At 38.3% G+C, this 234,792-nt stretch overlaps 7 protein-coding genes across 13 annotated transcripts in view; 4 read left to right on the top strand and 3 right to left on the bottom strand.

Moving 5' to 3' along the window:
* Positions 1–2,621: 2,621 nt before the first annotated feature.
* Positions 2,622–65,758, bottom strand: rassf7a (Ras association domain family member 7a). 5 transcript variants are annotated; one of them, XM_079808949.1, is made up of 6 exons: positions 65,637–65,758; positions 11,113–11,264; positions 8,877–9,739; positions 6,766–6,940; positions 5,971–6,057; positions 2,622–2,901 (listed from the first exon to the last, which is right to left on the bottom strand). In XM_079808949.1, the coding sequence occupies exons 2-6, from the start codon at positions 11,213–11,215 to the stop codon at positions 2,870–2,872; spliced, it is 1,260 nt and encodes a 419-aa protein (XP_079665075.1). In that variant the 5' UTR covers positions 11,216–11,264; positions 65,637–65,758; the 3' UTR covers positions 2,622–2,869. The 5 variants fall into 5 exon arrangements, with proteins under 5 accessions (XP_079665075.1, XP_079665076.1, XP_079665074.1 ...); XM_079808950.1 differs by lacking the exon at positions 65,637–65,758 and adding an exon at positions 52,200–52,411; XM_079808948.1 differs by lacking the exon at positions 65,637–65,758 and adding an exon at positions 35,963–36,155.
* Positions 65,759–66,062: 304 nt separating this feature from the next.
* On the bottom strand, positions 66,063–87,787 carry lrrc56 (leucine rich repeat containing 56). 2 transcript variants are annotated; one of them, XM_079810298.1, is made up of 13 exons: positions 87,711–87,787; positions 87,468–87,601; positions 87,239–87,326; positions 86,300–86,360; positions 85,651–85,747; positions 82,523–82,720; positions 74,555–74,732; positions 74,279–74,470; positions 70,200–70,264; positions 69,964–70,109; positions 69,693–69,874; positions 67,064–67,367; positions 66,063–66,972 (listed from the first exon to the last, which is right to left on the bottom strand). In XM_079810298.1, the coding sequence occupies exons 2-13, from the start codon at positions 87,483–87,485 to the stop codon at positions 66,801–66,803; spliced, it is 1,701 nt and encodes a 566-aa protein (XP_079666424.1). In that variant the 5' UTR covers positions 87,486–87,601; positions 87,711–87,787; the 3' UTR covers positions 66,063–66,800. The 2 variants fall into 2 exon arrangements, with proteins under 2 accessions (XP_079666424.1, XP_079666423.1); XM_079810297.1 differs by having other exon boundaries at positions 66,235–66,972; positions 87,464–87,601; positions 87,711–87,785.
* A 1,454-nt stretch (positions 87,788–89,241) lies between these two features.
* Positions 89,242–122,437, top strand: hrasa (HRas proto-oncogene, GTPase a). The gene is made up of 6 exons (XM_079809889.1): positions 89,242–89,399; positions 107,801–107,942; positions 111,896–112,074; positions 118,309–118,468; positions 120,219–120,343; positions 121,656–122,437. The coding sequence occupies exons 2-5, from the start codon at positions 107,832–107,834 to the stop codon at positions 120,336–120,338; spliced, it is 570 nt and encodes a 189-aa protein (XP_079666015.1). The 5' UTR covers positions 89,242–89,399; positions 107,801–107,831; the 3' UTR covers positions 120,339–120,343; positions 121,656–122,437.
* Positions 122,438–125,076: 2,639 nt separating this feature from the next.
* LOC307121345 (tumor susceptibility gene 101 protein) lies at positions 125,077–129,874 on the top strand. The gene is made up of 6 exons (XM_079808878.1): positions 125,077–125,248; positions 125,587–125,674; positions 127,201–127,266; positions 127,374–127,537; positions 127,651–127,741; positions 129,123–129,874. Exons 1-6 carry the CDS (start codon positions 125,204–125,206, stop codon positions 129,224–129,226), a joined length of 558 nt encoding a protein of 185 aa, XP_079665004.1. The 5' UTR covers positions 125,077–125,203; the 3' UTR covers positions 129,227–129,874.
* A 1,357-nt stretch (positions 129,875–131,231) lies between these two features.
* Positions 131,232–147,219, top strand: tsg101a (tumor susceptibility 101a). Its single transcript, XM_079809886.1, has 10 exons — positions 131,232–131,607; positions 133,767–133,854; positions 133,931–133,996; positions 134,077–134,240; positions 134,371–134,497; positions 137,632–137,689; positions 137,866–137,960; positions 145,127–145,329; positions 145,448–145,687; positions 145,792–147,219. Exons 1-10 carry the CDS (start codon positions 131,566–131,568, stop codon positions 145,879–145,881), a joined length of 1,173 nt encoding a protein of 390 aa, XP_079666012.1. The 5' UTR covers positions 131,232–131,565; the 3' UTR covers positions 145,882–147,219.
* A 379-nt stretch (positions 147,220–147,598) lies between these two features.
* On the bottom strand, positions 147,599–160,383 carry ldha (lactate dehydrogenase A4). The gene is made up of 8 exons (XM_079809887.1): positions 160,214–160,383; positions 158,393–158,527; positions 156,556–156,673; positions 152,555–152,728; positions 152,266–152,439; positions 152,044–152,161; positions 151,685–151,808; positions 147,599–149,177 (listed from the first exon to the last, which is right to left on the bottom strand). The coding sequence occupies exons 2-8, from the start codon at positions 158,519–158,521 to the stop codon at positions 149,013–149,015; spliced, it is 1,002 nt and encodes a 333-aa protein (XP_079666013.1). The 5' UTR covers positions 158,522–158,527; positions 160,214–160,383; the 3' UTR covers positions 147,599–149,012.
* A 56,232-nt stretch (positions 160,384–216,615) lies between these two features.
* The window catches only part of brsk2a (BR serine/threonine kinase 2a), a gene marked incomplete at both ends in the record, with an annotated part of 315,947 nt that continues 297,770 nt past the window's right edge, over positions 216,616–234,792 (top strand). For both annotated transcript variants that reach the window (XM_079809884.1, XM_079809883.1), the window contains one exon: positions 216,616–216,709. In XM_079809884.1, the coding sequence (XP_079666010.1) occupies positions 216,616–216,709 (94 nt within the window). The remainder of the gene's footprint in view (positions 216,710–234,792) is intronic.

Genomic DNA, 234,792 nt, shown 5'->3' with positions numbered 1-234,792 from the left:
ATAATTATTTTTGATATGTTAAATATTTTCATTATATTATATCATATTAAAATATAAAAATAAATCCTAATGTTGCCGTATACAATACATCATATTGTTTCCTATTATATATATATATATATATATATATATATATATATATATATATATATATATATATATATATGTTTCAGAATGAAAAATAGCAACAAATATTACAGATTGCGGTGAGAATGTGTTATAGGAGTAACACCAAGTTAACTTTTTTTATTTTAAATTATGTAAAAAAAAATAATAAGTCCAAGCTTTTGTCTTGAAAAGCACAAATTGCACTTTATATTACACATATCTTACTGAATTTAGGTGATTTATGGTTACATTTTGGAGTTTAAGTTCTATAAAATGTAAATCCTGTCTCCTAACATCAATCAAATTTCCTGATAATCAACTCTCAGTGGCCATTTATAATTTTTAGACGTAATTGGGAAATACTCAATGTAATAACTGATAAATCATGATTGTGTCTCATGTGGCTACGCGAGCTGTTAATGGCTCTTGCCCACTCAAGGGAATTCATCACAGATCAGAGATTTGATTTGATTGAATCACTTTTGAACCTGCCTTTCTGTTGTGATTAAACCCCCTTGGTGGAATGTATTAAAAATGTATTCTCATTAATGGAAATCCATGAGCATAGCCACGCCTTTCCTTGTGTTGATCTGTATTCTATAGTTCCTGTTGACAGCCATGTGAGGATTTGAGGCTTATCTCCCACGCTTCCTTGATCTTATCCATATAATCCTTTAATAGTTATTCATGATATCAAAGCAGGCTAAAAGAGAACAGCTCAATTTTTTTATTGAATCATATTGATGTTTAAATAAACCTTTGTGGTGAAGTGGAAGAACAGATCTGTGATATCATAAGGTAAGATGTGCAGTTTTTGTTTGTTTGTTGTGAAATTGTGATTTCCTTTATAAAAATGAGTCTTTATGGACTTTTATACACAATATGCTTAAAAACGTAATTCCATGAACCATATTTGATCAAATCAGACCATATACGTAACATGATTAGGTGATGTAAGAACATAATAACTAAAAAATATATATATTACAAAAAATCAACAAGAAGATCTATTTATAATTTGTAAATAAATGTGAAATGTACTGTAGTAAAATTAAAGTACATACGCATATAATGCATACATATAACAATAAAAAATAATATAAAAGTATAAACTATAAAATGATAAAAATAAATAACTATATAAAAAAAATATTTGTGGAGGTCCGGCCAGCTTAAGCATAACTCATAATACCAAGACATTCTGAAAATGAATGTTTATTGTTTTACTCAAATTGTTACCTTAATATAATTTTTAATAATAATAATAAAGTGGTCTCAAACCTTTGTACCACTGACTGTATACTTTAAGTGTCATGTTACAAAAACGCAGTTAATGTGATCATTTTATATTTTAAATTAGTTTTTATTCTTTATAGTTTTATGTTTTTATTATTATCTTTAATACTTGTATTACTTTTTTCCATTTTAGTTATTTACATCAATTAAATAAATAAAAAGCTGAATAATTAGCTGAAATAAAATACGTTTTTTGGTAACACAACTAACCGTGAGGGATATATTTGTTACAGTATTTGTTAATGTAAGTTAATAAAAAATGAAACTTTTTTTTATTGTTTGTTCATTGTTAGCTCAGGCCCTGTAAATAATATTAACATATACAACTTTTAATTTTAATAAATGTATTAGTAAATGTTGAAATTAACATCAAGATTAATAAATGCTTTAAAATTATTGTTGTTTTTTGTGTGTGAAATTGTGACTTCCTTTATAAAAACACGTCTTTATTGATCTTTTATACACAATATGCTTAAAAACGTAATTCCATGAACCATTTTTTAATCAAATCAGACCATATACGTAACATGAAAATCAACAAGATGATCTATTTATAATTTGTAAATAAATGTGAAATGTATTGTAGTAAAATTAAAGTACATATGCATATAATGCATGAATATAACAATAAAAAATTATATAAAAGTATAAACTATAAAATGATACAAATAAATAACTAAATAAAAATATATTAAAAAAAAATTATTTGTGGAGGTCTCATAATACCAAGACATTCTGAAAATGAATGTTTATTGTTTTACTCAAATTATTAGCTTAATATAATTTGTAATAATAATAATAATAATAAAAAAAGCTCCCTGTAAATAATATTAACATATACAACTTTTGATTTTAATAAATGTATTAGTAAATGTTGAAATTCATTTTGAGATTAATAAATGCTTTAAAATTATTGTTCATTGTCATTCAGTTCATGTTAACTTAACTAATGTTAACAAATTGAACTTTATTACATTTTATATAAGTTCAAGTTTATTTTATTTCAAGCACCAATGTTTTATGGTTTTAGTTCTAATATAGACAGCAGTTGTGTGATATGAATGCTGATTTTAGCCTATAACGTATATTATTAACCCAGTTTAAGTGCTAGAAAACATACTCTGTGTTTGCCTTCACTTAACATCTGAACTTTGTGAATCAGTAATGGAGACTGGAGAGTGCCAACTGAGTCTCCTCGACAAACCATCAAGCGCAGTCATGGAAGACACAATGCACAGTCTTTATTAAATACATAGACAAAAGTAAAAGTTCTTGAGATAAAATCTGCTAATATTTTACAGTAAATACATGTTTTGAAATGTACCAAAAAGTAGTAAATATATAATTAATATATGTATTCATATATACAGGATATATATCACATAAATGGTTATGATGCCAGTTAAGACAGCGGGGTTGAATATAAGCAGAAAGTCATCATTATACATCCTTTGCTTCAGGTTTATTACCGCCAAGAGGATTCCCTGGATGTCAGGACTGCAAGACATAGAAAAGTACATTGAGTGATGCTGTTGGGTATAGAAACCATGACAGGTACAAAAATACTTCATCTGCGGGGGATTCAGACATGTTCCCATGCACACAACAACCAAGAGAGAACAGAAGGAAACTTCACACCCAGAGAAAATTCCAAACGTTACACTTTTTTTTAAATGTAGGCCTACCCTGAGTTTTAGCAGTAACTAAACCAGCTACACACTGCCTCAGTCTTATTGATGAAAGTGTGATATAGCACAAGGCATTAATAATGTGTGGGAATGATGACTTCGCCATCATTGGTTCTTTGGAAATAGCAAATACACACAAAGGCTTTCCAGCAGTTTTACTTCGGAGGTTTATCCAAAGAGTGTCCCGATAGTAGCAGATACAGACCAGAAAAACAAGTGATCACAGGCAAAACATTCACTAATGATATTCTTGTCATTTATATGTTGCTTGCACAAAGAAAATGTCACCAAGGGAAAGTTTCTCCTCAGAATAATTAGTAAGCCACTGGTTCCACTTTTAAAAAGTCCCAGCTTTGTAATTGATTGAAACTATATTAGTGGAAATAGTTTTGAATACTGCCATTTGGCCACAATCAGATGCCACAAACATAATGCTTTCAAAATGACTCTTATGTACAGTGGTCACAATCTTTGTATTAACATTCAGAATGAATAACTGTTTGGATCATTGTCCACTCAGCACATCTTGTCATTAGATGTGTTAAAGTGATAGAGCACCCAATATGTAAGATTTTGTCATGATTTAATCACTCTCATGATGACAAAACTGATATGATTTCCTTTATTCCGTGGAACACAAAAGGAGATATTTCGGAAAATGTTAACGCTGCTGCTTTTCTATTTAAACCATACACTAACCAGGGGCAAGATTCATAAAACATTCTTAAAAGGATAGTTCACCCAAAAATTAAAGTTCTGTCATCATTTACTCACCCTCATGTCTCTTCAAACCTGTGAGACTTTCGTTCATCTTCGTAACTAACACAAATGAAGATATTTTAAAGGAAATCTGAAAGATTTCCATTGACAGTGATGCAACTACCATTTTAATATTTCAAAAAGTTCATAAAGAGGTCGTAATACAAATCCATTTGAATCGAGCTGTTCAGTCCAAATTGAATTTAAACTTTTAAAATCACATATAAACATAAGCTCAACCCAACCTGCTTGACACGTGAGAACAAACAACTTGCAGAAGATTAAACACGCTGCGTAACCAGAATAAACCTCATTGGTTCTTGTTGAAGCTCAAACGTGCTGCGTAACATGATAATGAACCTCATTGGTTCTTGTTGAAGCTCAAACGTGCTGCGTAACATGAGAATGAACCTCATTGGTTCTCGTTGAAGCTCAAACGTGCTGCGTAACATGAGAATGAACCTCATTGGTTCTCGTTGAAGCTCAAACGTGCTGCGTAACATGAGAATGAACCTCATTGGTTCTCGTTGAAGCTCAAACGTGCTGCGCGAGTTGAGAATGAACCTCATTGGTTCTCGTTGAAGCTCAAACGTGCTGCGTAACATGAGAATGAACCTCATTGGTTCTCGTTGAAGCTCAAACGTGCTGCGCGAGTTGAGAATGAACCTCACTGGTTCTCACACATCAAGCAAGCATGCTTGAGATTCTGTTTACCGCAACTGATGTGTGCGTTGAGGAATGTTTTTATGGAAAAAAAGCCTAAATTAAATTTGTTCATTAAGTGATCGAATCGCTCAATTCATATGGATTAGCTTTACAAACTCTATGAACTTTTTGAAGCGTGTCTATGGAGAGTACAGAAAGCTCAGAGATTTCATTAAAAAGATCTTCATTTGTTTTTCCGAAGATGAATGAAAGTCCTACGGGTTGGGAACAACATGAGGGTGAGTAAATAATGATTCATTTTTGAGGTGAACTAGCCCTTCAAGAACAAAATTCTTCTCAAAATGTTTTCTTCTTATTTTCTAACTTAAGTACTAATTTAAGAATAAAGTTAAGAATTATAAGTTATTAACTGATAATCTTTCCCTCCACCATGGCTTTCAAATCTCATTTGCACTTCCATAAATTCAAACATGTCACATACGTTGCTCCAGGTTTGGATTGGAAGCCCAAACACGTCAAGGCTATGCTGAGTCCAGCTCATCGCAGAGTCTGGGAAAGCATTCTTGTTTGGAGAAGAGCAGTGTGAACATTCTTCAAAATGTCTTGTTTTATGTTTCATGGAAGAAAGTTACACAGGTTTGGAACCCCAACTGAATTTTCATATTTTAGGTGAACTATCCCTTTAACAAACACACACACACACACACACACACACACACACACACGCACGCGCGCACACACACACACACACACACACACACACACACACACACACACACACACACACACACACACACACACACACACACACACACACACACACACACACACACACACACACAAGCTGGTAGGACTCACAATAACACAATGTAAGGACACCAAACTGGGACAGAAGACAGTAAAAAAAGGAAAGGAGTGTAGAACTCAAAAGAACATTGCAGAAACACTTTAGTTTGCGAATTTTAAGACAAATTACATCTTCGTAAGCAAAAATATCTGAACTAGATTTAAACAAAAGGTTTTAGCAGCTTGTCAAGATGTAATTTGAAACCAGCCCACTATCCCTTAAACTAAAGTGTTGAAGAACACAGGTCATAGTAACACTTCTTTATGAAAGGCACTACATACTGACAATGTAATATGTAACATCCATATTTACAGACCATATTTATTTAACAGAAGTAGTTAAAATCAGCATATACTGTATATTAATAGTATTAATATACAGCGCCTGATATATCGGTAATGTTGTGTAAATTAGTTGACGCAATGCCTTTCAGCTAAAGTGCTACAATAATCAGGCATGTTGATTGAAAGAGGGCGGTTAGCGGGGGGGCACCATGCAGGCACTTTCACCCAGAAAGGGCTGCCGCCACTGGGCATGGCAGGCTGGGGTTGCGGAGCAGGGCGAGCAGGGAAGCAGCAGCAGCAGGCGTCTGTCACACATACACACCCTCAGGGTTCAGGCTGGACACCAGGGGGTGCTGCAGGTTGCGCGGGTGACCAAGGAACTGCTTGGCAGTGGGACGTGGGGGTGAATCTGTGGGAAAGACATATGGGGTCAAATTTACAACAATCACACGTTCATATAAAAACACACATATCTGTACTAGCAATTATAATGACCAAAGGACTGTACTATTTGTGCAGTATGCTATATGTAAACAATATGTAAACAAAAACTAAACAATATGCAGCGTACAACCAAAAATCCCTAAAAAGAAATGTATCCGACAGTGCACAGCACACTTTACTTTCCATTTCCCGTGTAAGAAATGAGCAGAGATGTTCAAAATCTCCTTGCCGTATTTTTAGACATATATGGGGTAATATATAATACTTGAGCTTAATATATAATTTATAACATAATGGGGTAATATGACAACAAAGTGAGACAATTTACCATTTATATACTTGCATATTGATTCACATGTTCAGACACTTGTTTACGGTGTAGTATATACTGCCTAATATTTAAAAAGAAATAGTAAATCATTCAATTATGCAGAATGTAAGATGGTATTTAATTGATGAGTTGCCAACGGTGAAGTCACGTGCATACCCTCTATACTGAACATTATAAATCAGTAAATCACTTGGGTATTCCAAGTGTACAGAAAATGTGCATATGTGTGAATATGTTAGTATGCAACTTTAGTATGCCGTATTTGCAGTATGCAGTAAACAGTATTTGTACCTGCAGTAGATTTAGTGTTTGTGTGTGTGTGTGTGTGTGTGCAGGCCATACCATTGTCTTTGTGTTTGTCCTGCTGTTGTTGATTCAGGTCCAGTTCTTCTGGGTGTTCATTGAGGTCTGTGCGGGCTTGAGTGTGGGTAGGCAGGGCTCCAGCCTGCTGGATAAACTGTTGTAAATTACACTGTCTGAGCTCCTTATTCAACTCCTCCACTTCCTCCTGCTTTGCCTACACACAGAGAGAACAGACCATCACAAATAGTCTGCTGACTAAAATAAAATACAGTTTAAATTATTATGAATATTAATTATTAAACAGTAATTTTTAGAGTTGCTGCACTGTAGTATGTTAAGATGCTTAAAGGGTTAATTCACCCAAAAATGAAAATTCTGTCATTAATTACTTACCCTCATGTCGTTCGACACCCGTAAGACCTCCGTTCATCTTCGGAACACAAATGAAGATATTTTAGTTGAAATCTGATGGCTCTGAAAGGCCTCCATTGGCACAATGGCACGGTTCACTCTCAAGACCCTTAAAAGGTACTAAAGACGTCGTTACAAAGTCCATCTCACTACAGTGGTTCTAAAATAACTTTATGAATCGGCGATAATAGTTTTTGTGTGCAAAAAACCCCTAAATAACGACTTATATAGTGATGACGATTTCAAAACACGGCCTCATGAAGCTTCGAAGCGTTATGAATCAGTGAGTCGAATCATGATTCGGATCGCGTGTCAAACCGCCAAACTGCTGAAATTTGGCGATTCAAACCGCTGAATCGACTCACTGATTCATAACGCTTCGAAGCTTCATGAGGCCGTGTTTTGAAATCTCATCACTATATAAGTCGTTATTTAGGGTTTTTTTTGCACACAAAAACTATTCTCGCCGATTCATAAAGTTATTTTAGAACCACTGTAGTGAGATGGACTTTGTAACGACGTCTTTAGTACCTTTTAAGGGTCTTGAGAGTGAACCGTGCCATTGAGCCAATGGAGGCCTTTCAGAGCCATCAGATTTCAACTAAAATATCTTCATTTCTGTTCCGAAGACGAACGGAGGTCTTACGGGTGTCGAACGACATGAGGGTAAGTAATTAATGACAGAATTTTCATTTTTTGGTGAACTAACCCTTGAAGATGACCAACAGCCTACTATTAGATACATTTTAGATTTTTTTATTTATTAATTTATTTTGCAATATTTTTAATATCTGTTTGTTTTAATATCATTTTTAAAATCAATGGTTTAATTCACACCTTTAATAAATCCCTGTAAACTTTTAATTTTAATATTCTTGTGAATGTTTTCTGAATACAACTGTTTTGTTTGCTTCTTTCTTGTAATTCCTCCAGCAATCACAAGGGGACGCCATGTTTCAACAGCAACAAGTTTTTTTTAAGCTTGTGCCTCTGTTTACAGTAATCTCAGGATTTGTCCTCTATGGTACTTTTGACAACTTTACAGCTGTAGGATTCATGTGTTTAACAAGACAAATCAAATTCAAACACAGACAAGTCAAAGTTAATCACAAAGTATGTGACTCAAGTAACCAGCTATTTGAAAACTACGATAAAATGACTGTGGTCGTGGAGGAAGAGCGGCCTACTTCACCGGCAAGATTTATCTAATGGGAATAGATTTGGATTATGTAAGATCCAGTTAGTCATGGTTGATTTTCTTCCACATAAAGGAAGATTTTTGAGTGGCACTGTGGTATTAAGTAGTTTAGATCATCTTCACAGATGTGAAAGTCTTTGATTTAAGTGACTGGAATAGTGAAATATTGAAATTCTGGTGCATAATTACCTACAGTCCAGTGTGAAATTCATACATGCCTAGCAGGAAAGGAAACTCATTTAATAGGTGTATACCTTTATTTTGTCCTCTCAAGGCATAAAATACACAGGAAATAAAAGAGACGTGTGTGCGTCCAAATAAAAACACTTGTTTTTGTGCACAGAAAAGTAGGTTAAAAGACTGAATGCATTCGTTCTGAGTGTGAACATCTGAATAATATCAAAAGGTGAGTTCCTTTGTTCACTTTCAGATTTTCAGTTCATTGCTCGTACGCCCTTTGCCGAGGGGACCGCAATACCTGCCAGCATTTTGCAGCCGACAGCTATAAACCTCTCTCTTGAGCCGCGCCCTCTCTGCTTACCTTCAGCAGAGTCTCCGCCCTCCCCAAAGCCTTCTCAAGCTCTATAAGCTCTGCCTCCAACTCCTCCCCCTGCTTTTGTCGACTTTGAAGATCTGCCTCGACTACCCCGAAAGAGTCATTTGAATCGGACTGATTGGGCAAGATGTCCACCTGTAGCATTTCTCTCTGAATGTCCTTTTCAAGCTGCATGGCACGAGTGTTGAATTCATGCAACTTTTGCCCGCAGTCGTCCAGTTTAGCATGCAGCTCTCCTATCCGTCGCTTCATCCCACGCTCCCTCTCAGTCTCTATCCTTAGTTCCTCCTCCCAGAACTCCTCGTCCACCAACTCTTGCTGGTTCTTCCACAAGGTATTTTCCAAAACTTCCATCTCTGCTTGCAGGGATGACTCCTCCGTGGACGGCTGGTCCCAATTCTCGCATTCCCTGTCCACAGCCACCAGCTGGGACTCAAGGGCACGTAGCTGCTCTTGCTGCTGGAGAACATGCTGGAACACCTCCTCTTTAGATGGTCCCGGAAGGTATGCCGTATGCGAAACTGGGGATGCCCTCTGTTCAGGAGAGGGTGTTTTACGAGAGTCCTTAGTCTTTGTATGAGGAGAACAGGAAGGGCCCAAGTTGAAGGTTAAGGATTTCTTCGGTAATCCCCGTTTGAGTTCTGACGTGGAAGGCTTGGAGTGAGGGAGTGTGCGGTTGTGCAGACTCAGTTCTTCACTGCTGCTGGGACCAGTCCGCCGCAGGAAGAATTGCACCTCACTGCTGTGTTGGCCCAGTTTGGCCAGGGACTCCAGTGGGCGCTCATTGGCTAGAAGTTGGCGCTCGGTGTCCCTCAATCTCTGAATGAGAACGTAACGACCTGTCTGGCCTGTAGAGAGCACAGGAGTAGTTAGAGTCCAAAAAATGCATTACACCTACTTACTCTTCACACAGAGAAAAGGGGTGTCAAAACTGTACCTTCAGGGATACAACAGCTTGTGATTGGGGCAGTATTAAAAGGACTACCTTTTTTATTTAGAGTATAAACACGTACCTTAAGGTAACTTTTTTGTGGTAAAATAGGTACAATATGTCATTTAAGAGTACTGTCCCAGTGACAAGCTGTTGTAAAGGTACAATTTTGACACCTTTTTTCTGTGTGTTCTGTACCCTTATTATGTGGACAATCCGCCTGGATCTAGGGCAACTGTAATAGGGTTACTTTAAATGTCTTGCTCATGGGCACTATGGCAAGGGCTCATTGACCACCACTAGGGATGTCACAAGTACCGGTACTTCGGTACCAAGTCGGTACTGAAATTTACAAAATGTGACGATACCAGCATTTCTGTAGTACCGGTAATACCGAGTATATTCGCAAATAGGCAGCTGCTTTCAGTCGCGTCCGTGTTTATCTAAGCGCAGGGCTCCAGACTGTAGCCAAATATATACTAGTGTCTGTCAATATTAAACCGTAAAATACTATTTAAATATTAATCCTGCATGTTCTGCGTCTCTGTGTGAATGAATGGTGCAGACGCACGGTTTCATTTGCCACACGCACGCAGACACTCGCTGTCTTTTTAGCCTCTGCCGTGTCACAATATGAGGACATGAACACATGAACTTTATCTCGAGAGCCGCCCTGAACACTTCATGTCACTTTATGAGCATTTACCGTTTCATTTGAAAAATCTATCGTCATATCATAAACACACAGACACTCAAAGGTCTTCACGGCAACCCTGTCAAAATAAAAGTTTGGTTTAAATTGAAGAAATTGACAGAAATATATTAAGCTGCTGTTGTACAGTAGATTTAGCTCAATGTAATACTACTACTACTACTACTAATAATTATTAATATTATTAGGTGTGCCTAGAGGGTAGCTTATTTTTCACTTTATCTTTTTATAAACAATGTTTACTTTTAAACAGCATGTAGCCTTTAAATGTTTATGTGTATTATTTGCTAATAATGATTATTATAAATAATAAACTTTTATTTTTTTTTCAAATAGTTATATAAAATAGTAAAATAGTTCCAACAGATTTTGCTGTGGTACCGAAATTGGTACAGAGAACCATAAAATTGTAATGGTATTGGTACCGACTATTGGAGTTTTGGTATTGTGACATCCCTAACCACCACTTTGCTGGCTTCTGAGTTCTGACCTACAAGTATAGGCAATCTACTGGTTACCAGCCCAGATCTTTGAATGTCTAACCTCACCACCTTAAGTTCATTCTCAGAAGTACTTACCAATGGCTTGGGCGAGTGCGATGACTACATCCTGGCATGATGTCTCTTCCGACAGGCCGCAAACCACTCGTACAACTCCATCCACCCAAACTTTCAGCTCCATCAGAGACACAGATCAGCTTAAATCAGCAATGCATGACAATGTCTGTATTCTGAAATGACAAAACAGCAACAGTGACAAGTTATTGCATCATGTTTTCATGGAAACTTCAAAAATCCATTGTCATTTTCGGTGATACCTTGCAGGTCTGAGTCAACACAGAGGTCTTGAGAGTTTTTAAAAAGTATTATTTTTAAGTTGACGCCATCCTAAAAAAAGGTGACGCCCATGGTACAAGATGCAATACAATGACCGAAAACATCCATGCGACATACTTATGCATAGAACAACTAACAAAACAGTGCCCAAGAATCCATGACCCGCAAAAGGTAACCCCAAATAACCAAAACTCACAAGTAGATATAGATGTAACAAATGCTAGAGTTAAACAATTACAAGAACTACAGCACATTTTCATAAGGGCAAGTACAAGAGCCCGATGAATTAAGGAGTAGGAAATAAACAATTTCAATATAAAAATGTTGAGTAACGTTAGTTTGACTTCCCATGGAGTAGAACATTCTGTTAAAGTGATAAGGTTCCAGATACTTAAAGGCTATAAAATACATCATATATCCTATGTAAACAAGTAATTGTTAACTAGTCCATTACTTTATTTGTTATGTTATCAACCAACCTCAACCCCCCTAATGCTCAAACCAAAACTACGCCCTCATCTGTGGAGTTTAGATTTTGAGAACAGTCTCTAGTCTAAACTTGTCAAATAAGGTCCAAAAACCTCCATAAAGAAAAATCAAGCTATAGTTGTTTCTACCCGATTGCTCAAACTCTGCAGGATTTCCAGCCATGAGACATGAAATCATGATTGAACATCAGGTCCAGTGGGTAAGCAAATTTCAAGAGTTATTATTAGCAGGAGGTTGATGGACTCATAGCTCTGCTCCAATTAAATGCACTGCTGGCTCTCTTCAAAGGCATTTTGGCAGATGAATGCTTAAGGGAACAGACAGGCAGAACTTAGTTGTTCAGAGACTGCGTGTGCTTGCATGTGTGTCTGACTCCACTTTGAAGCCCCACAGCAGGAACAGATGGTGCTGCAAAGGTAAGGTGTAGAATCTGAATGTTTCAGCCGTGCAGTTATCGAATGGATCCCTGTTTGTGAGATTAATAAGAGTGGGACATAATGAATGTTGGCTCTGTGCACTTTGTTACGTATTAAACCCTTTGTGAGGAAATTCTATGGTAAAGTCTACCGCATTAACTTATGAAAACATTTAATAGCAGTGCTAAAATACAAAGCAGAACATTTAGCAGCTGCTAAATACCTAATGATGGATGCTCTGTCTCCAGGCCTTCAAGTCAGGTTTAATAGAGAATGAAGAGAATGAGGGTGCATTGGAAAATATTATATGATTAATAAGTTATGACAAAATGTATTTTTAACTCATCAAAATGAGCAGATTTCCATTTATTTTATATAATTTACAAAAACATTTATAGAACTTTTTTTAATTTTCAACTTTTTTAACTTGTATAACTTTTTTTTTGTATAACTAATTTTTAAAGCCAGTTTAATGTAATTTAAGTTGAAATGACAAACATCCAAGTTGATTGTACTTAATTTAAGGCAGCACCTTTTTTTAACTCACAGGAACATGTCAGGGTCATATTTCGCCCCAAAATCTAAATATATATAATGTATATACAAACACACACACACACACACACACACACACACACACACACACACACACACACACACACACACACACACACACACACACACACACACACACACACACACACACACACACACACACACACACACACACACACACACACACACACACACACACACACACACACACACACACACACACACACACACACACACACACACACACACACACACACACACACACACACACACACACACACACACACACACACACACACACACACACACACACACACACACACACACACACACACACACGTTGGGTTTTCACATGTTTTATGGGCACTTTCCATAGGCGTAATGGTTTTTATACTGTATATTCTATCCCCCTACACTGCCCCTGCCCCTAAACCTACCCATCACAGGAGACATTCTGCATTTTTACATTTTCAAAAAACATCACTTAGTCTGATTTATAAGATGTTTTCCTCATGGGGACCTAAAAATGTCCCCACAAGGATGAGGATTTCGGATATTGCCATCTTTGTGGGGACATTTTGTCCCCATAACGTAGGGATTACCAGTCCACCCACCCAACACACACACACACACACACACACTTTTTTTTTTACCTTTCCCCCCCCAAAAGGCTTCATTTTCTTAATTCAAAACCTTCCCCAATTTTTGAAGGTTAAAATAAAATGAATACAACTTTTACTTTTACTTTACTCTTTTGATTTTGGGCTGACATGGACACGTTTTATTGACATTCACCCAACTATTTTTAACATTCAGAAACACAATCAAGTGTGACAAAGTGTTTCTGAAAGCAGCCACTTGGCATTTGAGCCATCTAAATAAATAATTAGAAACCAGTCTGAGCACACCAACTTGTATGAGTCAATTGATATTTAGGCCACAAACAGTGTAATGACTGAGTTTTCCAACAACACCGGCCCTGTTTACACTGCCGTTGTGGTCGATCGGATCACAAGTAGACAAGGGAGACACATTTACACCTGGGACCCGTTTACACCTGGTGTTTTAATCCGCGTCTTTTGTCCAGTTTCCAACACTTCTGTCCTGATTTTTTCCAGGGGAGGGTCTATGGGTGGGCAAATACGTGGGCTTTTTCAGATTCAGTTTAATGGACAAAATAAGCTCATGCAATTTACATACTGTATGAACACGTCCGGAGAAAACAGAAAAACATTCAGAGAGCATCAGCTTTCGTTTCTGCTCTGATAGTCGCAAGACCACGCTGAGTGTGTGTGTTAGAAATAAGGAATGGAGAGAGAACATTGTGTTTGGTATGTTTTTCATCCGACAAAGTTTAAATCCTGTCTGACTTGTGTGCTTCCATTAATGTTTAAGCGTTAGGTCAGTAGGTAGAGAGTATTCAGTCTTTTGTAGCTGTTCGAATGCATTCGACCACATGAGCGCCGGTCGAATGCGTTTTTGACTACCTCTGGAAGTGGTCGAAAGTGGACAAGCTCAAAGCATTTTAGCCCCTGTTTACACCTGATTTAGTGTCGTCCACTTGTGATCCGATCGACCAAACCAGATCTTAACCCTTAAACGCATAACTTGGGTCTTTAGTGACCCGGGACGTCATTCACTACCCTCCCCCTCATTCATTTTTTAAAGTTAGACATCAACATTCTTAGTATTCCTCAATCAATTCATTATAAACAATATAACAAGAATTTTTTTTTTTATAAAAGAATGCCTGTTTTCCCATTCCTCAGTCGCTAACAACCCCAGGTGTGAAATAGTGTAAGTATATATTTTTCTGTACTACAATTAGGCATGTGCCGGTATAAAAATATTCATGTTGCGGTTAATTGCTGAAGCTTTTATCACGGTATACGGTATTATCACGATATAGAACAGGTTTAATAACTTTCTTATAACAAAAGAACCAAACATTTAAATACAATAAAGCAATACACAAAAATGTATAAAGTAAACAAATATTTAAAACAGATTAAGTGCAAAAGAATTATAAAGAACAATAGGTAACACTTTACAATAATGTCTCACCAGTTAAAGCATTAACATTAACAAAGAATGAATAGCTACAGTTTTACAGAAGTTATTCTTCTTTGATAATGTTAGTTTAAAAAAAGCAACTGTTAGTTAGTGTAAGCTCAGGTCCATTAAATAATACAGTTACAACTTTTGATTTGAATAATGTGTTAAAAAAACTAAATGTACATTTAACTAAGATTAATACATGCTTTAGAAGTATTTTTCATTGTCAGTTTGTTAATGAATGAACTAATGTTAAATAATAGAGCCTTTATTGTAAAGTGTGGGACTAAACAACAGTCAGAACATATTCAAACAATATCTAGGGCATGTAATTTAGTCCAGATTAAAATATAAAATGTTTAAGTTTAAAAATGAATAGCCTTAAGTCTTTTCACCATATCATTTTGTTTACGAGGGTTACCGGGGAAACGGCTGCGTTTCTGCTGTTCGTTCAGCGCCCTCTGCTGTCAGAGAGTGAATGTGCACTTGAATGTGTCCTTCACTCGTTCCGCCATGTGCTCGGCACAAGCACGGTCTGTTTAGATCAGTGCGCGTTCCTCTTTGACGTGTTGTTAATTTTAAACGGTTGATGGGTAAAGTATTCTTAAAATGCTTTCTAAAAATCGGAATAATTCGTAATAAATAATTATTCACGGTATTCTGAAGTGCCCACGATAACAATATTGTGCATGTTCATTATTGCGGTATATCGTATTACCGTTTACCGGCACATGTCTAACTACAATAATTGAATCTTTGATGACTGAATAAGTGCAATTCACCTTTATTCCACAAGGTGGCAATGTCTGATACACAATGATGAAGTGATGTTTCACTCATAGTTCCCACAGGCGGAAAACAAAAGAATAGGCAAAGCATGAAATGGCTCTGTGATTTACTGCAGAGCAAGAACTGAACGCAATCAGATATTAGTGCGACTGTCACTTGATCGTGGATCTGGCAAAGAAGCGGTCAGCAATCTGAATATTGATTTTGAAGATGCTGAAAATGATCGTTTTGAGAATATTTTTCAGATGTTTCAGATGCTGAACGTACTGAGAAATTAGCTCTGACGAGGACAGTGATGATGGTATAAAACATCTCAAACTGAACCCTTCCAAGTTCCAAAAAGTAACAAAATATGCTTTATTTCATTCTTCTGTAATAGTTACTCTAATATCAGGAGAGTTTTATATTATCGCGAACATGTAGAGATCCATCCGTGTTAGATATAGATCCGGGTCGCTAAAGACCCGAATATGTAATAATGACTGGCAAAACATTCATGCATTTAAAGGAACACTCCCCTTTTTGTGAAAATAGGCTCATTTTCCAACTCCCTAAGAGTTAAACAGTTGAGTTTTACTGTTTTCGGAAACCATTCAACCGATCTCCGGGTCTGACGGTAGCACTTTTAGCATAGCTTAGCATAGATCATTGAATATGATTAGACCGTTAGCATCTCGCTCGAAAAATGACCAAAGAGTTTAGATATTTTTCCTATTTAAAACCGAAAAAGTTGTGATTTTCTAGGCCGATATGGCTAGGAACTATACTCTCATTCCTGCATATAATTAAGGAAATTTGCTGCCGTACCATGGGTGCAGCGGGCAATGATATTACGCAGCACCGCGACAACCTGCCTGCACAGGGAGTAGGGCTGTAACGATTTGACCAAAAATAAAAACCTCGATTAATTGAACATCTGACCTCGATTACGATTAATGAACGATTATTTTGCTCTTTTTTTTTGCCCTCATAAGGTTTTTGAGTAAGTTCCTGATAAGGTTTGTACTGTAAATATTTTCTACTATTAAAAGGTGGAATTTTTTTTTCCTGATGAAAAAGTGCATTTCTTTGTGATTTTAAAATACTTGAAGGAAACGGTTCACTTTCAGCAGTTATTGTCTATGGGGCAGATTTCTGTTTGTTGTACATCAGATACAGATAAATTAACACAGTAGGCCTACATTACATTTATCTGAATGCATCAATGAGAGAGTGATGGTGTGTGTGTGAATTACTCATACCGTCTCTATTCATTATTAAGCTCTGGTGTGTACTTACTGCAAAGGTATTAAAATGTATGCCTATAACGGTTGAGTTTCTAAGACTCTACTTTAGTCACAGGACAGCGTTTACACTGCGTTTCTGCTGCTCCTCTGCGCGCGATCTTCACGTGACGCAGGTGAAAGATCTGCCTTCAGGGCGCGCGCGTGTTGTCAGAGACATGGCTCGGCTCTCTGTGTCACAGAAAGAAGCTGAACACTGAACGGATACATATTGTTGTTTTTGAATAGTGCACAATCGCTTTAAATGTTGAAACTGGCAAGCCTTAAACGCATACTTGACAAACTTTATGAGCACGAAAGTGAAAGCGACTTCGGGGCTTGCGCGCGCCATCTGTGTGTGTGTGTGTGTGTCGGTGGCAGTGCGTATAGGCTATAAGAACAGCAATTAACTGACCTGTATAAACTGTGTAAAACATGCAGTTACTATAGTGATTCTGGGCATCTATAAACACAGATAACTGCTCCTGCATCTCTGTGTGCCTGAAAACTGCACTTGATGTGACTGACGGGGCGGAGTCACGTGAAAACCAAAATAACCGACATGGGAAAAATATGTCGGTTAGAGGTTCTGAATGTCAGTTTCGGTTATTTTTCGATTAATCGTACAGCCCTAACAGGGAGCATCCTGGGGACTATTTTTAGGCGCTGCGTAAGATCATCATTGCACCAACTGTTTAACTCTAGGGCAGTTGGAAAATTAGCCTATTTTCAAATAAAGTGGAGTGTTCCTTTAAGGGTTAAACAGGTGTAAACAGGGCCACATATTACAAAACCTAGCAAGTAAAAAAGTCATAAAAACTTCTAGTTTGACAATCGTTTTCTTTCCACCTGCTCTTGTAAGTCTCTTAATCTATTGTTTTTCTGTTCTTCAAAGCTCTGAAAATGCTGCTGAATGCATTGAAGCATTTCTTCCAGCCCATTCCCATCCATCTGCAGCAGAGGAATGCTACCTTGTTGGGTCACGTGCAGCAGTGAGCGGCGAGTAAAACAAATCTTCTTTTGTCTCCTGTGCCTCTTACGGGCTCATACTAAATCAAGTCCGTGGCCTGAGGGTATACTCCTCAGCCTGTAGTTACCATGCCAATAAAGTAGTGGAACGTGAAAGATGAAGCGCAGAAGAATCAACAGGTGCCAGAGGCACTAGTCGGACAGTTGGACTTATGTTCACTGGATTAGTGTTAGAACGAAAGAAGATATATTTTATAAAGGTGGCTTGACTCACAGCAAGCTTACATTTGAGATTTGGGTGGATCACCATCTCCATCTTAAAATACAATCACTCGCACATGTCCAGACCCACTGCTTCAGAAATGCAGACCCACCCCAGACACATTTAAAACGTCCCCGTCTCCTCCCTTCTGAGTGCCTCCTCCAAAAGCTATGATTACTGGAATGATCCATTCCTCTCTCTCATCATCCTCTTTATGTTTTGCGGTCTGTTGGGAATATGTCCTGAGGAACAAGCACAGTGTTATTGTGCAGGCGTGGTGCTTTCTCTTATCGAAACACTACTGTACGAATTTGCTGTTAATAAATCAGTGTAAATGTATTAGATAGTTAGAGGAGTGAAGCTCTTGGAGAGATAGAGAAGTCTCACAAAAGCACATCTGCAGAATGGAGCACGTAAACACCATCTTGTCCCACAAGGGAGGAGAGCTGAGCTCTCTTTAAGCAATTCAGCTGTTTAATACACTAAATATGAGACCGCAAAGGTGTAAATAATTCATGAGGCAACATTGACGTTACACCCGAAGACTATGTCTATTGCTTATTCTGTTTAATTATTAAACTTCTTGTGCTACTGACATGAATGATACCTTAAACAGTGCAAATGTGCTGATATTTTCCACATCGTTCAGACTTGTGCTTCCTGGCAGATGAAAAACTTCTAAAAGACATTAAACGAGGGACCAGAGCCATATCTGTAAAGAATCACATAGCTACACCCTGGCAATTACCCAGAACAACCTAGCAACGTCTTAATAACCAATCACCATAGCCACACTCTAGCAACTACCCAGAACACCATATCAATCGCAAAGCAACATGTTAACAACCACCCAAACCACTCTAGCAATTACCCAGAACACCCTATCAACCGCATAGCAACGTTAACAACCACCCAAAACACCCTAGCAACCACATAGCAACTATACCTAGAACACCCTATCAACCGCATAGCAAAATTTTAACAGCCCAAAACACCTTAGCAACCACCTAGCATCTACCTAGAATACAATTTCAATCGCATAACATGTTAACAACACCCTAACAACCAGCTAGCAACACCCTAAGCAACTACCCAGAACTCATTACCATTTGCATGGCAATGTATTAACATCTCACCTTAGCAACTACACAAACCACCATATCAACTACATAGCAACGTGTCAACAACACCCCAAACACCCTAGCAACCACCTAGCAGCTACCCAGAACACTTCTCTATATAATCCAATGCATTTCTTTAAGCACACAACTTGGTCTCTAATGGAATATCTTGTCTGGCTCATGGTGGGTGTTAATTTCATACCTTTATTAATATGAACCGACACAAATGGCCATTTGTATCACATGCAGTAAGGTCAGCGTTTTCTGTTGCAGCTGTTGATGTGAATCTATCCCATGGTGCATGTCATCTTCAGCCCCCATTATGCACAACAACTGCTCTTTCTTACAAAATACCTGTGAGAAAACATCTGTTTTACCCTACCACAAACATGTCTAATATTTCTGCAGTTTTAACAAACAAAAAAGATGTAAAATACAAGGGCAGGGTGAGATGGCTCTCACTACCAGCTGTTGTGTGGCTCAGCAGCTGAACACTGAATGAATGTGCAGAGGGATTGTGTCATGGAGTGTCTGTGGAGAATTATTACTGTCTCGACTCATTATGGATCAATCAGTGATTTATTAGGATGGCATCTCCAATCCGCAGCAGTGATGCATCAGCAACATCTCTGGCTAATGGTATTTTATATACCGGTACACTATACCGGTCAAAAGTTTTTGGACAGTAAGATTTTTTTAATGGTTTTAAAAGAAGTCACTTCTGCTAAACAAGGCTGCATTTATTTTATTAAAAATAAACACAAAAAACCGCCAGTAATATTGTGAAATATTATTAAAATGTAAAATAACTTTTCTATTTGAATATATTTGGTGGGGGGAGAGACTAAGAAATTAATACATTTATTCAGCAAGGATTCATTAAATTGATCATAAGTGACAGTAAAGACATGTATAATGTTGCAAAAGCTTTACATTTCAGATAAATGCTGTTCTTTTGAACTTTATATTCATCAAATAATCCTGAAAAAATAGTACACAACTGTTTTCAACATTGATAATAATAAGATAAGAGCACCAAATCGGCATATTAAAAGATTTCTGAAGGATCATGTGACACTGAAGACTAGAGTAAATTCAGCTTTGATCACAGGAATAAATTACATTTTAAAATATATTCAAAAAGCAAACAGTTATTTAATTTTTTTTTCACAATATTACTGTTTTGCTGTATTTTGGATCAAATAAATGAAGCCTTGGTGAGCAGAAGAGACTTCTTTCAAAAACATTAAAAAATCTTACCATCCAAAAACTTTTGACCGGTAGTGTATAAAATAAAACATAAAATAAGACCCATCCAAAGCAGTCACTAAAGGTCTGATAGCCGATCCAGGCCCGACAGGACCCTGTGAGGTTTCTGACCACGTTTGTTTTTGTAATTTATATTTTATGTTTTCATAATATTAATTTTATTTGACCAATAAAATGCATTCTAGAATTATAGTGTTCCTCCCCCAATACCAGCTATTCATTATCCATATCTGTGATGTAAACTAAAGACTCAGGCTGCGTCTGAAATCGCATACTCTCTTGAGTAGGTACTTATTTTGAATAAGTATTTTCTTCACGACCACTAAAAATGTACCTAATCTGAACATTCGCCATGTTGTCATTACAGAGTTTCTGCAGGTTTCATCAAGTCAAATTTAAGACATTTTTAAGACCATTATGAATTAAATTTAAGACCTATAAAGGAAATGCAGTCACAAAATTACTTGCAAAGTAAATGTATTTATTCAAATTGAACAATTCGATAAACTTGTATCGATAAACTTGCACTTCCCCATAGCTCAATCCCACCAGGATATTTTTTGGGTGATTTCTGAGATCAAAATGACTGAATTTGTGGTGAATTTTCCAGAAATTTGCAAGGTTTTTTTTTCATAATTAGGGTACCACATTTACTGTATTATGTTAGATTCACAATAGTCACACATTACAGCAGAATAAACAAAATGCATTAATCTTGTTTATTTTGGTATCTTGCCATTATTTTGCGGTGAAATTACGAATTATGCAGGATCTCAAAAAATGCATTGTTGATTTTTCATTGTATTTAATAATCGCGGAAATGCGAAAAACTGGAGGACTATTATCTGAAGAATAAAATCAGTTTTATGTGTCTGTGGTACAATCCGAAAGAGACTCCCGCCAATAACACGAAAGCTGATTGGCTGCAATATAAGATGCATGTTGGTCTCATTTGTAGTCGTAATACAGCAAATTATATTTGGACTAGCGAAAGAAAGAACTACAACACCCAGAATTAAAAAACAAAACAAAAAAAACATTCTAAAGCGCTGTGGGAGCATTTCAATGAGCATTAGAGGTAGCGTTACATAAACGTAGGAAAATTAAGACCTGTTTAAAATGATTTAAGACCTAGAATTCAACACTTCTGCAAATTAATTTAATTTAATTTAATTTAAGACTTTTTAAGGCCTAAAATTTTGATTTTGAAACCCTGCATTATCATGTGACCTACCAGCGTACGCCTCTTCACTGCTCTTCACAAATCCTCTCCTGTGGCCTCATGGGATAGTAAAGTGTCCATTGTATGCACACTTTAGAATCTCGCCCGGAAGTCATCCGGGTACTTTTTGCCTTTTGCCACATTCTGTTTATCGCCTACTATATAGTAGGGAAGTATGCAAGCATAATGGATATTCCTCAACTTTCTGCTTCAATGGGAAATATGTCAGCAATGGAAGGAAAATTGCCAGTTTGTGGACAAACTAATTAGCACAAAAAAAAAATCATGGCTGGCTGCATAATTCTGAAACAACAACCGTACTGTCCCATCCATTCATAGAAAATCCATTCACACTTCTGCATCAAAATAACCATCAAACAACTCCAGGCAAGTTCTGAACATGCCCCCTCACCAACAACAGTCTGTTGGTGGTTAACATTTTTCTACTTATTTCCTCTTTGAATAACTGATTAGTCTTCTTTGAACAAACATGCACCTATAAATATGTCATTGCTTTCACACATGAATAACAGCCGGATCAGCGTGCATTGGGTGTCTCCATCCATAACCTGAGCAGACATTCTTTCATAATGGCCTTGTTGCCAGCAACAAACACAACCAGAAACTGAGTGTAGTCCATAAGTCTAAACACATCTGTCTGGATCAGGAAATCAGACAAATTGAACACGAAAAATGTACTTTTGAATTTATTTAATTCACACTCCTGGGGTCAGATTTACTAACTGTATAATCTTCCAAGCTTCCACCAGTGTAAACCCTCTTTTGGCGTTAAAAAACTACTGTCAGGATTTACTAAAGATGCGCAGTGAATCATTAGCGCTGAAAAGACGTGGGCAGTTATTTTTGCGGCTGACCTTATTGCAGGAGTTTCCCTTTCAGATGCAAAATGTATGGGAGAAGAGTATTTAAATGAATCACGCAAGGTTATTTACTAAGGTTTGTGCTCGGAATTACAGTCTGATTGAGTTGTACTGAAAGGGATAGTTCACCCAAAAATTTTAATTATCCCATGATTTACTCAAGCCATCCTCGGTGCATATGAGATTCTTCTTTCAGACGAATACAATCGTAGTTATATTAATAAATGTCCAGGCTTTTCCAAGCTTTATAATGGCAGTGATGGAGCCCAAAATTAGTGTTTTTATTAAAGTTGAATACAGAAGGCAGGTCCGCCGGAAGCTAGATTTACAAAACCCCATCGATTCGTTTCAGAAGCCCTTTATTGACCCCCTGGAGTCGTGTGGATCACTTTTATAATGGATGGATGCACAATTTTGGTCTGCCATTCACTGCCATTTTAAAGTTTGGATTACCCAGGACATTTATTAATATAAATAACTCTGTATTCATCTGAAAGAAGAATGTCATATACCCCTAGGATGGCTTGAGCGTGAGTAAATTATGGGGTAATTTTCATTTTTGGGTGAATTATCCCTTTAATACTGTATTGTAACAAAAAATTCCTTCCTTTGTCCACAACAATATTATAATGGCCCATGACATTTCCAGTCATTTGCGATTTACTGTATAATTAAGGATACAGATTTCTAAATGTCTCTGACCACATGAATGGGATGAGCACTGACTCTTTTGCCTCTAGACAAAGGAATGTTGAGGGCACCAAAAGTGACCAGGCTTCACCTCTAACCTAAACAAAGGCAGCCTAGGAAAACAAACCAGACTGTCTCTGCTGCTCGCTGCCCAGAAATCCCTATCTTGGCTTCAACAAGTGGGATGCACACACAGAGAGAGAGAGAGAGAGAGAGAGAGAGAGAGAGAGAGAGAGAGATAACTTGGACACGCAAGTACGTGGGCATGCATTTTTGTCAGGCTGTCAATGGGAAGTTGCATTTTGGTCTTTGGAATCAACTTCGATAAAAGATCACAAGTTAATGTCAATCTTGGGCTTGACAGCATCTGGAAAATAAATTTTGTGCGCGACCACAAGAAAAGAATCTGTTAGACATAAGCATAATTCATGGGTTGTAATTCCAGTCCTGAAGACAGGTGGGTGGTTTTCACTTCTCATGAGAGAAACCAACCAGGTGTAAGCAAACCATAAGGGAGAAAATAGTGTGAGCCGTGTACGACAAGCCTTATGAGAAACCAGCTTTGAAACATTATGTTCTCTTGTGTGGAGCTTTGCCGTTTGTCATAACCAATTAAATGTGTTTTTCCAAAGAGGAAATGAAATCAGAAGTACTCGTTTACGGACATCACTACACAGCCGTCCCAATTTAAGCCAGTGTATGTGTCCACTTTACCATCTCTATTCCTGAGATTTGCTTGCATGCAGCGTGAGACTTTGGTTCATAAGTTATTTAATACTCTTTTACATGCCTGCTGCGCTAAATAATTTGGTGTTCCACACTTTATATAATGTTGCTTTCTGTTCCAGATTTATCTAAATGATGAATATCAAAGCCTGAGGTGTAAAAGACAGATCACCAGCAAAGGAAGTCCTGAGGCATTGGCCTATTTTCAAAGCAAAACTGAACAGGTGCACCTACTGTTAGTGGCTATATAAAAACAAGACCAAACTCCCTTGTGGTCAGACAGTAAAGATCTGGCCATTTTTAAACAGGTGCACAAACTGTACATTGCCCATCAAATTCCTTCTGAAGCGAAACATCTTATTAAAGTCAACATGAAAGTTGACCCAATTTCCTTCATGCATTCATGGATTCAATGCGCACGATTCAATAAAGTATGTTATTCTTAATGAAAAAAGTTTGTGATCAAAGTGTACTAGAGATGGGTCTGGATGGTTGACTAGTCATTTAACAACCAACTTATCAGTTACAGAGGTTGACTTGAGAGTTATTTTCTATCTTAAAATGTTTTTGGTGGTGCTCCAAAGATGAAGTGAGATTTTTTAAATAATTCATATTTTATACTCAACCATCTAGTAATTTAGTGAAGTTAACCAACTCGTCAGTTAGAGATGTTTACTTGCGTGTTTATCCATTTTTTTTCATAGTTTTATTTATCTTAAACTATTTTAATGGTGCACCAAAGTTGAAGTGATAGAATAAAAAGTTGATAAAAAAGACTTCATATATAATATTTAGTCATCTAGTGAGTAAGGGTTAACTAGAACAGTTTATCCATATATTTATTTATTTTTCAATTTAGAGGTGGTGTTTTAAAGTAAATCAATTTGGAGTTGTAATTTAAAAAATTACAGTTGTGCTGCTAAAATAATAATCTAGAGACATGATTTCTCAGTGAGGTTTCTAGCTTACTGACATTGTGCTTTGCTTTAGCGTGCTTACAGTCTAACCATAATTGTCAGAAAGTTGGTTTTGAACATTCAAACACTTTCCAGTTGTTAAAAAAAACAAACATTTGAAGAGTCCATGGTAAGTTGAATGCTGACCAATGCTATCTTTACCAGCATGGTTTGTTCAAAAACCATGTTTAATTCAACTCCTACCAAGATAGCACATGACCATTCATCACCTTTCCACATTCCGTCTTTGGCCAAGGCCAAGGGTCTGTATTTGGACCTTTCAAGTTTCAGGGAATTTTTGCAAAAGGTCTGGAATGTGCAATTTCAGGTGACACATCAAGTCCCTGTGGAGGGAAACCTCACTGTTGATTTACAGACAAAACCGTTAGTGGAATGTGTGTGTTGCGAAACAACACATTCCTGGTGTGGGAGCATTGCGAAGTGCATGCATTCTTGACATCCCCCTGTCTGCTTTATTCAAGATAGCTATTCTAGCAAGTGCGATGAAGCTGAAAAGCCATGATAATATTACCTCCCACCAAGAGAATGGATGAGGTGGCATCAATTCCCCCACCTAAAAGAACACAACAGTCAGGATTCAGAAGTTAAAGGAGTAGTTCACTTTAAGATTAAAATTACCCCATGATTTACTCACCATCAAGCCATCCTAGGTGTACATGACTTTCTTCTTTCTGATAAACACAATCAGAGTTATATTAATAAATATCCAGACGCTTTCAAGCTTTATAATGGCTTTATAGTGATGGGGTCCATTGAGTTTGAAGCTCAAAAAAGTGCATCCATCCATCTTAAACGTACTCCACACGGCTCCGGGGGGTTAATAAAGGCCTTCTGAAGTGAAGCGATGGGGTTTTGTTAGAAAAATATGCATATTTAACATGTTATAAAGTAAAATATCTAGCTTCCACCGGACTGCCTTCCATATTAAAACTTACGCAGAAAGTGTAACACCTCTCACAGTTCAAACGCTTACGCTACATCCAACGTCACATCAGTTATGCTTTTTTTTATTTTTTTTTACGTATATTGAATACAGAAGGCGGTCTGGAGAAGTTCGAAATTTAACTTTATAAAGTTTTAAATATGGATATTTTTCTTACACAAACGCATAGATTCGCTTCAGAAGGCCTTTATTAACACCTCAGAGTCGTTTGGAGTACATTTATGATGGATACTATGCACTTTATTAAGCTTGTAATTTATTAAGAAAGAAGAAAGTCATATACACCTAGGATGGATTGAGGGTGAGTAAATCATGGGGTAATTTTCATTTTAAAGTTAACTAATCCTGTAAAATCTAAATCTCATTCATATTCGCCATATTCGACTTTCATGACAGATCTACCAGCTTGCGAAGTCAGGACATATGCTTGTGTAGAAGTTGTCATTAAAGGGTTAGTTCACCCAAAAATGAAAATTCTGTCATTAATTACTTACCCTCATGTCGTTGGACACCCGTCAGACCTCCGTTCATCTTTGGAACAGAAATGAAGATATTTTAGTTGAAATCTGATGGCTCTGAAAGTCCTCCATTGGCACAATGGCACGGTTCACTCTCAAGACCCTTAAAAGGCACTAAAGACGTCGTTACAAAGTCCATCTCACTACAGTGGTTCTACAATAACTTTATGAATCGGCGATAATAGTTTTTGTGCGCAAAAAAACCCTAAATAACGACTTACATAGTGATGAGATTTCAAAACACGCCATCATGAAGCTTCGAAGCGTTATGAATCAGCGAGTCGAATCAGCGGTTTGAATCGCCAAATTTCAGCAGTTTGACACGCGATCCGAATCATGATTCGACTCGCTGATTCATAACGCTTCGAAGCTTCATGATGCCTTGTTTTGAAATTGTCATCACTATATAAGTCGTTATTTAGGGTTTTTTTGCGCACAAAAACTATTATCGCCGATTCATAAAGTTATTTTAGAACCACTGTAGTGAGATGGACTTTGTAACGACGTCTTTAGTACCTTTTAAGGGTCTTGAGAGTGAACCGTGCATTGTGCCAATGGAGGCCTTTCAGAGCCATCAGATTTCAACTAAAATATCTTCATTTCTGTTCCGAAGATGAACGGAGGTCTGACGGGTGTCCAACGACATGAGGGTAAGTAATTAATGACAGAATTTTCATTTTTGGGTGAACTAACCCTTTAAGATCGCTGAAAAGTGGACGATCACTGTTGCACTCCTTCGGCTTCGCTCTCGTGGCATAGTTGGCAACACATTAAATTGCCAATCATTGTTTTGTCCCGTTACTTCTGCAGTCAAGTAGTGGCGCAGATGGGAACTTTGGGGCATCAGCACTAAGCAACAGTGGCGAGCAGCTTGTGGTTTCCCAAGGAGGATATTTATATGGGTGAATCCTGCCGAAGCATAGCGTACTCACTCTCTCATTATATGAGCTTTGCTAAATAATTACTCAGACAGCCTCGGGACATAGAAAGCATCAACACTTGGATATTTCACACGATTCCAAGTCTCCTTGATGCATCAGGCAGAAAGACAATGTCTATGCCAGTGTCCCGGGCCAGACAAGTGCTTCAATTAGTATGCGTGTGAATCCCAAGTACCATAGCAGATTGATTCTTCAGTCAAGACATGGGAACCGAGGATGAAACAAAGTTACAACTCAGAGGATTGGGATCTAAGATCTTTCAGATTATCAAAGATTACCAAACAACTGAGCTTTGTGAGAAAAGCTGTAAAGGGTGTCAGGGTGAGACATGAGAAAATGAGAGACAGACTCAACCTTTCCCTGAACTGTGATTTTGTAGGATAAAAATAACAGCAGATGCTAAGGCGAGGAAGAAAATAGAAGCATCACCTTCTTTAAAAAAAGTCACCCTAAATATAACTTTATTTGTCTCTCAAACACTTTGAGAAGATTAAAAAATGTTCCAAATTGGAGAGAAGATCCAGACAACCGCTAAGTGCAAAGATAAATATAAATCTTTTCAAATTCTCGTTAAAAATACATGTGCCAAGTTTAATCATTGTGTTCTATATTGACTTTCATGTCGTTTAGAAGTTTAAATGCATTTAGTCTAAATAAGTGATGGACCACCAAGCAAAATGTAAGAACATTTACATTAATCTTGAATACATGATGCGATTATACACAATAAAATCACAATTTAAATAATTTTATATATTTTTAGAGATAAAAAATATATTCTTAAACATGTCAGGAATTATATAATTAATATCACAATTCATAATTGTCACAAAAAAAGTTAAAATGATCAGATATTTTAATATTTATTCCCTATTATATAATTCCCTGTTTTCCCTTCAAGTTTCATGACTTTGGTTTGGCAGACAAATGTTTTTTCAAATAATTTTTTACAATATTTTTTGTGTATAGTGTTTGTATGAACTTTATATTCTAAATAAATTCATAGAAGCGTGTAATGTATTTGACTTTGAATTGAACTCAAATGACAAAAACTTGCGAGTCCTTGCTGATTTTCACAGATAATTGATTTATGCTTTGAGGATGTGGTTGGTTGTCCTTGTGTGTTGAGTAAGCACTCAGTGTTTGTGGTTGTTTTGCTTTTCTATCTCTTGCTTACATCAGACAGGAGTTGCCGTTTGAGTAAATGTCAGACCCAAACACTTTTCACTTTCTCCACCGAGTAAAGCGCTCTACCTCTCGGAGATGTTGCATACAAGCATTTAAATGACATGTTAATTCTTTCTAGGAATGCTCATACCCCAAAGTGAAGGGAAGGTCGACATCTACAGTCTCTTTCATAAATTGTTTGCATTGGAGTTGCAGTTGGTTCATCTTTCTTTCATATTGTTCAAGAACCACAAGAATAGCAGGAGAATAACTGCACCTGCTCCTGTAAGTGTCTCTGGAGACTTCAATCCTGCCAGAGGATACATTCAACAACACACATCTGGAACATTACAAAGCAATGAAGCTAGAATGCTTAAAATGTTGATACAAATGTTAAAACATTTTCTGGAATGTTATGTCAACCTATAACAAAAAATGGCCAGTGGAAACGAACTACAAAATATTTACTAGAAAATCGTTTCCATGACTTGATTAGAAAGTTCTCACAATAATTGTGGGATGACAGCCTAGATCAAGTAGTATTTTATAGATATTAAAAATATTTTTGGAGCATTAAAAATAAACGCTCCAAGAACGTTAATTCAATCGAGGTTGAGTGAAAGGATTTTAGAAACATTACACCAACCTAAAAATGTACAGTAATAATCAGACAATAATTGTATCTGACATTTAAACAATAAGGATACAACCTAGATGATTAGCATTTCATAGATTACACTTTTGGAATATTATAAACCAACGTTCTAAGAATGCTAAAACACATGGTGATTTATTGTTTTTGGTCTTTAGGCCTAAGTTGTAATGCTGAATGTTCAAAACACCTTATTTTTCACCATCATAGAGGGAAAGTTTATCATTTGTATGTGTTTTTAAGTCAAGTCAGGCATTAAGTGCAAGAGGACTTGTGAAATTGTTATTATATCGCAAAATATACACTATATTGCCCAAGTATTGGGACACCCCTCCAAATCATTGAATTCAGGTGTTCCATTCACTTCCATGACCACAGGTGTATAAAATCAAGCACTAGGCATGAAGGCACTTCTACAAACATTTGTGAAAGAATGGGTCGCTCTCATGTGCTCAGTGAACAGTGTGGTATCGTGATAGGTTGCCACCTGTGCAATAAGTCCATTTGTGAAATTTCCTTACTATTAAATATTCCACGGTCAACTGTTAGTGGTATTATAACAAAGTGGAAGCCATTAGGAACGCAATTGGGGCGCAGTGCGCAGAACTCGCCAACTTTCTGCAGAATCAATGGCTACAGACCTCCAAACTTTGTGTGGCCTTCAGATTAGCTCAAGAACAGTGTGTAGAGAGCTTAATGGAATGGGTTTCCATGGCCACATGTGTATAAAATCAAGCACCTATGCATGAAGGCGCTTCTACAAACATTTGTGAAAGAATGGGTCGCTCTCAGGAGCTCAGTGAACAGTGTGGTATCGTGATAGGTTGCCACCTGTGCAATAAGTCCGTTTGTGAAATTTCCTCACTATTAAATATTCCACGGTCAACTGTTAGTGATATTATAACAAAGTGGAAGCAATTGTGAACTTTTCCTTAGCTACAATAGCTACAGACCTCCAAACTTTGTGTGGCTTTCAGATTAGCTCGAGAACAGTGTGTAGAGCTTCATGGAATGGGTTTTTTTGGGGGACAATTTCATGCTCCCAACTTGGGAACTGTGGGAACAGTTTAGGGATGGCCCCCTTTACTGTTCCAACATGACTGCACACCAGTGTACAAAGCAAGGTCCATAAAGACATGGATGAATGAGTTTGGTGTGGAGGAACTTGACTGGCCTGCACAGAGTCCTGACCTCAACCCGATAGAACACCTTTGGGATGAATTAGAGCGGAGACTGTGAGCCAGGCCTTCTCGTCCAACATCAGTGTCTGACCTCACAAATGCGCTTCTAGAAGAATGGCCAAAAATTCCCATAAACACACTCCTAAACCTTGTGGAAAGCCTTCCCAGAAGAGTTGAAGCTGTTATAGCTGCAAATGGTGGGGCAACTCCATATTAAACCCTATGGATTAAGAATGGGATGTCAATAAGTTCATGTTTCCAATATCATGCAGCCTTCTCTGATTGGTCACGCTGGACCAGTATGTTGTGACCGGTCAAGCGCTTCGAGCGTGTTGGGGAAATGTCACGCCCCTTGCCATAAACATGAGATTTAACGCACTGACTGCCACTAACTAACTCAACCAGACCTCACCCCGTTTTTTTGTGTCTGCCTTGTGCGGGTATTATTTAAATGAGGAATATTATGACGTGTTTGTTCCCGGAAGAAAGCTCAAGACTACAATTGAAGCATTTCAGGGAGTTCAGAAAGAGTGCTCACTGATATAGAGAATAACTCCCTTTGTGCTTTGTGACTTTGCTGACCTTTTTCATGCACAAACAAACATTGATGTAAAGAAGCAGAAAATGAAAAAAGGGGAACAAAAGTAAAACTTTTGCCAATGAAAACGTGCCAGCAATTTTTTTTGCTAGTTTCCACTTTCCACAATTTTGTGCATTTTCAGCCATACAATTCGCTATCGAACATTGCATATTAATAAACGTTCATAGAAATTGAGAATTCTTGTATAAATGTTAATGCCAATGTTCTTGCATTTTAAGAAAACGGTCTGTGTTAATCTTTCAGATAATTTTGGGAAAACTTTTTTATAACATTTATCATTTGGGTCTTTACACATCCAAGTGCATGGGTTTGATTTGGCTAGAAACTAACCTGACCTTGAAAGCGATCAAAGGCTTTTCATTGTGTTATCTGGGAATCTTCACACTTTTGAACACATATTTTTACACCTTTCTGAGATTGTCAATGGAGTGTGAAAGACAGAAGCTTACACGTCATGAGAGAGTAGAGAGCTGCAGAGAACTAGAAGGATCCAGATAACGATAGAGAGAAGCAGGGAGAAGCTTTTCACTGAACACTTACAAAGCAAGTGAATGATTTGCATGTAAAGTGAAACTGTCCATCTTACAATACAGAAGCTTTCACAAACCTTAATGAAAGCATGTGTTACTCAACATTGATCCAAAGAAAGCCAAAGATGCTTAGTGATCACCACAGGGGTCAATGAAACTCACCCTGTTCATCACTTTCCACTAAAAGACCATGATGTGTTTCCTACTACCATAGGGATGTGAGTGAAAAACTGAAAAAAGAACTTGCCCAGCCCACATTTTACCTAAAAAACTGCATGATAAATAAAGCAAATGAAACCTATTTAATATAAGTATAAGCACATTTCCCCCAAATTCTCATTACTGTAAAGAACTAAATAAATCATTTAAAACAAAATGTAAAGTACTTATACATTTACACATCATGGTAGTATTCAAACTTTCTTGAGTTTTAATAAATAAAATGATTCCATTAAAGTGCCAATACATGAACATTACTTTTACCGTAATAACATCAACAGTGAGAAAAATCTAATTCTTCTAAAATCTAATCTGTTTTTTCTCTTTTTAATAGCTCTTTTATATGCTTACCGCATTTTTTTATTTCTCCAAAGTAAGTTTTAAAAATACATTTAATATGGGAGATTTGGTTATTTGCAGAGCAAAATTAGACTTTTTAAAAAAAAAGTCTAATACTCAAATATTCTGTAGGAGAAAAAAATCCAATAATATCACATCCATCTCTCTAGAGTTTCAGATGAGATCTCAACAGTGTCTGAGACTGTGCTCAGATTTTCACTTTGCAATTATACGTCAAACATCTCATCATAAACAAATGTTTTTTTTTTCAAATTCTTTTAAAATATATTTTGTTCTACACATTTCTTTATATGCACATTTTATATCTCATTTAGAAAAATAAAGGATATATTTAACATCTTGATTATGCATAAAAATGTCGTAATGCAAAAACAATTTTTTAAAAATAATTTTATATCATTTTTTTTTTTTTTTTAAGTGACTAGGACATGTTTTTCTGATATGTAGCCATCAATATTTTCCAAATTTTTACGCCATGCCACTTTATGCAAATTATGGGAGTAACTTCAGTAAAACTATAAACAGTGAAAGGTTCGCTCTATGAATGCAATAAGCATTTTCAAAAACTGGGCACAATGAGATGACATTATTCAACCATCGAAGTTAAAAAGTTGATTAAAAGGAAATGTAAACGTGTAAAAGCTAACAAATTACCATGAATAACATGAAACGATCGCTTATTTCCGCAGCAATAATATGGACATGTTAAATATCACTGTAGTAATATTTGTCTATATTGTATGTTGCCTTAATCAAACATTTTCATTAACTGGAACATTGAGGGATAATATTTCAAAGTGATTTCTGTCATTTTGACGGATTAGAAGGGGAGACAATTACCTTCTAAACTAAAGCATCCATGTGAAAACAAACATGGAAAGAGACGTGAGGATTTGGGAAGAAAGGAAGAGATTATTTATGCATTTCAAGAATTATTGAGATATATCGGCAGTTAAATCAGGAGATCACAAATGCGCAGTATATGTTGTCTTTTTTTCATACTATTACAGTGGAATACAAAGAAGAAAAAAGAAGAAGAAAATAATCAGGAGGGAAAAGAATGCAGTGACTGAAAGAGCTCTTGCCATACCATAGCACATTAAAATACCTAGTGTTAGGTTAAGTGTAACATTATGATTTGTTTCAACTTCCCCAAACCGGTAGTGCCATAATCTTAAACACAATAGGCTTGTTATGGAAAAGGTAGATACAGAACACACACACACACGCGCGCACACACTTGTAACTTTGACACTTACAGCAACAATTTTTATCAATTTTATCAAACCTCAACCCAAGGAAACATTTTGTCTTTAGATTTTGTAGGGACATTTTGTCCTCATAGGGTTTACCAACACATGCACGCACGCACACACACATGCACACACACACACACACACACTTGTCCTTTTAAATACGACTATTCAACACTTCCAACTTTTTGACACTTATAGCAAAATTATACATTTTATCAAACCTCAACCCAAAGGAAACATTTTGTCTTTAGACTTTGTGAGGACATTTTGTCCTCATAATGTAGGGTTTACCAGGACACACACACACACACACGCTCACTCACACACACACACACACACACGAGATTTTAAATGCAAATATTAAACACTTATAACTTTTTGACACTTATAGCAAAAATGATCAATTTTATCAAACCTCAACCCAAGGAAACATTTTATCTTTAGATTGTTTGTCTTTAGACTTTAGAGCTTAATAAGCTACAACCACTTAATTAACTACAGCCACACTTAATATTCAACAATATTATTGATCTGACTGTACTGACACTATCAGAGAACTGAGCTGGATGATGACATCACTGTTTTCTCCAGAGCTGCTTTATAGATGAACTGAAGTCATTTCATAATTGATGGTCTTTACACAGTTATTGAACAGAACTGGATCAACACTGAACTGACCTCTTGTCTCTTTAGACCTGCATTTAAAGCAGAATTGAATTCAGTTTGCATCATTGATCATTAATTCCCTGTTTATCACTGTAAAGCTGCTTTGAAACAATCTGTATTGTATAAAGGACTATATAAACGAAGGTGACTTGACTACAGCCATCACTGACACTCACTGTCCAGTACAAAGCAGTCAATACGACACTTCCCATGTCTCGCTCTCGATCAATGTTTTAGCGCCGCACAGCAGTGTGTCTGCTCTCTAATGGATAGCCGGGCTCTCAGACCTGCTGTTCCTCCTCAGTAACAGCCTAAAGAGAGCAGTCTGACGGTAGATCACATCAGCATCACCCTAAACAGCTTAACAAGCCAAGTGCTGAACTGTCACTTTAACTAGAGCTGAGCTGGCCATTTCAAAAGATGACCTGCTGCCTTTGACTGTACGTCACACGATTTAAGTTGATTAGTCATGAAATGTTTCACGTGACCACTGATTCCACAGGTGCTGCATCTGCAATATTTGACTGGATGCGTTGCTATGCAATTACTGGGGTCAAGTCATGCATACAGTACTTCGAAAAATTATTGAGACGATTTAATTGAGTCAATAAGATAATGATATTACACGACTCCTAATGATACACTAACCAGATTTTGTGTCCGTGCTGGACTTTAAAGCATGTAGTCTGGTCATTAGCAGACCGAATGCGGTTAAACACAGATTTTACAGGGGAATCTGGCTAGATTAAAAGCAAACAGCTAGTTCATAAAGGGCTTAGTGAGAAGCGCCTTGATAAAGAAGCATGATTAATGTAGCTCTAAACACATGGCACATCATTAAATCCAGCCTCACGCTATCTCATCCATTATCCGTCATATTAGGGTTCATGTCGAATTTTTCATCGAGAGATGTTTGGAACAGATAGTTGAAAGTGATGACAACATTCCTTGATGAAATATTTCCATGAAATATTTAAAAGGTCTGGAGTTTCAGAAGAGATCTCAAACTGTGCTCAGATTTTCCAAGATAAAATCAAACATCTCATTAAAAACGTAAATATTTCTCATCAAATCCTTCTAAAATCAAATTTTCATGTTATCCATTCTTTTGCATGAGTGATCTGCTCATATCTTTCTTCAGAAAGTGACTCCAATAGTCTCACTTGTGTCTCCTCTGGAGTTTCAGAAGCGATCTCAAGCTGTGCTCAGATTTTCCAAGATAGCAAAGTTTGCAATTTAACATCAAGCATCCCATTACAAACTCAAATAAAATTCTTCTAAAATCACTTTGGCTTAAGTGTCTCAAACAGCCCTGAGACTTTCTAAAATACCAAATATTGCAATTAAACATTAAAAAAATTGGATTATAAATTCAAAAATCTCTCATCAGATTATTGTTGCATGTTTTCCATATTCCTTTTATAGTTCCTTTATACACTTACTGAAGTCTATTTTTTTTTCTCCAAAAGATGTTTAGGAAATAGGGATATAATAACCCAACTCTATATAGAAATGAGATTAAATGGAGAGCAATGTGAGACTCTTTTATCACAGATGTGTATCCATAGGGTTTCGAAACAGATCTCAACAATATCTCAAAATCTGCTCAGATATGAGCTAGGCTATGTCCACATCAATTGTATAGTTCTCACGTGTCTATTTTAGGAGAAAAATCTGAAAAAGAGTCTAATTGAATTATAACAAAGACCTCCATTAAGTCTCTTGAGCTATTAAAGAGCAATAACGTTTTCCTCTGAAGAAAGGCTTGATGTGAAATGATTTGAGACCCTGAGATCTCAATGCTCTAACAGACGTCACAGCAGCGGCTCAGGACCAACAGGTTGATTTACAACTGCAACCAAACATGTTTCTTACCTCATAAATATACAATTCCTCCTGGCTTTGCATGCCACTTCCACATAAAAGCAGAAATGTCCTCTAGTTCCTTTGAGACAGACGTGCAGGTCTTGGTGTGGTGAGTGTGTTCTGGTCTTTAACGCTCCTAAGGAATGCTCCGGCGTCTGACAGCCCTTCCCACTCACATCTGCAGCTCTCTCTCTCTCTCTGTGTCTCTCTCCGCCTCACTGAACTCTGCTGACATGCCAAAGCTCCGCCCCGTCTCCAGGTAGGAGGAGTGTCTTCTTTTGTTTTGAGCAGTTTCTGTCCTCTCACTATCGACGTTCTTCACACCTACGCCCATCCATTTAATTTAATGAGGCCATACTTAGACCTCAATTGGTTTTCTACAGAGCTTATTATAATTGCTAACTTTGCTAACACAAACATAACCCTAACAGAATTTTTTTTATTCATTATGTATAAAATGTTGGTAACACTTAACAATAAGGTTTAATTTGTTAACATTAATTATAGCATTAAAGGGATAGTTCACCCAGAAAGGAAAATTATCCCATGATTTACCCACCCTCAAGTCATCCAAGGTGTATATGACATTCTTCTTTCAGACGAATACAATCAGAGTTGTATTAAAAAATGTCCTGGCTCTTCCAAGCTTTATAATGGCCAAAATTTTAAGCCCCAAAAAAGTGCATCCATCCATTATAAAAGTACTCCACACGGCTATGGGGGTTAATAAAGGCCGTCTGAAACGAATCAATGGGGTTTTGTAAGACAAATATCAATATTTAACACGTAAAATATCTAGCTTCTGCCAGACCGCCTTCTGTATTCAACTTACGCAGAAAGTGTAACGCCTCTCGCAGTTCAAAACACTTAAGCCAGGTCTGGCATCATCGCCACGTCAGTTACGCTTTTTACACAAGTTGAATATAATAATTATAATTTGTTACATTTATATAGCGCTTTTCTAGGCACTCAAAGCGCTTTACATAGAAGGGGGGAATCTCCTCAACCACCACCAATGTGCAGCTCCACCTGGATGATGCGACGGCAGCCATATTGCGCCAGTACGCCCACCACACACCAGCTGATTGGTGGAGAGGAGACAGAGTGATGAAGCCAATCTGTATATGGGGATGATTAGGAGGCCATGATGGACAGGGGCCAATGGGCAAATTTGGCCAGGATGCCGGGGTTACACCCCTACTCTTTATCGAAGGACATCCTGGGATTTTTAATGACCACAGAGAGTCAGGACCTCGGTTTAACGTCTCATCCGAATATGGAAGGTGGTCTGGAGGAAGCTAGATATTTTACTTTATAACGTGTTAAATATGGATATTTTTCTTACACAAACGAATCCCTGTGCTTCAGAAGGCTTTTATTAACCCCCAAAAGCCGTGTAGAGCACTTTTATAATGGATTGATGCACTTTTTTGATCTTCAAATTTTGGGCTCCCATTCACTTCCATTATAATGCAAGAGCTATCCCTTTAAATCACATTAACTAACAATGAGCAAAACTTAGATTTAGACAGTATTTTTCTTATCTTGATGTTTTTGGCATGAGTAAGCATTAGGAGGTGTTTTTTCACACAGCTATCTATCTGCGTGTGTGAGCCGAGCGTAACCAGATGCTTGCTACGGAAGTCACATGCTCAGCTATTCAAACAGATCTTTGTTGCTTTCGGTACCCAAAGGAAAGTTGTATTGCTCACAGTTCAGAAGACTTTATGGAGGTCTCCGTTTCTTCTAAAATACATCAGGAGAGAAATAAAAAAAAGACTTAATTATGCATCTACATTTAATCTCACTGCTGTCTAGGAGAATCAATTGAGACAGGAGATCTCATTTGTGATGTTTCACTGTTGTAGATGAGTGCTTAAAACACTGAAACCGGACCATCAGCTTCCCACCGAAACCAAACAACACAGCAAAAACTCAAGTGGACAAACAGCTCAATCGCAAATCGTGATAGTTAGGAGGGTGAAACTATTGAAAAGATGTCTGGGTCATATTACAACCCAAAAACAATAAAATAAAATAAATTGTTTTGCATTAAGAAAATGAAGCCAATTTGTAGGACCTTTAAGACGTTTGTGACAATTCAGCTCCTCCTGATCATTTACTGTAATGCGTCCAGGGGCCTCATTTATAAACGGTGCGTACGCACAAAAGAAGGCGTACGCCACTCTCTACGCAATAATTGGTATTTATAAAAAGCAAACTTGACGGGAAAATGTGCGGTCCTTCACGCAAGCTCTGACCCAGGCGTACGCACAAAAACGGGTGAAATGAGAAATGGCGACACCGTCGGCAGATGGAAGAAACACGTGAAAGTGTGTGAAACTGTAGACCGTTGTGTAAAAGAAATGGCTATGCCTCTCATAAATAACATGAAGACTTCACAAAGCAAGTCTTACAATTAACAGCCTACACGAACACCCGTTTGATCGATCTGCAGTGTACAACAAACAAAATCAAACGAAAATTACAACAGAAATGCAAAAAAAAAAAATTTAAATAAAAAGTGAAATATGTTCTGCAACAATATTGGCATGTTATGCAATTCATCCTCATAAATAATATGGTAAACAGAACGAAATAATGTACAAAACTGATATTCTCGTCAATGTGTCCGTTTGGCGGAGCAGATATAGATGCAATTAGGGAGATATATAGATAAATAGATAGATAGATGTATTAATTGTCCACTGGGGAAAGTTGTTTTCATAGTAAAAATTTCTTCATCAGCTACGGAATCATGGTATTCATGCAAATGCCTTTAGTTTGTTTTATTTTCGATAAAATAACATATGAAGTATGTCTCAACCATTCAGAAAGCTGCAAGAAATTACATTTGCACTGAACTATTTCCCATTTCCACGTAGATAATAGGGATAGGGATTAATAGTGATTCCCCAATAATTGCCGGCAGTCTCTCATCAAGAGGGGTCAGCTCCGGTGTCCCCTTTCCCCCACCCGTGGCAGACACACTCTGGCGATGGAGCGCTAGACGCTTTTTTGCCTCGACTTTGATGTCCGACCATTTCTTTTTTATTTCGTCCACGGTCCGAGGTTGTGAGGCTACAGCATTTACGGCGTCTGCAACCTTTTGCACCTCAAGTGCCTTTTTGGCATTAGTAATGCCCACACTGTGCCCTCCAAAAAAATATTTTTCTCCTCTTTTCCACCTTGCCAACGATAATTTCTACTTCACATTGAGTGAAGTTACGTTTTTTTGATTTCCTCTCTGTGTTTGCCATGATTTCGCAATCGATGAATATTAACTTGTTGGCGTTTCACGGACTATTTATGGGCAACTATGGGCGTGACATGAAGCCGCAAAAGCTGCGCTACATTTAGAATTGATTGTGATTTATTAAGGGAAAACTGCGTAGGATGTGCGTGCGCATGGTTTTATAAATCCGAATATTTCTGTGCGTACGCACGTCCTATGTTTCATCCGTACGCCACTTCTGATGCAAATCCTACGCAAAGTTTTATAAATGAGGCCCCTGATGTTTTACTTTCGATTTTATGATTCTCATTATTCATAATGATCTTATTAGTTTCTCATTATTATAATATAATGAAAATCATCCTAGACACAATTTGATATTTTGAATTCGATTTTTTTCTATCTTTAAATGAATGAATAAAATAAATGGATAAATAAATACAACAAAGACAAATTAATAGATTTGAAAATGTACAAAGAAATCAAGGGCTAAAATGTGTGAACAACACTCAAAAAAAATGAACTTTCACTGTTGTTAGTTGCACTCAAATCGTCCTTGTTCACATTACTTAAAAAACTCATGTAACTAAATTTAGTTAACTAAGTTGTTTCTACTAAAAATGAGTATTGTCAGCTTTACTTAACAAAATGTTTGTTCGGTCAACTTAACATTGCTGAGTGAAACGAAAAAACTGGGCAGTGGATCTGTAGTTCCCAGCATGCTTTGCAAGGGACTGCATTAGGAGAGTAAATTTAAGGATTAAAGTGTTATTTGATCTTTTTCAGTACAGGGAAAGATGTTGTTAGTTTATGTTAGTGTTATGTGCAGTTATGTTGGACATTTAGAGGAGTTTCTGTAATTACCATTATGCAGAAGAGTGGGGCCTGTGCTTAGGCTGTGGCCACTCATACACTCATTTATTGGATGGACTTCCTGTTCTCAATTAAGTTATTTTTTTAAATTTGTGTCTAAAAATTTGCTTTTTGTTATATTTAATAGTTTTCCACTTAGACTTGTAGAGCAAGTAGTTAATTTAATAAGGTAAATTAAATCAATAAATGTGTTCACCTAACATAATAAACTTTTATTAATTTAACATAACATTATTACGTAAACTGCACATATAAATATTATGTAACAGTGACAAATTCAAATGGTTTGTATTTACTTAAAGAAATTTTGTCAGCTTTACTTGACTTTCTTTTGTTCATATAACTAAATTGTTATTTGTAAAAATGACTCAATATATTTGTGTGGAACCACTTGACGCAGCTTTTTAAAAGTAAATAAAAAAAACATTTGCCATATTATATAATTTATTTATGAATTATATATTATGTAAGAGACACATTTATATATTTAGCAATAATTTATATATTTACCTAATATTTGGTTATACATTAAATGTAAGGCAATACAAGTACTAGCATGATTCGTAAAAGCTTCCACATAATATATTTATGTATTGTGGTAATGAGAATTTGGTAAATGTGATTCATTCACTGAATATGTCATTTGACATAATTGAAAAATTATGTCAAAATGCAAAACAATACGGCTATAAATCAGCTTAATATTATTCAGGCAAAATATAATTGTATTTCTTCTGAAGTTGGGAAATGTAACCTGATCTGGGAAATGTGAACCACAGACACATTGAGCAGTTTAATGCTGTAGATGTAAACATCTGGTATCTATAGCCCTGCACAGCATTGTCACAATGACAATATTAATGAGTAACAACTGAGCCTTTGGCCTGATTTGTCCATACAACGACACATAAAACAAAACCAGCAGTCAATTATTAATCCGTCCTCTAGCTTTGTGCGCCGTCAAGAGCAATATGATTACCTTCTGCACCATGATAACAATAACAGATAACAGCAGTCTATGATCAACACGTGGAGTTCATGGCCACAACACGATCAATAAAACCTCTTCTAATTTAGTAACGTGTGAATGAGGCCAATTTGGCCTCAACATTGAGGGATTAAAAGGTGATTATAACTCTTGGTTTTATCTGTTTTAGATTCCACTGACACCCTTGAAGCATTCCTGAGGGCAACTTCTTAAACCTGTAATCTCGCCCCATCCCCCGCGGCATCCCAGACCCCCCATGCTTTCTGGAGACGTCCTGTCAGGACGCTGTTGTTAGCTAACATTCCCTCAGTTTCAGGTTACCATGCGGTTTCAAAATGTGTGAATTGAATGTGCACCAAATAACTTTTTGTATATTTTGCTAGCCAATACAACAGTAGTTTTGGACTCTATATTGCCGCCTGTTGGTGTGGATAGCATCACTCCAATGCCAATGCCACTGCACTATTCAAAGGCATGGTTTTCCTCCCATGATTAAATAATTTTGCAAACAAAGGTGTCCGATAACGAGAGCGATACAGTGAGCAGTATTCGTCTGGTCATGTGATTGCAAAATGCTGGCCTCTATGAGGGGGTCCAAAACTTCTCATTTATTTGAACTCGTTCCCCGCCATTGACGGAAATATCTGGCTTTGATACATCTTCTAAAAGTACAGAATCTCCTGATCAAACAGGCGAAGAAGCAGCAGAAACAAGCTATAGCATTTGTTAGCAGATGCATATGTAAAATAATGTGATCATCAACATTAAACAGCATAAAACTGCCTAATGTTACTGAATGAAATGTCGACCCAGGACGAGCTACAGGACTGTGAAGCTTTGATGGACTCGATCTACCTCATCTATGTTTTGATCATCGTTCTGAATCCGATACAGACGCAGACTTTGACAAAAACATTATTTTCTCAGCTTTTTGCTTAAAATGTTGCTTCTTTTAATGAAAAGAATGCATGAAACTAGAATAAATTGGTTTTAAAAGCAGAGGCTCTGTTCTTTCTTTTGATATATTGCATCTTCAGATATTCACACAACAAAATATGTGACCCGTGCTGGCAAAATGATTTGCAATGAGCACATTTTAAACAGTTAAACAGATTTCTCATGAGTACAATTTGTTTGTTCCTTTATCATATAAAGTAGGTAATGTGGTTATTATCAGGCATGCTTTCTGATGACCATAATATCATGAGGAAACACAACTTAACTGCAAAAGGTTTGGCCTGAATAGGAACGCGACTGCTTCCTTACCTAATCTATCTTGTCATTGTATGTCCATTCGCAAACAAAGACGTTTGTTGCATTGTAAAAGAAAGAAAAAGTGCACTCAGCGGTTAAGCTTGTTTCAACATAAAACGTGAACAAATGTGACCCATTAGTTTCCCTCAAACAGATTTCATCATTCGTCCAGGAGATCTTTTCAAAGCACAGGTGCACTTTGAAGAATCCAATGGCAGAGACACTCTAAAGTCTCTTTAGATCAGTGGACAAAACATGGACAGGTGTGCTGTGCTCAAAACAAACCACTGCATACTACATTAACAACCCACAACAGTGACTGAACACTAAACAACAATGCTTTACTATGATAAAGGGCATTTCGACGGCAGGCAAAATCAAATCAGATCTTTTCATGGAGGTGCATCATCTCGCTCTCCAAATAAGAGCCCTATAGAGTCGTGGTGCAGAAGAAATGCAGCACAGGGAAATGCTGAAATCTTTGGACATACCATTTGAACACTGTATGAATGCCTCCGTCATTCCCATAACCAGATTTGATCCTAACACTCAAAATACTTATTTGGTTTAAGTAGGACTAACTTAAATTAAACAAATGAGTACAACTATGAGTATTTGGTACTTTCTTTTTCTTTTGATTTCACAGCACTGACATATTTCAAGTAAACTGAACTGTTTCATTGTTTTGAGTTGTATGAGCTAATTTTCTTTAATTTAGACTAATTTAAGTTTAACCGAAACTGGGCTGGGATTTTTTATTTCCTTGCATACTTTGCCCATGGCACTCGAAAGGGGAAATAAATGTTAAAATTAAGTGTTATATAATGTTTTATTTGGCGCATAATTAATGGTACGGGAGATTTAGTAGTGATTATTCTTTTGTTATGTTAATTTAGAAGAGTTTCTGTTAATGTGGGTTTTTGGAGTTACCATCATGGTGACGAGTGGCGCATGTGGTTTGAGAGTAGGTAAGTTATATGTTTTACTTTGTTAAATGATGGGTTAAAAACAACCCAAGTTGGGTTGAAAATGGACTAACCTAGCAATTGGGTTGTTTTAACCCAGCGGTTGGGTCAAATGTTTGCTTAAAACAACCCACTCGCTGGGTTAATACAACCCAATTGCTGGGTTTGTCCCTTTTCAACCCAACTTGGGTTGTTTTTAACCCAGTATTTTTTAGAGTGTACTCATTCAGTAAGTGCTATACATGCTATAGTTAACATGTTAGCAAATTAGCAAGTTGCCATTTTCTGAATTAGTTTGTTATAGCTAGCAAAATGTTTCTTAATTTTAAAAAAAAAATCTCATTCAACTTGGGGTTCTGACAGTATTAGGGTTTACAGTGAATTAAATAACTCATTTGATTAGCAAGAACTCAAAATAAAATAGTTAATTAACTAAATATTTTATGTTAATTGCTATCAAAATGTATGAGTTAGCTAATTTAGTACTTCAATTTAGGAGTAATTAACATGCATGAGTACTACAACCTTAAAACCTGATAGTTATGCTTACCAAAAATTGGGAACATCGAAACAAAAAAAATTTTGATTGATTGAAACTGATTACCTAAATGTTTTTGAGTAAGCACAACTTATTCGGGTTTACAGTGTGTAGCATTACGAGTGATGGAAAAGACGGTTTTTGAAATCCATTTTTTAACAAGCAGAGCGTCCAGACTTAGACACATCTGTAAAAATCTGATTGGATTCTCATTTTAAACCACCTCCATATGTTGTTTAAATCCCTGAATTTGATCTGAAACCTGATTTTGTTGCCATGCAGTCTGAACATGGCCTAGTACATCCAAAAACCCAAACTCTTTTTGTGTTTCAAAGAAAGTCATACAGGTTTGGTGACAAGATAATAGTGAGATTTTCTTGTTTGCATGAACTATTTATTTAACTGCACATACACCAATGACTTTGGATAACTGTTTTTGGTAAGGTTATGAACCTTGCATCTTTCTTGTTACAAATAACAGACAAATCTCTTCTTCAAGAGGGAAGTGAAACATTTTTGTTTAATAAAATGGTAACACTTTACAATAAGGCTGTATTAGTTAACATTAGTTAACATGAACCAACCATGAACAACACCTCTGTTTAGCATCAGTTAATATTTGTTAACGTTAGTTAATAAAAAATACAGCTTTTCATGGTTTGTTCATGTTAGTTCACAGTGCATTTACTAATGTTAACAAGATTTTAATAATGCATTAGTAAATGTTGAAATTAACATTAACAAAGATAAATAAATGCTTTATAAGTGCAGTTCATTATTAGTTCTTGTTAACTAATGTAGTTAAAGGAACACTCCACTTTTTTTGAAAATAGGCTCATTTTACAAGTCCCCTAGAGTTAAATAGTTGAGTTTTACCGTTTTTGAATCCATTCAGCCGATCTTTGTATCTGGCGGTAGCACTTTTAGCATAGCTTAGCATACATCATTGATTCTAATCAGTCCATTAGCATCTCATTCAAAAAATGACCAAAGACACTTTCAATATTTTTCCTATTTAAAACTTGACTCTTCTACAGTTACATCGTGTGCTAAGACAAACTGAAAATGAAAAGTTGCGATTTTCTACACCCATATGGCTAGGAACTACTTTCTCATTCCTGCGTAATAGTCGCGGATCTTCGCGGCCGTACCGTGGCTGCAGCAGCGCAATGATTCGTTGGTATTCTGTGAAACATGGTGGTAGTTACACCTTCGACTTGCTATCACAGCCCTTTACAACACACAGAACCATGGCTAATCACACAGGTAAATCCACAGCACAATTTGTCGGCTGCAAGCCTGAAACTCTCTCTGCAACTACACAAACTTAGTGCCGGTCACATTGAAAGTTACCTAGCTGGGCTACTTTCAGGCGCTGTAATATCATTGTGCCGCTGCAGCCACGGTACGGCCACGAAGATCCGCGACTATTACGCAGGAATGAGAAAGTAGTTCCTAGCCATATAGGTGTAGAAAATCGCAACTTTTTATTTTCAATTGGTCTTAGCACACGATGTAACTGTAGAAGAGTCAAGTTTTAAATAGGAAAAATATTGAAAGTGTCTTTGGTCATTTTTTGAATGAGATGCTAATGGACTGATTAGAATCAATGATGTATGCTAAGCTATGCTAAAAGTGCTACCGCCAGATACAAAGATCGGCTGAATGGATTCAAAAACGGTAAAACTCAACTATTTAACTCTAGGGGACTTGTAAAATGAGCCTATTTTCAAAAAAAGTGGAGTGTTTCTTTAACTTATGTTAATGAACCTTATTGTTAAGTGTTACCAATAAAACAATCTGACCTTGATGGAACAAAACAAAAAGCAGCAGCCCATAGTTGGAACAGGCATGCCAACATTGTTTGAAGTGATTTGATGAATGAAGGAAGAAGAAAATAGCACAAAAAAAAAAAAACATTATTAAAAGGATAAAATTCTTGAAAAAAATTTCAGCATTTTATTAAATTAACAATTAAGATATACGTTATCAATTTTTACTTGCCATTTACATGGTCATTAAATAAAATTTTGTCTTTAAAATGGCAATGAAAGTTTTTCAAAACCAAGTGAAACCAAAGTGAATGCAAAGAATACATTTATAAGAACTTGGCACATCATTTTTTTTATGATTTTCAGTTTTTAGTTAATGACACTCTTGACCCAGAGTGTATTTCTGTGCATATTATAGTCATTTCATCTTTTGCAGAATCGAAATATAGAAAAGCATAACCCAAATTCTAAAACTAAAAATCCAAAATAGTTCAGAACAACCTTTCAGTCAGAAGGCAACATATGATGCTTTAAAAATGCAATCTTGTTAAGTAACAGTGATTTACACACATGCATAAAGTTTCTCCACAAGATGCAATGCTTAGCTTTGGCATCAAGTGCAGGACGAAGTGAAAGCAGGAACAAAACAAGGTAGCACTGCTTGATTGTTGTTTATAGAAAGCGTGGTTAAATATAGTCCAACTCTGTTATTACGGTCACCACATGATGACAGAGTTCTTTGTCGTTTGCAGGGATTTGTGTGCAGTGCAACTTACACTTCTCATTTCGCAGTTGAACTCCTATAACTCAGTACAGCACAGCCCCAAATCACATTGTCAACAATGAAAGTTTTCTCCTTCCTCCTTAGGGTCAAGACAATTCATAATGGCTTGAGTTTCAGATCTATTTTAAACACACACCCCAAAGCAAAATATATTCAACAACATCTAAGAGTTTGAAGTTAAGCTTGCACTAAAACTCTTCAGAACCACAAAAGTCTATAATACCCAGATAATACCAATACAAACTGAACTTTCATGCCACTATTTAGTTTATTTCCTCAAACAAGTTGAGAAAAAAAAAAAACTGTAGTTACACATTATTTATAATTCTGATGATTTGCTGATTATTTTGTCAGTTTCAAAGTGAGAAAGTGCCCATTCAGAATGTTGTCATTTTCTCTGGAAAAGAATAAATGCATTTTACTCCTGACTCATCTTGGCAGATATTTTACATGTGAAGTTGCACCTGAAAGATCAGTGCTTGTGTGTTGAACCAGAATCGAAATCAACCTCTAACCGGTCTTTGATAGTTTTAGGAATGCATGATATATCTGTACTACATCAGCTCAAATGGGAGATTTTTTTCCAGTTATTGATATCGGACGATACTTATAATTGTGAAAGCTTATTTTTTACATTTACATTACCTTTGCTTCAACCTACTTAAATATAATATTTAAAAAGTACTACAATGTGAAGTAAGAAAATAAATATTCATCTTAAGATTTGCCAAAAATTTTGCAATGTTGTGATGCATGAATTTATTTGTAGTTTATTTTTGTAATAAGTTTAATAAAATTTACTTTTGGCCATTTAGTGTTAATCTGCCATAACGTAAAAATAGTATCAGCCAAAATTTTAAATATTGGTACATCCCTAGTTTTATACAATAAAATGTTAGTTATTTTGCTTATGTAAAAACGATTGTAATTTTTAACTGAAAAATACTGTAAAATGTGACAGTAAAAACCTGTTAATTGGTTAACAGTAAGTTCACATATTACATACGGAGAAAACCTTAAACTGTCATTCCCAGATTTCCCTGTGTGACACTTTACATTTGATGGGTTTTTGAGCATTTCCTTTCATGCAGTGTGTAATATAGCCGTTTGTGAATGTAAACGTTCTGTAAAGTTGTAAAGTCGAAAGTGCACGATAAATAAAGTTATTGTCTCCCAAAAGAAAGAGTCGGCTCTGAACCGCCTATATGTTTTTTGTTCGAATCTCACTGTGTGATGTGTTTACGTCACTAGAAAAGACATTTGAATAATGTCCGCCAATGTTGTTCATTGTCCGCCCACAAACATGTCATTTTACTGACGACTTCTTAAATCGCTGAGTTCAACGCGGAATTCGTAAACCGCTTGCTCTTGAAAGAAGGGGCAGTACCCAGTTTCTCAATGTTAAGTGGTCTCTTAATTTTTTCCAGAGCTGTATTTTCTACCAGGTGTTCAAAATATGTAGTTTTGTATTTTATATTGTGTAAGTTTCTGGCTAACTTGCTTACTCACATTATTACCGAATAACAAATCTCTTACTGAAATATTACTGCTCATCAGCTGTGGGCTGCAGTATTACCTAAAACTGTGTCTATTAATGCAGATTATCTGTCGTTCTTACTACTTTGAGTAAAGATAAAGGATGGAGCAAGATTTGTTTTACCATCTTTAATGTTACATCAGTCATTCACGTTACTGCTGGGCTAGCACATGTGCTGTTATTGATACAGTTCCCAAATGTGCACTAGTGTTGTCAAAAGTACAGACTGCGATACCAAGTCAGTACTGAAATTTAAAATCTTGCTCAAAGCATCACATTTGTAAAATTTCAGTACCAACTTGGTATCGCGGCCGATACTTGACTACACTAATGTGCACCACAATATATGGATTTGTTGATGGACGACGTACACTCGTTAATGCTGATGGTGAGGAATTACAGCTGCAACATCTCATAATGTACCTCAAACTGAGTAGCGCATCACTGAGAAACGTCCTGCTCAAGTCGTCCTTGCGATGGAGGTTTGGGTTGAATAACTAGTTCCTCCCATGTTTCATCATCGGACTCGCTCGGATTGATATGGTAAAATCAACATCATCGTTACTGTCTTTACAGTGTGTCCAATCGCTGAGCTTTAGGAAGCATCCAGGCGGAGGTAAAGTTCAGTTATGGTAAAGGCCGATTAGCTTCCGACAAACGGTAGACTAATCACAACAGACTGGGCCATCCGACCAATCAGCGCAGAGCAGGCTCTCGGAAAGAAGGGATTTAGAGACTGATTCATCCATCGAGTCATTTGAGAATCATTGAACATTGTGGTGAACTGCAATGTATAGAATGAGAAAAAGTGTTTGTTTTTTTTCTTTGATGCATGTAAACCTGTTGTAGGAGACCTCCAAAACAAAATCAGGAAACTTTAAAGTAGCATAATAGGGGCACTTTAATAAATGTTTCTACTTAGTTTTTTTGTTATCAGTTATGTGCATTGGGGTTTTAGGTTACATTTTATGTTGTTAAATGATTGTTTATTGCATTATTTTACTGTCATGTGTGTTAGCATGCCGATGTTTGTTTTGTGTTTGTGTGCATTACACTGCGCACACTTTCTATATAGTATTTCCCTCAGCTTGTGGAAAAGCTACTTGTGATGAACTTTGATTTCCTTTACCACCAGTTTTATTATGGTGATGACCAGTGTTGGGGAAAGTTACTTTGAAAAGTAATGCATTACAATATTGCGTTACTCCCTTAAAAAGTAACTAATTGAGTTACATTACTTTTGCATTACTTTTTCTCTCCTGGGCTGGGCTTGTTTTTGTTTTGTTTTTATAACAAAAAAGTTATATTTTTGTGCAACGGTAAATACCTCTTCATACCAAAATTGAAATAATCCCCAGGCTGAGGTAAAAATGCAAATTCACACGTGAACAGTAGAGGGCGCAGCTCTGCTGTGCTGCCATTCTGGATAATGGTAGAATTGGATGCAGGAGAAAAATAGTTTTACCAATAAAAACAAAAAATCTAGTAATTTTCATCATCAAAGGTCAGCAGCAAGACATTGGTAAATTAAATATAAAGGTAGATTATGCATAAAAATAATTGTTTTCTTTAACATTTAATTATTGGAGGTTTGCATAGTATTCTGATTTTGCATTTTACTGATTTTATTCATTTTGAGGAGTACAGAATCTTTATTGTGCAAGTGAGATAAATAAATGCTCACATTTAGTCTAGAACTGCAATAACCATCATGTTCACACACACACACACACACACACACACACACACACACACACACACACACACACACACACACACACACACACACACACACACACACACACACACACACACACACACACACACACACACACACACACACACACACACACACACACACACACACACAACGCCTCTGCACTTATTTTTCTCAACATGGGGGCAGGAGAGCTGTCAGTCAAATGAATGTGAAAGAGTAACTTGCGTTACTTTTTTGAAAAAGTAACTCCGATATTTTGTTGTAAATTTGAAAAGTAATGCGATACTTTACTAGTTACTTGGAAAAAGTAATATTATTACGTAACTCAAGTTACTTGTAATGCGTTACCCCCAACACTGGTGATGACAGTGTACATTGAAAGTACAAAACAGATTTAAGTAACATGGCCTTGCTAAATCAGCAGAAAAGGCTCCTGGATTTACCTGTTTTACATGTGAAGTTAGAGTTTCAAACTGTAAAATGTACATGCTGTTCTGTAAATATGTTTAAACCTTTACTGTATTTTTACTGAATTATTCTGCCAACCACAGCTGCCACCTGTCAGTGGTGGCCTTTTTTGTTGTTGTAAAAATTGCAAAACATTTCTACAGTGTATCTATTATCTCATCTGATTAACATCCATATATCCCATACAGCTACACTTAGTGTCCATTTTAGAAAGAAATTAATAGTTTTATTCAGTAAGGGTGCTTTAAATTGATCAACAGTGACATTGAAGACATTTACAATGTAACAAAGGATTTCTATTTCAAATAAACATTGTTCTTTTGAAATTTCTAATCAAAGATATAAAATATATCTAGGTTTCCACAAAACCATTAGTAGCAATGTTGGTTTTAGAGGGGTATTCGTCAGATTGGGAGACCAGCTGGCCAACCAGATAAACACCAGCTTGGCCTTGCTGGGAGACCAACTAAACCAACTAAGACCTCTATCCACAAGTATGAGCAACGACAAAGACAACTAACTATCTGTGCACCTGGAGATCTTTGGGACTGTACGACAGTAAAACAGCTTCAAGTACTTCAAGGTCACGTCTCCAGTGAGAGCTACAACATTTGGAGGCGCGGTTTTGGGTGGGTCGGTTGTTTTTCTTCCTGTCAGAAAGGCTTTTAGAAGCTCAGGAAGAGGGGTATGAACAAAATCACCTGTCATGTGCCTGGGGGTCATGGGGCACAAGAAACAAAAGGCATGTGAACTCATCTTTCAAAGGCCCCCCAGCTCTGTCTGACAGATCTCCAAACACAGAGAACAATGACGCTTTCAAAACATTTCACTTTCATCCTTCACCACAATCAAAGAGCTACAGACAGTGCGGTAGACGCATACAAGATGTTTTTGTTCCATTTCTTAGAAATTATTCTTGCTAATTCATTTGCACAATCAGATACCCAAATGTCATACAAAGTTGAAAACATATCCAACAGATGTTACTGAATTGTAGCCAGCACATCTTCAGTATGAATGAAGCTTTGTTCGGCTTCTGGAGCGCCCTAGAGAAACGATAATAAAAGCAGGTTTGTAGAGATGACAGGATTGGATGGATTCCAGACAAGGAATCATTCCTGAAGGCGACAGGTCAACGGGAATTTCAGGATTGTTAAAGCAACTAGTAATGATGCCATGTCATTCAACAAGTACTTAAATCCTCCTCAATATACAAAAGAAGGATTACAACACACTGCAAATAAACTGTGCCCAAAAAAAATATCAAAATCAAGTGGTATTTATTTTAAAGAAATCTAGTGCACGCACTTATAAAACAAAACACTTCACAATAAGAAGTTTGTTGGTTTTACTGTTCAAAATGACAGACACATCTAGCCAGTACACAAACACTGGATTCAAAAGTGACTCCTCATACACATTTATTTTTTTTAAAAACATATCCTTTACAAATTACCTTGGGACCATGCATGATCGTAGATTTGTATGATAAAAACTAAGCATGAAGCTTCTAACTCTAACATGCCGAAAAAAAGCAGATCATACAAAACAAATGTTACAAATTCTAAATCTAAATTGTTACAAATTGTTGCGAGACCTTGCTTTCAGCATTTGTTTTCAGATACCACTTGGTTTGAATTTTTTTATCTCATGCAATGACTTTCATACATTTTGGAGGCAACAATTGGACCTCCACTAAAAAAGGAAAGACAATTTTTTTAAACTACAATCATTTCTCATTCAAGGCTATATAACAAACACTTTACGGATAAGCACCATCAAGAAGCATTTCTTGACAAGCGTTTCCTGCACATTTCTTGAATTCACCTGCTCTCCCTGAAGAACATTTGCCTAAATTACATTACTATGGTAACACAAAAAATTTACTAATAACCATGACCAAGAACGCAAGATCTGTGTAACTAGAAAAGCCAGCACTTTTGTGTGATAAAGCATCTCTTAAATGGAACAGAACAGCTAAAATCAAGCTTATTTTTTCGAACTCTTGCAAATCTAACATATTTTACACCCCACAAGTTTGCATGAAACTTCAAGCCATTGAAAAATGAAGCCCTAAATGCCTAACATGCCCATAAAAAACAGGTTACTCACCTATAATGCTATCTTTAGAAAGTGCAAGACTCGTCTGAGAGCGCGAGACAGTTGAAGCCACCTGATTTGGTACGTGAGAGTCTGTGCGAAACGTTAGGAGGGGCCCGGAGACAATCTGAAGTGGTGCCGCCACTCCGTTACCAGGGAGACTGATGCTCTTTCAAAGCGACCGACCAATGGCGAGGCACTGCGATTGTGTTGGGACAAAAGTCACATGACCAGTGTTTGAGCAGCACACAAAACACGAGTGGGGTTGGGGTGGGCAGGAGTTGTCAGGGCATTTGGGGGAGGAATGGACGCTTGAAAGAGTCACAAAAGAAATCAAATGGCAAGCAATCACACCATGGTGAGGCACCAACTTTATGCTTGTTTAGGGGCCATTCCTTCAGTCAAACAAATCCAGTGACCTTTAAAAATCTGTGAAAACACATTCTTTTTCGATGGAATACAATAACTTTTAAACTAAACTTTCAGAAAGACGTTAAAAACGCACTTCAGAATCATGAAGGTATAACAACACTCCCTCAAACTAATTTTGTTCAATTGTGTTTCATGATGTTAGTAAGTGCCCAACAAACATTGCAGTGACTCTGATGTAATCATGGAGCAATATTACCATTCATAAAACAATAGTTCATTAGGTAAATAGTCAGTTTGCAAAAAGGGATAACCTACTTTTTTCCTTGACTGATCTAATTGGTGACAGGAATACAAACACAGACATAAAATGAAGATTGAAGATGAAACCTTGGAGATTTCAAGCAGAACAGGATAGATAGATTCAGATTGGTAATATAGATTTATACAAAGATTTACATAAAGAGGGCAAAGCTCAATTACTATTATTAAACAGGTTCATAAAGTGACAGTTCACCAAAAAAATAAATATTCTGTGATTATTTAGTCACATCACATCTTTATCTCACATTATTCCAAACCTGTCCTTCTTACATTAAAAACAAAAGGAGATATTTTACAAAATGTTCACACTGCTCAGTTTAATGAAACTAAAGTAGACAATAGCCCCTTTCACACAGCAACCCCGGTAAAATTACAAGGATGACTTTACCGGCAAATACAAAAATATGCTGCTCTCACAAGCAACTGAGTTCTGGCTTTTTACGTTAACCGACCATTCCCACATTAACACCAAAATACCAGTCATGTATGATGTCAGTCATCAGAAGCACTTTAGTTTCGCTATCGGTTCAATTTGACAAAAACAAAATTAAGTCTGAGTGACAGGCATAAGGTCAAACAAAGCGTGTTTTGATGAGCCGCAGTGTCGATGAATGGAAAAGCACCTGGGTCTGGAAAGCAACGGTCAAAGATGTCCATCTAATGCATATTTACAAAGAAAATCTATTAAAAAGCTTACTGTAAACAGTGCGAAGTAATCACGCCATCTCCATAAGAACTTTATGACTGGCCTAAAGCAGACTGCTTACGTCAGTGCGTTCTGACTTTGTATGAGCTCATATCGGTAATCTTCATTCTGCGTTCATAACGGTAATTTACTGGTATGTTACAACTTCCCTTACTAGTAAATTGCTAGAACCAATTTACCAATACTTTTGAAAAAGTCCTGTTCACAGATGGAGCCAGATTTAGAAACAGTTTGCGCCAGCGCAAACCCTATTGGCGTTGAAAAACTACAGTCAGGATTTACTAAAGACACGCAGTGAAACAGCGCTAAAAAGGCGTGGACAGTTATTTTTGCGGCTGACCTTATTGTGTAGGAGTTTCCATTTCAGACGTAAAATTTATGGGAGGAGAGTATTTAAATGGTAACACTTTACAATAAGGTTGTATTAGTTAACATGAACTAACCATGAACAACACCTCTGTTCAGCATTAGTTAATCTTTGTTAATGTTAATAAAAATACAGCTGTTTATGGTTTGTTCATGTTAGTTCACAGTGCATTAACTAACGTTAACCAGATTTTAATAATGCATTAGTAAATGTTGAAATTAACATTAACAAAGACAAATAAATGCTTTAAAAGTGCAGTTCATTTTAAGTTCATGTTAACTAATGTAGTTAACTAATGAACCTTATTGTAAAGTGTTACCATTTAAATGAATCATACAAGTTGATTTACTAAGGTTTTAGCTCGTCAATTTACTGGCATCATTATTTACCACCCAAAAAAAGCATGTCTGTAACCAGACGCTAATTTGCGTTGCGCTTGGTAGATTGTGTTGGTCATTATGAAAATTATCCGGCTGCGTCTGTGTGCTTTAATTTGCCCGTCGTCAGTAGATCACACACTCAACTTTTCACTCCTTTTATGGAATTTGCTCTTTTTATATGGAATTTTTGCCTTTGTAAAATCAGGCCCATGATCTCTTACGGGTAATTTACCAGTAAAGACTGTATGTGTAAAAAGACTTGATGGCAAATAAAAAAAATTGCAAATACTTTTTAAAAACTTATTTTAACAAATATTATTTGGTTTTTAGCATGGCACATGGCAGTTTACAACTGACCTTTACTCATCATAAAAAAAGTCAATTGTCTGATATTTTAAGAGACTTATCGACCTTGACACACACATCCAAACTACTTAAAGGCCATTCACACAGAACAATTTTGATGTTTAAAAACTTTTTTCAAACTTCTTTTAACTTAAATGCCACGTTTTTAGAAAGCTGTGTCATGCGAAAGAAACAATGTAAAAGCAGTGCAGTGGAATGCAAATGTGTGTGTGTGAATGGTCCCTAAATAGTTTTTCCAGCAACGATTTCATCCTTTTAATGATGCTTTTATTCTTAATTATGATATCAGGACAATTGTATTACCTTCAACACTTTATTTTACACTCCAAAAATATCAAATAGAATTTTAATTCAGAAATTGAAAGCGTGTTTTCATAGAAGAGATGTATTCTGGATTGCATTTGATGTATTATGTGGATTGACATGAGGGTGAGTAAATGATGACACAGTTGTTATTTTTGGGTGAATTACTCCCTTGATAGTATTAGTTTCCTTTTTCAAAAATGCCAAAGACTACCCAATTCCATTTTTTTTTAGTTTTTTTAGTTTACAGCTCAGTAAACTCGAAAAGGCAATGATATCACTTCAAATTATATTGCGATGCTCATTCATTTCTTCTGAACTGCCCTGTTTCGATAATGAGAATATGCAACGTAATCCAAAAAGCAATGGAATAATCAAAGATTGTGTTTCAGGAGCTTTAACCCTTTAAGACCTAAGGGTATTTTTACAATTAATTTTCCGCCTGGTGTTATTTACTAAAAAAGCTTGTAAAACATCAACCCTGTTGTGCACAGACAATTGACACACCTCTTTTTTTTCAAGACAAGCTGCACTGTCAGTATATTTGTGTTGCATTGATGTCACCTGAATGTAAAATAAGTTATGGGACCATAAAGACAAATGAAAACATAAAACGGAAATTGAATCACTCAAATATTTATTGAAAACACACACAAATAAATAAAAGCTAAGCATATTTCCTCTGGAAAACAGTTTGTTCAAGTCTTTGGAGTCCTGGAACTCAGGAATAAACATGATAACTTATACAGAACCAAAACTATTTACATTTTTCCAAAAAAAGTCCAGTCCAGTTTTGATTTATTGCTGAACAACTCCAAAAAGATGCACATGTTCCAGGCTGGATAGAAAACCTTCTGTAAAGGCTACAAAGACACCAAAGACACCCCCGTAATGGCTAGCTCGTTAGCTTTCTGCTGGAAAAAACGGTAAGAAAATCGATAAAAGTTTCATGAAATAATATAGATATTTATCGGAGGTGCCGTGTGACGTCGTGGGCGATGCCGTCGGGCTCTGAGGGTTAAGTGGTCATTCTCAACATATTTCTCTCATGGGAAACGTAAAGTGGAAGCATAACTCAGGAGGCATAGTCAAGCCTACGTGTGTGTGATGTGAAGCGGGTGCCCGTGCAGAAGTATGCGCTATCTCCAGATGGTACATAAGCTCTTTTTGTTCTCGATCCATCTAGCAGCTGGACAGATGAGTCACTGTGAAAAGCTTTTGCAGGAGGAGAGACAGACACTATTTGATTCCCATGTCCACCAAAAAATAGTCCACTTTATCCAGAAAGAACATGGTAAATCATGTTTGGGCAGGAGGGCATGCGAGGAATTCATAAATTGCACTGTAAAAAAAAAAAGCTGCTGCCTTACATTTTTAAGTGCAATCAACTTAAATTACATTAAACTGACTTAAACATTTTTAATTGAATCTTGTATAACTTAGGCTGCGTTCACACTGCAGGGCTTAATGCTCAATTCCGTTTTTTTGAAAAAATGCGATTTTTTTGCAAGGCCGTTCACATTTCCAATTAAATGCGACCTTTTGTGATCTCCTGTGTGAACGTGAAATGACCCAGCAGTGACCCGCATGCGCAGAAGAGTACTCAACGGTCAACGACGTCACTTGTTGTTTACGGAAGTAGCCAAATATGGGTGTCAGCATTGGAGTTCGTTTAGCTTTATTAAAGTTATTTTCGCAACGGAGCCAGCACCATTACAACCTTCTCATGTTAAGAAGAAAAATAAAAAAGAGGAGGAGAGCAAGGTTTTTGGCCATGGCGTTTTGTGGAGCAGTGGTAGCAACGTCGGTACATAGTTGTTTATCTTCTCATTCCCGCCTACTTCAATGTACAATGATGACGTTTGTCGCGTATCAACGACGTGCGGGTCGGATACATGTGACCTGGCAGTTCAGACTGAAGACGCATTTCAAAAGATTTGGATTTGGACCACATACCCAAGTGGCCTGGGTCGCATTTGAAAAGATCGGATCTGTGTCGTTCAGACTGTCATGAAAGGATCAGATACAGGTCGCATAAGGGCAAAAAAAAATCGGAATTGGGTCGTTTCAGCCTGCAGTGTGAACGCAGCCTTAGTATAAAAAAGTTAAGCACAGTTGTGTTCAAAATAATAGCAGTGTGTTTAAAAAAGTGAGTAAAGCTCAAAATCCTTATAGCTTTTATGTCAATACACGCAAATGCATTGGGAACACTGCACATTCTATTCTAAATCAAAACATGATGAACAATTTATCAAATTTGTTATTACTTTACAGAAAGTGAAGAAAAAGGAATATTAGGCTGTTTCTTTACAAAGTCAAACATTTACTGTATAAACTGAAAAATGCTTGAAAATGTAGCTTTCTTGTCAACATTGAAATAATTTTTAGTAGAATAACCACGGTTTCTGAGAACTGCTTCACATCTGTGTTGCATGGAGTCGACCAACTTCGAACAGGTATTCCAGCCCAGGACGATTGCACTACATACCACAATTCCTCTGCATTTCTTGGTTTAGCCTCTGAAACAGCATTTTTGATGTCACCCCACAAGTGTGATGCTGCACGCTTACAGGTGAGTTTGGAGACGTTGTCTTGTTGAAACACCCATTTCAAGGGCATTTCCTCTGCGGCATTCGGCATAATGACCTCTTTAAGTATTTTGATGTACTGATCCATGATCCCTGGAATGTGATAAATAGGCTCAACACCATAGTATGAGAAACATCCCCATATCATGATGCTTGTGCAGCCATGCTTCACTGTCTTCAGTGTACTGTGGCTTTAATTCAGTATTTGGGACCACTAGAACCAAAAATCGTAACCGATCGGGTTGGGCTCGGTCACGTCAGCGCGATAAGTCATTGAACATTTTACATTTAAAACAGCTTATTATGTAGGTAGCCAATGGGCCTGTTTAACTTGATCCAAAGGTTTGTTTTTGTGATTAAAATAAAATTGAAATAGTACCCTAACCACCGTCTTCCTGTGTGCGGAAATTTGTTTATGTCGCGCGTGCGAGCATATTAGGCTACATGTGACTGGCAGCGCAACGATGGAAGACGTTAAAAAGAAGTTGGCTTCAGGAGATTTTAAAACTGCCGAAAATGAAGGAAAGTCTACAGTGTGGAAGTAGATCTACATAGTTGTCAAGGCCGATAGTCAAGTCAAGTCATGTCAACTTTATTTATATAGCGCTTTTAACAATGTAGATTGTTTCAAAGCAGCTTTACAGTGTTAAACAGGAAAATAATGCAGCATAATTTTATTCAGCTGTATATTCTGGATATTTTGCCATTCTGGAAAAAACGCTGATGTCATCAGTTCATTTCAATTATCATACAGTGACAGTGTGGGCTTTAGATCAATAATTCGATCAGTAATTTAGTTTAAATGGTTAATTTAGTTTATTAATTCGATTTATTTCGATGTTTAGTTGAAGAATGTAGTGTCCCCATAGTGGGACACTAAATAGTGATGAACCTGTTGGTTATGTTCAATGTAGGGGTTGCGGAGTTCTCATGAAATATGACAGCAAGAGAACTGGGAATTCCACCCTAAAGCGTCATGTGGAAAGAGTTAAATCACCCGGCGGGCTACTGCAGCCGAGCATCACTGTCTTTGCTAGTACCTCAAGAAAAATCCCTCAGCAGGCCAAACAAAAACTGACTGACAAATGCCTTGAGTTCTGCTGTAAAGACATAAGGCCATTTCGTTCCATTGGACAGAGGACTACCACAAATTAAGCTACTTGACTATCACTATACTGTCACACCATTTCGTGACACAAACATTTAAAATGATAAGCACTGTATTGACAACAGTCGCATTCCCACTGGAAGAGGCTAATATAAAGTGGTGTGGGTGACAGACCAAGGCTCAAACATCATCAATGCCCTCAGACCATATCGAAGACTTGACTGCCAAGATCACCTTTATAATACGGTGATGCGACACGCCCCACACAACTGGCCCAAGATGCTCCGACTGTTGCAGACACTTTGCAAGCTACCAAGCACTGGGGATTTCATGTGTTGCGTGATATTTCTGCGACCAAGTAGCAGTGCTTCGCCTGTGCTTCACCCTAATATAGTCCCATGTTAATATCTGCTTAGGAAATCGCCTAGTCTTCCCTTTCCCCCCAAAATGGTGCTGTTTTTCTTGCCAGCGATGCTTGCACTTTTTTTTTTTACCAGTCTTATGAAAGGATATTTTGAGTGAGCTGGACAACAACATCACTGTTTTCTGCAGAACTGCTTTATAGATAAAATAAACTAATTTAATAATTTATGATCTTTACAGCGGAACTGAAACTTCAGCTGAACAATGACACTATTTTCTTTTAGAGCTGAAATTAACTGTTTGAATCTTTGTATAATTTTCCTGTTTATTACTGTAAAGCTGCTTTGAAACAATCTGTATTGTATAAAGTGCTCTATGAATAAAGGTGACTTGATATCTGAGGTAAGTGGATTTAGCATTTGTATGCCATTACAAGTGGATTTTTAATGCAACAGTAAGAAATTACTTAAATAATAAAATTCATAGCATCAATGCAAACATTATATTTGTAAATAAGATTTTATTTAGATATCCAGGGGAAATAAAGTGGCTATAGAGTGTACGTGTCTTGTGAGTTGAGGACAGTAAAATCTAAAAAATTGTATTAGTGAATTTATGCTGTGATGAGATGGTCAATTAGTCCGTGCAGGAGTTGGACAACAAGGACTAGAAATGGTTCAAGGAACGAAAATGAACAACTTTGTGGCAGAACATAACAGAACCAAAATGAAATAGTCATTTTTACATAATTCATATTTATTTATTTTTTAAATAAGTTATTATTTCGTTCTGATAATTTGTGACAATGACAATTTGTCATATCAAAGAAGCCAAAATATTATTTTGATATTTGATCATTTTATATTTTTTAACTGTAAATTTTACATAAGCGTTTATATGTTGTTCTGTGCATCCATCAATTGAAGGAACAACAGTTGGTGCCCTCTGCAGACCCCACCCCCCAAAACCAAGGGTTGAGTATTTTGGGCTTGTTATTTCAGACCAGGGGTGTTTCCCGAAAGCATCGTTAGCCAACTATGGGCGCAAGTTCAGATGTTATCAGCATAGTTCAATGAGTCAGTGTTTCCCAAAACCATAGTTCCTTCAAACATTCACAAACAGCATCACAAAGTTGAGTGGTTGGAGCCACAGCTCTTGACCTGTATTTAGAAGCATAGTTTCTTTTGCATGACATGTGGACTTCTGTCCATACATTTTTGTGATCAAGATTTACAAAAATGATATAACGAGAATGTACAACAAGAATCCATTTTCCACAACGTGTTTTTGTCTTACCCTGAATCATTATGGTACACTTATAATAAGTGTTTATATTGGGACTATTTCAGACCGGTCTGGTAGGAACCGCTGCGGAGGAGCAGTCCCTTGATAAAGTTTTAAATATGGATATTTTTCTTACACAAACGCATCGATTCGCTTCAGAAGGCCTTTATTAGTTAGTTCACCCAAAAATGAAAATTCTGTCATTAATTACTACAGTGGTTCTAAAATAACTTTATGAATCGGCGAGAATAGTTTTTGTGCGCAAAAAACCCCTAAATAACGACTTATATAGTGATGACGATTTCAAAACACGGCCTCATGAAGCTTCGAAGCGCTATGAATCAGTGAGTCGAATCATGATTCGGATCGCGTGTCAAACCGCCAAACTGCTGAAATTTGCCGATTCAAACTGCTGAATCGACTCGCTGATTCATAACGCTTCAAAGCTTCATGAGGCCGTGTTTTGAAATTGTCATCACTATGTAAGTCGTTATTTAGGGTTTTTTTGCGCACAAAAACTATTGTCGCCGATTCATAAAGTTATTTTAGAACCACTGTAGTGAGATGGACTTTGTAACGACGTCTTTAGTACCTTTTAAGGGTCTTGAGAGTGAACCGTGCCATTGCGCCAATGGAGGACTTTCAGAGCATCAGATTTCAACTAAAATATCTTCATTTCTGTTCCGAAGATGAACGGAGGTCTGACGGGTGTCGAACGACATGAGGGTAAGTAATTAATGACAGAATTTTCATTTTTGGGTGAACTAACCCTTTAACACCCCAGAGCCACGTGGAGCATGTTATTTGATGGGCAGATGCACTTTTTATGGACTTCAAAAACAGAGCAACTATGAATCCAATTCTAATGCTTGGATTAGCCTGGACTTTTGTAATATAACTCAGATTTTATTCGTCTGAAATAATTATGGGCTAATTTTCATTTTTGGGTGAACTATCCCTTTAAAGGGACTTAATTACAAGACACTACAACGGAATGCTATCTCTCACAATGCTGTGCTCTTAAAATGAGCATCCATTTTTAGGCTGACAACAGAAATCACAAGTACTGGCCCTTCGCAAAGACCTGCACCCTTTAGTTACTGTTGCTATGTCCAACAAGGCATGGTGCTCTCACGCCACACATCAAGTTCTCACGCACTGAAAAATACATCATGGAGCAAAGAGGACAGTGACAACACACATACATACAAGACAGAGCAGGTTACTTTTGATATGAAAGAAAGTGATATGAAATTTGTCAAATTGACAAATGTTTTTTTCTAAAAAAAAAAAAAAAGGTTTTGTGGCTCTTTAATGTGTCGTGACCATAGACCGTCAAAAAATATGGACGACGCGACTTAATTCGCTTCCGCCGAAGAAAAGTGAAGCCTGAATATGGAGCGGACATCTTGCGCAGATTTGGGAAAGAGTCTGCGCAGTACTGACCTCGGGGCCGGAGTCTGCGCAGTAGAGACCTCAGGGCCGGAGTCTGCGCAGTAGTGACCTCGGGGCCGGAGTCTGCGCAGTAGTGACCTCTGGGCCGGAGTCTGCGCAGTAGTGACCTCTGGGCCGGAGTCTGCGCAGTAGTGACCTCGGGGCCGGAGCCTGCGCAGTAGAGACCTCGGGGCCGGAGTCTGCACAGTAGAGACCTCGGGGCCGGAGTCTGCGCAGTACTGACCTCGGGGCCGGAGTCTGCGCAGTAGTGACCTCGGGGCCGGAGTCTGCGCAGTAGTGACCTCGAGGCCGGAGTCTGCGCAGTAGTGACCTCGGGGCCGGAGTCTGCGCAGTAGTGACCTCTGGGCCGGAGTCTGCGCAGTAGTGACCTCGGGGCCGGAGTCTGCGTAGTAGTGACCTCGAGGCCGGAGTCTGCGCAGTAGTGACCTCGGGGCCGGAGTCTGCGCAGTAGAGACCTCGGGACCGGAGTCTGCGCAGTAGTGACCTCGGGGCCGGAGTCTGCGCAGTAGTGACCTCGGGGCCGGAGTCTGCGCAGTAGTGACCTCGGGGCCGGAGTCTGCGTAGTAGTGACCTCGAGGCCGGAGTCTGCGCAGTAGTGACCTCGGGGCCGGAGTCTGCGCAGTAGAGACCTCGGGACCGGAGTCTGCGCAGTAGTGACCTCGGGGCCGGAGTCTGCGCAGTACTGACCTCGGGGCCGGAGTCTGCGCAGTAGTGACCTCGGGGCCGGAGTCTGCGCAGTAGAGAGCAGGAAGTATCAAAAGCCCGCCCACACTCTCGCAGATGCAGAACAAATCATTATGTCGGTGTGAAATAAACAGTTGTGGAAATGTAGAAATTAAAGCTAAAGCTCCAATCTCCTCCTGAAAAAAGTCAGTTGGTGCCTCAGTGAATACTTCACTCAGAGACGTCTAACAAAACAAAACTTATTTAAAAAAAGAACACTAAAAATGAAATCAGCGTGATAAAACCACGCACCAACCACCTGGGGGCGATCGAGGTACGTAGGCTTCAGTTTCTAACAGGACTCATGCTGCAGCCTTGGTCGTGACCATAGACTGTAAAAAAATATGGACGTAGTGTCCGTGACGTCACCCATAGGATTCTGATGAGCCATTCTGAAGCGCAAAGTATGGACGAGATGGCCGTTGCCATCTTGGCAGCGCGTCACTCCCGGATACCAGAAAATGGGCAAAAAGGCGGGACGTGGGCGGAGCTGAAGTGACGCGATGACTAACAGACAGCAGATAAATGGCTATCCACCAGTGATGCGCGGGTCAATGTATAAACAACCCGCACCCGACCGACGTTTTCAACTAACCCGCCCGCAACTCGGACCGCAAAAAAAAAGAAGAAAATATTGTACCCGACCCGCTTCCTGACCCGCATTTTTTAAAAGTAGTAAATGCTCATCGTAGCTCATTGGGCCATTGAGAAAATGTTTCAGGCCCTGGCGTGGTGCGCTCAGAGGTGCAGCAGCGAGAGCAGGACGTTCTTGAGGCGGCCCATCATTTTCCATTTCAGCTCCAGATGCATATTATTGATGAACGCGATGTTTATGTTTCGACCCGGCTTGAAGAATTCATCAGCCCACATTTGGAAAACATTTGGAAAAGTGTGAAAGCCCTTAGGAGCGCAAACTGTTATTTTTCTGAATGCTGTATGATATAGCCTAGTGTTATGTAATACAGCCAGGCTTGATTTATTCATTTATTTCGTTTAATTTTCTTAACAATTAAGATGCTGCATGTGTTTATCCAGTCTAATCGAAGTGTGCGTCTCTCCCCCGACTTTCCCAACAAAAATCCCGCCCCCTCTCAGAAAATACATAAAACTGACTTTAAATGCGTTTAAAAGTAGCCTATTAAAATGGTACAATGGCATTGCTCAGTTCAACGTTTTGGGAAATCGGGCATTTTGTCCCGCGTCAGCATTTATTCAAAAGTTAATAACGCTCAACATTCAAAAGGTAAATAAGGATTTATTGACGATCCGACCGACCGTGACCCGAATATCATTAAAAATATTTTTGGATGACTCGTAACCGCGGGTAACCGCGGGTGGCCGCGGGCACCCGCTCATTTTGGATCAACCCGCGCATCACTGCTATCCACCTGTCACTCGAAGTGGCCACGCCCTTAATTATGCAGAACTTTAATGCTTTATATAATGTAAATGAATGAGTTATAAAAAAATTCACCCCCCCTCACAGTTGTCATGAAGGGCAAAATTAGCCGTATAGACTAAAACCACAATTTGTACCAGGCTGTAAACATGTTTTATTCTGCTGTAAAGTTGGCCATTTTAACATGGGGCTCAATGAGAATCTGCTCCCTTCTGGAGCCTGTCCCTAGTGGCCAGTCGATGAATTGCAGTAAATGTCACTTCCATATTGGCTTCAAGAGAAACTGCGGGAGGTTGCCGCTTGGTCGTGACAGATCGCTGTAGCGCCTCAGTTCAAGCGGCACGTGAACGGATCATCTCTTCCTACTAGTTATAGCACTAAATAAACAAGAATGAACATCAGAAGGTATGTTGTTTCAGATGTCAGTACAAATTATTTTTCAAGTTTAAGCCCAATCAATCAGCTGTCAATCAAACTCGTGGCGAAAAGTGAATTATAACCATGATTTTTCACATCTCTTGCTTTGGCTCATAATTTGATCATACTGCCAAAATGTTACATCTATCCACAATATTTTATTTTGATCCATTTTACTTTCTAAATCGATAACTGAAAAGTAGTCAATTTGGAACATAACCATAAGTAATTTTTTTGTTTATGTTAGGAAGATATCATGAACTCTCCACTGACATCTACTGGTGTGGATGAAGCTTCACACAAAAGGAGAAGTTTTCATTTATATGTGGGATTGTCAAAATACCCAATTTTATAGAATTTTTCACCCATCATGAATGTATTCTGCAACCATATGCATCTAATAAAAGAGGTATTACGGAGACAAGATTAGTAGTATCTGTCAGGCTATCTGACTTCAAAATGATGACTAGAGACTTCATCTTGTGTGTGTGTGTGTGTGTGTGTGTGTGTGTGTGTGTGTGTGTGTGTGTGTGTGTGTGTGTGTGTGTGTGTGTGTGTGTGTGTGTGTGTGTGTGTGCATCATTTCAAACATACCTGTCAAAATTACTATTCCATCAGATTTTCACAGATATAATTTCCTCATCCCTAACCTGTCACATATATAAGTAATGACTGTGCACAACTGACATGACACAAAGCATCACATCACAACTACACCAAGCCACTGCTATCATTACCACAAATAAGCTTCCATGACAGTGATGGTTTATCTGCATGCACATAAAGCAGACATGTGAATTCAGTTACAATAGTAATAAACCTATGCCTCTCTTGCTTACTTCAGCACTGGTTTCAAGCATTTACACTTAGTCTGTTATACAGTCAGATTATAATACATTAAGGGGATGATGAGCAGAACATGGTTTACACTAATAGTCCTGATAAATCCACGTGCGTGTAATTAAATTATTTATAAAACAAATTTCACTGCATTAGATAATAAAATATCAAGGCAAACAAATACTGCATATTTTCTTTGAACTAACCGAGCTTTATTTCTTTCCCTTTCACAGTATTTTTTATAACCAGGGGGTGTCAAGTTGAATTTAGTGGACGTAAGAAGTGGATGTTCAGTTTCCTAGCAGGTGGAATTCATAATTTTAACTATGGACATAACTTACACGTCTGACAAGAGTTAAACTGTAGTAGGTTTGTTTTGTAAAGACAACTTGCATCCAACAAGCTTCATTCATAGAGTATACCAAATTAAGAATGTACATATACTGTATATACTTACCTCTAACGCACTGCATTTCTTCGCACAGAATTTCCGATACTGAGAACACCGTATATGCACCGAGCAAGCGACACGACGCCACACAAAAACTCACACAACTCTCGCATCAGTCCATACTGTGCGTGAACGCGACGCTCGTTTGACAGAATCGTGACGTCGAGGCCAGTCGACCAATCAAAGAGGTTTGTGTTTGCGTCGCGTCGACATTTTATATTTTACAAAATAACTCTTTTTACTGCAGCCTTTTCAGCAAACAGTTATGCTCCTTAATATTATTGTGGATATCGTAAAATATTTTTTTCAAATAACTTATTTGAAATTCAAATCTTTTGTAAGATAAAAACGTCAATTTTGATAAATGTAATGCGTCTTTTGCTTAAGTCTGATGAAAAGTATTCATAAAAAAAAAAAAAAGTACTGACTACAAACTTTTAAAGTTATTTTTTATTTTATAGGATGACATTCTGGATTATATAATTTGTAAATATTAGTTATTAATAAAGTTTAAGCAAATGATGTCAGAGAGATGCATTAAATATATCGTAAAAACCCCTATTGAAAAATAAGGTTTGTTTTTCGTTCTCCATTTTTCTTTATTACCAATCAGCTTTTGATGTTTAGCTCTAACCATTCAACAAACTTCTAACTGCATTTTATGTTTATTGTATGTATCATTAAGATATATACAGATTAATTACATGTTGCTTATGAGAACAACACTGTTATCTGACTTATCATCTGTGGAAAATATTTCAGAGGCATGTGGAATAACAGTCTTGCACCTGCGTCTGTTCTACACACACTGTACCTGCAAGACCAGACATGTTAAGAAACCGACAGATGGGGATGCTGGAGATCCATGACAGGAAAATATAGTTTAGAAGCACAGAGTCATTTGACATTAACATCAACAATGGGACACTTACAGTATTATTTCTCTGTATTAGTGTTCAAATAATTTCTGTGGACGAATAAGGACTAAGTCTCTCTCCTGTCAATCTAGAATGGAATACATCTAAAACAAAGCAGATAAAAAAACAGCATTTATCATAATGGAGATGGTGCCCCCTAATGATTCAGCAATGCAAGTGACAACTTCAGTGGTTCTGAAACCCTGTAAGCCTGCAGTGAAAAGATGTATGACCTAATCTGACCCACAATCCATCATTCCAGGTGGGCGTTTCTGCGGGCAGGCAGGAGGTTTCGGTCTGGAAGCCTCTGCAGTGCAGCTCTGGCTGTTTGTGGACGTCTGGGTGTCAGTTTTTCAGATGTGTTAGAGAATGTTATTGGTTTGTGCTGGGTGTTCGAGCATTGATGATTCCCAGTATCCTCTGACCTAAATTGGGAGAATATATTGAAGTCAGAAATGCATTTTAGAGTAATACTTAACACTAATATGAAGTTTAACAGGAATGACGGGAATATACCATTGTGCTCTAAGTGGGGAGACCGCAGGACTAGCAGAGGGTCTATGAGGTTTGTGGAATATTTGAGGAGACACAGTCTGAGATGATACAGCCATAATACTCTGGGGAAACACGTTTCTGAGATCAGTCCCAGGAGTCTCCTCTGATGGTCTGGGTTTTCTGATGTCAACATAATGAGGTCCGAGTCTCCGAGTGCGGATCTGTGCTATCCTCCGGCCAGCAGGGGGAGCTGCTGCATTGGGTGGAGGTGAGGGAGACATGGAACAGTCTGATAAAGAGGTTAGTCTCAACATCTCTGGAGATCCTGAAGCACAAGAAAAAAAAACGTGGAGACACGTGAGGATCATTTATAATTTTCATTTATATACACTATATTGCCAAAAGTTTTGGGAGGCCCGCCTTTACATGAACTTTAATGACATCCCATTCTTAATCCATAGGGTTTGAAATGGAGTTGGCCCACCCTTTGCAGCTATAACAGATTTAACTCTTCTGGGAAGGCTTTCCACCAGGTTTAGGAGTGTGTTTATGGGAATTTTTGGCCATTCTTCTAGAAGCGCATTTGTGAGGTCAGGCACTGATGTTGGACGAGAAGGCCTGGCTCACAGTCTCCGCTCTAATTCATCCCGAAGGTGTTCTATTGGGTTGAGGTCAGGCCTCTGTGCAGGCCAGTCAAGTTCCTCCACATCAAGCTCGCTCATCCGTCTTTATGTATCTTAGTAGACCCTGGCTTTTGGACTTGTTGCTGGTAACAGTCTGGATGATCCTTTTCTTCTTTGGTCCGGAGCACACAGCGTCCATTCCTCCCAAAAAATACCTGAAATACTGATTCATCTGACCACAGTACACGTTTCCACTGTGTGATGGTCCATCACAGATGCCTCCGAGCCCAGAGAAGTCGACGGCGCTTCTGGACACTGTTAACATAGGGCTTCCTTTTGGCACAGTGCAGTTTTAACTGGCATTTGTGGATGTAACTACGTATTGTGGTACTCGACAAAGGTTTGCCAAAGTAGTTCTGAGCCCATGTGGTGATATCGCTTATAGATGAATGACGATTCTTGATGCAGTGCCGCCTGAGGGATCGGAGATCACGGTTGTTCAGCTTAGGCTTGCGCCCTTGTCCTTTACACACTGAAATTCCTCCAGATTCCTTGAATCTTTTAATTATGTTATGCACTGTTGAATGTGAAATATCCAAATCTCTTCCTATCTTTCTTGGAGGAACATTGTTTTTAAACATTTCCAATAATTTTCTCACGTATTTGTTGGCAAACTGGCGATCCTCGGCCCATCTTTGCTCCTAAAGGATTAGACCTTTCTTGGATGCTGCTTTTGTACCAAATCATAATTACAATCACCTGTTGACATCACCTGTTTCAAATCACATCATTATTTAACCATTTTACCTCCTTACTAGCCCTAAATTGCTCCTGTCCCAACTTTTTTTGAAATGTGTTGCAGGTCTGAATGACAGGAAAGGATGCATATTTACAAATGACATGAAGTTGACCAGACAAAACATGAAATATTTTGTGTTCATATTGTCTGCAATGAAATACAAGTCAAAGTAAATTTAGAAATCACTTCTTTTTTTTTATTATTTGCGTTTTCCATACTGTCCCAACTTTTTCTGATTTGGGGTTGTACAATTAAAGTCCCTGCTAACACACAAACCGTAATAACTAACTGTTCTCACGTCATGTAACAATGTAGGTCAAAAACACGAAGGTCAACATTTCAGTGCCTCTCCATATTAAACTGGTTATATGTAAATTAATTTCATTTTAGATATGTTTAAGGTCTACATTATCTGTCCTACTAAGGAGGACTCCTATTTTGATGGGTATTATAGTCTACGGGTAACGTAGTGAAAGGAAGAGCTTGCACGCAGTTTATCGGAGTTGTTTTGCAGATACAAAGTTTACCAGTTATTAACTGCACCCTCGAAAAGGCATACGGTCTGTGTATATGTTTGTTTACTGTTAGTTGTTTGAGTGTTTTTGCGTAATTTGCTGTGTATGTTAATGGTAATGCAACGGAGAGAGATAGTTTGTGAATGAGACGTTAATGCGCACTTCTTATGCTTTGTTTGTTCAGCTCAGAGTGTTTGTTCAGAGTGAATAACGATGCAATAAACTTGATAAACCATCAGTTAAGTTTGGCCATCATTCGGCGGAATATACGCTACAATCTGTGTCCAAAAACATCTTGGGATAAGGTTTTCACACTGACAGCTGTACATTGTAAGATATAGCAACTCCGTTTGTTTGTCCGAGTTAGCAACAGTAACTAAGGGGGGCGGGGCTTACCGATAGGTCAATTGCTTCCACTTTGTTATAATACCACTAACAGTTGACCGTGGAAAATGTAGTAGTGAAGAAATTTCAATAATGGACTTATTGCACAGGTGGCAACCTATCACGGTACCACGATTGAATTCACTGAGCTCATGAGAGCGACCCATTCTTTCACAAATGTTTGTAGAAGCGTCTGCATGCCTAGTGCTTGATTTTATACACCTGTGGCCATGGAAGTGAATGGAACACCTGAATTCAGTGATTTGGAGGGGTGTCCCAATACTTTTGGCAATGTAGCGTATATGAGAGAAATAACGCAAGTGACTTACCTGCTGGGGGAGATTGAAAGGATGAATCAGGAGAGCATGTGTCTCTGCAGACAGTTCTGCCTTTAGTGATGTCATCACTGCTGAAACTAACACTGCGACTGCCTTCATCGTCATACTCATCATCACTGCCGTGGTTTCTTATTACCTGCGGCTGCTGGTCCTCCTCAATAGCCAACAGATGTCTGTCAGAAGTCAAAGCACAGTGCCCATTGTTACATAGGAAGTAAAGTGTGTGTGTGTGTGTATGTGTGTGTTCGAGGAGTTTCATTACTTGTTGTGTTCAATCCTCCAGCTTCTGAGCTCAGCAAAAACACCACTGCGGTCCTCACTGCTCGACTCTTCGTAGTCATATGTGTGTTCGGGAACGTAACTGCTGAGCCGTGTGCTGGGTCGGGTTTGAGAATGAGAGTTTTGGAGCTGAGCAGATGGAACAAAATTGTTTTCATGGGGTCTTTAATAGCTAATTATATTTCCGTACAGTATATGGATCAGTATGAACAGATTCACCTTTATTTTCTGTCTTTGTACTCGAACAGCCTGTAGTGGATTCCCACAGAAAACACTGCCAAGACCTGTGGAAATGTCACATATAACTTTCTAACTTGTAGCATAAACCAGTAAATATGTGATATTATACATATATAATAAATACAATTATTGTAATAGTATTAATGTATTATGTAGCGGCTGGACAGATCAGACACACAATTAATTTTTATACACTATATTGCAAAAAAAGTTTTGGGACGCCTGCCTTTACATGCACATGAACTTTAATGACATCCCATTTTTAATCTGTAGGGTTTAATATGGAGTTGGCCCACCCTTTGCAGCTATAACAGATTTAACTCTTCTGGGAAGGCTTTCCACAAGGTTTAGGAGTGTGTTTATGGGAATTTTTTGCCATTCTTCTAGAAGCGCATTTGTGAGGTCAGACACTGATGTTGGACGAGAAGGCCTGTCTCGCAGTCTCCACTCTAATTCATCCCGAAGGTGTTCTATCGGGTTGAGGTCAGGACTCTGTGCAGGCCAGTCAAGTTCCTCCACACCAAACTCACTCATCCATGTCTTTATGGACCTTGCTTTGTGCACTGGTGCGCAGTCATGTTGGAACAGGAAGGGGCCATCCCCAAACTATTCCCACAAAGTTGGGAGCATGAAATTGTCCAAAATGTTTTGGTATGCTGAACTAAACTTTACACTTGGCACAATGTAGTCAGGAAAGTACTGTTCTCCTGGCAACCGACAAACCCAGACTAGTCCATCATATTGCCAAACAGAGAAGCGTGATTCATCACTCCAGAGAACACGTCTCCACTGCTCTAGAGTCCAGTGGCGGTGTGCTTTACCCCACTGCATCCGGCGCTTTGCATTACACTTGGTGATGTAAGGCTTGGATGAGCAGCTGCTTGGCCATGGAAACCCATTCCATGAAGCTCTCTACACACTGTTCTTGAGCTAATCTGAAGGCCACACAAAGTTTAAAGGTCTGTAGCTATTGACTTGATTTTACATGGCCTACCACTTCGTGGCTGAGTTGCTATTGTTCCCAATTGTTTCTCTTTGTTATAATACCACTAACAGTTGATCGTGGAATATTTAGTAGTAAGGAAATTTCACGAATGGACTTATTGCACAGGTGGCAACCTATCATGGTACCACACTGTTCACTGAGCTCTTGAGAGCGACCCATTCTTTCACAAATGTTTGTAGAAGCGTCTGCATGCCTAGGTGCTGGATTTTATACACCTGTGGCCATGGAAGTGATTGCAACACCTGAATTGAATGATTTGGAGGGGTGTCCCAATACTTTTGCCAATATAGTGTATATGGTCTTTTGTATTGTATACTGTTGTATGCATGCCTTATGATAAAACTATTAGATAATGTAACCTTCTTGGTATCATGCTTCATATTAAAATAATCCTTGTTTTACTCTCTACCCATTGGTTATATAACCTCCTCATATCATAAATTAAATGCTTGTTACATTAATCAGAGTATAAAGGGAATGTATTCATGCAAATGTATCAGATTCCAAACAAAGGAACTTTTATCGCTTGAAATTACACCCACTTCATTGGGCCTCAAAGTTACACGCCATAAGTTTCCACTCGGGAGAGAGTCAAACTGAAAACCACTTAAGTTTGTCATTCTTCGCTCAACCCTGAAGAACCTGATTGCAACTTCCACCATCAAACTACCGAACCATCAAAACTTTCTTCTGAGACTGCACTGTGCAAGTATAGTACATTTAAAGGTCCCATGGCATGAAATCTTCATTTATGAGGTTTTTCAACATTAATATGAGTTCCCCTAGCCTGAATATTGTCCCCAAGTGGATAGAAATGTTGATCGGTGTAAACCCGAGTCCTGAAGTTCTGGCTGTCTCTCTCTGCCTTTGAGAAAATGACAGGCCAGACGAGCCAATCCTGAAGTCTCCTGGTTTGACGTCCAAGCAGGAACGGTTACCTCCCTCTCCTCCACCCAGAGAATCTGGCACGCCCATGCAAGCGCTCGAGAGATCATTGCTTGTGAACGAGTGAACGCTGGCAGTTTCTCAGTGTTTGGATGTACAAATGAAAACAGAAGTCTTTTTTTCAGTTCCTTCTGATCTGTGATCAGTGATTTCTGATGTGTAGCTAATTATTTATTATTCGTGCACACAATGCGGCTTCTCTCTCCAGACAGAACGGTGTTTTCGTGTTTTCTATCTTGTGAGTCAGTGTTTTTGTACGTCCTCGTCGCGTCTATCGGTTCTAAAATGTGCATACAGTCGTTTCTGCTCAACATCGGCAGAGTAACATCATTAGAGATAAACCTCACGCACGCCGAAGCTCGGGCTGCACTGGCCGGTCGGCCTTCAACATCCCCGACCCCCAGTACTTCATCTGGCCCACAGCGGAGGCACCAAACGCGGCGTGAGATTAAGCAGAAGGGGGGTAAGCGTGAGCATATCCGGGCTAGCCAGCCTAGCCCCACAATAAACTGGATTACATTCGATTACTGCTGTTGTGTCTTTGTTTGCGCTGTGTACTCAACGCGCGTCACTGACGCTTTTATTTTATTTTAAAAATAATGCTATTATCAACACTTACTTTTAACTCGTTCATCTCGACAGCTGTAATGGTACTTTGCATGTGTTACAAAGTTGGTAATAATGATGAAGATGGACTCGGTGTGACTGGGACTCGTGTTTATTCAGAACTCTCAGATACAAACACAATAAACTCGCGCTGACTGACAGCTCTCTCATAACTCAGTAGTTACTCTAAATAACTTTGTTAGCAATCGCTGAGCTCCATCTCTGGTACATTAGTGATGTCCGGTTCGCGAACGATCTTTCTTTTTAACCAGTTCTTTTTAGTGAACCGAATCAGTTCACCAAATCGGACTGAATCGTTCTAAACGTTTCGCGTCTCCAGTCAGCGCTGATCCATAATTTACTAAAGTTACTAACTTTCTGACATGAGTGACAGTCCCTCCGACTAGAAATAGACTAATAACCTGAAGTATATGCTGTAACTACAACAGTTCAGACATGCTGAGAACTGATGTGAAGTGAACTCAGGTCCATCCGTCTCTCTGGCAGCAGCTCGTGCCTGCTCCTGCCTCGTAGACCTCGTTAAACCACGCCCCCTCCGCTCATTTAAAATGCAAAGATGTCAGCCAATCACAACAGTGGGCGTTTTTACTGAAGTCTCACAGCAGACACGCCTCTTGAAGCAGGGCATTCAGCCACAGGGCAAACAGCAGTATAGAAAAAATGCCTTTTATTTATAAATTATGACATTTTATGATGTAAAAGTCATACTAACAATATAAGTACACCTCAGGAAACATTATAAAATAATAGAGGTTTAGTATATGTTGTAGACCTCTTGTTAGTAAGGTGCTTTAAAATTAAGAAACTCATGGTCCTGTTCAGGTCTTCGCTTCATTTTCATTCATTCACTTTCTATTTTACCCATGTATGCGTGAGGGTGTATGTCTTTATTTAGACTAGTTATGTATTCGTAATTTAGTTAAAAGTTTTGTGCACATTTACATGACTATTGATTCTGTGGTCACTGCTTGCAAAACAAAGTCCTCTCAAAGGGATAGTTCACCCAAAAATTAAAACAAACCCATGATTTACTCACCCTCAAGCCATCCTAGGTGTATATGACATTCTTATTTCAGATGAATACAATCAGAGTAATATAAAAAAATGTCCTGGCTAATCCAAGCTTTATAACGGCAGTGATCTGCAGTCCAAAAAAGTGCATCTATCCATTATAGAAGTACTCCACACGGCTCCGGGGGGGATAATGTGTTTCCAAATGCATGTCATGCTGCAAATTCAGAGCACATGCAGAGATGATTCCGTGTGGAGCAGCATTTACTGAAAATTGAGCCGCTCTGAGACACTGAATGCACTGGATCATGAACTGCTAGCTTGTAAACGAACACATTGATAAAACATGCGACACATAAATAAATGCATAAATAGACTTTGCGATTGATAACCACATTAACCATATCACTATTTTGATTTTATTTCAATGAATCTCGCAGCTCTATGTGTCAAAATAATGCAGTTTTACCTTTTGTTAGATCACTGGCCTCGTGGTTCAAGATGGCAATCTCGGAGCAAGACGACCCTGGTCTTGAACCGGTGCAGGAAGTAAGAGGTCTGGCACTGTCTGAACAGCTGGAAAGACTGCTGGAGGAGATTCTCAGATCGAGAGGCTGGGCTGAAGCAGGTCTGACGCCGCAAACACTGGCAGATCTCTCTTCTGATGGAGAGAAACATTCTTAAACATATCAAGTGCTGCTGAAACAGTCTTTAGACAGTCTTGGCAGCTACTGCTCGTCTTTACCTGTATCTGTATTTGTGTCATTAACTGAACCGCCTTTGATCGATTCTTTGAGAAGAGTCCAATTCTGCAGTGAAGTTCCACAGCTTTGAGATTTGGCCTCTTCAGCATGTATGTTATCGAGGAAGCTCAGCTGAGGTATCCTCTTATGGACCGCAGACCTGTAGCTGTAGTCTAAAACCTGTTCATCAAACAACACAAACTAAATGCGATTAATCTATCTGGAAAACTAATTATTTTGTGTTGTTCCAGTTGAAACACTGAAGCAACCACTCAGAAAACCCTAGGAACTGCAGCAACATGCTAACAGCCACATCATGGTGGAAACTTATCCCTTATTATTATACATGTTGACAACAGTTGTGCTGCTTAAAGAGGCCATATTATGCCCTCTTACAAAGTCTTGACTTTTTTATTGGGGTCTACTAGAATAGGTTTTCATGCTTGAATGTTAAAAAACCCCCATTATTTTTCACATATTTTACATTGTTGTAGCACCTCTTGTCAAAGTCATGTCACGTTCAATTTCTTTATCATGTCTTGTTTAGTTTAATAGTTCTAGAGTTCTAGGGTACGTTTACACGACAACAATTTACTAAAAACGGAAACGTTTTTTTCTTTTTGTACAGATGACAACGTTATCAAAACGATACCTGTTCACACCGATCCACAAAATGACTAAAAACGCTATATCATGCATGCCAGGCCAGCAACTAGCAATGTCACTAAATATTGATATACACCGTTAATTCGGAGGAATGAATTGCACTTTTCTATACGTCAGTTCAAAGTGACCGTGTCTGTCAAGATACATTTTTTAAATCAACTTTGTTGATTTAAAGATGTTTCAAATGGGTGCAATGCGTTTTGTGGTCTGTGCTGACCCACGTCGCGCATATGATCCTTACTAACGTGTCTCTGGACCGGAGTAGACTGTGCGCGCGCCTGTGCAGTGTGCACATACTCATTCTTTTACAGAGCAGACTCACGCCAAACGCGCACGCCTATAGTATAGACTAAACACATAATACGAATTCGCATGACGTTGCCGTTTTCACAGACTCATGTTTTTGTTATTTACACAGTCTCATTTTCAAAAAATTTAACTCTGAAACCTGTTTTCAAAAGTTTGCTTTTTCAGGCCCCCAAAATGCTGTTGTTGTGGAAATGAACGGCAAAAACGCCGTAAAAATTTTTTTTTAGTTGTAAATGGTGTTGTGTAAAAGCCCCCTAGTTTGTAGTTTGCTACCATGGTTTTGGATTGCATACTGTGACAAGTCTCCCGAGCTCTCGTCAGCGTCGCCCTGGAAACAAACACGGATCACCTGCAGCCACTCAGCACAGCCCAGATCCGCACAGCTGCAGGCGATCACCTCACCATGGGATACCAGTTTGAGCACCAACTCCACTCCAACAAAGCGCTAACACCTCTCTCTCTCTCTCTCTCTCTCTCTCTCTCTCTCTCTCTCTCTCTCTCGTTTGTTCAGATTTGTGCAAATAAGCCCACCCTCCGGGGGCTTCTCACTAGTTCTGTGTTGCGTGATTCTTCACCCTGCCACAGTGGTGGAGAATACGGGCAAGAGCGTGAAGAATCACCAACCATCCCCGAACTTTTACTTAGTTTTTTTTGTTCCTTTCCCCCACAGTTAACTCACGAGAACCCGGAAAAGGGCGGCGCTCCTCCCCGTCATGGAAGACCTGCTCAAATGCCTGACGGAAGTGAGTATAAGACAACAACAAATCGCCGAACACCTAGCGACTCGTCAGGCAAAGGTGGAAGAAGAATTCGCCGCCCTCCGCCTCTCCGCCGCTCAGCACGTTCCGCTTCCTGACCCCCGCGTCCGAGTAACCCAGCTACTGCCGAAACTAACCTCCCAAGATGACGTTGAACTCTTCCTGCGGATGTTCGAGAATACAGCGGTACGGGAGAACTGGGATCGCGACGAGTGGGCGCGGCTGCTGGGTCCCTTGCTGACCGGTGAGGCGCAACGAGCGTATTTTTCCCTTCCCGCTGAAAGCGCTGGTAATTATGATGAGTTAAAGAAAGAGATCCTCGGACGCCTCGGGCTATCCGCCATTTCGGCCGCCCAGTTCGGCCACGAGTGGGAGTTCAAGCCACGACGCCCAGCCCGCCCCCAAGCTGCCGAGCTCTCGCGGCTTGTTCGTCACTGGTTGCTCGAGGGAACCCCCACCGCGGGTCAGGTTGCGGAACGGGTGACGATCGACCGGATGCTCCGAGGGAATGACGAACCCAACCTCCATCGGCGAGCTCGTCGAGGCCATCGAGCTGGCGGAGGCGGCGATCCACCGAGCGAGCGCCGTCCTTCCCTCGGAGGGTGGTCCAGGAGCGACGCACGCCAGAAGGTACCCCGCGACCAGTACACAGGCCAGCGGCTCCCGGCCCCGTTGACGAGCCGATGCCCACTGAGGAACCTGCTCCGCCAGCACGCACGTGGTTGGCTGGCTGCAGCCTACATCAAGACCCGCCCCACGGAGCTCTGCGGGCGGAGGTTAAAGTCAATGGACGATCAGTACTGGCCCTCCTGGATTCCGGAAGCTCGGTCAGTCTCGTCCAAGCCACCGTCCTACCGCCACAGAAGACTTCCAAAGCCCAGCTGCCTATCACCTGCGTTCACGGCGACACTCGTCACGTCCCGGCACGGCGAGTGACTATTTCTGCTGGCCCTGGCGCCTGGCCGGTCGAAGTGGGCGTTGTGAAGGATCTGCTTCTTCCCGTGCTTCTTGGACGGGACTGGCCCGGGGTTCGAAGAGCTTCTTCGAGCCACCACGCAGCCAGCCAGCCAGCCGGGCCGGGAGCCGCCACCGAAGTCGCCGCAGACGACGGAGAACCGCCCTGCTGGTGTCGGACAGCGGGAGAGATGGTGAGTCCCCCTCCCAGGCTTCTAACGTGTTCCTTGATGTCTTTCAACAGGTCCAGGGAGGGGGCTCCTTTGCGAAGGCCCAGCTGGAGGACGACTGACTGAAGAATTGTTGGTCACAAGTCCGAACGGTAGATGGCCAAGACCACCAGCCAGCGCCCCATCCTCTCCCGCACTTCGTCGTGAAGAGTGGCCTGTTGTACTGTGTCACCCAGCGGAGGGGGGAGGTAAAAGAGCTGCTCGTGGTTCCCAAGCCAAAAGTGGAAATGGTCATGGAGCTGGCCCATAGCCATCCAATGGCCGGCCACCTGGGGGCCGCAAACACCGTCCAACGCATCCGGGACCGTTTCCACTGGCCGGGCTTGGATGGAGACGTGAAGCGGTTCTGCCAAGCCTGTCCCACCTGCCAACAAACTGCGCCACGAGCTCCTCCCCCCAGTCCACTCATTCCGCTTCCCGAGCGGATTGGAATGGACCTGGTGGGGCCGTTGCCTAAGTCTGCCCGAGGACATGAACACATCCTGGTGATCGTCGACTACGCCACCCGGTATCCAGAGGCCATTCCCCTAAAGAAGGCAACGGCAAAGAACATCGCCAAGGAACTCTTCCTCCTCTGCACCCGAGTCGGCATCCCAACAGAGATACTGACGGACCAAGGGACCCCCTTCATGTCCCGGCTAATGGCTGACCTCTGTCGGCTGCTGCAGGTAAGACAGCTCCGGACCACCGTGTACCATCCCCAGACGGACGGCCTTGTGGAGCGGTTTAACCAAACCCTGAAGCAGATGCTCCGGCGGGTGGCAGCCCAAGACCGGAAAGACTGGGACCCTACGTCCTGTTCGGAGTCCGAGAGGTGCCCCAAGCCTCTACCGGGTTCACCCCGTTCGAGCTGCTCTTCGGTCGTCAGCCAAGAGGCCTCCTGGACGTGGCCCGAGAAGCCTGGGAGCAGTAGCAGCCAACCCCTCTCCGCTCCGCCATCGAGTATGTGAGGGGAAATGCGTGAGCGGATCGAGAGGGTCATGCCATTAGTCCGGGAACACCTCACGAAGGCCCAGCGGTCCCAACAGCAACACTACAACCGGGCGGCCCAACCACGTGAGTTCCGACTACCTGCTGGGACGCCGCTTCACTCTGATGACGGATCACGCCCCGCTACAGTGGATGGCCCGCGCTAAGGACACCAACGCCAGAGTGACACGGTGGTTCCTGGCGCTCCAGGACTTCCATTTCACGGTGGTACATCGGGCCGGGACAGCCAACTCCAACGCCGACGGACTTTCCAGGCTGTGGTCAGCTTACGCAGGTCTGTCAGGGCGCACTCCCCGCCCACCCCTATGTTCCCCAGTGTATGTGTGTAACTCTCGTTACAGGGGGGGGGGGTGACAAGTCTCCCGAGCTCTCGTCAGCGTCGCCCTGGAAACAAACACGGATCACCTGCAGCCACTCAGCACAGCCCGGATCCGCACAGCTGCAGGCGATCACCACAGCCTTTAAAACACAGCACCATGGGTTTGAGTTTGAGCACCAACTCCACTCCAACAAAGCGCTAACACTTCTCTCTCTCTCTCTCTCAGACAGCAGCCTGTGACACTCCGGCCACACCGTCTCACTGACGTCACCGCGAGCCACCCTGCACCAGAGGAGACAAGAAGCACCGCGCACCAGCACTTCACTATCACCACGTTTGTTCAGATTTGTGCAAATAAACCCACCCTCCGGGGGCTTCTCACTAGTTCTGTGTTGCGTGATTCTTCACCCTGCAACAATACCTATTCCATGTTTCTTCGATTGCTATCCTCTGTGTAGTTAAGCCTTCAGTTTCCTCAATTCTGTGTTAGTCGTTGAAGTTTATGGTAGTGTGTTCTCGCTTTCTTTAATAAATCAAATTTTTCATTATTCTGCGTCACGCATATCTCTTTATTGGATTTGCTACACGCACATGGTCCAAGGCACATATGCTGCCTATATGGAGTGGGTGGTGGCTCACTGTGACTCAGTTCACTGTCTGCCCCGTTGATGAGGACATCTGCCCAGACGCACTCCAGACCAAGATCCCAGCTCAGCCATGCCTGCAGACCACAAGCCAGAGCCCACCACAGACACGGAGCCTGACCCTGCCATGAAGTAAGAGCCAGAGCATTTCCCAGAGCCTGAGCCCATTGGGGAGTCTGATCAGGTCATCAAGGGAATATTAGTGGATTTCAATGAGATGGATTGGAGCCCCGTCCACACTCCTCTCACTGAGCGCCTTTTTATGAGCTGGTCCCTTCTGAGGTATTATTTGATGAGCTGGAAGTTGTAATTTTTAATGGTCTACAGTCTCCACTGATCCCGTCCAGTCCCAAGTCATATTCATCTCTGCTAGTTCAGCCCATTCTCTGTCTCCCTTCAGCCCCATGACGGGGCTCCTCAGGTGTCCCAGTTGTCAGCTCCGCCTTGGAGTGAGGATCTTTCAGCTCCATCTTGAGCCTCTGTCGCACCAACTGAGGACACTGGAATAACTGCCAAGCCCGCGTCTCCACCTTGGCACTCCAGACCTCTTGTGTTACCCTAGGTCTTTGTCTCCTCTGTTGTGCCTGGGTCTCCTCCTATTATGACTTCAACTCAGTCAGTCAGGCTCCAACTCAATTTGTCGGGCTCCAAGTTGCCAAGTCAGACCAGCTCCAAGTCGCCTTTGGCTCTGCCCAGCTCCAAATATCCTTCGTCACGGATGGTCTCGCTCAACCTCCCTCTCCCTCCTCAGCTTCCTAAGCCAGCCAGTTCCTTGGCCTAACCTTCGCTGTCTCGCTTCAGCCCCTTGGCTCCTTCAGTGGTTCCTTCCAGCTGCTCAGATCCGCGTTGGGCAGTCGATCAGGCTCTTGGCTCCTCCCTCCATGAGTTCTGCCGTGGGCTTTCATCCTTGCTCTGCTCAGGGTCATCTTCTGGCTACTCCCTCCATCGCCTCCTCCCTGGCTGATCTCGCCCTTAGTATTCCCTTCTACCAGCCCCTATTGTCAAGTCTATCTTCAGATCCTCGTCCACCTCTGGAACCCCCTCCCTCCCTCCCCTGTTGGACTTGTGCAGTGTGAGGATGCGCTTTCCTGGGGAGGGGTGTTATGTCACAGTCATGTCATGTTTGTTTCTTTATCATGTCTTGTTTACTTTAATAGTTTCGTTGACATGTTCTGTTAAGTTTCTTTGTCATGATTTTCCCTCTCACTGTTTCGCATGAGTTCTAGTTCATAGTTTGTTACCATGATCTCTAATTAGTTGCACGCCTGTTAGCTGTTAGTTTCTGTCTCTATGGCTCCTACAGTTGAGGATCCATTCAGCCAATCTCCGGATCTGGCGGTAGAACTTTTTAGCATAGCTTAGCATAGATCATTGAATCGCAATATTACGCAGCACCTGGCGCTATTCAGGCGCTGCATAATATCATTGCGCCTGCTGCACCCATGGTACGGCAGCAAAGTTCCTTGATTATTACGCAGGAATGAGAGTATAGTTTCTAGCCATATTGTAACTTTTCATTTTCCGTCTGTCTAAGTACACAATGTAACTACAGAAGAGTCAAGTTTTAAATAGGAAAAATATTGAAAATATGGTAATTTTTGAGAGAGATGATCTATGCTAAGCTATGGTAAAAGTGCTACTGCCAGACCCGGAGATCGGCTGAATGGGTTTGAAAATGGTAAAACTCAACTGTTTAACTCTAGGGGAATTGGAAAATGAGCCTATTTTCAAAAAAGTGCAGTGTTCCTTTAACACTGTAAAAGTTTTGTAATGTCACTTATGATCAATTGAATATGCCCTTGCTGAATAAAAGTGAGTACAGTAGTGTACATATATGTACTATATCACTTGTTGCTGTGAAAGGAAATGCAAAGGCTCGTTTTTATCTGCAGTAAAGGAAGTGAGTGAAAGACAGAAAGAAAGCAAATGAGGTCACCCTTCATTTACCACTTCATGAATATTCAAAGCAGTTTGTTCATTCACTGAACACTTGCCCCAGTTTTGTAATTCCTGAAACTTTAGTTCCCCTTACTGATTTAAGATTCAGTTTTCGGTTACTTTTCAGTTTTCTTACTATTTTCAGTCAAAATGTTGATATGCGTAAAAAATAAATAAAATATACAATAAATAAATAAAAGATAAAAGAAATTATTGGATGAAAAACGAAATGTTATCTTGGCAGCTAAATGAAATAAAATATGTTTAAGTTGAAGTACTAAAATTACTAAAACTAAAAAAAAAGATTTTTAAAACATTAAACCTAAACAGAAATATATAAAATTATGATGAAAACTGAAAATATGAAATGACAATTTCATAATTAAAAATATGTATAAATACTATCATAGTATGTAAATATTACAAAAAAAAAAACTTCTATATTGGTCTGTCTCTCTACATACATTTTTATGAAAAGCTTGCAAAATATAGAAATGTAATAAATAAGAAATAGATAATAAATACCAATGATATTTAAATAAATAAATTGAATGAACAAACAGGTCAATACTAATAGCAAATAGTTGGTAACACTTTACAATTAGCTCTTGTTAGTTAACTTTATTTAATGCATTAACTAACAATGAGCAATACATTTGTTACAATATTTATTAATCTTTGTTAATGTTAATTAATACAAATGCATACAAATGTATTAGTAAATGTTGAAATGAACATTAACTAAGAGTAAAACATGCTTTAGAAGCATTTTTAATAATTAGTTAATGGTGTATTACTTATTGTAAAGTGTTACCAAATAATTTTACTGGCTTATTTTGTTCTGCTTAAATGTAAAAGCTTAAAGGGCCCAAATGTAGTAATGCACCAGCACTAATATTCACATAAATCATTTCACTTGTCCATTTCGGGTCTCTAATATCAAACATATTAGCCTGTTGTGTCATTTCTATAATGGATGGGGTGGGGCAGCATTACATCAAGTGGTCAAAAATAATGAATTCTGATTTAATGGACTATATGGAGACATCAATATCTGTCGGGCCCATTAGTCTAGTCAACCACAGAGAGAAGCTGAGCCTCATCTCTCTTATTCTCTATTAGACAGGCTGTCCATAATCTGCTTCATAAACTCTTCATGTACCTCTGACATGCCTGGACTGGGGCAGATACACACAGGGTTTCCTTCCAGTGAAAGCGTTCTGAGCTTCCCACAACAGCCTAAAAACAACAACTGATCCAGATCATCAACATCATTCCCCTCCAGGTCCAACAGCTCTAGGTGTTCCAGGATACTGACTGGACCCAGGTCTGATATACTGTTATACGCCACATACAGCTCCTGAGGAAAACATAATACAGTACAAGATCGATTCATTTATTTTTATTCAAAGGTTTAAAAAAATGTACATTTCCCCCGGTTTCACAGACAAGGCTTAAGCCTAGTCCCAGACTAAAAGGCATGTTTGAGCTGTTTTAACTGAAAGCCACTTCCACTGACACACTATATTGCCAAAAGTTTTGGGACGTCTGCCTTTACACGCACATTAACTTTGATGACATCCCATTCATAATCCGTAGGGTTTAATAGGAAGGCAAGGTTTAGGAGTGTGTTTATGGAAATGTTTGACCATTCTTCTTGAAGCGCATTTGTGAGGTCAGGCACTGATGTTGGACGAGAAGGCCTTGCTCGCAGTCTCCGCTCTAATTCATCCCAAAGGTGTTCTATTGGGTTGAGGTCAGGACTTTGTGCAGGCCAGTCAAGTTCCTCCACACCAAACTCACTCATCCATGTCTTTATGGACCTTGCTTTGTGCACTGGTGCACAGTCATGTTGGATCAGGAAGGGGCAATCCCTAAATTGTTCAAAGTTGGGAGCATGAAATTGTCCAAAATGTCTTGGTATGCTGAAGCATTAAGAGTTCCTTTCACTGGAACTAAGGGGCCAAGCCCAACCCCTGAAAAACAACCCCACACCATAATCCCCGCTCCACCAAACTTTACACTTTGCACAATGCAGTCAGGCAAGTACCATTTTCCTGGCAACCGCCAAACCCAGACTAGTCCATCGGATTGCCAGACAGAGAAGCGTGACTTCTCTGTCTTCGCCACTACAGAGAACATGTCTCCTCTGCTCTAGAGTCCAGTGGCGGTGTGCTTTACACCACTGCATCTGACGCTTTGCATTGCACTTGGTGATGTAAGGCTTGGATGAGCAGGTCAGCCATGGAAACCCATTCCATGAAGCTCTCTACGCACTGTTCTTGAGCTAATCTGAAGGCCACACAAAGTTTGGAGGTCTGTAGCTATTGACTCTCCATAAAGTTGGCGACTTCTGCGCACTGTGTACCTCAGCATGCGCTGACCCCACTCTGTGATTTTACGTGGCCTACCACTTTGTGGCTGAGTTGCTGTTGTTCCCAATTGCTTCCACTTATAATATCACTAACAGTTGACCCTGGAATATTTAGTAGTGAGGAAATTTCACAAATGTACTTATTGCACAGGTGGCAACCTATACAGTGGCCGAGAAGTGCAAAACAAATCACAATTCCGAAAAACAAAATAACAAATTATAAATGCAATGGCAAGTCCAAAAACAAATTAACAAATCAGAAAACACAATGACAAATCTGAAAACCTCACAGCAAATCAGAAAACACAACGACAAGTCAGACAAAACGGAAAAGGTAGGTATATGTGGCGATTGGCGAATGGAATACTGACCGCTGATTGGACGAGACATCTGTCAATCAAGACATGCAGAACGTACAGCAGGCTGCGGCAGGAGAAAGTTGATTCGCGTGTGCATGTGTAAATATTAGAGCGTCTCTTTTTTAAAGGCTAATTTAGTGTGATTAATTATGGGAAAAGAAAAAGTTTCATATTAAATATGCCTACCACTGTCTGGTTGAACCTGATCTGATAAGAGAGAGAGCAACCTGAGTTTTCCCGATCCCTTCCTTTTTCATATACCCATCGCTTATCAGCTTGGAGAGGCATTTAATTTTAAATAAAAATAAAGTGTCTAACAGGTAGCCTACTTAATAGACCTACAATATGATATGATCTGTTTGCACTAAATGGCATCTAGAATCTAGAATGACATCTAGAATAGCTTCTGCCAACTTTAAATCAAGAAAAGTTTCCATTGGCAAGGAAATGGAATTTACATAATGCATTTACACTGCATGCTATAAGAGTAATGTTTTGTTTTATGGAGTATTGATATGTGAAATTATGAAGACGAAATGACACAAACGTCCATAAACGATACTGTGACTATATCAACATGCAATATCGTTGACGAAATGATCTTAGATCAAACGTAGGACAGTTTCTACGCAACATTTTATAAATGAGACCCCTGGAATGTTGGGGCATTATAACTGCTTTTTTTTTTGCAAAGTGAGTGACATAATAATTTTAGCTTGCATCTTTGCAGATCATAAAAAAACAATTACTATCGTAGACTATATATCTCTAATATTTACACATGCACACGTGAATCAACTTTCTCCTGCCGCAGCCTGCTGTACATTCTGCCTTGATTGACAGATGTCTCATCCAATCAGCGGTCAGTATTCCATTCGCCACATATACCTACCTTTTCCGTTTTGTCCGACTTGTCGTTGTGTTTTCTGACTTATTTTGTTTTCATATTTGTCATTGTGCTTTCTGATTTGTTATTTTGTTTCCTGGAATTGTTATTGTGTTTTCTAACTTGTTAATTTGCTTTTAGACTTTCCATTGCGTTTATAATTTGTTGTTTTGTTTTTGAATTTGTTATTTTGTTTTCGTAATTGTGGTTTTGTTTTGCACTTCTCGGCCACCGTAAACCACGGTACCAGGCTTGGAAGTGATTAACACCATGGAAACCATGGATTGGCCATGGGAGTGATTAAAACACTTGAATTAAATGCTTTGGAGGGGTGTCCCAAATACTTTTGGCAATATAGTGTATCTTAAAATATATCAGTGCCATTGTTTTATCTCAAAATGCACACCAGTAATGTGTTTGTAAAAGTTACTTAAATGTCCTAATTGAACTAAGGCCTAATCCTAGCTTAATATAAGCCCTGATTGTGAAACCAGGCCTTTGTATTATTTAATACTTCATAATACGATGGATTTGTGTCATTAAAAAAACAACTTTCTCCTGTTAAAATACTTTGACATTAGAAAAACAAGTACTTTTTACTTGTGCCTTCCAAAAAAGAGTTGAATCAGTCCATTCTCTGTAACCCTTTGCTTTTAAATGTTGTTGGATACCTTTAAGGAATAAAAAGCATGAATTCCATCCAGGTCGGTCAGACCACATCGAGCCAGCCATAAGATCTGCAGATGGGAAAGGCTGGTTCCAAGATCCCTGAGGAAATACTGAGAATAATAAGCGATCATTGCCCTTCTCTCCAGCAGCAGCAGCAGCATTCCCTGACACACACCCTCTATCCATATTATTATATTTCAAGGATTAATTGTGTTTTTATCTTCTGTGATATTGAATGTCGTCTGTTGTGCATTCTTTAAAATATTTGGTTATTCTTATGTTTGTTGATGGTTTTTGAGGATGAGGCATATAACACAACCTGTCCATGTTGGCACATATCATTTTGAAGCTTAATATCCAAGTGCCCAACTTTTATCGTAGATGAAAAGTACACTTTAAAGGGATAGTTTGTGTTCAACAGAAGAAAGAAACTCATACAGGTTTGGAACAACTTGAGGGTGAGTAAACGATGACAAAATTTTCATTTTTGGGGGAACTATCCCTTTAAATAGTGTTAATATTCTGCAAAATGAAAAGTCATTCAGGGTTTAGAACGAGGGAGAGTAAATGATGACAGATTTTTCATTTTTGGGTGAATTATTCCTTTATGAATGTAACAACGTAACTTATGTAGGGAAATGGAGGTCTTACCTCACAGATGAGATCAAACTATTGTTCAATTTCAGCTGTATAAGTTTGGGCAAGGAGATTCCTGTAAGACAAGTGGACAAAAACACACAAACGTTCATTATATTTCACAGGAGGTAATGTCTTCATAGCTCATTCAGCCATATCAATCCAAACAACACCCGAATGACATCTGGACCATTACTATTTTTTACAATGTGACATGATTTTCATGACAAGTAAACATTTGGCCCCACCAAGTTCTTAAAGGATTAGTTCACTTTAAAATGAAAATTACCCCATGATTTACTAACCCTCAAGCCATAGGTGTACATGACTTTCTTCGTTCTGATGAACAAAATCAAAAAGGATATTAATAAATATCCTGACAATTCCCAGCTTTACAATAGCAGTGACGAGTCCATTGAGTTTGAAGCTCAAAAAAGTGCATCTATCCATCATAAAAGAAATCCACACGGCTCTGAGGGGTTAATAAAGGCCTTCTGAAGCAAATCGATGGTTTTTTTAAAGAAAAATATCCATATTTAACATGCTATAAAGTAAAATATCTAGCTTTTCCGTAAGTTGAATACGGAATGCGCACTGGCGGAAGCTAGATATTTTATTTGATAAAGTTTTACATGGATGTTTTTCTTACAAAACCCCATCGATTCGCTTCAGAGGCCTTTATTAACCACCCCGGAGCCGTGTGGAGTATGTTTATGATGGATGGACGCTGTCACTGCCATTATAAAGCTTGGAAGCGTCAGGATATTTATTAATATAACTCTGATTGTGTTCATCAGAGAGAATAAAGTCATATAACGTTACAGCATGGCTTGAGGATGAGTAAATCATGGGGTAAGATTTGTGAACTAATCCTTTAATACCAGCATAATGCAAAAATAGATAAAATAATTATGTATAAAATAAATAGGCTATATTTTAACCAAAAAATCTCACCAAAGTTGTCTAGAATGTCCTGTCTGGTGTCAACACACATCTCTAGTGACTTCACTTCTTGTAGATTGTCTGATCCAGAAAGGCTTTTCTGGGGGGGGAGAGAGAGACATTATACAACTTATAACCATCAGGTGGGTTTGTAATATCATATATCGTGAACGTTTTTACATTTATCGCCCAATCATAAGAAATGTTTAATGTTTAGCCTCAACACTGAGAGCCTACCAACTTTTCTGGTGAAAGACATATTTGATCCATCATCAGGTCAGAGAGCTCGAGTTTAGGGTTTAATTTAAACTCAGTCACAGTGGCTCTTCTTTAGCGTTGCTTCACTCGACAACTGCAACCTTAGTTTTCCCTGCCCTGAAATAAATGTTAACAGTTTTAGACAAAACGGCAAAGTCAATGAATTAAGGAAATTGTTCAAACATCATACTATGTGTGTTTTATCTTCATACAATATAAATCTTACCTATTGAGACTAAACAACGTGATATTCGGTGTATGAACATTCGTCTTCTTCTGTCTCACTCGACAGCAAGTTTGCATAGCAACGGGAAATACTTCCTGGATACGCGGGCACACGGGTTTTGTAGTCCATGGCCCATTTTCACAGCATCGTAAATCCTGCAAAGTTTATTTATTTATTTAGCACTTATAACAATACACTTTGCATTATATTTGCATACAATTACAGAAACTTAGTTGACGCTGTGATGGTAAAATAAACATAGCCTATTTCTCTCTTCTGACTGCCGTCATCAATCTCCTTTTTTCCCTCTTTTTGAAAGTTGTGAAAACACTATTGTGGAGTTTCTTTTGCTATTTGAGCAAATGGGAACACAAACAAATATAGATGTATAAATATAAAATATATATAGACTAAACACGTAATTCACATGCGCATGACGTCCCCGTTTTCACAAATGTGCGTTTTTGTAGTTTACAAAAATGGGCACTTTGAAACCTGTTTTCACAAGTTTGCGTTGTCAGGCCCCCAAAATAAATTAATTAGGCTAATATGTATTGAGTTATATTGATTTCAGATATTTGGAAGCATTCATATTTTTGTTGGTATTTTATTTCATTTTATGACGGCTTCCGCTTTTGAGAAACCTGGAAATGTGAAAATGGTCAATTATATCTTCGTGACTGTGTATGAATAGTCATACTATAAGTTGAATGCACAGGAAATAACAAATTCTACAAAGATGAATGTTTAGTAGATGAATATTAGGCTACATTCACACTTACATTAGGACGTGAACAACCAATAACTAGAAGGTTCAAATTTTACACTGACTTGTGGCCAAAACGACCCCCCCCCCCCCCCCCCTAAGCTGGTCACATAAACAGCAGTAGAAGAAAATAAATAAAAAGGCCTGGTCAATATACTCACTAAAATTTACAAAGACAGGCCTAAATATTTACACAACTTAAAATGTCTTATGAAATAGGCCTACCTATGGTTATGGTAATTAGCCTATGTGATCAGTCACTAGGGGTGATTGCCAGATTACTTGGATGTTTTAAATATGTACCCGAATATACTAACTAATCTAACTAACTAACAAAATGTTTAAAGATAGCACATGCTTAAAAACCGTAATCACACTCCAAAAATAACTGTATAGTTTCTAAATCAGAAATACATTACATCATATAACTACACATGAGGAGAGATGTTACAACTTGTTGCAAAATTGCAAAAGAATTACAAGGACAGCAGTAAATATAAAAAACTTTTATTTAGTTATGCAATAAAATAAATGATACAGTAAGAGGAGCTGTTTGTGGATAGTAGGCATACTAATCCCATTGGTTGTTGTGTTATTGAGGGTGGGATAACGCGTTGTGATTGGCTGTGTTCTTGGTGGATCAGCCTCTCAGGCACAAACGAGCCACTGACTAACGTCACCGGGATCTACTTAATATTCATGAGCTGAGCCTTTGCCATAGTAGGATTGGTGATTGGGCTGCCGGGGCGGTACCGTGTGTCGTGTGGGGCTGGGCGTAGGCTGCACACACACACACACACACACACACACACATAGCGGAGCACATTGTTCACAGTGGACTGTCTGCTACATCTAATACAATCCAGGAAAATCTCGAAATAAACGAAGTCTCCTGGAGAGTGACTGTGTCCGGGGAATCAGAGGTGATGTGTACATTTTTTGCTATTAAACCGTGAATCGTTTGATTGCAATGTAACATTGTAATGTGACCAAGTGAACCGACTTATAGTGGCAAATATTGTTTACCTTAAACATATTGCTATTAATTTACAGACACAATTGGCCGATGTGTACGGTAATTGTAAGTGTGTTTTTATAATTGCATGGAGAATGTTTACATATGTGCGAACAATCAGTCATCGATAGATCTATAGATTCCAGGGCTGTTCTGTGTTTTCTGCGTTTTATTCTAAATTGTGTGTTGAGAATTGAAATATAACCCTCGTATGGTGTTTATTTAATTAGTTTATATTTGATTCACCCTTCATAATGAAGCCTGTTCAAGCATCTAAACACTGAATCAGGTCAGTTTACACTGAATCAGACTCTAGTAATCGATCAAACTGACCGTGGCTCTTCTTCCCGACAACTTTCAATATAATATTTATTGGAAAGGATTTCAAGTCTAAAACTGAATGTAAACATGTTGTCTAATTATCTGATTTGTTAAGTTTTGGTGGCATCCATGTGACAGTTATGAGCCTCTCTGTAAACTCGGGTGACGCCCCATAGTATCCGACGAACAATTGCAAATTCTACTATGGCGAAGACTAGCTCATGAATATTAAGTAGTCCATCCCGAGTTTGCGTCGTAGTGTTCCAATGGCGAAGGACTGTTAGCCGAATACTAATTCGATTCCGCTGACGTCGCTTAGTAGCCCACCAATGGCAAAGGCTGAATGCATGAATATTAAGATACCTCAGCATAGTAGGGTTCGTAATAACTGAACTATGAAGAGCAGGGCGGAAGTTTTATCGCAGAACAAGCCGGTTTAGGTCGCTTAAAGGCACAATATGTAAAATTTTGGATTAAAACATTTAAAAAAACCAAGAACAATGTTATATATTCTGTTGACTTGTGTACTTGCATTATCCCATATGTTTCCAAGAATGTTTAAATCCAGAGAAATAAGCTATTTTTACCAGGACAGGAAAGTGTCTGTGAGTCAATCAATGACATCATACCTACGCTCGATTTCCGGTTTTATTTTGTAGAAACCATGGAAAAACCAAACATGCTTTAATATATTGTGTTTTATGAGGCAGGTGAGGAATAAGAGTTAGTCTTATTGTTTGAATCTCGTTTTCTTGATTTACCGTGAGCACCATGTTTTACCATGCCTAATCTCTTACTGCGGTCTGAAACAAGTGTCTCATAGCAGCCGTCGAGAGAATGCACAGAGTAGCGTTATAACATAACTTTCAACACACTCAAATAATATATCTAATATGGTAAAACAGCGCTGCGTTACCCCACTTACGCTTGAGCGGAAGAAGCAGAAACGTTCATCTGCGGCAGAATAAAAGCTCTGCGAAATTTAGCTCGGCTTTGTTTTGAATAAGCGACCTCTAGTGGCGGAAAATTACATATTATGGCTTTAAATTAGGACTGTCAAAAGATTAATCGCGATTAATCACATCCAAAATAAAAGTTTGTGTTTACATAATATATTTGTGTGTACTCTGTATAATTATGTATATATAAATACAAACACATTCATGTATATATTTAAGAAATATTTGCATGTATATACTGTATATACATTTATATAATTTATATTATATATAAATATAAATATTTTATATATAAATATAATAAATTTTTCTTAAATATATACTTGCTTGTGTGTGTTTTTATATATAAATAATAATTATACACAGTACACACACACATATATTATGTAAACACAAACTTTTATTTTGGATGAGATTAATCGCGATTAATCTTTTGACAGCCCTACTTTAAAATAAAACTACAACCAAATATAATATTAAATAAAAACACAAACTTATAAAAACTTTTGTACATCAACAATGATGTACTAAAACGACAACGTTGTCAAAAAAACGATCCCCGTTCACACGGATCCGTGAAAACGACTAAAAGCGCTGTATTATGCGGCCAGGCCAGTAGATGGCAATGACACTTTGTAAAGAAAAAACTATAAAATAGACTAAACACATAATACACACGCGCATGACGTCACCGCTTTCACAAATGTACGTTTTTGTCGTTTACACGGAGACGATAACGGTATCGTTTTCAAAAACTTGCACTTTGAAACCCGTTTTCACAAGTTTGCGTTTTTAGGCCCCCAAAATAATGTAATTCGCATGTATTGAGCTTCCAGATATTTGGAAGCATTCATATTTTGTTGGTATTTTATTTCATTTTTCGACATACTGTGCAGTAAAGTATCTGCATCTGCAACAAACAAACAATGCCTTGAAGTGCCTGCAGTGTAGGGCAGCAGATTTAGGCTAGACAGATGTAATGATCTGACCAGTGATGGTTATTTTGGGGGATGATGTCAGTAGCTCACTCAGCCAGGATCTGTTATGGTTCCTCAGTATTCGATTCCTTCGATTCCATTTCCCATGTGAGATTCCTTTTACAGTCTAAACCTGACTGGAAATCACTTAGGCCTACTTCTTTTGTACGGTTGTGGCTCAGGGAAAATTGATACTTGAGATTCTTTTGGGACCATTTGCTTGAGTTCTAACATAATGTTTAGCAATATATGATTTTAAATAACTGTTTATGACATAAAGGTTCACAATGATTAGGCAAATAATATTCATTCCAAAACCTAGGTATTAGATATTGATGTCCATAAAATGCAGACCTTATAATGTCAGTAAGTTTACCCTGAGCTTATAGGGTTTCAAAGTGAGCTGTTGATATTGCCCGCTCATGGTGACAGGGTGTATGTATGCTGCTCTGATGCCTTGGCAGATCCTAGAGTCGACGTCTTGTTCTTGCTTTCAGACTTTCCTGTAGTTTTTGAGTGATAAATCACGACGCTTGCTGAAGAGCCATGTTGTTGCTTTCCTAAGCAATCACACTTACGATATTACAGGTTGTATTCACACTTTATAGGCCCTAGTTTATAATATGCTTATGCCTGAATGCCTTTGGCCGTGCCTTTGAATCTTTATACATCCAAACAAAAACAACAAGCCTTTAAAGGGTTAGTTCACCCAAAAATGAAAATTCTGTCATTAATTACTCACCCTCATGTCGTTCGACACCCGTCAGACCTCCGTTCATCTTCGGAACACAAATGAAGATATTTTTGTTGACAGCTGATGGCTGAGAAAGGCTTCAGATAGGCCTCCATTGGCATTCAGTACATTTACACTCCCAAGACCCATAAAAGGCACTTAAAATGTTGTTACAAAGTCCATCTCACCACAGTGACTCTACAATAATTTTACGAAGCGACGACAATAGTTTTTGTGCGCAAAAAAAATCAAAATAACGACTTTATTCAACCTCTTCTTGTCTTCCGTGTGTGCCTCCACGACGCATGCGCGAGTATATGACGTAGCGCCGGCGTTTGGGAATCCATGAAATGCACACTTTAGCCCGATTTTGAGAACTACGCAGAGACCTAAAGCACTATCAATGTAGAATTCAACAGCTTAGACACGCGCGTCTTCCTCTGCTTGTAAACAAATCGCTTCTGGGCCATGAGTCCGAACGCCGGATCTGCGCCATATTCTCGCGCATGCGTCGTGGAGGCACACACAGAAGACATTAACAAGTTGGATAAAGGTGTTATTTTGATTTTTTTTTTGCGCACAAAAGCTATTGTCGTCGCATCGTAAAATTATTGTAGAGTCACTGTGGTGAGATGGACTTTGTAACGACGTTTTAAGTGCCTTTTATGCGTCTTGTGAGTGTAAATGTACTGAATGCCAATGGAGGCCTATCTGAAGCCTTTCTCAGCCATCAGCTTTCAACAAAAATATCTTCATTTGTGTTCCGAAGATGAACGGAGGTCTTACGGGTGTCGAACGACATGAGGGGGAGTAATTAATGACAGAATTTTCATTTTTGGGTGAACTAACCCTTTAAGATGTCTTCTAGTCCAGGCAGGTCTGATTTTAAAGAGGTTTTGGGCTGGTCAGCTAGCCTAGCTGAAGACATGGCAGGTTAAACTAGTTATGACCATCTCAAACCAAAAAAAACATTGTATATATCATTAAAAATTATTTTTGTTAATTGAAATAAAGCTAAAACGTTGTGCTTACCTAAAATCCTGTAATACCTTTTGTGTTCCCAGTCAAAAATGACCAGCCTTTTAAAAGTAGCTTGAAAATAATTTATGCTATATTATCATCACCAAATATTGGATTAAATTCAATTAAATTAGGACAGGTTTTTGTAAAATTCTTTTTGAAATGATTGATCATAGGCCTCCTTTATCTGAGCTTATGCACCTCGGTCAAGTGAAAAAAGCATTATTTGTGGATGAATGTGTCAATATATTCAACAAAATATGGAAACATTTTTGCTTTAAAGGGTTAGTTCACCCATTTTTTTTCATGTTTTACGAGGAAATTTGTTTTGAAATGCTTTTATTTTGTACAAAATGGAACAAAGTCAAGTTACCTTTATTTATATAGCGCTTTTTACAATGCTGATTGTTTCAAAGCAGCTTCACAGTGTTAACAGGAAAATAATGCAACAGAATTTGATTTGGTTGTACAGACGCTATGAAGAAAACAGTGATGTCATCCAGCTCAGTTCAATTATCATATAGTGTCAATGCGGACAGATCAGTAATATAGTTTCTTTCTTTCTTTCTTTTTTATTTTCAAACAACAACCAAAAAAATAATAAAAATAAAGTAAAATATGAACATACAACAATTGTGTTACCACATAGACGCAATATCAAAAATAAAATTACATGTGTTCGAAAAGGAGCGGGATGAAGCAAAAAGCTTATTTTCCCACCCCTTATATAACCATACAAATTTTCATCAAAATTGAATTATCCCACCACATACATCATATCCTTATTGCACAACAACCATTGCGCACATACATTAAATAAAATAAAAATAAGAAAAAATATCTTGTACTCAATCTTTTAACCCACCCTCATTATTCTTGTTCCACCTCATAACCTTTTAGTAACTCGATTTTATACAACTTTTTAAACTGTTTAAAGTTTGTACAGTATTTTAACACCTGTTCCAACTTATTCCACAACCTCACCCCACATATAGTGATGCACATACTTTTCAGAGTAGTTCTTATATTGAGCTTTTTAAAGTTTAATTCATCTCTCAAATTATACCCACCCTGCCTCTCCATAAACATTTTTTTGTATATTTTCCGAAATTATTTCTTGCTTTAAACATGACTTGTGCCGTCTTAAATTTAACCAAATCCAAAAACTTTAGTATATATGATTTCAAGAATAGTGAATGTGTGTGTTCAAGATATCCGACATTATTTATAATTCTGATTGCTCTATTTTGTAATGTGTATATCGACTGTAGGTTGGTTTTGTAGGTATTTCCCCAGATTTCCACACAATAACTTTAGTAAGACACTATGAGTGTATTATATAGCATATCGAGGGATTTATTGTTCAAAATATATCTTGTTTTATTTAGTATTGCTAAGTTGAATATTTAGTGTCCCCAACTAAGCAAGCCAAAAGCCAAAGGCAACAGATCAACTAATCTAGAACGCTAATGGTGTTCCCGGTCAAAAATGGCAGTAGTTATAGTATAAGTGTATAGAAGTAGTTTTAGTTTAATGCAATAACGTTAACTAGCATTTTTGGGGAAAAGAAAATCCTCTCCGGGTCAAAATGACCCTAACACAAGATAAGGGTTAAATGGAAATTACATTGCTTTTGCCAACTGAATAAAATAAGTTTAAGAAATAATTTTTTTACAGAAAAGCCAAAATTAAAGTTTTCATTTAGGTGTAAACAGAAAAATTTCTGTAATTAAATGTTGGTATCAGAACTTTTCGGGGTTCATTTTCACAAGTCATAAACCAGTTTTTTACATATTGCTAGATACATTTCTAGAATGCCAAATATACAATATTTTATCACGGTGAAATGCGTCCACACTGCTGACATGTTTACTTGTTGTAGTGTATCCATCTCGAGTAAAATAGATGCTGACACAGTCAAAACGCATCATTGGAGAAGTGGTGTGTTTTGGTCAATGATTTCAGTCCTCCAGCCCAAAACTAACTTTTGACTAGGGTTGAAAAGTACCCACCTAAAAAACTGCCTAGAAACCACCTGGAAAACTCTAGAAACCTGTGCAATGTGCAAAAAAAACCCCACCTTATAGCATTGTCTTGGAAACACTAAAGACTGGGCACCCACCGTGTAAGTGTTGTCTCAGGTTTAGATGGGTTATTCCAGAAATGGTTTTATTATTGGGAGATACGAGGGTCTGTGTCCCTACAATTGGAGAAAGCGTAACAGCTAACTTGGATCACGTGTGCCTTGATAACCAATCATATTACAAACATATTGACTCCTTCCCTGCGTACCACAGCGTTAGCTCGCATTACGCTTTTTTCAACTAGGTTGCTGGCTTGCCTTCAAGTGGCTTTGTTTATTCCCAAGCAATACAGGACTATAGGGGCTCATTAGGACCCATTTGAAGCCCCATGGCACTTTGGCGCTAATTATGAATCTTAGAAAGTGTGATATAGAGATGGCACTGGAAAGAACCCGATGGGATGTGTAGTCTGGTCTCTACTGATCTCTACATCCCAAACAACAGGTTTCTCTGACAGAAGGTCCTAATCAAACTTTCATTGCCCTCTGTATGTGTGTATAATTCATTCAGTTCTTCCCTTGCAGTGCCCTAGTTTAGTTAAAGGGGTTATTCAAATGATGGCCTAAATTTGGGCATACTTTTGCTCATCCGTGTTAAATTGAAACTGAAAGTGGCACTGTCACTCATTTCTGGTTTTGCACAACTACATATGAACATCAGAAACGCATAACACATTTTCCTGAGACTGACCAATTGATTTTCATTGTATTCATGTTTAACTAGTTGGTAAAGTCTAATCACTCGCTGATATCAGCAGGCTTTTTAAATGCAAATTATGACATTTACTTTCTCAATACCACATATCTTACTGCATGCAATTCACCAGTGCACATTATTTTAATGGAAATATTCTTTTTCCCAAAAAAATGGATCAAAATGTTATAACTTTTTCACCTGAAACAACTTTGTGATGTAACCAAAAGCGCAAAAAGTGGCAAATTATATTAACAAATAAGATTCTACTTTTCACAATGCAATCCAATCCTGATTTTCTGAAGTCCTGTACAACATTATTTCCAGTTTAATACTCTTTCTTTCTGAACTTTATTTCATTATGAAAGGTGACATCAATGTTGTTTCATGTAGTTCAAATCAATTTTCCTCAAGAAAAAAAAGGTTACTGTGCTATTTTCTGGTCCTGGTTAATGTCACAATTTATCACCAAACAATATAAAATGCATAGTCAGGCAAAACTGAAACATGCTGTCGTCATTTACGCACACTCATGTCATTAAAACCAACTTACTTTCTTCTTTGGATGAAGAAGAATGCACTTGCATTTTTCGAACTTAAAGGTATAGTTCACCCAAAAATGAAAATCCTGTCATCATTTACTCACCCTCATGTTGTTCCAAACTTTCTTTCTTCTGATGAACACAAAATATATTTTTAAAGAATGTTGGTAAGCAGACAGTTGATGAACCCCATTTACTTCCATAGTATTTTTTTCATACTATGGACGTCAATGGGGTCCAACTTTGTTACTTTTGGGTGAACTATCACTTTAAAGGGGACCTATTGTGCCAACTTTTAGAATACATAATTTAATTAAAGTCTCAGTTTAAAACTTAAAATACCTCACAGATCATTTATTGTTGACCATGTTGTAATTGTAACCCATTTCTGACTACTGTTAAGAACAGGCTGTTTTCGTGCATGTGCCTTTAAATGCAAATGGGATTGTTGGGATTGTGACGTCATGATTGACAGCTGAGATTGACGACTTCTCTGAGTGTAGTTGTCACTGAGGCACTAACAGACTTTTTTGGGGAGGAGATTGGAGTTTTGGCTTTAATTTCTATATTTCCATAACTGTTTATTTCACACCAATATAATGAATTGTTCTGCATCTGCGAGAGCGTGGGCGGGCTTTTGATAATCGCGCCTCTACTTCCTGCTCTCTACTGCGCAGACTCAGTCCCAAATCTGCGGAAGATGTCAGCGCCGTGTGCGGGCCTCCGAAAGCTTCAACTCATGTCAGCGGAAGCGAATGAAGTCGCGTCGTCCATATTTTTTTACGGCCTATATTCCTGCCTCAATCGGATTCTCTGCCAAATACTAACAAGACATCTGCTTGGTTTTTACCATCATCTTTATCGCAATCACTCTCACGCATAAGCCTGGATGCCAGCCGAACTCAGCCCCGCCCACAACATTTGAGGTCTTGTTCACCGTTGTTGCTTGCGAAAACAAAATGGCGGCGCCGTGGGTGGAAATGTGCAGATTAAGGGGCGACTTCTAAATCTGAGCGACTCGTTTTTTCACGTGCTTGCAGAGAAAGGCTTACCAAAACAAACAACCCAATTATAGCACTTAAACACGGAAAAAGTCCGATTTTCATCATATGGACATATGGACATATTCTCTTTGAGTAATGTACTTTGCTATGATCTTTTCTTTACGTGATCAGACTGGTTACGAATTTCACATGATGATGATAAAACAGGCAAAAAATCCCACAGATCTGTACTGAACTCAATGTATAGAGCATATATTATCATAAAGCCTTGAGGGCGGGTTTTTAAAATTTTGCCAGTGAGCAACCTCCTATCAATGTAAAGATTTTTTTTTAAATGTAGTTGTTACTGTATTTTTATTCTTCTATAACATTCACCCCAATGTTTTGTTTGGCTTCCAGGGGTTAAAGGGAGTAATACATAGTGGCATCATAAATGAACTGAACTCCCTGCCCTTTAATAGCTCAATTGTGTGTTTGAGAGGGTGTGTGTGCGCGTGTGTGGGGTTACTCATTAATCGTCCAGCACTTTAGTGTTACTCACAGCTACACTGTGCTGGACTCTCACAAGTTGCAGTCACCATAGTGCCAAGAAACTTTGTCTTTTCATTAATCATTAATGCTGCAGAGTGCAGACCCACCTCTGGTGAACTTGAGTTGCACCTACAGCCCCAATGACGACTATTAATAAAACTGCACACCCTGGGACGAATATAGTCTGTCTGGTGATGTGCTGTCATGGATGGCTGTGACGGTTGTGTCTTAAAGTGAGCCTTTTAGTGTGTTATCTGATATGTTGCAGGAGCAATGCAAAGTAAGTCGACCACAATAAAGAAATGCTAAATTAAGAAAAAAATAAGTAGTAAAGTTCTTAAATGTACTCCTTGTATTCATTTAAAAAATGTTCATACCATTTGCTAGAAAAGTTTTAATTCAGATATATTAAGTGCATACATAGAAGGACTTGAATAAAACTTTTTGTTTTTTGTCTGAATGAATTATTTTGGATTATATTTTTTGGGGCAAAAATGTTAGGGTGGTACAACTCCTGATATAATGATATCAAAAGAGCTAAATTCTTTAAAAAGAAAAACTTTTTCATAAAAAGTCACTGTTTGTTATTAATATTTAAAGTTTTTCACTGAATGAAGGTTATAGGGTATGAAAAACATTAGGGGTGTGCATTGGGACTTCCCTCGCAATTCGATTCGATTACGATTCACCAGGTAACGATTCGATTCAATTCGATTCTACGATGCATTGCGATGCATCAAAATTCTACTGCACACAACAAGGCAAATTTTTAATCAGTCATGAGGCAATACAAGCAGTCAGATATTGAACAACAGATTTTATTGCCTGCTATGTGTGTGTTTTATCACTCTCCTGTATCTTTGACATAAATGTCATTAAATAAAATAAAATAAAATTGAATGGTACAGGGTATTGGATATGGCATTTTCAAACCTGAAAAAGAAAACATAAATCACTGCTTTCAGTGCTTTGAATGAGAAATGTTTCTCTTCTCTGCTTTAGAACCGTTTGAAATTAAATAGAGCAATAATAACAGCCAACCTTTTCCACCAGTGAACATAAGTGTTTTAATGAATCAGTAATCTCCCTCCGCCTCAGCCATCTTGATTGTTGTTGTTGCTATGACCCCAGAAGTAATTGAAACTTCACAACTTTATTGTCCCAACTCAAGGCCAGAAAATAAACGATGACATAATCGATTATGGCACTTAGCCGCATCGATGCTGAGTCGTGCATGCCCCGCATTGCGATGCATTGCCGAATCGATTATTGTTGACACCACTAAAAAACATACAGAAAAAAAAACCACTTACTCTGAGGGCCCTATTTTAACAGTCTGAACGCATGGCATAGGTGCACTTGGCGTGTCCAAATCCACTTTTGCTAGTTTAACGATGGAAAAAAAGATTGGCGCATGGTCCAAAAGGGTTGTACCTAGTCTCTTAAAGGTCCCGTTCTTCGTGTTTTTTTGAAGCTTTGATTGTGTTTACAGTGTGCAATATAACATGTGTTCATGTTTCGCGTGTAAAAAAACACAGTATTTTTCACACAATTTACTTATCTGTATACCGCTGTTCTCACCGTCCTAAAAACGGCTGGTGATTTCCTTGTGCTATGAAGTCCCTCCTTCAGAAACACGTAACGAGTTCTGATTGTGCAAGCGGTTCCTGTGCTGTGATTCGACCACAGCTTAGCGCACGTGAAAGCGGTTCCTGTGTTGTAATTTGACAGCAGCTTAGCGCACGTTGGAAAGGTCACGCCTCTTAACGGAGAGATGTATGCGTTCAATAATCTCTACAGCGTCCCTGGGAAAGCCAAACAAAGGTGATTTGACTCCTGGATGAAAATAACAGCGTCTCGATGACATGGCGATAAACACACTCAACGCAACAGTTCCTTTTCTCCACGTGACCGTCCGCTTCTCCACGTGGGACAGCAACAAGACCGCGCCCCCTTTTTCGCGTTTCTTTGTGGGCGGAGGTTAGTCTGTTCTACTGCTCTACTGACGTAATTAAAGAAGGAAGTACCAGGATGTAGTCCAAGCCAGCCGTTCGCTGTAGGCTTTGAAAGGGAACTTCTGTTAAATAAAATATCTCGCTTGGCATTGAACTTTGAGCTTTATAATTTTACAGGTATTATTTATGCTCTAACAGCAACATTACACACTAACTAAAGTTTGAACAATGGAATCGCGAAGAAGGGGACCTTTAATGATTCATGGGTGTGTTTTGGGCGTAATACAAAATAGCAGCACAAAACAATGTCCGTACACAGCCGGCAGGCTTTAATAACTTAAGAAATCACTAAGATTAAACATGTCAAGTAATTATATGTCAAGCCTGCCTGCCATAGAGCGTGAAAGATACATCCACACACTTAATTTGGTCAATTAAAAAAAATGTCCCTTCATTCTCCCACTGTCAAACTGGTGAATAATTGTGTGTGTAATAAGCAGAGTGTATGCAAGTTGTGCACCCGCCTAAAGGCGCATATTACTAATGCGGCCTTTAAATAACACAAAAAATACTGCGCTATTGACTTTAGACCAGGTTTTGTTGATCATTGGCGCATTCGTTTTCAGTTCTTCAAAATAGCAAAGCGCCAACAATGCGCCTGAACACACCTCGTTTTCAGACCAGCACGCCAATGGGCGCGAGTGCATTTGCTATTTAAACAACGAGGAGCTGGATGTGAAAATGATAACTGCGCTGGGCTGAAACTATCAAAAAACACTAGCAACGCGCGGCGCCTGGCGTCGCATTGTGCCGTGTGTATGATAGGGCCCTAGTGTCAAGGTCAAGTCTCTTAAAATGTCTGATATTTTCATATTGATATAGCAAGGCCAAGGTTAGTTCACATTGTAAAATGGCATGTGGTGTAACTCTCCAAAAATATATCTTCAATTAAGAATTGACAATATTTTTTATAATAATAATAATTTTTTGCCTTCTTTGTAAAATGGTATGTGGCGCATTCCCCATAATAAGCAAGATGATATTCATTTAGTAGTATTAATGATATTTGCAAAAATACTTTTTTATCTTGAAAAATATATTTCAAAACATTTTTGAAAATAAGGAAATTATGTTAATACTTTTTACTTACTTAGAAATGAATGATGTCAGAACATTGTTGAAGGTGTTTACCTGTATATGGTTTTATGAAACAAACATTGTCACATTGTCAGTATAGTATCATGCATGTAGCCTAAATATAGTTCCCCCCAAAATAAAAATTGTCATCATTTACTCACCCTTATGTATTTCAAAACCCGTATGACTTTCTTTCTTCTGAGAACACAAAATATAATTTAAGAAATGTTGTTTCAGACCATGTTGAAACCTGAAGTGAAACCCACAAAATATCAGTTATCAGATAAAAGCTCAGTGCACTGCAAGCTTGGGTCTTATTTCAAGTGCCAGAATGCTTTACATATTTCATAGTTTATCTTCTTTGCATTTCTATGAGAGTTTGTTCACTGAATGTTAAACAGTGAAAGATGGGAGAGTATTCCATATTTCTTTAGAATAAATTTGCCAAGTCTCTTGGTCTTGGATTATCACAATCATAAAGCCGTGACACACCAAGCCGATAGTTGGCCAATGTCAGACCATTGTTTGCGTGTCTGTCGTCGGCCTAGTTTTTGCGGTATGTTCTGCACTATTGGCACTAGTCGGACCCCCGTCAGTGGCTTTTTGGCCGATTGAAAATGTTCAAGAGAGAGTTTATTTGATTCATTGTAGGTTCTCTCTCACATAATACTATATACATTTAAATAGGATGAAATCTATATAAACACCGCACTGCATGCTAGCTTGCTCAGGGCCGGCCCTGACCAATTTGCTGCCCTAGGCAAGATTTTACTTGGTGCCCTTTGTATCAAGGTTTAGCACTGCACATTATCATTCTAAGTTGTGGAAACACTCATACTGTTTTATTTTTGTAATGCATTGATGTTTTATTTTTATTGTTGTTGTTGTTTTATATGATGTCCAGTCCATTCTACCCCATCATTATGTTCATGATATTATTATTGTTTTTTATTTGTTAAAGGCTGATGATAGTAAAACTGTACAAATATTACACCTATGCCACATTACAGCCTAAACACAAATAGCAAGAGTAATTGCATCTAACATTCATGCACAAACTATTCATTGAGAACTAGCAAAAGTGTTTGTTTTCCAGTAGATGGCAGCAATCTTCCACTAAACTATGAGCATTCATGCTTTCACCAGGAATTCAACTGAGAAATTTAGATATTTAATGTGAATTTTACATAAAATGTTGCCATTTTAAATAAACCTGTATATAAATATCATTACTAATTTCGGCAAATACATTTTAAAATTGCTATACACCCCCTTAAAACTGCACAACTGCAGAGTAAAAACATTCGGCTATTAAAAAAGTGATATTACATGCGTTTAATATTTTTATATTATTTATTTTTTACAAAATCACACTGGCTGTAACCTCTGGAGAACCCAGAACAGCTGCTTGCATAAAGTTTAAGGTAAAAATAACTGGAATTAATTAGCAAACATTAGTATTTTACTACTATGCAATTAAATAAACTGTTCATTAACTGTTCAACTAATTTGCCTACATCCCTTTACTTCTGTCTTTACACAGCAAAAAATGCTCTTCTTATTTAGAATCTTTTTCTTGTTTCCAGTCCAAATATCTAAAAATTCTTAAATCAAGGTGCATAAAAATGTCTTGAGTTTTTGCTTAAAACAAGCAAAATTATCTGCCAATGGGGTGAGAAAAATAATCTTATTTCTGTTTGGGACAGAAACAAGATTTCAATCAGAAACAAGATTATTTTTCCACTCCATTGGCAGATAATTTTGCTTGTTTTAAGCAAAAACTCACTTCATTTTGATTTTATTTTCAAGAAAACAAGAAAACTATCTTCTGTCATTTAACTTATCTAGTAAATGCACCTTTAACCTTGATTTAGGAATTTTTAGATATTTAGACTAGAAACAAGACACAAATACTACGTAAGAAGAGCAGTGTATCCCTTATCTTCCCTGCATCAGAGGGCTTCTGTCTTTTTTTTTAGACACTTCAATTCGGCCATCCGTCATAAATAATCAGGCAACTTACACCGTGTCAACACCTGGCGCGAACGGCCAAGCACCCTAAAAAATGAAAGCAACCTTGTCTGCATTGGATGCGGCGAGAGGCGACGCGACACAACAAATTCCCCTAACAATAAACTGATCGCGCGTTGTATTTCTGACGCACTTCAAGTAGATCGGCGGGGGGAGATTGATGAGGCGGACCGGAAAGATGCGGGGACTTAGTTACGTTTTTTTGCGCTTTATTTGGTAATATTTCAAATTAATATTAATAAAATAGTATCAGTAATACATTTTGGCGCCCCTATAGATGAGTGGCGCCCCTAGCATTTGCCTATTCCGCCTATGCCACGGGCCGGCCCTGAGCTTGCTTAACATATTTAATATGATATATTTAAGTCCACGTGTCATAGTAAGAAGAAACTATGCTTCTAACCACAGGTCAAGAGCTGTAGCTCCAACCACACACAATCCCCAATCCCCGACATTTTCACTGTCAACTAACAACAGTGAGTTGAAACAGTCAGTAATACCATAAAAATAACAATACAACACAATAGAAAAAAGATACAAAAGAAATAAACTATTTAGTCCACAAATAATAATAGCCTACTATACAGAAATTGAACAGAAAACTGTCTTCAGTGAAGAGCAGTGAATGATTCTCTCGTTTTCTTTAGTTGTTTGATTAACTTTAAATGACAGACAGCAGCAGGTTTATTAGGCTGCTCTCACTTTAAAGCCCTATTCAGACAGGATTAGTTTTGTAAGGGTAAATGGAGGAAAGTAATTTTACCTCTGGACGTCTGTAATTTTAATGGCCAATTCGCACAGGATTGTAAAACCAGCAGAAGTGTGGAGGGGTAACTCGATTTACGCACCTCCGTCACCTCCCTGTCGTCATGTGTGTATTAAGTTGCTTCCTGATATCGCATATGCAAACACATATAATCTATGTATAACCTATATATGTATAACAGTTAGGTCCGCTCAAACAATTTAATTAAATTCGGATTGGATTCTGTAGGAAATAGGCACTTACCTAAAGCTAAAAGAAGTTTTGTGCCTCTGACAAGTGCTTTCAACATTCTTTTTGATCTGATTGGTAAGCAGAAAACACTTGAGGTGTGCCACAGACTTTTCCCACCACCTAGAACGCAACTGAAGGCCTTTTCAAGCGCCTCCATGCTTGAAAAACCATGGAAAACTACTTCTGAACAGGAAATGACAGAATATTTGCTTACATATTTACAGCAAGTCTTTTCGCACAGGATTAGTATTACCTGAGGTAATTTTTCCGGACCTTTTTACAGAAGGTAAAAGTCACCTTAATCTTTCGTGACATTGTCCGTAATGATTACTAAAATGGCACATTCGGACAGGACTAAAATCACTGAGAAGCTCTGGTAATAATTACTTTACCCCACCTCTCCATGTTAAACCAATCCCGTCAAAATAGGGCTTAAGACTGAATGCACAGCTATAATATACTCACAAGCATTCGATTACTTTCACAACTGTTTATGTTCATTTAAGACATAACCGACTGCGTTTAAGTGAAAACTCGCCAAGACAGGCATTTTGACACATTTTTGTGTGTATTTGTCCGTTTAAAGGCACACTATGTAGTTTTTCGTCACTGGAGATCACCTATTCAAAACAAAGGCGTAGCTCCCAAGATTCATGGAATCTTGGGAGTTGTCGTCTTCATCTCACAGCCGGTGGAAAAGAATCGGGACATGTTCATGAGATTATTAACGTAAAGCAGAGCAGGGCCGAGTGTTGTGGGAGCTGAACGAGGTCGCTGAAGCGATTGTTAATGAGAGAAGAGTGCGTTCACTCTGCGGTTGCTATCATATTATGGCTAGTTTTGCTCAATGGCATGCTCAATGTGTTGCTCAAATGGTGTCCATAAATGTCTCCAAACAGTTGTTACCTTTTCTAATAAAACATGGTTCCTACAAAATAAAACCTGAAATCGAGAGTAACGAGTATGATGAGAGTATGATGTCATTGTTAGCGAACCAGTGTACTAGATGAAAAATGAAAGTGTTTAAAGCAAAATGCTTTGTTTACAGTTTGTAGGTCTGCAGTGCAGTCCTAGCTCTTCCAGTTTCCCTTTTTTAAATGACTCATGTAGACTACTTTCACTTGCTGAATGGAGATTTACTTCCTCTCATGCAGTTGTAGATTTTACGTGCTATTTGGCCGTTGACTGTAGTATTTATGGTGTGTTCAAGTGTAACTTTTTGGCCCAGACTCCGCAACAGCACAGTCAACTTTTACAGCCACAAGTTCTTTAATGTCGGTTTGGTGTGCTTGGGCCTTAACATGGATGAATAATAGCTAAAGAAATAGACAAGGTGCAACATCTTGTAATGATTTGCAGACTTAAGTTGTAATTTAAAGGTTTAAGTCAAATAGTCAACGATCTTGAAGTCGGACAATAAGACTTTGGACTTTTATGCTAATTTCAACAAAGCAATGCTTCGGCAGCAATCATTAATTCAAGTCACTTTGATTTTATAGAGTGTTTTATACAATATAGATTGTTTCAAAGCAGCTTTACAGTGATAACAGTAAAATGATCACTTAATTACTCATTAATTACTCACTCTCATGTCGTTCCAAACCCGTAAGACCTTTGTTCATTTTCGGAAAACAAATGAAGATATTTTTGATGAAATCCGAGAGCTCTCAAACCCCTCCATAGACCGCAATATAATTACCACTTTCAAGGCCCAGAAAGATAGTAAAGGCATTGTTAAAAAAGTCCATGTGACTCCAGTGGTTCAATCTTAATTTTATGTAGCGAGAATATATTTTTTTTACAAAAAACTAACAAAAATAGCGACTTTTATTTAACAATCTCTTCTCGTCTGTGCCAGTCTCCTACACTGTTGACATAGTAAATACAGTCCAGCGCTTCCTAGTGCTACGGCAGACCAGCGGCTCACCATTGGCTAGCTCCTGTGTCAGCATCACACGCATCACACGTGGTGCTCACATAAACAGTGTCTGCCAATGGTGAGCTGCCTTTCTGACATAGCGCTTTGAAAACCCTGCACTGTATTTACTACGTCAACAGCGTGGGAGACTGGCACAGACGAGAAGAGATTGTTAAATAAAGTTGTTATTTTTATTTATTTTTTGGGCCCCACTTTATATTAGGTGGCCTTAACTACTATGTACTTACATCAAAAAATAAGTACAATGAATGTACTTACTGTGTTCAGATTGTATTGCAAAAAACACCTTTGCTGATATTGAGGTGGGATACGGGTAGGGTTAGGGACAGGTGTGGTGGTATGGGTAAGTTTAAGGGTAGGGTTAGGTGTAATGGACGTGCCAACTGTGTACTTACAAATGGAACTACAGAAATTAATTACAGACGTAATTACATACAGTTTTTTTTTAAAAATGTAAGTACAATATAAAAACATGTATGTACACAATAAGTGCATTGTATCAAATTATTAATTAAAATGTTGGTACATAGTAGTTAAGGCCACCTAATATAAAGTGGGTCCATTTTTTGCGCACAAAATGTATTTCCGTCGCTTCATAAAATTACGGTTGAACCACTGTAGTCACATGGTCAATTTTAACGATGTCTTTACTATCTTTCTGGGCCTTGAAAGTGGTAATTAAATTGCTGTCTATGGAGGTGTTCGAGAGCTCTTGGATTTCATCAAAAATATCTTCATTCATGTTCTGAAGATGAACGAAGGTCTTACGGGGTTTGGAACGACATGAGGGTGAGGAATTAATGACAGAATTTTCATTTTTGGGTGAACTAACCCTTTAATTTTGACTGTACAGCAGCTCTAAAGGGAAAATAGTGTCATTGTTCAGCTAAAGTCAGTTCTGTCTTGATTCAGTACCATTGCAAAGAGCATCAATTATTAAATGAGTTCATTTCATCTATAAAGCAGCTCTAGAGAAAACAGTGATGTCATCGTCCAGCTCAGTTCAGTTCTCATACAGCGTCAGTACAGTCAGATCGATAATATTGTTGAATATCAAGTGTCCCCAACTAAGCAAGCCAGAGGCGACAGTGGCAAGAACCCAAACTCCATCAGGTGACAGAATGGAGAAAAAACCTTGGGAAAAATCCCAGTTCTCCTCTGGCCAACGAACAAACACAGTGTGATTATGATTCAGGCTGCATCACAAGTCAGAAATCATTTTGTGGATCAGTAGCATTCATAATATTACATCCATGAATCCTATACTAACCATACCTTAAGTCCTGAAAATGATCTTTGTTGTGTTTATATACGAATTGAAACGTCACTGAACATGAAGCAGTGGGAGGTTTGTTTGTATTGATCGTGTTGCTGGTTTCTCCTCAGGTGTGGCGAGAGGTTGAAGAGGTGTGAAGGAATGACTGAATATAAACTGGTGGTGGTGGGTGCTGGAGGCGTGGGCAAGAGCGCTCTCACCATCCAACTCATCCAGAACCACTTTGTGGATGAATACGACCCCACTATAGAGGTAACGTGTGTCTGTGCCTGCGTACGCTCCGTGATCTCAGCTTGTGATATACAGTTTTATCTATATAAATAATTTATATGCTAAGGATGCTAGGGCTGCTCGATTATGGAAAAAATCATAATCACGATTATTTTGGTCAATATTGAAATCACGATTATGTAACACGATTATTTCACATGACTTTGGGAATGTGTTGTATTTATTAAAAATACACCTTTCAACAATTCAATTGAAATTGTAACATTTGTTGTACTTTTTGAACTATTAAAATAAATAATATAACATATATTCGAATCAAAGTATAAAAATATTCACGTAAAAATGATAACCACAAATAAATAAGATCAACAATATGGTTCGGCTATGCTTTTCATGTACGTCTAACATTAGTTTTCAGGTACAGAAATGTATCAAATGTAAAATAACATTGCATATTTGAGTGCATAAATTAAAGATTAATCATATTAAACTTACAAAAGCTATTCAATCAAGAGCGGTGAGTGATGTCCTTGTCTTTTGTTGTTTGACATTAAACAGACAGCAGTAAAGGCTACTGCCCCTTTAAGACCTCGCGTCTTCTTTATCGACTGTATAAAGTTCACTTAAGGCATATACAGACTATGTCTGCTAAGATACTCATCAAGATGGACATGTTGACATACGTTTTGTGTGAGTTTGTCCGTTTAAGAGCAAGACTTGAAAGAGAACTCAATATTTGCGCGCTGAGTGACGTGTGCGCGCTCTCGGATGAGCGCACAGAGACACATTTTCTCACAGCGCGCGCGGCTTCTCATTCTAAACCTAAACCCTAAAGCACTAAACCCGGGTGATGACGGTGAAAACGACTGGTCATATTCGAAAATATGGCAGCACTCGCAATCTCGCATGCATTGAACAAAGTTTACAAAGAGAGAATTATTTGAAAAATATGAAGGGAAAAAAGGACGTTTACACGGCTCCCCTGCTCTCGTCAGTTTTTGTTTCTTTATTAGATTGTCATAGGTCACTCTGTTTAATTTTCAAGTGGTTAAACAAATTCGTGGCGTTCCCTTGCGTTGCAGCCACTACCATGTAGCAAATCTTAGCATGTTTCTGCTCGTCGTCTGATTCCTCGAAGCCAGACTGTTCCCAGACAACGGAGTTGGTTTTGCCTTTTTTGCTCACCAAACGCTGCTGTAACTGCCCTCCTTCTGCCATCTTTACTCGCGCCGAGTTTTTAAATTCCAGCGGATGATATGCACACGAGACTCACGACCTGAGAGAGATTTGTGGGTTCGGGAGGGGCGGATGTGCGCGTGCGCGTTTCATTCAGAACGCAAGGCAAAATAATCGTTTTTTCTCGATTGTACTATTTTGGTGATCGTTGGGAGGCAAAATCGAAATCGAAATTCGATTAATTGCACAGCCCTAAAGGATGCTGATACACATAATCGAAAAATGTCAGGTTGTTGTAACTGATATAATAATTTACCTATTTGTGTTTTTACCCCATTTAAGATAATTCAGTTAATTCATGTATGCTACATGTAACTTTTTGATTAATAGAGAGAATAAGAGAGTGAATGAAAGAGTGCAAAAAGACCCAGATACACTTTGAAAAACCATAATGATTTATATTTAAAAGCGGTCGATGGATTTCATGGGAAATTGCATACATAATAATTTCCCTGTGCATTTCTCATCACTCTGACATATTATGTATGATGTAGCATGAAGATGAAATATAGTTGTTAAATTAAACGAAATATTGACCATGCAAAAGAGTCTGTAATAAAACCTGAATCAACATTTGATTTGCTTGACACCAACATTTTTAAGTATTGAAAAGTGACCTGGAGATGGCTTTTTACTTGCTCAACAGATAAAATATATTATTCAATTGATAAATAGCCATGTAGCTCTGTAACAGTAGCGTGAGTTCATTATATAACATTAGATCTTATCAGGCAAGCAATCGTTATGTCTAATGTTAACAAATTCTAATGTAAACTTTTGTTATATAATTTATTTAAAAACATCAGTGTTTCCAGTAAGTCAAAACAACAGCATAATATATGGCACATGCACAGATGACATCTTTTTTTTTGATTTCCATGTTTACACCATTTCATATAAATCCAAACAGTCATGCTTAAAGATGGCCATCTATAAATATATTCACAAAAGCCATAGCATTCTAGTTAGACACATATTGTATGTATACTCTCACAGATTTGATGATTATATAATAAAAATATTTAATATGTGTTACAGTGACGATAAAAAAGAACTGAAATCGAATGCATTACTGATTTGTTAATGTTTCTCTCGGCTGCATGAACATATCAATTTGCTCTCTCATGTCACTAGCTTTAAATATGCAACTTTGCTTGCAAACGAATGCATAAAAATGACCAGCTGGATATAAACTAATGAAAATAGATGGTAACAATCGTGACATTAATAAACATTTGGGTCGGTTTTTGTCACATTGTTTTAACCGCTACAGGTTCTACTAATGTTAGCATCCTCTTAGCCTCCACAGCAAATTGCTGTTCTTTCTCTACTAATGCAGCATTTAGTCAACAAATGATTTACTTTAAAATGATATATGAAAACAACATGTACTGTATACATACCGTTTTGTTGTCTATGTTTTAAATCCGCTTCTGAAGTGTTTCGCTCTGCAGCGTGGAGTCTCACGTGTAGGCCTGTCACGATAACAAATTTTACTGGACGATAAATTGGCCAAGAAATTATTGCGATAAACCATAATATTGTCGTTCTGAGACCATTTTCATCTAAAATAATGATAATGGCATAATAATGCAGGTACACCATTTCAAAGATCAATAAACTTTGATTTCTAAAGACTATTTAACACTGAAAACGGAAAGCATTTTATATATATCCACGATAAATGAACTAAACAACCAAAACAAAAAAAGCAATGGACTCTCAGTCTGTTAACAAAAAAATGCACTCGAATAAACAGCTGGGAAAACTGCAACGGATGATTATGTTTTAGGTAGTGCTGGGAATCGATAAAAAAAAAATAACGAATTAATCACATTTTTTTCTGTAATTAATCACGATTAATACGTTTTTAAAGAATTAGCTTTTATTTTAATATTTTCAGTTTCATTTGAATTTTAGTTTGTTTTCTTAATTTTGTTATGTGCTTGTTGTTTATATGTTGTTAATATACTTTTAATATGTATTCATATATAGCTTAAATTTTCATTTTTCGTAATTTTAGTATTTCCACCTAAACGTTTTTATTTCTGTTAGATTCTAAGGCAACATTTCTCATTTTTCTTTGTTTTTCCATCTAATATTTACATATTTATTTAATTTCAGCTATATTTCTAATGCCAACATTTTTAATAGTTTTAATTTTATATAACAATAACAAACTAATATCTTGTACTGTATGCTGTGCTTTATTATATTGGCCAACGATCCATCTGTTTGCTAGATATCACATCAGCGTTGTCGACCACTACATTCTGGCCCTACCATTCACTCACTCTCTCTTTTTCTCTGCACACTCAGTGTCAAATAAACCCCAGGAGTTTCCCCTCGGCCTGCGTTTGCTCCCAGCGTGAGGGATGTGTGTGTACGTGCTTCTACGTGTCCCTCTTTCTCTCTCTCTGCTCTGTTTTCTCGCCACACCCATCTCTGGACAAACAATGTCCTTTTTATGGCTGAAATTGCTGTGTGCTAACACACATGAGCAGAGAGACGCATGCTTATGTGTCTGACGGGACACATCTCTACTGTCTGTTTGGTGTTTCAATACTTTATTGGGCCCATTTTTAGAAAAGTATTTTAAAAGACCTCAAATCAAGTTCATGGCTGTAAAATAACTCAATCTTATTGGCTATTAAGTAAGAAAAAAATAGATCATATTTGTCTTCTTGATGAAAGCAAACTTGAGTTTGTTGTTGATTTGGCGGGGTGTGTTTGTGCAGGACTCCTACAGGAAGCAAGTGGTGATAGATGGAGAAACGTGTCTACTGGACATCTTGGACACTGCAGGTCAGGAGGAGTACAGCGCCATGAGGGACCAGTACATGAGGACAGGCGAGGGATTCCTTTGTGTCTTTGCCATCAATAACACCAAGTCCTTTGAGGACATTCATCAATACAGGTGTGTGTGTGTGTGTGTGTGTTTGTTTTTGCCGGACCGTTTGATCTTCAGTTTTTTACTCTTTGGAATATGCCCTCAAAAACACTGTATTTTTTTATAATTAAACACTGTGTTGTCAAAGTTGATATTGTGGCTTTATGAATGGCCAGGCTCTCCATCATGACGTTACCCCCCGTTTTTATAGCATCAAATAACTAACTAAAACCCAGTTATTGTCTCCCAAAAGAAAGAATCGACTCTGAACGTGTCGTCAGGAATTCCAATCTCAGTTCTGTGACTTGCATATGTAACGCAGTAACACTTTGCATAATGCCCGCCTATGGTCTTCATTGGCTGTACGTGAACAACGTCTACTTTGACCCGCCTTCAAACACTGTAGTCATAGTGGTCCATGTTACTGCCTTCACAGTGTGTACAGTCGCTGAACTTTAAGAAGGCTCCGGAGCTGAAATTCAGTTAGGTTAATGGGCGTTTCGTTTCCGGCACACGCTGTAAGCGGTAGACCAATCAACACAAACTGGGCCATCTGACCAATCAAAGCAGAGTAGACCAATCACAACAGCCTGATCATCTGACCAATCAAAGCAGAGTAGACCAATCACAACAGCCTGATCATCTGACCAATCAAAGCAGAGTAGACCAATCACAACAGCCTGATCATCTGACCAATCAAAGCAGAGTAGACCAATCACAAGAGACTGGGCCATCTGACCAATCAGAGCAGAGTAGACCAATCACAACAGACTGGCCATCTGACCAATCAAAGCAGAGTAGACCAATCACAAGAGACTGACCATCTGACCAATCAAAGCAGAGTAGACCAATCACAAGAGACTGACCATCTGACCAATCAGAGCAGAGTAGACCAATCACAACAGACTGGCCATCTGACCAATCAAAGCAGAATAGACCAATCACAACAGACTGGCCATCTGACCAATCAGAGCAGAGTAGACCAATCACAACAGACTGGCCATCTGACCAATCAAAACAGAGTAGACCAATCACAACAGACTGGGCCATCTGACCAATCAGAGCAGAGTAGACCAATCACAACAGACTGGCCATCTGACCAATCAAAGCAGAATAGACCAATCACAACAGACTGGCCATCTGACCAATCAGAGCAGAGTAGACCAATCACAACAGACTGGCCATCTGACCAATCAGAGCAGAGTAGACCGATCACAAGAGACTGGGCCATCTGACCAATCAGAGCAGAGTAGACCAATCACAACAGACTGGGCCATCTGACCAATCAGAGCAGAGTAGACCAATCACAACAGACTGGGCCATCTGACCAATCAGAGCAGAGTAGACCAATCACAACAGACTGACCATCTGACCAATCAAAGCAGAGTAGACCAATCACAAGAGACTGGGCCATCTGACCAATCAGAGCAGAGTAGACCAATCACAACAGACTGGGCCATCTGACCAATCAGAGCAGAGTAGACCAATCACAACAGACCGACCATCTGACCAATCAAAGCAGAGTAGACCAATCACAACAGACCGACCATCTGACCAATCAAAGCGGAGTAGGCTTGCGGAAAGGAGGGATTTAGAGAGACTGAATCATTGGAGTCGTTTGAGAATCATTGAAAAATTTGGTGATGTACAATGTATATTATGCAAAAATGTTTTTTTGATGAAAATGAACCTGTTGTTGGAGACCTCCAAAACAAAATCAGAAACCTTTAAAATAGCATAATAGTGGCACTTTAGATTTGGTTTCACCTCAAAATCAAAAGACAAAAATCAAGAAATTCTAGTCTACTAAAAAATTAAGCCTATTTTTGCACCATTAAGATTTTGTGACGTTGATTTCTTGACCAAAAAATAAATAAATGAATTACCATAATGCACAAAGTCTATTATTCTTATTATTGTAATGTGAACGAAAATAATATATTAGTTAAAATTAGAAGTATATGAACTGCTTGCAGAATGTGAATAATTGTGAAATAATCTGTGAAAATGTGAATAACTAAATAAGAGAGATCATACAAAATACATGTAAACAGTTTTTTTATGTAAAATATCTTATTCAGGACAATACTAAATAAAAAATAACATGCATTTTATATGATCTCTCTTATTTCGTTAAAATTATTCATATTTTCACCGATTCTGCAAGCGGTTCACATACTTTTTCTTGAAACTGTACGTGTTGTACTGCTTTGAAATGTGTTCATTCAGAAAAATGTATTTTATATAATTACTATATATTTTATATTATATATTTAATTAATGTAATTATGTAATTTATCTATTAATTGTATGTATGTATGTATGTATATATTAATGTATGTATATAATTTAAAGTATAATTAACATAATTTATCATTTATTTCTCTTTTATTTTGGTGTGAAATGTGACTTGGCGTGTTAAAAAAAAGCTGATGTGTTAAACTGCAATCACACAAAGTAACATATTGCTCCCTTATGTCAGACCATCAACCCTTCGACCTCCGTAATCACGTTAGCATTGCTTCACAATATCACCTCTTACTGTTATTTATCAGCTTGTTTGACGTCACAACAGAAACGCAGCATGGATTACATCGTCGGATCCTCAAATTGGATCTTTGACTCAGTAGTTGTACTTGAAAGGACAGCAGAAAGTGAGATGGAGTATTATAGTGCAGTGCCAGTGACATCGATCCCAACTCAATTAGACTAAAGGAGAGCGAGAGAGCTTTCAAGGGCATGAAAGGAAAAAGGAAAAGGAGGATAACTGGATTATATCAATCAGTTTGTTGTTTGTGGGTAATGGGGTCTAGATAATGGATTTTTAATGTATGAAGTACAGTACAACATGGGGAATAGTAATGCACTGTTTAATATCGGCCTCAGATGGCAGTTGTGTACAATACTCAGTTTGCATTCTAGTTTATTCACATTCTAGTTTATTCACATATCTGTATGATATGTTATATTGCTGTCTGATGCCTAGATTTACATTTTCACATTGCATTAAAGGTGAACTATGTAGGATTTTTGCAGTAAAATATCTAGAAACCACTAGGCCAGTGTTATATATTTTGTTCAGTTGAGTACTTAGAATATCCCAAATGTTTCCAACTATTTGTAAATCGTGAGAAATTGCTATTTTAACCAAGGAACCGGGACGTGTGGGCTATGCGTGTGAGGGAGTCGCCTGTCGATTGCGTCATATCTGCGTCACCCTCGGTTTCCGGTTTTATTCACTGAAACGCTTTACTCTCACTGCAGTGTGAACAAGTGTCACAGCAGCAGCCGCCGATCGAACGTCATAACTTCCTTTTCAACACTCTCAGATATATCTAATACGATAAACAGAGTTGCATTACCTCATACTCATGACTGGAAAAGAGGAAGTGGCGCCGCAACCGTGTCATAATAAAAGTCCCGCCAGCGACTATGCCATAATAACAGTCCCGCTCTTCAATCGCTCCTGCGGCCTTGCTCAGCTCCACAACACTCGGTCCTGCTCTGCTTCAGACTACAGTAATGTTAATAATCGCATCCATGAACATGATTTCTGCCCGAGTCCTATCCTGACTGTTTTCCACCGGCTGTGAGGTGAAGACCACATGTCCCGAGATTCTGCGCTCAAACGTGCCGTCATCAAACTACGCCTTTGTTTTGAACAGGCGACCTCTAGTGGACGGAAAAGTTACATAGTGTAGCTTTAATGCAGTTATTAGACAATTTGTGACTTGAATGTGACCAATTTATGCGTTTCATGAGATTTTAACCTTTGACCGTTGCGTTGCTAGTGCCATACTCTACAGCAAGACCGCAAACTAACCATCATAAAACTACATACTGTAATGCAGGACTGTACGTAACTATTTTTGCACATAGCACTGGTGCTACAGAGGTTGAATGTTTTGTAGCACAGGCCAGCACAATTGTAGCACAAGTATAAAACATATGGTAGGGGAGAACCGGGGCGAAAGTAACAAAGCAATTTTCTCAGAGCCCTTGACTATATTTGCATTTCAAGTTATGACAGCACGTTCAGCTGCCAAATATCACGTGATTCCGTCATTGTTTTCCGCGGTTAGGTCCGAAATATAGTTTTCAAGTACGGCAAGTAAATTAATGAAGCGGTACTTTTTTTTCTAATTACAAGTTTTGTTTCATGTGTCACAGTAATGATCAATCTACGGGTTATTTAGTGCTGTTACACACCCTGAAGGTTTGTCTTTTCAGAGTTTTTCAGTATAAAAGTAAATCGTGTTTAAATGTCAGGACTTTCTGTCGGGACGAAAGTAACACGCTATTATATATATAATGCATATTATGCTAATTCAATTTAATTTAATTTTCATATTGTTCATTCTGTTGAAGAAAAAACTGATCAAATAGATTTACATTGCAAATAAAAAAATATTCTAAACAATTCAAGTTTGTCCTGTCAGGTTACATTTGAAATATTTGATAAACTTTATCATTTAAAATGAAAATGTAATTTAATATTTATTTTGCAAAGATAAAGGACAAAATATGTTGCAGTTACATATCACCCTGACATGGTCATAGTCAGGTATGTTTAAAAAAAAAAAACAAGAGAATCACAAAAAAATCTAGCTTGTATTGTTGTGTTACTTTCATCCCACCTGATGGGGTCAAAAGTAACAATGTGCAGCTTATGTTCAAAGTGAAATTATACTGTAGTCGTTCTACATTTGTACAAAATACCACCTGCTATTTATAGACCACACTTGTGAGTTATTGACCACAGCAAAAATATATCTCGGTCTAAAATATTATCTTTTAAAATTACGTTTTTCTGAAAAATGGTACTTTCGTCCCTGCTCTCCCCTACATCTCATAAAACAACTACAAGTAGCACTGTTTGTCGCTTAAACAGGCAGGTGACTGGCAAAAGGACTGATAATGTCTCATACAGGGCATGCAAAATCCAACCCTTAACAAGAACTTTACAGACAAATATTTTATTTCCTTGCCCAAATTGGCAAACTGCAGGAATGTAACACTTATTGCTTAAAGCTACACTGTGTGATATTTTCCCCCATCTAGCGGTGAAAAGGTATATGACCATCCAGTGAATATTAGTTTCTGTTCCTCTCAATTCCGATTTCGTTTTAACTCCTACGGTGGCCGATTTAGTCCAAGATTAACATGGCTTCCAGTTCAACCTCGTCCACATTCGACACGGTGCCATCGAGTGTTAAAACGCGGCACATTGCAGCATCAACTTACCTCACACACGAACAATTGGCTGTTTCAAATTGGACATTTTGGTATCATGGAAACGGTACTTTAAAACCTTTTAGTGAGCTCCTCCCTCTAGCTGGTGGTGTCTCATATTACAACATTTATTTTGACTATTTTATAATATTTTTTTTCAGAAATTAGACAAAACACATAGTCGGAAGGGTCTGAGAGTCAATGTTCCATATTTGGTGACTGTTTTGTGATAGAAGTGATATTGTGACAGAAATGTGTTCATTTTTTTATAGGAGAATGCATCAACAAAAATTCAATGGAATGTGTGTCACCCGGTAGCTATTTTTTTTTTCTATAGCGCCTAAACAAAATTAGCCTGGTCCTAGCAGACTCTCGTACATCTCGTACATAACGTTTGCTCGTGACGTATGTCATCTCAAACTAGCGCACGACATCAACGTCATCGTTCTCAGCCACTCCGTCTGTTCGCTGATTGGACCGGTTAAAATTTGACCGGAGAAAACCAGAGAATATACTGCAATCCCAGACGGAGTACTGAAGGAAAATGAAAATTGAGCGGCTGTATGTTGGAGGGCGGAGCCAGGCTAAAACAAAATATCATAGGATCTTCAATTCTTGTGATATCAACTTCAATTTTATGAGGCTTTGATTTTATAGTAATTTGAGAGTAAACAATATTTTGTAAAATATATATCTATTAAAATAATATTTTGTATAAAATATACATTTGTTTTACTGTAAATGTAAACTTTTTTTCTACACTTTCATTTTTTTAAGTGTCTTCTTTAAAACGAAAACCAACCTTAGGTCTGCATGCCAAAGCATTCATGAATTACAACCATTTAAGTTTGGATAGTGCATTTTCACGTCTGTTCTCAAAAAGGGGGGTGACAGTTAAGTCGGCAGCCATCTTGGGAAGTCTTAGCTAACTGTTGAAATGAAGTCAAGTTTCTACACATTTTGTTTACGATCAAATGTCCACCCACAGTCTCGTTGTATTTGACGGTGACATTTTGTCTTCACGTACAGGGAGCAAATCAAACGAGTAAAGGATTCCGATGACGTGCCCATGGTGCTGGTGGGTAACAAATGCGACCTCCCGGCTCGGACAGTGGACACACGGCAAGCGCAGGAGCTTGCCCGCAGCTACGGGATCCCTTTCATCGAGACATCAGCCAAAACCAGACAAGTGAGTCGGATAGAGGGATGAAAGGATGTGAAGAATATCATATTCATTGTTTTTTACAGCAAAAACTAGTCAGACTGTGTCCAATGTCGAATCGCTATAGTTTTTTAGTTTATGCCAAGTCTTCTGAAGTTATGCGACAGCTTTGTGTAAGGAAGACACATAATTTAAAATTGTTATTGAGTTAAAAACTACACCTCCAATAGATGTCATATGCAGATGTGGTGCACACAGATTATGTTAAACTCCAATGTTTGCTGCGTCCCACAACAAATCACAGTCTCCAGTGTGAATATGCAGAAGTGTTTGAGTGCTACTGCAATTAACTGAAATGAGGTTTGCTTGTTTATTAAAGGAATAATCATTGAATAATTAATAAAATAAAAGTATTATATTTGGTAATTACTATGCAATAACTATATTATTATAATCAGTGTTAGGTGTAATTCATTACCAAGTAATCCAGTTACTGTTATTTAATTACGTTACCCTTGAAAAAGTAAAGTACGGGATTACATGAACACACTCTTGAATATGTGGTTTACTTACGGGGATGTTTTTTATACCCCAACCCCTAAACCTACCCATCACACAACTATATATACAACATTTTTTCTTTTTGAGGATTAAGGAAGTGTATAAAAATCACATCCCTGATTTTAGTAATTATATACAGTGTTGGGTAAGTTACTCTAAAAAAAGTTATATATACACACACACACACCATCTAGTGGCTGTATGCGGACCACCCATAGCAGGGTACAAACACGTGTGTGTGTGTGTGTGTGTGTGTGTGTGTGTGTGTGTGTGTGTGTGTGTGTGTGTGTGTGTGTGTGTGTGTGTGTGTGTGTGTGTGTGTGTGTGTGTGTGTGTGTGTGTGTGTGTGTGTGTGTGTGTGTGTGTGTGTGTGTGTGTGTGTGTGTGTGTGTGTGTGTGTGTGTGTGTGTGTGTGTGTGTGTGTGTGTGTGTGTGTGTGTGTGTGTGTGTGTGTGTGTGTGTGTGTGTGTGTGTGTGTGTGTGTGTGTGTGTGTAGTCATATTGCATGGAAATCAGGTTTTTCTTTCTTTTCTGGTCCTTAGATAATCACGTCTATTGAATAAAAATAAATACATATTTTAAAATAAGAAGAAATAAAAATAATTCAGCATCATTTTTTTTTAGAGAACTAGCCTCAAAACGGTTTTATTTTAGTATATAAATGATTATTTTTGGTATTTTAGGACATCGTTAAAATAAATGAAAATGAGAAATTTTGCTTTGGCAACTAGCTGAAATGAAACAAGTTTTATTTTTATGTACAGTATATGTATTTTATTTCCGTTAACATAAGGACAGAATTTTTGATGGATCTATATTTTGGCTTCTGAGTCTAGAATTAGTCTAAAGGGTTTTATGGTTATGGGATATTCTTTGGATTTACAGTATTTACTGCTGTAATTCTCCTTATGGCCACCTACACACACACACACACACACACAGGGTGTGTTGTATAACACTGCAGGGAATGACTCATTGCTGCTTTGTGTTATGCTCATTTGACAAGAACTGCAAGGAAAAGTTGCAGGTTATTAGTTTACTAGTTGCAGGTTTCCATGTAGTTATTCAGATCTGTCATTATTTTGGTATTGTCACGTTTGATACTCATTTTTGGGATGTGTGAGTTTCTGATCAATCACTGCTCTTGAAATCTCTTGATAGCATCAGCATTGAGGGCTGGCTTTTCTCATCATAAGTGTGGTTAACATCTCTGCAGGGTGTGGAGGACGCGTTTTACACGCTCGTACGAGAGATCCGTCAACACAAAATGAGGAAGCTGAACCCACCAGATGAGAGTGGACAGGACTGCATGAGCTGCCGCTGCGTCGTGTCGTGATTAAGGTGCTTAAATACACATAATGACATGTTAAGCCCCAATAAACAGACCATGTGAAAGATAGTGAAGCAACTGCATAACACATTGGTTTTCTGTCTTTGTGTCTAAAGTTGTGCTGCTTATTATTTTTGTGGAAACTGCGATACGTGATCAATAGAATGTTAAAAGCATTTATTTGAAATGGAAATCTTCTGCAACATTATAAATGTCTTTACTGTCACTTTGATTAATTTAATGTGTCCATGCTCAATAATTTGATACTTTTATAAAAAGATCTGAGCCAAACTTTTTAACATTTCTAAATGTGTGTATGTATATGTGTCAAGTCAAGTCAAGTCAAGTCAACTTTATTTATATAGCGCTTTTAACAATGTAGATTGTTTCAAAGCAGCTTTACAGTGTTAAACAGGAAAATAATGCAGTATAATTTTATTCAGCTGTAATGCCATTCTGGAAAAAATGCTGATGTCATCAGTTCATTTCAATTATCATACAGTGACAGTGTGGGCTTTAGATCAATAATTAGATCAGTAATTTAGTTTAAATGGTTAATTTAGTTTATTAATTAGATTTATTTCGATGTTTAGTTGAAAAATTTAGTGTGTATGCTGTGTGAACAAATAAATAACAAATAAATAATATTTATTTTCTTTAGAGCCTTTAAATGTACATCTCAAAGCATTTTAGAGAAACAAATATAACCACAAAATACACCATATAAAATAATACAATAAACAAAAGAGAATTTAAAATTGATACAAATGTTCAATTAAAAGCTACCCTAAAAAAAAAAAAAAATATATATATATATATATAAAATCAAATTAATATATGAAAAACAATTAATACATTAATATAGTATATAATAAATACAATTTTATAATTAATATTTTTAAAGTCACACATGTATATATGGAATATTCAAATTGTAAAGTAGTATTTTTTTTCTTTTTTTTATCATAATAGTGTTTGTTGTCTGCCTTTAAATTTATTAATTTAAAAGAAAAACAAAAACGTTGTATATTTTTTTTTCCTTAAAATTAATAAATAATTTAGTTAAAATGTATTGCAGTTCTAGAAAAACACTAAAAAGTAAAAGTCAAGACACATTATAGTATTTTTTGGAATTAAAGTAATGAGAATTGGCAGTGAAATTTTGTGAAAAACAAATGTCATGATGAAACCATTTTTAATAGTACAAAAATGATTCAGTTTCTTAATATAAAAAACATATTTTTTCTTTTGACTTTGGGGTGAAATATGACAATGGCATGTTTTTAATTTGATTTCCCCATATCTACACCTTCTTGTCCCCAGCTGACTGGCGTGTGTTGGAAGTTGACCCATGGTTCCGTGCGGCAGACTGGACCAGAGAGGAAAGACGTACCGTCTCATCTGAAAGCGACTGTTAAGGAAAAGCGAGCAAGGCCTCCTGCATAACGAACATTTGAAACAGGAAGGAGTCTTGCGTTGACCACCCGGGTGACCTCTCTGGTTGTCCACGTCTGCCTGATAAACACCACTAATGACTTACTCGTTTATGTTCTTTATTTGTAACCCCAGTGTGCTCATGCTGGGCGACTTTGTGGATTTCTGCTAAATTATTGTTCTTGAAGTCTCAACACTGGTCTTATATGGACTTGGCACGTCTCATGACCTCAACGTCACACAAAAACCTTCCTCAGCTCCGATGGAAAAGACTGGACACTAGTGACCTCATCCCATGACCCCCGCCCCTCAGTTGCACCTCACAGAAAGCATATATCGGTTAGAGAGAATGTGTCGAAAAGAGTTGAAACTATGTACAAAATAATCTGGAGGGAGACGTTTTTGCTTAACGTGCAGGTTGTTTTAACATAACGTTTGTGAATAGGGCTTTGTGGAAATCAAAACGGAAGCATTAGTTATGTGTGCTGGTATATGTGTATGTTACGAACGAACGTTACCATTAGAAAATTAAAAAGGCTGACTGAATTTTCAATAATAAAAACTTTTGAGTTGTTTGAAGAAGCTTTTGTTTATTTTAGAAATCTATCCGTGTAAATCTTATTAAATTTAAAACATTTTGCAACAATAACCTAAATAAACATACTGATTTGAAAAAAAAGTGCAATGTAGATATGAAGTGTATACATATATACACTATATTGCCAAAATGTGGCTTTACATGCACATGAACTTTAATGACATCCCATTCTTAATCCGTAGGGTTTGATATGGAGTTGGCCCAGCCTTTGCAGCTAAAACAGCTTCAACTCTTCTGGGAAGGCTTTCCACAAGGTTTAGGAGTGTGTTTATGGGAATGTTTGACAATTCTTCTAGAAGCACATTTGTGAGGTCAGGCACTGATGTTGGACGAGAAGGCTTGGCTCACAGTCTCCGCTCTAATTCATCCTGAAGGTGTTCTATCGGGTTGAGGTCAGGACTCTGTGCAGGCCAGTCAAGTTCCTCCACACCAAACTCACTCATCCATGTCTTTATGGACCTTGATTTGTGCACTGGTGCGCAGTCATGTTGGAACAGGAAGGGACCATCCCTAAACTGTTCCCACAAAGTTGGGAATCAATGTGTCACAAAATGAAGCTTCTGCCATGGCCGTCCCAGTCCACTGACCTTAACCCTATAGAAACTGAGTGGGGTGAACTGAAGAGAAGGAGCACAAACATAGATCTGGGAATCTGAAGAGAATCTGCTGAGATTCTGTATGGAGGAATGGTCTCTGATCTCTTGTCAGGTGTTCTCCAAACTCATCAGGCATTATAGGAGAAGACTCAGAGCTGTTATCTCTGCAAAAGGAGGTTTCAATAATTGGGGGCCAATAATTGTGGCCAACCACTATCAGTTGTTTTACTTCAGTGAAAGGATAGAATTTTGTGAATTTTTTTAAATGGAAGATCAAAGGGATAAACAATACAGATTTATTAATTTTAAGGGTGACAATATTATTGGAGGGCACTATATTGCCAAAAGTTTTGGGACACCTGAAAAACAACCCCACACCATAATCACCCCTCCACCAAAGTTTACACTTGGCACAATGCAGCCAGGCAAGTACCGTTCTCCTGGAAACCACCAAACCCAGACTCGTCCATCAGATTTCCCGACAGAGAAGCGTGATTCATCACTCCAGGGAACACGTCTCCACTGCTCTAGAGTCCAGTGGCGGTGTGCTTTACACCACTGCATCCGGCGCTTTGCATTGCACTTGGTGATGTAAGGCTTGGATGCAGCTGCTTGGCCATGGAAACCCATTCCATGAAGCTCTACACACTGTTCTTGAGCTAATCTGAAGGCCACACAGTTTGGAGGTCTGTTGACTCAACATAAAGTTGGTGACTTCTTCTCACTGTGAGCCTCAGCATGCGCTGACCCCGCTCTGTGATTTTATGTGGCCTACCACTCCTCGTGGCTGAGTTGCTGTTGTTCCCAATTGCTTCCACTTTGTTATAATACCACTGATATAAAAAATGGATGATTAGTAATTTCTTGCTTAACTTAATTCAGAAAAAACACTTGATGGCTGTTCTGTCAAGTCCTCGTCGTCAGTGACGAACCTGGGTGTGCACTTTGATACCAATCTTTCATTTGAAAGCCACGTTTCTAGCATCTGTAAAACTGCATTCTACCATCTTAAAAATATATCTAAATATGCTTCCAATGCAAAATGCTGAACAGTTAGTTAATGCGTTCATGATCTCAAGGCTAGATTATTGCAGTACGTTTTGGGAGTTCATGTTAGTCCATCCTGAAGTCCGTTTTGCAGAGATGGACTAAAAATGAACTCCCAAAACGTACTGCCAGATTCTGGAAGATGAATTCTTCAAACATTGGTGCAAGAGGATGTGGTGCTGGTCCTTCAAGAGTCATTCTCAACCTATCTGTCCATAAAGCCAATAAAAAAAACAGTCTTCATGTATTTTACAACACTTCAGCTTGTGATTCTTATTTAGTGGGGGTCCTTTTTTAGGATTCTTTACCCAATTTAAGTCTCTGAGATCCTGACACCTTCACTTCTGGAGACTCCAGGTAGGTTGCAGCTCTGGAAAATGGTGCCGCTGGAGACTTCCTGATGGTTTCACACTTAATTCTTCACCTTAATTCTTTTGCCGTTAACAGGTGTCTTTTCTCCGCCACATGTTTTCGTCTGACCCTGCTGACCCAATGAGCATTTCACTGTCCAATGGTCATGCCTTAACTGCAATGTCTAGTATTGCGTCCTTCTCATGGGCATTTAATATTTTTTGACTTTTCAGTCTGAGTTCAATCTCTTTTTTGGCTCAATTTATCTGTAAAAGAAAACATGCCTAATAAGTTTTCATTTCCAGCCTTCATGAACAATTATATATCACTTATACATTATTAAATACTAAATCAATAGTAGTTATTAGGATTACTGTGGTTTGGAATTGGTCATATGTGCCTGGAAAAAAAATATGATCAGAAAATCAACGTGCCTAATAATTCTGCACACAGTGTAGAACTATATAGTATATATAGAACTTCAAGACAACAGGTTTGGCTTATCAGTGTGTGTTAGTGTGGCTGTACATCAATCATTGACATTAATTAATGTTTCCTTCCTCGTGATGTCTGTTAGCCTAAAAAGCTTTTGTTGTCACACAGATACATGTTTATGTGCAGTTTATTTGTTCTGAATGACCTTTAGTTTGTAGATCACAGTCCATCCCAGTTTGCATAAATCTTCCTAAAACTGCTCTGCTATTGGCTGTTTCGGATAATAACATGGTTTATTGAGCTAAAGGGAGCACTATTATAAATGTCATAAACTTCCTGTTGTGAAAAACACTAAGAGCTTCAGGAGCTAAACAGCACTTCTTGTGTCAATTTGTATTTAATTTGAAGTCATGACGATAATACCAGTCCGTGATCTAAGGAGGATGTTACCCAAGGTAAATCTTTGAGAATTTCTTATGTAAAGTCTCACAATTTGTCTTTCTTAAAGGGATAGTTTACCCACAAATGAAAATTCTGGCATTATTTACTCACCCTTAAGTTTTTCCAAACCTGTATGAATTTCTTTTTTTCTGCTGAACACAGAAGATATTTTGAAAAATGTGGGTAACCAAACCATATTGACTTCCATACTATTTTTTTCCATGCTATGTAAGTACTGTGTTCAGCAGAATAAATAAATTCACACAGGTGTGGAACAACTTAAAGGTTAAGTGTTACTTACAAATATGGCATTGCATATATACTAAAGACATGTATGTGGATGTTTTTTCAGACATATGATCACAGGAGAAAGGTGCTGTCAGAGATCTCTACGGTTTTGTCTCTGCATCGGTTTCTTGAGCCAGTTCTGGAGAGATTTGGTGAGCAATTCAATTCAGTTTATTTGTATAGCATTCTCACAAAATATCTGAGCATTTGGAAACTGGCTTTAAACTCTATAAGTTTACATATTCTGTTCAACTTCAGTACACATTAAATAATACCTTTTTTCCCCAAGAGTGTAAGAAAAAGTTTGCCACCCCAGAATTATCACAGAATAAAATTAATAAAAATAATATTGCGTAGCGACTGCTGTCTGTTGACATCCATGTTTGTTTCGGTAGCCTACATAATCTTTTCGTGACTCCCCAATCGTTAAAATGTGTTGTGTGGGGACTGACTCGTCGTTAGGTTTGTGCTCCTCTCTGACAGTCAAAAATCTATTCAGACAGTAATTGTTTCTCACGTGGAAGTCCATAAAAATAAATGTGCATGCCACCTCAGTGATAAAACTCGTGCATTTGGATGGTGATTTATTCACGATGGATGAGCGACTTTTGTTATCCTGCGCACCTGGGAACGCGCTCACGTGGTCGATAACATGATTGTCTGCTGTAAATAAAATGTCAATGCTTGGTATAATAAGAAAAAAATGCAATCAAATTGACGGACGGCAATTAAATTACCACACGACCTTGGTGTTTGTAAAAAAACAGTAGGTAATTCGGCCGGGGATTTTTACACGGATGGTGGGAGAAAAACTCTGACATTCTGGATTCGGACGGCAATAAAATGACTAGCCCCTGTCAATGATGAAAATATATTACGACCCAATGAGAAACAATTACCGTCCGAATAGGGCTAAAGACTAAAATCTGTTCCAGACAGTCTTTAAGGGCCATATTTTAACCATCTGAGCGCATGGTCTGAAGCACAAGTGCACTTAGGACGTGTGCAAATCCAGTTTTGCTAGATTAACAACAGAAAAAATGGTCGGTGCGCCAGGCACATGGTTCAAAAGGGTTGTAACTAGTCTCTTAATGAGTCATGGGTGTGTTTTGGGCGTAATGTGCAATAAACCAATCAGAGTCTCATCTCCCATTCCCTTTAAAAGCCAGTTGCACTTGCACCATGGCGGATTCGCTATTTACATGGTGGGATTTGCGAGGGGAACGACTGAATGCTTCTCCAGAGATGAAACCTTTTATTTTTAATATTTAAACATGTTTGTGTGCTGCTGCGCATCCCTGTGTGTGTAATAAGCAGTAATAACACAAAAAATACTGTGATATTGACTTTAGACCAGGTTTTTATTGGTCAATGGTGCAGTCGTATTCAGTTCCTCAAAATAGCAACACGCCAACAATGTGCCTGAACACACCTCTTTTTCAGACCAGCACGCCCATGGGTGTGACAGATGGGCGCGAGAGCATTTGCTAATTGAACAACATGGCGCTGGATGTGAAAATGATAACTGTCGGGCTGAAACTAGCAAAAAAAACTTGCGTCGTGCCTGGCATTACATTGTGCCGGGTGTCCCCAGCTAAAGAGTGAACTTAAGAGAGTATGTTTATGTTTTTTACATCAAGAATTTCCAGTTTTTCATTTTCTTGTAATTTCCTCGCAGTCTTTAATGATGGCACAGCGAAGAACTTGATGAGTTTAACTGGAACTATTGAGGTGTTTTTTAAAGGTAAGATAGACCATAAAGATACTGTAAGTGGACTTACTTCCCTGTTGTTTTACAGTCAAGAAACATGTTATGCAGCAAACAAAACACTTCTACACTTTGTGCTTTAGGGAATCGTTACAATATTCCAGTGAGTTTGTGGCTAAAAGAAAGTTATCCACGCACTGCTCCCATCTGCTATCTGAAGCCCACCCGTGAGATGGTTGTAGTGACCAGCAGACATGTCAACAGCAATGGAGAGATCCTGATGCCTTACCTGGACGAGTGGAGATATGTAAGACTGCAGCTTGAAAATGCTACAATGGTTTTGTCCTTCCACAATACAAATAATTTACACTTTTCTCTCTTCTAATGAAATCATCTGTTTGTTTGGGGGTTTATTCACAGCCGCAGTGTGACTTGCACGGCTTGATTCAGGTCATGATGACCGTGTTTAGCGAGGTCCCTCCTCTGCGGATGTGTCTTGACCCAGAAGATTGTGAGTAGTTTCCTTGTTTATTCCCATCATATATTCACTGTATAGAGCATTTTAACTCCTGAATCTCTTCATATGTCCTAATTGCTTCAGGGAAACAGATAAGCAGGCGGTTTAGGCCTGGTTTAGGCTATCTGAAGTTATAGTGTTCAAAGGTTGATGTGATTTTATGGTTTTTTAAAAGGATATTATCATCAATAACACGTGTACAACAACAGAAAAACATGCCATTTTGATGACAAAGTGATATACAGTTGCCAGAAAAAGTTTGTGAACCCCTTGCAAAATCTGTGAAAATGTGAATAATTTTAACAAAATTTAAGAGATGTTATTTTTTATTTAGTACTGTCCTGAATAAGATATTTCACATAAAAGATGTTTACATATAGTCCACAAGACACAGAAATAGCTGAATTTCTAAAAATTACTTTTTGATTTCCTAATACTGTGTCATGATGAGTCTCTTGTTTGTCCTGAACAGTTAAACTGCCCAACGTTCTTCAGAAAAATCCTCCAGGTCCTGCAAATTCTCCAGTTTTCCAACTGAATCACTGATGCCCCAGAAGGAAACACAACGCATTAAGAGCTTTTGAACAGGATGAAGATGTCCAAATTTATCTTTTGTTTAAATATCTTTTTTTTATTTATTTAGCACTGCCTTTAAGAAGCAACAGAAGAAACATGTTTCCTGAAAGACAAATTAAGTACAATTTACCCTGATCTTAAAATGCTAAGATCTTTAATTAGCTCTTAGGCCCCCCCCCCCCCCCCCCCCCCCGGCTCTTAATGCATTGTGTTTCCTTCTGGAGCATCAGTGAATGTTTGAACTTTTTTTAAAAGTTGTGTTTGAGTCCCTCAATCGTCCTCAGTGTGAAAAGATGGATCTCAAAATCATACAGTCACTGCTGGAAAGGGTTCAAATATGCAAAAGATGCTGGAAAAGTGAAGAATTGGCAGGACCTGGAGGATTTTTCTGAAGAACGTTGGTCAGTTTAACGGCTCAGGACAAACAAGAGACTCAAGAACAACCATCACAATACATAAAAACAGCCGTGGATCATCCAGGGAACGACACAGTATTAAGAATCAATGGTTCATAAACTTTTGAACAGGGTCATTTTTAATAAATTCAGCTTTTTGTGTCTTGTGGACTATATGTAAACATTTTTATGTAAAATATCTTATTCAGGACAGCACTAATTAAAAAATATGATGCATTTTGTATGATCTCCCTTATCTTGTTAAAATGATTCATATTTTCACAGATTCTACAAGTGATTCACAAACTTTTTCTTGCAACTGTATACTTTATTAATCTTATAGCAGGATACATTTGTATGTGTGTGGATATTTTGGTAAAATGACAATTCTTGTTTATTTACAGCAAGTTCTGCTCAGAAAGTTCACTCACTTGAGGAATTCTCACATGTGACGCTGGATAGAGAGGACGACCTTCCTTTCTCCGAACATAATGAAACCGTCTGTTAGTTTGCTAAATGTCTTTGCAATATGATTTGTATATATAACCTTTGTATAAAAATAATAATGAATGTTAAATTTGATCAGTATGAATAAATGTCATGTAGATTTTCTGTAAATAGCCTACATAAGTCACGTTTTTGATGCAATGTTTCCCTAGTGATTCATGCTCATTAAAATGTTTTTCCATTTCATATTTTGACCTGTATTATATCAAAAACACCTACTCAGATATGTAAATGAGCAGATATTATAATTAGACATCACTACATATTCACTTACATTTTATGAACATGAAGTTTTATCCTCCTGGGTGCCACTGTCATTACATTCATTACATTATATGTCATTACATTATATATGACATTATATTTTAGTGAATTTCTCTGACACCATACATGTCACAGTTTTAAGTCTGGATGTCCTGTGAAGAGCACATTGAGGGCTTTTTGAGGTTTCACCAGGATAACAACTTCTCCTTCGTCTTTAAAAATGACTGAATGATATAATTGAGCACTCTTTGGAAATATGATAATTTTAATTATCATTTAAATCTGACTACTTTTCGAATTGTTTGACATAAATCAACATCTCAGGAAAATTATGGGGTTTCTAATCAAAATATGACTTTTTGTTACAAAATAAAGCATTGTTTTCATACATGTCCTCAATAGACACCGGGACTTAAAAGCATGTTTATCAGACATTTTGGGAGACACAACAAGTGAATAGGGAAATAAATTACATATCAATGTTCCTATAAAATATTATGTATTATTATGAAAATGTTGCTAACTATTACTCCCATCATTACACTTCTGTTGCTCCAAGAACACCTTAATATGCAAATTAGAGACAGTGGATACATTGCATTGAATGAGAAAACCCATGTATGGCCATTTTACCAACATATTGCATAAAGTAAAATGGTATATCAATTAATTCCGTTATATCTCTCATAACATAGTTGAGAATCATCTTTAAACAAAGTTTGGTTAAAAAAAAATCCTGAAACCTAAAAATTGATTGGTGAATGAAATAAAAAATCCCATTGTTTTTGGTGTCCACTTACAAGGACATAGCATAACATATTAATTAAATATAATAATAAAAAATACTAAATAAAAAAAATCCCCCCTGGGTCTTAGGAGGATATAATAACACTTCAAAAATGAGATTCATTGCATTCATTTAAAAGTATTTTAAATTAATCAAGTGTTGTCAAGAGCTGGTTTTGTCTGTGAAGGTTTAAACATACGTCAGCACAAAAATTACTCAAACTAAAACTGAAATAAAAATAAAGCTTAATAGAAATATAAAAAACAATGACAAAATGCACAAAATTATTATAACTAATTAAAATAACTATTTCTAAAACTTAAAATGAAAACTGAAAATATAACATTAAAAGCTATTTCAAAATATAAATAAACATTATTATAGTATATTATTAATCTTAAAATAAAACACTGATGTATAGCCTACAAACGAGAAAATCTGCTAAATAAAAATCTTGATGCTAAGATTAATTTTCTTTATCTTTTCTTATTTCAAAACGGTCTCCATTATAAAGCCTTATCACAATGAATTGTGTGAAAATATATTTAATCAAGATGACATACTAAATGTGCGTTCAACAATTAACTGTTACAGACTGTCATTGTTACAGTGTAATTATATATTTTAGTACTGAGGAATATTAATTAACTATACGTACTTACTATAGGGTTAGGGTTTGGTTTAGGGTAAGGGTTAGTTGCATGTAATTTTACATTATTGTGTGTTATTATTACTATGGTAAGTAAATGTAACATATGTAACATGTAGCCTACATTTAAAAACTGTGAAAAAACTTGTAATTTAAAAACTGAGAACTAACCTAAATTAGAAAAATTAAAGTCTATTAAGTAGAGAATACGCATTATATAATTTTTTAATGTATATCATAAATTATTAATAAATTGGATATGTTTGTCATTTATTATCATAAACAGAAACTACGTGTTAGACTTTTATTTTGAAAAATCCAACACATACCCACCGGAAGTGAAACTCTCTCACTGTTTTGACGCTCGATGCGTTCGTCTTGTTTATCTTCCTCGAGATGAACACTCGCCGACTTTACTCATATTTATTGAATTCTCTTTAAATAGCTATAATTCAGACTATATTAATGAGCCTTTAAGGTGTTTAGAGTGTGTTTGTGTCACACAGCAGGCGTTAAGACGAGTGATTAGGGTTTGTTAGAGTGTTTTGGCCTGAGCTGAGACACATTCATATATTTCACACATTTATTCTTTTTTTCTCAGGAATTTAGTGTGTTTTTTTTTATATTTGCATAGTAAATCATGGCTGTTGTCAACGAAGGAGCTCTGAAAAAGATGCTGAAGGTTTGTATTGTGCCTTTTGGTCTGTAATCTCTCATTTGAATAGTTACTTAAATTTAATGGGGAAGATTATGATGGGCATTTAATATTTATTGTGTTAAAATGTAAAATAATGTAATTTCGACTGTAGTAGGCAGGCTATTTGTCTGTATTTATATAAGATGTACTGAAAAGTTGTCACACTGGATTTGTGTGTTTTTTAAAAGGCAAAATGGTTATGTTATATATATTTTTTAAATAACTTTAATTAACATTAGTAAAAAACAAGCGATAACACTTTATTTTACAGTGTCCTCGTTACATATATTTCATGTACTTGCCATAGTAATAACACAAAATTATGTATAATAACATGCAATAACCCTTACCCTAAACCAAACCCTAACCCTATAGTAAGTACATGTAGTTAATAAATTTTACTCAGTACTTAAATACATAAATACACTGTAACAATGACACCGTATAATAAAGTGTAACCAAAGATGTTTACATGTCAGTTAATTGTTGAACGCACATTTAGTATCTTGATTAAATATATTTTCACACAATTCATTGTGATAAGGCTTTATAACAGAGACTGTTTTAAAATAAGAAAATATAAAGAAAATTAATCTTAGCATCAAGATTTTTATTTTACAGATTTTCTCATTAATGTACGTTTGTATACATCAGTGTTTTATTTTAGGATTAATAATATACTATAATACTGTTTATTAATATTTTGAAATAGCTTTTAATGTTATATTTTCAGTTTTCATTTTAAGTTTTAGTAATAGTTATTTTAATTGGTTATAATAATTTTGTGCGTTTTGTTATTGGTTTTTGATATTTCTATTTAGCTTTATTTTATTTCCGTTTTAGTTTGAGCAATTTTAGTACTTCAACTTAAACTTATTTATCTCGGTTATGCCAAGACCCAATTTCAAACTTTTGTTTAAGTTCAGTTTATCTGCTGTATTAGACAGGTTACTTATATAAAAGATGTACTAAAATAGGTAACGTATTGGTTTCATATGTTGTTTTATCTTTTTAAAGTCAAAATGGTTATATTAATATTTTATAATAACTGAAATGAATAACATTAGCAAACATTATTACATACACCGATCAGGCATAACATTATGAGGTGAAGTGAATAACACTGATTATCTCTTCATCACGGCATCTGTTAGTGGGTGGGATATATTAGGCAGCAAGTGAACATTTTGTCCTCAAAGTTGATTTGTTAATAGAAGCAGGAAAAAAATGGCAAATGTAAGGATTTGAGCGAGTTTGACAATGGCCAAATTGTGATGGCTAGACGACTGGGTCAGAGCATCTCCAAAACTGCAGATCTTGTGGGGTGTTCCCGGTCTGCAGTGGTCAGTATCTATCAAAAGTGGTGACTATCTATCAAGTGGTGAACCGGCGGCATGATCATGGCCGGCCAAGGCTTATTGATGCACGAGGGGAGCGAAGGCTGGTGTGTGTGTGTCGCTTACCTTGGCTTGGGAACACATGGCACCAGGATGCACTATGGGAAGAAGGCAAGCCGGCGGAGGCAGTGTGATGCTTTGGGCAATGTTCTGCTGGGAAACCTTGGGTCCTGCCATCCATGTGGATGTTACTTTGACACGTACCACATACCTAAGCATTGTTGCAGACCATGTACACCCTTTCATGGAAACGGTATTCCCTGGTGGCTGTGGCTCTCTCAGCAGGATAATGCACCGCCACAAAGCAAAAATGTTTCAGGAATGGTTTGAGGAGCACAACGAGCAATCCAATCGAGCATCTGTGGGATGTGCTGAACAAACAAGTCCGATCCATGGAGGCCTTACCTTGCAACTTAGAGGACTTAAAGGATCTGCTGCTAACATCGTGGTGCCAGATACCACAGCACACCTTCAGGGGTCTAGTGGAGTCCATGCCTCGACGGATCAGGGCTGTTTTGGCAGCAAAAGGGGGACCAACACAATTTTAGGTCATAATGTTATGCCTGATCGGTGTATATGATGCTTAACATATCATTATTGAATATACAAATAAATAGTTTGATTGTCATGTTGATTCAATGTATTTTCATACAATTCATTGTGATAAGACTTTATAATGGAGACAATAATTTGTTAATCAGATTGTTGGGTTATTTATATTAGTGTATTTTTTTTTAATATATTCAGCAATACAAGTACAGAGATCTGACTGTCCGAGAGATAACAAACGTCATCTCTCAGTACAAAGACCTCAAACCCGTTATGGATGCGTACGGTAAGATTCTCTCATCCTATCTGCTCTTTCTAGATCTCCTGTAGCTTTTTATGAGTAACTGATGTTTCTTTCACAGTGTTTAATGACGGATCATCCAGAGACTTGATGAGCCTCACAGGAACCGTACCAGTTAGTTATAGAGGTGGGTTAGATGATTGTTTGTGGTGTAAACATGAAGGCAACATTATAACATTTATAACTATACTGGTTTTCCTGTCTCAGGGAATGTGTACAATATCCCTGTGTGCTTGTGGCTGTTGGACACGTATCCCTACAATCCTCCGATATGTTTTGTGAAGCCCACCAGTGCGATGATGATCAAGACTGGCAAACACATTGATGCCAACGGCAAGATCTACCTGCCCTACCTGCACGAGTGGAAGCATGTACGACTCGATCCATCACAATATTTAATTCTAATATCAATGGCATGTCTTCGTTTTCATGGAAATTTGCAACCTGGAACATGTCAAACCTCTCACTAAACTTTTATTTAACTTTCTCCTGGCCCATTAGCCTCAGTCAGATCTATACGGGCTTATCCAGGTGATGATTGTGGTGTTTGGTGAGGAGCCGCCGGTTTTCTCCAGACCCACCACACAACCTCCTTACCAGGCCTTCCAAGCAGCCGGACCCCCGAACCGTAAGCACGCATTTCCATCTCTTCAAATCGTGTGTTCAGGAGTGAATCTCAGAAAACTATAGATGCTCCGATCGATTGGCTGCAGATCGGTATCGGGCGATAATCACATTCTTTAACTCAATTGGGAGTCACTAAAATTGGCCAATACACACACTTATGTGTCAAAATGCCCATCTTTGCGAGTATCTTTGTAAAAACTGTTGTTTATGTTTTAAAGGGTTCATAACACACAATTTCTGCCAGTCTCATGTTAAATCTTGAGATCATATAGAGTAGTATTTAGTGATAGACCGATATATCGGCCGGCCGATATATTGGGCCGATATTTGCTATTTTTACGTGTATCGGCATCGGCCGATACAAGGCTGCTGCATTGGACCGATATTTTTTTCCCTGCATTATTTACAGACAGGCATCCACAGGGCAGCTCTCACCGTCTTCAAACTGTCTTGCTCTCCCTCCCTCGCGCATATTAATCAAAATCAATTGAGAATTGACACAATGGTAAAAGGTCGAAAGAATGAAGTTTCACGTGGAGCATTGGGAGATTTTTTTCCTGAATTACCGCTTGTGTTGCTCTACAAGAGATTAAGTTAAGTGCACCTACACTCTAAAAAATGCTGGGTTAAAAATAACCCAAGTTGGGTTGAAAATGGACTAACCCAGCAATTGGGTTGTTTTAAGCAAACATTTAACCCAACCGCTGGGTCAAAACAACCCAATTGCTGGGTTAGTCCATATTCAACCCAACTTGGGTTATTTTTAACCCAGCATTTTTTAGAGTGTAACCATTAAATGACTAGGTTGTAAATAGTTTTAAAATTAAGTATAGCACAGTCAGTGTGCACTTTATTATGCTGCTTGCTTGTTGATACTGTGTGCAATAGTGTAATTATTTTATTTATGCTTAAATATTTATTTTCACCACTGAACTCTTTTTTTTTCTTGTTCTACATCACCTGTTTTTACTATTTGTTAAATATAGTTTTTTTTTAGTTCAATAAATGTTCCTTATTTAAATTGTAAATTTTAAATTGTTATCATCCTGATCATTGTATCATTTTTATGTTGTAAATTGAGGGAGCAAAAGCAGTATCGGCTCCAAATATCGGCTCAAGAAAATCGGCAGCCCGTATCGGTCATCGGCTAAGGCTGATGAAAAAAAATCTGTATCGGCATCGGCACTAAATAATCCATATCGGTCGACCCCTAGTAGTATTGCATCCTTCATGTCTCCGAAGAGTCTTTAGTTTTATATTTATCAAAGACAGATACACTGTACCGATTCTTTCCGAAAACAGCCGAGCTCTGACCCCTTCATAGACACTTTCAAGGTCCAGAAAGTTATTAGAAACATTCTTAAAATAGTCAATGGGACTCTTAATTTTATACTTAATTTGATGAAGCGACGAGAATAATTTGTGTGTGCAAAAACAAACAAAAATAACGTATTCTAGCCTGTGTCAGTCTCCTACGCAGTTTACGTTATAAACGGTGCAGCCGATGCTGTTCACATGAGCACCACGACGCATGCACGGGATACAATGTAAACATCGGAGTAGCTGGCTTAGTTTTTAATTAAATATTTTCTATTTAGCTTTACATTTATTTAGATTTTAGTTTTAGTCATTTTTGTACTTTCAATTAAACATATTTATTTCAGTTAGTTGCCAAGGCAGCATTTCTAATTTAGGTTGAGTTTAAGTTTACATTTCTTTCATCTAATATTTATATTTTATTATGTGATGACGTATATTATGGGAGTGGCTTGATGCAGCGCAGGAGATGCAAATAACTTGATCTTGAACTTTAATACTGTCGCTTCAAATTGACTAAAAAATGTAATTCATTTGCTAATTACAACAAAGAAATAAAAATGTAAAGGGTGAACAAAAACTATAAATTCGTGAATATATACAATTGGTAATCATGTTTAACAAAACAAAAACATTTATCATTTATCTATTATAACTTTTATGTTGGTTTGGTCGTTTGGCTATTTCCTTATTAAGGTCCAGAAATTCGTGGGGTTTTTTTGTGTGTAATTTGTCAAGTTTTTTGCCAGGTGGCTTTTTTAATTATATGATGTCATTGCGTTGTCTTTTGATGCCAGCCAATCACTGCATTGCTGATCGTGGTTTCAAGTATTGATGCATCTGCCCTCTTCAGGGAACACAATAACGCTCAGTAATCTTAGATAATTGAATCCAGATATTTTAAATCCAATCTGCAAATTTGTTTGAAGAACCAAATTAGCCAGAGATCAGTTATCACAATTAAAATATCTGGGATCTGTCAAATCATCTAAGATGTATTAAGCGAGGTACGAAGAACGGACCCCTGGTCTGCTAAAATTATTTAATATTAATGGGAATATACTTAAGAAATATTTTACTCATAAAAAATTCTAGGGGTGCTAATAATTATGGCCAACTTGTTTTGGAGAAAAGCATTTATTTCATAATGAGATTTCCCCCTGACTTTCCATTATTTTACTTCAATGAAAGGTTAGGTTTTTGCAAATTTTTTGAATGATAGATCAAAAGGATAAACAATGCAGATTTATTTTCACAACCATCTTTAATCATATTTGACAGGGGTGCCAATAATTCTGAACACAACTGTACATGGTAGTATACAACACTACAGTATTTGTTGAATAAATTGAATAAAATAAATATATTGGTAAACTGAATAATAAAAAAATATATATAAATATAAAAAATGGCATAAAAATAATGTCACAGTCAAAATCTTAATGGTACTAAATTTATGTTCTTTTCGCAAAATATAATTTCAAATTATTTTCTTTTAGGATACAGAGATTTCTTGATACTGTATGTCCTTATAGGATCATGTGTGGTGGTTAACATAGATACTTTAATCTGTTATGAGGAAAACTTAATGTACGTTTTTTTGATTGCAATATCGATATAATTTGGGCACTGAAAATGTAGACTTTCTTGTGATTTTCATTTTTCGGCTCAGATTGTTCAAATATGAAATAAGCTTCACATGATCACTTAACCATTCCCATTTTTCAAAGTAATGCTGGTTTTAAACAGCAGATGTCTCCCTACACCAGCAATGCATATTAAAGTATTTGTTTTGTGTCCTCCTCCTCCTCCTTCTAGAGTCCTATATGCAAGGAATGCCAGCAGTATCTCCCTATGGGCCCAACCCAAACCCATGGTAATGATTCAGTCTGACCAAATATCAGATGCAACAGCCTGAACAATATTTAATAAACATGTTAAAGTCATTAATATCTTCTCCAACACTCATGATATGAAAACACATGGTTTAAGGCTGTGTTGTAATTAAAGAGTGTGATTAATTGGTAATGTAATGATTTATGTCTGCTTCAGTGGTTACCCAGGTTACCCTTACCCAGGAGGCAATGCTTATCCGGCCACAGGTGGTCCTGCACATTACACTTCCCAGACTCCTGTCACTACTGTGGGTGAGTTGTCATGTTTGCATTTAGCTCATTTCTGGAATTAATCTACTTCATATATAATTTTAACCCACAAATCACAGTAACCTTAGAATAAGTCTGAATTGGCAACATTTATTCTCCATCTGGGTTGATGTGAATTTGAAGTGGCAATATTAAAGGGATAGTTCACCCAAAATTGAAAATTTGCTGTTAATTTACTCACCCTCAGGCCATCCAAGATGACTTTTTTTATTTCGTTGAACAGTAAAGAAGATTTTTAGCTGAAACTGAAGGCCTTGGTGATTCTTATAATGCAAGTCAATGGCTACCGTCACTTTGATAGTAAAAAAAAAAACATGTACAGGCAAAAAAAAATGAATACCCACGGCTCCTGATGATACATTGAGGTCTTATGAAGCGAAACGATCAGTCTGTGCAAGAAACTGAACATTATTTACAACAATATTACCTGTAATCAGCCTTGGAAAATGATCTTGAGCGCATTCATGGCAGTCTGCAGCCCGAGCTTAATCTGTGAAAATCTGTGAAAAGTCTTCCCGATTGAGATTGTGCAAGCAAAATTACATTTTTATATAGGCATCCAGGATAAGAACAGGTAAGTACCATTATGATGAACAATCCAAGACACATCCTCGCTCTCTGTTGCAAGCAAACATAGCGTCAGCTGTGAGCTATCCCTTCAAGAATGAAAAAGAGTAGGTCTGATTTAACAGTGCAGAATTTGCAACATTAAGTATGAATCTGGGTTAATCTGCATTGGCAACACTGAATCAGAATCAGTGATTCTGAATTAATTTGAACTGGCATAATTCATTAAGAATCTGAGTTAATCTGAATTAGCAACACTGAATCTGAGCTAAACTGAAGTGGTAGCATTCAGTTTGAATCTGAATTCATTTGAATTTGCTAGTTTAACGAGAAAAAAATTATCGGCGCGCCAGGTGCATGATCCAAAAGGGTTGTACCTAGTCTCTTAAGGAGTCATGGGTGTGTTTGGGTGTAATGTGCAATAAACCAATCAAAGTCTCATCTCCCATTCCCTTTAAAAACCAGTTGCGCTTGCACCATGGCGGTTTTGCTATTTACATGCCGGAATTCGCAAGCGGAAAAACTGAACACAGGAATCCTTTTATTTTTAATATTTCAAAAAGTTTGTGTGCTGCTTTACACCCTGTGTGTATAATAAGCAGAGTGTATACGCGTTGTGCACCCGCCTATAGGCGCATATTAATAACGCGCCCTTTAAATAACACAAAAAATACTACTGACTTTAGACCAGGTTTTTGTGGGTCAATGGCGCAGTCGTTATCAGTTCCTCAAATAGCAACATCAACAATGCGCCTGAACACCTAGTTTTCAGACCAGCACGCCCGTGGCCGAACAAATGGGCGCGAGTGCATTTGTTATTTAAACAACGTGGTGCTGGATGTAAAAATGATAACTGCATAGGGCTGAAACTAGCAATAAACACTTGCAATCACGCCTGGTGTCAGATTGCGCAGAGTGTATAGAATAGAATAGAATAGAACAGAATAAAAGATACTTTTTTGTCCCATTTCTAGGAAATTTGTCTTCATGACACAGCCAGTACACAATACAATACAATACATACATAATGCATACATTATATTTAATAAATAAATAAAAAAGCACTCATTCTAATATATAAAATACAGCATCATATCATTCTCTATTTACAATTTTAACCGCAGTTGGCACAAAATAATTTTTGTAACAATTTGACGTGCACATCAAAACCCTAAATCGTCTCCCTGATGGTAACAAATAAAAATTCATATGTAAAATGTGTGTATCATCAAAAAAAATTAGTTTAGCTTGCTTTAAAATAGATGCCTTGTACATCTCTTGTATGGTTCGTTTTTCCTCCAACCCTATAATTTTTTGAGCAGCGTGTACCAGTCGTGCTAGTTTTGAATTTTGATTGAACAGTCAGATTTTCACACCATATCTTATTAAACTCTCAAATACAGACTGATTAAACAAAAACAAGATCTTCTGGTTTACCCCGAACACTTTTAACCTTCGCAGGAAATATAACCTCTGCTGTAATCTAGAGCACAGACTGTTGATGTGAGAAGACCAGCATAATAAATTGCCCACATAAACACCTAAGTACTTAAAACCTGTTCAATAATATTACCATGTTCTATAACAGGACTGTGATCACGCACAGATCTAGGATCGAAAATAATTTCAACAGTCTTTGTTTCATTTAAAATCAAAGAATTAGTATCACACCAACCTACAAACCTGTCAACATCAGAAAAGTACTGCAAAAGTTTGGTTTTCCTATTCAACAAACTCAATATTGCAGTGTCATCAGAAAATTTGATGAAGAATCTATTCTCCTGACTAGCAAACACACTCATTAGTATATAGTGTAAATAAAATGGGTGAGCTGACACAACCTTGCGGTGCCCCTATGTTAATAGTTTTCACCTCAGAATAGGAGTTATTAACTCTGACCTGTTGTGTACGATTAGTTAAAAAAATAATAAAACCACTTAATGCAGAATGTATTTACATTTAACTCTATCAACTTCTTTATCAGTATCTTGGGTTGAAGTTTATTAAACGCTTTAAACTAAAATCTATAAAAAGTAAACAAGCATATGCTTGGGAATCTTCTAAATGGCTATTCACCAAATGAGTGATACACTTAATAACATCCTCAGTGCACCGTCCAACCTTGTATGCAAACTGAAATGGGTCATGGAATGATTTAACCTGATCCTTTAAAGAGCACCTATTATGGCATATAAAATGTTCCAAATATTGTTTTAGAAGTCCCCAACAACAGTTTTGCATGCATGCAATGACAAAAAAGACTTTAGTTTTCTTATAATATGCATTTATTTTTACCTGTTTTGACAGCGATTCTCAAATGATTCCTTTAGTGATTCACTTTTCAAAACCCCGCCTTTACGTGACGCTAATCTGCGGTGATTGGTCCGATGACCCAGTCATTTGTGATTGGTATAGTTTGTGCAGATATTTTCGGAAACGGAACGCCCATCAAAGTCTTATAGTGACAGTAATTTGTTAATATGTGTCAGGAGTTATGAATATGAAAACCGCGTCGGTACCGTTTGATTGTAATATGAGCCTCAGCTGATCTCATTCATAAAAAAACTCCTCTGTTCTCCTCACGAAGACTCGCGACAAATCAACATCCCTCAGGGCTTTTAGTTTAAAAGTGTGCAGATGAGGAGACATATTGATAGATTCTCATATGTCTGTGTCAAATTTCTAAACAGAGGAGTATTTTTTATTCAATACTTCCTCAAAATGCGCAGATGTAGCCTAATCATGAGCGCTTGAGTCTCTTATGTGTTGTTTTCAATTCATACTGGCAGCCGGAGGGCGCTCTGTGCACATGCAGTCCATATATGGTACAGACAGACGAAGAAGATACCATGTGCCATAATAGAAGTCCATAATAAAAGCTTTCTGAGATCGCGAAACATGCAAATAGAGACATTTGAAGACTAATAAACACTCAATCGCGACGATGTATGGTTTGTCTTCAAGCCACTTAGTCTTCAAATGCTCATCCTTGGGCAGATGAAAAAAGTTTGCTTTTGAGTCGCACTTCAGAACACAGCGTCTCGTCGCCATGATGTTTTCTAGTTTTCACTGGCGTCTTGGAGCGCAATAAGTGGGCGTATCGTATTCAAATAACTTGACAAGTTGACGTCATCTAGTCAGAGAAAAAGCTTCGGTCTTCTAACGATTCTTAAAAATGACTCAGAGTCGACTCTTACTTTTGAAAGAAAATAACTATATATACGGTGCACTGTCATATTTCAAACTTTGCAGGATGTTTTTGTTCACTTAGATCTATGTTACACACTACATGAAAGGTAAATTTCAAAATTCCATGATAGGTGCTCTTTAAAACCGATACAACAAGTCTTTCAAATCAAAGCATATCATCACATTTTTTTAAATTTCAGCACCTACTTGGTACTGAAGTACCCGTACTTGTGACATCCCTAGTCGCCGTATTACTGTCTGGTTGGTCAAGTCTGAAATACTGCTAAACAGCGTACATACTGCTAACACATTTTAATTTCTTCTTCGCTGCTCTAAACAGGGATTGCTTGTGGCAACACAGCACAACTTCCTGTGTTTGCAATGCATTCTGAGCAGCGAAGAAGAACCGTGCAGTGGTTAGGCAAAGCTCGTGGTAATTTTACTGTCTATGGTCATAACTAGGTCTTGTTTAAGAAAATGGTATCGGATCGGTACATGGGTTCAAGTACTCGCCGATACCGATGCCAGAATTTGTTGTGGTATCAGTGATATTTCCGATACTAGTACAACAACTTTTGACACTCAAAATTGAGCTCAGGTGCATCCTGTTTCCTCTGATCACCCTTGAGATGTTCCTACATCTTGATTGGAGTCCATCTGTGGTAAATTCAGTTGATTGGACATGATTTGGAAAGGGACACACCTATCTATATAAGGTCCCACAGCTAACAGTGCATGTCAGAGCACAAACCAAGCCATGAAGTCCAAAAAATTGCCAATAGACCTCTGAGACAGGTTTGTATCGAGGCGCAGATCTGGGGAAGGGTACAGAATATGTCTGCAGCTTTGAAGGTCCCAATGAACACAGTGGCCTCCATCACCCATAAATGGAAGAAGTTTGGAACCACCAGGACTCTTCCTAGAGCTGGCCACCCAGCCAAACTGAGTGATCGGGGTAGAAAGGCATTAGTCAGGTAGGTGATCAGAAAACTCGATGGTCACTCTGACAGAGCTCCAGCGTTTCTCTGTGGAGAGAGGAGAACCTTCCAGAAGAACAACCATCTCTGCAGCACTCCACCAATCAGGCCTGTATGGTCGAGTTGCCGGACGGAAGCCACTCCTCAGTAAAAGGCACATGACAGCCCGCCTGGAGTTTGCCAAAAGGCACCTGAAGAACTCTCAGACCATGAGAAACAAAATTCTCTGGTCTAATTAAACAAAGATATAACTCTTTGGCCTGAATGGAAAGCGTCATGTCTGGAGGAAACCTGGCACCGCTCATCAACTGGCCAATACCATCCCTACAGTGAAGCATGGTGGTGGCAGCATCATGCTGTGGGGATGTTTTTCAGCGGCAGGAACTGGGAGACTGCAAAGAAGAATGGGAGAAACTGCCCAAAATAGGTGTGCCAAGCTTGTAGCATCATATCCAAAAAGACTTGAGGCTGTAATTGGTGCCAAAAGAGCTTCAACAAAGTATTGAGCAAAGGCTGTGAATACTTATCTACATGTGATTTTTTTTCAAGCAAACTTCTTTCACTTAAGCATTATGGGGTATTAAGGTTTGTAGAATTGAGGAAAAAAATAATGAATTGAATCCATTTTGGAATAAGGCTGTAACATAACAAAATGTGGAAAAAGTGAAGCGCTGTGAATACTTTCCGGATGCACTGTATATCATATTATTTAACTAGACTTTAACTCAGTGGTCAAGAGTATATTGCAGTATTGGGAGTTCATCTAAAATAAGATATTGGACAAGACACAGGCTACCCCGAATTGCATGAGACAATGTGTTAATGTCAGTTTCATAAAAGTACAACACAATTCACCCTTTACATTCACTCTACCCATCTATCTCTGCTTTGCCTTGACCCTGCTGACCTCTGGTCTTCTGCCTGGCTCCGTGCCTCGTTTACAGTGACCTCGTTGGAGCGCTCTGAAAGGTTGGTCCTGTAACTAGATTCTGAGCTGGTAAAGGTCAAAGGACTTGATTCATCCAGTTAAGCAGAGAGGCTAGTGGGTATATTTAGAGTGGCAGGAGTGGGAGGAGGATATCAGTCCCCAGCAAACTCTCATCATTAGGTTTGAACCATGACATTCACTACAGTGCTATGCAGAATGTGTGAGTCTATAATCACACTGAGTGTCTCTGTATGACTGAGATGATATGGACACGTTTCATCTGAGCTGCCCACTGAAAGCAGACATTCTCCGAAGCACAACTTCTGGAAGAATGGACACAGTGGAATGTTGTAAAGTTGTAAAAACATAAAACATTTTATTTTAGTGTTTTTTTTTACGTTTTTTTATGTAGCGCTTTTTACAATGCAAATAGTTTCAAAGCAGCTTTACAGTGATAACAGGAAAATAATGCAACAAAATTTGTTTCGGCTGTATGAGGAGAGAAAACAGTGATGTCAGTATCCGGCTCAGTTCAATTCTCATACAATGGTGGCAGTGCAGGGGGATCAGTAATATATTTGAATATTTAGTGTCCCCAACTGAGCAAGCCAAAAGCCAAAGGCGATGGTGGCAAGGAACCAATTCTCCATCAGGTGACATAATGGAGATTTTTCTTGGGAGAAACCAGGCTCTGTGGGGGGGCCAGTTCTCCAACGAACAAACAGAGTATGATTATGATTCAGGCAGCATTACAGGTCAGGAGTCAGATTGGATCGGAAAATTCTGACTATTAATCCAGTTTCATCTGGTTCAGTCATCACGCCGGAGACGGGCTGGTTGAGGATCAGTGCATACACAATCTGATAGAGACTCGATGTTTCTTAAATTGATCTCATTAAATGTACATTTAGAAGATGCTTTCATCCAAAGCAGCTTACATTGCATTCAGTGCATTCTTTTTATTTATCTCATGCATTCCTTAGGAATCAAACTCATAATCTTGGTGTTGATAGTGCCATGCTCTACTGTTTGAGCTCCAGGAACGGCAGCAAAATCTCTAATGTATCATGACATATGTCAGCCTGCCCTACCAGAATTTACCCTAAAGCATTTTGAATCATAGAGATAGAGAGGTCTAGTGGGTTAATAGAGATGGTCCTTGATCCTCAAGGTCAAAATACAAGTTAGCACAGTGGCACTCGCCAACCGTTTTATTACACACACTGATATGAAAACATGATTGCTGACTATTCACAAATCCATCATGATTAAAGATCAAGTTCTTTTATATGATCTGCTTGACAATTTACAGCCTGAAACTATTAAGAACAAATATTAGGGGAAAAGTCTCTAAGAAACAGCAACTCCCAAAAGTACAACTGCAACTGAAATCCAACAGCCACCACCAGTGTGTCCTTGAGCAAGGTGTCTGAACAATTCCTCTAAAACAGTGGCACTAAATTTGTGTCTCTGTCTTTTCCCTCTAGGTCCAAGTCGTGATGGTACCATCGGTGAGGACACCATCCGAGCTTCACTAATCTCAGCTGTGAGCGATAAACTGCGCTGGAGAATGAAGGAGGAGATGGACAGAGCGCAAGCCGAGCTGGACGCCCTGAAGAGGACGGAGGAAGACCTGAAGAAAGGACACCAGAAGCTGGAAGACATGGTGTCCCGCCTGGACCAGGAAGTGGTGAGAACGTTTGCAATTATTCTATAGGGAAGGCTGTTCTTCCCAAATTCTGCATTGAGATCACAATTTTGGTAGAAGTATGACATTAGATGTGTGTCTGTGGTGTGTGCGTCCTTAGGCTGAGGTGGACAGAAACATTGAGCTCCTCAAGAAGAAGGACGAGGAACTGAGTGAAGCTCTGGAGAAGATGGAGAACCAATCAGAAAACAACGACATTGACGACGTGATCATACCCACAGCCCCGCTCTACAAACAGATCCTGAACCTGTATGCAGAGGAGAACGCTATAGAGGACACCATCTTTTACCTGGGAGAAGCCCTGCGTAGAGGAGTCATCGACCTGGAGGTCTTTCTCAAGGTTTGTTCAGAACAAAAGTTTTGGCATTTAATGCCCTGTATTTGACTTTCCTTAGTGTTATGTTTGACATCCCCCCCCCCTTCGTCCCGTTTTTTTTTCCTCAGCATGTGCGTCTGCTGTCCCGAAAACAGTTCCAGCTGCGAGCGCTCATGCAGAAAGCACGGAAGACCGCTGGACTTAGTGACCTTTACTGACCCTGCCGCCACCGGTACATTCTCCTCCCGACACTCCAGCTCTGATCATATGACCCAGACTCTGATCTGGTCGCTTTGTGGTATGTCCGTGGCATTTCACCAGTTCATGATATTTTACTTCTGTGAGACTTTTAGCTACTGTACCTCCCTGGTTTTATTTTCTTGAGTTGGAAAAGGCAAAATCAGGTATGATATTTAAGTGCTAAAAGGTAAAAACTAGTCCTGAGAATTAGAAGTAAATGAGACGTCAGACATTATGTTCCTTCTTTCATTTGAGCTTCTCATGTTAAACCGGAAGGCGTTTGGGTCTCTGGCTTTAGATACTACTGCTATTAAACGTACTAAGTGATACATTTAAAATGTGACATCATCCACAATTGTCCTATTTTCATTCAGGAACTGTTACAAAATATTGTCATACTCCATTACTACGTGAATCACAGAAAATTCACCCCCAAAAACACACACACAAAAAAAGTTTTGCATAAAAAGATGAAACCTATTTTTAGGACTATTAAGGTTTTTTACATTGTGTCATTGTGACAGTTTAAGTTCATTTCCCCCTCAAAATTCCTGTTGCCATAGTGAGAGAAAAAGTCTTATTGTCATTACTGTAATACAGTAAGAAAAACCATAATGTTTTCAATTAAAATCAGCACAATTTAAATTCAGTTAAAAAAAAAAAAGACATTTCATAATTTTTTTTTCTCTTGACAATGAGAATTTGAGGGTAATATGTGTAAAATCATAATGCAAAAATTGACTTTATGAAAAATATAATTTATTTTGGGGTAAAATATGACATTTATGGAGAACTGACTTATGGAGAACACCGACTCATGGTTCAATATTTCAGTTGTATTACATTTCTTTTGCCGAGTTTATAATTTATCTCATCAAAATTGGGAACTATTTGGTGTTCCAGATTTATTGTTATGATGTTATAACTGTAAACTATTTAGTGATATACAAAGTATGGATTGTTACTAATAATATTTCACTTGATAACTGAAAAGCTATAAAGCGTTGTACTGTACTTTCAATTTTCAGTCTGTTTATTCTTCCAAATGTGTTCAAATTAATAATTATTTTTTTTAATCTTAGCTGTTGGATTTCAGTTGCAGTTGTTTTAATGCACTTTTGGGAGTTGCTGTTTCTTAGAGACTTTTCCCCTAATATTTGTTCTTAATAGTTCCAGGCTGTAAATTGTCAAGCAGATCAAATAAAAGAACATGATCTTTAATCATGATGGATTCGTGAATAGTCAGCAATCATGTTTTCATATCAGTGTGTGTAATAAAAGGGTTGGCAGGTGCCACTGAGCTAACTTGTATTTTGTCCTTGAGGATTGAACTCTAGACCAGCCTGATATTGATGCCATTTAATGCACCTTTGGAAATGCTGTAGTACACTTTTGACAGATCATTTAAACCAGGGGTTCTCAACCCTGGTCCTCGAGGCCCACTGTCCTACAGAGTTTAGATCCAACCTTGATCAAACTCACCTGCCTGTAGCTTTCTAGTAATCCGGAAGAGCTTTTTTAGCTGGTTCAGGTGTGTTTGATTAGGGTTGGAGCTAAACTCTGCAGGACAGTGGGCCTCGAGGACCAGGGTTGAGAACCTCTGATTTAAACCATGGTCCACTAACCCATTTTGTTTCTGTACCGCTATTATGTCTATTTAGCCTAGAGAACAAACCCAGAACAAAGAGACAGAAAAGCAGCTTTTGTGGTTAGCCACAATGTTTATTCGGTTATGGGCTGTGTCTCAAATGTACAATCACACGCTTCAAGTAACAGCTAGACCCGTCGCTCGGCTGGGAGTGCGTCGCTGTTCTAATGGACCAACACTAACAGAAATAAAAATACACTGACAACAGCATTTTGTTTCCAGCTGATACAGAAGGTGCACACTTACACCAATTACAAATAGTTGGATTATCTAAACAAACTTTTTAACACCTCAATATGGTTTGGTTATAGCATCATTTACAATGAATTCTGCTTAGACAACAAATTTAGCCATTGTAAAATGTTTTATTCCCATATATACTTGTATGTAAAAGTACTTTTCTGGTAGACAATCAGTTCAAAGCCACACAAAGTCATTGACTTGCATTATTGAGTGTTTACATGCGCAATCTTGCAGTGTGTACATCAAATATCTTCACGTGTTATGCTCGTAAAGCCAATTTGCCATTCGCATTCTGTCATTGATAGTCAATGGACCTCAATCATGAAACATGCACAGAACAAATAGCTTCAAATGAAAGAAATTAAAGCAATTTTAAGTCAAATTGTTGCATTGTTCAACCACCAATTTCTTAATTGTTTGTTCAATTATTTGCGTGTTAACTGACGCATTCCACGCGACGATTCAGAATCATTCTTTAAACCATTCTTCTGTTAATCAAATTTAATGTAGAAATTCTGATTGTAAAATCATTCTAAGGAAATCGTTCAGTCGTTAGCTGTCACATAATCATTTAATGTTTCAGAAATTCAAATATAATTCAAAATAGTATGTAAAACCAGTCTAAGGTAAGTTGTTGCATTGAACTCGATGCAAAAAGTTATGCAAGAAAGGTTTTACAAACGATTTTCACAGATTGATTTTCGTTCTGCTTGTTTCATGAATGAGGACTTGTGCGCACGTCTTTTTAATATATGATGTCAAGCCTGCCGAAAAACCTAAAATCTCGACAGGTTTGTATGAGCTGATTTTTGAAAGCTATCGTTTTGTTGCACATGTAAACACACAATGATATTTTGTAAAGCTTTGATTTGAAGTGTTGGTCTTGTTGAAATGATCAATACCGTGATGCAAGTACGGAATGCTAGCTGACCTCGGAATAAAATAGACTCAAATTGCACATCATCCTGCTCGCAAGTGCTTCGTTCTTAAATATACAATAGTATGCACATAGACACAAACTTCTACAAAGGGTGGTGATCGTTGTAAAGACAACAGGAATAAACAATTTCTCCTCTGCAGTGTTTACAATCTAAAGGTCTGACACTGGCGTGGAGATATCTAATGGTTGCAGGCAGTATGAGGTCAGGCGATAGATAGGCAGGACTCATCGAGGTTTGTAATTTGTGACACTGGCTACATTTTGGAGAAGGCCACGGTTCACAGGGTCAGCTCCTTCTGAACGCCCCACAGGGTCTCTGCGCTCTTCACCAGCTGTTTCTCCTCGTCTGGTTTGAGGGTCATGTGGACAACATCTGTCAGGCCAGTGTTACCCAGGATGCAAGGCACGCTGAGGAAGACCTCGTCATTCACACCATGCATTCCCTGTAAATACACAACAAATGTCAAATAATAGCTTTGTTCCTAAGCTTAGCACCTAACCAACATTTTAGACGGGTTGTTCCATAGAAAAGTATTCTGCCTTTTTAGATGCCTCATTTTGGCCTAATATAAAGCAGTATGGCATGTACCTTTCCAAGATAATTAAATCACAGAATGCACTGCAACAAACTTTTTTTGCCGAAGGAAATGTTGATATGTAATGTTGATAATAAACATGAACTCCGAAAGTGCAATTTAACTTTTCAGCAAAGAAACTTAAGTGGTTTAAAAACTCAACCTGAAATGGCTTCCAAAAGAGTTAGCCGTTAACATGTTGCGGAGCTAATAATGTAGGAACAATAAATGCAACCCTATGGTACTATGCGCATTTATATATATATATAGTATTTTTTGGTACTAAATTAGGCAGTAATTATGATCCATTTATTCACTTTTTGAGCGTGGACCTGAAAATGAAATGTCCAAGTTTTCAAGGAATTTCTTACATCTTTAATGTTTTGGAGCACAGACTAAAGACGGCAATTGACAATTTATTGCTGAACTTAAAAAAAATAAAGTTTAAAAAGTGAACTTGAACATTTGTACATTTATTGTTAAGAAAAAAATGCACAACATTTTTTTATTTTTTATGAAACGTATATTTTCCAACACATGTTAAATCATTCTAAAACTCAAAGCCATAAGCTAAACAAGCTGTGTTCCAAATTTGAAGTTGGAAAAAAAAAGAGCTTTCAGTAAGATTTTGTTTGGGTGCAGTACCAAACGTTTCCATTAGATGAAATTAGTCTCCCGTTCATTTCCAATGCGCTCATTTTTGACCACGAACAATACAAGTGAGTTTTCAGGACCATTTAAACTTTTCGAATCATGTCCATTTACCAAGTTTCGTACCATTCGATGAAGTAAAAATTCTAAAAAGACCAAATTTTTCTGTCAAAAATGACAGAACAACACCAGAGGGTTAAGTATATTCAGTAATAAAGCATTGGAAGATAAAGCAGTTCCATATACTTACAAATCCACCAATTTGCAAATACAATTATTGTGCATTTGTAATTTGTTAGTTTAGCAACATGTCAAGTAAAGTCTTTTGCGCACTTCATTTTTTGTACTTTGTTAGCTTAGTAACACGCTAACGTAATGAACCAGATGTGATCGTTAATCGAATGAGCTTTGCGTGATGAACACTATTTGTGACATGTGGTAGTTGCTGTCCGCATGGAAGGTTGTTTCCACCACAGAATAAAAAAGGTAATCTCACAATTCTGATTTTTTTTTTAACAATTGCGAGTTTACATCGCGCAATTCTGACTGTTTCTCAGAATTGCACGATATAAAATCGCAATTGCGAGTTATAAAGTCTGAATTGTGTGTTATAAACAATTGTGAGTAATAAAATCTGAATTGAGGGATACAAACTCATAATTGCGAGCTATACAGTCTGAATTGCGGGATACAAACTCATAATTGTGAGTCATTAAGTCTGAATTGTGTGTTATAAACAATTGTGAGTTATAAAGTCTGAATTGAGGGATACAAACTCATAATTGCGAGTTATACAGTAAGAATTGTGGGATACAAACTCATAATTGCGAGTTATACAGTAAGAATTGTGGGATACAAACTCATAATTGCGAGTCATAAAGTCTGAACTGCGTGTTATAAACAATTTGCGAAATATAAAGTCTGAATTCAGGGATACAAACTCATAAATGCGAGTTATAAAGTCTGAATAGCGGGATACAAACTCATAATTGCGAGTCATTAAGTCTGAATTGTGTGTTATAAATAATTGTGAGTTATAAAGTCTGAATTGAGGGATGCAAACTCATAATTGCGAGTTATACAGTAAGAATTGCGGGATATTAACTCATAATCGCGAGTTATAAAGTCTGAATTTGAGGGATATAAACTCATAATTGCGAGTTATAAAGTCTGAATTGTGTGTTATGAACAATTTCTTAATATAAAGTCTGAATTGCGAAATACAAACTCAGAATTACGGGATATAAACTCATAAATAACTTGCAATAAACTTGCGAAAAAAAGCATTTTTATTGCGAGTTTATATCACGCAATTCTCACTTTTTCCTCACAATTGAGGTTATATCTTGCAATTCTGAAAAAAAACTGAGATAAAAAGTCGCAATTATCTTTTCCATTGTTTTTTTTCCGTGGAAGAAACAAGCTTCCATATGTCCAAGAAGAGTTGTTCAGATTACAGTACATAAGATCGTTAGCTTAGCAACATGCTAATGGACGATCTATTGGAACCAACTGTAAATATTAGTTCTTCGGTGTGCTTCAAGTTTGCATCGAATAGGAGTTGCTGTCCATAATCACTCAATAAATTCTGGCAATTCTAAGGCAGCATCAACTATTATATATGTATGTCATACTTATGTTCTGTCTCTCCATACTAGAAAAAAATATGGTTCAAAATATTTGGTTAATGAAGACAGCAGGTCAACCAAACATGTGAATCTCACCTTGACCAAAGTGGAAACTGGATGACACTTGTGCAAGTTCTTCAAGATGCTCTCACACAGGTCAGCTACAGACATACCAATAGCCCAGGAAGTGTAACCCTTCAGCTTAATGACCTCATATGCGCTGCCAAAGCAAACCAGATTTATGTTAAACACAGATAAACAACCATGAGTCCAGACTAAATACATTTACGCAAGGACTTGATTAATAGGCTTTCTAATGGCGGCACGTTCATTACAGATCATATACAAACGAATAGATGACTCTTAACACTTGGCATCTCCCCCTAAATCATTTCTCTATGTTGTTCTAGTATTAAACCACTGTATGGATGTCTAGTTGGTTGCAACTGATTCACCTGTCGACCACCAACTTGTGGACGCTCCTCCAGTCCTCCTTGTCTTTATCTGTACCCATATCAGGGTTCAGAGTCTGAAGGGACACACCAGCCACGTTGACTCCGCTCCACACGGGAACTAAGAGAGAGAAAGAGGATGTTTAGATTTTCTGAAGAAAACGAGTTGTATTCACTGTGCTCTTGAAACACATCTGTGCTCCCAATCATCTTTGCTGTCCTCACCGCTGGAGTCTCCATGTTCTCCGACAACCCAACCATGGCAGCTAGATGGGTGAATGCCCAACTTCTCTCCCATCAGGTAACGGAAACGAGCAGAGTCCAGGTTTGTGCCGCTGCCGATCACACGGTTCCTGGGCAAACCGCTCAGCTTCCAGGCCACGTAGGTCAAGATGTCAACTGAAGAGACGACAACATATGTTTTTTAGTTTCTGAGGCTACACGCCGTCAACTAAAACCACTGAATGCAAAAGGACATTCAATGCCAGGCGATAGTCACTGGGACATGACATACCGGGGTTTGAGACCACCAGAAGGATGCAGTTGGGGCTGTACTTCATAATGTTGGGGATGATGAACTTGAAGATGTTGACGTTCCTCTGGACGAGGTTCAGGCGGCTCTCACCCTCCTGCTGACGGGCTCCAGCAGTCACAACGACCAATTTGGAGTTTGCCGTCACACTGTAGTCTGGAAATCACATGAAATTATCAGTTTTGGAATGATCTCACAATCTAAGAGAAACGCACTGGTTTCTCTCAAGCTTAAATGAATAGTTCATCCAAAAATGAAAATGATTCCATAATGCAGGGGTTTTCAAACTTTATGATGCCAAGGACCCCCAAATATGATGAACCTTTATGGGGGACCCGCTACCTAAAATCCATCTATATATTTTTATGTATGAAAAAACATTGTAAACTGTTAGATAAATAGTAAGTCTGACATTATAAATACACATTGCTTGCAAACTTAAATTGGCAACTTTCACAATAAATGTATGTAAGCAGTTTACGTACTGCGTTAAAAATACTGTCTTACAACCCCAGTGAGCATGATAAAGGGGACTATAATAAGAAAAACTCACTAGAAAGATATAAAACATATACAATTCTGGAAAGTATGTATACAGCAAGAAAGGAAATGAAACCGTTAGAATGTTCGGTAGACTTTATCCATTTTTCAAATGTGTACCTTGAATGCAATGTAAGTCGCTTTGGAAATGCATTTTTGCTTTGTCTTTTTATTCTCAGAAATTTTCTGGGGACCCCTTAGAACCTTCTGGAGGACCCCTGGGGGTCCCCGGACCCCAGTTTGAAAACCCCTGCCATAATGTATTCACCCTCAAGCCATCCTATGTGTATATGACATGCTTCTTTCAGACGAATACAATCAGAGTTATATTAATAAATGTCCTGGCTCTTCCAAGCTTTATTATGGCAGCCCAAAATTTGAGGCCCAAAAAAAGTGCATCCATCCATAAAAGTAATCCACACGGCTCCGGGGGTTTAATGAAGGCCTTCTGAAGCGAATGGGTTTTTGTAAGAAAAATAACCATATTTAACACGTTATGAAGTAAAATATCTAGCTTCCGGCGGACCGCCTTCTGTATTCAACTTCCGAAGAATGCACTTTTTTTGGGCCTCAAATTTTGGATGGCTCAAAGGATGGCTTGAGGGTGAGTAAATCATGGGGTAATTTTCATTTTTGGGTGAACTATCCCTTTAAGTAGATGGTAGAAAGCACTGGCACCAATGCTGTCCTGATATGATAAAATTATGCTTACGATGCTTTTGGGAAATGCAGAAACAAACATTTTATTTTGTCTGCCGGTAATGAAAGTTTATACTTTTTTCTCATGTTAATAAACTTCTTTCTGTTAAGGCTGTGACACCAAGCTGACAGTCGGCCAATGCAAAGTGAGCCAATCTGTCGGTCTTGTTTTTGCTGTGTATTTTACACTGTTGGCACTAGTAGGACGGCCGGTGGAGGCTTTTCGGATGATTGAGCATGTTGAATTGGCGGCGGAGCCTGTTGGTGAGAGAGGGATCACTCCAGGGTGAGTTTCCCAAAAGCAACTATAGTTGCAAGTTCCGTCATTACCAAAGTTGTGTCCCAAATGACCCATTACACATCATGCACTTATACACTATGTACTTATGAGCTATGTCCTCATCCGTGTAGTGTATGATTTTTATAAGGTTATTTTGTCCTTCACTATCGGAGTCTGACAGCCCCTCTCCCTCTGCTATGTAATTAAAGCTGCGACAGTTGAGTGCATGAAGTGTCCAACATTTCACACTTTTTTTTCATAATTAAGTGCATCATCCAGTTATTTAACGTGTATTTTTTCCTATGTGTAACAGAGTTCAATGGAAATTGCAAGCATAGTTGGCGAACGATACTTTTGGGAAACGCACCCCCGATTGGCCATTTAGCTTAGTGAACTAGTGTATGAAAAGAAAAATGCAAGTGACGAAAGCAAGTAAACTACGAAGTCAAGATTGCACACAAGGAAGACTTAACATTTTTCATCTTCGGTTCATTTCCCTTGTTAAATGACAACTAAAGATGAATGCCCCCTGCTGGTATGGAGAGTAGTTCTCTCTCACACAGGCGCAGAATGTTTGTGCTATTTGCCCATTGGATATAGTATGGAAGCTTGTTTCTGCCACAGAAAATATTTTAAAGATAATTGCGACTGGCAATTGTGAGAAACAAAAAAAAGTCAGCATTGTGAGAGAAAAAGTCTCAATTACCTTTGTCAGTGACGGAAACAAGCTTCCATAATAACAGACGCAGGCCAGTAAGAGCTGTGTGCGTAAACCTCACTCCCCTGGCCTCAAGAGGCACGCTAGCGACTGACTGACTGAATGCCCTTGTTAGCAAGCCCGCCTCCCACCCGGAGACCCCAGTTCGAATTCCGCTCGGCGCAAGTCGAGTAGGACCTGTTACATTTGGTGCCGTGACCCGGATGGGGGTGAGTGTAACAGACGTAGGCCAGTAAGAGCTGTACACGTAAACCTTAATTCCCTTGCCCTCAAGAGGCTCACTATCTACTGACGTTAGAGGCTGCGGTTTTTAGCGTCCTTGTTAGCATGTCAGTCTTCCACGCCGGAGACCCCGGTTCAAATCCCACTTGGAGCGGATCGAGTAGGACTGGTTACTCATACTATAGTCTATTACCCCTTTTCCACCAAGTAAGTGCTAGAGCTAATTCAGAGCCAGAGCTAGTCCCAGTTCATAGTTGGTTCGACTGAGGAGCCTTCTAAGAACCGTTTGCTTTTCCACATGCTGAGAGCCACAACAGAGCCATGTCTTACGTCACTGTATACGTCTCATCTCTCTCAGCAACGCTAGTGAGGCAGCGGCAGTGTTGTCAAGTCTGTGGTTTTGCCGCGGGCTGTTTTTTCATGTCCGCGGGATGAAGTGACCCCAATTATGTGATATTTAGCCCCGGGAATGCGAGTAGGCAACCATGCCAAAAAACACATTTTACCCCCAAATGTGATTTTTACCGGGAAATCCCCCCTGGAACGCGATTGGGCTTGTTTTGAGTAGAAATTGGGAGGGTTTGGTTGTGAAAACCTGGCAACCCTGGGCAGCGGGAAACACACACACACCAGGCTTGTTCGAGACGCATCGGCGCTGCGCAGACCGATCCACGTATGATATATATAAAAAAAACGCATGAGTGAATCAAAAGCATAAGGAGTCGTATGCTCTCGCTGGGCTCGTTATCATACGGCGATCGGTCTCTGCACAACACCGCTGCGAACAAGCCTTCCATCAACAATGCAAACGTTGCGTTACTATTGATTCACATGGCTTTACGATCCTACATCGGCATCAAAACACAACGCAAACACAGCGAATCCAACGCATTCATGCAGTTCGCCGTAATTTGTATAGACTGAGATTACAAACGAGCAGCAGCTGTTAGCTCCATTAGCTGCTATTTCAACAATGGCGGATCTGAAGTTTGTGTTGGTCTTGTTGACTCCGCCCCCAGCGCCTGACGTAATCGATTCTTACTTCTAGCCCTGTTCTAGCCCAGCAATGTTTTGGTGCTACTTAAGAACCACTTTTCCTGGCTCGGAGCTGGGGCTTTGGGTGTGGAAACACAAAGAACCGATTTGAAACTAGGCTCTGGCTCCGATCTAGCTCTGCTTTGGTGGAAAAGGGGTATATGTGGTGTGTTCAAGCGCAACTTTTTGGCCAAGACGCAGGCAATGCGAGGGACAACACAGTTTACTTTCAATGCTGTTAATTGTTTGATGTCAGTTGGGTTTGTCTTGGCATTTAGGGGGACAGTGATTCTTCTAGGTTAAAGCAGACTGGGAAATGTAATATTTGACTTCTATTTTTACATAATTAACAGAATAATTTTGAATCTAGGTCACCTCATTGGTAAATTATCACCAAATCAGCACCGTCTGCTCCTTATCATCAATCATAAATTCTGTTAATTTTTTCCCCTTCCCATTTTCATTTATTGGTAGATTGTGAAATCTGACCTTTGTCCGCTACGATCTTGTGTGTCTTGAGAAAGAGGCTTCCATGCTGCAGGTCCATAACCTCTCCTTTCAGCTTATCTTCCATCACGTCCACCAGGGCGAGTTCATCTGTCAGGTCCTGCACAAACACATGCACTGAGATAATACACTCCCAGACACCTTTAATGGCTGCTAAGACATTGATAAATGTTGAGTTTAGGGTCAGGGATTGGTCATGTAAGGTCATGAGTCTGAACCTGTTTGATTTATGTTCCATTACATTTCCTAATATTTAAAGATTGTTGCTACTGAAGATGCAGCAACTGCATTTTACACCAATTGAAAAATGAAGAGAGCTAAAGAGTGCAGACTTTTAAAATTGGCTAAGTCTCCAGATACAGGGATCATGTTTAATCTTGGCGGAGGTTCAAGGCCTTCCTTCTCATTCAGAAATCGCTCTACGTTCAAAGGTCAGGAAAGCTTTCAAAGCCAGTTTTATTTACTTGAGCCATAGCAGCTTTACCCCCATTGAGAATTCAGAAGGAAAAAACATGAGCACATTCCTGATGCTTCAAGGGAGATATGGGAATCAATGTGACAGTTTTTTTTTTGTTCACGTGCTATAGGGAAAAGTGGGCACAACATGGTATTTGATTTCTTTTGGACCTGCACAAACTGTCCAAATTCATTAAAATTGTTGGCACATAATTATTATTTGCCTCATAAAACAAACTTTTATTCAAGATTTCAATACAAGTGATATGAGTTCAATATAGTCCTATCAGTGAAATATCTTTTTCCATTCTCAACACTTTACAGGAGCAGCAAAGACGTGACAGGAAATGATAAGGGAGAATGTTGTGAGGGCTGCTCACAATAGAAGCATGGTTCATTGAGCATGTGCAGGAACTCAAGGCACATGGTCTGTCCATTTTCATCACAATAATGAAAAAGTTGTCATTTAGTTCATTTAAAAAAAAATATATATATATGAATTTAATCATTTTAAAATAAATGTGTAATTTAGATAATTAAATAAAAAGGTCAAATTTTACTACATTTTTCAAATAAATTATAAATTGTCTCATTTATTTTCAAATAAATTTGTCATTTAGATAATTTAAAATGGTCAAATTTTACTAAAATTAATTTTCAAATAAATTATTAATTACTACATTTATTTTAAAATAAATTGTTTCTTAATTTTTTTTTAAAGATTTGTCTATTAGATCATTAAAAAGGTCAACATTTTCTGTTTATTTTAAAATAAATTTGTTGTTTATATCATTTAAAATGGTCCAATTTTACAACAATTTTTTTTTCAAATAAATTATACATTTCTTAATTTATTTTAAAAATAAATTTGTAATTTAGACAATTTAAAAAGGTCCAATTTTACTACATTTATTTTTAATACAAATGAACAATTTCTTTGTTTATTTTAAAAGAAATCAGCAATTTAGATAATTTAAAAAGTTCCAAATTTTCTGTTTATTTTAAATTACATTTGTCATATAAATAATGTAAAATGGTCCAATTTTGCTCAGTTTATTTTAAAATAAACTAATTTCTTAATTTATTTTAAAGTAATTTTAATTTAGATAATTTAAAAAGGTCTTTGTCTTAAAATATATCTAAACATATTTTTAAATAATTATCACTTTCTATGATTATTTAAAAATAAATTTGTTTGTTAGGTAATTTAAACATTCCATTTTTAAACATTTATTAATTTATTTCTATTGTAAAATAAATTACTTTCAATTTTATTTTGAACATTTTAAATGGCAAAGCATAAATGTTGTGAGTTCTATAATGTAGATCTGGTGATGAGTGTTTATGCAGTGACCTCACTGACCTTGAGGAGGATGCTGATGGCGGCGGCCATTCCGACCATTCCCACTCCGACCACTGTCACCTTGTTTGTGGGCCCTGCGGGCTGCTCCTTACTCACATGAGCAATGAGTTTCTCTTTTGTGGAGGCCATCTTAAGCTGCAGGGGACAGAATCTCATTAGTCACTCTGTCTTTTATAAATCATCATTATTTTGCTTTTAGGATCAATGCTCTTTGGGAAACTATGTGTAATGTGAATCGCAATTGCTTCGAATAAGGAACCATAAGGTTTGCTTCTCAAGCAAGGACAGGTCTGAGTAGCCATTTGATGATCTTGTCAAGTGCAGTCAAGGAAAAGGTAGTGTATAAAAAAAGCAAAGTGCGACACTCCCCCAGCCTCCAGCCTCTGCAGTGTCATGTGCACAGAGGCACGTAGAAGACTTCATGCAAAGTGGCTGAACAAATCACCTGAAGAGCCCCTTGCTCATGATTTAAGCAGATCATATTCAACATATCCAGTCCAAACACAAGCACTTCAATGGTGATTTCTAATGTCTGTTGTAGTCATTTATCCACAGACCATCACTACAAAATCCAAACACTTGAATGAATGGATTGTGCCTGTCATTGAGAGGGCTTTTAGAACATGCACTAATGAATGGAATAAATTAGCATTTATTTATTTATAATAAATTAGAAAATGTTCAGTTACTTTTGGTATTATGTTGTTGGATGTCAAGAAAACATTGGGTTTATATATATATATATATATATATATATATATATATATATATATATATATATATATATATATATATATATTTCAAAATCTTAATTGTTCGAAGAGAAATATATATATATATATATATATATATATATATATATATATATATATATATATATATATATATATATATATATATATATATATATATATATATATCCCTTCTTTTTTTTTGAACAATTAAGATTTTTTAAATTATATTTAATTACCGTAATACAAGAAAAAATTACCGTAATGTGTGTGGATGTTTTACTACTCATTCTCAAATGACGATTTTCAGTAAATCTCATTACTTTAATACAGTAATTTAAAAAAACATTTTCCAGTTAGAGGCCGGTGTTAAGTTGATGCAAAATGGGCGAATCAGATCGAGACCATAAATAGGGAAATTCAACACGAGCTGAATGAAATACTGACTCAACTCGCGCACAAAATTGAGCAAATCTGGACTTTTGTGTTGCGCATCCGGACTAAATGTACCCTAAAAAAACACAAGTACCAGAATCCTTTGCATTCAAGGAAGCAAGAAGTGCATTGAGAAGTGCGTCTGATCTGTCCGGGGGTTTCGTGAAGTGCGCACTATAGCGTTAGGCTCAATGACGCACTAACACTGAATGACAGACCACCGTCATCTGCTCAAGTTTACATTAAAATGCTTGTTAACGACCACTGCATGAAAGAGAATTTGCTTAAACATCAATATACCTGATCATAAGCTTTATTTTGAAACAAGCAGCAACAGGTCCTATATTTGAGTTATGCATGGTTTGTGTGTAAACTGATGCAGTCATGATGTGCATCCTCGCATTTGTAACATCGTCACAGCCTGCACGAGCAAACGTTACTTTCATCAGGGCATTAATGATCAACATCATCATATCTCATGACTAAACATACATCCTAATGATAGAAGAAGAATGCCATATCTATTCAAGACTATTTTCACTAGTATATACAGGAAATAACAACTAACTCCGCATATGCGCAATACATATATATACTATACATTTATTTTATTTAATGTGTATTATATTGCTAACTAGTGCAGTGTGTGTCTTACCTGTAGATGCTGTTATTTCACAGTTAAATGCCGTGTAGACTGGGGTTTTATTCCGCACTGGCGCTGCTGTGAGGAAGAGGCGGTGCTCGCCGCTTATAAACCGGCGGAACGCCCTCACACGGGCAGCATTTGCATATGAATCCGGTGGGCGCGGTGTCGCGGTCCGTGATGGAAGTCACGTCCATCTGGGGAAGCGTCATGACGCGGATGTGGCTCAGCGGCTCACGTGCGACGGTTTCATTACACTAGTGCGCGTTTCTTAATCTGCGTGTTTGCAAAAGTCTGCCCACAAAACATATTGAAGTATGGAAAATAACCACTGGAATGTTCAGTGCTTGTACTTTTGTTATTTCAATATTTATTTTTTGTAAGCATGATAATACACGTATGCCTATTTATATTAATGTATATGTATAGGTTTTTTTTTCTCTCACAAAATAAAAATTGTAGTTTACATTAATGAATTAATGTTATGTTTAATTCATGTTTTGATTGAAACCTTTTTTTTCCACATTGTACACCGATCAGTCATAACAGGTGAAGTGAATGACACAGATTATCTCTTCATCACGGCACCTGTTAGTGGGTGGAATATATTAGGAAGCAAGAGAACATTTTGTCCTCAAAGTTCATGTGATAGAAGCAGGGAAAATGGGCAAGTGTAAGGATTTGAGCGAATTAGACAAGGGCCAAATTGTATTGGGTAGACGACTGTGTAACGCAGATAACTCTCGTTGAGTCTTGAAAATAAAGAGCTTGAAGGCGAAAAAGTCTGTATTTCACACATTTAATGGCAGGTACAGACACGCGCTGCCTCATACATGAGGGGTTCGCTCTTAGCGTTTTAAATAAAAGTAAACAATATTATCACGGGAAGTTAGAGCAAGACTTAATATCTGCGTCACCAGCACGCAGCGCGCGTTAACAGTCAAGTGATCAGTCTCTTAAAGGGCCCATCGCACAATAATGTAGGCTGCATGCATAAACATAGTTTTGGCCGTTACAACTGGGTCAGAGCTCCTCCAAAACTGCAGCTCTTAAAGGATTAGTTCACCCAAAAGTGAAAATTCTGTCATTAATTACTTACCCTCATTTCGTTCGACACCCGTAAGACCTCCGTTCATCTTCGGAACACAAATGAAGATATTTTAGTTGAAATCTGATGGCTCTGAAAGGCCTCCATTGGCACAATGCACGGTTCACTCTCAAGACCCTTAAAAGGTACTAAAGACGTTGTTACAAAGTCCATCTCACTACAGTGGTTCTAAAATAACTTTATGAAATGACGAGAATAGTTTTTGTGCGCAAAAAACCCCTAAATAACGACTTATATAGTGATGACGATTTCAAAACACGGCCTCATGAAGCTTCGAAGCGTTATGAATCAGCGAGTCGATTCAGCGTTTTGGATCAGTTTGGTTTGACAAGCGATCCGAATCATGATTCAGAGCCATCAGATTTACACTAAAATATCTTCATTTGTGTTCTGAAGATGAACGGAGGTCTGACGGGTGTCGAACGACATGAGGGTAAGTAATTAATGACAGAATTTTCATTTTTGGGTGAACTAACCCTTTAAGGGGTGTTCCCTGTCTGCAGTGGTCAGTATCTATCAAAAGTGGTCCAAGGAAGGAACAAACAGATCAAACAGACGAGTTACTGTAGCTCAAATTGCTCAAGAAGTTAATGCTGGTTCTGATAGAAAGGTGTCTAGCCTCAAACCGGTCAGGGTGCCCATGCTGATTCCTATCCACTGCTGAAAGTGCCAACAGTGGGCACGTGAGCATCAGAACTGGACCACAGAGCAATGGAAGAAGGTGGACTGGTCTGATGAATCACATTTTCTTTTACATCACGTGGATGGCCGGGTGCGTGTGCGTCGTTGGGAAGAAGGCAAGCCGGCGGAGGCAGTGTGATGCTTTGGGCAATATTCTGCTGGGAAACCTTGGGTCCTGCCATCCATGTGGATGTTACTTCGACACTTACCTTGCAACTTACAGGACTTAAAGGATCTGCTGCTAACTTAAAGGATCTGCTGAAAGGATCTTGGTGCCAGATACCACAGCACACCTTCAGGGGTCTAGTGGAGTCCATGCCTCGACGGGTCAGGGCTGTTTTGGCAGCAAAAGAGGGACCAACACAATATTAGGAAGTCATAATGTTATGCATGATCGGTGTATATTGCAGGCTACTGAAGCCATACATCTTTTTGCACTTTTAATATTTCTCTATTATAAATGCACTTGAAGAATGATCAGCATCACTGTCAGAGGAGTGCAGTGTGAATGTGCTGTGTCATGCTGAACTGGTATGTAAGTTTCAACAACAGAAACGACCCAAGAAAAGGATGCAAAGCATAATTATTATTGTCGTTAGTTGTGGCAGTATAGGCTACTGTAAAAATAGCAGACAGGAATACAAAATATGTTTTTATAAGCCTAATTATCTTATAGCCTACACAATTGGCCTACAAGTGAAACATTAACCATCAGTTTTAGACTACATTTGTAGGCTATTACCAAAAACATTGCCTAATAGGTCAATAGTTAACAGCTGGTTAACCTATAAAAACAGACTGATTATTGAGTGGTATAAAGAGGAGGCACCTTTTTAATATCTTTTGTAATGAAACTGCACCATCTTGTGGTAAAGAAAGCCTATTTCATCCATAATTTTGTATGTGATTTTTTCTTAAATAGTCTTCAGTTTTAGACTTTCAAGTTCAGTCATAAAGTAGGCCTAAATATTATTTCAGTTACAAAATCCAGCTATAGGCTGTACTAGCTGTTATGAAACCTAGTGTGACAGGTCAGGACAAGCTACATGGTATTGCATAACGAAAAAAAAAAAAAAAACCTTAAGGAATGCTAATGTAGTTTGTCATTCCTAAAGGCATAAACTATAAACCAAGATCTTTCTGGATAAATAACCTGTATTTTTTCTTTAGTATTTCAGTTTAACCCATTGTTAGGCCTAGTATTATTTGATCCTGGTTGGAGATCAAATTATATCCAAAAGTCCTCACAAGACGGGGAAACAGGCTGGAATCATGACAAATTAACTGCTGGAGAATGAAGATGGAGCAAATAGAACATTTTTAATTAAATTCAAAATGAATTCATAGTTTACAGCGTTAGTTGAGATTTGTTTTCCTTGAGAAAATTTGCCATGTATTGTACCTGATATATCCAAAATAATATATTCGAAATTGAATCAAAACGAAATCTAAATCGAATTGTGAAATTTGTGTCAATACCCGGCCCTACTTACCAGTCACATCACAATTAAAATATTGTATCAATACTGAACAATGATCTGAAAACATTTATGAGGTTCTCATGAGATATTTTCACTGAATTTTTGCTGATTATATAATGTGCAATAAAAAGTCTGACAGGAAGTGAAGTGAATGTGTAAACAAGATAATTAGTAAATAATTAGTAAATAAGTAAAATAAATAGAAATATCCAACACGTCATACCTGAGTCCTGGATTCTTGATATTAATACACGACTAACAGAAATCGTACATGTGAACCATAATTCATTTTGAGCAACCTCTGAACTCAATTCAAATTCAATAAAACTTGGCAGGAGTCATTGTTATATGAAAGGTAATAGAACTAAGGGGTACCATGTAAAGTTTTTATCATTTAATTTTTTGCATTACATTGTGGACCACCCTAATGTACGAGTATATTTGGCCTACTCGATCAATCTTTTGATCGAGATATACTTAAGTATAATTAAGTATTCTAAGCATACTTGGCTTGAAGTTTACTCTTTTGATTGAGTAGCCTATTAAAGGGATAGTTCACCCAAAAATGAAAATTCTGTCATAATTTACTCACCCTCAAGTTGTTCCAAACCTGTATGAGTTTCTTTGTTCTGCTAAACACAAAAGAAGATATTTTGAAGAATGTTTGTAACAAAGCAGATAGAGCAACCATTGACGACCAAAGTATTCTCCCCCCTACTATGGTAGTCCATGGTTGCTCTATCTGCTTGGTTACAAACATTCTTCAAAATATCTTATTTTGTGTTCTGCAGAACAAAGAAACTCATACAGGTTTGGAACAACTTGAGGGTGAGTAAATTATGACAGAATTTTCATTTTTGGGTGAACTATCCCTTTAAATACTTTTTCACATAGTTTACCCACTGTTTTATGGTTTAACTTGCATTGTTTGAAAATATTGATCTATAAAGAAAACTGGTAGTGTACATGGGAATTTACTTCAAATTCACTTTACTCTTTCCCCACCACTGACTAAATTTTCTGGCTGTCCATGCTACTGCGCTGCTTCTAGTACAGAATCTCCGGATCAAAACACAGGTGAAGAAGAAGCAGAAACAATAGAGGGTATGCACATGACGTCACTGTCATCCGGAGTCAATGCGGTATGCGGTAACGCCCACTGAGTGGCAAAACACTGAGGCCTAGTCCACATGAGGCCTAGTTTTTCCTCCTCCGTTTTAAAAAACAATCACAAGCACGGTTTAAAAAAAATCTCTGTCCACATGAAAACGCAAAACCGCGCTATGATTGGCTGCCTGATTTCCCGCATGGGTCCCATCCACGGCACCGATGCACTGAGGGATGCCATGGGCTCAGTGAAACCCTTCTACAAATTTACTTTGGACTCAGTGACAGGTACACAGGGGCAGGGCTCAAGTGGACTGAAGCTTCACACACTTGCCTTATATGTTGTATTATTGCATTCTGGTGCCTCTGTTCTGCAATACAATGAGATAACTGCGCATGTATCTGTATACATGTGATAAGCGCTGTTAGCAGAGTTATTAAAAGCTACGTCCGCCATTTCATAGACTCCACTCATGTAAACAAAAGCGTTAACGGCACACAATCTGACGTCAAACAAGCTAGAGAATGGCGTACACTTCGAATTAACAAGCCGAAATCTCCGCCGTCTACACGACAACGCTGTAACCGGAGTTTCTAAAAATCTTCACCCTGGCCGGAGTTTTCAAAAAAGTCCGGTTTCAGTAACCGGATACTGCGTTTGCGTGTGGACGAACAGCCGAACCGCGTAGAAAAAGCTGCGGTTTTGAAAATAACGTTACCCGTGTTCGTGTGGACAGGGCCTGAGAGGAAGCATTGGTTCCCTTTCATAGGTTCACTCAACGTTGCAAGCCGTCGCTATGGGAACACCTTTGGTGTGATGAATGTTTGAAGCCCTTATACCATCACGCCATCTTATTGGCAAGCATTATTTAATCCGATTTCATTCCTTCAGGATGCGGATTCTCTGTTGCCCGTAGGGACTGCTACATTTCAGAGCAGTATTCACTCCTCTCAAGCAGACACAATGAGTTACAGGAGATGCATTGACCCATGCGACAGGTTCATCGCAGGAGGAGACACTCATGACAGGTGCGTGCAATATTTGGGCCTTCAACATGCTCAAGCCGCGCTTAAAGGGTTAGTTCACCCAAAAATGAAAATTCTGTCAGTAATTACTCACCCTCATGTTGTTCCAACCATGTAAGACCTTCGTTCATCTTCGGAACATAATTTAGTATATTTTTGATGAAATCTGAGAGCTGTCTCACTCCTCCACAGGCTTTCAGAGGGAATGAAACTTGATGGCCCAGAATAGTAAGTAAAAACGTCATTTCACGAAAATACTTTTTGAGCGGAAAAACAACAAAAATAACGACTTTATCCCACTATCATTGTTGTTCAATTTGAGCCTCTGACGAGAGTTCGCGGGAGTGCCACGACGCATGCGCGAGAACTGAGATTAACCCTACTCCGAAAGAGTGAGCAGCCAGTAACAAGTAGTAGTAGAAGAAGAACGCCGTTATATTAAAAAATGTCTAATGTCTAATTTGTGACCGGTGTTTTGTTTTGCTCTATCCTCTGCTCTTCTGTGTCAGATTGTCAATACATCATGCTTCAGGTCAGGGGTTACTCTTTTGCTGTAAATCGATGCATACGGCCGTCTGTCAGAAGCTAGTTATTTTAGTATATAAAGTTTTAAATATGGATATTTTTCTTACACAAATGCACCGCTCCACTTCAGAAGGACTTTATTAACCCCCTGGAGCCGTGTAGATTACTTTTGTGATGGATGAATGGATGCACTTTTTTTGTGCTTCAAAATATCAAAATCCAATCACTGCCATTATAAAGCTTGGAAGACTCAGGACGTTATTTAATATAACTCCGATTGTATTCGTCTAAAAGAAGAATGTCTGGCTTGAGGGTGAGTAAATCATGGGGTAATTTTCATTTTTGGATGAACTATCCCTTTAATAAAATGAACTTGAAGTATACTTGTTTTTTCTAAGGGTTGCTCTGCTAACTCAAGAGAAAAGAATTCATTTATTTTCCCACTGTTTGCTCTCAATCCATCATGAAGCTCGCTCATGTCTTCAGGGCGAGCTGCCACAGTGTGCTTATTGCACAGAGTTTTGAGACTCTCTACGGCCGATGGCAACACAGTCATATGGACTTCGTTGAAGTGAGCAAATTATCAGATCACAGTTTTTGGCAAGCCTCATTTCGATCTCCAAACTACGTTGGACCAAAGGCGCTACATGCACCAACATTTATCATTAAATGTTGTCGTTCCATGTGGCACTACATCTCGGCAGCCTTTATTTTCATCAGTGCTTTTTCTTCTTTGTTTCAACTTTCTTCGTCTCTCCCTCAGGGTAAACTTTTCCTTCTCTTAGGGAGACCATGCGGGACAGTCCCGAAATTGGGAGCTTTGTCTCGCGTCCTGCAAGACGTAAGAAGTGTCCCGCATTTCAGGTAGCCTATGTATTTTTTTCTTCACTGAAATTACAATAGGCCTATTAGCTACTACAGTAAGAAATAAGAAATATTAAAAATGCGACTGCCATTTAAAAATCCATTTGCGTAGCCGTCAAGTTCTAGCTAGAGTGGAAAAATGACCAACTGACGCATTCATAGAGAGGGATTTTTCCACTGCTGACTGCTGGATGGAGCAAAGGAATCAGTGTTGACCTCATCAAAACTCGTTAAATACTTCATCTAGACACATACTGTATAAGAACATCTTAATCAAACCTGCCAAAAAAAAAAAAAGTTTAAGATGCACTGAATCCAGTAAAACTCATGTTGCGGGTCAATTTGACCCGTTTTGATTTTTAAGTTGTCAGAAATATCAGTTAACCAATGTTTTTTTTAGTAAAAATTAGCTATAATTTCTTTTTTCAATCTATCTGAAATACTATCTAACCTACATTGTTTTTCTTGAAATTATGTGACCTTTTCTCATTTAGGGTCATTAACATGCATGCAAAGTTTGTGAAATGTGCATATCAAAATTTTATACACTCTTGCTGTTTGTGGGTCAATTTGACCCATGTAGGACAGCAATTCAAAAGCAACTGTACAGACACAAAATACAAATCACTTTGTTGTATCTCAGAGCTCTTCAACTCTAGTCCTGAAGTGCCAGTGTCTTGCTGAGATTAACAACTTCATGAAGCAGTGTTTTGAAATTGGCCATCACTGTATAAGTCGTAAAAGTAAAGTTTAAAACAAGTTATAGAAGCTTATGAACATGTAAAATATATAACATATATATATATTTATATAAAATATACATTTTACAAAACATGTTCAATTCTAAAACCTCAAGAAAATCAAAGAAAAATATCTGAACAAATTCTGTACCAAGTTTAAGGTTGATATTCAAAAAAAAAGTGCGCAGTACCAACGTTTTCCACTAGATGACATGTAGACTCTTCAATTTCCATATATGGTGAGTGATCTGAACATTATATTTTCATAATTTTCAAAATATCTATGAAGTAGACATCCTATTCAGAAGTAGTTTGGGTAGTAATGTTAATTTGATTTGAATTCAATCTCTAAAATGCATATAAAAAAACATATGGAAAGAGTCAGAGCGCGCGTTATAGTTTGGCACCGCATCACAAATGACGAATCTATCGCTATTTATCTACTGCTCTGTCATCTCTTTTGAAAATCAGTCACCAAATATGAAAATTAGAGCCTGAAAGCTTTAAAATGCTATATAGTTGGTCAAGATTACTTTAGGTTTAGACTAAGATATTTTTGTTCTAAATGTATAAAGGCAAGTGTCCCAAGGGCCAATCTTAAAAATAGTGGTTAAAAGTATTTTTATAAATCGTAAATTCAGATATTTATTCTTTGTAATGTGTGAAAAGTATTGATATTAAAAGTGAATTGTTTGTACCTGATTGTATGTGTTTTTTCATAGTGTGATTTTTGGGGAATTGTATTGAATCCAATTAGGGTAAATTTGACCCGAACCATAACGAGTGTAACCAGAAATCGAACAGTGCACAAGGGTTAAAGTTTGAGTAGTCTGATAAAGGAAGATTACTTATAATTTTCCACAGCTGTCTGAAGTTTTTTGTCTGCTGAAATTTCTTGAAAATATATATTTTTCAGTGTTTTTTCAACAGAACAATCTAAAAACACATTAAATAACAATACAACCCACTGAAGAGGTGTATGTCTATCCCTCACAGCCTCGCTTTCATTCGTATTAAAAATCAAAGATGGCGCTGTTGTGAATAAGGTCTTTAGGCTACTTATCACGCGAACCTCAGCAAATTGAGTGCCAGTCCAGAGCCGGTCACAGTTAACAAGCGGTGATTTAAAACGTCATCATCCATTGGATGGCAAATAGGCTTAATCAATATTTACATAGTATAACAGTATGAAATGTATCTCTTACACACATATCCCGCATTGTCCTGCAAAATCACCTCTACTGTCTTGCACCTGATGGGGTTTTGGTTTCCTTGCCACTGTCGCCTTTTGCTTGGCATGCTCAGTTGGGGACACTACATTTTTCAACTAAATATCCAAATAAAACGAATTAGTAAACTAAATTAACCATATAAACTAAATTACTGATCTAATGTCCACATTGTCACTGTATGATAATTGAACTGAGCTAGATGACATCACCATTTTCTCCAGAGCGGCTGTACGGCCGAATAAAACTCTGTTGCATTATTTTCCTGTTTAACACTGTGAAGCTGCTTTGAAACAAAAACGCTATATAAATAAAGTTGACTTGACTTGCAACAGAGCAATAACCAGGTGGTCACCCTTCCTTCTGTACTCTCGCTGTTTCAAACGTGCAAAGCTCAGAGCGGCTCATCAATCTCCTCATAACTACAGCATCCAGTGAGGCTACTTTAAAGCATAATTAACCCCAATTAGACATTGGTAAAGACTATCAGGCTCCACATGGTAAGTCAGCGTGCTATGTACTGCAATCTTAATGTCATCTGCTATTATGGCTCCACAGGGAAAGCAAATATCTCCCAAGGGTTTATGCCCTAATCAAACATCTTTTTCCAATCAGTTATGAAATCAGTAGTTAGTCCTCGGGTTGAAATTAGGTGTAATGAAAAAAGGTTTTATTATCAACCTTAATTTGTATGCCCTTTGAGGGAATAAAACCTACGGCTACTCATATTTCTGTGTGAAAATGACAATTACCAATTAGAAAAGAGAATTTGCCTAGAAAAGGGAAGCGGGACACAGATTTAGTATTAATTAATTACGGCTCTATTACAGCTCTATCAGCCCAGCAAACACGGAACATTTCCTGAGCATTTAGTTTGAGAACCAAATGATAATGTTCCCCCGCAGAAACTTTGCGTTCACTCTCAAAGAGATCAAAAGGTTTTGCGAGAAAATGAAACGTTTCACGGGGGAATGCAAGGGTTTTGCAAGCGAACGCAAAAGCATTGAATTATTATTTTTCCTCCTATCAGTAAAAATTTATGTTTTGGGAATGTTCTTATCATGGAACAGGAGTTGGAACGTAGGTTCATCCCTCAGGACCTCCCGGCAGAGCAGGCTCTGACCGTATAGGTTCCGCGATTTGGGAACCGAGTGATGGGACTGGATGGGATTGACGATGAGGGCTGGAGCGAGAATGGGTTCAGGAGGAGTAGTAATGATGTCTGGACTGTGAATACGAGATAGGGCGCCAGCCATCTGATTCTTGTCACCTGGTCGGTAAGTCACAGTGAAATTGAACCGAGCAACGAAAAGGGCCCAGCAAGCTTGAAGAGTGTTCAGCCTTTTGACTTTATGGAGGTACTCTATATTACGGTGGTCAGCGATGACTACGAATGAATGTTTGGCTCGCTCCAGTCAGTGGTGCCACTCCTCTAACAGCAGTTTGATGGCCAACAGTTTGCAGTTACCTATATCGTAGTTGTCTATCTATATCGTAGTTGCGTTCTGCCGGGGACAGTTTCTATGAATAGAAGGCGCATGGATGGAGTTTGGGAGGCTCACCCTTCTGCTTAGATAGGGCAGCTCCTACCCCGGTGATGGAGGTGTCCACTTCGACGATGAAGGGGAGTTCAGGATTTAGGTGAGCGAGGAAAGGAGCTGTACAGAAAGCTTTCTTGACATGGTTGAAGGCTGAGGTTGCTTTCAGGGTTCCAGGGCAGAGACTTGGGCCCATTGCGCAGCAAGGCGAACTGATTTTATTTATTTATTTAACAGGGACAATGCAGCCAAACATAGTTACAATACAATTACTGCAACTGATGCACAGCATATAGAGTTTTTAGCTAATGCTAATTTTCAACTCCTGTCCCTGGTTGGGATTTTCTAAATACATTATAAAACACATACATGCAAGTATAAAACATTCATATTTCTTCAAACATTCACTCACTCACACACACACACACACACACACACACACACACACACACACACACACACACACACACACACACACACACACACACACACACACACACACACACACACACACACACACACACATTCACTCACGCCAAAAAAAAAGGTAATAATATTTTAAAAATATTGGCTGAAGTTATGGATGAATCTCCTGTAAAAGGCAAACCCCAGGAAGCGTTGAAGCTCCTTTATGGATGACAGTTGTGGATGACGGCCAGTTCTCAACTGCCTGTACCTCCCTCTGGTCCATCTGGATGCCATGTTGGTCGATGACTTAACTGTGGAACTCGCAGTTCTCCAGCTTTAGATATAGGTGGTAATCTCTGAGTTTCTGCAGGACCTGTATCACGTGGTGGCGATGGTCAGCCTGGTTCTGGGAGTAGATGAGGATGTTGTCAATATAGACAATGACGAAACGATGGAGGAACTCCCGGAACACCTCGTTCATGAGACCCTGGAGAACAGAGGGTGAGTTGGACAGTTCGTATGGCATAACAAGGTACTCATAGTGACCTGAAGGAGTGATGAACGCTTTCTTCCATTCATCAGCCTCACAGATCCTAACTAGGTTATCTGTGGTCCGCAGGTGCCACGTTCTCTAGGGCTGCTGGGACCAGAGGAAGAGGGTACCTGAACTTCACAGTTTGAGAATTGAGAGCACCATGATAGATGCAAGGCCACAAGCCTCCGTCCTTTTTGCCAACGAAGAAGAAACTCGAAGCGGCAGGGGAAGTAGATGGACCAATTAATTTTTGCTTAAGAGCCTCCTCGATGTACTCGATGGCATTCTGTTCCGGGATGGACAGTGGATATACTTTACCCAGTGGCATAACTTTGTTTTAAAAAGTGGGTGGGACAGCAATGGGGGTGGGGGTTAATACAATGATATGTAAAATAACGTGTAAATATGTTTAATGCGATAGTTTCATCCTTACATCTACTATAGCCTAATATAAGTAAAGTGATAAATACATAGATTTACATGGAATGCTTGTGGTCTAGTGGTAGAGTTTTTGTTAAGCGCGTCAGAGGTTCTGAGTTCAAATCCGCCCTCCTATAGTTTTTTTCATATAGTGATTTTATATAATCACCTGCTGGTTCTTGGTCGCTGGACTCTCAATGGTGGTGGAACAAACGGCAACAGACTTAGATGAAGAAGTCATTCTATGAAGTCATTAGATGAAGAAGTGTTTCTGGGCAGAGAGACTGACAGAAGGTTTCTTGACTGATCGTAAGCAGTTCCCAAAGCAATACTCACTCCACTGTTTAACCTCTCCCATGTTTCAGCGGATGGCAGGAGAGTGTTGCAGCATCCACAGGTGTCCCAGGATGATGTCAGCAGTGGAACCCTCCAGCACCATGAACCCCAATACAGGCACAGTCAGTTGTGGATTCTTGTTGCATGTTGGTCTGGTCTTCTGTCATGGAACAGAATAATGCAAACACAGGTAAAAGAGTTTGGGAAGAGGATCCCATAGGTGTCTCAGAGGTAGGTAGTCGGGTAAGTAGTTCAGTGTAGAACGACGAGACCAGACAAAGGTGAACTGGTAAGTGACTGCTTATATAGTGCGTGGGGGATGAGTAAATGCAGGTGCTGCTGATCAGATCTCTTTGGGAACGAGTGGGGGGAGTGTAGAGACCTGGTGCTGAGAGTGTGGCTGACTCTGTGGCCCTGTCCCAAATAACACCCTAAACCCTCAAGGTCTTCCTCTGAGTCCGCTCTTTCACTACGTAATGCCGCTTTGACTGCTGGGAAGAAGTCCGCTGCGGACTTACAAAATATCGGACGTTGGCGGAGTCGGAGCGTTAACGGGGCAATATGCTTTCAAGTGTAAGTATTTACGTTACCAAACATTTGTTATAACTGTAGTAAATATAAGTAAAGTTTAACTTTTAAATGCCAGCACAAAAAAAAAACCTTTTTGATATTATACAAATGACGTTATTGATGGCTAACGGACCTTTTCACTGACGTAATGAGGCTGACGCGCACTTGCTAGCCTGTTCTATTTACGTGTTCTCCGAATGCTAAAGAGGAGCCTCGCCTAGCCTCTGAAGGAAGTGACTTGGAAGGACCAGTCCTGCAGAGGAAGGATCCATGACATTGAGAAACACCTACTGTGTCAGATTATGCGGTTTTGACTCCTTAATTTTTGTCGTGTCATGGTCAAGAAACATGCCAGAATTGTTGCCATGGAAACTTAGAACTTTAGAACCTTTCCTAGCAGCACCAATACCATCATCCCTCTTTTTTTTCGCCATGTTTGAAAGCTGTGTACAGAAGAGCTTCTGTGCTTCTATTGGTCAACGGCACAGATGCGACGGAACTCATATCCCGAGGTCGCATTGGGGGTTTTCTGTTTGAGCTGAGGATGGTGTTGTTTAAGTGGTGCCAAATTAAATAACTAAACTGTTTTTACAACAGAAATTAATCAATCAAAAACTTACTTTAGATTTTTTTTAAAGCAAAATTAATTTCCTATTATCAAGCAGCTTTGAAGCAATCTGAGTTGTAAAAAGCGCCATATATATGAAGGTGACTTGACTTGACCAATAGGAGCACAGAAGCTCTTCTGTACACAGCTTTCAAACATGGTGAAACGAAAGAGGGATGACGGTATTGATGCTGCTAGGTGGAATTATGCAATGGAGGAAAGGTTTGTGAAGCGATGGCAACAATACTTCATGATGTTTTCTTGAGGGTCTACCATGGACTGAGTGTATAAAGATGGCGAACAATAGCTGAGGCACTTCAGCAACCCAGTGAGTACTGGAATTAGCATTAAGCTAACAAGCTGGTAGCCTGTTTGTTTACGTTCTTGTTTACAGAAGTCAAGTTGATGGTTCTGCCTTCTTGATGACATCACGCACGTCTTTAAAGACAGCAAGCGACGGTTGGTGTGTAGTCTGGCATGTTTCTTGTCCACGACACGACAACATTTTTAGAGTTAAAATCGCATATTCTGACACATACCCCTTTTCCACCAGCATGAACCGGGTGCTAGTTCAGAGCTAGTACTAGTGCCGGTTCGGAGTTGGTTCGACTGACGAGCCTTCTAAGAACCGGTTTGCCTTTCCACATGCTAGAGGGCCACCATAGAATCAGGTCTGTATACGTCTCATCTTTCTCAGCAACGCTAGCGAGGCAGCGGGAAACACAACACACCAGGCTTCTTCGAGATGCATCGGTGCTGCGCAGACCGATCCATGTATGATATCAAAGTACCGCAAGATCGATTTAAAAGCATAAGGAGTCGTAAGCTCTCGCTGTACTTTGATGTCATACGGCAATCGGTCTGCACAGCGCTGATGCATCTCGAACAAGCCTTCCATCAACAGTGGCGAACATTGCGTTACTATTGATGCACATGGCTTTACGATCCTACATCGGCATCAGAACACAGCAAATCCAACGCATTTGTGCAGCTCGCGGTAATTTGTATAGATGGAGATTACAATCGAGCAGCTATTTGCTCGATTAGCTGCCATTTCAAAAATGGCGGTCACAAGTTTGTGTTCGACTTGTTGCTCACGGTAACACTGTCCCCAGTCCCTTACACAAGCGGTTCTTACTTCTAGACCAGCAATGTTTTGGTGCTACTTAAGAACTACTTTTCCTGGTTCAGAGCTGGTGACATTAAGGCAAAGAACCGATTTGAAACTAGTCTCTGGCTCCGAACCAGCACTCAAACTGCCTTGGTGGAAAAGGTGTAATTGTGACTAACTATCGTAAAAGACATAAATATTGTGTAGTCTGAACGTGGCATATGATACAAGATACAACTATTTATTCTTGCATCTCGACCCAACAAACAAACACAAAAGAACTATATAAAGGCTATTCACATTAGCACGTTAAAACTTTAATTAATTTGATACGAAGAACAGATATGCCAAATAGTTACTGACCTGAAGCAGAATAATATACACATAGCTGAAGCGGATTCATATTAGCTTGGTCTGGAGCAAGGTTTATGTAAGGTAACGTGAAAATAAGCAGGGCCGTCTGAAATCTGCCCAATGGCTCTCTATAGAGCGATGCAGTATGACGTCACTTTGTAGGCCAACCGGCAGTTAGCATTGCACTGGTTCCCTAGAGAAAAACCCAATATAGGCTTTAAAATTATTGCAAAAAAAGTTTATGATACTTACACGTTTTGTCCATCAAGATAATTATCACAGATGAACACAACTAATTTCGAAGCTTAAATGCAGTTGCCTGAAGTAAAAAGCTAAAGGTGGGCTATAAACGAAATACACCACGGTCCCGCAAATTCAACGTCACCACCACTAAGCTTCCGACAACAAGTTATGTTGTAGAGTAAAAGGTGAAAGTGTCTTGAGCTTGTATTTACCACAGACTTTATGTCAGCCGTTTAAACAAAATCCCATTAAAAAACCCATTGACTTCAGGACAATGGAAACAAAGTAATGTCATACCGGTACCACTCTATTACCACTCTTTTATCCACAGATTTACAATTTTGAAAACTGTGGGGCGCTGTTGAGCTGGTGAGGACACCTAGGGAGGCACCCGCTGACCCTTTTAATATCATAATACATGCCTGCTGAAGCCATACTCTAAAGTTTAATATTTCCCACTCACTTTATGACTTAAAATAGTCAATCCGAAAATATTTGTTAGTTAGTTAAACTTTATTGTCCTTAAAGGCAATTCTTTGTATAGACAGCAGTAGGAACAGTAGTATACACATACACATATTAACAACACAACACATCAATTACCTTGAATTACAGAAAAATCGTTTAAAAACTTAATTGCCGCCGGTATAAAAGAATTTCTATATCTATTTGACTTACACAAGGGGAGTCTAAATCTCCGCCCTGAAGGAAGGAGTTGAAATTCAGCATACAATGGATGAGTAACATCAGAAAGCACTACCTGGCCCTTCCTAATTGTCCTGCACTCATAAATCTGTGAGATAGTCCTTAAATCGGTCCCCACTATCTTACTGCACATTGTCACAATGCTTGTCAGCTTCCTCCTGTTCTTTAAATTAAGGTTACCATACCAGCAGACGATGGAAAAACTTAAAATGGCTTCAATGAAGCATGTATAAAACATTTTCATAAAAGAAACATCCATGTTAAAAAGTCGAAGTTTCCTTAAAAAATGCATATACGCTGAAGAGCTTTTCCTCTAATTATATCGGTGTTTTCCTCAAATTGTAATTTATCGTCGATTATAGTCCCTAAATATTTATATTGTTTGACTACTTCTACCTGCTGTCCCTTTATGATAGAAGGCAACACAGGTGCAGAGCTCTTCTTACGGAAGTCAATAAGCATCTCTTTTGTTTTTGAAACATTAATATTTAAAAATGAATCATCACACCATTGAATAAAATTATCGATCACTGGCCCAACATCTGGCTCAGACTCAGTGAGAAGAGACACAATCACAGAGTCGTCCGCAAATTTAACAATGTGTCTCCCATTAAAAACACTACGACAATCATCGGTGTATAAAGAAAACAAAAGAGGAGACAAAATGCAACCTTGTGGCGTACCCGTGGAGGACATCAAAATATTCGACACCGCTCCATTGACCCTTACTCTTTGGGATCTATTAGTTAAAAAATCCACCAGCCAGCACACAGTATTTAGATCTAGTTTAAAAGTATCAATCAATTTCTTTGCCAAAATGTGAGGCTGAACACAATTAAAAGCAGAAGAAAAATCTATAAAAAGCAAACGTGCATGACTTTTCTTGCCTTCTAAATGTCCTAAAATCATATTCAACAAGGTACAAGTGGCATCATCAACTCCTCTACCAGATCTATATGCAAACTGCATAGGATCAAGTGCTGGCTTAGTTAGGGTTAAAATCTCCTTCCTTACTATTTTTTCAAAAGATTTCATAATCAAGGAGGTTAATGCAACAGGCCTGTAGTCTTTAAGAGAAGAAGAATTTCTCTTTTTCGCAATTGGTACCACAATGGCATCTTTCCATAAACGAGGGACCTTAGAAAATTTTAATGATTCATTAAAAATAAATGAATAAATCCCTGAGAGCTGCTCTGCACAGTTTTTCAACAACCTACCACCAATGTGGTCAGGGCCTGGACTCTTTCTAACCTTGACCTGACTAAAACAGCTACGTACATCAGCCTCATTAATTTGAATTTTAACAGGAGTGTTCTGAGTCACAGAATTTCCCCTATATTCAGACAATTCTCTTGAAAAATCATGATTGTCAAAACGTACATAAAACGAATTAAAAGCATCTGCTAATTCATAATCAGATTTTTGTTACAGAATGCTGAGCACATTTACAGTTTATTATTTATTCAGTTTATATAGAGGTCTATATTATATAGAGGTTTTGGATGAATATTTTGGTGGGACACCCTTACAAACGAGACGCAGCTGCTCTCGAGTTCCAGCACCTTTATTTGGCAGTTTAAGATGAAATTCTGCACTACTAAATACTGTATATTTTTAAGAATATTTCTCATGGCACTTAAAATATTTTTAACCATATTTTATATATATATATATATATATATATATATATATATATATATATATATATATATATATATATATATATATATATGTGTGTGTGTGTGTGTGTGTGTGTGTGTGTGTGTGTGTGTGTGTGTGTGTGTGTGTGTGTGTGTGTGTGTGTGTGTGTGTGTGTGTGTGTGTGTGTGTGTGTGTGTTATATATGTAAGGTAAAATACAGTGAGTGTATCTAAAAGATCTAAAGGATGGGATTATCCATCACTTACACACAGTGACAGGTGGGGGATCGTCCCTCCTGGGAACCCAATTTAATGTACAGTAGAAAGCGAGACATTGTGACCTCATCGTTAAGAGAGGAATCAAGGTTAATTGAGGCGGTTAGAGTGAAAGTGCTTCTCTCTCAGGGGGAGATGGGTATAACCACACCAGTGCCCCATCTCTGTCACTGATACATGTGGGTGGTAAAGGTCAAGTGTGCCCAGCCCGTATCTCTTTCTGGCCTTTCCTCCTACTTTCCTTTACCAACCTTATCCCTCTGATTGTCCCCTCCTCCTCTGTGACCTTTACTCCATCCATTTCTCTATCCTGCCATGTATTTCATTCAAACTCACAGATGACAGATGCCCTGGTGAGGCGGGACAGCTGTTGAGGCGGGGAGGCTGGACCGACTGTTTTAACTCTAATCAGATTTTATGACTCACAGTTTGAAAATGTTAGTGAACCCCAGCCAAAAAAACAGTCTCCCTGCTGTCGGGGTGCGTGTATCTTTAGTGTAGGTGTGTGTTTAGTTGATAAATGTAATGATTCTCATATGAAATACTGCAGCAGTATCATTGAATAGTGAGGCAGGAACCAAGTCCAAACAATAGGGGCAGAACACAACGGGAGATCTGGCTGGTCAGGTTTGAGACAGCAAAGATGTGATGGCCAACGATGGAGAAAAAATAGCGGCTCAGGGAACCAGGCTTGACAATTGGTGATAAGACTAGACGTAGCACTAGACTAGTTGCCAGGCCAGGAGAGTCAATGACCAGGGTGGAACAGATTGCAGGGCAGGTACCAACACAAGACAACACACAAGACAAGACTCTAGACAAAACAACAAGAGGTAAACAAGAGCAAAAATAATGCAAACTAAGTATCTGGAATCTGAAAGGTCACAAAAGAAAGATATATATAAAATTCAAAATAAACTTTAACTTGTAAATGAGAGAAAAAGCTAAATAAATACTAGAAACTTGAAACAAAGAAAAATAAAAAACAAAACTGTTTTCAAAAATTTCAAAACACTGCTTCATGAGGCTTCGAAGCTTTACGATTCCTCTGTTTTGAATCAATGGATTCGGAGCGTGTGTCAAACTGCCAAAGTCACGTGATTTCAGTAAACGAGGCTTCGTTACATCATCACGGTTTCGAAACTTTTCGAAACACTTCAAATGTCAATGGTTCACCGCTAGGGGGCGATGATCTCTGTGAACCCATAAGTCATGAGCAGTCACTGAGAACCATTGTCTGTGGGTTTTACCTGATCTCTGATCAGTTTTATACATTTGTAGACGTTTTAATTAGACACTAGTATAATTAAAAGGAATAATAAGCCTGGTAATTAATAGTCTCATATTGGCCTGTTTATCGGAGCCATCCATGGAACAAACAAAACAAGCCCTAACAATTGATATAAGAACATAAAACACTTAATATTTAATTTTATTAGATGATTAGTTAATTGCATTTGAAAGATTTTACTTTCAATAAAACATTTGCAATAGTAAAAGGTGTTTTTATGCATGTTTGGCCTGGGTTTGTGTTGCATTTACACTGTTCTGACCAACAGGGGTCACCGTAGAGACAGGTGTTGGATTGTTTACATAATTTTACATAAATTTACGATTTACGATTTGTTAAATACATTTTTTTTTACGATTACATAACTTTAAATGAGTCCACCCCTCAAGATTATTGTTATAAACACGAGCCACGTCCGAAAGGCAAAGGTGGAGGTGTTGCTGTAATTTATAGTAATATCTTCAGTATTAATCAGAAGTCTAGTTTCAAATATAATTATTTTGAAGTTTTGGTGCTTTACGTAATGCTATGTAGATAAATCCCGTTTGACATTTGTGCTGGTTACTGTATTACTGGATTGGCATTTAGAGACATTCTAAACTTTATTGGAGTAAGGCGCCAGACGCTTAAAGAAGATTAAAGAAAATAGTCCAACGCCGTGGTACAACGAGCACACTCGGGCCCTTAAAACAGCAGCCAGAAAAATGGAGCGCAGCTGGAACAAAACTAAACTGGAGTTTTTTTGTATTTTGTGGAAAGAGAGCACGATTGCATACAGAAAGGCCTTGAAAACTGCTAGATCTGTTTATTTCTCGACTCTCTTAGAAGGACAGAACACAACTCTAGGTATTTATTTGATATAGTGGCTAAATTAACAAGAAATAAAGCTTCAACTTCTGATGTTTGCAAACAGCACAGCAGTAATGACTTTATGAACTTCTTTACGCGCAAGATTTATAATATCAGGCAGAAAATTATAACTATGCAGCCGTCTACTACAGTATCGCATCAGACTAGGCATTGTAATGTCACTGAGGAAAAATTCCACTTATTCACTGCTATAGGAGAAGAACAAGAAACTTGGTTAAACTCGTTAAATCATCTAAATCAACAACATGTATGCTAGACCCTATCAGAATCAGAATCAGAAAGAGCTTTATTGCCAAGTGTGCTTGCACACACAAGGAATTTTTCTTGGTGCTGAAGCTTCCAGTGCACATATACAAAACAAACACAACAAGAACATAGTAATACAAATTCTAAGAATAAAATATGAAAAAATAGTATAAAAAATATAAGGTCACAGTTACGTTTAGTCAGACTAAACATGTACAGATTATGAACATATTTACAGTATTTGAGTAGAATGAATATATAAATATAAATAATCTCCTGAGTTTAGAAGATTGCACTAAACAGTCAGAGTATTGCACTTAGGTAAGGGGGGTGTATTTAACTGTTCAAGAGGGAAATGGCCTGTGGGAAGAAACTGTTCCTGTGCCTAGATGTTCTGGTGGCCAGTGATCGGAGTCACCGTCCTGATGGTAACAGTTCAAACAGGCGGTGTCCAGGGTGAGCGGAGTCTGTGATGATTTTCCCTGCTCTCTTCCTCACTCTGCAAGAGTACAGGTCCTGGAGGGTTGGCAGGGGAGCACCAATAATCCTCTCCGCAGTCCGGATTGTGCGTTGTAGTCTCTTGATGTCAGATTTGGTAGCTGAACCAAACCAGACAGTGATGGAAGTGCATAACACAGACTCGATGACAGCCGAGTAGAACTGAATCAGCAGTTCCTGTGGGAGGTTGAACTTCCTCAGCTGACGAAGGAAGTACAGTCTCTGCTGGGCCTTTTTCACAATGGAGTCAATGTGATTGTCCCACTTCAGGTCCTGAGAGATATTAGTGCCCAGGAACCTGAATGACTCCACTGCTTCCACAGTGCTGTTCATGATGGTGAGTGGGGGAGAGCTGGGCTGTTCCTCCTGAAGTCCACTATCATCTCCACCGTTTTGAGCGTGTTGAGCTCAAGATTGTTATAACTGCACCAGACAGCCAGCTGTTCAACCTCCAGTCTGTAAGCAGACTCGTCCCCGTTTTGGATGAGGCCGATGACAGTGGTGTCGTCTGCAAATTTCAGGAGCTTCACAGAGGGGTCTTTAGAAGTGCAGTCATTGGTGTACAGGGAGAAGAGCAGTGGGGAGAGAACACACCCCTGGTAGTGCTGGTAGTGAGAGTCCTGGATGTGAGTTTCCCCAGTCTCACTCGCTGTTGTCGGTCTGTCAGGAAGCTGGAGATCCACTGACAGATTGAGGATGGCATGGAGAGCTGGGTCAGTTTAGCTGAGAGAAGATCAGGCATCCCAGCCAACATTGCCATGTGGGCCCCATGTGGGTTTTTGATGGGCTGTCACTTGGGCCCTACATGGGCAACCCAAGTGGGGCCCATAGAATTTTGTCCATCGGCTCCACATGGGCCCCATGTGTGTTAGCCCATGGGGGCACATGATGGGTCCATAGTGGGCTCTAAGTGGGGCCCATTTGTGTATTCATTATAGGGGCCAATATGGGTCCCATATGGGTTCTAATAAATGGGGCCAAAGTGGGCCACATACAGAACCCTTATGGGGCCCAAATGGGTGATACCACTGGGCCCACAAATGGCCCCTCTATGGGGTTTTTTGTGGGACCCCAGTGGGTGAGAACTGGGCCCCATTTATATTTCTTTTTATTCCTGTGAAATTAATGTGCTGATTTGCAAAATAAACTATCAAACCCTGCCAACTTTAAGTTAATCTATGTTTTACTAAACCTGTACCTGACCTTAATAATTTACATGCAAAACATATTTCTACTGTGAAAAAAAAAATGACTTTCAACTCAGAATTTGCAAATCACCTTTTTATTGACCATAAGAAAAACAAAATAAAAGTTAAATCACACAGGACATGAGCATTGAAAATTCTTCAGTCCATCACTCCTGGGATTGGGCAGACCCATCAGTTTCATATCTAAAGAACAGTAATGAAAGAAAAGGCAATTTGTCAGGACTTCTGAAATGGAGGACCCAGATGCAGAGTGAACAAAGATAATTTATTGACAGGACAGTTCAACAAGGCACAAGAGGGTAGTGGACGAGTGAGTCCAAACAGCAGGGCCAACGCAGAACAATGACACAACGGATGAGTGTGACTGCTGGAACCAGCTCCAAGATACAGCTGGTTGAAGAACCTCTGAGGACTGACCAGGCCAGGTAGATGGTAGTGGAGAAGACAGGGCAGGACACAGTGAAGCAGGGATCTGTACTTACTGCTCACACACTCAGAGCCAGTCAAGTTACCAGGCAGAGGGAACCAGCAGGCAGGGAATCCCAGGGAGGAGGCAGGAACTAACACAAGACAACACTCAAGACAACAAAAGAAAACCAAGCAAATAAAAACTGGCGAAACTAGAACACTAAAAACAAACGATAAACTAGATATAACTGGAGCTAGAAAAAGGGGAAAACAAAAGAGAAACCAAAATAAAGCCTGGAGAAAACTAGAGCAAAATAAAGATAGAACCTTGACTAAAAATTCAGGAACAAAGGGAAAAAACTGAAAATAAATAAACTCAAAGCCAAAAATATAGGAGACACTAAATCTCTAACTGACTTGGCAAGATGAACGAGCAAACACTGAATACGTACATACAACGAATCAGCAAAGACAAGAGGGAAAGGAACTCAATATAAAAGGGAAAAGCACATGAGGATCAGGTGAGCACAATTAGTGAAACGAGGACTAGACAAGGACTAAACAAGGGGGCGTGGTAACAGGAAACAAAGAGGTGGGACAAGAGGAACACAAGGCAGACACAACACAAACATAGAAACATTAAACAAGGACAACACAGACAAGGCTGCCAGGGCAGAACCCTGACACAATTAGTTTAAAATACTATCAAAACATTAACAAGAACACTCTCTTAAAAAGCATACATGATTATGATAAAGCCATGCCTGCACGAGGCAAGTGATTTTAGATCATTTAAAAAAAGAATTTTAATGAAGTGTGTTTGTATGTATATATATGTGTGTATGTGTGTGTGTGTGTGTGTGTGTGTATATATATATATATATATATATATATATATGTATATATATATATATATATATATATATATATATATATATATATATATATATATATATATATATATATATATATATATATATAATAGGGTTAGGCTGTTACCCATAATTGTATAAAAAACAAAACCAACTGCAAACAATAAAACTTTACAATTCTAAATATAGCCCAAATGTGGCCCACATGGGACCCTCAAATAAACAATAATGGGCAACCTAACTGGGCCCCACAACTTTATCCAAGATGGGGCCCACATTCAGCCCATCAAAGTGCCCACTCTGAGCCCATGCCCAGATGACGCCCATATAGCCCAGATAAAAACCACGTGGGGCCCACATGGACATGTTGGCTGGGATGATGGTATTGAAGGCCGAACTGAAGTCCACAAATAAGATCCTTGCATAAGTCCCAGGTCTGTCGAGATGTTGCAGGATATAATGCAGTCCCATGTTGACTGCATCATCCACAGACCTGTTTGCTCTGTAGGCAAATTGAAGAGGATCGAGCAAGGGTCCAGTGATGTCCTTCAGGTGGGCCAGAAACAGTCTTTCAAACGACTTCATGACCACAGACGTGAGAGCGACAGGTCTGAAGTCATTAAGTCCAGTGATTTTGGGTTTTTTGGGGACGGGAATGATAGTGGAGCGTTTGAAGCAGCAGGGAACTTCACACTGCTCCAATGCTCTGTTGAAGATCTGCGTGAAGACTGGGGCCAGTTGGTCAGCGCAGGCTTTCAAACAGGCAGATGAGATGCCGTCTGGGCCTGAAGCTTTCCTAGTCTATACCGACTAAACTACTAAAAGAGATTCCTCCTAAAAGAGATTCCTCCAGAGGTCATAGATCCTCTAATTCATATCATTAATTCATCTTTGTCATTAGGATATGTACAGAAAACCTTTAAGCTGGCTATTATTAAACCTCTTATTAAAAAAACGCAACTTGATCCTACAGAATTAGTAAATTAGGCCAATCTCAAATCTACCCTTTCTGTCAAAAATACTAGAAAAGGCAGTATCCTCACAACTATGCTCCTTTTTTTAGCAAGAAATTGCATGACTAGCAATTTCCTACTTAACTTAATTCTGAAAAAACAGAATTTTTAATTATTAGACAAAAAACCTCTGCACGTAGTAACCTAGAATACTGTCTAACACTTGATGGCTGCTCTGTCAAGTCCTCGTTGTCAGTTAGGAACCTGGGTGTGCTCTTTGATACCAATCTTTCATTTGAAAGACACGTTTCTAGCATCTGTAAAACCATCTTAAATATCTCTAAACTACGACATATGCTCTAAATGCAAAATGCTGAACAGTTCACGTGTTCATGACCTCAAGGCTAGATTATTGTAATGCTCTACTGAGTGGTTGCCCTGCTTGCTTAATAAATAAACTGCAGCTGGTCCAAAACGCAGCAGCTCAAGTTCTCACTAGAACCATGAAGTATGTGTTACAAGTACACAGGAGGCAGACACAGATGTTAACAGGTAAGGGTAGTTTATTAGACCACAGTAGAGCAGGTGTTGTGGAGCAGGTGAGTAAACCGGTTGTTGGTAGATTAGAAGGTGATACGAGAAAGAGAGAGTTACTGTCTTTTGTTTTGTAGATGGAAGGACGCTGGAGCCTGGAGGTCGCTGGAGACTGGAGATCGTTGGAGACTGTAGATCGCTGGAGTACTGAGGGACGGACAGGAACACACCCACACAGCAGACAAGGAACACGGAAGGAAGGAGACACGCTGGAGACAGGTAAGTATCAGTAGTAGAGTCCTTGAGGTAAGCATAGCCTGAAGTATATGCGAACGAGACCGGACGTGGAGTGCTGTGTGGTTGTGAGTCTTGTAGTGCTGGTGATGAGTGTGGTGATGAGGTGCAGGTGATGGTGATCAGTACTCTGGGGAAGGAGTGCGCTGTGATTGGTGGAGGGTGGAACCTGACGTGTCTGTGACAGTATGACCATATTAGCCCGGTTTTGTCAACACTGCCCTGGCTCCCTATTAAACATCATATACATTTTAAAATCTTGCTAATTACTTACAAAGCACTAAATGGTTTAGCTCCCCAGTACTTGAGCGAGCTCTTAATGCATTATACTCCACATCACGTCTATTGCGGTCACAAAATTCTGGCCAGTTGACAATACCTAGAATATCCAAATCATCTGCTGGCGGTCGATCTTTTTCCTTTTTACCACCTAAACTTTGGAACAGTCTTCCTAGCATTGTTCGGGAAGCAGAAACACTTTGTCAGTTTAAATCTAGACTAAAAACACATCTCTTTACAATGGCATACACATAGAACTTTATCAATTTATATTATTCAAATCAGTTAAAGAATTGTTTTAGGCTGCATTAATTAGGTCTGTCGGAACCGGGAACACTTCCCATAACACCTGATGTACTCGTTACATCATAAAAAGAATGGCATCTACGCTAATGTTCCTCTCTCTGTTTATCTCGAGGTTTACTATTGTCAGCCGGATCCGGGCCATGTCCAGATCAGATGGTGGATCTGCACCTAGACGCGACAAACGCAGTAGTCAGCTGAAGTGTCAGCAGAGATCGTATCAACTAGACTCTCCCATGTGATGGCTTCATCGACATCAACAAAGCCGTCTCCTGCGTGATGACTCCGATCTTCAACCAGATGGAACTTGGACAACTACTCTCAATGTTCCAATGTAATATGACTTCTGATTTGTAATGTTGCCTGAATCATAATCATACACTGTTTGTTCATTTGGCCAGAGGAGAACTGGCACCCCGACTGAGCCTGGTTTCTCCCAAGGTTTTTTTTCTCCATTCTGTCACTGATGGAGTTTTGGTTCCTTGCCACCATTGCCCCTGTTGCCTTTTGCTTTTGGCTTTCTCATTTGGGGACACTAAATATTTAACTATATTACTTTCTATTAAATTCTGTTGCATTATTGCATCCTGTTACCATTGTGAAGCTGCTTTGAAACAATCTGCCTTGTAAAACACGCTATATAAATAAAGGTGACTTGACTTGACAAGATAAAAATCTATCACCAGGGGGGTATTCCAGAAAGCAGGTTATGTCACACACCCGGGTATGTTTAAGAGTAAGTAAGCGGATAACCTCAACTTTCAGTTCCAAAAACGGAGGTAACTTTCAGGGTATGTAAATAGCCATAGCAACTCACTCTCTGAACATGCTCCCGAGAGGTATTCAGATGTTATTATATAATTAATATAGTTATTAGTATAACCTAATTTGTTTCAATTATATGATATACAATATTATACATTAATTCTAAAGAATTAGAATAAAAAAATAAAAAGTTTAAAATGTTAATTCAATTCAAATATATTTATTATTTATTTTATTTTCATCTCACACATGGATCTGCATTCAGTTAATTAGCATCACACAAACAATATAATCCTTATTCTCAGTGAATTAAGATTACTTATTAAACAAAGATTTAATAGGTGGCGATGTGCACTAAGTAGGTTATGTAACTCGTCATTAAACAAAAGAAGAAGTGGTAGTAGAATGGCACGCTTTTCTTTGCGTCTGTTTCCATGGTGAATCATTGATTCGTTGCTCTGTTGAGAATGTCTTGTGTTTTACCTGGGAACATGCTCTGAGTTGCCTGAACTTACTCATGGACGCGTCTTTTTGGAACCAGCATTCCTCGAGTAAGCAAGGTTTGGGTTAATCAACCGAGAGTTCAAGGTATATGTGGCGGTAAGTTAACCTTGCTTTCTGGAATACCCCCCTGGACAACTACTCTGAATGTTCTGATCTAACATGACTTCTGATTTGTAATGTTGCCTGAATCATAATCATACACTGTTTGTTTGTTTGGCCAAAGGAGAACTGGCACCCGACTGAGCCTGGTTTCTCCCAAGGTTTTTTTTCTCCATTCTGTCACTGATGGAGTTTTGGTTCCTTGCCACGTCGCCCCTGTTGCCTTTGGCTTTTGGCTTGCTCAGTTGGGGACACTAAGGGCCCTATCTTGCACCCAGCGCAATTGACTTTGTACACCGACGCATGTGTCATTCCTATTTTGCACCCGGGCAAAGCGCGCTTTTCCCTCCACAGAAGCACGTCGCTAAACTAGTGAATGAACTTGCGCTACCTGGGCGGTTCAGCGCAAAAAAGGAGGCGTGTTCCGGCGCAAACAATCCCTGGTGCTATTTTGCTGTTCCATTAAACAATTGCGCCACTGACCAGAAAAAACCTAGTCTAAAGTCAGTGGCGCGTTGCGCGTTGTTCATTATATTTTAAGGGCGCATGCTTGACCATAATGTAGCCTATAGCGTGCACAACGCGCATACACTTTGCTCATGTAATCTACACAGATGCAACAGTTATTTTTGCAAATCATAAATTGTTACACTAAAAAAATATTAACACATGAGATGACGGAAATCATTGTGGTGTGCCACGAAGATGTGAAAAAATAGGCATAAATCTAGCTTACAAATGATTCAGGCTAATTGTAATAATTAAGGATAAGAACTGTTTGCCCAATAGTGGCAAGACATATATGTATATAAGGACATCTGACAAATTGGTTTGTCCGTCAAGAACCAGGAAAAAAAATCGACTGAAAAACTGAAAAAACTGAAAGACTGAAAAAAAAAAGACTGTGAAATCACCTTTACCATAATGTACAACATTACAACTTCACTTCTCTGTCTTTCACTGCTCTTACAAGAACATCAGTCTCCTCGGCTGTGAACCGCTCCTGGCGTGCGCCTGGTAAATACGCCATAATAATAGCAATCCATAATGGAACTTGCGCACCTGCTTTTAAAGGGAATGTTGGATGACGCTCGGATTGGTTTATTCACGTTACGCCCAAACCACACCTATGAATAATGAAGCTACTTCAGACCAACCCATTTTAGATTTGCGCCGGGCGCAAGAGCCATTTATCCCGCCGGGAAAATAGCAACAGCGCCGAGACCCGCCCACAAAGTTACTTGCGCTTCGCGCTTTGACACTTGCGTTTCAGATTGTTAAAATAGGGCCCTAAATATTTAACTATATTACTTTCTATTAAATTCTGTTGCATTATTTTCCAGTTACCATTGTGAAGTTGCTTTGAAACAATTTATATAAATAAAGGTGACATGACTTGACAAGATAAACAACTATCACCAGGATAGAGATTAGCCAGACACAAGGCTTACAACAGGTGAACGCAATTAAGTGAATGAGGACTAGACATTGACTAAACAAAGGGTTGTGGTAACAGGAAACAAGGAGGCGGGGCAAGAGGAGCACATGGCAAACACAAACAAAGACAAAGACAAAATGCTGCACGAATCTCAAGCTGTCTGGCGGACATCTCGGCATGGACGAATAAACATCACCTGCAGCTCATCCTGGCAAAGACTGAGCTTCTCGTATTCCAGCTAGGTTCATCTTCGATCACCCAGTCTTTGATGATCAGCTGTCCTTCAAAGACCACGTTTCAAAGACAGCACGGTCATGCAGGTTTGCCCTGCACAACATCAGGAAGATCAGACCATTCCTAATAGAGCATGCAACACAGCTTCTGGTCCAGGCCCTGGTCATTTCTAGGATTGACTACTGCAATGCGCTTCTGGCTGGACTTCCATCATGTGCGATCATACTGCTTCAAATGATCCGGAAAGCAGCGGCACATATTGTCTTCAACGAACCCAAAAGGGCCCATGTCTCACCTCTCTGCACTGGCTACCACTTGCTACTCGCCAGAGCCGATCAGCCCTATACGCTCACTACGGAAGCTGCGTAGGGCCCCGCAAATTACTCATGGCCCCGCCTCCTCCTCGTGTCATAGCGCGTCACGTCACCGTCAATTAATGTTTACAACATCCATGACAAAATGAAGCGAAACCATCCTTCTGGTCATGAAAAGAGGAAAAAAAAAACCCATGAAAGTGAACTGCGGGAACAACAATCAGGTAAACTTGTCTTCTCTCTAAGTTTGATGTCAGCAAAGTAAAGTTTGTGCATTTCTGTTGTGTTTTTTCGGTCTTGCTAACTTAGCTGGGCAGGCAGGCAGTGCATCTCTTGCATCACTTTGTGCCTGACAAAAGTGAGAGTAAAATACAATTATTTATTACGTTTGTTTTTGATAAACGACAAAGTGTAACAGTGTTTGTTTACTGCAGCTCGGAAAAGATAACCGCGTTGCGTGTGTTATCATGTGTTCATTCATATGCACGAAATGAAATGCACATTTTTCAAGCAGAAATATATGTGGAGACCAGACAGACTGTACAATATATGGGCGTGAATGATGGCACTCCTCATCAAAAGTGCACATTATACATACATACTTTTAAAACAAGACACTGATTATCTAGTCTCAGTCAATGTGTAGTTAAAAACTCTATAGAACTGCACTGCACTAATTATGCAAGATGGAAAGCAATGTATTGATAATTTGACAGTGATTGACTTGATTTATAGGCTATATTGAATTTAAAATGTTGATTAGCTGGACATACTGGTCAATGTGTGGATGCACATCCCTCAGTTAATAATAACCATAAATCAAGAATTGCTTCACCATATGTATTACAAAAATAAAAAAAAACTTTAACATGCTATGGCAAGCCATTTTAGCTTTTATTCATTCACAGTTTATGCATTTTTGATATCAAGCATTAATTTTTTTTACTATTTGCAATGTGAATTCTTGATTATTTTTACTAATAGTTAGTCAATAATAGCTAATACTAATAATATTAATACTAATAGCTAATAGTAATACTTAGTTACATTTTTATCTACCAATGTCTATTTTTGATATCAGGATTTGCATGTTAACTTGTAAAAAAGTTCATTCTTGATATCAATGATGTCATCCCTCACAGGGATTATTGATATCTGCATAACTAGTTCACTAGTTAAATATTACAAGAGCCAAGCCATAGTATAAATAGTATTTTATATTTGAAAATGTATAAAAGAAAATTGGGAGCCAGTTTGAATGGGTCTGATGCAGCTTATACAACGAGTTCTCTATAATTTGCAGGTGCTCTGCTTAAGTTTGTCAGTAGAGGAGATGCTGGACCATCAGCCAGTACACGCACAGACTCAGTTGATACACATCCAGCCTCAGCCAGTACTAGCACAGACCCAGAACAGCCAGCTTCAGCAAATACAGCACAGCAGTCTTCAGCAAGTACAAACACAGACCCAGGTGAAGTACAGGCAGTCTCAGCCAGTTCTAGCACAAACCCAATACAGCCAGCTTCAGCAAATACAGTACAGCCGTCTTCAGAAAGTACGAACACAGTGACAGACCCAGGTGAAGTACAGGCAGCCTCAGTCAGTACTAGCACAACCAGAGGTGTACAGCCAGCAGCGGATACAAGCAGCTCAGACCCAAATAGAACAGTTGCCGCTCCACCAAATGACCCAGCAGATTGGCCCCCCGTCTTAACAGACTTTATGAGGACTGAGTTAGTGCGCAGAGGTCCATTCAAACCAGGACTGGATTTTTCTTTCCCTAAAGACAAGTCTAGAAGAGCTTTCCATTCAGGCTTATTACAGAGAAAACTGTCAAATGGGGAAAAGATTCACAGGAGCTGGCTTACATACTCAATCAAAAACAATGCTGTTTATTGTTTTTGCTGTAAGCTCTTTTCTACAAAAGACAACAAAATTATAAAGGAAGGTGTGAATGACTGGTCAAATATCAATGCCATTCTGAAACACCATGAGAGTAGTCCTGAACACACACAAAATATGATTAAGTGGAGAGAACTTGATCTGCGCCTAAGTCAGGGTCAGACTCTTGACCAGATACAAATGACCATTTATGAGGCTGAAAGAAAGAAATGGCGTGATGTCCTTAAACGTTTAATAAGTATCACCCAGTCTCTGGCTGAAAGAAACCTAGCATTCAGGGGTTCGTCAGAAAAACTCTTCCAGCCAGATAATGGAAACTTCCTAAAAGAGGTTGAATTACTGGCAAAATTTGATCCCATTATGGAAAACCAACTCAGCAAAATTAAAGATGGACAGACACATGCTCATTACCTTGGGCAGCACACACAGAATGAGCTAATACAGATTGTGAGTGGCAAAATTCTGGAAGCAATAGTGACTCAAATAAGAGACTCAAAGTACTTCTCCATTATCTTGGACTGTACACCTGACATTAGTCACCAAGAGCAAATGTCCATTATTCTGAGAAGCGTGGCTTTAAGGGGAAAGCCAGAGATCAAGGAGCACTTCCTCGGCTTTGTAAATGTTGAGGCTACAACAGGTTTAAATCTGTCCACTGTCATCTTAAATAAGCTGAATGAGCTGAAGATTTCATTTGAAGATTGCAGAGGGCAAGCTTTTGATAATGGGGCCAACATGAAAGGCAAGAACCAAGGAGTACAAGCCAGACTGCTCAGAAGAAATCCCAGAGCCGTGTTTGTCCCATGTGGAGCACATACTCTAAACCTTGTCGACTCTGCTGTGACATCCATGGATGAGAGATTTGAAACACTCAACCAGGTGAAATCCAAATATGGAGTGTTGCTAAACTTCAGCACTGCCTCACAGATGTCTAGTGAATCTTTAAAGGCTCACTGCATGGAAGTTCAAAATACTCTAACCTTCAGAGATGACTATGACATCAGTGGAATGGATCTGGCACACGAGATTCAGAATTTACCTGATCTGCCATCAGATAAGATGACTGCATTTGAGTTGCTTTCATTTCTCTGAGAAAAACCTGGAGGAACTCTATCCTAATCTTTGGATAGCCCTAAGAATTGCAGTCACCCTGCCTGTAACAGTAGCATCGTCAGAGAGGAGCTTTTCAAAATTAAAGCTCATCAAAAGCTACCTGAGGTCTTCAATGTCACAGGAACGTTTGAGTGGATTGGCCATCATGAGCATAAATCATGATGTGGGGAAACACCTGTCCTATGATGACATCATTGATGATTTTGCCTCAAGAAAGTGCAGAAAAGGAATATTTTGATGGTAAGATTTGAATTCAAACATTCAAATGTTTACGCATTTGTAACATGTAACGAGTAACATGTAAGATTGTGTAAATGACTGTTTAACTAACTATGTGATATTCTTCTCAGTTTCTTCTAGACAGTCCAAATAGACTGGTGTTGCCCATACTGATGCCGAAAATGCCCAGGCTGTAGAGGGAACCTAAGTTAATCCCAAAAGCCAAAGCTCAGAGTTATAATTTATTATTTTCTTCTTATTTATGTTTACGTTAATATTCACTTACTTAATAATATTCACTTGTTATCTTAATATTCTATAGGAAATACTCTATTCAATAAATATTGTTTGTTTGAACCTCATTCTGTATTGCGACTGTTTTGTTTAAAGGAGGGAGGATTGTATTGGGATCACTGAAGTGTCAGGTGTGACTGTGTGGCAATGGCAAATGGTTTACATAGCTCACGGCGTCACGGGTCAGTTAGAGGGCCCCTTAGCAGAATTTTGCTTAGGGCCCCAGGGAGGTCAGGATCGGCACTGCTGCTCGCATCAAGTTCAAGGCGCTTACAGATCCACCACGAGTTCAGCTCCTGCATTCTTTGACTTGCTCCTACGAGTCTACACCCCCACCAGAAGCCTTCGCTCAGCTAAGAGCGACGGCTTGTGGTACCATCACAGAGAGGCATGAAATCCCTCTCCAGAACATTTGCATTCACCATTCCCTGCTGGTGGAACGATCTTCCCACCTCCGAAATGAAGAATCACTGACAATATTCAAAAGACAGCTGAAAACTCATCTCTTCCGTGAGCACTTATCCTCATCTTTAAAAAAACAAAAAAAAAAACAAAAAAAACCTTTACTTCTATTTTCCTCTACTCCCTCCCTACCCTGGCGATTGAGTAATGTCCTAAACTTAATATTTCAAACACTTTCTTCACCTCTTCATGACGGATCGCTTCCTGTACTCCTCAGTTGTAAGTCGCTTTGGATAAAAGCGTCTGCTAAATGAATAAATGTAAATGTATATGTAAACATAGCAACATGAAACAAAGACACAGACAAGGGCAGAACCCTGACAAACAATTAATTACTTTGATACATGTCCAAAAACATGGTATTACTCTGATATACACCGATCATGGTGTGTACATTATACACCATATGGCACGGTCTCCAAATTCCCTAGATCTCAATCCAATCGAGCATCTGTGGGATGTGCTGAACAAACAAGTCCGATCCATGGAGGCCCCACATCGCAACTTACAGGACATAAAGGATCTGTTGCTAGCATCTTGGTGCCAGATACCACAGCACACCTTCAGGGGTCTAGTGGAGTCCGTGCCTCAACGGGTCAGGGCTGTTTTGGCAGCAAAAGGAGAACCAACACAATATTAGGTCATAATGTTTTGCCTGATAAGTGTATGTCTAAAAATCATCTAACCATGGAGCATATGCAAGTAACATGGTATTATGGTAAATGGAAAACCATGGTATTACTGTGTAACATGTACAAGCTACAGTGTATATTTAAAAAAAAACAGCATAGAATTACCACAGTAATACTTGTTTACCATAGATGTCCCAAAACCATGGTATTTATATATATATATATATATATATATATATATATATATATATATATATATATATATATATATATATATATATATATATATATATATATATATATATATATATATATATATATAATACTAAATTATACAGTTACATGCTACTACCATGTGTTTTTGCACATTTTTATTTTTTACTCTGCAAGTACCATGGTATTTTTGGAATAACTTTAGAGTACAGTACCGTCTTATTTCAGTACCATGGTATATATCTGCATATACTGTATATATCCGTTTCACTTTTTCCACATTTTGTTATGTTACAGCCATATTCCAAAATGGATTAAATTCATTATTATTTTCCTCAATTCTACAAACTATACCCCATAATGACAATGTGAAAGAAGTTTGTTTGAAATCTTTGCAAATTAATTTTTTTTAAAAAGGGGACAAAAAAAAGAAAGAATCACATGTACATAAGTATTCACAGCATTTGCTCAATACTTTGTTGAAACAGCTTTGGTACCAATTACAGCCTCAAGTCTTTTCAGCCTCAAGGACATTCACAGAGTTGTCCCGTAGCCACTCCTTTGTTATCTTGGCTGTGTGCTTATGGTCGTTGTCCTGTTGGAAGATGAACCTTTACCCCAGTCTGAGGTCCAGAGCATTCCTGAGAAGGTTTTCATCAAAGATGTCTCTGTACATTGCTACATTCATCTTTCCCTCAATCCTGACTCTCCCAGCTCCTGCCGCTGAAAAACATCCCCACAGCATGATGCTGCCACCACCATGCTTCACTGTAGGGATGGTATTGGCCAGGTGAGGAACGGTGCCTGGTTTCCTCCAGACATGACGCTTGCCACTCAGGCCAAAGAGTTCAATCTATGTTTAATCAGACCAGAGAATTTTGTTTCTCATGGTCTGAGAGATTTGACAAACTCCAGGCAGCCTTTTACTGAGGAGTGGCTTCCGTCTGGCCACTCTGCCATATAGGCTTGATTGGTGGAGTGCTGCAGCGATGGTTGTTCTTCTGGAAGGTTCTCCTCTCTCCACAGATAAACTCTGGAGCTCTGTCAGAGTGACCATTGGGTTCTTGGTCACCTCCCTGACTAATTCCCTTCTCCGATCACTCAGTTTGGCTGGGCGGCCAGCTCTAGGAAGAGTCCTGGTGGTTCCAAACTTCTTCCATTTATGGATGATGGAGGCTACTGTGTTCATTGAGACCTGCAGAAATGTTATGCACTCTTCCTCAGAACTCTACCTCGATACAATCCAAGGGGGTAATCCAGCGTACCTTTCATTGGGGCAGCCATTGCTAACCAAGCCATCACCTGCTGTTAGCATTCCATTGACTCCCATTCATTTTGGCCTCACTTTGACAGTGAATATCTTTACATCTGAGGCGTTTAAAGACTCCATTCGTCCATTGTTTATTTCTAAACAAACACGACAATGTATAAAAGGCTACGTTACCTTGTATCTTACTCTATCGCCCAGTTGAAGCTGTTTTTGTAAAATACAGGCTAACGATTGCGTCATAACCACGCGACTGTGTCACGCTGTTGAGCAAATTACCGTATAGACAGGAGGAGAAGCTCATAGGCAATCTTTTACTGTCTATGAGGCAATCGGGGGGATGTGGAGGCATAAACGCCGATAGAGATGTTGCAGATCCTGCTTCATTCATCAAAAGTTGCTCCTGCTCACCCTCTCTGTCTCTGCAAGATTCGGGGATTCAGATGTCACTTTGCACAACTACTAAAAGTCTTAGAACTGTCAGACAGGTTGCTCACGTCACATCTACGTCGTCAAGCTCGGTCCGAGGCTGCGCAGTACGCTCAGCCATCAGGAAGTGAGTGCTTCTATCTGACTTCAGTTTTCTCCGTTGAAGTCTATGGGGTCGCTCTGTCCATTTCTTTTACTGTCTATGATACAATCCTGTTTCGGAGGGATACAGACAATTCCTGGGAATTTGTGGCTTGGTTTAGTTAACTGTGGGACCTTATATATAATGCTGTGTCTCATTTCATTTAATTTCAAAGGCTGCGTCCTCTGGAGGACACAACCTGTGAAGGATGCAGTATACAGAGTGTCCTTAAAGGGATAGTTCACCCAAAAAAAATAAAATGTGATGTTTTTCTGCTTACCCCCAAGGCATCCAAGATGTAGGTGTCTTTGTTTCTTCAGTAGAACACAAATTAAGATTTTTAACTCCAACCGTTGCTGTGTGCCAGTTGTATAATGCATGTGAATGGGGTCTAATTCTATTAGAGAAAAAAAAAAACATGCAGAGACAACTTCAAATTAAACCCTGCGGCTCGTGACGACACATTGATGTCTAAAGACATGAAACGATCGCTTTCTGCGAGAAACCGAACGGTATTTATGCTATGATTTCACCTCATATCAGACGAATGTCATCAGCTCTCCAGATCGCCATTACTTCCTGTGAGTAAGGTCAAAATATATATATACTTAGATTCCTCATTCGAGAGATCCGCGCAGGCATTAATGAGGAATCTATGTATATATCTATGACCCGGCCGCTATTTTGACCTTACTCACAGGAAGTAATGGCGGTCTGGAGAGCTGATGACATTCGTCTGATATGAGGTGAAATCATAGCATAAATACCGTTCGGTTTCACGCAGAAACCGATCGTTTCATGTCTTAAGACATCAATGTGTCGTCACGAGCCGCAGGGTTTAATTTGAAGTTGTCTGTGCATGTTTTTTTTCTCTAATAGAATTAGACCCCATTCACATGCATTATACAACTGGCACACAGCAACGGTTGGAGTTAAAAATCTTCATTTGTGTTCTACTGAAAAAACAAAGACACCTACATCTTGGATGCCTTGGGGGTAAGCAGAAAAACATCACATTTTTGTTTTTGGGTGAACTATCCCTTTAATCAGAATGAAACGAGACATCCTTCGTAGGACACACAGGCAGGAAGTATCACTTTGCTATGCCAACACGTTCACAGCGCCATTGCGCTCTCACACCAATTATATGAATGAAAATGATTTATAATTTGAAAATGAGTATGAAATGCTTCTTGCCTTGACAGCAAAGTACTGCTCTAAACATTTAAATGTTAAATGTCGAATGTCATGGCAAGGCTGTGAATACTTATGTACATGGGATTTTTTTAGTTTCTTATTTTTAATACATTTGCAAAGATTTCAAACAAACTTCTTTCTCTTTGTCATAATGGGGCATTGTTTGTAGAATTGAGGGAAAAATAATGAGTTTAATCCATTTTGGAATAAGGCTTTCCGGATGCACTGTAGCCTATACATGTTTTTTTTTTATAATTAAATAGTGTTTTAAAAGTACTGTTTAATATTAATTATCATGGCATTGCCATCTGATTCCATCCCTGTATCACCAGTTTTGTACCGTATCATGTTAGCACATATAAAACCTGTCTGGTTCTTTTGTGCACTGTGTTTTAGTTTGTGTGTCTGTGGTGTGTGAAGAGCAGTTAGGTGAAGATGGGTCGCAGGCAGCCATTACCCGCTGGACCCAGCGAGAGTCTGTCCAAACCACTGCTTTCAATCAATCTTTCCGTGCGTGTGGAGTGAGTCAGAAGCAGCAGGAAAAGAGACATCTGCAGAAATACATCTGCCATAATCACTGCTGCTCTGTGGCCCTGACGCCCCGTACTTACAGCAGCTGTCGTCGTCTTCGCCCTTCTCATCCATCTATTTTCGCCTCCTCCATCATCCCCTTCCTCCATGCAGGAATCCCTCAATTGTATTGATTTATATGTAAAATGCGGTTTGCGATCAATATTACATAATTACACAAAGTCATACTGTATTTCAAATTTTTTTCTTTTATAAAATGCAAGTTGCTAACATTGCTACAGTATAAGAACTAGCCAATGGTTGTCTGTTTTGTCTTTGTTTTTAAACAGTGGCTTCAAAATTCATGGTTGTCTCTTCAAGTTAATCACAGATCTTATTATACACAATATGTTCATTACCAGTCTAGTGATGTATTTTTATGCTGAAATAATGGTTTGTACCAGTTATAAATACTGTAAAAGTTATATATAAATAAATTCATCAGCTCTCTGATTTCCACGGTGCATTGTGGAACTTTTTAGGGAGCGAACGTTTCAGTGCACTGATAGGATTTTGCAGAGGTGGACAGTAACTAAGTACATTTACTTGAGTACTGTACTTAAGTACACTTTTTGAGTATCTGTACTTTACTGGAGTATTATTTTTTAGGGATACTTTTACTTTAACTTCACTACATTTGAAAGACAAATATCATACTTTTTACTCCACTACATTTCTATCAAAGTCCTCAAAGTCGAAAGTCGTTTCTGTAGCAGCTTTGAAAGTAAGTGGATGATTTTTTCTTCTGAAGTTTCCAAACAATTTTTTGAACACTGATCAGTTTATAGCAAAATGGAAAAAGACGGTTTCTTGGCACAGTGTGTGCACCATGCCATACTAAAAGTGTGTTTCAGTTTTCTCAAAAGATTAAAGATTAGTTTAGTTGGCATATACTTGATGCATGTTTCATAAAAATGAAAAAAAAAAATGTAAATGTCTGGGAGAAAGAGAAGAGAAAACAGTTGGGAGAATATTGGATGTGTATCAGAGTATAGGGTCCATGCATTCTGCCTTAAAGTGACAGCAGCTTTGTAAAGAGCGTTGTAACTTTTATACAAGTATTGAAATTAGTTTAAGGTGGTCGTATGCTAGCATGTCGGATGGAGCATCACTGACTGGCTTAAACCACCATGATGACATAGAGTGCATTTATACAACAATGCAACATTAATAAAATAATGCATTGACATACAAAAGGAAATGTACTTTTGATACTTAAGTACTTTTAAAAACAAATACTTCTGTACTTTTACTTAAGTAAAAATCTGTTTTTAGAACTTTCACTTGTAACGGAGTAATATTTGACCAGTAGTACTTTTACCTTTACTCAAGTAATGGAGTTGTGTACTTTGTCCACCTCTGGGATTTTGCGATTGAGACACCCTAAAATGGACGACTCCCTGATCAGTGCCCTGACTACTGAACTAGGGAGCTGATTGAGACGCGTACACATTGGCTTGAAAATGCTAATTATCATTTTAGGGCTAGTTATAAACTGAACGTCTGAACTCTAAACGTATGAAGTTTCAGCAACAAGATAAGCAATTAAAGCATTTAAAAACGTTTTAACTTTCTTTTGATCCAGTAAAACGGTTTTAGATGTCCAAATGCTCCCAGAGATGATTATGAATAATCATTCTCATCATTCAGAGGTAAAAGAGCATGTGCTGTGTTACGAGAAAACCCTTCAATTTGGTCACAAATTACAACTTGATAAAATGTAAGACACTTAAATGTCTCCCTGCAGTCTGACACTGGGCTACATCAGTGCCGGCACATGCTTACATACTGCACAGATTCAAAACTGGGCTGAACCCAAAAGCAATTAATATCAAATTCTTCTTTTTGGACGACCCACACAAAATACCAAATAAGGGAACTACGCCACGGACAGTATACACACTATAGTGAAACAGCAAACATTCCTTTCCTTTGCAAGCCACTTCAAAACGTATTCAAAGAAAAGCTAGGCTGAACTGTCAATCAACAGTGAGAACCAATCAGATGTCAGCTGAGGAAGGCGGGTCTAAGGTGTTGAGGAACAAAAGGCAGCATGATTTGAGATGTGATTGTGACTAATTAATGACTCCAGTTGATTTTACTGTAGTGTTTTCGAGTCGTTTCCTCAGTTTAGCACACAACATGTAATTATTTAGACACAGCAAACCTAATTATCTGAACCACCCTCAACTTCTCCGTTTGACTGCAAACAATGTTAGTTTTAACATTAGAATCTCAAGACAATGGCTGCATCCAAATATGCATACTTCCCTGCCATACAGTAGGCAAAAGACAGTATGTGAAAGAGCAGTATGACTGAATTTACAGTATTTATACAACAGTATAGGCAAAAACCCGGATAACCTATTACTTTTGAAAAGATTCTGAAGTGTGCATCTGATGTACGCGTTACTCCCATGATTAAATGGGAGCAAAGCGTAATCATAGGGGAACCCTTTTAAGTGCTATATAGCACCAATTTTGGTGCTTCAGTGGTGCTTCAGTGGTTCTTCAGCGGTTCTTCAGTGGTTCTTCACCGGTTCTTTGATCAAGGTGCTATATAGCACCACTAACTAAGGTGCTATTTAGCACCGCTACCATATACATAACATGTTAAGATATGGTCCTATATAGCACCAAAAGTGGTTCCTCTATGATTACGACAAAGAATCATTTTTGGTGACATAAAGAACCTATTTTTTAGAGTGTATAGAACAGTATTACCTACTACTGTTTGTTTTGGTTTTCAGTCATCACATATTGGTTTGTCTTAGTTTTCCCGCCACTTGTCTGTTTCCATAGTTACCCTCATTAGTTCATTTGTCCCAGCTGTGTCTAGTTAATCATCTTGTTTCTGTTTGCTATTCATTCACTCAGTCTTTGTCCGGACACGGTTATGTTAGATGTGTTGTGCCATTGCCTGTTTGCCTACTTTGAGAGTACTTTATATTAAACTACGTTTGGGAACTGTTTTTACCCATCTTCGTCTTCGTCGCACACACCCTTGACAACTACTCAGGGAGTTCGCAAAATCATTCAATAACAAATCACTCTGCGCTACAGACATTGTGTAGCTTGTTAAGAAGATTTGAGAGTATATTTTCTAAGTTATCTTAGCCTATAGTAACCACATAGAAGCGCTCAGAACCATCTGGCAACTGCAAATCAGCGCATTAGCATTGTTAGCATGGGCAAGCAGATTCCCTTTTTTTCTTTCAGAAAGTGTATTAAATCTAGTTTCTTGTTAGCCTATACTTCAAGTGATCAGCATGAATGAAGTCCAAAACAATCCACAATGCTTTGTTTTTGTACCAAAAAAAAAGTATTATGGCACTATCATGTTCTTTTCGATATGATACAAAGCTAATATCATACTTTTTGAACATGTACATAATAATGCCATTATCTTATTGGAAGTATATACCTTGTAAATAGCATGCTACATGAATGTGATATTCATTCAGTACCATTGTACCATGGTATTATGTAAATGCATGCCTAATCAAAATGTAAGCGTGGATTATTTATGTGATGTTTTCATACACAAGCTTAAAGTGTGAAATCTACCAAAAGTAAAATGCAGTGACCTTTGAATGCCCAGGAGGTGGCGGTATGCTGTTGCATTTTCACATTTGTCCATGCAAAGACTGAATGCATGTGTGTGAGTGTCCCCAAGGATGTATATTCACACTGGTATATGTGTGTGTGAGATGGTATGTATTGCTACAAGGCACAATAAAGCTGCAACATCAGCCAGAGAATGTTTTGTGGTCTGTACGATCAATCATTCTCCCAGGGTGCAAACGGATGCCGAAACGTATAAGGTGTCATATATGTGCCCATTTGGGCTGTCCGTTCAGCCTTTGTCTCTACAAACACACTGTCACACGCACAAATTCACTTAAACCTGACCCAGCAATGGATAATAAACAAACCTGCGGCTAAATTGACATGCCACATAAATCAGTTTCTGTTCACTAATCTTATAACATGACATGAAAAGGAACAAGCTCTGAAGCTCTCATGCTGCGGCTGAGTTGCTTCAACACTGCTGAAACATAAGCCAACACTCTTTACAATATGGGAAATGCCAAGAACCCCCAAATATGATGATTCCTTGTGAGCGACCCACTTCCTAAAATATAGTCAACTGAATAATATTAATATTAAGGTACAGTGTGTAAAAAATATTAAGTGCACTGCGATATAAAAACATGTTGTTTCCTAGATTAAATGATTGACTTCTATTTGTCATTGTATGAAAGCCAAAACAAAAATGGGCAAGCTTAATGATTTGAGCGAGTTTGTCAAGGGTTAAAGGGTTAGTTCACCCAAAAATGAAAATTCTGTCATTAATTACTCACCCTCATGTCGTTCGACACCCGTAAAACCTCCGTTCATCTTCAGAACACAAATGAAGATATTTTTGTTGAAATCTGATGGCTGAGAAAGGCTTCAGATAGGCCTCCATTGGCATTCAGTACATTAATACTCCCAAGACGCATAAAAGGCACTTAAAACGTCGTTACAAAGTCCATCTCACCACAGTTGCTCTACAATAATTTTACGATGCAACGACAATAGTTTTTGTGCGAAAAAAAAAATCTAAATAACACCTTTATCCAACTTGTTATTGTCTTCCGTGTGTGCCTCCACGACGCATGCGCGAGAATATGACGCAGATCCGGCGTCTAAGCTGTTGGATTCTACATTGATCGTGCTTTAGGTCTCGGCGTAGTTCTCAAAATGGGGTTAGAGTGTGCATTTCATGGATTCCCGAACCCAGGGGGCTACGTCATATTCTCGCGCATGCGCCTTTCTCAGCCATCAGCTTTCAACTAAAATATCTTCATTTGTGTTCCGAATATGAACGGAGGTCTTACGGGTGTCGAACGACATGAGGGGGAGTAATTAATGACAGAATTTTCATTTTTGGGTGAACTAACCCTTTAAATTGTGACGACTGGGTCAGAGCATCTCCAAAACTGCAGCTCTTGTGGGGTGTTCCCGGTCTGCAGTGGTCAGTGTCTATCAAAAGTGGTCCAAGGAAGGAACAGTGGTGAACCAGCGACAGGTCATGGACGGCCAAGGCTCACTGATGCACGTGGGGAGCGAATCAAACAGACCAAACGGTGTCCAATCAAACAGACGAGATACCGTAGCTCAAATTGCTCAAGAAGTTAATGCTGGTTCTGATAGACAGGTGTCAGAATACACAGTGCAGCGCAGTTTGTTGAGTATGGGGCTGCAGCCGCAGACCAATCAAGGGTACCAATGCTGACCCCTGTCCACCGCCGAAAGCGCCAAAAGTGGGCACGTGAGCATCAGGACTGAACCGCGGAGCAATGGAAGAAGGTGGACTGGTCTGAGGAATCACATTTTCTTTTACATCACGTGGATAGCCAGGTGCATGTGTGCGTCGCTTACCTGGGGAACACATGGCGCCAGGATGCACTATCGGAAGAAGGCAAGCCGGCGGAGGCAGTGTGATGCTTTGGGCAATGTTCTGCTGGGAAACCTTGGGTCCTGCCATCCATGTGGATGTTACTTTGACACGTACCACCTACCTAAGCATTGTTGCAGACCATGTACACCCTTTCATGGAAACGGTATTCCCTGGTGGCAGTGGCCTCTTTTAGTAGGATAATGCAAAGCAAAGCAAAAATGTTTCAGGAATGATTTGAGGAGCACAACAACGAGTTTGAGGTGTTGACTTGGCCTCCAAATTCCCCAGATCATAATCCAATCGAGCAACAAACAAGTCTAATCCATGGAGGCCCCACCTCGCAATTTACAGGACTTAAAGGATCTGCTGCAAACATCTTGGTGCCAGATACCACAGCACACCTTCAGGGGTCTAGTGGAGTCCATGCCTCGACGGGCCAGGGCTGTTTTTGCAGCAAAAGGAGAACCAACACAATATTAGTACGGTGGTCATAATGTTATGCCTGATCGGTGTAGTATCTGGAAAATGTTTGCTCTGTATTAAGCTAAGCATTACAGCATTTTGTTATTTTCCACCCATTAGATTTGGGTTATATAAGAGAAACATTTTAAAATCAAATTTATTTGTAAAGCAGTTTTTATAATGAATATTGTTCCAAAGCAGCTTTACAGAAAATCGCCATACAACCAGTAAGCAAGCTAAAAAAAAAGGGGTTAGGCCTATTTAGTTTTTTATTTTGTATTTCTTTTTTGAATTATTTATATATTTTTTTCTCCCTACCTGCGGCTTCCTGGAGGTCCATGAACCCAAGTTTGAAGAATCCCTGCCTTATAGATCATTTCATGCTGTGTTTTCAATATTATTTCAGCATCTCTAAAAACAAACATCAGAAATATGAAGTGTGAATATTGTCTGTAATGTTCCCTGGTATCACAGGTGTATATTTCATCATTCTCATTTTTCTTTTCTTACTTGACTAACTTGACTATAAATGAATCATATTTAAGTTCTCCACAGGCATCAGTGACAATAACTTCTGATTTCTGCACCACAGAAAACCACCTTACAATTCCCTTTCCTTCTGCCCTTGTTTTCATGCTGTTCTCAATTGTTGTTCACTCTTTTCTCCTCTATTATCTTCTATATTTCTGCTAGGAAAAATGTATCCTTGGAAGTTTGTTAACCTTTGAACAAAACTTTAACAAATACAACATGTTAAGAATGTTTAGAACATCTAACACACAAACGTTAAAGGTCAAGTGGCGCTTAAAGGGTTATTTCACCCAAAAATCTATTTATGAACTTTTGAGTTTTATGAACTTGTTTCTTTTAATTTAGACAAACTTAAATTTTATTGAAACTGGGCTGGGATTTCTATTTCCCAGCATGCTTTACCATGACATTCAAAAGGGAGAGTAAAATTGTGTGCAAGATTAATGTTAAGGTAGTGTTTAATGTTTTCTGTTAGTTTAGAAGATTTTCTGTTATAGGGTTTTTTTTGGGGTGGGGTGGGGGGGGGTGTTACTATCATGTGACGAGTGGAGCGTGAGCTTAGTTTGAGAACAGATATACAGTATGTTAAATGTTTTATATTGCTGTACTCATTCAGCAAGTGCTATGATATGCTAATTAGCAAGCAAGCATTTATTGAGTTGGCTAGTTAAGTTTCCATTACTACTTTCAATTTAAATGTATGAATTGGCTTACTCAAATATTTGAAGTTCAGAGCCAACTTATTCGGGCTTACAGTGTGGTAGTTGCGTGGACTGTCAATGGAAGGACAGAAAGCTCTCATATTTCATCAAAAAGATCTTCATTTGTGTTAGAAAGATGAGTCTTACGGGTTTAGAACGACTTCAGAATGAGTAATTAAAGGTCCCATGGAATGGCATTTTTCTATTATTTTATAATGTTTCCTGAGGTGTACTTATGTTGTTAGTATGATTTTTACATCATAAAATGTCATAATTTAGAAATAAAAGGCATTTTGTCTATACTGATGTTTGCCCTGTGGCTGAATGCCCTGTTTCAAGAGGCGTGTCTGTGGTGAGACTTCAGTAAAAACGCCCACTGTTGTGATAGGCTGACATCTTTGCATTTGAATGAGTATCAGATCTTGTAGCGGAGGGGGCGTGGTTTAACAAGGTCTACCAGGCACAAGCAGAGCCTGCTGCCAGAGAGACAGATGGACCTGAATTCACTTCTCATCAGTTCTCAGCATGTCTCAGTTCAGTGAACTGTTTTAGTTACTAGCATATACTACAGGTTATTCGTTTATCTCTAGTCGGAGGGACTGTCACTCATGTCAGAAAGTTAGTAACTTTAGTAAATTATGGATCAGCGCTGACTGGAGACGCGAACCGTTTAGAACGATTCAGTCCGATTTGGTGAACTGGTTCGGTTCACTAAAAAGAACCGATTCAAAAGAAAGATTCGTTCGCGAACCGGACATCACGGACCTGAGACAGAGCGATTGCTAACAAAGTTATTTATAGTAACTACTGATTTGTGAAAGCGCTGTCTGTCAGCGCAAGTTTATTTTGTTTGTATCTGAGAGTTCTGAATAAACACGAGTCCCAGTCACACCGAGTCCGTCTTCATCCTTATTCTACCAACTTTGTAACACATGCAATGTACCATTACAGCTGTCGAGATGAATGAGTTATGAGTAAGTGTTGATTACAGCATTATTTTTTAGATATTTTCCTATCATATGAAAAGCGTCAGTGACGCGCGTTGAGTACACAGCGCAAACAAAGACACAACAGCAGTAAACGAATGTAATCCAGTTTATTGTGGGGAAAGCTGGCTAGCCCGGATACGCTCACGCTTACCCCCCTTCTGCTTAATCTCGCGCGTCGCGTATGGCGCCTCCGCTGTGGGCCAGATGCAGTACTGGGGATGTTGAAGGCCGACCGGTCAGTGCAGCCCGAACTTCTGCGTGCGTGAGGTTTATCTCTAAAGAGATGTGAGTCTGCCGATGTTGAGCAGAAACAACTGTATGCACATTTTAGAACAGATAGACGCGACGAGGACGTACAAAAACACTGACTCACAAGATAGAAAACACCGTTCTGTCGGGAGAGAGAGAAGCCGCAGCACGAATAATAAAGTTCTGTGTGAACTTGAATAATTAGCTACACATCAGAAATCACTGATCACAGATCAGAAGGAACTGAAAAAATACTTCTGTTTTCATTTATACATCCAAACACTGAAAACTGCCAGCATTCACTCGTTCACAAGCCATGATCTCTCGAGGACAAATATGGCGCTTGCCTGGGCGTGCCAAATTCTCTGGGTGAAGGAAAGGGAGGTAACTGTTCCTGTTATGACTTCATAACAGGAGACTTCAGGATTGGCTAGTCTGGCCTGTCATTTTCTCAAAGGTAGAGAAAGACAGCCAGAACTCGGTTTACAACGATCAAAATTTCTATCCACTTGGGGACAATATTCAGGCTAGGGGAACTCATATTAATGTTGAAAAACCTCATAAAATGACCAGTGGCAATTGCCACCCCAGATGAAGTCCTTGCCACCCCTGTTGCCACCCCACTGAAAACATTACACTGTTTGATTTTTACGAACATTTCCCAAATCTCCCAGCGGACGTGAATGCATCCTTACGGCGGTTTCACATTGCACGCGCGTTAGCAGGGCGTAAGCAGCGCGTGTTTTTTTCGGCACCCATGTTAACAGATTAGAGCATTCACACCGCACGCAGAGGCGGCGCGGCAGCGCGTAGCAGGAGCAGAGCAGAAGCAGCAGTGCCGCGATCGTTTCGGCTCCGAGTCTATTTTTGCCGCGCTGCTCACGCTGATTTAAAGCCACAGTGGATTGTTCTTGATCAAAACTGACCTGATTAACATGGAAAATAAAAAATTTCACCAAGAAATCATGTAGTGAAGTGTCCCTTGTGTTTCACGATTACCATATGACATCCAGAGCTGTGAAAGAAAATTATAAAATACACGAAAACACAACACTGCCAGAAGTTTATGCCCAAACTTGAAAGGTCCGTTTAAATGATTAATATATGTATATAATACGTTTAAATGATATATATATATATATATATATATATATATATATATATATATATATATATATATATATATATATATATATATATATATATATATATATATATATATATATATATATATATATATATATATATATATATATATATTTATTTTATATATATTATATTTATTTTATATATATATATATTTATTTTATATATATGAATATATATAAATAAATTAGACAGACAGAAAATAAATAGAATGATAAGTGCTATTCTCGATCGGTCAGGTGCTGCTGGAAGAGATGTGTCTTTAGGTGTTTTTTGAAAATGGCTACAGACTCGGCCGCACGAATTGAGATATGGTCATTCCACCAGGTGGGAACAGCCCAGGAAAAGGTCCGTGAGAGCGATTTCATGCCTCTCTGGTATGGCACCACAAGGCGTTGTTCACTGGCAGAACGTAAGTTCCTGGAGGGTGTGTAAGTCTGAACGAGCGAGTTTAGGTATATTGGTGCAGAGCCAGTGGTTGCTTTGAAGGCGAGCACCAGTGCCTTGAATTTGATGCGAGCGGCTATTGGTAGCCAGTGGAGTCTGATGAAGAGAGGCGTGACGTGCGCTTTCTTCGGCTCGTTAAAGATCACCCTCGCCGCTGCATTCTGGATCAGTTGCAGGGGTTTGATAGTGCATGCCGGAAGGCCCGCTAGAAGAGCATTACAGTAGTCCAGTCTGGAGAGAACAAGAGCTTGGACCAGTAGTTGTGTGGCATGCTCTGATAGGAAGGGTCTAATCTTCCTAATGTTGTATAATGCAAATCTACAGGATCGGGTTGTTGCAGTAATGTGGTCAGTAAATTTTAGCTGATCATCAATCACAACTCCAAGGTTCCTGGCTGTCCTGGACGGAGTTATGGTTGATGAACCTAGCTGAATGGAGAGATTGTGGTGAAGTGCTGGGTTGGCAGAGACAACAAGCAGTTCTGTCTTTGCAAGGTTGAGTTGAAGGTGATGTTCCTTCATCCAGGCAGAAATGTCTGTTAGGCAGGCAGTGATACGAACACCAACCGATGGATCATCTGGTTGAAATGAGAAGTAGAGTTGAGTGTCGTCGGCATAGCAGTGGTAGGAAAAGCCATGTTTCTGAATGACAGATCCCAGTGATGACATGTAGATGGAGAAGAGAAGTGGTCCAAGCACTGAGCCCTGGGGAACTCCAGTAGCTAGATGATGTGACTTAGACACTTCACCTCTCCATGACACCCTGAAGGACCTACCTGAGAGATAAGACTTGAACCTATAATTCAAAGACTTGAATTATATATATTATATTTATTTTATATATATACATTTTATATATATTTTATATATACAATATAAATATATATATAAAATAAATATAATATATATAATATATATATCTACTATTATTCTTGTGGTACATGTTTGAATGTGTACAACTGCCTAGTCCTGCCTTGTTTTGATAGGTCCAAGTTTACCTCAGTTTTTTCTCTTGGACTTGATTAGTCCAAGGAGCACTTTGAATACTTGTTGTTCTATTTTTGCTGTATACTTAATACATATATAATTGTGTACATTTTGGAAAATAAACAACTTTAATTTAATCTATACACATTTTGTGGAAAATAATTTATAATTTATAATTTAATATAGTGTAATTGAACACTTTGTATATTGACCCCCCCCCCAAAATAACACCTTGCCACCCCTTTGCCACCCCTGTTTTTAAAGTCTAGCTCCGCCACTGAAAATGACAATTCCATGCCATGGGACCTTTAATAACTTTTTTTATTTATTTAAATTTTGGGGTGAACTATCCCTTTAATACAAATTCTAAAAGTGTAAAAATGCTTGTATATCACATAGAATACAAGACTATACATTTGAACTAAAGTCTATTAATCTAATTAATCATTCACTTTAAGTCATGACTTGCAAAGTCTTGCTTGTTCTCAATGTAGTCTCGCTTGTTCTCTGGCCAGCCTGCCAGAGAGCATAAAAAATAAAGCAAAAGATTCTCTCAGCATCTCTGTTGACTCCAGCTCCTAAATGCTTACAGATGGGCTATAATGGGTTTCCCTGTTTGCCGTTGATCCTTCAATTAATCACACTCTCCTTCTGTTCACACTGAACCTGTACCAGCTTGTACAACTGATATAAGATTAGTGTAAGAATATGAAAAGCAGTTTCACGTCAAATTGTGTTAAGTACGTACAGGACCGGAGCGTGCCTATAGGCGAATCAGCCATAGGTCTACATGAAAAACTCCCTGATGTACATCCAAAAATATCATCAAAATGAATATATATATATATATATATATATATATATATATATATATATATATATATATATATATATATATATATATATATATATATATATATATATATATATATATATATATATATATATATATATATATATATATATATATATATATATATATATATATATATATATATATATATATATATATATACTGTATATATAAAATGCAAAGAAGTTTTACAATTTAGTCATCCATTTTTTTCTTTAAGACTGTTTCAGTTAGTTACATAAAACATAGATTGGTCTAGTTTGATACCGAAAAGTAAGACTGATTACAACTAACTGCTAGTTGATCATACTAGATCTTAAGACAGTCTTAACATAATTTCTATGTTTATGCAACTGTTATTCACACTGGTATTGGTAAGGCATTGGTTACATCATCAGAAAGTTCTATATTTATAACCATATTAATCTGGAAGTTTCAAAGAAGTTTCCCCAACATTTTTTTATTATCAAATCTGCAATTTGTGGATGCATGTTCCAAAACAGCACATATCAAATCAGAGCTAGGAGTGGTAGGAAATGTTTGGAAGTTAGTTTGTATTGCAAACAACAGGCATCTCATCTCAATTTTTTTTGGGAAATTCAAGAAAGATTAGCATACACTTGTAAGACCTTTAATGGACATTCACATGTAGCATCACGCTAAGTCATTTCCCGCCCTTCAGATCTACAAACCATTTCCCCAGTTTCACCCTTCTATCTGATATGTACATCTGCATCTCATTAGCATAAATCTGTATAATATTCCCACCTCGCCCGGTTGCTCACGCACAGACAACGGGGCAATAGTAAATCAAAGGTACGGAGGACACTATTTACCAAGTTTTATTTGGTTTGCGCCCGTCAGCATGTAAACAGTAAACAGCACGGGTGCTTGCTGCGACTCCTGATTAATTTCACAGTAGTTGTGATGCAGGGGAGCGAGGGACGTACGGCCAACCTTGATTAGACACAACATGTACAGATGTTCCTCAATGGATCAAAGGGAGATTCTCACTGAGAACTGTTATTGTGGATGGGGACATGAGAGTTGGGTGTTGGGGACTGTGATGCTGATGTGTTCCTACATCAACTCCTTTCCTTCTTTTGGAGTTTGTAAGTTTTGGAATCCAATTGAGTTTAATAATATAAAACTTCTGAAACATTCTTCAAAATATCTTCTTTTGAGTTCCAACCCAATTTCATGGGCAAACTGTAAATATTTAACGAGGTGGACGTGGTGATTTTGTATGAATGCGTATAGTGTGAATCGTATGAAGGTCCACAAACATAACCGTCACTGGGGTGTGCCACGAGAGCAGATCATATGAAATCAAATGAATAAGATCATATGAATTCATACAAATTGGGGAACAGTTTGCCAAAAACGTAAAATAGTTACAAATTGCCATGATTGAGATTGTGTTCTGCAGAACTAAAAGAAAAACCATAAAACTTTGCAAGGATAAGTGTTGTTATTGTGATCTATAACTATTAAAAATCATTTTCGATCTTGACATTAAGCTCAAATAAAATATAAATATTAGGTGAAAAACTCAAATAAAATAAGTGTTTAATGCTGTTATGTTTGACATTTAAAATAGTTTCTGTAATGTTGAAGCTTTTGTGGTTACCATTTCTGAAGAGAATGACAAGAGTTGACTCTATAAGCAATGAATGTGCTAATGCCAGTGACAAGTAATAGATTACTTGATCATTACATATACATGCCAAATAAGTTACATTAAGCATATGCCATAATAACTGGGGATTTGAACTGAAATAGATAAGATTATTTGGTTCCAGGGCTACAAATCAAGTGATTGGAGTGACTTAATTTTTTTAAATAATCAACTTAAAATGCTGTATTTATGCTACAAATTATTAAGTTCCTCTAGCTCAATGCAGCCTGTTGGTTGAATGCAATTTCACAAATTTTTTTCATAACTCCATCCATCCATCCATCCATCCATCCATCCATCCATCCATCCATCCATCTTCTTCCGCTTTATCCAGGGCCGGGTCGCGGGGGCAGCAGTCTAAGCAGAGATCCCTCTCCCTAGACACTTCCTCTAGCTCTTCCGGGGGAACCCCGAGGCGTTCCCAGGCCAGCCGGGAGACACAGTCCCTCCAGCGTGTCCTTGGTCTCCCCCGGGGCCTCCTCCCGGTTGGACATGCCCGAAACACCTTTCCGGGAAGGCGTTCAGGAGGCATACGGAACAGATGCCCGAGCCACCTCAGCTGACCCCTCTCGATGTGGAGGAGCAGCGGCTCTACTCCGAGTTCCTCCCGGGTGACTGAGCTTCTCACCCTATCCCTAAGGGAGCGCCCAGCCACCCTGCGGAGAAAGCTCATTTCGGCCACCTGTATCCGGGATCTTGTCCTTTCGGTCATGACCCAAAGCTCATGACCATAGGTGCGAGTAGGAACGTAGATTGACCGGTAAATCGAGAGCTTCGCCTTACGAAGACCGGTACATCGACCGCAATACTGCAGAAACTGATCGACAGTTTCCGTCTGTCAATCTCCCGTTCCATCCTCCCCTCACTTGTGAACATACTCCACTTGAGGCAGGAACTCTCCACCAACCTGAAGTGGGCAAACCACCCTTTTCCGACTGAGGACCATGGCCTCGGATTTGGAGGTGCTGATCCTCATCCCAGCCGCTTCACACTCGGCTGCAAACCGTTCAGCAGTGCATGCTGAAGGTCCTGGTTAGAAGGGGCCAACACGACAACGTCTACACATTTAAAAAAATCTAAATCTAAATCTAAATCTAAAAAAAAACTCTACACTTTGAGTAGAGTTAACTTGTGGCAAATTCAATCATGGAAAGGCACACACATCTCAGTAAAAGGTCTTAAAGCTGCATGTCAGAGCAAAAACCAAGCCATGAGGTCAAAGGAATGACCTGAGCTCAGTGGCAGGATTGTGACGAGACACGGATCAGGGGCAGATTACAAAAAAAATAACAAAAAATAAATAAATTCTGCTGTGTTGAAGGTTCTCAGAAGTTTCTAGCCTCCATAATCCTTAATGGAAGCATTTTGGAACAAAGCTGGCAGACTCAAGCCTCTCCTCAGTGAAGACACACGAAAACCCACTTGGAATGTGGAAAAAGCACCTAAAGGACTTTCTCAGACTGTGAGAAACAAGATTTTCTGGTCTGATGAACCTCAATTCCAAGCGTTATGTCTGGAGGAAACCAGGCACTGCTCATCAGTCGCAAAATACCATCCCAACTGTAAAGTGTGGTGGAGCAGCATCATGCTGTGGGGGTGTTTTTCAGCGACTGGGACTGGGGACTCGTCAGGGTAGAAGGAAAGCTCAACGCAGCAAAATATAGAGACATCCTTAATGAAAACCCTTTAGAACCTCAGACTGGGCAGAAGGCCCACCTTCCAGCAGGACAATGATCCTAAGCACTAGTGTTGTAGTCAAGACCACCTAATCTGAGACAGAGTCAAGACCAAGACCAATGTGTGTTGAGACCAGACAAGACCAAGACTTTGAAGGGTTGAGACCAAGACAAGACCAGACCAGCACTCCTTAAATTCATAAAGATCCAGATTACCGCTTGAGAAATGACTTATTTTTAATCAATGATAATAATTAGAATACGACACTATATAGAGCTGTTACCAATCATATGAAATCATTAACAACAAAATTCATCTTTGCACTGTAGCGGAGGTACAGAAGATGCATCTGAATTGGTAAATTACAAAAGCATGAATCATTTTGAGAATAATGTTTAAAAAAAAAGATTATTGAAGCAATATCATGCTTGCAGTCATACTCAAATTTGTGAAAACAGCTCTCTTGCTCTTGTGATATTGCTTAATAAAATATAATAATATAAAAATCTAGATCTCATACAAGTACTTTTTTTCAAACGATATCTTGAATTTTGTAAGCATATGTATTCATTTTGGTGACATTTTTGACACAGTCCCTCATTAATTTCTGAAACGGCACAATACATAAATCAAATTAGAAATAAGTTATTGATTGCATCTGAAGCACAAAGTTTCCCATCCAATCACATTAATGATGTTAATAAATAATTCAGACAATGCACTGGCAAATTAGTAATATCCCAGCATTTGTGAAGGTCTGTGACCGGTCTTGAAACAAAATCCAGAGTCCTCTAAGTCTGAGACAGAGACAAGGCCGAGTACAAATGTGGTCGAGATTAAGACAAGACCAAAAAATGGTCTTAAGACCGGTCTCGAGTACTATAACACTACTAAGCACACAGCTAAGACGATGCAAGAGTGGCTTAAGGACAACTCTGTGAATGTCCTTGAGTGGCCCAGCCAGAGACCGGACTTGAACCCATCAAACATCTCTGGAGAAACCTGAAAATAGCTGTCCATCGACGGTCCCCGTCCAACCTGACAGAGCGTGAGAGGAAGAAAAGAATGGCAGAAAATCCCCAAAGGCAGATGTACAAAGATTGTCGCATCATACCCCGAAAGACTTGAGGCTGTAAAGGTGCTTCAACTAAGAACTGAGTTTAACCTAAGCTGCAACATAGCAAAATGTGAAGAAAAAAAAGAAGAGGCACGAATGCTTTCGAAAGGCATTTTTATATTGTGAAAAGCAGTACTCATGAAGTGTAGCATGTCCAAATTCTTAGTGTTCATGAAAGAGTTTGTGACAATGGTGAGAATGGAGAGTGGATGGTTTACCACATCGGTCAAAAATTTGTGAGTGGACATTTTACTATCCCATGAGGCCACGGGTGAGGACTTGCAAGACAGGTCAAATGAAAATGCCATCATGGCATTCATACTATACACAAGCATACTCCATAATAAACAGTTGTATGTATGTACAGGAACTTGTTTAAGTGAACTTATTTAATTGAATTAAGTTCCTGAGCAGAAAGTATGTGTGTTGGGGTTTGCAATATTATATTAACCAGATTCTGAGGACCAGATCTTCCAGGAGAACTACAAGTTCTCTACTGAAAACAGGAATGTTTTTGTTCCCGATATTTCGTTTCAAACTGTTGTTAATGCGTCTCAAATTCCACAACACAGCTGATGAAGTACTTCGATGTGTATTGAGTTGCACCGAAGCATGTGTTGCGGCACTGTATGTACATCCACAGGATATGTAATGCAATGCCGTGCGTGTGGTGAACATTTACATCCTCTCTGGCACAAAGTAGGGTGCAGTGTGTCACACTTAGGGAGGCGTGTCATTGGCTGTTGGCCCTCCAGCATCTGTTCTCACTCTCACACAGGTCTGAGATCAGTAGGTTGTGAAATTAAGCTTTTGGCCAACACACTCTGCTCAGTGAACACAGCACTGGAACCTTTATGAGCAGGTAACTGAGACACCACGACCTTAGAGAAACGTTACATGTATAAGATCATAGCAGAAAAAAGTGGTGGATAACCTTCGTTCATCTTCGGAACACAAATGAAGATATTTTTGATGAAATCCGAGAGCTCACTGACCCCTCCATAAACAGCAATTTAATTACCACTTTCAAGGTCCAGAAAGGTAGTGAAGACATCGTTCAAATAGTCCATGTGACACCAGTGGTTAAATCTTAATTTTATGAAGCGACAAGAATACTTTTTGTGCGCAAAAAACAAACAAAATAACGACTTTGAATGTGGAAAATAAGGATAATCCAAGGCACTCGTCTTCAGAATATTAAAAAGCCTTTATTTTACTGACTATTTCATAATAGAAAATTAAAAAAACATGGTGGGGGGGAAACACAACCCACGCATAGCGGCACAGACAGCCTTCTTCAGCCAGTAAAATAAAGGCTTTTTAATATTCTGAAGAAGAGTGCCTTGGATTTTCCTTATTTTCCACATTCATTTGAATTCCCAACCCCAAAGAGCACCTTCATACGTCTTATTGAACTCCCTGAGCACCCTGGACTTCTTTGCCTTTTCAAAATAACGACTTTTTTCAATAAATCAGACTCTTACGCTGTTGACGTAGTTTAAACAGTGGCACACTTCCAGAATACCGGCTTACCATTGGCTGACGCTGTTCACGAGAGTCGTTCTGCCGTAGAACTAGGAAGCACTGCACTGTTTCTGTTGCGTCAACAGCGTAAGAGTCTGACACAGGCTAGAAAAAATTGTTGGATAAAGTCGTTATTTTGTTAGTTTTTTTGCACACAAAAAGTATTCTTGTTGCTTCATAAGGTTAAAGTTGAACCACTGGAGTCACATGGACGATTTTTCTTACCTTTCTGGGCCTTGAAAGTGGTAATTAAATTGCTGTCTATAGAGGGGTCAGAGAGCTCTCGGATTTCATCAAAAATATATTCATTTGTGTTCCGAAGATGAACGAAGGTCTTATGGGTTTGGAACAACATGAGGGTGAGTAAATGATGACAGAAATTTAATTTGTGGGTGAACTAAAGCTTAATTTGATGTAGGTTAATGATGAATTGCATTAAAAGTTTTCTGTTTTAGTTGAAAAAGGTGTCGTGTAAGTGGCCCCAAAGTAAATAACTATTGCTTTTTTTTTTAATTATTTTTTTTACAACAGAAATGAATGAGTCAAAAACTTTTTTTAGAGCTGCTATACAGCCAAACCAATCTATCTTCCATTAATTTCCTATTATCACTTTAAAGCTGCTTTGAAAAAGCACTAGGCTATAAAATAAAAAATAAAAAATAAACTATAAGAATAATGTGCTGTGGTTGCGGCACACAGACACTCTCGGGCTTGGCGAGCTACTCCGTCAATCAAAATTAAGCGCTGCGGACCAGCCTCTGTGATACACGCGAAATTACCAATCCTACTACGACAAAGGCCAATCTCATTAATATGCATTAGGGTGTGATGATGTCACTTATGCATCATCCAATGGCTTGGCTTCTTTAGCAAATTTCATGTACATTAAAGCAAACTTGCCAAATGTAAACCATGAAAACAATAAATGTAATAAGTATTCACGAAAATCAATTAATAATTTAAAAATGAGCACAGGACTAAATTGTGTGAAAATGTGTAAATGTCTATAATACAGTGTTTATAAGTATGACTTGCATTATACACATTTATTTATTTACTTAGGCTATTTATTTAACGCACAGATTTATTTATTTTAAATTTGGTTCATCACTGGTTTTCTGTTCTTCAATAAATAAAATCTGCCTCCTTAATATTAATTAAATCCTGCTGACGTTGCTTGGTGACTATCCAATGGCGAAAGCGTAGCTTATGAATATTAACGAGCGTGCCTTCGCCGTAGTAGCGTTGGTTGATTCGCGCACCGGCCACTCCACAGAGAGCAGCCGCGCAGGCGGACACAAGCTGTGCAGGTCCCCGCAATGCCAGTCGGATCTTAAGCCGCCCGGTTCATCCCGTGAAAAGGAAAGGAGAGGACACATTTAAACAGCTCTTTTCCCACCTTAACCACAGACTCTCGGTCTAAAACGGGCAGGAGAAACAAAAAGAGACATCGTTAAATTGGAGTAAAGCGCGTCCTCCGGTGCATCCAGCTATAAGAGGATTGCTGTATCCCAAGAACTGCAACGCCGCGTGAAGTGTGTTTAGACGGGAAACATGTCATTGTCTGGGAAAGAAAATAGCACTACCCCTCATGCCAATTACGTGGGACCATACCGCTTAGAAAAGACCCTCGGGAAAGGACAGACAGGTTTGTGCTTTTAGTCATTTAAATTGTGCTTTTGGCATTGCATTATAATCTCCATGTAAGAGAGATCAGCATGTGTTGAGGTGGCTGACATTGCGTGTTTGGTTATGTATTGATGTGCACGATGGACAGGTGGATGCATATCTGTCATTGATTTGTTTCGGTAACAAATTGTCTCTGCAACCTTCAGCTCGGGTGTGTTGCAGCATTGGGATCTGAATGCGTGCTTTTGAACTTGTCTCATACACTTGAGTTTTACATGATGCATAAATGCCAATAGCTTTAACTTTTCTAAGAATAGCTGGAGGCAGGGTGTCACCACGATCTGCACCTTCATCTCTTCATTAGCATGTGACCGTAAGGGTTTGCAGGTGTATGATGCCATACCTGAAAGTGATCAATTCACTAAATTACTGCTTTTTTTTTTTTTTTTTTGCTTTTGGTGTTAGATTTTGATAATTAACAAATCCTTAAAGTAGAATCCAGCTATTTTACATTTTTAATATGTGCATACTTATTTAATATTTTATTTATTAGTAGTAATTTAGCAAATGTTTAATGTCTATATTGATTATATATTACAGATTATTCTATTTTTAAAAGGAATGTTTTTTTAAAATAATTTTGTATAAAATTATAGATCAAATGTGACGGTACATGGCAGCAGGAACCACCAAATCACTGCAATGAGAAAGTGATGCAACACTTTATTGCTGTTTCTGCCCAACTGCCATCCTCAAATATTAAAATTGTTTGTTTTATTATAACCTCTCCACCAGAAGATGCTTAGTGCATGTTTTTGGGAACATGTTTGTGTTGGTTTCTGTGATGGGAGCTGATAGGTGATTGGTAGTATTTTATATGTGGTCAAGATCCAATAGACAGTCTGTTTGCTTATAAATGGACCATGTTGGTTTTATCAGTGTGTTCTCAGTATGTTCTGCCATTAATGGAAACATGAGATTTTATGTTTTCCGATAAGTAAGATTATGCAATCAAGCTCAAAGTTCAGATCCTGTTTCATTGCATTTATTATATTCATTTATGGTCAAGTTTTTCAGTGACAACTTCAGCAACATTTGAAAATTGCACTTTATTATATGCAAAATACAAAAGATTGCACAAGCATTTTACAAAAATAATAGATAAAATGTAAAAAAAAAAGTTTTTTGGCTACGTTGACACTGCGACCCTTATAGTGCTCAATTCTGATTTATTGCGCCAATTCAATGTTTTATTTTTTTGTATAGCTGTTAACATAAATGTGGCCAATATCAGATACCAGGGGTCCTGAACTGACTCTCATGCGCAAAAGAACATTAAAGTAAGTAATTACGCATTTACTTAGTGTGATCTGCCAGTGAATTTATCCACAGACAATATAAAAAACAAAGACGAGTGCTAAAAAGAGACAAGAGTTTTTAACCATTTATGATTCCAGCCCTCATGCTTTGCTTGTATATAGAGCCGTCACTAATACTGATGAACTCTGACACATCACTGTCCTTCACTGACTAACTTTCGCAACTGTCTTGATAACTTCGGGCATGTAAAATCCGACTCCCATGAGCGCAGAATTGGGACAAATGTTTCTCTAGAGTCGCATGAATTCCGATATGACTGGTCGCATTGCAAAACATCTGACCTGTTTAGGACCACAGAAGTGGCCCAAATCAGAACCCTAACTCTCAAAATAATGATTTGGTTTAAGTAGAGTCAACTCAAATTAATCAAGAGTTCAATCAAATGAACTTTTATGAGTATTTAGAACTTTCTTTTTCATTTGAGTTCTCAAAACTGACACATTTTAAGTCATCTGAATTGTTTTGAGTTTTATGAACTCGTTTCTTTTAATTTACAAACTTAAGTTTAACTGAAACTGGGTTGGGATTTCTATTTCCCTACATGCTTTGCCATGACACTTAAAAGGGAGAGTAAATATTAAAATTAATTGTTTTTTGTGTGTGCAAGATTAATGTTAAGGTGGAGATGTAGTAGTGTTTAATGTTTTATGTTAGTTTAAAAGAGTTTCTGTTATGTTTGGTTTTTGGGGGGTGTTACCATCATGTGACGAGTGGAGCATGAGCTTAGTTTGAGAACAGATATACAGTATGTTACATTTTTTATGTTGATGTACTCATTCAGCAAGTGCTATGCTATGCTAATGCTAAAGCATTGTGTTCCCAATTAGCAAGGCGGTATTTATTGAATTAGCTAGTTAAAGCTAGCCAAGTTTCCATTACTAAACCTGTTTAATATATTGTTTTACATTTAAATGTATTAGCTTACTTAAATATTTGAAGTTAAGAGTACAAAATAAAAATCTGCAATCTCATCTTTAAATTTCTTAACTTAAATAAAGTGATGTAACTGATTGCCTCAATTTTTTTGAGTTTTGCCAACTTATTTGGGTTTACAATGCACTTAAAATCACCAGGTTGATTGAAAGACTTAATAAAAATGACTCCGTAAAGTGAAGTTAGTTCTGAGAAAAGCTTGTGCTGATGCTGCTTGGCATAATATTTCGTTATAATGTCGTGTTAAGAACTTTAAAAGTGTCTAAATATCTTCCGGCCACTGTAAACTGATATGTGTCATTGAGATTTGTTTAAATATGTAATCCGTGCACGTGCAACGCCTACAGGATTCAGTTTGTTCTTCATAGATCACACAGTATATGTCAACTACTGCTTTCCTTTGTGTTCGTCTGCATGTCTACCACCTGTCTGCCTAATCAGATCAGCATGACGCGCACATTTGCGATACCTCTTATGTGACTATTTTTCCTTGTAGATATTCAACATCAAAGTTTAATACTGCTTAACTCACTTTCCAGGTATAAGCCAAGAGTTTGAAGACAAATGCCCGGTGATTGTTAGCTTCTTGATGCCAGCTCTGTCTGTGATAGAGCTGTTATTTATAATGTAAAGCGGAAGGCCTGGGCTGATCTAGGCGTCCTGTGCAATGCCATATCCATTATGTGATTAGGATCAGACACAAACACACTTGTGTTTGTAATCCCTCATGGTAAGTCTCTGGCTCACACAATCGTTCACGTGGACCGGGCACTCGTAGGACCATGCGTGCCGCTGACGAACTAGAAACCGAGGGAGGGAGGAAGTGAGAAAAAGGAATAAAGCCAGATTTTTGGCTATAGCCTTGAGAGCGTTTTGAAGTGAGAAGATGGAGTGAATTGTCTTGTTTCTTGTTGCTAGGGAGTTCCGCAGTCTGGGTTAAAAAGGCCGTTTTAAGGATGTGGTGCATGGTTTATTTTAACTGCAGCTTGTAATTACATAAACAGTATAATTTCATATCTGTTGTGAAATGACTGGGGGTGGAATCATGTGATTTGCTACAATGATGCAGCTCTATTGCAAGTTTTATATTTCAACTTCCCCGCACTGATCTAATACAGGATGGTTGCAGTAGGTTTATGGAAGATGCTTATCAAGAGTTGCCTGTTTGGGCAAGCCTGGAAGTGCTCCGATCTGATCTGATAACATTTTCAATCATTCAGGATGTGGTAAATATCTTGTATAATATTATTTGAATTTGATATCTAATGTTAAACTGTACATTTAATTATTTTATCTAATTTACAATTATGTAATGTTCAAGACATGTTGCTGATTATATGTAGAGTTTATTCTTTCTGTAGTTATAGAAGTGAGAAAACACATTGTCCAATTTACTCCATCATATTATTTACAACCTATGCAACAAAATGTTTCTCTTCTATTGATTTCTTTGCTTTCGATTGTAAATCTCTCAAATGTACCAGGTTAAATTATTAAAGGGATAGTTCACCCCAAAATTTTAATTCTGTCATCATTTACTCACCCTCAAGTTGTTCCAAACCTGTATGAATTTATTTCTTCTGCTGAACACAAAAGAAGATATTTGCATGAATGTTTGTACCCAAGCAGATCTCGACAGTCATTGACTACCACAGTATTTTTTTCCCACTATAGTCAATGGTTGCTGAGATCTGCTTGGATCCAAACATTCTTCCAATGTCTCATGGAATATCACAAAAAACAAGCTCTGTGATCAACAAAAGTTTATGATACTTACACGTTTTGCCATCAAGATAATTATCAAAGATGAACACAACTTCTATTAATTTTGAAGCCTTAAATGCAGTCGCCAGAAGTAAAAGGCTAAAGGTAGGCTATAAACGATTTACACCATGGTCCCACGAATTCAACGTCAACATCACTAACCTTCTGACAACTCTTTCAGTTTTTACCTAAAAACATTTTCCCTGAAAGTTTGAGTTAGAATAGTTTATAAAAGCACAATAATGAAGCTGTAAAAGCGGACTGAGCTTACCTGTTCATCGTGATGACGTTTAATGTCCTCGACAGCCTCTGTAGTCCCATTTAGCCACTTGTTAGCAACCGCCTTTTTCAAGACACATAACCGCTTCAAAAAATCACGAGTGGGGTAATACTGATGTATTTTATGTTGTAGAATAATACATGAAAGTGTCCTGAGCTTGTGTTCACCACAGACCTTATTTCAGCCATTTTACCAAAACCTAATTAAAAAAAACCCATTGACTTCGGGACGAGGTAACCAGAAGTGCTAAAATGCTAACTTGCTCGCACTTTGGCCTACAAAGTGATGTAACACCTGCACCACTCTATACAGCTTTGTTCAATGAGCATTTACTTTTACCACTTATCACGCTAATATGTGCTAATGCTAGCTTATAGTTTGTGAGCTAGCTGGTACAATCTTATAATTCAGTGATGTGACACAACATAGGGAACTATGTAAAATCACTTAGATTCTACTTAATTGGGTCACCTAAAATGGACTAAGGACGTTTTCACACCTACCTTGTTTGGTCCGAATTTTCTGACTTTTCAGTTTGGTCCGAATCAAAATTGCAGGTGTGAAAAGAGGTCGTCTCAGTCCGGATCAAACTGAACAAAGGTTTGGTTTGTTTCAAGTGTGAAAGCATTTTCTGTACGGTTCAGACTTTCAGAACATTTACAGGAAGTTCCTGTTTATGTTTAAATATTATAATGTTATTTTTAAATTCAATTTAGGCTACATTGATTATGAAAAGTTAAAATATGCACAATATGTCAGAAGACAGAAAGTCAGAAATAATTTTGAACAAAATTTTGTATGATTTTGCTTAGAAAGCCTTTCTTTAATGGGAAGCAGACAATAATCGTGGGAGCGATCACATGCTTTACACATGAACTGGAGCTTCTCAAATAAACCAAAACTCAGCAGATACTCGTCTCACAAACATGAGAAATATGTGAATATAAAGCTTGAAATGTCCACTTTTAAACGTAACGAATAAAAAATAGTCCAGCAATGCGCACCGTTCAATAGTGGCGGCGATATGCGTCCGCTCATTCATTCTTGTCAAAGACGCCCGTCAGACGCACGTCCGTTTACAAACCAATCAATGTCTAGATGACGTGCGTCTGACCCACAGAGATGATGACGAGTGGACTCAAGTGTGTCGTGCAGTTCTTTAGTCCGCTCGCATAATTGCAATGTGAAACCAAACCAAAACTAACCGAATGTATAAAAAGTATCAAAACATGAACTTCGGTTCGGACCTTGGTGCGGACATTCAGGTGTGAAAACGCCCTTAATCCGTAATGTTGAAACTATGTGAACAAATCATGTTTGTTTAACCTAACACAGAGCCAGTGACTGGGCCTGTGTCATTGCGTTGCCTGTCAATGGTGACATACCCCCTCCACCCTCAGTTGTTGGTAGAAACTTTGGAAAAAATGCGGAAGTAGTAGTTGTAGCCGACGATCTCTGGTAGCATCTAGCAAGCCACAGTTGTTTGTTTTGCACATGGACCACCCCGAAAATAACCCATAAAGCGGAAGCAGCTGTGGAGGTGAACATGACAACTCCCATGATTCCACGCGCCATCACTAGCTCCTTCCGCAGTGGGTAGTTCTAGGAACTTAGTTATAGGAACTAGGCATCAGGGTGGTTCCCCGACAACTAAATGTTCCCCTTGGCCTGGCTGCATTCGCACCGCCAGTAGGAACTCTTGTACGCTTTTTGTTGTGACTTTTATTTTGACTGCACAACGGACATTTATTTTGACGGCGCTGAGAACGCCAAAGCATGAGCTCACAATGCTCGCCTTTTCCATCTTCATTAGTTTATTATCTGTTTAACAGTCCTGTCTAATACATTATTAGAACTGTTATACAAAGAAAGTAGACCGTATATAAAAAAGTATTGGCGTTTGCCATGTGGTTGATGTCCAATGTCGATAGCTTAGTAGAAATACACAATCATGTTTCGCTTAGTCCCTTCAAAGTCATGTTGGATTTTCTCTTAAGCATATAGTTTTAGAGGTCCATCTATCACTGTTTTCCATGTTTGTAGAATTAGTTTATGGAGTAAATATATCAGCTATAATCTGTGTGTTTAGAAGGCTTTTTTAAAAAAATGGTGGGTGCTGGTGTTTCGTGTGCGTTCAGCCAGTCAGCTTAGACTCACATCACTGGTAGTTCCTATTGTGCTGGGTTAGATCCTACTCTGAAGTAGGAGCTAATTTGGTCCCCTGAAAGGCGTTCCTAGAATTAAAATTGTTCCCTGTTCCTGGGGTGCGAACACGCCCAAAAAACGTGTACTTCCGTCATTAGTTTTAGGAACTATGTAAAGGTTCCTCCGGTGCGAAAGCCCCCGCTGCGTCATCAAGCTACGTCTTTATTTTTGTTTTGAATAAGCAATGTTATAGAGTCTTTTTGGATTGTAACCTATACTTCATATAGAAGCCCCATTTCCCCTATTTTTGACCACCTGTCCAGACAGGATCCAGCCTAAACTTTTATTGAATGAGTGATTCTAGTTTTTCAGTTTACTGCTGATATTTAAGGTGCAAACATTTCTGGCTTTGAGTTGTTGGTATTTTAGGACAAAATTGGAAAAATAGTTTTTTTCATTGCTATGTTTTGGTCATAAATGGGATGACAACGTTTTATCGTCATTGCTGGGTTTTTAACGGTTTCCACATTAGCTAGGCACAGTAAGGCAATGAAGGTGTTTGTTTTCCTTATCATTGAACACTGAGCTGGTCTGATCTCTTCCGATTTGAAGGCGTAATTGTGCTTTTTATGTCCTTTTTTGTGTATTTTTGGGACAATATAACAACAGATAATATGCATGGTCAAATTATTTCCAGCTCAAGTAGTTGAGTACTTTTTTCCATTAATGTTACTGTTGATGAGAAATGTTAGGGGAAAATCTATTTTCATATAATTTCCAATCATAATTTTTTTTCTTCTTCCCATTTAAAAAAAAAAATGGAATACTGTGTCCATTCAGTCGTGTGCTTAAGTTATGCAGTGTGACACGTCAAAATACTGTCTCACTATTTGAATCAATGTCACACCATATTATGTTTTATGTACTTTAGACTCCTCTCAGATTGGAACAAGTCTTTTTTGTTAGCCTTGTTGCCTGTAGCAAAGTCTGCGTCAGGCTTCTGACTCATTTATTCATAATGTGAGACATTACGCTGCAAGATGGACAACTATGAGACATTTGGGGCTTTTATGAAGGAAACCTTATGAAGTTTTTTTCTCTAAATCTCCAAAGGATTTAAACAAACCTCAAGCATTACATGTCTGAGCTGTTGGTTGTGTTTTTCTGCAGTTTCTTTTTGTGATTTTCTTTTTGGGCTTTGACCACTTTTTTCACACAAAAAGTAAAGCATAAGTTTTTTAATTCTATTGTGTTTTTAGTTTTCCATTGTATTTTCTTATCATTTGACCATCCATTATTACATATTCCAGTCTGTGTATGATAATCAGCAGTGCTTGATTTAATTCTGCACAGCTTTTGTAGCAGGGTCTCATCTGTATAGCTGCTAGGCTTGAGTGAACCAGAGATTGTTTACCAGTCTTAAGTGGTGTGTGCAAGTGGGTTACGAACACATGCGAGTGTGTACGCATATATTATTAAAAGAATAAATGAATGTGCGTTAGCTGGAGCTGACCAAATAATAAGACCGTTGGTATATTTAGGGCTGGCCTTGTTTGCTTTGTCCAAAATGTAATACTGTGTATTGTACATCAGCTACTACTACTATTATTATTATGATAAAAAAAGTAATCTGTAACTTTTTTTTTTTATTCAATACATTGTCAATCCTTTTTCCAAAACATGTTTTTGTCTTACTATGAAAGTTTTATGTGTTTTATGTTCTTTTGCAAAATGCATACAGTTTTTTTTAAACGCTATTACATAGTAACATAAGACTCGTTTCCACCAAAATGACCTGGAACATTTTGTCCCATTACACAAACGCCCCATAATCACAGCCCAATGGAGCAGTATCAGACTCATATTATGCCTAGAATCTGAGTATGACGACGTCAGGCTACACATAAGGTATTATCTAAATAAATATAAACTAATTTGCACACATTTCCAGAACAGAAATCTGAAGCCAGGTTCAAATTGTTTCATTCTTGTTTCATTTTGTTGACATATTACAGTCAAAGGATTTTGGGTCTCTTAATCACCCCATAAATCATACATTTTTCATTTTCACTACGTTTTTAGGAATAACATTTTATATAAACCAGGCAAATGATAAATGAACAAACCCCTCTGTAAAAACAATTTTGTTGCATACTTGGAGTATGCTACTGAAGTGGAGAAAGTGTAATAAAATTAAAACTTTTATGTGTATTTTGGATGCTTTCTTTCCTCTAGTTTGAAAGATGTCTTTATGGAAGCAAAATAGCCCAAAATCTCAGAATTGTGACCAGTGCATGAAAACAATGTGTCTTGTCTTAAATAGAAGCATCCAGTTATTATTGTGAAAATAGACAGGTTATTTTGCATTTTTAATTTAGTTATATGTAAAATGTAATTTTTGGCAGTCTAATCAAATAAAAGTAAAAAAAAGACACAATTGTGTCTCATGTTACTTCCAGATAATTTGTTAATATGATGGAAGGGGGAGATCCATTTGAGACCAATCTCACGTAGCCAGACCTTCAGACTGACGGCGGAAAGTCTGGACTCTATCGCAGCTTTCATTGGTCAAGGACCACCAAGAGGACGTTTGACTGACATGTAACGCAACCAGTCACAGTTTGTTTTGTTCCGAGTCCTGTTTAGGGGCGTAAAAATGTAAAGTTGATGTCCCTGCAATAACAGACCGGTGTGTGTCTATAAATTATGAATTCAAGAATGTTGTGCAAGTTTACTGCAACAATGGAGCCGCGAACTTCACATACTTTAAAAAAACAATGTTTAGATGATCATGGTAAGCGCTCATTGTCACAGTTGTAAACACGACGGTGTTCTTCTTCCACGAGGGAGTTTGGAGTCACAGCATTTGTTTCCAGGCGGACCATTAACGAACGAGACACTCACACGTCTCCCCGACATCCTGTAGAATTCAACCAATCAGATGACGACTTCGAAACTCCTGAAGTGTTTCCAGAATAGTGTCCCGTATGCATCAGACGTTCAGCCAACGGCCCGTGGGTGTGACGTCTGAGGTTGAGACCAAGTTGAGAGTATCGTGTTATATTCTGGTTACACACTCTCACACACTCTCACAGACCTTCCCGAATATTCTATACATTGAAAATGTATACAGTACATACTGCCAGAGGTGGACAGTAACTAAGTACATTTACTTGAGTACTGTACTTAAGTACACTTTTTGAGGATCTGTACTTTCCTTGAGTAGTATTTTTTCTGGAAACTTATGACTTTTACTTCACTACATTTGAAAGACAAATATCGTACTTTTTACTCCACTACATTTCTATCAAGGCCCTCGAAGTAGAAAGTCGTAGCCGCTTTGAAAGTCAGTGGATGATTTGTTTTTTTGTGCAGACAGCCTATCAGTAATCACTCTTGTAGGATCACATGAAGTTAAACGATTTCCAAGTATTTTTTGAACACTAATCAATTGATTGCAAAATAGAAGGCGGTAGTTCCCAGACGCAGTGCATGCAACCATGGTCATAATTAAAAGTTAAAATTCATTAGAGCAGACGTGGATAAGTGCGACGACACGAAAGTACACACAGAAAGCTGCCTCTCAGACGCCAGACAACAAGTACTGATTTTTAGTCTATTGAATCTACTAAAATCTTATTATAGTCAATTAAAACTAGACTAAAATTAAAATGATTCAGATGCCTAAAATGTTATAGTCAAAAAACTATGACTAAAACTAAATCAAAATTTGCTGTCAAAATTAACACTTGTATGAAATCTGGTTGGTCAAATGATTTTTATAGATTTACCCGCCAAGTTGCCATAGCCTTGTGGATACAGCGCTAACACATAGGTAATGTTCGACAATGATGTTAGTTAGCATGCAAAAACGTAGTTGGGCTAATAATATTAACTGAAGTCCTTTCAGAAATGTTTTTTACATAATCCTGTCAAATAAACACAATGTAGAAACCTTTCTTTTCTAGTATGATTTTGACTTTGATAAGAGCTTTGTAACTTTTAAACAAGTATTTAAAGGAGTTCAAGGTATGCTAGCATGTCGGATGGAGCATGACTGGCTTAAACCACCATGATGGAACAGCGTGCATTCATACAACAATGCAACGATAATAAAATAATGCGTTTACTTTTGATACTTAAGTACTTTTAAAAGCAAGTACTTCTGTACTTTTACTTAAGTAAAAATCTATCTTTACAACTTTCACTTGTAATGGAGTAATATTTAACCAATAGTACTTTTACTCAAGGAATGGAGTTGTGTAGTTTGTCCACCTCTGCTCTGCACACAGAATACATACTGCATTCTGAAGAAATTGAATGGTAGCATGCTATTCCGGACATTTCTACACTGCAAGTGAGCGACACTTCACAACCTCCGTGCCCTTGTGCCTAATGTTGCCAATTTTTCAGATGTGAAAAAATAATTACAGACTATAACAAGCCTGTTTCTGACCTTCAGCGACGCAATGAGTGTCTACATGTGTGCATGTTGCCCGTGGCATGATTGTGTAGAGGTGAAAATTCAACTGGGATCTCACAAAACGGATTGCCTCGCTGTTTTACCATCAACTACTGAGACTGAGTGTAAACTGCCAACTGTATTGATGTTTTTGTCAGTGGTGATTTACTGTGAGTTTTTTTTTTGATAGTTATGAAGTGTTGACTGAGAACTGTTTATCAAGATGTTCATCATTTAGTCAGTGCCTGTTATAGCTGTTAAAACAACAGTTCATCTGAAAATCCAAAGCCCTTCCGGCCAATGAAAGTGGATGGGGACTGGAGCTGTCAAGCTCGAAAAAGCACTAGAAAAGTGTCCATATGACTTGCGCACTAGTGACGACTCGGTAAGGGAGGCACAGCCTACCCAAAAGTTTGAAGTGAAAATGGGAGAGAATTTTGTTATTATTTTAATTTCATGTCTCTGTTTCTTGTTTGTAATTTCACTGTAACACAATATTACTGAAGTTGGAACAACAGCTGCTTTTCCCCCGAACGTGACGAATCTGCCAATGTAATTACATCCGTTCGGAAAACTGTGCAGTGCTAGGGTGAGTCAAATGGGATCGAGAACAGGAGGGGGAGGCAAATCCATAGCTGGGGACTTGTGCCTCCGTTAGAAAAAAAAAATTGCCAATCACCATTGATTATTTCACTTTCAGCGGTTAAGAGTGTTGAGAAAAAATACATCGCAGAGGAGGCTACCTTCCCTTGGTATATCAACCACTCATTGTAGAGGTGTAAATTACGTGATATTAGTTTGGATTTTAATGCAGTTAAGCAAAAAATAAATAAATAAATCACCACTACAATTTAGTGTGTTTCCTCTATTTTAAAGCCCACCTGCTACATTTCAAGTCTGTTTTGTGTATGACTGAAGAAATTAGGGCTGGGCGATATGGCCAAAAATTCATATACCAGTATTTTTTGGTTAAATGGCATTAAATATCTGTATTTATTATTACAAAATGTTTTAGTTTATTTCACATCCTGCCCATTGATGTCCTACAAACAATGTTGATATTGAATGCCATGAAAGCAAATTTAGTGAATGTAATGTAGGCTATATGCAATATATTATGTGCAAAAAAGGGGGTTAAAATCTCATTACATTCTAGCATTGTAACATCACAATCTAAAAAGCGAAAATGAGGATTTTGTTTTTAAATTCACTGAACCGAAAATAAAACCAAAAGCACATACTACTTATATTAGCCTGCATTTGATTATTTATTTTATTTACATTTTTATTTTGTATTTTGTTGTAAAAGCCCTCATTATCAAGTCAAACAATTCTTTGCACTTAATACGGTCACTTTCATAAAAAACACACTTACTTGTAGGTTTAAAATTCCACATATGGCACATTTATTGTCCAACAACAAATATTTTAGCAATGTGTATATTTTAGCCTGAATTATTGCACTATATATCATTTATATATAGCATTATATTGTTTCTAAAAAATATATCCTACAAACTCGATATACCGCCCGGCCCTAGAAGAAATAAATTCATGCATGGTTCAGATGAGTAGATGAATTTTAGCTGGACTGTCCCTTTAAATGTACTTTTCATGCAGTAGGGTTTGTTGGGCAGGTTTTATTGAGCTCTGTTTGGGGTGTAACCCAGCGTATCGGAGGCTGCTGTTTTGTCGTCAGGTTTTTGACAAGTGGAAAAGCCCTGAAATTGTCACAGAATGATGGGGCTGCTACGCTCAATTTTCCTTCAATTCCAAACACTATAAAAGATTTTCTGTTGTCTTGGTCTCCTGTCGACTGTTACACTGATACACATCTGTGCTGTCTCTGTTTACATGCACAATACATTGCCTAGTGAATTTAATAAACAACATAATCAGGCTCACTGTGCGCCATTTAACATGGGTTGTTCTTGAATTGTGTTATTTGATTGATTCTGAAACGTAACCGTAGTTTGAAGCTCAGACATACTTTTGCAGCAAACCCTCTCTGTTCCAGTGTTATGACAAAATGCTCCGATATACATCCACTACTGTTCAAAAGTTTGTGGTCAGTAGGATTTTTATTTTAAAGAAATTAATGCTTTTTTTTCAGCAAGGATTCATTAAATTGATCACAAGTATAGATTTATATTTCAAATACTTTTGAAAAAAGAATGTAACATTGGTCTACAAATATATTAAGCAAATCTGTTTTCAACCTTGATAATACGTTTTTTGAGCAGCAAACCGTCATGTTAGAATGATTTCTAAAGGATCATGTGACAATGAAGATCACAGGAATAAATTACATTTCAAAATGCATTATAATAGAAAATTGTTATTTTAAATTGTAATATTTCATCTTAATATTGTGGATTTTACTGTATTTTTGATCAAATATATACAGCCTTGGTGAGCATTAGACTTTTCAAAACCATTAAAAAATCTTACAGAAAAAAAGATATGATCAATAAGTTATGACAGCATATGTTTTTACAACTCATCAAAGTAAGTTAAGCAATTTTCATCATTTTCTGTAAGTTATACAGCTTCAGTTTAAGTCAGTTTAATGTAATTTAAGTTGAAATGACTTAAATCTAAGTTGATTTGATTTGTTTTGTCAGTTTATGTATAGACACTTACAGGGCTTGACATTATCTTTTTTGCTTACCAACCACTGTGGCTAGTGGCTTTCTAAAGTTACCATGGGGAAAGATACCATGACCATGGGGAAAAACTGCCATATAGAGGTTTTTAATATTATTTCAAAATGTGGCAGCAGGTATATTAGGCTGCTGTCACTTTAAGAGCTGACGCACGTATCCATTATAATGTTACATGTGTTTTCTTTCTCAACTCTTTACGTTCACTTAAAACATACGTGAATACTCAACAAAGAAACCGGCATTTTGACATTATTATGTGTTTATTTGACTGTTTAAGTGCAATAAGCCACGAAACATAACTCTGAGGGATCAGTTAAAGGGTTAGTTCACCGAAAAATGAAAATTCTGTCATTAATTACTTACCCTCATGTCATTCGACACCCGTCAGACCTCCGTTCATCTTCGGAACAGAAATGAAGATATTTTAGTTGAAATCTGATGGCTCTGAAAGTCCTCCATTGGCTCAATGGCACGGTTCACTCTCAAGACCCTTAAAAGGTACTAAAGACGTCGTTACAAAGTCCATCTCACTACAGGGGTTCTAAAATAACTTTATGAATCGGCGACAATAGTTTTTGTGTGCAAAAAAACCCTAAATAACGACTTATATAGTGATGACGATTTCAAAACACGGCCTCATGAAGCTTCAAAGCGTTATGAATCAGCGAGTCGAATCAGCAGTTTGAATCGGCAAATTTCAGCGGTTTGGCGGTTTGACACACGATCCGAATCATGAATCGGCTCATTGATTCATAACGCTTCGAAGCTTCATGATGCCTTGTTTTGAAATCGTCATCACTATATAAGTCGTTATTTAGGGTTTTTTTGCGCACAAAAACTATTGTCGCCGATTCATAAAGTTATTGTAGAACCACTGTAGTGAGATGGACTTTGTAACGACGTCTTTAGTACCTTTTAAGGGTCTTGAGAGTGAACCGTGCCATTGTGCCAATGGAGGACTTTCAGAGGCATCAGATTTACACTAAAATATCTTCATTTCTGTTCCGAAGATGAACGGAGGTCTTACAGGTGTCGAATGACATGAGGGGAAGTAATTAATGACAGAATTTTCATTTTTGGGTGAACTAACCCTTTAAATTATGCACAATCCGCGCAATCCCACGGCGAAATTCAAGCCCTGTAACACCAACATTCATCCGGAACAAATGAAGTGAGTGAGGGGAGGCGGGTTTGTGTGTCAAGTGTGACTTTTGTGTGCTGGAAGACCCAGCGCTGAAAAGGGGCGGGGCTACATAAGGTCTATACAACCTAATCATTTTTATAAATTGTAACTAAAACCGAAGGAATTGCTTCACGGTAAAAAAAAAAAAGTGACGTTATTGCTGTTTTGCATTTTGAATCCAATCTTGTGTGTAAAATTGTGTCAATCTGATCGAATCAAATGAATGATTGATGAAAGATGTACATAATATTTATTATGAAATTAAAGTTGAAGTTGTCAGTTCAGTAATAAAGTGTGATTGTATACTGTAGATTTTGGCAAATGTAGAACTGTAGGTCATCCGGGTCTAATATGCATGTACACCGATCAGGCATAACATTATGACCTGATTATCACTTGACTCTTCAGTTCACGGCACCTGTTAGTGGGTGGGATATATTAGGCAGCAAGTAAACATTCTGTCCTCAAAGTTGATGTGTTAGAAGCAGGAAAAATGGGCAAGCGTAAGGATTTGAGCGAGTTTGACAAGGGCCAAAATGTGATGGCTAGACGACTGGGTCAGAGCATCTCCAAAACTGCAGCTCTTGTGGGGTGTTCCCGGTCTGCAGTGGTCAGTATCTATCAAAAGTGCTCCAAGGAAGGAACAGTGGTGAACTGGCGACAGGGTCATGGGCGGCCAAGGCTCATTGATGCACGTGGGTAGCGAAGGCTGGCCCGTGTGGTCCGATCAAACAGACGAGCTACTGTAGCTCAGATTGCTCAAGAAGTTAATGCTGGTTCTGATAGACAGGTGTCAGAATACACAGTGCATCGCAGTTTGTTGCGTATGGGGCTGCATATCCACAGACCAGTCAGGGTTCCCGTGCTGATAGTCTGACAGTGCGCTATTTGGAACGCAGCCATGGGAAATGATTGGATATGATGAAGATTATAGTAAAAAATTAGTAGAGGGAAGAAGATGGATACATCTATAAAGAAAAATGGTTGCAGAGTTTATTGCATATTCAAATGTAACTTTAGGCAACACAAAACACATTTAGCATAGATTTATCTGGAACAGTTGCTTGAACAACATGCACACTGATGAGTAAGACTGTTTGGTGACATCACCATCTCTCGCTAATGTGTGACATGTGTTGCTATGGCAACATAAGCAAAGGCGGCCAGCACACTCATGTGTTTTGTGAGTGTTGCCAGTATGCAAGTGTCTTATTTATCTCCAGTTTGCATTTGACTGCGTATGCACACGCGGGCCGCAGCGTTTCCCCACGGTCCACTCACGATGGCAGAATCAGCCTTAACAGGGCGGAATAGAGCGATTCACTGAGGTTTTTAATAATTTCATACATGGCGATTAAATCTCACTGGCCACTAATGGGATTCTCTCAGTGGGGTGCGCGGACCTCTCCCACATAATAACATTCAATTACTAAAACTCTCTCCTGCTTTCCGTATGAGCTGCCCTCTGCTACATCACCTCCTAATACTTCAGGACTGGATTTGTGTGCTTGTGTTTTTAATTGTGTACTACTTTTCTATCCCCATACAACATTTTTTTTGACATTCTCGTATAAATGATGGCCAATTATCCATTTAAGATCTTAAAAATGTTAACATGAACTTGCACAGCCACTGAAACAATGTTTCTTTTCAGTGACATCATTAAATCTATCTTTTTTTCAGCCCTTCCCCTCCAAACTGTCCTAAAAAGATCCAATCAATTCTTTATGGGTAAAATCAAGTCATGTGCACTCATTTTTTCCACATTAAAAATTGTTCCATCAGATTATAGAAGTTAAAATGGGTTGCAAGTCTTATTAATGCACGTCCAAAAGCATGTTAATGAGCTTTCCTGTAGCTCAAACAGTAGAGTGTGGCGCTAGCAACGCCAAGGTCATGGGTTCGATTCCCAGGGAAAGCAAGAACTGACAAAATGTAAAATGTGTACCTTGAATGCAATGTAAGTCGCTTTGGATAAAAGCGTCTGCCAAATGCATAAATGTAATGTAAATGTAAATGTGAAGCATTGTACCACAAGAAACATTATTCTTTGTGCAAAAAAAGGCTTCATTACCGTAATGAACCCGGGTGTTTATTAGTTTTAATAATTAAAGGCTGTGGTGTGCAGCAAATGCCACAATGTATGCATTTTGTAAAGGCTTAATATAAAAATAAAAGACTTACATTTAAAAGACTTATATTGTAAAGAATATTATATTGTAAAAAATAAAATATTAGCTTTTAATTATGGTTATGAGATTTGGGGGGAAATGTACAAATAATGTCACAAATAATTTCACCACAAAACTAAAAGAAAAACTTTCAGTGTGGAAAAGGAAGCCTCAATACAGGAATTTGTTTTTTTGGGGGTTTCAGTTTCTTGCCTGACCAGCAACGTATAACATCCAGGTATTTAATTTCCTTATTTTATTTTATTTTTAATTATAAAATGCAGTGCTAAATACCATGATGTATGTAGTTGGTATTATGTATACCTAACAAGGTAACACTTTAGAATAATGGTCATTAGTTAACATTAACTAACATTAACTAACCATGAGCAGTACATTTGCTACTGTATTAGTTAATCTTTGTTAACGTTAGTTAATATAAATACAGCTGTTCATGGTTTGTTCATGTTAGTTCACAGTGCATTAACTAATGTTAACCAGATTTTAATAATGCATTAGTAAATGTTGAAATTAACATTAACAAAGCTTAATAAACGCTTTATAAGTGCAGTTCATTATTAGTTAATGTTAACTAATGTAGTTAACTAATGACCATTATTCTAAAGTGTTACCCATAATATAAAATAACTTTTATTAAAATTAATTATATATTTTGACATTACGGTGAGATTTTTTCTGATATTACAGTAATGAGAATTATTTGTATGCATTATGGTAAGAGGAATCATGGAAAATGTACTGTTTTATGCTAATTGTCATGAAAGTCATGATTTTTACAATATACAATTAATTAAATTACAAATAATTTTTTGACATTACGGTAATGCATTTTATGCATTATGGTATTTGCAAATGGGGGAAAATTTACTGTTTTATGCTAATTGTTATGAAAAGTCACAATGCAAAAAAATACTGATTTTGATAATATATAAATCATCAAATATACATTTTTGACATTGCAGTAATGAGAATTATTTTTATGCATTATGGTAAGAGGAATCATGGAAAATATACTGTTTTATTCTAATTGTCATGAAAGTTACAATGCAAAAAAATATTACTGATTTTGATAATATATCTAGCCTGACGTCGTCATA

Source organism: Gobio gobio, assembly GCF_949357685.1.
Source record: "Gobio gobio genome assembly, chromosome: 25".
Classification (NCBI taxonomy): Eukaryota; Metazoa; Chordata; class Actinopteri; order Cypriniformes; family Gobionidae; genus Gobio; species Gobio gobio.
Note: the sequence above shows the minus strand (reverse complement) of the source record. Positions and strands in the feature narration are given on the sequence as shown.

What these genes read in the sequence shown, in the direction of transcription:
- rassf7a (XM_079808949.1), bottom strand. Translation starts at nt 11,215, where the DNA reads ATGGAGCTGAAAGTTTGGGTGGATGGAGTTGTACGAGTGGTTTGCGGC. An exon ending in GGGCGGAGACTCTGCTGAAG is followed by an intron (nt 6,941 to 8,876) that starts GTAAGCAGAGAG and finishes CTCTGTGTGTAG; the next exon opens with GCAAAGCAGGAGGAAGTGGA. An exon ending in GTCCAGCCTGAACCCTGAGG is followed by an intron (nt 2,902 to 5,970) that starts GTGTGTATGTGT and finishes TATGTCTTGCAG; the next exon opens with TCCTGACATCCAGGGAATCC.
- lrrc56 (XM_079810297.1), bottom strand. Translation starts at nt 87,499, where the DNA reads ATGATGGATCAAATATGTCTTTCACCAGAAAAGTTG. An exon ending in GTCTTTCACCAGAAAAGTTG is followed by an intron (nt 87,327 to 87,463) that starts GTAGGCTCTCAG and finishes CTCCCCCCCCAG; the next exon opens with AAAAGCCTTTCTGGATCAGA. An exon ending in CTTTCAATCTCCCCCAGCAG is followed by an intron (nt 67,368 to 69,692) that starts GTAAGTCACTTG and finishes CTTGTGCTTCAG; the next exon opens with GATCTCCAGAGATGTTGAGA.
- hrasa (XM_079809889.1), top strand. Translation starts at nt 107,832, where the DNA reads ATGACTGAATATAAACTGGTGGTGGTGGGTGCTGGAGGCGTGGGCAAG. An exon ending in AATACGACCCCACTATAGAG is followed by an intron (nt 107,943 to 111,895) that starts GTAACGTGTGTC and finishes GTGTTTGTGCAG; the next exon opens with GACTCCTACAGGAAGCAAGT. An exon ending in GAGGACATTCATCAATACAG is followed by an intron (nt 112,075 to 118,308) that starts GTGTGTGTGTGT and finishes CTTCACGTACAG; the next exon opens with GGAGCAAATCAAACGAGTAA.
- LOC307121345 (XM_079808878.1), top strand. Translation starts at nt 125,204, where the DNA reads ATGACGATAATACCAGTCCGTGATCTAAGGAGGATGTTACCCAAG. An exon ending in ACCTGGACGAGTGGAGATAT is followed by an intron (nt 127,538 to 127,650) that starts GTAAGACTGCAG and finishes GTTTATTCACAG; the next exon opens with CCGCAGTGTGACTTGCACGG. An exon ending in GTGTCTTGACCCAGAAGATT is followed by an intron (nt 127,742 to 129,122) that starts GTGAGTAGTTTC and finishes GTTTATTTACAG; the next exon opens with CAAGTTCTGCTCAGAAAGTT.
- tsg101a (XM_079809886.1), top strand. Translation starts at nt 131,566, where the DNA reads ATGGCTGTTGTCAACGAAGGAGCTCTGAAAAAGATGCTGAAG. An exon ending in CCCGCCTGGACCAGGAAGTG is followed by an intron (nt 145,330 to 145,447) that starts GTGAGAACGTTT and finishes GTGCGTCCTTAG; the next exon opens with GCTGAGGTGGACAGAAACAT. An exon ending in ACCTGGAGGTCTTTCTCAAG is followed by an intron (nt 145,688 to 145,791) that starts GTTTGTTCAGAA and finishes TTTTTTCCTCAG; the next exon opens with CATGTGCGTCTGCTGTCCCG.
- ldha (XM_079809887.1), bottom strand. Translation starts at nt 158,521, where the DNA reads ATGGCCTCCACAAAAGAGAAACTCATTGCTCATGTGAGTAAGGAGCAG. An exon ending in TCTGGTGGTCTCAAACCCCG is followed by an intron (nt 152,440 to 152,554) that starts GTATGTCATGTC and finishes TCGTCTCTTCAG; the next exon opens with TTGACATCTTGACCTACGTG. An exon ending in CAGTTTCCACTTTGGTCAAG is followed by an intron (nt 149,178 to 151,684) that starts GTGAGATTCACA and finishes GTGTATTTACAG; the next exon opens with GGAATGCATGGTGTGAATGA.